At 46.1% G+C, this 288,358-nt stretch overlaps 6 protein-coding genes and 2 non-coding genes across 14 annotated transcripts; 4 read left to right on the top strand and 4 right to left on the bottom strand.

Annotated features, from left to right (window-relative positions):
- Positions 1-55,069: 55,069 nt before the first annotated feature.
- On the bottom strand, positions 55,070-99,857 carry taf5l (TAF5-like RNA polymerase II, p300/CBP-associated factor (PCAF)-associated factor). 3 transcript variants are annotated; one of them, XM_070889909.1, is made up of 6 exons: positions 99,646-99,853; positions 94,177-94,348; positions 92,812-92,956; positions 85,157-85,261; positions 81,130-81,854; positions 55,070-58,454 (listed from the first exon to the last, which is right to left on the bottom strand). In XM_070889909.1, the coding sequence occupies exons 3-6, from the start codon at positions 92,951-92,953 to the stop codon at positions 57,654-57,656; spliced, it is 1,773 nt and encodes a 590-aa protein (XP_070746010.1). In that variant the 5' UTR covers positions 92,954-92,956; positions 94,177-94,348; positions 99,646-99,853; the 3' UTR covers positions 55,070-57,653. The 3 variants fall into 3 exon arrangements, with proteins under 3 accessions (XP_070746010.1, XP_070746009.1, XP_070746011.1); XM_070889908.1 differs by lacking the exon at positions 94,177-94,348 and having other exon boundaries at positions 55,071-58,454; XM_070889910.1 differs by lacking the exons at positions 55,070-58,454; positions 94,177-94,348 and having other exon boundaries at positions 81,124-81,854; positions 99,646-99,857.
- Positions 99,858-99,859: 2 nt separating this feature from the next.
- Positions 99,860-129,130, top strand: urb2 (URB2 ribosome biogenesis homolog). Of its 2 annotated transcripts, none has more exons than XM_070889905.1 (10): positions 99,860-99,937; positions 102,785-102,913; positions 105,843-106,019; positions 110,370-113,718; positions 115,891-116,051; positions 116,159-116,269; positions 119,230-119,472; positions 120,365-120,461; positions 123,415-123,554; positions 127,948-129,130. In XM_070889905.1, exons 2-10 carry the CDS (start codon positions 102,788-102,790, stop codon positions 128,143-128,145), a joined length of 4,602 nt encoding a protein of 1,533 aa, XP_070746006.1. In that variant the 5' UTR covers positions 99,860-99,937; positions 102,785-102,787; the 3' UTR covers positions 128,146-129,130. The 2 variants fall into 2 exon arrangements, with proteins under 2 accessions (XP_070746006.1, XP_070746007.1); XM_070889906.1 differs by having other exon boundaries at positions 99,863-99,949.
- A 4,823-nt stretch (positions 129,131-133,953) lies between these two features.
- On the bottom strand, positions 133,954-180,557 carry memo1 (mediator of cell motility 1). 2 transcript variants are annotated; one of them, XM_070889911.1, is made up of 9 exons: positions 180,281-180,557; positions 170,124-170,205; positions 166,529-166,597; positions 151,726-151,838; positions 148,138-148,249; positions 144,364-144,506; positions 138,034-138,110; positions 135,250-135,354; positions 133,954-134,519 (listed from the first exon to the last, which is right to left on the bottom strand). In XM_070889911.1, exons 1-9 carry the CDS (start codon positions 180,339-180,341, stop codon positions 134,388-134,390), a joined length of 894 nt encoding a protein of 297 aa, XP_070746012.1. In that variant the 5' UTR covers positions 180,342-180,557; the 3' UTR covers positions 133,954-134,387. The 2 variants fall into 2 exon arrangements, 1 of the variants encoding a protein (XP_070746012.1); XR_011595047.1 differs by lacking the exon at positions 133,954-134,519 and adding an exon at positions 135,949-136,105 and having other exon boundaries at positions 135,291-135,354; positions 180,281-180,498.
- Positions 180,558-181,987: 1,430 nt separating this feature from the next.
- Positions 181,988-212,158, top strand: bud23 (BUD23 rRNA methyltransferase and ribosome maturation factor). Of its 2 annotated transcripts, none has more exons than XM_070889912.1 (12): positions 181,988-182,091; positions 182,957-182,994; positions 183,905-184,000; positions 185,190-185,272; positions 191,693-191,789; positions 193,314-193,410; positions 194,510-194,560; positions 196,593-196,678; positions 198,047-198,092; positions 206,439-206,497; positions 209,271-209,360; positions 210,429-212,158. In XM_070889912.1, the coding sequence occupies exons 1-12, from the start codon at positions 182,044-182,046 to the stop codon at positions 210,481-210,483; spliced, it is 846 nt and encodes a 281-aa protein (XP_070746013.1). In that variant the 5' UTR covers positions 181,988-182,043; the 3' UTR covers positions 210,484-212,158. The 2 variants fall into 2 exon arrangements, with proteins under 2 accessions (XP_070746013.1, XP_070746014.1); XM_070889913.1 differs by having other exon boundaries at positions 182,009-182,110.
- Positions 207,687-207,817, top strand: LOC139274495 (small Cajal body-specific RNA 20). Its single transcript, XR_011595548.1, has one exon. It is a non-coding gene; the product is annotated as a small Cajal body-specific RNA 20 (non-coding RNA).
- Positions 212,159-212,285: 127 nt separating the features above from the next.
- rnaset2 (ribonuclease T2) lies at positions 212,286-231,453 on the bottom strand. 2 transcript variants are annotated; one of them, XM_070888809.1, is made up of 10 exons: positions 231,380-231,453; positions 228,752-228,868; positions 223,153-223,213; positions 221,714-221,769; positions 218,170-218,227; positions 216,846-216,910; positions 214,929-215,042; positions 214,130-214,175; positions 213,968-214,042; positions 212,286-213,495 (listed from the first exon to the last, which is right to left on the bottom strand). In XM_070888809.1, the coding sequence occupies exons 2-10, from the start codon at positions 228,850-228,852 to the stop codon at positions 213,304-213,306; spliced, it is 768 nt and encodes a 255-aa protein (XP_070744910.1). In that variant the 5' UTR covers positions 228,853-228,868; positions 231,380-231,453; the 3' UTR covers positions 212,286-213,303. The 2 variants fall into 2 exon arrangements, with proteins under 2 accessions (XP_070744910.1, XP_070744911.1); XM_070888810.1 differs by lacking the exon at positions 231,380-231,453 and adding an exon at positions 229,821-230,085.
- Positions 224,364-224,563, bottom strand: LOC139274259 (U2 spliceosomal RNA). Its single transcript, XR_011595438.1, has one exon. It is a non-coding gene; the product is annotated as a U2 spliceosomal RNA (small nuclear RNA).
- A 15,515-nt stretch (positions 231,454-246,968) lies between the features above and the next one.
- LOC139273259 (cytochrome c oxidase subunit 7A2, mitochondrial-like) lies at positions 246,969-260,686 on the top strand. Its single transcript, XM_070889914.1, has 4 exons — positions 246,969-247,068; positions 252,668-252,757; positions 258,666-258,750; positions 260,454-260,686. Exons 1-4 carry the CDS (start codon positions 247,039-247,041, stop codon positions 260,507-260,509), a joined length of 261 nt encoding a protein of 86 aa, XP_070746015.1. The 5' UTR covers positions 246,969-247,038; the 3' UTR covers positions 260,510-260,686.
- The last annotated feature ends 27,672 nt before the right edge of the window (positions 260,687-288,358 follow it).

Below are 288,358 nucleotides of genomic sequence, written 5' to 3' on the forward strand. Positions count from 1 at the left end.
TTATGGCTGCCGTTGGTATTCTTGAGAGATTTGTTGAGGGTGATGATTGGGAAGCCTTCATTGAGCATCTTGACCAGTACTTTGTGGCCAATGAGCTGGATATGGAAGAGACCACCAAAAGCCCTCCGATAATGTTAAAAGTCAAATTAAACGGCATTCCAGTTTCCATTGAATTGGACACGGGAGCGAGTCAGTCAATTATGAGCGAGAAGGCTTTTGAGAAACTGTGGGGCAACAAGGCACAAAGCCAAAACTAAGCCCGATCCATACACCAACAGCTCATACCAGTCATTGGCAGTGCGGCAGTGAAGGTATCGTACGATGGAGCTGTGCATGATTTACCACTATGAATTGTACCAGGCGATTGCCCAACTCGGCAGAAGCTGGCTAGAAAAGATCCGATGGAACTGGGACGACATCAAAGCACTGTCTTCGGTGGATGACGTCTCGTGCGCCCGTGTGCTAAACAAATTCCCGTCGTTATTCGAGCCAGGCATTGGCAACTTCACAGGCGCCAAAGTGCAGATCCATCTAGTTCCTGATGCACGACCCATTTATCACAAGGCCCGAGCGGTTCCATACATGATGTGAGAGAAAGTCAAGATCGAAATGGACAGACTACGAGAGGGGATCATATCGCCAGTCGAGTTCAACGAGTGGGCCAGTCCAATTGTTCCAGTGTTGAAAAGCGATGGGATGGTCAGAATCTGCGGCGACTACAAAGTAACGATCAACCGAGTCTTGTTACAGGACCAGTACCCACTACCCAAAGTGGATGACCTGTTTGCAACGCTAGCAGAGGGGAAGTCGTTCACCAAGCTGGATCCAACCTCTGCTTACATGACACAGGAGCTGGCTGAACCTTCGAAAAAAATTGACATGCATCAACACACACAATGGTCTGTTCATATACCACAGTTGCCCTTTTGGGATTCGTTCAGCAGCGGCCATCTTTCAGAGGAACATGGAGAGTCTGCTGAAGTCAGTTCCACGCACCATGGTGTTTCAAGACGACATCCTGATCACGGGTCGCAACATCACCAAACACTTGCACAACCTGGAAGAGATTCTAAAGCGATTGGACAGAGTGGGACTCAGGCTGAAACGCTCCAAGTGAGGTTTGTATCGCGTGACATTGAGGTTAATGACCTTGTGTTTGTTCTTAATTACGGTCATGGTCCCAAATGGGTTGCTGGCACTGTTTTAGCCAAGGAGGAGAATAGAGTGTTTTTTGGTCAAACATTTGAATGGACAAACATGCAGAAAACACTTGATCAAACCAACCTGCGATTCACTGACAAGCAAGAACAGTTTGAAGAGGACATTACCATCATTGATCTACCTACGAACACCCAACCCAGCAATCGACCTCGCGGTCAACCACGAGGATGAACCCACCATGCCCGACAGTCCGATCAGATCAGCCACACCGCAGTGCAGCAATGATCCGACCGACTCACCCATGCCAGGACTTAAACTCAGGCAATCAACCCAGGAACGTAGAGTCCTGGATCGCCTCAACTTGTATCTAAGACTTTGGGGTGGGGGGGCGGCGGGGGGGCGTGAGTGATGTTATGTATCTACACTTTACCAATACGTAAGGCTTGCCACCAGGGGGCGCACCTGTGGGAGACCCAAGGGTCACCTGCACAACCCGGGCAAGCAGGTATAAAAGGCAGTCAACCATGCTGCTTCCTCATTCTGGAGTTACATTATAGAGACCAAGGTCACAACAGTTTGAACTTACAGCACACAGTCTTGTGGAGTTATTCTGAACATAACAGTAATCTTCTGCAAGTTGGTTCCAGCGTTTCTTCATTTCTTTTGACCTCTGCTGGTGTCCAGCTCATGCCATCTGCCCTCAATCACAGTCTCCACTTCCTCTTGTGAGAAATTCTTGGTCCTTGAGCCGTATTGCATATTGTATTGCAGCTCCGATTTTTCCACTGAGCATTAAAGTTCTCACACACAACTGGCTCTTTAAAAATGGCCGAATGCAGACCGGGAGCTGTACTGAGCATGCGCGCCCATAGCAATCATGTTAAAAATGTCCTTTTTTTCGCGCATGCGCAGAAGAGGGGGGACATCATTTTTTCGGTGCAGACATTAGGCACCACCCCATGAAACGACAGGACAGGCTGCGCGACGCCAATTTCAAAAAATAGAATGGGGAAACTTGGTACTTATTTTTTTGGAATAGTTGGGGCCAGAAAAAAACGGGCGTAACTCTGGCAATAAGCCAAAAAACGGCATTGGGGAAAATTGAGCCCTTGGTTCTGTATATCATTCAGCATGGAATACCTCGGCTGTCTGATGGGCCCCTGTATCTTGCAGCATGAATTACCTGCACTAATGGGCCTCAAATTGCCTGCATGGCCCCCCTGTAGCTGAGGATTTCACCAAGGCCTGTCTACACCTATTTATCCGTCACTTACCTGAAGCAGCCTCGCTCGGTGAACAGTTTGCTCTGCCTAAGCAGTGTATCATGTGACACCCCACCTCTTTCCCCCCCGCCGAGCAGGTAAGATACATTAGGCTATGTCCTTCTGAATGAGACGTGATGTAGAACTACTTCCTGACCACCCCAGGCTCCCCTGTGTGCCTCCTGAGTTGAGGTGTCTTTTTAAGTTCAATCTGCAAGCTTTCTCTCACCCTTTCACTGAATTCTCAGGAGCGGCTGATTAGCTGCACCTTCCCCAGTCCTCCCTGGCCCACCCCTTTGTGTATTACCCAGGCTTCCCCAGCTCATTCCTTTGTGTACTACCCAGGTCTCCCTGGCCCACCCCTTTATGTACTACCCAGGTCTCCCTGGCCCACCCCTTTGTGTACTACCCAGGCTTCCCCTGGCCCATTCCTTTGTGTACTACCCAGGCCTCCCTGGCCCATCCCTTTATGTACTACCCAGGCTTCCCCTGGCCCATTCCTTTGTGTACTACCCAGGCCTCCCTGGCCCACCCCTTTGTGTACTACCCAGGTCTGCCTGGCCCACCCCTTTGTGTACTACCCAGGCCTCCCTGGCTCACCCCTTTGTGTACTACCCAGGCTTCCCTGGCCCACCCCTTTGTGTATTACCCAGGCCTCCCTGGCCCACCCCTTTGTGTATTACCCAGGCTTCCCGAGCCCATTCCTTTGTGTACTACCCAGGCCTTCCTGGCCCATCCCTTTATGTACTACCCAGACCTCCCTGGCCCACCCCTATGTGTATTACCCAGTCCTCCCCGGCTCACCCCTTTGTGTATTACCCAGGCCTCCCTGGCTCACCCCTTTGTATATTACCCAGGCCTCCCTGGCTCACCCCTTTGTGTATTACCCAGGTCTCCCTGGACGGCGAAATGAATAGTCTATGCTCTGTGTGTGTGGAACTGACCCAACAAGCCCTCTGCCTGAAATCACCTTATTTTCCAGAGTCCCCTTTCGGTGGGTGTGGCCTTAGACTTTGTGCCCTGTGCTGGACAAACTTGGCAAACATGGGTATATGGAGTTAGATCACAGATCAGTGGAACAAGCTCGAGGGGCTAAAAGGCCTACTCCTGTTCCTATGAGCTGAAATGAAAGAAAGAACTTGCATTTATATAGCGCCTTTCATGACCTCAGCATGTCCCAAAGCACTTTACAGCCAATTATGCAGCAATGTGATAATGACCAGATAACCTGCTTCACCCTGAACTCATCGTCCCTGAGCTGTTTGTCTATAACCCCTTCGGCATGACAATCATTTCCCATCAAAACATCGAATGGCGTGTGTTATGTATTGTAACCTGCATCACACCTGACCACCAGAGGGCCTACCTGTTGGAGTCCCAAGGGATCCCAGCATCCCTTGGGAGTACAGTATATAAGCAGGCCACCCACGAGGTACCTGCACTCTGGAATCTTAATAAAGGAGCTAAGGTCACACTTGCTCATTACACACAGTACTCAGTCTGACCATTTATTGTGAGTGTAACAATTGGCTACGAGGTAACGAACAACCGTGCGAAAATGCAAAGAACAGTCGGCATCCTGGAGAAGTTCTCAGAGGGGATGATTGGGAGACCTTCATGGAGAGACTCGACCAATACTTCGTGGCCAACGAGCTGGAAGGGGACAGGAACGCGACCAAACCAAGGGCGATCCTCCTAACTGTCTGTGGGGCAACAATCTATGGCCTCATGAAGAATCTCCTGGCCCCGGCAAAACCAACAGAGAAATCCTACGAAGAATTGTGTACGCTGATCCGGGAGCACCTAAATCCTAAGGAAAGCGTTTTGATGGCGAGATATCGGTTTTACACGTGTCAACGATCGGAGGGCCAGGAAGTGGCGAGCTACGTCGCCGAACTAAGGCGCCTCACAGGACATTGTCAGTTTGAGGGATTCCTAGAAGAAATGCTCAAAGACTTTTTTGTACTGGACATCAGACATGAGACAATCCTTCGCAAACTGTTGATTGTAGAAACTCTGAATCTGAGTAAAGCTGTAACGATAGCCCAGACATTTATGTCCACCAGCGACAACACCAAGCAGATTTCGCAGAACAAAGAAGTTTCGGCCAGTACTGTGCATAAAGTAATGTTGGTTTTGAGCAGAAATGTACATGGCAGAACATACACGCCGACTGCTGTGGCCCGACCTCAATTGACCCAGAGTCCGCCATCATCAGTTAACCCTGTTGGCGCTCCAGAGGTGATCATCGGCCCCATCAATGCCGCTTTGAGCACTATGCATGCAATGGCTGCAGAACAATGGGACACCTCCAACGAATGTGCAGGCGAGCTGCAAACCCTGCAAACCACCACGTTGCAGATCCAGTGGATCAGATGGAAGTGGAAACTCATACGGAGGAGGCAGAGGTGTACGGGGTGCACACGTTCACGATGAAATGCCCACCAATAATGTTGAAAGTTGAACTGAACGGTATTCCAGTGCCTATGGAGCTGGACACGGGAGCAAGTCAGTCCATAATGAGTAAAACGGCCTTTGACAGGCTGTGGGGAAAGAAGGCACACAGGCCCAAGCTCAGCCCCGTTCACACCAAACTAAGGACTTACACAAAGGAACTAATCCCTGTACCTGGCAGTGCTGAAGTCAAAGTAAAATGGGGGCAGAAGCAAAAGATACAAAGAAGAAAAGTAAAAGTGGAGGGCAGCGAAACCCAAGGCAAAAATCAAAAAGGGCCACATTACAGCAAAAGTCTAAAGGGACAAAGTGTGTTAAAAAGACAAGCCTGAAGGCTCTGTGCCTCAATGCGAGGAGTATTCATAATAAGGTGGATGAATTAACTGTGCAGGCAGCTATTAACGAATATAATATAATTGGGATTACGGAGACATGGCTTCAGGGTGACCAAGGCTGGGAACTCAACATCCAGGGGTATTCAACATTCAGGAAGGATAGACAGAAAGAAAAAGGAGGTGGGGTAGCGTTGCTGGTTAAAGAGGAAATTAATGTGACAGTAAGGAAGGACATTAGCTTGGATGATGTGGAATCTGTATGGGTAGAGCTGCGGAATACCAAAGGGCAGAAAACGCTAGTGGGAGTTGTGTACAGACCATCAAACAGTAGTTGTGAGTTTGGGAACAGCATCAAACAAGAAGTTAGGAATGCGTGCAATAAAGGTACAGCAGTTATCATGGGCGACTTTAATCTACAGATAGATTGGGCTAACCAAACTGGTAGCAGTACGGTGGAGGAGGATTTCCTGGAGTGTATTAGGGATGGTTTTCCAGACCAATATGTCGAGGAACCAACTAGAGGGCTGGCCATCCTAGACTGGGTGATGTGTAATGAGAAAGAACTAATTAGCAATCTTGTTGTGTGAGGCCCCTTGGGGAAGAGTGACCATAATATGGTAGAATTCTTTATTAAGATGGAGAGTGACACAGTTAATTCAGAGACTAGGGTCCTGAACTTAAGGAAAGGTAACTTCAATGGTATGAGACGTGAATTGGCAAGAATAGACTGGAGAATGATACTTAAAGGGTTGACGGTGGATAGGCAATGGCAAACATTTAAAGATCACATGGATGAACTTCAACAACTGTACATCCCTGTCTGGAGTAAAATAAAATGGGGGAGGTGGCTCAACCGTGGCTAACAAGGGAATTTAGGGGTAGTGTTAAATCCAAGGAAGAGGCATATAAATTGGCCAGAAAAAGCAGCAAACCTGAGGACTGGGAGAAATTTAGAATTCAGCAGAGGAGGACAAAGGGTTTAATTAGGAGGGGAAAATAGAGTTTGAGAGTAAGCTTGTTGGGAACATAAAAACTGACTGCAAAAGCTTCTATAGATATGTGAAGAGAAAAAGATTAGTGAAGACAAATGTAGGTCCCTTGCAGTCAGAATCAGGTGAATTTATAATGGGGAACAAAGAAATGGCAGACCAATTGAACACATACTTTGGTTCTGTCTTCATGAAGGAAGACACAAAGAACCTTCCGGAAATACTAGGAGACCGAGATTCTAGCAAAAAGGAAGAACTGATGGAAATCCTTATTAGTCAGGAAATTGTATTAGGGAAATTGATGGGATTGAAGGCCGATAAATCCCCAGGGCCTGATAGTCTGCATCCCGGAGTACTTAAGGAAGTGGCCCTAGAAATAGTGGATGCATTGGTGATCATTTTCCAACAGTCTATCGACTCTAGATCAATTCCTATGGTCGAGAGGGTAGCTAATGTAACATCACTTTTTTTAAAAAGGAGGGAGAGAGAAAACGTGTTATTATAGATCGGTTAGCCTGACATCAGTAGTAGGGAAAATGCTGTAATCAATTATTAAAGACGGGACAGGTAAGATGTGGGTAGATTGTTCCCGATGTTGGGGAAGTCCAGAACCAGGGGACACAGTCTTAGGATAAGGGGTAGGCCATTTAGGACTGAGATGTGGAGAAACTTCTTCACTCAGAGAGTTGTTAACCTGTGGAATTCCCTGCCGCAGTGTGTTGTTGATACCAGTTCATTGGATATATTCAAGAGGGAGTTAGATATGGCCCTTACGGCTGAGGGGATCAAGGGGTTTGGAGAGAAAGCAGGAAAGGGGTACTGAGGGAATGATCAGCTATGATCTTATTGAATGGTGGTGCAGACTCGAAGGGCTAAATGGCCTACTCCTGCACCTATTTTCTATGTTTCTATGAAATTGTAGCGCATTTGGAAAGCAGTGACAGGATTGGTCCAAGTCAGCATGGGTTCATGAAAGGGAAATCATGCTTGACAAATCTTCTAGAATTGTTGAGGATGTAACTAGTAGAGTGGACAAGGGAGAATCAGTGGATGTGGTGTATTTGGACTTTCAAAAGGCTTTTGACAAGGTCCCACACAAGAGATTGGTGTGCAAAATTAAAGCACATGGCATTGGGGGTAATGTACTGACGTGGATAGAGAACTGGTTGGCAGACAGGAAGCAGAGAGTCGGGATAAACGGGTCCTTTTCAGAATGGCAGTCAGTGACTAGTGGGGTGCCGCAGGGCTCAGTGCTGAGACCCCAGCTATTTACAACATACATTAATGATTTAGATGAAGGAATTGAATGTAATATCTCCAAGTTTGCAGATGACACTAAGCTGGGTGGCGGTGTGAGCTGTGATGAGGATGCTAAGAGGCTGCAGGGTGATTTGGACAGGTTAGGTGAGTGGGCAAATGCATGGCAGATGCAGTATAATGTGGATAAATGTAAGGTTATCCACTTTGATAGCAAAAACATGAAGGCAGAATATTATCTGAATGGCTGCAGATTAGGAAAAGGGGAGGTGCAAAGAGACCTGGGTGTCGTGGTACATCAGTCATTGAAGGTTGGTATGCAGGTGCAGCAGGCGGTGAAGGCGGCAATGGCATGTTGGCCTTCCTAGCTAGGGGTTTTGAGTATAGGAACAGGGAGGTCTTACTGCAGTTGTACAGGGCCTTGGTGAGGCCTCACCTGGAATATTGTGTTCAGTTTTGGTCTCCTAATCTGAGAAAGGACATTCTTGCTATTGAGGGAGTGCAGCGAAGGTTCACCAGACTGATTCCCGGGATGGCAAGACTGACATATGAGGAGAGACTGGATCGACTGGGCCTGTATTCACTGGAGTTTAGAAGAATGAGAGGGGATCTCATAGAGACATATAAAATTCTCACGGGACTGGACAGGTTCTCGATGTTGGGGGAGTCCAGAACCAGGGGTCACAGTCTAAGGATAAGGGGTAAGCCATTTAGGACCGAGATGAGGAGAAACTTCTTCACAGAGAGTTGTGAACCTGTGGAATTCTCTACCGCAGAGAGTTGTTGATGCCAGTTTGTTAGATATATTCAAAAGGGAGTTAGATAGGGCCCTTACGGCTAAAGGGATCAAGCGGTATGGAGAGAAAGCAGGAAAGGGGTACTGAGGTGAATGATCAGCCATGATCTTATTGAATGGTGGTGCAGGCTCAAAGGGCCGAATGGCCTACTGCACCTATTTTCTATATTTCTATGTCTCCTATGATGGAGCAGTACACGAACTCCCGCTGTGGATTGTGCCAGGGGATGGCCCCACGTTGTTTGGCAGAAGCTGGCTGGGGAAAATCCGTTGGAACTGGGACAACATCCGAACGCTTTCGTCCGTCAATGACACCACATGTACCCAGGTTCTAAGCAAGTTCCCTTCGTTATTCGAGCCAGGCATTGGAAGCTTCTCGGGGGCGAAAGTGCAGATCCATTTGGTTCTCGGTACGCGACCCATCCATCACAAGACTTGGGCGGTACCGTACATGATGCGTGAAAAAGTGGAAATCGAGTTGGACAGGCTGCAATGCGAAGGCATCGGTGTGTCAGTAGAATTCAAAGACTGGGCCAATCCGATTGTTCCAGTACTCAAGGAGGACGGTACGGTTAGAATTTGCAGGGACTATAAAGTAACAGTTAACCGTTTTTCACTGACGCTACCCAAGGCAGACGACCTATCCGTGACCCTGGCTGGAGGAAAGACATTCACCAAGCTGGACCTGATCTCGGCCTACATGACGCAGGAGCTGGAGGAGTCTTCAAAAGGCCTCGCCTGCATCAACACGCACAAAGGGCTGTTTATCTACAACCGGTGCCCGTTCTGGATTCAGTCGGCTGCAACAATCTTCCAGCGGAACATGGAGAGCCTGCTAAAGTCGGTCCCTCGCACCGTGATCTTCCAAGACAACATATTGGTTACAGGTCGGGACACCATGGAGCACTTGAAGAACCTGGAGGAGGTTCTTAGTCGGTTGGATCGCGTGGGGCTCAGGTTGAAACGCTCGAAGTGGGTTTTCCTGGCACAGGACGTCGAAGTCTTCGGAAGGAGAATTGCAGCAGATGGCATCAGACCCACCGACGCCAAGACGGAGGTCGGAAAGAACGCACCGTGACCACAGAACGTGACGGACCTGCGGTCATTCCTGGGACTCCTTAACAACTTCGGTAATTTCCTACCTGGGTTAAGCACCCTGCTAGAACCCCTACATGCACTACTGCGAAAGGGAGACGACTGGGTATGGGGGAATTCACAAGAGGCTGCCTTTAAGAAAGCCAGAAACTTATTGTGTTATAACAAACTGCTTGTCCTGTATAACCCATGTAAATGATTGGTGTTAGCTTGCGATGCATCGTCATACGGGGTCGGGTGTGTGTTACAACAGGTTAATGAATCGGGAATTTTGCAACCAGTTGCATATGCATCCAGGAGTTTGTCCAAGGCTGAATGGGCCTACAGCGTGTTTGAGAAAGAGGCTCTGGGGTGCGTTTACGGGTAAAAAAGATACACCAGTACTTATTTGGCCTCAAGTTCGAGCTTGAAACTGACCACAAGCTGCTCATATCGCTATTCTCGGAGAGCAAAGGGATTAATACCAATGCCTCTGCCTGCATCCAAAGATGGGCGCTCATGCTGTCGGCATACAACTGTGTAATCTACCACAGACCGGGCACAGAGAACTGCACAGATGCTCTCAGTCGGCTACCATTGCCCACTACCTGGGTGGAAATGGCACAGCTAGCGAACTTGCTCATGGTCATGGAGGCATTTGAGAACAAGAAATCCCCCGTTACGGCCTGCCAGATCAGGACCTGGACCAGCCAGGATCCTTTACTGTCCCTAGTAAAAAAACTGTGTCCTCCATGGGAGCTGGTCCAGTGTCCCAGTGGAGATGCAGGAAGCGATTAAGCTTTTCCACAGACGCAAAGATGAGCTGTCCCTGCAGGCAGACTGTCTTTTGTGGGGCAACCACGTAGTCTTGCCTAAGAAAGGCAGAGACACATTCATTCGCGAACTGCATCGTAATGATGAAAGCCATAGCCAGATCCCACATGTGGTGGCCTGGCATCGACTCAGATTTAGAGTCATGTGTGCGCCAGTGCAACACTTGCTCTCAGTTGAACAATGCACCCAGAGAGGCACCGCTAAGTTTGTGGTCCTGGCCATCCAAACCATGCTCAAGGATCCATGTGGACTATGCGGGCCCATTCCTAGGCAAAATGTTTTTGGTTGTCGTGGATGCTTACTCAAAGTGGATTGAATGTACAATAATGTCTGTAAGCACATCCACGGCCACCATTGAAAGTCTACGAGTTATGTTTGCCATGCACAGCTTGCCTGATGTCCTAGTCAGCATCCAACGACCAGGCAGAATGGGCAGTTCAGACCATCAAGCAAAGTTTGAAACGCCTGTTGGAAAGCTTCCTGCAGACCCGGTTGTCCCGAGTACTACTCAGCTACCGCACCAGACCTTACTCACTCACTGGGATTCCCCAGCTGAGCTGCTCATGAAAACGGAGCTTAAAATAAGGCTCTCTCTGGTCCACCCTGATCTACATGATCACGTGGAGGACAAGCGGCATCAACAAAGTGTGTACCATGACCGTGCAAATTTGTCACGCGATATTGAGATCAATGATCCTGTGTTTGTGCTCAATTATGGAAATGGTCCCAAATGGCTCGCTGGCACGGTCACAGCCAAAGAGGGGAATAGGGTGTTTCAGGTCAAATTGGCCAATGGACAAATGCACAGAAAACACTTGGACCAAATCAAATTGCGATTCACCAACAGCTACGTACAACCTGAGGAGGACCCCACCAACTTTGACCTTCCAACACACACTCAAGAGGCAACTGACATCACAGTTGACCACCAAACCAAACTCATCATCCCCAGCACCCCGGCAAGGCCAGCTGCCCAACAGCCCAATGAAGAAATGACCAACCCACCCACACCAACATATGTACCGAGACGATCGACAAGGGAGCGCAAAGCCCCAGATCGTCTCACCTTGTAAATAAGTGTACTGTTGACTTCACGGCGGAGTGATGTTATGTATTTAGCCCTTTGTAACCTGCATGACACCTGACCACCAGAGGGCCCACTTGTTGGAGTCCCAAGGGAACCCAGCATCCCTTGGGAGTACAGTATATGAGCAGGCCACCCACAAGGTACCTGCACTCTGGAACCTGAATAAAGGAGCTACGGTCACACTTGTTGATTACACACAGTACTCAGTCTGACCACTTATTGTGAGTACAACAGCATGGACAAATACATTCCCACCTCCAGCATCCCACATGTGACCAAAATATTCCAGCCAAACTCCGACTGTGGGTATCTCTGCGGTTGTATTCTCACTCTGAGCCTGAGCAATGGCAGTCCTCCACCATTTCTAAGAAACCAGCAGAGGTTCGTTTTGTAGCCTTTAACCAGAGTTCGTTGGCTGCCCAATCCCAGCTTCGTTCCTTGTGGCCTGAGCAGCTGGGCGTTTCACCCACCCGGGGGATGGCTCAATTGCATGTGATGCCTGAACATGTGTGCCCCTAGCTGCTGGAGAGCGTTAAACTGATCAAGTAACAATTCCTAAATCATTTTGGAGCTATTTCCAGAAATCTGAATCATAGAAAAATTAGGACACAGAAGGAAGCCATTCGGCCCATCATGTCCCTGCTGACCAAAAAACGAGGTACCCAGCCTAATCCCACATTCCAGTACTAGGTCCGTAGCCCTGTCGGCTATGGCTCTTTAAGTGAACATCCAAGTACTTTTTAAATGTGATGAGGGTTTCTGCCTCTACCACCCTTTCAGACAGTGAGTTCCAGACCCCCACCACCCTCTGGGTGAATTTATTTTTCTTCATCTCCCCTCAAATCTTTCTACCATCTACTTTAAATCTATGACCCCTGGTTATTGACCCCTCTGCTAAAGGAAATAGGTCCTTCCTTTCCAAAGAAAACAACCCCAGCCTAACCAATCTTTCCTCATGTACCCTCTCTAGTACAATCACATCTTTCTTGTAATGTGGTGACCAGAACTGTATGCAGTATTCAAGCTTAACTGGTGTTGTATACAGTTCTAGCATAACTTCTCTGCTCTTATATTCTATACCTCGGCTTATAAAGGATAGCATTCTGTATGCCTTTTTAACTACATTATCGATCTGTTCTGCTACCTTTATGGATCTGTGGACATATACTCCAAGGTCCTCTGTTCTTCCGCACCTCTCAGTATCCTCCCATTTATTGTGTATTCCCTTGCCTTGTTCACCTATGATGATGAGCCATTCCCAAATGCATTACCTCACACTTCTCCAGATTGAATTCCATTTGCCACCTGGCCAGTTCATTGATATCTTCCTGCAGTCTAAAACTTTCCTCTTCACTGTCAACCACACGGCCAATTTTTGTATCATCTACAAACTTCATTATCATGCCCCCTACAGTTAATTCTAAATCATTAATATATACTACAAAAAGCAAGGGACTGAGCCCTGATCCTTAATAATAAATGACAAGGGCATTTATAGTCTGTTACACATTTGCTTTTTAACCATATGTCTTTTCGCACAACAACCACCGTCTAGAGTTACTGAACAGCTTTTACCTCAGCTTTTTATACCACTGCCTGTACGCTTCAGGCATTGAATTATAAGCACCAATTATAGTATGCTTAATATTATAATTCATACAATCCACCAGATAAACAGAACCCAATGCCATGAGTGCTTTCCTGTGTAATGAAGTCTCGAAGAGGCTGGCCCATTGATTTTTGGCCCATTTGCGATGACTGGCTAATAACTCAAATAAAACTATCAATATCATGTCCCTCATTAAAATTTGGATTCATATTTGATTGAGTAAAATGCTGGGCCCGAGTTCAATGGCCTCGCCACATTGCATGTTTCTCTGCCACCTGGAGTCTTGGCAAATATTTATCGCTCAACTAACCTTCATTAATGCAGATTATCTGGTCATTATCACATTGCTGTGTACTTAATTGGCTGTAAAGTGCTTTGGCACGTGCTGACATCATGAAAGGCGCTATATAAATGCAAGTTCTTTATTTCATTTCCATTCATAGGAACAGGAGTAGGCCATTTAGCCCCTTGAGCTTGTTCCACTGATCTGTGATCGAACTCCATATTCCCGCCTTTGGTCCATGTCCCTTAATACTTTTGTTTAACTGAAATCTATCAATCTCGATTTAAATTAAACAATTGATCTAACATCAATGGTTGTTTGCAGAAACGAGTTCCAAATTTCTACAACCCTTTGTGTCATGTATGTAGACCATGTATACTAACTGTATAGTCACATAAGGTGTGCCACCAGAGGGCACTGCAGTAGGAGAACATAAGAACATAAGAATTAGGAACAGGAGTAGGCCATCTAGCCCCTGGAGCCTGCTCCGCCATTCAACAAGATCATGGCTGATCTGGCCGTGGACTCAGCTCCACTTACCCGCCCGCTCCCCGTAACCCTTAATTCCCTTATTGGTTAAAAATCTATCTATCTGTGACTTGAATACATTCAATGAGCTAGCCTCAACTGCTTCCTTGGGCAGAGAATTCCACAGATTCACAACCCTCTGGGAGAAGAAATTCCTTCTCAACTCGGTTTTAAATTGGCTCCCCCGTATTTTGAGGCTGTGCCCCCTAGTTCTAGTCTCCCCGACCAGTGGAAACAACCTCTCTGCCTCTATCTTGTCTATCCCTTTCATGATTTTAAATGTTTCTATAAGATCACCCCTCATCCTTCTGAACTCCAACGAGTAAAGACCCAGTCTACTCAATCTATCATCATCTCCGGAAGCAGCCTAGTGAATCGTCTCTGTACCCCCTCCAAAGCTAGTATATCCTTCCTTAAGTAAGGTGACCAAAACTGCACACAGTACTCCAGGTGCGGCCTCACAAATACCCTATACAGTTGCAGAAGGACCTCTCTGCTTTTGTACTCCATCCCTCTCGCAAAGAAGGCCAACATTCCATTCGCCTTCCTGATTACCTGTTGCACCTAACTTTTTGGGATTCATACACAAGGACCCCCAGGTCCCTCTGCACCGCAGCATGTTGTAATTCCTCCCCATTCAAATAATATTCCCTTTTACTGTTTTTTTCCCCCAAGGTGGATGACCTCACACTTTCCGACATTGTATTCCATCTGCCAAACCTTAGCCCATTTGCTTAACCTATCTAAATCTCTTTGCAGCCTCTGTGTCCTCTACACAACTCACTTTCCCACTAACCTTTGTGTCATCTGCAAATTTTGTTACACTACACTCTGTCCCCTCTTCCAGGTCATCTATGTATATTGTAAACAGTTGTGGTCCCAGCACCGACCCCTGTGGCACACCACTCACCACCGATTTCCAACCCGAAAAGGACCCATTTATCCCGACTCTCTGCTTTCTGTTAGCCAGCCAATTCTCGATCCATGCTAATACATTTCCTCTGACTCCGCATACCTTTATCTTCTGCAGTAACCTTTTGTGTGGCACCTTATCGAATGCCTTTTGAAAATCTAAATATACCACATCCAACGGTACACCTCTATCCACTATGCTCGTTATATCCTCAATGATTTCCAGTAAGTTAGTTAAACATGATTTCCCCTTCATGAATCCATGCTGCGTCTGCTTGATTGCACTATTCCTATCCAGATGTCCCGCTATTTCTTCCTTAATGATAGTTTCAAGCATTTTCCCCACTACAGATGTTAAACTAACCAGCCTATAGTTACCTGCCTTTTGTCTGCCCCCTTTTTTAAACAGAGGTGTTACATTAGCTGCTTTCCAATCTGCTGGTACCTCTCCAGAGTCCAGAGAATTTTGGTAGATTATAACAAATGCGTCTGCTATAACTTCCGCCATCTCTTTTAATACCCTGGGATGCATTTCATCAGGATCAGGTGACTTGTCTTCCTTGAGTCCCATTAGCCTGTCCAGCACTACCTCCCTAGTGATAGTGATTGTCTCAAGATCCTCCGTTCCCACATTCCCGTGACCGGCAATTTTTGGCATGGTTTTTGTGTCTTCCATTGTGAAGACCGAAGCAAAATAATTGTTTAAGGTCTCAGCCATTTCCACATTTCCCATTATTAAATCCCCCTTCTCATCTTCTAAGGGACCAACATTTACTTTAGTCACTCTCTTCTGTTTTATATATCGGTAAAAGCTTTTACTATCTGTTTTTATGTTTTGCGCAAGTTTACTTTCGTAATCTATCTTTCCTTTCTTTATTGCTTTCTTAGTCATTCTTTGCTGTTGTTTAAAATTTTCCCAATCTTCTAGTTTCCCACTAACCTAGGCCACTTTATACGCATTGGTTTTTAATTTGATACTCTCCTTTATTTCCTTGGTTATCCATGGCTGGTTATCCCTTCTCTTACCGCCCTTCTTTTTCACTGGAATATATTTTTGTTGAGCACTATGAAAGAGCTCCTTAAAAGTCCTCCACTGTTCCTCAATTGTGCCACCGTTTAGTCTGTGTTCCCAGTCTACTTTAGCCAACTCTGCCCTCATCCCACTGTAGTCCCCTTTGTTTAATCATAGTACGCTTGTTTGAGACACTACTTCCTCACCCTCAATCTGTATTACAAATTCAACCATACTGTGATCACTCATTCCGAGAGGATCTTTTACTTGGAGATTGTTTATTATTCCTGTCTCATTGCACAGGACCAGATCTAAGATAGCTTGCTCCCTTGTAGGTTCTGTAACATACTGTTCTAAGAAACAATCTGTATGCATTCTATGAATTCCTCGACAGGCTACCCCGTGCGATTTGATTTGACCAATCGATATGTAGGTTAAAATCCCCCATGGTTACTGCCGTTTCTTTTTCACAAGCTTCTATTATTCCCTTGATTATTGCCCACCCCACCGTGAAGTTATTATTTGGGGGCCTATAAACTACGCCCACCAGTGACTTTTTCCCCTTACTATCTCTAATCTCCATCCACAATGATTCAACATTTTGTTGATTAGAGCCAATATCATCTCTCACAACTGCCCTGATATCATCCTTTATTAACAGAGCTACCCCACCTCCTTTCCCTTCTTGTCTATCCTTCCGAATTGTCAGATACCCCTGTATGTTTAATTCCCAGTCTTGGCCACCCTGCAACCACGTTTCTGTAATGGCCACCAAATCATACCCATTTGTAATGACTTGTGCCGTCAACTCAGTTACTTTATTTCGAATGCTGCATGCGTTTAAGTAGAGTGTTTTAATACTAGTTTTAAACCATGATTTTTAGTTTTGACCCCTCCTGCAGCCCCTTTATATTCATACATATTGTCCTTTCCTATCACCTTGTGGTTTACACTTACCCCAGTGCTACTCTGCTCTGTTGCCTCCTGCCTTTTGCATTCTTTCTTGGAGTCCTGTTCATCTGAGCTCTCACCCACTCGAACGAGCTCAGAGCCCTCTCCTGTGTTCCGAATACTCCTCGCATTGAGGCACCGAGCTTTCAGGCTTGCCTTTTATTACACTTTGACCCTTTAGAATTTTGCTGTTTTTTGCCTTGGGTTTCTCTGCCCTCCACTTTTACTCATCTCCTTTCTATCTTTTGCTTGTGTCTCCATTTTGTTTCCCTCTGTCTCTCTGCATTGGTTCCCATCCCCCTGCCATATTAGTTTAACTCCTCCCGAACAGCACTAGCAAACACTCCCCCTAGGACATTTGTTCCGGTCCTGCCCAGGTGCAGACCGTCCGGTTTGTATTGGTCCCACCTCCCCCAGAACCGGGTTCCAATGTCCCAGGAATTTGAATCCCTCCCTGCTGCACCACTGCTCAAGTCACGTATTCATCTGAGCTATCCTGCGATTCCCACTCTGACTAGCACATGGCACTGGTAGCAATCCCGAGATTACTACTTTTGAGGTCCTACTTTTTAAATTTAGCTCCTAGCTCCTTAAATTCGTCTCGTAGGACCTCATCCCTTTTTTTTTTACCTATGTCGTTGGTACCAATGTGCACAACGACAACTGGCTGTTCTCCCTCCCTTTTCAGAATGTCCTGCACCCGCTCCGAGACATCCTTGACCCTTGCACCAGGGAGGCAACATACCATCCTGGAGTCTCGGTTGCGGCCGCAGAAATGCCTATCTATTCCCCTTACAATTGAATCCCCTATCACTATCACTCTCCCACTCTTTTTCCTGCCCTTCTGTGCAACAGAGCCAGCCATGGTGCCATGAACTTGGCTGCTGCTGCTCTCCCCTGATGAGTCATCCCCCTCAACAGTACCCAAAGCGGTCGGGTATCTGTTTTGCAGGGGGATGACCGCAGGGGATTCCTGCCCTACCTTCCTTGCACTGCTCTTCCTGCTGGTCTTCCATTCCCTAGCTGGCTGTGGACCCTTCACCTGCGGTAAGACCAACTCGCTACACGTGCTACTCATGTCATTCTCAGCATCGTGGATGCTCCAGAGTGAATCCACCCTCAGCTCCAAATCCGCAACGCGGTCTGTCAGGAGCTGGAGGCGGATACACTTCCCGCACACGTAGTCGTCAGGGACACCGGAAGTGTCCCCGAGTTCCCACATGGTACAGGAGGAGCATATCACGTGACCGAGCTCTCCTGCCATGACTTAACCCTTAGATACACTTAATTTGGCGACAACAATGTTAAGGGCTTACTTACTGATATAAAAAAGAAAAAGAAAAGCTACTCACCAATCACCAGCCAATCACTTACCCCTTTGGCGGTGACGTCACCTTTTGATTACTTTCTACTTCTTTTTTGCTTTTTCTCCCGGCTGGAGCTGTACAAGCTGGGCCTTTGTCGGCCTCTCCACGCACCCCGGACTCGCGCTGCTTGACCTGAGGGTCACCTGCATAGGTGAGCAGGGCCCAGTATAAAAGGCTGCCCACCATGCTTGTGCCTCACTCTGGAGTTACAATAAATGGGACTAAGGTCACAACAGCTCAAGTACAATACTAGACCTCATGGAGTCATTCATAAAAGTATTAAAGACATAACAACTGGCGACGAGATTACGAACTTTCATGCGAAAAGGACCAACATTGGTGCATTAGAAAAGTTCTCAGAGGGTGAAGATTGGGAAGCCTTTACAGAGCGGCTCAATCAATATTTGGTAGCCAACGACCTGGTAGGCGATTATCCGGCCACGCTGACAGATAAGCACAGAGCTATCCTGTTGACCAGTTGTGGGCCTGCGGTCTACGGCCTCGTCAGGGACTTTCTTGCACCAGAGAAATCAACAACCAAGTCATAAGAGGAGCTGAAAGTGCTAATTCGGGACCAACTCAAACCAAAGGAGAGCATCCTCAAGGCCAGGCATCGATTTTATACACACCACCGCCCCGAGGGCCTGGAAATTACGAAGTACGCTGCCGACCTCAGGAGGCTGGCAGGACCGTGTGAATTCGGCGCATCCCTCGCCGATGCGTTGCGGGACATCTTCCTAATTAGCATCGGTCAGAAGGCCCTTTTTCACAGGCTACTCTCTGCTGAAACCACCGTCACTCTGCAGAAGGCGTTCAGCATCAGCCAGACGTTCATGACCTTAAGCTGCAGCTCCAAGCAGATGATGACTCACTCTCAGGGCTCAAACCCGGCAAGTACTGTAAATAGAATGGTGCCGTTCACAGGCAGAGCTGTTGAACGTGAATCTGCCCAGGGCAGAGTGTACAGGCCCCCCGAGTCCTTTAACTCAGAGTCTGCCGAGGGGTGCAAACATAAGTCAAGTAGCACCATGCTGGCGTTGCGGAGGAAATCAGAGGGCTCATCAGTGTCGGTTCAGAGACTATGTGTGTAAAGGCTGCAGCACAAAGGGCCACCTCCAGCGAATGTGCAAAAGAGCTGTAGCTCACCACATGGAAGAGGAGTTCGCAGATGGCTGTGAATCCAGCGCGGATTACGAGGAGATGACTAGAGAGGCAGCTCAGTCCCAGGGCGAAGTGTATGGAGTATATACCTGCACCATAGATTGTCCTCCAGTGATGATGGAAGTCGAGATTATTGGTGTTCCAGTCTTCATGGAAATGGACACGGGGGCGAGTCAGTCAGTAATGAGCCAGGAAGCCTTTGAGAGGCTATGAAACGATCAAGCTGAACGACCCAAGCTGGTCCCGGTTCAGGCAAAGCTGCGCACCTACACCAAGGAACTGGTATCAGTTGTTGGTAGTGTGGATGTAAGTGTATCCCATGATGACGCAGTGCACAATTTACCATTGTGTATTGTTTCAGGTGATGGACCAACGCTACTTGGAAGAAGATGGATGGGGAAGATTCATTGGAACTGGGAAGACTTCATCCCTCCAGCGATCGACGTTCACCGTGCTCAGAGGCAGAGCAAGCCCCCACCGTCGGTTGGACCAGGCACCGGAGAGCAGATCTGCGCAGCCCCCGAGGCACAGACTGCTCATCACGACTGCATGGCGATGATCTGGTCGAGATGACCCGAATGCACCTTCCCGGTTTCAGTGGCAGGACTCCTGGGGAGGAAGATTGGATCCGAGGGCGCCTTCCCAGCTTCAGTGGCAGAATCCCTGGGAAAGAAGATCGCAGCAATCGACATCATGGACAGGAAAAAGATGGCGTCCAAACCACGAGGTGCAGCGTTAATGGAGCAACGACACGTGGTTCCACGCAAGGAAGACGATTGGAATAAAAGTAGTAAGGCCATTTTAAAGGAGGCCAGCAACCCGCCATTTTTGAAAGAACTGCTTGAAATTGGTAACCAATGTAAAAGTCCAGCTGTAACGAGCAAAATGTTGTTGAGCGATGTAGGGTGCAAATTGCAATCTGCCAATGTAGCAGGCGAATACCTAATGGTCGTATACAGGTCCAGCGGGCTACCCAATGCTGTAGCCTGCGTCTCCAGGACCAGAACGATGTATCATAAAGTGTCCCCACAGCTGACAGAAGTAGACAAGCCGTAGAATAAACGATCCCCGGAGAGCAGAGACACCGGTAGCGATATCCTGCCTCAGATAAATGGTTTAACATTGCAGGCACCCGATGGTATGAACTGCCACGGGCCAGAAACAGTAACCTGTGTCTATGTTCGCAGTCGGCTACCATCGCCCACTACCCGGGTGGAAAAGGCACAGCCCACAAACCCACTCGCCACTACGGCAATGCCCAAGAGCAAAGGGTCACCCACAACAGCTCCTCCGAACGGGACTTGGACCAGCCAGGATCCCAAACGAGAGAGTGCTCACAACGATGCCCTCAAGGAAAGCGAGTCAGCAGTCCCCTGCGAACTGCTAGACAAGACGAGACAGCCCCACTGTCGCTTAGACGAAATGCTCACTCGCTCAGACTGCTTCCCAGGAAGCAGCAGCGACACTGTGCAAACGAAAAGGACAGGAAGGTCACAGACATATCAGCTGTCTTTGGGCCTGCCCGACACTCGGAGTAACGGCAAGAGCCCTGAGCTCCGGCAACTCAAGCAAAATGAGCTCACCTCGCCCACAGACCCACCAGCATGGGGTGCTGCACCGCCACCAGACGACCCGGATCTCATCCGGCCGTGCTGGAACTAGACTGTCCTTGTGTACCTGTACTGATATACCTGTACTGATCATGTAAATGTACCACACAAAAAGAAACGCAACTGTAATCCACCCAACAAATGTACCAAGATGTAAATGTAAAACCCATGTGATGAACTTGAATGTAACGGGCCATTAGCATGATCTTTGTGTTGGGCGGGGGCGGGGGGGGGTAGCGGGGAGCGGGGAGAATGGAGTAGTCATGGACTCACAACTAGAAACCACTGGGACCTCCACTGGCAACAAATCTCACTACCAACCCAACCAAGCTAGAAGCGACCCTCCAATGGTCAACCAGGAAGAGCAAAGCCCAAGTCACTGTCAATGTACGAGTCAATTTGCATTAAAACTTGGGGGGGAAGTGATGTCATGTATGTAGACCATGTATACTAACTGTATAGTCACATAAGGTGTGCCACCAGAGGGCATTGTGGCAGGAGACCTGAGAGTCACCTGTATAGGTGTGCAGGGCCCAGTATAAAAGGCTGCCCACCATGCTTGTGCCTCACTCTGGAGTTACTGTTATGTATCTAACCCTTGGTAACCTGTATCACACCACCACCAGAGGGCCTAACTGTTGGAGTCCCATGGGATCCCAGCATCCCTTGGGCGCACTGTATATAAGTAGGCCCCCCACACTGGACCTGCACTCTGGAGTCTAATTAAAGGAGCTAAGGTCACACTTAATCATTGCATACAGTACTCAGTTTCATCCTTTATTATGAGCATAATAATTGGCGACGAGGTAACGAATAACCGCGTGAAAATGCAAAGAATTGTTGGTATCGTGGAGAAGTTCTCAGAAGGGGACAATTGGGAGGCCTTCGTGGAGAAACTCGACCAATACTTCATGGCCAATGAGCTGGAAGGGGATGAGAACGCTGCCAAACGAAGGGCGATCCTCTTTACCGTCTGTGGGGCAACAACCTGTGGCCTCATGAAGAATCTTCTAGCTCCGGTAAAACCAACAACCAAATCCTAAGAAGAATTGTGTATGCTGGTCTGGGAGCATCTAAATCCGAAGGAAAGCATTTTGATGGCAAGGTATTGGTTCTACATGGGTCAACGGTCGTGGCAGTGGCGAGCTACATCGGCGAACTAAGGCGCCTTGCAGGACATTGCGAATTTGATGGATTCCTTGAACAAATGCTAAGAGACATTTTTGTGCTTGGCATTGGCCATGAGGTAATCCTTCGCAAACTACTGACTGTTGAAACACCGAATCTGAGCAAAGCCATAACAATAGCTCAGGCATTTATGTCCATCAGCGATAACACCAAACAAATTTCGCAGCACAAAGAGGTTTCAGCTAGTACTGTGCACAAAGTAACGTTTTAGAGCAGGAATATACATGGCAGAACGTACATGCCGGCTGCTACATGACCTCAGATGAACCAGAATCTGCCATCAATCGTTAATGCGAGGCAGTTAACATCTAGTTGACGTTGTGGAGGTGATAATCGGGCCCATCAATGCCGCTTCACGCACTATGCGTGTAACGGCTGCAGAACAATGGGATACCTCCAGCGAATGTGCAGGCGAGCTGCAAACCCTGCAAACCACCACATTGCAGAGGAAGATCGATCCATGGTGGACCAGACTGAACTTGAGATTCGAACCGAGGAGGCAGAAGTGTACGGGGTACACACCTTCACCACGAAATGTCCACCGATTATATTAAGAGTTGAACTGAACGGAATTCCAGTATCAATGGAACTGAACACGGGTGCAAGTCAGTCCATAATGAGCAAAAAAGCCTTCGACAGGCTGTGGTGCAACAAAGCACACAGGCCCGAGCTCAGCCCCATTCACACCAAGCTAAGAACTTACACCAAAGAGCTGATCCCTGTAATTGGCAGTGCAGAAGTCAAAGTCTCCTAGGATGGAGCAGTGCATGAGCTCCCACTATGGACCGTGCCAGGGGATGGCCCCACACTGTTCGGCAGAAGCTGGCTGGGAAAAATCCGTTGGAATTGGGCCGACATCCAAGCGCTTTCGTCCGTCGATGTCGCCTCATGTGCCCAGGTTCTGAGCAGATTTCCATCGTTGTTCGAGCCAGGCATTGGAAGTTTCTCGGGGGCGAAAGTGCAGTTCCATTTGGTTCCCGGTACACGACCCATCCATCACAAGGCACGGGCGGTACCGTATATGATGCGAAAGAAAGTGGAAATTGAGCTGGACAGGCTGCAGCGAGAAGGCATCATCGTGCCGGTGGAATTCAATGAGTGAGCCAGTCTGATTGTCCCGGTACTCAAAGGTGACGGCACGGTCAGAATTTGTGGGGACTATAAAGTAACAATTAACCGTTTTTCGCTACAGGACCAGTACCCACTACCCAAGGCTGGAGGGAAGACGTTCACCAAGTTGGACCTGACCTCGGCCTACATGACACAGGAGCTGGAGGAATCTTCGAAAGGCCTCGCCTGCATCAACACGCACAAAAGTCCGTTCATCTACAATAGATGCCTGTTTGGGATTCGTTCGGCCGTGGCAATTTTCCAGTGGAACATGGAGAGCCTGCTAAAGTCGGTTCCATGCACCGTGGTTTTCCAGGACGACATACTGGTCTTTCCCCTCCCATTCCAAGTTCCTCTCCAGCCCAGAGAAGATGCCCTTAACCCTGGCACTGGGCAGGCAACACAGCCTTCGGGACTCTCACTCTCGGCTGCAGAAAACAGTATCTATCCCCCTAATGATACTGTCCCCTACCACTACAATGTTTCTTTTTACTTCCCCCGCTTGAATGGCCCCCTGTACCACGGGGCTGTGGTCAGTTTGCTCATCCTCCCTGCAGTCCCTGCCCTCGTCCACACAGGGAGTTAGAGCCTCGATCCTGTTGGACAAGAGCAAGGGCTGAAGTTCCTCCATCATTATCTCCTGAGTCCCCATACCTGCCTCGCTTGTAGTCACACCCTACTGCCCCTGACCACGGACCAAATTTGAATGAATTAATCTAAGGGATGTGACTGCCTCCTGGTACACAGAGTCCAGGTAACTCTCCCCTTCCCTGATGTGTCGCAGTGTCCGCAGCTCGGACTCCAGCTCATCAACGTGGAGCCAAAGTTCCTCGAGCTGCAGACACTTGCTGCAGATGTGGTCGCCTTGGGCCTCAATGGGGTCAACCAGCTCCCACATGTAACAGCAGAAACACATCGCCTGTCCTGACATCTTTAATGTATTTAGTTAATTAAGTTTTCAAGTTCTGTTTTTAAATCGCAACTCTTAATTCAAACCAATGCCCCAGAAAAGAGAAAAAAAAACTCACCAACCAATCACTTCCCTTCTTTCCTGTGATGTCACACTTTGATTTTGGTTCTTTCTGCTTTTTGTCTTCAGGTCAGTTGGGCTGGTTGTTTGAAGCTGCTTCGTGGAGTGCCAGCAGCAAGTTTACAGGTTCAATCCCTGCTATGTGGCAAGTTAGCTGATGTCACCAGTCAGGCACTAGGGTATTGGCTTTGACACGCGTGAATTATGAAGGGGGAGAACTAAGTCAGAATGTGCTCCATTCCCTGGTTGCTGTGACTCTTGTGGAATGTAGACATTCAGTGAGGAGAGGATCAGGCTTGGCTGTGGATTAGTAACTTTATACAAGACAAATTCAGTGATAATTTGCTTCAGGTTTCCCAGGCTCCTTTAAAAATGCTTCTAAATCAAACCAGAAACCGCAGGACTGTAATATTGAGGAGTGCTGTTATGATTTTTCCAATGTGTCAAAGTAGTGCACAAAGCATGCACGAAGTCAACTGAAGAAAACTCATTTTTGTCCTGCTCACAGGAGTCCAGTGCAGGCAAAAAGTGTGAAAGCTTATTGTGGATATGTGCATCGGGAATGTAGCATAATGGTTACGTTACTGGACTAGTAATCCAGAGGCCTGGACTAATAATCCAGAGACGCAAGTTCAAATCCCACCTCAGCAGCTGGGGAATTTAAATTCAGTTAATTAAATAAATCTAGAATTTTAAAGAAAACATTATCAGTGATGGTGACTATGAAACTATCGCATTGTCGTAAAAACCCAGCTGGTTCACTAATGTCCTTTAGGGAAGGATGTTTGCTTAGATGTGACTCCAGACCCACAGCAATGTGGTTGATTTGTAAATGGCCTTGCAAGCCACTCAGTTGTACCAAACTGCTACAAGAAATAAGTATAATAAAACCGGAAGGACCACACGGACTGCAGTGGTTCAGGAAGGTGGCTCACCACCACTTTCTCAAGGGCAATTAGGGATGGGCAATAAATGCTGGCAGTAACGCCCACATCCCGTAAATGAATAAACAGAAAAAAAACTGGTTAGCAATTTATAGCTGCTCCATATTGAGGGGGTAAATATTTCCTTGTAGGCACACAACAGCAATAATGATACAAACAACACTGGAATAATATAGACCAAATAACTCTCCCAACAAACTAAAGTCACAGTATGCTCCTGGCTCTGTATAACAGTTTATTTGTGAAGACTTCAAAACAGAAATCACACCAATCAAAATCCTAGGTGTACAATTAGATACAATGGATTAGTCATGAGCAAAAATACAGCTATGCAGATCTAAAAACACTCAGTTCCAAGGTTAATTATTGCATGCTTTAGCCAGACACTGTCCACAACCACACGAGTCCAGCCCCTGTAATTTAAGAATCAGTTACTGTAGTTGGGGCGTTTCACTTCTACGCTCACCCAACCTCCACAATTTTATATCCACAAGGGAGATTGGGCAGAAAATGGTGGGCTGGCCAGCGCAGCACAAAACTTCAGTGCCTCAGTCACTTAGATAATATAGGCCAAAGAGAGCTTGTGTCCCCCTCCAGAACTAAAATTGCGAAAGAAATCAAACTACAGGCAGGTGCAGCATTAAATCTTTCAATCCGGGTATTTGATGAGCCTTCAAGAGACATTGTTTCACAACAGATTTGGATTGAAAGTGTACCAACTGTTGCAGAAGCAAGCAACAAAAGAATGGATTCTAAGTGATTGTTTATAACTTCAAATAAAGAGTAACTTTGACCTTGCTGATTAACTATATTTCACAATGAAAATTATACATAATCAGACGTAGTGAATCTTCAAGATCAACAGGAATCAAATCCCCATTTCTAATTTTTAAACTATGTAAAACGGTTAATTTTACACAGTCCTGTATTACTGAGTTGTGCTCAGAGCTCAAATCTACAATCATTTACGGTCCCTACTCACCCTGCCATGCCATTGTAACCGTATTAAATCTTCTTTCAAAGTAAAAAAAAGGATTTATTGCGATGGTCGTAAGATGCATATTGCTTTAGATAAATGTTATCTTTTCTCACCTGTTGGTTGATATTTTTAACAGAACACATGGATGTATATAGTGATAATGAATTTATGTGATATATAACTCGTTAGTGAGTTATGTAAAAAAAAAACACATTGTAACTCAGAGGCAAAAGTGTTTTACGCTAAATATTCCCTTCTCGTTCGAGTCTTCATCAGGCTTCAAAAAAAAGCTACGCCCTTCTTGATAGAGAGGAAGGATCAATCATCTCAGACACTCCTAGTGACTCGTTTCAAAGCAGTATTGGAGAGGCCTGAGGGCAGATCACCCAGCTCAGGAACAAAAGAAAGAAGACTGGTTTGCATTTGACAAAAGGTGTTCTGAAGAATTTGATTATTCAACGATATTGTGCATTTAAACCTTCGAGTTGAAGTGTTTGGAACTAAATTTCCCCCACAAGTTAAAAATAGCAGAATTCTCTCAAATAGGTACTAATGTTCCACTCCACACAAGATGCGATGTCAACACTGTGTTGATTCTACAGATATTATCCATTAAAAATCAACGCAATTTGTGTACAACGTAACAGGTCAACTGTTACAAGGCTCACTTGATCGTAGATCCCAGGCTCTCAATTGCAGTTTGCATAGTGCAAGGCACTTTTACAAACTGAGGCCACATTTGTTTGAGACGTCCTCAGTGTCCAGAGGAAAACTGAAGCAAAGGCCTTTAACAATGCCACACAAGGCAGTCATTTTTCTGAATTCCATTTCTCTGCTGAAACATCAGATGAAACACCAAAAACAGACTTCCCATAATTGTAGATTCTGGATGAAAAGGGAACAAAACCATCCTTTACAACAACATTTGTCTCGACAAATTCTTTCGTTTCCGTTTGTGGCTCAACAGTAGTTTGGAGTTCCTCTTGGTAAGTGATGTCTAAAGAAAAGAAAGAAAAAACAATTAAACTTCATTTAGTGGAGAAGAAAGGCCATTGCTATTAGCCCCAAAACATGGTTGGGGGAAGATGCTCAGAGTCAAATTTGAATAGTTTAAGAGTGTGGGGCAGAGATGCTACAAATAAACCAAACTGGAGAAGGTTATAAGAATATTGTGAGAGGATCCATATTGGAAAACAACTTGCATTTATATAGCACCTTTAACATAGTAAAACATCCCAAAGTGCTTCACAGGAGCGTTGTCAAACAAAATTTCACACTGAGTCACATAATGAGATATTAGGACAGGTGACTAAAAGCTTGGTCAAAGAGGTAGGTTTTAAGGAGCATCTTAAAAGGGGGCGAGACAGGTAGAGAGGTGGAGAGGTTTAGGGAGGGAGTTCCAGAGCTTTTGTTTCCAGAGCAGTTGATCAGAACGGCCGGCAATAGTGGAGGCGATCTTCGTGATGGCGTGGATATTTGGTCGGAACATCAGCTCGGGGTCAAATACGACCCCATGGTTGCGAGCAGTCTAGTTCAGCCTCAGACAGTGGCTAGAGAGAGGTATGGAGTCCGTGGCTAGGGAACGGAGTTTGTGGCGGGGACCCAAAGACAATGGCTTCGGTCTTCCTAATATTTAATTGAAGGAAATTTCTGCTCATCCAGAACTAGATGTCGGAACAGCAGTGTGACAAATCAGAGACAGTGAAGGCGGGTCGAGAGAGGTGGTGGTGAGGTAGAGCTGGGTGTCGTCATCAGCATACATGTGGAATCTGACAAGGTTTCAGATGATGTCGCAGAGAAAAGTTGGACGAGTGAACCAGGCACCTTTGTTGTATTGGTGGACTGGTCCAGGTTCTCCAGTATACAGGACAGAGATGTGTAAAATCAATGATGGTACAGTATTGTTCTATTTGTTTCACAATTGTTCCCTTGTGTGAATTGCTTTATTTTGTTTTTAAACTGAGCTAATTGACCATGCAAAGGGTGGACGCACTCCATTGAGGGTGCAGATATTTACCCCACATTCTGTTTATATTACGTTTGGTGAAACTTACTATGCACTGGTTGTTTTACCAGGGCAGTGATGACTTGGGCTGGAGGGGGCGTAAGAGAGAAAAGATGCTATTAGATTTACTCTGTCATTGTTGCTACATTGCCCTTGGGTGAGATTGTCCTTTCATTGGCAGAGGCGGGGAGTTATTTGGCACCGGGCAGCAGATTGCACAGGGTGAGGTTTACATTCTAATGGGCTACATACTGCATTAATGTACCTTTTACACAGGGAGAAAAGAGGATTTATCCTGCACCAGGGAGAGTATTACACAGGGGGGCATTTATCCTGCACCAGGGAGAGTATTACACAGGGGGACATTTATTCTACACCAGGGAGAGTATTACACAGGGGGACGTTTATCCTGCACCAGGGAGAGTGTTACACAGGGGGACATTTATCCAACACCGGGGAGAGTATTACACAGGGGGACATTTATCCTACACCAGGGAGAGTATTACACAGGGGGACATTTATCCTACACCGGGGAGAGTATTAAACAGGGGGACATTTATCCAACACCAGGGAGAGTGTTACACAGGGGGACATTTATCCAACACCGGGGAGAGTATTACACAGGGGGACATTTATCCTACACCAGGGAGAGTATTACACAGGGGGACATTTATCCTACACCAGGGAGAATATTAAACAGGGGGACATTTATCCAACACCGGGGAGAGTATTACACAGGGGGACATTTATCCTACACCTGGGAGAGTATTACACAGGGGGACATCTATCCTACACCGGGGAGAGTATTACACAGGGGGACATTTATCCTACACCGGGGAGAATATTACACAGGGGGACATTTATCCAACACCGGGGAGAGCATTACACAGGGGGACATTTATCCTACACCAGGGAGAGTATTACACAGGGGGACATTTATCCTACACCGGGGAGAATATTACACAGGGGGACATTTATCCTACACCAGGGAGAGTATTACACAGGGGGACATTTATCCTGCACCAGGGAGAGTATTACACAGGGGGACATTTATTCTACACCTGGTAGAGTATTACACAGGGGGACATTTATCCTCCACCGGGGAGAATATTACACAGGGGAACATTTATCCTACACCGGGGAGAGTATTACACAGGGGGACATTTATCCTGCACTGGGGAGAGTATTACACAGGGGGACATTTACCCTTCACCAGGGAGAGTATTACACAGGGGGACATTTATCCTGCACTGGGGAGAGTATTACACAGGGGGACATTTACCCTTCACCAGGGAGAGTATTACACAGGGGGACATTTATCCTGCACCTGGGAGAGTATTACACAGGGGGACATTTATCCTACACCGGGGAGAGTATTACACAGGGGAACATTTATCCTGTATCAGGGAGAGTATTACACAGGGGGACATTTATCCTACACCAGGGAGAGTATGACACAGGGGAACATTTATCCTGCACTGGGGAGAGTATTACACAGGGGGACATTTATCCTCCACCGGGGAGAATATTACACAGGGGGACATTTATCCTACACCGGGGAGAGTATTACACAGGGGGACATTTATCCTGCACTGGGGAGAGTATTACACAGGGGGACATTTACCCTTCACTAGGGAGAGTATTACACAGGGGGACATTTATCCTGCACCTGGGAGAGTATTACACAGGGGGACATTTATACTACACCGGGGAGAGTATTACACAGGGGAACATTTATCCTGTACCAGGGAGAGTATTACACAGGGGAACATTTATCCTACACCAGGGAGAGTATTACACAGGGGGACATTTATCCTACACCAGGGAGAGTATTACACAGGGGGACATTTATCCTGCACCGGGGAGAGTATTACACAGGGGGACATTTATCCCACACCGGGGAGAGTATTACACAGGGGGACATTTATCCTACACCGGGGAGAGTATTACACAGGGGGACATTTATCCTACACCGGGGAGAGTATTACACAGGGGGACATTTATCCTCCACCGGGGAGAATATTACACAGGGGGACATTTATACTACACCGGGGAGAGTATTACACAGGGGGACATTTATCCTGCACTGGGGAGAGTATTACACAGGGGGACATTTACCCTTCACCGGGGAGAGTATTACACAGGGGGACATTTATCCTTCACCGGGGAGAGTATTACACAGGGGGACATTTATCCTGTACCAGGGAGAGTATTACACAGGGGGACATTTATCCTACACCAGGGAGAGTATTACACAGGGGGACATTAATCCTGCACTGGGGAGAGTATTAAAAGGGGGACATTTATCCCACACCAGGGAGAGTATTACACAGGGGGACATTTATCCTACACCGGGGAGAGTATTACACAGGGGGACATTTATCCTGCACCGGGGAGAGTAGTACGCAGGGGGACATTTATCCTACACCAGGGAGAGTATTACACAGGGGGACATTTATCCTACACCGGGGAGAGTATTACACAGGAGGACATTTATCCTGTACCAGGGAGAGTATTACACAGGGGGACATTTATCCTACACCAGGGAGAGTATTACACAGGGGAACATTTATCCTGTACCGGGGAGAGTATTACACAGGGGGACATTTATCCTACACCAGGGAGAGTATTACAAAGGGGGACATTTATCCTACACCGGGGAGAGTATTACACAGGGGGACATTTATCCCACACCGGGGAGAGTATTACACAGGGGGACATTTATCCTACACCGGGGAGAGTATTACACTGGGGGACATTTATCCGACACCGGGGAGAGTATTACACAGGGGCAATTCATCCTGTACCAGGGAGAGTGTTACGCAGGGGGACATTTATCCTGTACCAGGGAGAGTATTACACAGGGGGACATTTATCCTGTACCAGGTAGAGTATTACGCAGGGGAACATTTATCCTGCACCGGGGAGAGTATTCCACAGGGGGACATTTAATCTACACCGGGGAGAGTATTCCACAGGGGGACATTTATCCTGTACCAGGGAGAGTATTACACAGGGGGACATTTATCCTACACCAGGGAGAGGATAACACAGGGGAACATTTATCCTACACCGGGGAGAGTATTACACAGGGGGACATTTATCCTACACCAGGGAGAGTATTACACAGGGGGACATTTATCCCACACCGGGGAGAGTATTACACAGGGGGACATTCATCCTACACCGGGGAGAGTATTACACAGGGGCAATTTATCCTGTACCAGGGAGAGTGTTACATAGGGGGACATTTATCCTGTACCAGGGAGAGTATTACACAGGGGGACATTTATCCTGTACCAGGGAGAGTATTACACAGGGGAACATTTATCCTGTACCAGGGAGAGTATTACACAGGGGGACATTTATCCTGCACCGGGGAGAGTATTCCACAGGGGGACATTTATCCTGTACCAGGGAGAGTATTACACAGGGGGACATTTATCCTACACCAGGGAGAGTATTACACAGGGGGACATTTATCCTACACCGGGGAGAGTATTACACAGGGGGACATTTATCCTACACCGGGGAGAGTATTCCACAGGGGGACATTTATCCTGTACCAGGGAGAGTATTACACAGGGGGACATATATCCTACACCGGGGAGAGTATTACACAGGGGAACATTTATCCTGTACCAGGGAGAGTATTACACAGGGGGACATTTATCCTACACCAGGGAGAGTATTACACAGGGGGACATTTATCCTACACCAGGGAGAGTATTACACAGGGGGACATTTATCCTACACCAGGGAGAGTATTACACAGGGGGACATTTATCCTACACCGGGGAGAGTATTACACAGGGGGACATTTATCCTACACCGGGAGAGTATTACACAGGGGGACATTCATCCTGCACCGGATAGAGTATTACACAGGGGGACATTTATCCTATCTGCACCGGGGAGAGTATTACACAGGGGGACATTTATCCTGTACCAGGGAGAGTATTACACAGGAGGACATTAATCCTACACCGGGGAGAGTATGACACAGGGGGACATTTATCCTGTACCAGGGAGAGTATTACACAGGGGGACATTTATCCTACACCGGGGAGAGTATTACACAGGGGGACATTCATCCTGCACCAGGGAGAGTATTACACAGGGGGACATTTATCCTGTACCAGGGAGAGTATTACACAGGGGGACATTTATCCTGTACCAGGGAGAGTATTACACAGGGGGACATTTATCCTACACCAGGGAGAGTATTACACAGGGGGACATTTATCCTACACCAGGGAGAGTATTACACAGGGGGACATTTATCCGACACCGGGGAGAGTATTACACAGGGGAACATTTATCCTGTACCAGGGAGAGTATTACACAGGGGGCATTTATCCTGTACCAGGGAGAGTATTACACAGGGGGACATTTATCCAACACCGGGAAGAGTATTATACAGGGGGACATTTATCCTACACCAGGGAGCGTGTTACACAGGGGAACATTTATCCTGCACCGGGGAGAGTATTACACAGGGGGACATTTATCCTGTACCAGGGAGAGTATTACACAGGGGGACATTTATCCTGTACCAGGGAGAATATTACACAAGGGGACATTTATCCTGTACCAGGGAGAGTATTACACAGGGGGACATTTATCCTGCACCGGGGAGAGTATTACACAGGGGAACATTTATCCTACACCAGGGAGAGTATTACACAGGGGGACATTTATCCTGCACCGGGGAGAGTATTACACAGGGGGACATTTATCCTACACCGGGGAGAGTATTACACAGGGGGACATTTATCCTACACCGGGGAGAGTATTACACAGGGGGACATTTATCCTGCACCGGGGAGAGTATTACACAGGGGGACATTTATCCTGCACCGGGGAGAGTATTACACAGGATGACATTTATCCCGCACCGGGGAGAGTATTACACAGGGGGACATTTATCCTACACCGGGGAGAGTATTACACAGGGGGACATTTATCCTACACCGGGGAGAGTATTGCCCAGGGGAACATTTATCCTGTACCAGGGAGAGTATTACACAGGGGGACATTTATCCTACACCGGGGAGAGTATTACACAGGGGAACATTTATCCTACACCAGGGAGAGTATTACACAGGGGGACATTTATCCTACACCGGGGAGAGTATTACACAGGGGGACATTTATCCTACACCGGGGAGAGTAATGCCCAGGGGGACATTTATCCTGTACCAGGGAGAGTATTACACAGGGGGACATTTATCCTGTACCAGGGAGAGTATTACACAGGGGGACATTTATCCTACACCGGGGAGAGTATTACACAGGGGAACATTTATCCTACACCAGGGAGAGTATTACACAGGGGGACATTTATCCTACACCGGGGAGAGTATTACACAGGGGGACATTTATCCTACACCGGGGAGAGTATTACACAGGGGGACATTTATCCTGTACCAGGGAGAGTATTACACAGGGGGACATTTATCCTACACCGGGGAGAGTATTGCACAGGGGCAATTTATCCTGTACCAGGGAGAGTATTACACAGGGGTACATTTATCCTGTACCAGGGAGAGTATTACACAGGGGGACATTTATCCTGTACCAGGGCGAGTATTACACAGGGGGACATTTATCCTGCACCAGGGAGAGTATTACACAGGGGGACATTTATCCTGTACCAGGGAGAGTATTACACAGGGGCAATTTATCCTGTACCAGGGAGAGTATTACACAGGGGGACATTTATCCTACACCGGGGAGAGTATTACACAGGGGGACATTTATCCTGTACCAGGGAGAGTATTACACAGGGGGACATTTATCATACACCGGGGAGAGTATTACACAGGGGCAATTTATCCTGTACCAGGGAGAGTATTACACAGGGGGACATTTATCCTGTACCAGGGAGAGTATTACACAGGGGGACATTTATCCTACACCGGGGAGAGTATTACACAGGGGGACATTTATCCTACACCAGGGAGAGTATTACACAGGGGCAATTTATCCTGTACCAGGGAGAGTATTACACAGGGGGACATTTATCCTGTACCAGGGAGAGTATTACACAGGCGGACATTTATCCTACACCGGGGAGAGTATTACACAGGGGAACATTTATCCTACACCGGGGAGAGTATTACACAGGGGGACATTTATCCTACACCGGGGAGAGTATTACACAGGGGGACATTTATCCTACACCGGGGAGAGTATTACACAGGGGGACATTTATCCTGTACCAGGGAGTGTATTACACAGGGGGACATTTATCCTGCACCAGGGAGAGTATTACACAGGTGGACATTTATCCTGTACCAGGGAGAGTATTACACAGGGGGACATTTATCCTAAAGCAGGGAGAGTATTACACAGGGAGACATTTATCCTGTACCAGGGAGAGTATTACACAGGGGGACATTTATCCTACACCAGTGAGAGTATTACACAGGGGGACATTTATCCTACACCGGGGAGAGTATTACACAGGGGGACATTTATCCTGTACCAGGGAGAGTATTACACAGGGGGACATTTATCCTACACCGGGGAGAGTATTACACAGGGGGACATTTATCCTGTACCAGGGAGAGTATTACACAGGGGGACATTTATCCTGCACCAGGGAGAGTATTACACAGGGGGACATTTATCCTGTACCAGGGAGAGTATTACACAGGGGGACATTTATCCTACACCGGGGAGAGCATTACACAGGGGGACATTTATCCTGTACCAGGGAGAGTATTACACAGGGGGACATTTATCCTACACCGGGGAGAGTATTACTCAGGGGGACATTTATCCTACACCGGGGAGAGTATTACACAGGGGGACATTTATCCTGTACCAGGGAGAGTATAACACAGGGGGACATTTATCCTACACCGGGGAGAGTATTACTCAGGGGGACATTTATCCTACACCGGGGAGAGTATTACACAGGGGGACATTTATCCTTCACCGGGGAGAGTATTGCCCAGGGGAACATTTATCCTGTACCAGGGAGAGTATTACACAGGGGGACATTTATCCTGTACCAGGGAGAGTATTACACAGGGGGACATTTATCCTACACCGGGGAGAGTATTACACAGGGGGACATTTATCCTGTACCAGGGAGAGTATTACACAGGGGGACATTTATCCTGCACCAGGGAGAGTATTACACAGGGGGACATTTATCCTGTACCAGGGAGAGTATTACACAGGGGGACATTTATCCTACACCGGGGAGAGTATTACACAGGGGGACATTTATCCTGTACCAGGGAGAGTATTACACAGGGGGACATTTATCCTGTACCAGGGAGAGTATTACACAGGGGGACATTTATCCTACACCGGGGAGAGTATTACTCAGGGGGACATTTATCCTACACCGGGGAGAGTATTACACAGGGGGACATTTATCCTACACCGGGGAGAGTATTACACAGGGGGACATTTATCCTGTACCAGGGAGAGTATTACACAGGGGGACATTTATCCTACACCGGGGAGAGTATTACACAGGGGGACATTTATCCTGTACCAGGGAGAGTATTACACAGGGGGACATTTATCCTGCACCAGGGAGAGTATTACACAGGGGGACATTTATCCTGTACCAGGGAGAGTATTACACAGGGGGACATTTATCCTGTACCAGGGAGAGTATTACACAGGGGGACATTTATCCTACACCGGGGAGAGTATTACACAGGGGAACATTTATCCTACACCAGGGAGAGTATTACACAAGGGGACATTTATCCTACACCGGGGAGAGTATTACACAGGGGGACATTTATCCTGTACCAGGGAGAGTATTACACAGGGGGACATTTATCCTACACCGGGGAGAGTATTACACAGGGGGACATTTATCCTGTACCAGGGAGAGTATTACACAGGGGGACATTTATCCTGCACCAAGGAGAGTATTACACAGGGGGACATTTATCCTGTACCAGGGAGAGTATTACACAGGGGGACATTTATCCTACACCGGGGAGAGTATTACACAGGGGGACATTTATCCTGTACCAGGGAGAGTATTACACAGGGGGACATTTATCCTGCACCAGGGAGAGTATTACACAGGGGGACATTTATCCTGTACCAGGGAGAGTATTACACAGGGGGACATTTATCCTGTACCAGGGAGAGTATTACACAGGGGGACATTTATCCTACACCGGGGAGAGTATTACACAGGGGAACATTTATCCTACACCAGGGAGAGTATTACACAAGGGGACATTTATCCTACACCGGGGAGAGTATTACACAGGGGGACATTTATCCTGTACCAGGGAGAGTATTACACAGGGGGACATTTATCCTACACCGGGGAGAGTATTACACAGGGGGACATTTATCCTGTATCAGGGAGAGTATTACACAGGGGGACATTTATCCTGCACCAGGGAGAGTATTACACAGGGGGACATTTATCCTACACCGGGGAGAGCATTACACAGGGGGACATTTATCCTACACCGGGGAGAGTATTACACAGGGGGACATTTATCCTACACCGGGGAGAGTATTGCCAGGGGAACATTTATCCTGTACCAGGGAGAGTATTACACAGGGGGACATTTATCCTGTACCAGGGAGAGTATTACACAGGGGGACATTTATCCTACACCGGGGAGAGTATTACTCAGGGGGACATTTATCCTACACCGGGGAGAGTATTACACAGGGGGACATTTATCCTGTACCAGGGAGAGTATTACACAGGGGGACATTTATCCTGTACCAGGGAGAGTATTACACAGGGGGACATTTATCCTACACCGGGGAGAGTATTACTCAGGGGGACATTTATCCTACACCGGGGAGAGTATTACACAGGGGGACATTTATCCTACACCGGGGAGAGTATTACACAGGGGGACATTTATCCTGTACCAGGGAGAGTATTACACAGGGGGACATTTATCCTACACCGGGAGAGTATTACACAGGGGGACATTTATCCTGTACCAGGGAGAGTATTACACAGGGGGACATTTATCCTGCACCAGGGAGAGTATTACACAGGGGGACATTTATCCTGTACCAGGGAGAGTATTACACAGGGGGACATTTATCCTGTACCAGGGAGAGTATTACACAGGGGGACATTTATCCTACACCGGGGAGAGTATTACACAGGGGAACATTTATCCTACACCAGGGAGAGTATTACACAAGGGGACATTTATCCTACACCGGGGAGAGTATTACACAGGGGGACAGTTATCCTACACCGGGGAGAGTATTACACAGGGGGACATTTATCCTACACCGGGGAGAGTATTACACAGGGGGACATTTATCCTACACCGGGGAGAGTATTACACAGGGGGACATTTATCCTGTACCAGGGAGAGTATTACACAGGGGGACATTTATCCTACACCGGGGAGAGTATTACACAGGGGCAATTTATCCTGTACCAGGGAGAGTATTACACAGGGGGACATTTATCCTGTAGCAGGGAGTGTATTACACAGGGGGACATTTATCCTGCACCAGGGAGAGTATTACACAGGTGGACATTTATCCTGTACCAGTGAGAGTATTACACAGGGGGACAATTATCCTGTACCAGGGAGAGTATTACACAGGGGGACAGTTATCCTACACCGGGAGAGTATTACACAGGGGGACATTTATCCTACACCGGGGAGAGTATTACACAGGGGGACATTTACCCTGTACCAGGGAGAGTATTACACAGGGGAACATTTATCCTACACCGGGGAGAGTATTACACAGGGGGACATTTATCCTACACCGGGGAGAGTATTACACAGGGGGACATTTATCCTACACCGGGGAGAGTATTGCACAGGGGCAATTTATCCTGTACCAGGGAGAGTATTACACAGGGGGACATTTATCCTGTACCAGGGAGAGTATTACACAGGGGGACATTTATCCTGTACCAGGGAGAGTATTACACAGGGGGACATTTATCCTGTACCAGGGAGAGTATTACACAGGGAGACATTTATCCTGTACCAGGGAGAGTATTACACAGGGGGACATTTATCCTACACCGGGGAGAGTATTACACAGGGGGACATTTATCCTGTACCAGGGAGAGTATTACACAGGGGGACATTTATCCTGAAGCAGGGAGAGTATTACACAGGGAGACATTTATCCTGTACCAGGGAGAGTATTACACAGGGCGACATTTATCCTACACCAGGGAGAGTATTACACAGGGGGACATTTATCCTACACCGTGGAGAGTATTACACAGGGGGACATTTATCCTACACCGGGGAGAGTATTACACAGGGGGACATTTATCCTACACCGGGGAGAGTATTACACAGGGGGACATTTATCCTACACCGGGGAGAGTATTACACAGGGGGACATTTGTCCTGTACCAGGGAGAGTATTACACAGGGGGACATTTATCCTGCACCGGGGAGAGTATTACACAGGGGGACATTTATCCTGTACCAGGGAGAGTATTACACAGGGAGACATTTATCCTACACCAGGGAGAGTATTACACAGGGGGACATTTATCCTGTACCAGGGAGAGTATTACACAGGGAGACATTTATCCTACACCAGGGAGAGTATTACACAGGGGGACATTTATCCTGTACCAGGGAGAGTATTACACAGGGGGACATTTATCCTGCACCAGGGAGAGTATTACACAGGGGGACATTTATCCTGTACCAGGGAGAGTATTACACAGGGGGACATTTATCCTGTAGCGGGTGCTTTTACCTGCAGAGTCCTGGGCGCTGCTCCCGATGATCTCCTGCTCGCGCTTCCTCTTGAGGTGGATGAAGCCATATGTGCCGAGCATGGTCCAGATGCCAATCGCGTAGGCCAGCGACACGCGGACATTCCAGCGCGCGATATCCTGCAGCTTCATCGTCCCCAGGGCGGCCCAGATCCCCGGGCCTGGGGCCACTCGATCCTCAAGTCTCGGGCTCCCTCGATTGCCGGGCCTGGGGCCACTCGATACTCAGGCTCCCTCGGGCTCACTGGACGCTGAGTGTAACTGTCATTGGGCTAACGTGCGCTCTGATTGGTGCTGGCGGTGAGGGGCGGGGCCACGGACACTCCCGCCGCAGTACCCCCTTGTGTCGCTCCCGGACTGTACTACAGAGTGGCGGGGGGGGGGGGGGGCAAAGGACAGCCTTGTGAATGGTCCCTCGTCCGTCTTCCCAATAAAGGTTTTGTTAAGTCTGGAAGAACGCCACAAGACTGAGTACTGTGAGCTAAACCTGATGTGACCTTCGTCTCTTTAATACAACTCCACAGTGCCTGAGGAGCATGGCAGACAACCTTTTATATACGAGGTGTGCAGGTGCCCCTTGGGCCTCCAACAGTTGTGCCCTCTGGTGGCAAGTCTTACACAGTTACAATGTTTACATACATAACAGGTTTACGACCTTTAAAAAGGAAATACCTGCATTTCTACAGCACCTTCCACAACCTCGGGCTATCCCAAAGCATTTTGCAGCCACTGAAGTACTTTTGGAGTGTCGTCACTGTTGTAATGTAGGAAACTCCGTTACCAATTAGCCCACAGTAAGATCCCACAAACAACAGTGTGATAATGATCAGATAATCTGTTTTTAGCTGTTGGTTGAGGGATAAATATTGGCCTCGACACCCCAGGCAGATCTCCCCTGCTCTTCAAAATAGTACCATGGGATCTTTTACATTTCACCCAAAAGGGCAGACGGGGCCTCGGTTTGATGCCCCATCCTTCAGTCCCGCACTGGAGTGCTAGCCTAGAATTTTTATGCTCAAGTCCCTGGAGTTGGGACTTGGACCCACAATCTTCTGACTCAGAGCAAAGAGTGCTACCCACTGAGCAAGATTTAAAGAGAGAAAAGAGATTTATAAGAGAGCGAGAGAGAAGAGAGTTTTTGAGAGCGAGAAAGGAGAGATTTATAGAGAGAGAACAGATTAATAGAGAAGAGATTTATAGAGAGAGAGAGAGAGAGAGAAAAGAGATTTATAGAGAGAAAAGAGATTTAGAGAGAGAGAGAGAGAGAGATAAGGGTAGATTTTTCATTTTTGGGCATATTGCCCAAAAATGGGCATTATTTCCGGCGTGGGTGGTAAAAATGGGTTTTTAGATCACCAGCTTCTTGCCCATTCTCAAAGCACCTGGTCTCCATTTTTGAAAATGGCGTTACTGCGAGCGATATGAAATGGGCGGTAACGTTAAATCTTGCTGACCTTCTGCCATAAAGTGTCGCCATCCTTAGCAATGCTCATTTCCTGTGATTCAGGAGGTCAAGGGTCAGTATGACATGCACAAAAGAGGAGAGAGAGAGAGAGAGAGGGTGCTGAGAGGGAATGAAGGCATGTGTGTGCTTGTTTGGCTGTTGTGGGAGGCACAAGGGAGATTCACCAGCAGCAAAAAGCCTACTAAGCATCAAGAACATAGTTGGCACCGAGTTTTTAAACAACAAATAAGATATAACATGGAAGGGATGGTGGAGGCCCTGGAGCTGGTAGCCAGGAACACTGGTGGCAGAGGGCTCCCAGTGGTCCCGGAGCACGGCACTGAACCCCAAGGTGCCGCACTCCCATTGCCAACCGCAGGAGAGCCAGGAGCAACATCTTGCTTCTGGCTTGGACCACGTTCGCACCTCGGGACTGTCCTCTCCCGTAGCCGTCTAAGCAGCGCTTCAGCCCCACAATGAAGCATCGCCTGAGGAGCTCCTCGGCCAGGCGGCTTGGAGTCGGGGGGTGGGGGGGGGGAAGGGTTAGAGGTGAGGAGGAGAGGTGGGGGGGCGGGGGAGGGTTGGTTTTTACAGAAATACTGATGATTTCAGACAACTGTTTGGTTTAAATGTTTTTTATATAACAAAACCTTGTTGCGCATTGGCTCAGATAGCTGCACCGTTACACGCTGATGATTCCTTATCAAAGGGTATAATTACACTTAACTTCAATCAATTTAAACTTTAACTGTCACCAAGGTGATGCCCACCATTGATGTATGACCTGCACACCCAGCAGTGTGTCAACCTTGTAAATAACACCAATGTTCTTTCAGGCAAGCGCTCATTGATGAGCTCCCGATGTAAGGCTCTTGCAGCTATCATGCCACCACAGACCCTTTCATGCAGTCTACAGGGGGGTGGGGGCATGGCTTCAGTGTCAGCCTGATTGTGTGGGCTGATGTCAGCGTCCGCCTCCTCTTCCTCTCTGGTGAGGTGGACTGTCAGACTCATCAGGCAATTCTTGTCCCTCCCGATAGCCAATTTGTGCAGCATGCAGCACACCACCACGAATTGAGCTACCTGCTCAGGGTGGCATTGGAGCTCGCCTCCTGAGTGGTCCAGGCATCTAAAGCGCTGCTTAAGCATTCCAATGGTTTTCTCAACAATATTGTGAGTGGCTCTGTGGCTTTTGTTGTATTGCGTCTTGGCTTCGGTGTGGGTGTCATGCAGGGGGGTCATCAGCCAGGTGGCAAGGCCATATCCTTTGTCACCAAGCATCCAGTATTAACCTTGTGGCTGATTGGTAAACAAGTCAGATACAGTGCTCTCACGCAGGATGTGAGCATCATGGATGCTGCCCAGAAATTGAGCATTCACTGTCATAATAATTTGCTGATGGTCGATAACAAGTTGGACATTCATGGAGTAGAATCCCTTGCAGTTCCTGAAAACCTCTGCATCCTGAAAAGGTGCCTACATCGCGATGTGCGTACAGTCTATTGCTCCCTGCACCTTGGGGAAGTTGCAATTCTGGAGAATCCTAGAGCCCTCTCACTCTGTGCCTCCCTGGTTTTGGGAAGCTGATAAAGTTTCTCCTGCGTGTGTACAGGGCTTCAATGACCTGTCTAATGCAGCAATGTGTGGCATGCTGAGAAAGTCCGCAAATGTCGCCAGCTGTGGTCTGAAAAGAACCCGAGGCGTAGAACGACAGTGCCGCGGTGAGTTTGACCTCGACAGACAGTGCAGTACCGATGGTGCTGGCAGGCTGCAGATCTGCCCTTATGAGCTGGCATATCTCAGTGATAACCTCTTTGTGGAAGCGCAGTCTCTGAAGGCAGGTGGTGTCGGGCAAGTCAAGATAAGACCGCTTGTCCCTGTACTTGCAGAGGGTGTAACATCTGGTCCTCCTCATCAGTCTGTCATGTCTTACATTGGGCACATAATGCATTGGAGCATATCTTCACCCATTTCCAGTCTGCAGCACGTAATTGGTCATCAAGCGAGGGTGAGAAAGGACAGGCCCCATTGCAATCGATCTCTGTTTTCCACCAATTGATCACAAACAATGAATGTCCCGATGAAGACATCTATTAAATTCCAATCAGTCACAGTATGGTCCAAGATGTTTGTACAGATGTTTGCAGCAACTCCAACGACCTCCAGAGTACATCCGAACTCCCCCGAGGTTGAGGCAAAGCAGCCTTTTAAAGGATGCGACATGTGATGTAGAACATGGCGTCCATACCGTTGTGAGTAGTTCTTGTTAGTTCTACTTCTTCTGAGCGTTTTTTTGGGCGAGCGATGTGTGCGAGGTGGTGAAAGTGATGCTGGGCGATCTCATGGCTGCTAGTTTCCGCAAATATGATCTTTACGACAAAAATACGTGGCCAGGCGGTATTATTGAATCTCGGCATTACTTTCCACATGGAATTAATGCTGGGCAATATTATGGGCGTTGATTTCACCCCAAAAAAGTGGGCAGGCGGTATTATTTTTTCGCGGCATTACGCACATGAGGAAAGTAATGCTCGGCGATAAGATTCTGAAAAATGCCCATCAGTTTCCATTTTGTGGCTAAATGGGTGATATACGGGCGTTATACGTAATTTCAGCGGTTATATTTCATTTAAGCATGCAGAAAAAGTGGAAAATCTAGCATATAGAGAGATATACAGATAATAGAGAGATATACAGAGAAGAGATAATAGAGAGATCGTTGATATAAGAGAGATGAGAGAGAGAGAGATGAGATATAAGAGAGAGATAGATATGAGAGAGAGAGAGACAGATATGAGAGAGAGAATAGATAAGAGAGAATAGATAAGAGAGAGAGTAGATATAGATATATATACCTGTACTGCTGACAGTTTCAAAGTCTCATGTATCTTTTCTCTTTGCAGATGGTAACTGGCCTGCTTTACATATCCATCATTTGCAGTTTTCCCTTTTTATTTTACCCTTTTTGGTGATGCGGTCAGAACACCTGGATAGAATTGTTATTAGGGACTTCAACAATCTCCTTCGCCATACAGTCTGTCATTACGTAGGCTTGTTGAAGTTGTGCCCAGTTATCATCATCATAAGCAGTCCCTCGGAATCGAGGAAGACTTGCATCCACTCTTAAAAATGAGTTGTTAGGTGGCTGAACAGTCCAATACGAGAACCACAGTCCCTGTCATAGGTGGGACACAGTTGTTGAGGGTAAGGGGGTTGGGAGGTTGGGGGGGGGGGGGGTGGGACTGGTTTGCCGCACGCTCTTTCAGCTGCCTGCGCTTGATTTCTGCATGCTCTCGCCGATGAGACTCGAGGTGCTCGCCGCCCTCCCGGATGCACTTCCTCCACTTAGGGTGGTCTTTGGCCAGGGACTCCCAGGTATCATTTGGGGATGTTGCATTTTTCCAGGGAGACTTTGAGGGCGTCCCTGTAGTGTTTTCTCTGCCCACCTTTGGCTCGTTTGCCGTGAAGGAGTTCCGAGTAGAGCGCTTGCTTTGGGAGTTTCGTGTCTGGCATGCGAGTGATGTGGTCTGCCCAGCGGAGCTGATCAAGTGTGGTCAGTGCTTCAATGCTGGGGACATTGGCCTGGTCCTAATGTTGGTGTGTCTGTCCTCCCAGGGGATTTGTAGGATCTTGCGGAGGCATCGTTGGTGGTATTTCTCCAGCGACCAGGGAGCAGGGCATCTGTGGCCTGGGCATAAACAATGTTGCCTCAGAATTACAACCTTCAGGGAGTTATGATCTGGAATGCATTTCCTGAAAGGGTGGTGGAAACAAATTCAATAATAATTTTAAAAATAGAATTGGATAAACACTTAAAGGAAACATTTTCAAGGTTCTCGGGAACGAGCAGGAGAGCGGGGCTATTTGGACAACTCTTTCGAAGAGCCAGCACAGGTACGATAGGCTGAATGTTTAATTCTAGTCATTGATCCCACATGCCATTTTTGAACTCTGAGTGACATTAATCTAGTACTAACCAGGTTTTATTGTGAACACAGAAAATCTTAACTAATGGGTTATGATGCAAATCATTGACCTGAAATGGGATGTAGGCGGAAAGGGTCGACCTGTATGACACATAAACGGAGAGAAGAACTGAAGTCAGGACATATGTAAAACATAAAGCATTGGTCAAGTCTCATAGAAAAGGTGCTAACCTACCTGTTATATCACAGTTGAGTCAGCCTGTGTTTTGTGGATTTAATTATAATAAAAGCATGACATTGACAAACATTTTTTTCATTGCAACAGCAATGTCAAAAGTCATCATCATCATATGCAGTCCCTCGAAATCAAGGAAGACTTGCTTCTACTCGAGAAGTAATTTCTCAGGTGACTGTATATTCATTCATAGGCGGTCCCTCAAAACGAGGATGACCTGCTTCCACGCCAAAAAAGGATGAGTTCACAGGTGTTTCAATGAAGGATCCGAACTACATCCTCAAAAGGTGGAAGATGCCTGTGCATTGGATTTTTTTTAACGTGTCGTGGCCGTTGCCCCAGTGCAATATGGGAATTACAGTCTCTATCACAGGTAGGACAGACTGTCATTGAAGGGTGGATGGGGAATCTGGTTTGCTACATGCTCCTTCCGCTGCCTGGGCTTGTTTTCTGTATGTTCTCAGCACCCTCCCGGATGCACTTCCTCCACTTAGGGCGATCTTTGGCCAGGGATGCCCAGGTGTTGGTGGGGTTGTTGCACTTTATCAAGGAGGCTTTGAGGGTGTCCTTGAAATGTTTCCTCTGCCCACCTTGGGATCGCTTGCCATGTAGGAGTTGAGTCGAGCGCTTGCTTTGGGCATCTTGTGTCGGACATGCGGACGATGAGACCCATCCAATGGAGCTGGTCGAGTGTGGTTAGTGCATTGATGCTGGGGATGTTGGCCTGATCGAGAACACTGATGTTGGTGCATCTGTCCTCCCAGGGGATTTGCAGGATCTTGTGGAGACAGCATTGGTGGTATTTCTCCAGCGATTTGAGGTGTCTACTGTACATGGTCCATGTCTTAGAGCCAGATAGAAGGGCGGGTATCAGGCCTGTAGTCCATAAGCTTGGTGCCAGATTTGAGGTCTGGTCTTCAAACACTCTCTTCGTCAGGCAACCGAAGGCTGCGCTGGCAGCAGCTGATAGCAGCTTTCAAGTGCTTCATTGGCTGTAAAGTTATCTGAGATAACCTGAAATATGCTATATTTTGTGGACTATAGTTCAATCTGTCAAAAGGACAATCTGTGCCAGCAGCATCCGATAAACACAATGATATTTATGAGCAGTTAATCTGTTAACCAGTTATTAATTGTCATGTGCTTTCACATAGTTGGAAGTGGATGTAGTTATCAATATTTTTGTGACACGGCGAGATAGTTGCTGCTTTCCACTCCAATGGGTCAACTCTGCTTGACAGCAATTTTTAAAATAGATGACCTATGAGCATAACTAATTTCTTAGGCACTTAACATTTTTGTACGTGAACATTTAACTTTAATGGGTACCTCAACTTTGAAAAAAACTTCTAGTGCCTGATGTTGGAGCTCAGTTGACTCTTCAGTGCTTAATGTTTCTGCTTTATCTAAAAAGAGAAGTGTTACAAAACTGCATCTTTCTCGGAGAAACATAGAAAATAAGTGCAGGAGTAGGCCATTCGGTCCTTCGAGCCTGCACCACCATTCAATAAGATCATGGCTGATCATTCCTTCAGCACCCCTTTCCTGCTTTCTCTCCATACCCCTTGATCTCTTTAGCCGTAAGGGCCATATCTAACTCCCTCTTGAATATATCCAATGAACTGGCATCAACAACTCTCTGCGGCAGGGAATTCTACAGGTTAACAACTCTGAGTGAAGAAGTTTCTCCTCATCTCAGTCCTAAATGGCCTACCCCTTATCCTAAGACTGTGTCCCCTGGTTCTGGACTTCCCCATCATCGGGAACATTCTACCCGAACCTAACCTGTCCCATCCCGTTAGAATCTTGTATGTTTCTATGAGATCCCCTCTCATCCTCCTAAACTCCAATGTATAAAGGCCCAGTTGATCCAGTCTCTCCTCATGTGTCAGTCCAGCCATCCCGGGAATCAGTCTGATGAACCTTCGCTGCACTCCCTCAATAGCAAGAACGTCCTTTCTCAGATTAGACCAAAACTGTACACAATATTCCAGGTGAGACCTCACCAAGACCCTGTACAACTGCAGTAAGATATCCCTGCTCCTATACTCAAATCCCCTAGCTATAAAGGCCAACACACCATTTGCTTTCTTCACCGCCTGCTGTACCTGCATGCCAACTTTCAATGACTGATGAACCATGACACCCAGGTCTCGTTGCACCTCCCCTTTTCCTAATCTGCCACCATTCAGATAATATTCTGTCTTCGCGTTTTTGCCCCCAAAGTGGATAACCTCACATTTATTCACATTATACTGCATCTGCCATGCATTTGCCCACTCACTTAACCTGTCCAAGTCACCCTGCAGCCTCTTAGCGTCCCCTTCACAGCTCACACCGCCACCCAGTTTAGTGTCAACTACAAACTTGGAGATATAACACTCAATTCCTTCATCTAAATCATTGATGTATATTGTAAAGAGCTGGGGTCCCAGCACTGAGCCCTGCAGCACTCCACTAGTCACTGCCTGCCATTCTGAAAAGGACCTGTTTATCCTGACTCTTTGCTTTCTGTCTGCCAACCAGTTCTCTATCCATGTCAGTACTTTACCCCCAATACCATGTGCTTTAATTTTGCACACCAATCTCATGTGTGGGACTTTGTCAAAAGCCTTTTGAAAGTCCAAATACACCACATTCATTGGTTCTCCCTTGTCCACTCTACTAGTTACATTCTCAAAAAATTCCAGAAGATTTGTCAAGCATGATTTCCCCTTCATAAATCCATGCTGACTTGGACCGATCCTGTCACTGCTTTCCAAATACACTGCTATTTCGTCCTTAATAATTGATTCCAACATTTTCCCCACCACTGATGTCAGGCTAACCGGTCTCTAATTATCCGCTTTCTCTCTCCCTCCCTTTTTAAAAAGTAGTGTTACATTAGCTACCCTCCAGTCCATACGAACTGATCCAGAGTCGATAGACTGTTGGAAAATGATCACCAATGCATCCACTATTTCTAGGGCCACTTCCTTAAGTACTCTGGGATGCAGACAATCAGTCCCCGGGGATTTATCAGCCTTCAACCCCATCAATTTCCCTAACACAATTTCCCGCCTAATAAGGATATCCTTCAGTTCCTCCTTCTCACTCGACCCTCGGTCCCCTAGTACTTCCAGAAGGTTATTTGTGTCTTCCTACATGAAGACAGAACCAAAGTATTTGTTCAATTGGTCTGCCATTTCTTTGTTTCCCATTATAAATTCACCTAAATCTGACTGCAAGGCACCTACGTTTGTCTTCACTAATCTTTTTCTCTTCACATATCTATAGAAGCTTTTGCAGTCAGTTTTTATGTTCCCGGCAAGCTTCTTCTCGTACTCTATTTTCCCCATCTTAATTAAACACTTTGTCCTCCTCTGCTGAATACTAAATTTCTCCCAGTCCTCAGGTTTGCTGCTTTTTCTGGCCAATTTATATGCCTCTTCCTTGGATTTAACACTATCCCTAATTTCCCTTGTTAGCCACAGTTGAGCCACCTTCCCAGTTTTATTTTTACTCCAGACAGGGATGTACAATTGCTGAAGTTCATCCATGAGATCTTTAAATGTTTGCCATTGCCTATCCACCGTCAACCCTTTAAGTATCATTTGCCAGTCTATTCTAGCCAATTCACGCTTCAAACCATTGAAGTTACTTTTCCTTAAGTTCAGGACCCTAGTTTCTGAATTAACTGTGTCACTCTCCATCCTAATAAAGAATTCTACCATGTTATGGTTACTCTTCCCCAAGCGGTCTTGCACAACAAGATTGCTAATTAGTCCTTTCTCATTACACAACACCCAGTCGAGGATAGACAGCTCCCTGGTTGGTTCCTCAACATATTGGTCTCGAAAACCATCCTTAATACACTCCAGGAAATCCTCCTTCACCGCATTGCTACCAGTTTGGTTAGCCCAATCAATATGTAGATTAAAGTCTCCCATGATAACTGCTGTACTTTTATTGCATACATCCCTAATTTCTTGTTTGATGCTGTCCCCAACCTTACTACTATTGTTTGGTGGCCTGTACACAACTCCACTAGCGTTTTCTGCTTCTTGGTATTCCGTAGCTCCACCCAGACCAATTCCACATCATCCAAGCTAATGCCCTTTCTTACTATTGCATTAATTTCCTCTTTAACCAACAAAGCCACCCCACCTCCTTTTCCTTTCTGTCTATCCCTCCTGAATGTTGAATATCCCTGGATATTGAGTTCCCAGCCTGGGTCACGCTGGAGCCATGTCGCCGTGATGCCAATTACATCATACCCGTTAACTGCTATCTGCGCAGTTAATTCGTCCACCTTATTCCGAATACTCCTCGCATTGAGGCACAGAGCCTTCAGGCTTGTCTTTCTAACACAGTTTGCCCCCTTAGAATTTTGCTGTAATGTGGCTCTTTTTGCTTTTTGCCTTAGGTTTCTCTGTCCTCCACTTATACTTTTCTTCTTTCTATCTTTTGCTTCTGTCCCCATTCTACTCCCCTCTGTCTCCCTGCATAGGTTCCCATCCCCCTGCCATATTAGTTTAACCCCTCCCCAACAGCACTAGCAAACACTCCCCCTAGGGCATTGGTTCCGGTCCTGCCCAGGTGCAGACCGTCCGGTTTGTACTGGTCCCACCTCCTCCAGAACCTCTTCCAATATCCCAGGAATTTGAATCCCTCCCTTCTGCACCACACCTCAAGCCACGTATTCATCTGAGCTATCCTGTGATTCCTACTTTGACTAGCACATGGCACTGGTAGCAATCCTGAGATTACTACTTTTGAGGTCCTACTTTTTAAATTTAGCTCCTAGCTCCCTAAATTCGTCTTGAAGGACCTCATCCCGTTTTTTACCTATATCGTGGTGTTGCTGACTATCTTCCACCAATCAGTCCTCATAGCTTCTAGGAGGATCATATTATTTGAAACTTGCTTCGGACTTGAACCATTAGGGATAATGGTTACATTACTGGACTGGTAATCCAGATGCCTGAATTAATGATCCGGAGACACAAGTTCAACGTCCCAGACACCTCCATCACTATCCCTATCCCACTGTCAGGACAGATCCACCAGAGGTGATGGTACAGTGGTATACAGGAGGGAGTGGCCCTGGGAGTACTCAACATTGACTCCGGACCCCATGAAGTCTCATGGCATCAGGTCAAACATGGGCAAGGATACTTCCTGCTGATTATCACCTACCACCCTCCCTCAGCCAATGAATCAGTACTCCTCCAGGAGTGTGGCATCAATGAACCCTTGTAAAATTGAAGTCAATGGGAATCGGGGGAAAAACGCTCAACTGGCTGGAGTCATACCTAGCACAAAGGAAGATGATTGGGATTGTTGGAGGCCAATCGTCTCAGTCCCAGATCATCACTGAAGGAGTTCCTCAGGGCAGTGTCCTAGGCCTGACCATCTTCAGCTGCTTCATCCATGACCTTCCCTCCTTCACAGGATCAGAAGTGGGGACGTTCACTGATGATTGCAGTGTTCAGTTCCATTCGCATCTCCTCAGAAAATGAAGCAGTCTGTGCCCTTATGCAGCAAGACCTGGACGACTTGGGCTGACAAGTGGCAAGTAACAGTCGCGCCACACAAGTGCCAGGCAATGATGATCTCCAACAAGTGAGAGTAAAACCACCGCCCCATGATAGTCACATCGCCAAATCCCCCACCAACATCCTGGAGGGTCACCATTGACCAGAAACTTAACTGGACTAGCCACATAAATACTGTGGCTACAAGAGCAGGTCAGAAGCTGGGTATTATGCAGCGAGTGACTCACCTCCCGACTCCCCAAAGCTTTTCCACAACCTACAAGGCAAAAGTCAGGAGTGTGTTGGAATACTTTTCACTTTCCTGGATGAGAGTAGCTCCAACAACACTTCAGAAGTTTAACACCATCCAGGACAAAGCCGGCTTGATCAGCACCCTATCCACTATCTTAAACATTCACTCCCTCCACCGGAGCACCGTGGCTGCAGTGTGTACCATCTACAAAATGCACTGCAGCAACTCACCAAGGCTTCTTCAACACCTCCCAAACCTACGACTTCTACCATCTAGAATGACAAGGCAGCACGCGCATGGGAACACCACCAGCTCCAAGTCACTTGGAAATATATCGCTGTTCCTTCATTGTCATTGGGATCATGAAAATCCTGGAACTCCCTCCATTAACAGCACTATGAGAGCATCTTCACCACATGGACTGCAGCGGTTCAAGAAGGCAACTCACCACCACCTTCTCAAGGGCAATTAGGGATGGGCAATAAATGGAAGCGACTGAAAATTTCAAACTCTGCCATTAATATTCGGTGTCCAGTTTCATGCTTTACAATGTAATTTAATAAAAAGTATTTCCTTGGCTGTTAAATGCAGAGATTTTCAGTAGAACAGTTGCTACAAATAAATAACACAATTTGTGATGGCCACTTGTCTACAAGTCCACATCCTTCTCGTCATCATCATAGGCAGTCCCTCGAAATCGAAGAAGACTTGCTTCCACTCGAAAAGTGTATCTCAGGTGACTGTACAGTCCAATACTTAATTACAGTCTATCACAAGTGGGACAGACAGTGGTTGAAGGAAAGGGTGGGTGGGGAGTCTGGTTTGCCACACTCCTTCCGCTGTCTGCGTTTGGTTTCTGCATGCTCCCAGCGACGAGACTCCCAAAACAAGCGCTCTACCCGGAACACCTACACAGCAAGTGAGCCCCACATGGGCAGAGGAAACGTTACAAGGACACCCTCAAAGCCTCCTTGATAAAGTGCAACATCCCCACTGGCACCCGGGAATTCCTGACCCAAGACCGCCCTAAGTGGAGGAAGAGCATCCAGGAGGGCGCTGAGCATCTCGAATCTGGTCACCGAGAGCATGCAGAAACCATCCTTCTTGTAAACATGATATTTAAAGACTTTCTGTTGGCTTTTAAAAGTCAACTCATTTGTTTGACTTTTAAAAAACTCAAATTAGGATGCGGAAAGACTTTTTGGTTTTAAAGTACCTTGACATTTCTTTGGTTGCTTTCCATTTGTTGATCTTGCATTATATCTCTATTACAGCTAGATTGAATTCAGAATGATCAGTTGATTTCTATGAAATTGAAAGCAGTTTGCTCAAAGGCAGGATGTAATTGAGTGATACTGAAGCAGCAAGTTGTCACCCAGCTCCATAGTGCTCAGGCACAAGTCATAACATTGTATAGGAAAGTAGGTTTCGCTATTGTTTCTTGTTGAAAAACACAGTAATTAAAGTTGAGTATCTAAAAAAAAACCAGGGCAATAAAACTAGGGAATGTATCAACATTTTGACAGAAAAAAATTGAAGGCAGTGAAAGAGAGAAAGCAATGTCATTGCTTTTTGTGTTGGCCCAGAGAGTCCCTTGAACCACAACACAGGCCAGACTCTTAGGTTTCTTCCTAACTGTAGCCCTTCAGTGAATTGCACCAAGGGTATTACTAGGATCAGCCCCCAAGCTGGCCAATATGCATTGAGACACTATGGAAGATAACTCAGTTTGAGAAACTCCTGGCCCCTGTAAGGTTGAATCAGGAGAAATTCTTTGAAGTAATGCCCACATTCCTGGCCAGTGGCTGGTTGGCACATACTTTGAACATACATCAACTCCTTTGGTCCCAAAACTGGGTGCCTGATGGCAACATGGTAACTGTTCATCAACTTGCTTTTCCTTAAGTAACAGTCAAAAATAATTCAGTGTGCAAAGCGCTTTGAGGTATTTGTGTTACATAAAATTCAAGTATAAAGAAGCGAGATTTGCCAGGTGATTGTCTATATAATAGGCAATAAAGTGGAATGCTGGGAAGTTATGCAATTGGCCAATCGTGTTTTGTGGGCTGATTAGTCTTTCCTTATTATTGCACTTCCTTAGTTAGCAGTCTGAAAGCACCAATGCTTGCTGGTAACTGTTCACTGCTGGCACCTCTCCAGTACTCTTGCCGGTGAGGCCATTCCTCATCCATGAACCTTGACAATGTCAACAGGCCTCTTGGCTATGGAGGATCCTCAATCAGATCCACATACATTATTCTGGAGAGGAAGGGGTGTAGGAAATCCTGGATAATGATCAGGAGCAGGAACCTTGCCTCATTTCCCCTTCCCTAGCCTCAAATCTCAGACCCATTGTACCACCCCAGCTGAGACCACATAACTCAGACAAGACCGGGAAACCAAACCTCAACCTTTTTGCTTGTGTGAACTACATTGGGTAGTGTCTTTGTCCAAGTGGCTGAGAGTTCCCTCTCTATATTCACATTCTGACGCTTTGTCAAAAGTGAGATGGTAATTTCTGAAAATTCAAACTCCCACACCAGTCGTACACCATTCACGCCAAGAACTAAAACATTACGATGTTTAAGAGATTCTTAAGTCAGGTTGAGGTTCCAATCTTGAAAACATAGTTCCTGTTGTAATAGAGGTCACATCGGTTAAGATATTGCTTATGTGATTTCCCACTCAGTGATCAGACAAATCTTAACATTGAGAGGTGCTTCCAAAGACTGGAGATAACCCCAATAGACAGGTCATCTTTATTTTCATTAAATACACATTAATATTTCCAAAAGGAAAAAAATTGACAGTTCCTATGGATTGGAGGGTAGCTAATGTAACACCACTTTTTAAGAAAGGAGGGAGAGAGAAAATGGGTAATTATAGACCGGTTAGCCTGACATTAGTGGGGAAAATGTTAGAATCAATTATTAAAGATGAAATAGCAGCACATTTGGAAAGCAGTGACAGGATCGGTCCAAGTCAACATGGATTTATGAAAGGGAAATCATGCTTGACAAACCTTCTAGAATTTTTTGAGGATGTAACTAGTAGAGTGGACAAGGGAGAACCAGTGGATGTGGTGTATTTGGTCTTTCAAAAGGCTTTTGACCAGGTATTACACAAGAGATTGGTGTGCAAAATTAAAGCACATGGCATTGGGGGTAATGTACTGACGTGGATAGAGAACTGGTTGGCAGACAGGAAGCAGAGAGTCGGGATAAACGGGTCCTTTTCAAAATGGCAGGCTGTGACTAGTGGGGTGCCGCAGGGCTCAGTGCTGGGGCCCCAGCTATTTACGATATACATTAATGATTTAGATGAAGGAATTGAGTTGTAATATCTCCAAGTTTGCAGATGACACTAAGCTGGGTGACGGTGTGAGCAGTGAGGAGGATGCTAAGAGGCTGCAGGGTGACTTGGACAAGTTAGGTGAGTGGGCAAATGCATGGCAGATGCAGTATAATGTGGATAAATGTGAGGTTATCCACTTTGGCGGCAAAAACACGAAGGCAGATTATTATCTGAATGACGGCAGATTAGGAAAAGGCGAGGTGCAACAAGGCCTGGGTGTCATGGTTCATCAGTCATTGAAAGTTGGCATGCAGGTACAGCAGGCAGTGAAGGCAGCAAATAGTATGTTGGCCTTCATGGCTAGGGGATTTGAGTATAAGAACAGGGAGGTCTTGCTGCAGTTGCACAGGGCCTTGGTGAGGCCTCACCTGGAATATTGTGTTCAGTTTTGGTCTCCTAATCTGAGGAAGGACGTTCTTGCTATTGAGGGAGTGCATTCACCAGACTGATTCCCGGGATGGCAGGACTGACATATGAGGAGAGACTGGATTGACTGGGCCTGTATTCACTGGAGTTTAGAAGGATGAGAGGGGATCTCATAGAAATATATAAAATTCTGACGGGACTGCACAGGTTAGATGCAGGAAGAATGATCCCGATGTTAGGGAAGTCCAGAACCAGGGGACATAGTCTAAGGATAAGGAGTAAGCCATTTAGGACTGAGATGAGGAGAAACTTCTTCACTCAGAGAGTGGTTAACCTGTAGAATTCCCTGCCGCAGAGAGTTGTTGATGCCAGTTCATTGGATATATTCAAGAGGGAGTTAGATGTGGCCCTTACGGCTAAAGGGATCAAGGGGTATGGAGAGAAGGCAGGAAGGTGGTACTGAGGTGAATGATCAGCCATGGTCTTATTGAATGGTGGTGCAGGCTCGAAGGGCCTACTCCTGCACCTATTTTCTATGTTGCTATGATAGTGTTTCCTGGAGAAGCTTAATATATAGTTATAAGGACAGAGATGAATTTATTACGCTTCCACTAGAAAAGGAGATCTGAAATTATATTAAAGATTATAAATTAAGACCATCAATCCAGAGGAACTGAAGTTGGTTAGAAACGAGCAATTTCCCAGATAATTTATGTTGGAATTCAAGTTACTTATACAAGGATAAACAGGAATAAACATGTTGGTAGCAGCATACAGTGGTGTAGTGGTTATGTTACTGGACGAATAATCCAGAGACCTGGATTAATAATACAGAAAATGTAAGTTCAAATCCCACTGTGGGAGTTCGAGAATTTGAAATCAGTTTAAAAAAAAAATCTAAATAAAAAGCTGGCATCAGTAAAAATAATTAGGATTGTCGTAAAATCCCAACAGCTCCCTAATGTCATTTAAGGAAGGAAAACTGCCGTCCTTACTCAGTTTGGCCTAGGTTACTCCAATCCGACATCAACGTGGTTGACCCTTAACAGCCTTCCGAATGGGCCTAACAAGCCACACAGATGAATCATCACCTCTCAGGGAATATGCTACGTTGCACTATTCTTGCAGAAGACAGACATTGTTGTAGAGCTTATCAGGCAGTTTGCTTTTACTGAAGGAAGTAAGATTTGAGAAAGATTAAATAACCGTCCTGTACTGTTTCTAGATATTTTAATTATTATACAGATTAGCATTTGTCCAATATCTTTCTCTATATACAAATACATTCCATTGGTTGTTTTAGCCTGCAGGAGGTGGGTCCTTTCAAATGGGCAGAAGATGTACAGAGAACAAATGAATACTGCTGTAAGGCATTACTGCTCAATTCAAAGCCTTTTTTTTCCTGCATGAAAAAAATTCAGCATCTTAATTTTAGAAACTTACTTTTTTCCTGAGTGAAACGAAAACGAAATTAATAGATAATTCAAATTAAGTGAGTTTGAATTAAACAGAGCAGTCTGTAACCATCAGCCCTGAACTCTGTAATGTAATGTAATACTCTACCCGATCACCAGAGGCTCAGTCTACATGTGGGCAAACTGGTACAATTATTTCGTACACTATATTTGACTACTTAAGAGACTGACACCAAAAGTAATTCCATATATGGCATGCGCTTTGGGACACGATAAGGTGTTGAATCTATAATATATATATTAAAAACGTACATCTATGTACGCTGGGGATGGCAGTGTTAAGTCCTAGTTCGGGTGGTCAGCTGCATTCGACAATAATCGAGTCAGATACCTTCAATCTTTACGTCTTTATTGAAGCAGCTTCGGACCTGTTACCAAACTGCCAGCACAGAGTCTACAGATTCTGGGGCAGGCAGACAAAAGGTCTGCCTATCCTCACAGACGCATCCTTTTTATTCTTACAAACTAGAGGAGGTATGGCCCGCTTCATCAATCACAGTGTGTTACTAGGGCTTCATGAATTGACAGCCTGTTTATCTTTAGAATACTTTATGCTTTTACGAGCGGAATTGCAACAAGCAGAATTGCTCAGGGACACCAAAACCTCCTACGTGTTAGGATAACTTGGCTTAATCACGTGAAGCAAATGTGCACCGTATCAAGTCATGGCCATAAACCCTTGTTTATCAGTGATGGTCACACAAGCTACTTTGTCCACTGCTTTCTCACGGGAAACCAAGTCTGTCTGTTCTTATTTTCTTATTGATTCCTAGAACCATTTTATTAACCCTTTCATGATTCTTCTACATACATTCACAGCAGCATAGTGGTTATGTTACTAGACTAGTAATCCTGAGGCCTGGACTGATGATCTGGAGACAAGAGATAAAATCCCATCATGGCAGCTGTGGAATTTAAATTCAGTTAATTATATTAAATCTAGAATTTTAAAAAACTTCATGAAACTACCAGATTAGTGAGATGGGTTTTTACAACAATGTCCTTTAGGGAAGGAAATCTGCTGTCCTTGCCTGATCTAACCGATATGCGAGTCCAGACGCACAGCAATGTGGTGGACTCTTAACTGCTCTCTGAAATGGCCTAGCAAGCCACTCAGTTGCATCAAACTGCTAGGAGATAAAAATGGACTGCAACGGTTCAAGGCGGCAACTCACCACCACCTTCTCAAGGGCAAATAGGGATGGGCAATAAATTCCATGAATGAAGTACTGCAGCACCACCACAGGCAGAAAGGTGTAATCCCAGCCTGGTAGGTTTCCATGTTAAATATGGACATAGGAATACATTTTACAACTTTAAAGGAGAGAGTGACTAAATTACATCTGCACACCCAGGGCTGATCATGCCCACCCACTAACCACACTTCACTTGATTAGATGTGGGTCTTGATACCCTGGTCAAAGCCACAGGACACCAAATATATATGTTATATAAACGCAACTTACTTTGTTTCAGTGTTACAATCAAATTGTGAGTTTTAGATTTCTTCCAAATGCAAAAAAATCTTGTTCACTAATGAAAATCTTAACTATAAATTGACATTGCATTCAGAAACTACACACTATCTGGAAAGCAGGAACCAAATTTAACACTGTGCAAAACAGACTTTAATATGCAGTTTAACAAAAATGTATATTGAATGCTTTTCTGGAGATCGAAAGCAGAAGGTTCATTTTATATTCTAAAAGGTCTGTGGATGAATATTGCAGTACTTTTCATGATTTCAAATACCTTTCGTGATTTCAAATACAACACTTCACAGATTAAACAATCGACCCCGGCCATACATGTGTATTTACCAGAAAATTCCAGTATTAAACATCTGGGCTCGTGTAACAGAAGAACTCAAAATTCAACTGGGATTTTGTTTGGTCTGAACACAAGCTCAGACTAAATAAATTACAGCAAAAAACATTCCAGTCATCTTTTGGCTGGCTGTGTACGAGTGGTATAATCCATCCTACAGCTGTACATACGGCAGCTAACATTGGAAACAGTGTCAGATTCACGTCCTGAATGTCATGGCAATGCAGTGATGCAAGCATGCATCTTAAACTCAACATTGTGTTGACAAGGACTCTTGTGCCTGGTGGATTTGCCTAGGACCGCAAACTGAGTGACCTGGAAAATTCAGTCACTCGAGCTCCCTGCACAAATGTCCAAGGGTGAGAAGAGGAAAACCACCACGTCGGTCCCATTGTGCACCATAGAATTGCTCTTTCCTATCTAAATACTGGGAAGATTGTGCAACAAGATGTAACCAAAGCAAGCCAGTACGGTACATTCATCACACGACTGGCCAAACCAAGTCAGTACGGTACATTCACCACATGTCTCATCCTCTTATGGCTTACTTTTCTAGGAGTTTCTACATTAAACACTAGAATTGTTCACATGCTCATTGTTCCTTTTTTTTCTTGTGCAACCCCAGTAACCAACACCAGATTGCAGGACATGAACTGTACACTCAAAAGATTACTGGTCTGTCCCGTATATACACCCACCAGCTCACTGGAAGAACCATCCACCGATGAATTAGCGTAAGTGTTACGAATATCCCAGACACGAACTGAATTGTCAACAGATGCAGAAACTATCAAACTGCTATCCGGACTAAATGCAAGGCTAGTTATATTGTCAGTATGCCCTCTCAGCTCTTTGAATAAAGTACCCGATGCAAGGTCCCATAGTTTCAGTCGCTGATCTTCGCCGGCTGAAGCCAAGTACTTTCCGTTAGGAGAAAAAGCCAATGCCAGCACAGGGCCACGGTGTCCTGTGAAGAGACGTACAGTATTCCCTTGCTGCGTGCTCCACAACCGCACAGTTTTGTCTATCGAGCCTGTGGCTATGTAATTAGAGTTCGGGTGAAACTTAACACAGTCTACGTCAGCTAAGTGACCCGCATAAATGCGGAGTGGGTACGTTCTGTCAAGTGCCCAGAGTCTTGCAGTCCGATCATGCGATCCACTCACAAAGTAAAGGCTCAAGGGACTAATGTCAATGTCCCAGACTGGATAAGCATGTCCTCGATACAAACCAGTGTTCTTGAAACTGCATAAATCCCAGTATCGGACTGTTGTGTCTTCCGAACAAGACAGAAGTCCTGAATTATCAGAGAGAAACTTAGTGCCATACACAGGCCCACAGTGCCCTCTTAGGATCTTCATTTCACTGCCCACATCATCTTCCACCTGCATTAGAAAAAAACATTTGCAAAACAGGATTAGGTAGAACAAAGATTAACATTCAAATTCTAGCAATCATACAAGCATGTAGGATCTGAAAGTTCCCATTAAATAGGTTCCTCTAAAAGCTTATACATATCTCATCGTGGTTTTGGGAGCATGATGGCAAAGTGAACCATATGTGGTGTTCACTCGTGTTTATACCATCCTTTGCTTTGGTTCTTCTGTAGACCCACTGAGTACGGATTCGGAACATGGAGACACTGTCTTATGCACGAGCGCCTTTCCCAAATCAGCTTCCAATGGGCCAAGAGAGTGAAAGCAAGAGGACAAGATTGTCTTTCCTTCTTTACATTGTCCCGAGAATCAGACCTAGTCAGTCTTGGAGGTATGCGTTTGAAAGAACTAATGCCATAGGCCTGGAAACCGGCATGGAGCCAACCTTGTACATCAGCCTGTCACACTGCTGCTCTGTGTCAGGAGGTAAGAACCTGGACACACAGCCACGCAGCCCATTTAGCAGGAGCAGCTGGGGGGTACTAACTGCAGAGCTGTAAAATGCGTCTCCCAGCTGTTTACACCTGTGCAGCCAATGGCAGTCAGCTCGAGGTGAAGTAACTCTGCACAGCTCCCTCTGATCCTCAAGTGGAAAGGTGACATTTCAAAATTATGTTAATTCACCCCACCCATTCAAATTAAATCTATACACTTTATAAACAAGTAAATATGCATTTTAATTCATGTTATTCCCCTCTCCTCTGTGGATAATCTGTGTTTCGAATTCAAACCTGTAAATCAGGTTTAGAAGGGATGTGGAGTTGCAGCTCTGGGTGAAGTGTGCTCTCTTGCTGCGACACACTGGTTGAAACAGAACACTTATGCAGGAGGCTGATGGAACCTACCTGCATTTCACCACGCGAGGGTACAGCATGTCAAAATGCAACATACTCTGTGCATCATATGTCTTAAATAGAAAACACACATGGTAGCCCTCTCGTCTCAAGAGTCAGAAGGTTGTGGGTTCAAGCCCCACTTCGAAGACTTGAGAACATAATCGCTTGACTGATTTTTAAAAGAAAGACAAAAAGATATCTTCATGGTGCTGCCAGCTGCACTACAGGAGCGAGTTGCTGAAGAATATACCTTTAGTCATTCTTTCCTTATACAACCAGAGGGCTTTTAAAACAAAAGTCGATGTCAGCTACTTACGAGTTGTGAGATTGAAGAAGGATTGACCCAGTTTGTAGCTCATTGCAGGTTCAGTATTAGTGGATTATTCACTGTTTCAGGTGATCAGGTTACAGATGACCTCCTTTGCCTCCCTATAGATCACAGGTGTGCATGGAGTTTTACACACTGGCTCCAAAGGAGTCATAGGTAGTGTCAGGACTTGGGCTGGCAGTGGGAATAGATATGCAGCCTGGGCTGCTGGTGGGTCCTCACTCCAGGCACACATCTTACTACCCCCTGTTTATCACTGGCTGAGACTCTCCATTATTGCAATACATCTGTTTACCATATATTCTAAAACCGTCTTCTGTCAGAGCATGGGAAGCACAGCTACCAAGTTTGAAGGTGGCATGGTGTTTGGATGTCAACACATTGAACGACAGAGTAGGAGAGGAAGGGATTGTATCTGTGGTATGGGTAGGGTCGTGTAGTGGTTAGATGACTGGACTAGTAATCCAGAGAATGTTCACATTCCACTGTGGCAGTAAGAATTTGATTTCAGTTTTTTTTTAAATCTGGAAGCTAAAATAAAGCTGGCATCTAACTGGTTCACTAATGTCTTTTAGGTAAGGAAACCTGTTGTCCTTACCCTGTCTGGCCTGTATATGACCATTGTGGTTGACTTAACTGTCCTTTGAAGTGGCCTAGCAAACCACTCAGTTGTATCAAATTGCACCACCATACGGGCAACTAGGCATGGGCAATAAATGCCAGTCTTCCAGAGAATGAATAAAAGAAACACTCCACACATACAGCCCAATCACAGCCAATCTAATACGAGCCTTCCCCTGGCTTTAACTTGGGATTCCTTCGTTAACGAGAGTTTAGAAGGAGAGGTGATCCCATTATAGAATGGTTACAGCACGGAAGGCGGCCATTTGGCCCATCGAGCCTGTGCCGGCTCTCTGCAAGAGCACCTCAGCCAGTCCCACTCCTCAGTCTTTCCCCGTTGTCCTGCAAACTTTTTCCCTTCGGGTACTTAACCAACTCCCTTTTGAAAACCGTGATTGAGTCTGCCTCCACCTCCCTTTCATGCAGTGCATTCCAGATCCTAACCACTCGCTGTGTAAAAAGTTTTTCTTTTGTCGCTTTTGGTCCTTTTGCCAATCACCTTAAATCCATATCCTCTAGTTCTCGACCCGTCTGCCACTGAAACATGTAAAGTTCTTAGGGGGCGATGCTGGGAGGATGGTTCCCCTGGCTCGGGTGGCGGGGGGTGTCAGTATTAGAATAAGGGGTCGGCCATTAAAGGGTTGCGAATCTTTGGGATTCTCTACCCTAGAAGGCCGTGGATTCTCAGTCGTTGAATATATTAGAGATCGATAGATTTTTGGATACCAAGGGATTATGGGGATGGTGAGGAAAGATGGAGTTGAGGTAGAATCATAGAAGGAGGCCATTTCGGCCCATCGTGTCCATGCCGGCCGACCAAAAGCTATCCAGCCTAATCCCACTTTCCAGCTCTTGGTCCATAGCCCTGCAGGTTACGGCACTTCAAGTGCACATCCAAGTGCTTTTTAAATGTGGTGAGGGTTTCTGCCTCTACCACCCTTTCAGGCAGTGAGTTCAAGACCCCCACCACCCTCTGGGTGAAGAAATTTCCCCTCAAATCCCCTCTAAGCCTCCTACCAATTATTTTAATTCTATACCCCCCTCTGCTAAGGGAAATAGGTCCTTTCTATCCACTCTATCTAGAGCCCTCATAATTGTATACACCTCAATAAGGTCACCCCTCAGCTTTCTCTGTTCCAAAGAAAATAAACCTAGCCTTTCCAATCTTTCCTCATGGCTAAAATTCTCCAGTCCAGGCAACATCCTCGTGAATCTCCTCTGTACCATAGATCAGCCATAATCTGGTTGAATGGCGGAGCAGGCTCGAAGGGCCAAATAGCCTACTCCTGCTCTTATTTCCTATGTTATGCAACTCCACCGTAAGATGCACAGTGGCTCTCAACAAGCAGCTACTGAAGTCATCCTGTCCTTTCGCCACCTGCTGTGCTCAATTGGCGTCAACTTCTCGAACCGTTGCCACCTTGGTGAACTTATGACTGCAGGATGCAAAATATAACTCCAGGACAAAGCAGCCCATTTGATCGGCAGGCCATCCACCACCTGAAACATTCACTACCTCCACCACCGGCACAACGTGGCTGCAGTTTGCATCAAGGTGCACTGCAGCAACTCACCAAAGCTTCTTCGACTGCACCTCCAAAACCAACAACGTCTACCACCTAGAAGGGCAGCAGGCACATTGGAATATCACCACCTCATGTTCTCCTCCAAGTCACACACCATCCTGACTTGGAACTATATCGCCGTTCCTTCATTGTCGTTGGGTCAAAATCCTGGAACTCCCTCCCTAACAGCACTGTGGGAGTACTTTCATCACACGGACTGCAGCGGTTCTATGAGACTCACTACCACCTTCTGAAGGACAATTAGGAATGGGCAATAAATGCTGGCCTTGCCAGACACCCACATCCCATGAACGAGGAAAACAAACAGGTGCCATATGATTAGCCTCGCTGTGTACTGCCAGCTCTGATGGGACCACCTCAAGCAATGCAACAACTTGCATTTATATAGCACCTCTAACATAGTAAAATGTCCCTAGGCACTTCACAGTAGCGTAACCAGGCAGAAATCGACACATTGCCAAAGAGAACATTAGGACCGGTGATCAAAAGCTTAGTTGATGAGGTAGGTTTTAAGCAAGCATCTTAAAAGGGAGAGAAAAACTGGAGAGGCATGGAATTCCAGAGCTTGGGGCTGAATCAGTTAAATGGTGTGGAGAAAGAAGTTGGCACACAGCACTATCACCCTCTTTCATTTCTCCATTCTGGAGAGCAAGAGCAGCCCCAAACACTTCCTCTCCGCTACAATTTCAGGTCATGGCTTTCTTGGTGTTCAAAATAGAGGCCACCTGTTCAGCAACCTCTGGTCCCTCCTCTCCCATGTCCACTTATGCGCCGTTCCTCACCCCCAATCATACCCCTCTCCTCCATGAAGCCTCCCAGCTGCTTCCTCAACCCCTCCACCAAATTTCTGATGGCTCACTTTCCCTTTATTGGCTCCATGCTACCTGGCATTGTATCTCAGTCTCTAGCCTTCACTGATCCCACCTCTCTTAAAACATTCTTTAAAAAAAAGCCCCACCCCCAACGGTTTATCTTTAGAAACTACTGTCCCAACCCTAACCTTCCTTTTCTCTCCATAGTCCTCCACTGCATCTTTGCCACAAACTACATGCTCAGCACTCCCTTGGAACCCTTCCTATCTTTTTTCTAACCAGACTACAGCACCGAGACATTCCTGGACAATGTCACAATGATGTCCTTCGCAACACTAGCTAGTGCTCACTGTCCTTCTCATTCTTCTCGACCTTTCTGCTACTGCTGATTACTCCACTCTTCGCCAGACTCCACTGCCCCACCTTGTATATTTCCATTTTATCTATCCTCGTGTAATCACTCATTATCTCCCCAGTCCCCTCGTATTCATCTACATGCTATTGCTCAACGACATCATGTGCAAGCATAGGGCGAGCTTCCATTTGGAAGCAGAGGACACTAAAATCCTGGATAAAGCAACATTTCCTGCAAAGCTGAATCCATACTGTTCAGCTCTCGTCACTATCTACTTATCACAGGCTCCAACACCAACTTCCCTGGCTGCCTACTTGGGCTGAATCCAGTGTATAAACTTGGTAATCTGCATGATCTCAGACGTGCATCCACACAGTCACCAAAACCAGCTTATGGTCCACTCATCCATACCATAATTTCAAGCATCAATTTCTCAAATGGTCGCATTGCCAGCCTCATGCCTTAGTTCGTGACAAACAGCAGCTGACCTATCATAGAAGTTTACAACACGGAAGGAGACCATTTCGGCCCATCGTGTCCATGCCGGCCAACAAGAGGCTATCCAGCCTAATCCCACTTTCCAGCTCTTAGTCCGTACCCCTGTAGGTTGCGGCACTTCAAGTGCACATCCAAGTACTTTTTAAATGTGGTGAGGTTTTCAGGGCAGTGAGTTCCAGACCCCCACAACCCTCTGCGTGAAGAAATTTCCCCTCAAATCCCCTCTAAACCTTCTATAACTCTGGGCTCTTTTTCTTAGGCAGTCCCTTGTATCGAGGATGACTTGCTTCCACGCCAAAAAGGGTTGAGTTCACAGGTGTTCCAATGAAGGATCTAATATTCCAGATCCCGAACTACATGTTGAAGGGTGGATGATGCCTGTCCGGGTACAAGTCCTCTCGCTCACAAAGTCCTAAACAACCATCACCAGGCCTAGCCCAAATAGGTCATTCTGTTCCTGGTTTTCAAATCCCTCAACACTCGGTTTTGTCTCAACTTCTGCCATATATCCCAACCCTCTACTCCGAAACCAGATTTGAATTTCTTCCAAAACCCATTCTGCCATGCACCTCTCCCAGCCCCAAAAACACAACTTAGCAGCTATCAAGTACCAAAAAGGAGATAACACCCAAAAGCACAGATAAAAGTGAAAAATAACTTTTTTCAGGCAACAGATTACATGTTGAGTGAGTGAGAAATGATGAGTAAAGTCACCTTCACCCACTCCCATACAATTGCGAATGACCAGTTTCAGAAACCCATTAGCTGGGTGTATGTCAGCCATCTTCATGGTGAAGAATGGTGCACAGCACCGACAGTGTGAGAGAAATGAGAAACCACACACAACCTTTTCAGATAGTGGCACCATTTATCCTTCATCCCTCCCATTCCAACTTTCCCTTTACTTGTCCATTCTGAAGACAGTAATTGTCAATGCACAATTGTTCAACTACAGGCCTGAAGAGAACAAATATGCAGGAGGATGTATTCTCACTCTACAGAGGATCCCCACATCGCAGTCCTGTATTCAAAGGGCTCCCGTTCCCCATTATTTATTTAATTCCCTCCTGGCTTATATTCTTGGCGACCTGCAGACTGGAGGGAGTACACAGATGGCCCCTATGCAGGAATAATGGGTGTGTCTCCTATTAACAATGCTGACAATCATTCTGAATGAACACTGGCAGCTTTAACCTTCAGCAGCAATCACAAAAATATTTTAGGACCATTATCAATGACTAGCCCATCTCCAACTTGCAATATTCTTTTTACTTTCTGTATAGCATATCTGTACGAAAGTTGGATCTTAATGTTCAATTAAAAATTGATATTTTACTGCCAGCTGCTGGTAAGTGAAGTGTTGCACTAACGCAAGTTATTGTTGATGTGACCTCTGCAGAGAAAGACTCTCCTCAGTATCTTTTTTCATTATGGGGAAAAAGAAAAACTGGTTATATAGCACCCATCGTGACCTCAGGACATCCCAAAGCGCTTTACAGCCAATTAAGTACTTTTGTAGCATTGTTGTAATGTGCACAGCAAGCTCTCACAAACAGCACTGTGATAATGACCACATAATCTGTTTAAATGATGTTGCTTGAGGGATAAGTGTTGGCCAGGACACTGGGGATAACTCCCCTGTTCTTCTTTGAAATAGTGCCATGGGATCTTTTACTTCCACCCAAGAGCGCAGACAGTTCAACATCTCATCTGAAAGACGGCACCTCTGGCAGTGCAGCACTCCCTCAGCACTGCACTGGGAGTGTCAGACTAGATTTCTGTGCTCTAGTCCCTGGAGTGGGACTTGAACCCACAACCTTCTGACTCTGAGGTGAGTGTGCTACCCACTGAGCTACAGCTGCAAGTCGAACTTTGGGACTGTACGTGGGGATACCAACCCTGGTGCTGTAAGTGGGGTTGCCAAACCCGGGGCAGGGAGCATACAGGGCGTGAGGGAGTGGTGTAATGGGGCAAATGTTCTGCTATACAAGGGCATGGTGAGAAGACGATGACGACTTGGATTCATATAGCGCCTTTCACGACCACCGGATGTTCCTAAGCGCTTTACAGCCAATGAAGCAAGGCGGTGAGGGGGGTGGGCGGGGAGCAAGAGGGATAGTGTAAAGAGGAAGAGAGCCACGACCAGCAAACTGCATTCTTCCCACGCCTGCCACTGGAAAATCTGACCTGTTGCTCTTGGATGCTTTCTTCCCCACACACCACTCAAAGTAAAGATGATCCAAATAAAGAAAGAACCAATAGAAGGCATTGTTGGCTGAGAGAAATGTGAGAAAATAGAAAAGAGAGCAAGTGCAGGTCAACAGACAAGCAAGAGAGCCTATTTACCACCGCAGGAGATTCACTTCTGTATATACAAAAAAATTGCACCTCGCACGTTTTGTCCATCATATCACAACTTACACGGAAATTCCTTGCAGCTGTTTTATGAACACAAAAGCTGAGCCAATCACAACTGAAAGCAAGGAACATACAAATCAACGGTGAGTACAGCAGGTAAATAAACTCGCAATGACTTATGAACACAGCGAATCAAGCACCAGTAGTCAGCATAATCTACCAATAAGTGAAAAGAATTAGGAGAACCAATTTAATCATTCAAATTGAAAATCCATTTCGGCACCATCTTGCCTTTCCCACGAAGCTGTGCATTTAAAACTGCACCTACGACCTCAGGAAGTTTATGATTGACAATAAAACGCCAAGCATGCCAGGAAATGATTGTAAGCCCCACTCCCTCCACTACTCTGGTGGATCAATGGAAACCGAAGAATGAAAGCCAACAGAAACCACCTTTGTTTAAAGTTTCAAAGACAAGGTGAAGCAGCAATTTTGACATTTTATAAAAGTGTTTTTCTTCAAAATAATATTCAGGTGATGTAATGCAAGTTACATGTGTGGCAACTTACATTTGATGAAAGGAAAATTTCACAGTGGAATCTTTTCTATTTGTTTTGCATGGCAGCAAGGGGTGGGAACATAACATAAGAAATAGGAGCAAAAAATCTGCAAAAGTATATAGACTAAGTGAGTGAGCAAAAATTTGGCAGATGGAGTTTAAATGTGGGAAAGTGTGAGGTCATGCACTTTGGCAGAAAAAAAATCAAAGAGCAAGTTATTATTTAAATGGAGAAAGATTGCAAAGTGCTGCAGTGCAGCAGGACCTGGGGGTAATTGTGCATGAAACACAAAAGGATAGTATGCAGGTACAGCAAGTGATAAGGAAGGCCAATGGTATCTTGGCCTTTATTGCAAAGGGGATGGAGTATAAAAGCAGGGAAGTCTTGCTACAGCTGTACAGGGTATTAAGTGAAGCCACACCTGGAATACTGCATGCAGTTTTGGTTTCCATATTTACGAAAGGATATACTTGCTTTGGAGGCAGTTCAGAGAAGGTTCACTAGGTTGATTCTGGGAATGAGGGGGTTGACTTATGAGGAAAGGTTGAGTAGGTTGGGCCTCTACTCATTGGAATTCAGAAGAATGAGAGGTGATATTTATCAAAATGTATAAGTTTATGAGGGGGCTTGACAAGGTGGATGCAGAGAGGATGTTTCTACTGATGGGGGAGACTAGAACTAGAGGGCATAATCTTAGAATAAGGGCCGCCCATTTAAAACTGAAATGGAAAAATTTCTTCCGAGGGTTGTAAATCTGTGGAATTCGCTGTCTCAGAAAGCTATGGAAGCTGGGACACTGAATAATTTAAAGACAGAAATAGACAGTTTCTTTAACGACAAGAGGATATGGGGTTATGGGGAGCGGGCAGGGAAGTGGAGCTGAGTCAATGATCAGATCAGCCATGATCGTATTAAATGGTGGAGCAGACTCGAGGGGCCGCATGGCCCACTCCTGCTCCTATTTCTTATGTTCTGATGAGTAGGCCATTTGGCCCCTCGAGCTAGCTCCACCATACAATATCATGGCTGATCTGATCCTGGGCTCAACTTCACCACCCTGCCGCTCCTCATAATCCTTTATTACCTTATCACTCAAAAAATCTGTCTATCTCCTCCTTAAATATTTTCAATGATCCAGCCTCCACTGCTCTCTGGGGCAGCGAATTCCAGAGATTTGCAACCCTCAGAGAAGAAATTCCTTCTCATCTCAGTTTTAAATGGGTGGCCCCTTATTCTGAGACAATGAGCCCAAATTTGCCCAGGACTTGTTCCGTTTTTTTTGGAGCAATTTGATTTTTCTGGAGTATCTTAAAAATCCCCATTCTGCAAATTTAATTTACGCCAGTGTAAGTGAGTTAGTTAGGATTTTTTTTAGTTAAGTTTTTTTTCCCCGAAAGGGGGCGTTACCAGCCACCTACGTCTGTTTGGCCATTTAAGCTAGTTTGGACAGCTAATAGTTGCTTCAAACTAACTTAGGCCAGCGTATGCAGCCGCACAGAAAACCCTTGCGGAGAGTTGAGTTAAGAAATCAGCGCAGGTAGCCAGAGATTGTGGGGGGGGGGGGGGAAGCAGAGGAAGTTGCAAAGCAGGGGGTGGGGGGGGGGGGGGGGGGGAGGAGAAGGGAAGCAGAGGAAGATGGAAAGCACGAAACACCTTCACAACAACTAATACAGATCTTGTACTGTAACATTTGCATAATTTACACATTCCACTATATAAAGCTTGGGATTTAAAAAAATTGATCCAAGTCATGATTACTACCAAAACAAAAGCCACGACCAGATATTTGCTGGTACTGAGAGACCAAACCTAAGGAAAGTTTTCTCTGGTCATTCTCACCTCTTAACAGCCAGTTGCATCGTGCCATTGACAGAGACTTTTTCTAAATCATTTAAAAAATGATTTAGAAAATCATTTCTCCTTCCTTCTTCCCCCCTCCCCCCAAATCAAAACTCTTCCCTTCCCTCCCGATCAAACGTCTCCCTGCACCAACCGGTTTCTTGTAGCCCGCAGTGCGGAAAGGCAGCAACCGGCCTGTGCAGCAGGCCACTTGGCCAAGGATGGGGCGGTGAACATCGGGTCATCCCTTCGGCCAGGGATAGGGGCGGCGAGCATCGGGTTTGGTTCACAGCCTGCAGGACGCGCTGGGAGGGCGAGGAGCTACTGCGCATGCGCGCAGCTGCCGGCACTCTTAGACGCTGGGCCTTAGCCCCGCCGCCCCCCACACCGGCTGTTTCAGCAGCACGACCCTAGCTCCCCCCCCCGCCCCCGCCACTGTGCTTGCCACGCCATGCCAAGGCCGAGGACGGTCCACGGAGTGGGGAGAATACAGAGCTACATTATTGCCGCCATTTTGGGAGCAGAAAGTCATCGCCCCTCAGGTAAGTGCGCCGTTTTAACCGGGGGGCCAAATTTGGGCCCTATGTCCCCTAGTTTTAGTTTCCCCTATGAGTGGAAATATCCTCTCTGCATCCACCTTGTTGAGCCCCCTCATTATCTTGTATGTTTCGATAAGATCACCTCTCATTCTTCTGAACTCCAATGAGTATAGGCCCAACCTACCTTCATAAGTCAACCCCTCATCTCCAGAATCAACCTAGTAAACCTTCTCTGAACAGCCTCCAATGCAAGTATATCCTTCCTTAAATACAGAAACCAAAACTGTATGCAGCACTCCAGGTGTGGCCTCACCAATACCCTGTACAGTTGTAGCAGGACTTCTCTGCTTTTATACTCCATCCCCCTTGCAATAAAGGCCAACATTCCATTTGCCTTCCTGATTACTTGCTGTACCTGCATGCTCACTTTTTGTGTTTCATGCACAAGGACCCCCAGGTCTCTCTGGACTACAGCACTTTGCAATTTTTCTCCATTTAAATTATAATTTGCTTTTCTATTTTTTCCGCCAAGTGGATAACCTCATAGTGCCTAATCGTGACGCACCAGCCATCTGGAGTGTCAGGCAGGCTTGATGGATCGGCTGGTCTTCTCTGCCCATCATTTTGTATATTTGTAATGTATTTTGATGGAAGCACCTGCTGTAATCTTTTATACGGAGAACTCAAAAACAATGGTTATAAACAGGTAGTAACTTCTGGACACACTGTACTATTTGCAGGGCAGTCCAGAATAAAAGCTCTGAATGTTCCAAGTTTTACCAAAGGATCTGCTCAAATACACCAAATACTTTTCAGAGATATTTGATAAGGAAGGATGCAGATTATAAAATATTGAAGTTGTGTATTTTCCTTGGCCTTCCCTCCAAAAAGCTACATCGTAAACATATGGACAAAGAAACTGCTTGCTCATATTTTGGGGTTTTTACACAAAGGGGGTGAGGCTGTGGACTGCACTCGCAGAGTTGGCGTTTGAAGCAGAGACCATGTAAGAATGGTCAGACAGGTGGTTATAGGAAAAAAAAAACGGTATGTGGGATTAGGACTGCCACTTGTGAAGAGGATAAACACCAACATGGACTGGTTGGGCTATATGCAGAGATATTCTGTTAAAGAAAGTTTTATTTGTATGTTTCAGGAGCCAAGAGAGAGTTATTTCTCTCTTCCAAATTCACACTATAAAATATACATTCTCCATCTCTTGCGACAACATAACCCGACTATGTAATGCCACAGGAGACCCACTGGTCTACTATAAAAATCCTGACGCGGAAATTAAATGTGAAATGAGTAACAGCACACAAATAAAAGTCCATCCCTTATGTTTTTGTCTACATTGATATCACTGTTATAGATCATGCAATGTGAATGATAGACTATAGTTGGATGCTGCACTGCCCCACTATTCACATATTGGCAGTACAATAATCGTGTCAGCTCGCCAAAAGGCTTAGAATTATAGGGCTCAGATTTGGCCCACCCCTTTTTTCGGCGCACTCAACAGAGATGTGCTGACTTTGTGGCCTGAAAACGGCACCTAAAAAAATCCCCCCCCCCCCCCCGATTCTGGCCGCTAAGTTGCCTCTCCCGGGGCTTGGCGCGACGTGGCCAGTCGATTGGGGAGCGGAGCTCGGGCCCTGCGCCAGAAACAGTGCCGGCAGCTCTGCACGTGCGTTGGAGTGTGCACGCATGCACAGTAGCTCCTGCCCCCAGCCTCTGTGTGCGTGCTGCAGTGTGGGACCCGATGCGTCCCGCCCCTATTCCAGGCCGAGTGGCCTCCCGCACAGGCTGGCCCGCTGCTTTCCCAGGCTAGAAGGTTACAACAAGCAGGTTGGTGTGGGGCCCAAGCCAGGGCGACGGGGAGAGTTTTGATCCGGGGGAGGGGGGGGGGGGATGATAACTGTGTACCAGTAATTTTAATGAGCTTACTCAAGACTTTCAAATACATCATAATCAATTCTTGAACATTAGATTTAGTGGAATAATTTTGCTTGAATTTTCAAAATATTTAAAAGCATAAAACAAACAGTAAATTTCATGGCTATATGGTATAAAATATTTCTGTGATGGTGGGTGAGCTTAGGCGGCTGGAAGAACATAAGAATTATGAGCAGGAGGTACTTCTATTTTTTATTTGGATATTTTGAAAAATTATGTAAATACGTTTTGTCTCTTTACTTCTTTTATTTTTGTAGTTTAAGCTTTCATGAATGCTTCTGTTGTATAGTAAATTAACTTTGCGAAGTTAGTCATATGATGTCCTGTATAGCTGTTTGATCCTATTCACATTCTTTAGTCAAGTCATTACGTTCTGCTGGCCTCCGATGTACCTACCTGCGCTGATTTCTTAACTCTCCGCAAGGGTTTTCTGAAGTGGCCACAAACACTGGCCTAAGTTAGTTTGGAGCAACTATTAGCTGTCCAAAGTGGCCTAAATGGCCAAATCAGGCGTAGGTGGCTGGTAACACCCCCTTTTGAAAAAAACTAAATTAAACTAAAAAAATCCTAACTAACTCACTTACACTGGCGCAAATGGAATGTGCAAAATGGGGATTTTTAAGATACTCCAGAAAAATCAAGTTGCTCCAAAAAAAAAGAAGAGCAACTCCTGAGCAATTTTGAGCTCAGAGTGGTTACAGCACAGGAGGCCATTCAGCCCGTGCCAGGTTTCTGCAAAATCACCACAGCTAGTCCCACTCCCCCGCCTTTCCCCGTCGCCCTGCAACTTCTTTTCCTTCAGCCACAATTGAATCTACCTCCACCACCCTTTCAGGCAGTGCATTCCAGATCATAACCGCTCGCTGCATAAAATAGTTTTTCCTCATGTTGCCTTTGGTTCTTCTGCCAATCACTTTAAATCTGTGTCCTCTGGTTCTTGACCCTTCTGCCAATGGGAGCAGTTTCTCTCTGCTCTGTATAGAACCCTCATGATTTTGAACACCTCTATCAAAGCACCTCAAGTAGAACAATCCCAGCTTCTCCAGTCTATCCATGTAACTGAAGTCCCTCATCCCTGGAATCATTCTCATAAATCTTTTCTGAACCCTCTCAGGCCTTCACATCCTTCCTAAAGTGCGGTGCCCAGAATTGGACACAATACTGCAATTGAGGCTGAACCAGTGTTTTATAAAAGGTTCATCATAACTTCCTTGCTTTTGTACTCTATGCCTCTATTTATTAAGTCCTGTATGCTTTTTTAACCACTTTCCCAACCTGCCCTGCCACCTTCAACAATTTGTGCACATATACCCCCAGGTCTCTGTTCATGCACCCCATTTAGGATTGTACCCTTTAGTTTATATTGCCTCTCCTTGTACTTCCTACCAAAATGTATCACTTCGTACTTTTCTGCGTTAAATTTCATCTGCCACGTGTCTGCCATTCCACTAGCCTGTTTATGTCTTCTTGAAGTCTATCACTATTCTCCTCATTGTTCACTATACTTTCAAGTTTTGGATCATCTGCAAATTTTGAAACTGTGCCCTGTACACCCAAGTTATTAATATATATATCAAGAAAAGCAGTAGTCCTAGTACCAACTCCTGGAAACAGCACGGTGTGCCTTCCTCCAGTCCGAAAAACAACCATTCACCACTACTTTCGGTTTCCTGTCACTGAGCCAATTTCGTATCCATGCTGCCGCTGTCCCTTTTATTCCTTGGGCTTCAACTTTGTATGCAAACCTGTTATGTGGCACTTTATCAAACGCCTTTTGGAAGTCCATGTACACCACATCAACCGCATTGCCCTCATCAACCCTCTGTGTTAGCTTATCAAAAAACTCGATCAAGTTAGTTAAACACAATTTGCCTTTAATAAATCCATGCTGGCTTTCCTTAATTAATCAGCATTTGTCCAGGTGACTTAACTTTATCCCTGATTATTGTTTCTAAAAGCTTCCCCACTACCGAGGTTAAACTGACTGTCATGTAGTTGCACTTTTTGAACAAGGGTGCAACAGTCCTCTGGCACCAGCATCCATATCCAAAGAGGATTGAAAAATTATGGCCAGTACCTCTGCGATTTCCTCCTTAATTTCTGGATGCATCCCATCCAGTCCTGATGACTCATCAACTTTAAGTACAGACAGCCTTTCTCCTCATTATCAATTTTTATCTCATTCACTATCTCCACTACCTCCTCTTTCACTATGACATTGTAATACGGCCTATTGTGTCAATTTAAAAAAAACTTCTACATCAAATATAAATCCTAAAGATGGACATGATCATAGGAGTAAAAGTAGGCCATTTAGCCCCATGAGCCTGCTCTGCCATTCAGTCAGATAGCCGATCTGTAGCTCAACTCAATTTACCTGCCTTGGTTCCATATCCCTCAATAGACTTACCCAACACATATTAATCTCAGTTTTGAAATTTTCAATTAGCCGTAACACTTTTTTTGTTGGGGGGTGGGGGAAAAGAGAAGAGAAGAGAGTTTTCCAGATTTCCACCACCCATTGTGTGAATATCACCCGTGAACAGCCGAGCTTCAATTTTAAGCTTATGCCCCCTTGCTCTGGACTCCCCCACCAGAGGAAACTTTCCCTGGATCTACCCAGTCAACTCCTTTAAATCATCTTTACCACCTAATTAGATCACCCCTTAATCTTCTGTACTCAAGGTAATCCAAGCCGTGACCACATGACCAGCCCTCATAATTTAACCCTTTCATCCCCGGTATAATTATGGTAAATCTACGCTGCACCCTTCCAAGATCAATATATCCTACCCGAGGTGCAATGCCCAGAGCTGAATGCAGTACTGTAGATGTGGTCCAACCAGAGCTCTATACAACTGTAGCATAACTTCCAACCCTTTGTATACCAGCCCCCTTGACATGAAAGTTAATATTGCATTAGCATTTTAAATTATTTTCTGTACCTGTCCACTAGTTTTTCCGATTTCTGTACATGGACACCAAAATCTCAGCTCCTCCACAGTTCAATAACAATTTGTTTTGAATATTAAGGGAATCAAGGGATATGGGGATAGTGCAAGAAAGTAGAGTTGAGGTAGAAGATCAGCCATGATCTTATTGAATGGCAGAGCAGGCTCAAGGGGTCAAATGGCCCACTCCTAATTCTTAACAACAATAACTTGTATTTATATAGTACCTTCAATGTAGTAAAACATCCCAAGGCACTTCACAGGAGTATTGCAAGACAAAAAATTTGACACCGAGCTACAAGAGGAGAAATTAGGGCAGGTGATCAAAGAGGTAGGTTTTAAGGAGCGTCTTAAAGGACAAAAGAGAGGTAGAGAGGCAGAGAGGCTCAGGCAGGGAATTCTAGAGCTTAGGACCTAGGCAACAGAAGGCACAGCCTCCAATGGTTGAGCGATTATAATCAGGGATGCCCAAGGCGGCAGAATTAGAGGAGTGCAGATATCTGGGGGGGGGGGGGGGGGGGGGGGCGGGGGTGTGGAGGGCGTTATTGGAGCTGGAGGTTGTTAGAGATATGGAGGGATGAGGCCATGGAGGTATTTGAAAGAGGCATTGCTTAACCAGGAGCCACTGTAGGTCAGTGAGCACAGGGGTGATGGGTGAACAGGACTTGGTGCGAGTTAGGGCATGGGCAGCCAAGTTTTGGATGACCGCAAGTTTACGGACGGTAGAATGTGGGAGGCCAGCCAGGAGTGCGTTGGAATAGTCAAGTCTAAAGGTAACAAAGACATGGATGAGCGCTTCAGCAGCAGATGAACTGAGGCAGGGAAGGAGATAGGCAATGTTATGGAGGTGGAAATGGGCGGTCTTAGTTATGCTGCAGATATGTCGGTTGCAAACAGTGTGGTTCAGCCTCAGTCAAATGCTAGGGAGAAGGATGGAGTCAGTGGCTAGGGAAGAGAGTTTGTGGCCGGTACTGAAAACAATGGCTTCGGTCTTCCCAATATTTAATTGGAGAAAATGTCTGCTCATCCAGAACTGGATGTCGGACAAGTTCCTAGCTTCCTACTGTTTAGAAAATACTCTGATCTATCTTTCCAAGTCCAAAGTGGATGATTTTACATTTCTCCACATTGCACTCCATCAGCCAAAGTTTTGCCAATTCACAATCTATCAATGCCCCTTTGTAACTTTCTACTCCCAGCTACACTGATTACTGTTGTTGACAAACTTGGATACATGGCTCCTAATCCTTCATCTAGGTCATTGAGCTAGGAGTGAAGTGGAACCTCTAGCTCCATGAACATAAGAGATAGGAGCAGGAGTAGGCCATACGGCCCCTCGAGCCTGCTCCGCCATTTAATACGATAATGGCTGATCTGATCATGGACTCAGGTCTACTTCCCTGCCCACTTCCCATAACCCTTTAATCCCTTATTGGTTAAGAAACTGTCTATCTCAGGCTTAAAGTTATTCAATGTCCCAGCTTCCACAGCTCTCTGAGGCAACGAATTCCACAGATTTACAACCCTCAGAAGACATTCCTCCCCATCTCAGTTTTAAATGGGCAGCCCCTTATTCTAAGATTTTGCTCCCTAATTCTAGTCTTCCCCATCAGTGGAAACATCCTCTCTGCATCCACCTTGTCAAGCCCCCTCATAATCTTATACGTTTCGATAAGATCACCTCTCATTCTTCTGAATTTCAAATGAGTAGAGGCCCAACCTACTCAACCTTTCCTCTAAGTCAATCCCCTCATCTCCGGAATCAACCTTGTGAACCTTCTCTGAACTGCCTCCAAACAAGTATATCCTTTCGTAAATATGGAAACCAAAACTGCAATATTCCAGGTGTGGCCTCACCAATACCCTGTATAAATGTAGCAAGACTTCCCTGCTTTTATACTCCATCCCCTTTGCAATAAAGGCTAAGATTCCATTGGCTTTCCTGATCACTTGCTGTACCTGCATATTATCCTTTTGTGTTTCATGCACGTATGTGTGGAGGACATCGAGAGGCTGCGGGAAGATTTGGATAGGTTAGGCGAGTGGGCTAAGGTTTGGCAGATGGAATACAATGTCGGAAAATGTGAGGTCATCCACCTTGGAAAAAAAAAACAGTAAAGGGAATATTATTTGAATGGGGAGAAATTACAACATGCTGCATTCCAGAGGGACCTGGGGGTCCTTGTGCATGAAACTCTTTTGAGTTTACCTGCAAAAACATAAACATTAAAACCATGCCACCCGACCTGGGTGACACAGCAGACATTTTCAAGGCCCCTTTTTTTTTTTTTGGTTTTTTTTGGGGCGCTAAAATCAAATTTTTCCAGTGCCCCCTATAAAAGGGGAGGGGGACACTAAAAGCACCGGCAATGAAAACAAATTAAACTTTAAAACGTAAAATCAAATTAAAATTTGGTTGCCGGGCGTGATGATGCACTCCAGTCCCTCCGGTGCCCACCTCTCGCGGAAGGCCACGAGCGTACCGGTGGACACCGCGTGCTCCATCTCCAAGGACACCCTGGACCGGATGTAAGAGCGGACGAGAGGCAGGCAGTCAGGTTGAATGACCCCCTCGACCGCCCGCTGCCTGGACCGGCTGATGGCACCCTTGGCCGTGCCCAGGAGCAGTCCTACGAGGAGGCCCTCGGACCTACCCGCTCCCCTCCGCACAGGGTGCCCAAAGATCAGGAGAGTGGGACTGAAGTGCAGCCAGAATTTCAGGAGCAGCCCCTTCAAATAATGGAACAGGGGCTGCAACCTTGTGCACTCAATAAAAACATGGAACACGGACTCCTCCAGACCGCAGAAATTGCAGGCGGCCTGGGAGTCCGTGAACCACCCTCCAGGCCAAGTCCCCGATGAATAGTGGGAGGACCCCTGCGTAGAGTGCCCTCCATCGGGGACCCCCGCCTCCTCCGGACGGCAAGATGGTACGCCATGGCGTGTCCGGACGGCCGGCGAGGATGGCAAAGTTGAGGGTGTGCAGGAGCAGCCCGTACAGGAACCAAAAAGTTAGTTTGCAGGTGCAGCAGGTAATCAGGAAGGCGAATGGAATGTTGGCCTTCATTGCGAGAGGGATGGAGTACAAAAGCAGGGAGGCCCTGCTGCAACTGTACAGGGTATTGGTGAGGCTGCACCTGGAGTACTGCGTGCAGCTTTGGTCACCTTACTTAAGGAAGGATATACTAGCTTTGGAGGGGGTGCAGAGACGATTCACTAGGCTGATTCCGGAGATGAGGGGGTTACCTTATGATGATAGATTGAGTAGACTGGGTCTTTACTCGTTGGAGTTCAGAAGGATGAGGGATGATCTTATAGAAACATTTAAAATAATGAAAGGGATAGACAAGATAGAGGCGGAGAGGTTGTTTCCACTGGTCGGGGAGACTAGAACTAGGGAGCACAGCCTCAGGATACGGGGGAGCCAATTTGGAACTGAGTTGAAAAGGAATTTCTTTTCCCAGAGGGTTGTGAATCTGTGGAATTCTCTGCCCAAGGAAGCAGTTGAGGCTAGCTCATTGAATGTATTCAAATCACAGATAGATAGATTTTTAACCAATAAGGGAATTAAGGGTTACGGGGAGCAGGCAGGTAAGTGGAGCTGAGTCCACGGCCAGATCAGCCATGATCTTGTTGAGTGGCGGAGCAGGCTCGAGGGGCTAGATGGCCTACTCCTGTTCCTAATTCTTATGTTCTTATGTTCTAAGTACCCCCAGGTCCAGCTGTACTGCAGCACTTTGCAATCTTTCTCCATTTAAATAATAACCTGCTCTTTTTTCTGCCAAAGTGCATGACCTCACACTTTCCAACATTATACTCCATCTGCCAAATTTTTGCCCACTCACTTAGCCTGTCTATGTCCTTTTGCAGATTTTGTGTGTCCTCCTCACACATTGTTTTTCCTCCCATCTTTGTATTGTCAGCAAACTTGGCTACGTTACACTCAGTCCCTTCTTCCAAGTCGTTAATATAGATTGTAAATAGTCGAAGTCCCAGCACTGATCCCTGCGGCACCCCACTAGTTACTGGTTGCTAACCAGAGAATGAACCATTTATCCCAACTCTTTGTTTTCTGTTAGTTAGCCAATCCTCTATTCATGCTAATATATTGCCCCCAACCCCATGAACTTTTATCTTGTGTGTGGGAGTGCAAGCCCGCATTTCTGAAACACTTTGTTCGGCGCAGTCTGGAGATATCGAAAAGGTTAAAAGTTGAAGATTGAAGTTTGGGTTAAAACAGGATGATTGGATCAAAACAGGCTGCTAGACGATATGGAGCCGTTTAGCCATTGAAATGGGTCTATCTGATCACCTGTGTGTATACAGTACTTCATGATGGGAGTCGATTTATGGCAGAGACTTGATCTCAGGAATGAGTAGCTGCTCATTTATCTGTATGTTAAGTATTTGAGTGTACCTTGTTACTATGCGAATAATAATTTGATGACATCATCTGTATGTTAAACAATCTGGTTTGTGTATAGTAATTCAGAAAGCAGTTAGCCGTGATTTCAGAACAATGCCATTTTGATTCTACATCGTCTGCATGTTAATTGTCTAAATATACTATGCAAAGAAACAAGAGTTCAAAGGCTTTTTTGGTATAAAGATGAGATTTTGACACACACACATTAGACACTGGAAACTCGGAAAGTGTGTGTGTGTCGCAAGCAGCCACTGGAAATCAGAGCAAGCAGAAAGTTGGCTTGTGAAGTGTTTGTGTCTCAGTAACTTTCATACTTGGTTTGTATAGTATGAATGTCTGAATAAAAGACCTGATCCTGCCATTTACTACAACTGAATGTGTGTGTAATTCGACGTTTAAACCAACGAAGTGAAAAGAGCAAGACAGCTGTACAACATTGTGCAGTAACCTTTTGTGTGGCACCTTGTCAATTGCCTTCTGGAAATCCAAATACACCACATCCACTGGTTCCCCTTTATCCACCCTGTTCCGTTACATCCTCAAAGAATTCCAGCAAATTTGTCAAACATGACTTCCCCCTTCATAAATCCATACTGACTCTGCCTGACCGAATTATGCTTTTCCAAATGTCCTGCTACTGCTTCTTCAATAATGGACTCCAACATTTTCCCAACTACAGATATTAGGCTAACTGGTCTATAGTTTCCTGCTTTTTGTCTGCTTCCTTTTTTTAAAAATAGGGGCGTTACATTTGCAGTTTTCCAATCTGGTGGGGTCCACCCAGAATCCATGGAATTTTGGTAAATTACAACCAATGCATCCACTATCCCTGCCGCTAATTCTCTTAAGACCCTAGTATGCAAGTCATCAGGTCCAGGGGATTTATCCGCCTTTAGTCCCATTATCTTACTGAGTACCACCTCCTTAGTGATTGTGTTAAGTTCCTCCCCCACTATAGCCCCTTGACTATCCACTGTTGGAATATTGTTAGTGTCCTCTACCGTAAAGACTGATACAAAATATTTGTTCAGAGTTTCTGCCATCTCCATGTTCCCCATTACTAATTCCCGGTCCCGTCCTCTATGTGTAGTGTTAAGGATTGCACATCAAGTGGATTCACCATGTATGGCGTGGCTATTTTACAACACAGAACTGAACTCAGCAACTAACAAACAGTCAGTGCAACTTTAGTAAAGGGCCCAAGTTTCCACATGATTTGCGCCTGATTTTTAGGAGCAACTGGTGGAGAACGGACTATTTTATAAATCGCAATTCTCCACATTTTTTTTTCTGCAGTTCTAGTCAGGTAGAACAGTTCTAGTTTAGAACAGAATTTTTTCTTCAAAAGGGGGCGTGTCCGGCCACTGACGCCTGATTTGAAAGTTTCCACAGTGAAAATGTACTCCAAACTAAAGTAGAATGGCGCCAGTGAAGATTTTTGTAGAACTGAAAAAACCTGTTCTACACATTAAAAAATCAGGCGCAGGTTACAAATTAGGCGTCCAGAACGAGGTGGGGGGGGGAAGGGAACTCATTAAATTCGACAATAAATCCTTATTTATACTTCTACAAATAAATCCAACCTGAATAAACATTTATAAGCCAAGAAAAGATTAAATAAACCATCTTCCTACCTGTGTGAAAGTGCTTCAGCCAGGGAGAATTCTGCAGTTGTTCGTGCCGCTGAGCAAGAGAGGGAGGGAGAGAGGGAGGGAGAGAGGAGAGAGGGAAGGGAGAGAGAGAGGGGGAGGGAGGAGAGAGAGAGGGGGAGGGAGGAGAGAGAGAGAGAGAGAGAGAGAGAGAGAGAGAGAGAGAGAGAGAGAGAGAGAGAGAGAGGGGGGAGGGAAGAGAGGGGGGGGGGGGGATCGGGGAACAGGAGCGGGTGTCGGGTCGGGGGGGGGGGAGCGGGCCTCGGGTCGGGGCAGGGAGCGGGTCTCGGGTCTCGGTCGGGGCGGGGGGGGAGCGGGTCTCGGGTCGGGGGGGGGAGCGGGTCTCGGTCGGGGCGTGGGGGAGCGGGTCTCGGGGGGGGGGGGGGGAGCAGGTGTCGGGTCGGGTCTGGTCGGGGAGCAGGAGCTGGCCGTGGGAGGAGCCTCATTCACGCAGCCCCAGTGAGGCCATTAGGCCAGGGCTAGGGGCTGCGTGCTTCGGGCCCCTCCCACACAGTTCGGCGCCTGGAGCTACTGCACTTGCGTGCCGACTGTAGCGCGCATGTGCAGAGGTGCCTGCATTGTTTTCAGCGCAAGGACCTGGCTCCGCCCCCCCACAGCTTGTGCCGGCTGCGCCGAGTGCCACAGGACCTGTAAGTCGGTGGAGAATACAGAGGATTTTTTTTAGGCGCCGTTTTAGGCGCGAAAAACGGGCGCCCAGCTCGGAGGGGCGCCCGTTTTTTTTCTTATGGAAACTTGGGCCCAAAGTGACTACATTTGGAACAAAAGGTTAAAAATTGTTCGAAGGCCCGGCAACACACTGTTATTGACGGCATCAAGTAACTTGGGGCCTCAACATCAGCGTAATGAAGCCTAATTTTTGTTGAAAACATTTCTCCACCAAACTTGAGTTAACAGAATGGCTATTCTTGGAAACTTCTCTTACGTGCAGCCTGCATGCATGAGTCATACAAGTGACCCACCTCAACTATCCTGCTGACTGCACAATAAGATGGACGATTCTTCAGCCTGCTGTAAATATGAAGATGCTAGTATGGTCATCAACATATTATTAAACATCTACCAACAGGATTAGAATCATAGCTACAGTAGAAGCAGGGCTGAATGCGAGTTTAAAGAAAATAGGGAACTTCAAATCCCAGGAAAACAAAATGAAGCCTCAGGTTTTGAGGGTCTCTTACAACTGCAAGTGAGTGCATACCAAGCCGCAAACCTGTCGTACAACTGGATACTAACTGCTATATTTAGGCTTCTGTTGTCGCAAAAGCCAAATAGCACAAACACATTCATACCTCATTATCCAAGATATCACAAGCGAGGTTGATTCGAGAAACATCCACCTGCTGTGGTCCGAATTTCAGTTTCTTTGACCGCAAGCTCCAGAGTTTGATACAAGAGTTATCAAAGCCAGCACTAAGCAGTTTATTGTCCGGTGAAATTTCCGCAGTATTGAGCAGCTGGTCTGTGTTGTAGAAAGCATAGAAACAAATTGTTGTAAGAGAGGGAGGCCCATCTTTTACCCGTTTTATGCTGTCCTGCAACATGTCCAGCGCAGCTTCATTCTGCAGCATTGCAGAGGGTATCTCCGAAGGCTCCATGCCCACCCCTTCACTTCGAGATAATGCACCGACACTGTATAGCTGATAGCTGGTCTGCTGAGAACACTGCACATCCAACTGGACGCGGGAGGCCAGAACCTTGCACACAGCACTGTTGTTGTCACTCTGGAGGTAGCGGAGGAGATAGTTGTAACTTTCTTCAGTAAGGCTAAGAACATATTTGTTTTCAATCAGGGTACGCAGTTTGGAGTTTGAATAAATATCCTGGCTATTCAGAGTAGTCCGTAGCTGTTCCATGATGTCCTTCTGATCTGTATTTTGTAGGAACATCCCGTGGAAGCGACTGTAGAAGCTGTCTGCTGCACTCTTCAAACCACTGTGCACCATGTCAAGGTGGAGGTAGACGAATAAAGGGTAGAGCAGTTGTTTTACTTCTCGGCTGTACTTTGATTCTGTATCTGGAACCAAAAACATAACAGTGGGGAGAGTAAATATACTATCAGCACTCCTTACAACTCAACCCCCCCCCGCCCCCCCGCCCTCCCGCCCAATATTTCTTACTTGTGTTCAACAGAAAAGATGACTTCCATAGGCAAGTCTCGCTTCCTATGAACCGAAATGTAACCACATGCGCAAACTGGGTGAACAATGAACCCAGGTTCTATTGACGTATGCACTGGAAATGGTCAGCATCCCCCCCAGGATCTCCAAAGCGGTGGTAAACACCACAACGTCAGACTGGGTTGCTGTGGCCAACAGTATTCATTAGATTTATTAAAATGACAGATGGAAACCTAGAACAGAATTGGCTGTTATATGTATTTTACACAACAACATGCGATAACATAATAGAAGTTCTATTCTCTTCAGTCACTTTTAACTGAGCATTTAAGCGATTGAACGCAGAAAATGGATTAACTTAATTAAATGCGTCAAATGAACTGAAAGAAATGCTTTCCACAGACTCAATCAACAATTAAAAGCTAAACATGCCTGTAAGCTATTGAGAAGGGACTTATTTACTCTCCATGTGCCACATATAATTATCATTCTTTATAAGCGAAAAGCAAGATTATACAACTCGTGAAAGTCTTCGTAATTGATGCTACATTTTCCTGTATTGTTAGAAACAAAACTAACTATACGATACACCCTCATCTCTCACATTGCCATCGTTTCCCATTTTCATCTACATCTCGCCCTCTCCATTGCGAATGGCAAAACCAGCTTCAGATAAAATTAGACTCATAATGAACAAGTGACAGCAGGTTAGCTCTGTGATTTAGAATGCAACGTGAAGCAGGTGATTGTATCCCTCATCTCCCAAGGCACCTGTGAAAAGGAAGAGATTTTCTCCTCCCAAATGACACATTTCAAAAAGCAAAGTGTTGATTACGGAAGAACAAAGTACTGAGTGCACTTACAATAAAATTTTGTTCAACCAAAACCCTCAATTAACTAAATGGGAGACATATCTATCCCCAGATCTTCCTACAAATACAGCACCTGCAGCTTAGTCACTGATGTCTGTTTGATGCCAAAGTCTGGTCCTTTCAGCTTAGCGAAGGCTTTTGAATCTGGCCAATGGGTAATTAAAAGGCTCAGTTCCTGAGATTATCGATGTAATTACAACTCAACAGGCACTTGGTGATCTGCATCCATTTTTCAGCTAATTGTGATAGCGAGGAACAAGTTTTCATTTGACAACTTTTAATAAGGTACTTTACAGTTTGCAATGGTGTTGTGTTGCATAATAGACTGAGCTAAAATAATATCTGGTCAATTCCACAAACAGCAGCTTTGATTCATACCAACCAGATTAACTTGCATTGCACAGCAGCTCACTCATGTAAATGCTCCCCAAATCAACAAGGGGCCAGTGCTTTTAATGACAAGATATTTCAATTGGTGGACATTTATTGGTTTTGTAGGCTTGTCCATGCAGAGATTGGGAGCCGGCTGATCAATCAGTGGCTGGTGCTGATCGGGCCAGCTGGAATTCTCCCAGCCGAAATCAGAGCTGGACAAGAATGGAGCTCAGACAGTATATTAGCTCAATTAAAAAAAATAGCCCAATACAAAGCACCTCATGAAAAATTGTCAAAATAAAAACTTATGCTATCAACATTAGCTGAAGAATGGTTGCAACTGAAATGAATCCAAACTCCCGTTTAATGGATTTATTTTCATGTCCCTCAAATGTTTCAGTCAAATGAGGTTTTCATAGCATCACATAATCTTACAGTGGAGAATCATAGAATGATACAGCACAGGAGGGCATTGTGCCCAATGTGCCTGTGCTGGCTCAGAGAAAAGCTGTCTAATTAGTCCCATTCCCCTGCACTTTCGCATACTCTTAAATATGAGAATTTTTTTGTTAAATATAAAAGAGTTTGTCTTTCAAAAGCCATTATTTCCCCCACTGTTTCTCATGGGGCAATTCCATGTCCAAATAACACTTGCATTCAATATTCTTCTGACTCTTTGTGTTTTATAGCCTTTAGTCACTGACCAGTAGATTCGTTTCCCTCCACCCCATTTATCTATCTAGCCCCCCTATCCATCAGATCTCCTCTTAACCTTCAATGTTCTGGTGAGAGGAAGTCCAGCTTCTCTTGTCTCTGTCTCTGTCTATATCTAGGGACTCCCATCCTTGCTATTTGCGCACATTTCCTGCCTGTAGAACTTCATTTCATGTCAGATTTTTGTCACTTTCAGCCCCCGCCTGATCAATTGTGAATTCCTATGTCTCCATTTAAAATGGGATTTGCCTCTAAACTCTTCACTGTGATTGCACAATATGGTCATTCGGTTCCAACAATTTGCTCAAACTTCTATCAAAATCTTTTTCATTGCCATTTCTCCCCCACCCCCACAGTAACTGACATTTTTAAATTTCTAAAGTCAGGATTTAAACAAAATAATATAAGAACATAAGAATTAGGAACAGAAGTAGGACATCTAGCCCCTCGAGCCTGCAGCGCCATTCAACAAGATCATGGCTGATCTGGCCGTCGACTCAGCTCCACTTACCCGCCCGCTCCCCATAACCCTTAATTCCCTTATTAGTTAAAAATCTATCTATCTGTGATTTGAATACATTCAATGAGCTAGCCTCAACTGCTTCTTTGGGCAGAGAATTCCACAGATTCACAACCCTCTGGGAGAAGAAATTCCTTCTCAACTCGGTTTTAAATTGGCTCCTCCGTATTTTGAGGGTGTGCCCCCTAGTTCTAGTCTCCCCGACCAGTGGAAACAACCTCTCTGCCTCTATCTTGTCTATCCCTTTCATTATTTTAAATGTTTCTATAAGATCACCCCTCATCCTTCTGAACTCAGACGAGTAAAGACCCAGTCTACTCAATCTATCATAAGGTAACCCCCTCATAACATTTACATATTTTGTAATAACATGATTACATTTATCAATTGAATTGCCTTTAATGCCTTCAGTAAAGTATTCACCTGAAGTCCTCAGCCTCTCCTAAAAGTCTGACTGTACCCTGAATTTGGTTTATGTAATTTGAGCATGTGTAACAGGTCGGTTAAGTCAGCTGTACTGGTGGAACATCTTTCTTTAGCTTCAAACACTTTTTTATGTACACTTTATATTATTACACACATGTAGCTTTATAATGTGTTCTATAAATTTCAGAAAGGATATTAAGCAGAGACCTAGACACACACAGTGCTTGGGACAATTTTATATAAAAACAAAACATTTGACCACTAAACATATGCTGCTTCTATCCAAACTTACCAAAAAGGAAGATTTTCAGCCGTCCAAATTGTATCTCATATTGATTCGGATCAGCTTGACAGGGAGCTGCAGACACCACGTTGGGAGAACCAGACTCTGCCTGAACTGTTGTTGAAAATATAAAATGAACGTGATGAGCACTAAAGACCTGGCACATGCAGTAAGACCATATCCTAGCCATTAAGTTTCCATTTCAAAGTAACTGCACTGACAAGCAGCGGTCACTTCTAAAAAGGGACAAGCCCAATTCAACTGGTATGCAGGCAAAATGGTAATTAAATTGAAACCATTCAGCTGATGTGTGATAAAAGGCAGTTTCATTACATTTACAGCCCAATGATGCAATTCTCCCAAAACATGCTCAATTCCAGCCATCAACAGGGATCATTTTACAACAAATGAAATAGTATTGACATTATATATTTTTACAATCAGCTTTGGTAACTATTGTAGTGCACTCCTGTTCAGTACATGTGATGCCCCCTTTACACACTAGGTTTGCCTCAGACTGCAGTATAAATTGGTCGTTGTAATGAGAGAAATCCTGTTGGAATTGTAAGTTTCATCCCGACAGAAACTGCCTCAGAAAAACATACGCAGATAGTTCAGACACCATGTTGGGGTATGGTATAACTTGCTAACCCCTCCTTTTTTAAATGCCATGATGCAATCTGAACTCACGATCTCTGGGTTGTTAGTTCCTTGTTCCATTAATATTCAACCACAATGTGTGGGACAGGAGTCAGATGTAGGCCATTAGACCAGGGCGGCAAGTGACAGGTTCCCTTCCCTGAAGAACAGTGAACCAGTTGGCTTTGTACGACAACCCTGCAGTTTTCATGGGTCATTTTCTGGTGCCAGTTCACAAATGACCAGATTTGTTGAATTCATTTGCTATGAAGAGACTTCTATCCCACCAGAGTGGGGTAGATTGAAACCAGATCGACAGACACACACAACCCATAGTATCTCAAATGCAACATGCACTTGCACATAATAGTCTTTCATTCAGTTCTATCAAAACCTATGCCTACAACATATACTTGCTTATAAAACCCACTGGTTTGAGCCCATTTCCCCAATAGTGGTGTCTGTTATATACAGATAATTACAGCATTCAAAGTGCTCTATCTAATGCTCTATCCACTCTGCAATATTACCAACATATATTACCTTGCATTTCTTGGTATTAACTTTCATTCATCTGCTCAATTACTTCAGGACCAAAGGTCACTTAACATTTCAAACCAACGTCATTTCAAGTATAATTCATGCTATTTAAAACCTCTGACATTGTAAACACTGCATGTATACTAGCTTTGGATATACTAGCTTTGGAGGGGGCACAGAGACGATTCACTACGCTGATTCCGGAGATGAGGGGGTTACCTTATGATGATAGATTGAGTAGACTGGGTCTTTACTCGTTGGAGTTCAGAAGGATGAGGGGTGATCTTATAGAAACATTTAAAATAATGAAAGGGATAGACAAGATAGAGGCAGAGAGGTTGTTTCCACTGGTCGGGGAGACTAGAACTAGGGAGCACAGCCTCAGGATACGGGGGAGCCAATTTGGAACGGAGTTGAAAAGGAATTTCTTCTCCCAGAGGGTTGTGAATCTGTGGAATTCTCTGCCCAAGGAAGCAGTTGAGGCTAGCTCATTGAATGTATTCAAATCACAGATAGATAGATTTTTAACCGATAAGGGAATTAAGGGTTACGGGGAGCGGGCGGGTAAGTGGAGCTGAGTCCACGGCCAGATCAGCCATGATCTTGTTGAAGGCGGAGCAGGCTCGAGGGGCTAGATGGCCTACTCCTGTTCCTAATTCTTATGTTCTTATGCATCAAAGTCAATATTATAAAAAGCAAGCGTTCTCACTGCCCAATTAGAACTACCGGCATGGATAATTATCTCATGTTGTATATCACGAGTGAATTAACATTCCAAAAACTCTTCATCCCGGATCCCACGTATTTAGCCACAGGTCCTTTGTGAACCAACACTTGCTATAGCTGCCTTTACACTGCCGCTTAGTCCCAATGCTGAAGACCAAGTGATTCTGTGTCCCTACGATTATACTGCTGGGCTAAAAGAGCTGTGATTTAATGGAACCACAGGAAGCTGGTCTCAGAATTCGAACAAGCACCTGTGTAAAAGCCGCTCGAGACATTCCTAACTGGGATATAGTTTTGTAACATTTTTACAAAAACACAACAAAATAGGTTCCTGTCCCTTTTTATACACATTGGCAATGGTAGGGTGGATGTGAAAGAAATTGGACAACGATAAACATTGCACACAAGCATTTGGTTACTATATTTTAATGCTTCTATATACACACGCAAGACTACCACATTCGCAACAGAATAGCGAAAATCATCAACATGGAATGGGCAGCCGAACAATTGGTGCTTTGCTGCATACAGCGCTGTATCTCCATGTTTCAGAATTATGGCAGTGGCACACCTCGTTATTAGTTCAGATTTTCATTGGCTCTCCTAACCAGCTGATACAACAGCCGGAGTGTGTGCACGCTAGCCCACAGTTACCACCCTCACCCATTCAATAAAACCGGGACGCCCAAACCTTTCTTCCTCGTGGGCCACACAAGAAGTTTAAATCCATGTCTTATTTGCGCACCTTTCAAATTGCCAACATTCTAATTTAGGATATAGCCACCAATTCCCTAACAATACTAAGAACTGTAGTGTGTTCTATCTGCAGGATGCACAGCAGCAATTCGCCAAGGCTTCTTTGACAGCATCTCCCAAACCCACGACCAACACTACTTAGAAGGACATGGGCAGCAAGTGCATGGGAACACCATCCTGACTTGGACACGCATCATCATTCCTTCATTGTCACGGTGTCAAAATCCTGGAACTCCTCACCAACAGCGTTATGGGAGCACAAGGGCAACTAGGGATGGGCAATAAAGGCTGGCTTTGACAGCAACCCCCATATCCAGATAATACATTTTTTTAAAGCCAAGAGATTCTAATTTAGGATATATCCAACAATTCTTGAATACGAAGAACGCAAATAGGACAGTTACCTCGGCTTCATGGCTCGATTACCAGGACTCAGGGACGGTAATTGGTCAGTCCGGCCTGCTGTAAAACATTCTGCCTGCTCCAACAGCTCATAGTTTAGAGTACTGTTTAAAAAACCCAGTGGAGCAGCAAAGTGAAACCTATATTCTAGGTCTTCTTGCTTAACATAAGAAATAGGAGCAGGAGTAAGCCATTTGGCCCTTCGAGCCCACTCCAACATTCAATAATTCCAACATTCGACTCCCACATCGTTCAAAAATCTGTCTCTCTCCACCTTAAATATATTCAACAACCCAGCCTCCACAGCTCCCTGTGGGAAAGAATTCCAAAGATTCACGACCCACAGAAGAAATTTCTTCTCAACTCTGTTTTAAATATGCGACCCCTTATTCTGAAACTACGCCCCCACGAGGGGAAACATCCTCTTTGCATTTACCCTGTCAAGCCCCCTCAGAATTGATCTTTTCAATAAGATCACCTCTCGTTCTTCTAAACTCCAATGAGTACAGGCCCAACCTGCTCAACCTTTCCTCATAAGTCAACCCCTTCATCTCAGGAATCAACCTAGTGAATCTTCTCTGAACTGCCTCGAATGCAAGTACATCCCTCTGTAAATACAGAGACCAAAACTGTGCGCAATACTCCAGGTGTGGTCTCACCAATTCCCTGTACAGTTGTAGCAAGACTTACCTACTTTTATACTCCAGTTAGAACTTAAAAAAAAAATAAACAGCTGCAAACAAGTGGCTTTTCTTGTTTATGCAGTAACATAGAAAATAAGTGGAGTAGGCCATTCGAGCCCTGCACCACTATTCAATAAGATCATGGCTGATCATTCACCTCAGTACCCCTCTCATGCTTTCTCTCCAGACCCTTAATCCCTTTCGCCATCAGGGCCATATCTAACTCCCTCTTGAATATATCCAAAGAATTGGCCTCAACTACTCTCTGCGGTAGAGAATTCCACAGGTTAACAACTCTCCGAGTGAAGAAGTTTCTCCTCATCTCGGTCCTAAGTGGCTTACCCCTTATACTTAGACTGCGTCCCCTCGTTCTGGACTTCCCCAACATCGGGAACATTCTTCCTGCATCTAACCTGTCCAGTCCCGTCAGAATTTTATATGTTTTTATGAGATCCCCTCTCATCCTTCTAAACTCCAGTGAATACAGGCCCAGTCGATCCAGTCTCTCCTCATATGTCAGTCCTGCCATACCGGGAATCAGTCTGGTGAACCTTCGCTGCACTCCCTCAATAGCAAGAACGTCCTTCCTCAGATTAGGAGACCAAAACGGAACACAATATTCCAGGTGAGGCCTCACCAAGGCCCTGTACAACTGCAGCAAGACCTTCCTGCTCCTATACTCAAATCCCCTAGCTATGAAGGCCAACATACCATTTGTCTTCTTCACCGCCTGCTGTACCTGCATGCCAACTTTCAACGACTGATGTACCATGACACCCAGGTCTCGTTGCACCTCCCCTTTTCCCAAATCAGCCGCTATTCAGATAATATTCTGCCTTCGTGTTTTTGCCCCCAAAGTGGATAACCTCACATTTATCCACATTATACTGCATCTGCCATGCATTTGCCCACTCACCTAATCTGTCCAAGTCACTCTGCAGTCTCTTAGCATCCTCTTCACAGCTCACACCGCCACCCAGCTTAGTGTCATCAGCAAACTTGGAGATATTACATTCAATTCTTTCATCTAAATCATTGATGTATATTGTAAATAGCTGGGGTCCCAGCACTGAGCCCTGCGGCACCCCACTCGTCACTGCCTGCCATTCTGAAAAGGACCTGTTTATCCTGACTCTTTGCTTCCTGTCTGCGAACCAGTTCTCTATCCATGTCAGTACTTTACCCCCAATACTATGTGCTTTAATTTTGCACACCAATCTCATGTGTGGGACTTTGTCAAAAGCCTTTTGAAAGTCCAAATACACCACATCTACTGGTTCTCCCTTGTCAACTCTACTAGTTACATCCTCAAAAAATTCTAGAAGATTTGTCGAGCATGATTTCCCTTTCATAAATCCATGCTGACTTGGACCGATCCTGTCACTGCTTTCCAAATGCGCTGCTATTTCATCTTTAATAATTGATTCCAACATTTTCCCCACTACTGATGTCAGGCTAACCGGTCTATAATTCCGCGTTTTCTCTCTCCCTCCTTTTTTAAAAAGTGCTGTTACATTAGCTACCCTCCAGTCCATAGAAACTGATCCAGAGTCGATAGACTGTTGGAAAATGATCACCAATGCACCCACTATTTCTAGGGCCACTTCCTTAAGTACTCTGGGATGCAGACTATCAGGCTTCGGGGATTTATCAGCCTTCAATCCCATCAATTTCACTAACACAATTTCCGGCCCAATAAGAATTTCCGTCAGTTCCTCCTTCTCACTAGACCCTCGGTCCCCTAGTATTTCCGAAAGGTTTTTGTGTCTTCCTTCGTGAAGACAGAACCAAAGTATTTGTTCAACTGGCCTGTCATTTCTTTGTTCCCCATTATAAATTCACCTGAATCTGACTGCAAGGGACTTACGTTTGTCTTCACTAATCTTTTTCTCTTCACATATCTATAGAAGCTTTTGCAGTCAGTTTTTATGTTCCCGGCAAGCTTCCTCTCATACTCCATTTTCCCCCTCTTAATTAAACCCTTTGTCCTCCTCTGCTGAATTCTAAATTTCTCCCAGTCCTCAGGTTTGCTGCTTTTTCTGGCCAATTTATATGCCTCTTCCTTGGATTTAACACGATCTTTAATTTCCCTTGTTAGCCATGGTTGAGCCACCATCCCAGTTTTATTTTTACTCCAGACAGGGATGTACAATTGTTGAAGTTCATCCATGTGATCTTTAAATGTTTGCCATTGCCTATCCACCGGCAACCCGTCAAGTATCATTCGCTAGTCTATTCTAGCCAATTCACGTATCATACCATCGAAGTTACCTTTCCTTAAGTTCAGGACCCTAGTCTCTGAATTAACTGTGTTACTCTCCATCTTAATAAAGAATGCTACCATATTATGGTCGCTCTCCCCCAAGGGGCCTCGCTCAAGATTGCTAATTAGTCCTTTCTCATTACACATCACCCAGTCTAGGATGGCCAGCCCTCTAGTTGGTTCCTCGATATATTGGTCCAGAAAACCATCCCTAATACACTCCAGGAAATTCTCCTCCACCGTATTGCTACCAGTTTGTTTAGCCCAATCTATATGTAGATTAAAGTCACCACCCATGATAACTGCTGAACCTTTATTGCACGCATTCCTAATTTCTTGTTTGATGTTGTCCCCAACCTTCCTACTACTGTTTGGTGGTCTGTACACAACTCCCACTCGCAGTTTCTGCCCCTTGGTATTCCGCAGCTCCACCCATACAGATTCCACATCATCCAAGCTAATGTCCCTCCTTACTATTGCGTTAATTTACACTTTAACTAGCAACGCTACCCCACCTCCTTTTCCTTTCTATCTATCCTTCCTGAATGTTGAATAACCCTGGATGTTGAGTTCCCAGCCTTGGTCACTCTGGAGCCATGTCTCTGTGATGCCAATTATATCATATTCGTTAATTGCTGTCTGCGCAGTTAATTCGTCCACCTTATTATGAATACTCCTCGCATTGAGGCACAGAGCCTTCAGGCTTGTCTTTTTAACACACTTTGCCCTTTTAGAATTTTGCTGTAATGTGGCCCTTTTTGATTTTTGCCTTGGGTTTCTCTGCCCTCTACTTTTACTTTTCTTTTTTCTATCTTTTGATTCTGCCCCCGTTCTACTTCCCTCTATCTCCCTGCATAGGTTCCCACCCCCCTGCCATATTAGTTTAACCCCTCCCCAACAGCACGAGCAAATACTTCCCCCGAGGACATTGGTTCCGGTCCTGCCCAGGTGCAGACCGTCCAGTTTGTGCTGGTCCCACATCTCCCCCATTGAAGAGTTTGAGCTGGTGATTTTTATTGTGTTTTTACTACCCACTCTGCTGATGTGAAAAATACATTTAAAGTGAAAGGGTTTGGAACTTTCCAAAATGCCTTTTTACCCTGTTAATTCAGCTACTGGGGTTTGACTCCAGATTGGTTGCTTGAAAGTCATCTCTCACTGCCGTTGTCTTTAAAATAAGTCTTAACCCAGCTCCTTAAGTGCGAGTTGATCACACAAATCTGTGTGCAATTCACTATGCATCGGCAAGCTCTCTTATTAACCAACAACCTGAATGATTCCTATTGCACGGGTGAATCTCCTAACTCTTCCATTAGGCCTCCATGTCCGATCCCTCTCTGAAGGGTCTAAGCTGCTGTAGAAATGTCAATTGTTAGAGTGGAGCCATAAGGATGGATGGTGCAGGAATTGGAACGCCACTGTTGCAGTGGTGGTGGGGGGTGGGGGGGGAGCGGGGAAGGTTTGTTGCCAAGGAAAAGTATTACATTACATAGAATTTACAGCACAGAAACATGAGCCTCTTCCCACTCTCTTTACTTCATCTCACCCTGTCAACATATCAACAAGGAGCTTTACTCTTTGTCTTGCTGTTGACACTTAGAGCCCAAAATAGGCTCAATAATTCACATTGTTGCTTGATTTTGTCTTTGATGTACCTGTTAAGTTGGTTGCCATTTCTTCTGCAGTCTGAGAAAACTTGGGTCCTTGCTTCAGGGCTCCATCGGAGTCTACATATTGTCTTCTTCGGAGGTAGTGAGCCACTGCAGCCTGGATCTGTTCTGTGCGTACTCGCTTCATGGTCTAAATGTTAAAACAAAACCAAATCAAAATGAAGCACAGTATCATTTAAATGAAAGTTATCCCCTCTAGGCTATTGCGATATCAATAACTCAGCACATCCTCCATAACACTGTTGGGATGTAACTGTGTGCTATCAAATGGGTAGAATTTCTACATCAAAAAAACCAATAAAGCACAACATTTGTGCTAATTATATGACACGGCTAGTGCTACACCAAGTTTCTAAAGTGGAAAGTACTGCATTCTCCAGCATCATCCCTCACCTTTGATAGACACTAATTCTTTCCCCCTCCAAAAGGAAAAGAACAAAATAACTTTTATGTGCCACATTTAAACAGCACCCAAAATATTTCCAGCAGTATGCATGTTCATAGAATAATGCAACATAGAAGGTTATTCGACCCATCATGCCCGATCTGTGAAACAGCAATCCAATTAGTCCCACTCCCCTGCCCTTTCCCCATAGCTCTGCAAATTCTCCCCCTTCATATTTATCTAATTCCCTTTTGAAAATTATTATTGAATCTGCTTCCATCACCCTTTCAGGCAGTGCATTCCAGATCGCAACAATTCGCTGTGTAAATGATTTCCTTCCTGTTGCCTCTGGTCCTTTTACCAATCACCTTAAATCTGTGTCCTCTGGTTACCGACCCTTCTGCCACTGAAGGTCCTTATTTATTCTATCAAAATCCTTCATGGTTTTGAACACCTCCATCAAATCTCCTCTTAACCTTCTCTGATCCAAGGAGAACAACCCCAGCTTCTCCACAGAACTGTTGCTCACCCCTGGTACCATTCTCGTAAATCTCTTCTGCACCCTCTCCAAGGCCTTGATATCCTTCCTAAAGCAAAGTGCCCAGAATTGGACAATACTCCAGCTGGGGTCTAAACAGTGCTTTATAAAAAGTTCAGTATTTTTTCCCTTGTTTTTGTACTCTATGCCGCTATTTATGAAGTCAAGGATCCTCAGGTCTCTCTGTTCTTGCACCCCATTTAAAATTGTACCACTTAGTTCATATTGCCTCTCATTCTTCCTGCCAAAATGAATCACTTAACACTTCTTTGCATTAAATTTAATCTACCACATCTCTGCCCATTTCCCCACTCTGGCTATTAGTATCCCTCTCACTGTTTACTACATTTCTAAGTTTCAGGTCATCTACAAACTTAAATTATACCCTGTACATGCAAGTCCAGGGGCTAGAAATTGATCAGCCTACCGCTGTATTTCTCGGCGGTATTTCCTTGTTTAGGGCGGTCTTTCATTCGCTGGGAGTTTCATCAGGGCCTCACGCCGGCAGTTTCAAAATACTGCTGGGGAGCGGACCGCCGGCGTGCAACGCTGGGAAAACCGCTCCAGCCCAAGTTTGGTGGGAGCGGTGATCCGTACATCTGGAAAAAAAAAGACGCCCAGTCGGACCAGCCTTTCGATGGACAGTAGATATTAAACCCTGCAAAAAAGGGTAAGTGAACATTTTTTTTTCTAATTCTTCTGCAGCGATACAGTGGAAAAGGGTCTTCTGAATGTTTTTCGATGTTTTTTGTTCTCTTTTTTGAAAAAAAAAGTGTGTTTTCTCCCCGCTCCCTAGGCCAACTGTAGCCTCGGACTTAATTTGACCAGGACCGCCGAGGACCCTCGTGCAACGCCCATTTTTTCCCGCCAGGTGCTTTCCCCCCTATTTTTTGACGAAAGTTCCACCCAAAGTACCATCAGGATCTTAGCTGTCTTTGACAGTAAATGGGCAGAACTTGCCGTTGATCAATTTAGACCCCCGGTCATTAATATATATGAAAAAGAACAATGATCCCAACATCTAACCCTGGGGTACACCACTGTATACATTCCTCCAGTCTGAAAAAAAACCGTTCACGACTACACTCTGTTTTCTGTCTCTTAGCCAATTTTGTATCCATGCAGCTACTGTCCCTTTCATCCCATGGACTTCAATTTTGCTAGCAAGTCTATTATGTGATATGTCATCAAACGACTTTTGTAAGTCCATGTACACAACATCAATCACACGATTCTCATCAACCTTCTCCGTTACTTCATCAAAGAACTCAATCAAGTTAGTCAAACATGATTTGCCTTTAACAAACCCATGCTGGCTTTGATTTATTAACCCATAGTTCTCCATGTGCTAATTCATTCTTTCCTGGTTTAATATCTCTAAAAGTTTCCCACCACAGACATTAGGCTGACTGGCCAGTAGTTGCCAGGTTTATCCTCTCCCTTTTATGAACAGGGGTGTAACATCTGCAATCCTCTGGTACCACTCCCATATCCAAGGAAGATTGTGGCCAGAGCCTCCGCAATTTTCACCCTTAATTCCCGCAACAACCTAGAATGCATCCCATCTGGACAGGGTGACTTTTCTACTTTGAGTGCTGCCAACCTTTAAGGACATCCTCTTTATCCTATCCAGTTTCTCGACTACCTGCTCCTTTACTGTGACATGGCAGCATCAGATTAGAATTATTTTTTTATAAAGTGAGCACAATACTGGTAGCACAGCATAGCTGAAAACACATAGTACTAATATCCTACTTAAAGCACATCAGTTCACAGTAGCTACAGAACCTACATTCTGATGTAAAGTTAACTTGACCGGTGAAAAACATGAAAGGTATGTGCTTAAATGGCAAGATCCTTTACAGAGTGTGGATTTACACTACACATTTAGTGTCAGCTCAACTTTGCACCAATGCTAAACTTGTGTAGTATAATTGGATTTTAAGGCCTGAACTTGGCACCGCAATCCCTATCTCAATCCATTACTACTCTTAGACCTTCCTATTCTCTGGCTGCCCTCCCAGGGGAGGGGAAGGGCGGGGGAAGGATTGGGGGGGGGGGGGGGGGGGGGGAGAAAGGATTGGGGGGGCGGGGGGAGAAGGATGGGGGAGCGGGGGGAAGGACATAGAAACATAGAAAATAGGTGCAGGAGTAGGCCATTCGTCCCTTCGAGCCTGCACCACCATTCAATGAGTTCATGGCTGAACATGCAACTTCAGTACCCCATTCCTGCTTTCTCGTCATACTCCTTGATCCCCCTAGTAATAAGGACTACATCTAACTCCTTTTTGAATATATTTCGTGAATCGGCCTCAACAACTTTCTGTGGTAGAGAATTCCACAGGTTCACCACTCTCTGGGTGAAGAAGTTTCTCCTCATCTCGGTCCTAAATGGCTTACCCCTTATCCTTAGACTGTGACCCCTGGTTCTGGACTTCCCCAACATTGGGAACATTTTTCCTGCATCTAACCTGTCTAAATCCGTCAGAATTTTAAATGTTTCTATGACATCCCCTCTCATTCTTCTGAACTCCAGTGAATACAAGCCCAGTTGATCCATCCAGTCTTTCTTGATATGTCAGTCCCGCCATCCCGGGAATCAGACTAGTGAACCTTCGCTCCACTCCCTCAATAGCAAGAATGTCCTTCCTCAAATTAGGAGACCAAAACTGTACACAATACTCCAGGTGTGGCCTCACCAAGGCCCTGTACAACTGTAGTAACACCTCCCTGCCCCTGTACTCAAATCCCCTCACTATGAAAGCCAACATGCCATTTACTTTCTTAACCGCCTGCTGTACCTGCATGCCAACCTTCAATGACTGATGTACCATGACACCCAGGTCTCGTTGCACCTCCCCTTTTCCTAATCTGTCACCATTCAGATAATAGTCTGTCTCTCTGTTTTTACCACCAAAGTGGATAACCTCACATTTATCCACATTATACTTCATCTGCCATGCATTTGCCCACACACCTAATCTATCCAAGTCACTCTGCAGCCTCATAGCATCCTCCTCGCAGCTCACACTGCCACCCAACTTAGTGTCAAATTTGGAGATACCACATTTAATCCCCTCGTCTAAATCATTAATGTACAATGTAAACAGCTGGGGCCCCAGCACAGAACCTTGCGGTACCCCACTATTCACTGCCTGCCTACTCTTTGCTTCCTGTCTGCCAACCAGTTCTCAATCCACGTCAGCATACTACCCCCAATCCCATGTGCTTTAACTTTGCACATTAATCTCTTGTGTGGGACCTTGTCGAAACCTTCTGAAAGTCCAAATACACCACATCAACTGGTTCTCCCTTGTCCACTCTACTGGAAACATCCTCAAAAAATTCCAGAAGATTTATCAAGCATGACTTCCCTTTCACAAATCCATGCTGACTTGGACCTATCATGTCACCTCTTTCCAAATGCGCTGCTATGACATCCTTAATAATTGATTTCATCATTTTACCCACTACTGATGTCAGGCTGATCGGTCTACAATTCCTTGTTTTCTCTCCCTTCTTTTTAAAAAAGTGGGTTTACATTGGCTACCCTCCACTCCATAGGAACTGATCCAGTCTATGGAATGTTGGAAAATGACTGTCAATGCATCCGCTATTTCCAAGGCCACCTCCTTAAGTACTCTAGGATGCAAACCATCAGGCCCTAGGGATTTATCGGCCTTCAATCTCATCAATTTCCCCAACACAATTTCCCGACTAATAATGATTTCCCTCAATTCCTCCTTCATACTAGACCCTCTGACCTCTTTTATATCCGGAAGGTTGTTTGTGTCCTCCTTAGTGAATACCGAACCAAAGTACTTGTTCAATTGGTCCGCCATTTCTTTGTTCCCTGTTATGACTTCCCCTGATTCTGACTGCAGGGGACCTACGTTGTCTTTATTAACCTTTTTCTCTTTACATATCTATCGAAGCTTTTGCAGTCCGTTTTAATAAGCCCTGCAAGCTTCCTCTCGTACTCTATTTTCCCTGTCCTAATCAAACCCTTTGTCCTCCTCTGCTGAGTTCTAAATTTCTCCCAGTCCCTGGGTTCGTTGCTATTTCTGGCCAATTTGCATGCCACTTCCTTGGCTTTAATACTATCCCCGATTTCCCTTGATAGCCACGGTTGAGCCACCTTCCCTTTTTTATTTTTACGCCAGACTGGGATGTACAATTGTTGTAGGTCATCCATGCAGTCTCTAAATGTCTGCCATTGCCCATCCACTGTCAACCCCTTAAGTATCATTCGCCAATCTATCCCAGCCAATTCACGCCTCATACCTTCAAAGTTACTCTTCTTTAAGTTCTGGACCATGGTCTCTGAATTAACTGTTTCATTCTCCATCCTAATGCAGAATTCCACCACATTATAGTCACTCTTTCCCAAGGGGCCTCGCACAATGAGTGCTAATTAATCCTCTCTCATTACACACCACGCCACACAACACCCAGTTTAAGATGTGGAAAGGACGGGGGGGGGGGGGGGAAGAGGGGAAGAGGGATTGGGGGAGGGGGCGAGGCTGGGCGGGAGGGGGCGATGATGGGGGGGGAGGGGGCGATGATGGGGGGGGAGGGGGCGATGATGGGGGGGGAGGGGGCGATGATGGGGGGGGAGGGGGCGATGATGGGGGGGAGGGGGCGATGATGGGGGGGGAGGGGGCGATGATGGGGGGGAGGGGGCGATGATGGGGGGGAGGGGGCGATGATGGGGGGGAGGGGGCGATGATGGGGGGGAGGGGGCGATGATGGGGGGGAGGGGGCGATGATGGGGGGGAGGGGGCGATGATGGGGGGGAGGGGGCGATGATGGGGGGGAGGGGGCGATGATGGGGGGGGAGGGGGCGATGATGGGGGGGGAGGGGGCGATGATGGGGGGAGGGGGCGATGATGGGGGGAGGGGGCGATGATGGGGGGGAGGGGGCGATGATGAGGGGGAGGGGGCGATGATGGGGGGAGGGGGCGACGATGGGGGGGAGGGGGCGACGATGGGGGGGAGGGGGCGACGATGGGGGGGAGGGGGCGACGATGGGGGGGAGGGGGCGACGATGGGGGGGAGGGGGCGACGATGGGGGGGAGGGGGCGACGATGGGGGGGGAGGGGCGACGATGGGGGGGGAGGCGATGATGTGGGGGAGGGGGCGATGATGCGGGGGAGGGGGAGAGGCTGATGATGGAGGGGGAGGGGAGAGGCTGATGATGGAGGGGGGAAGGGGGAGAGGGTGATGATGGGGGGGAGGGGGAGAGGCTGATGATGAGGGGGGGAAAGAGTGTGATGATGGGGGGAGGGGGAGAGGGTGATGATGGGGGGGAGGGGGAGAGGGTGATGATGGGGGGGAGGGGGAGAGGGTGATGGTGGGGGAGAGGCTGATGATGGGTGGGGGGGGGGAGATGATTGGGGGGGGGTGGAGAAGCTGATGATGGGGGGGGGGAGGGGGAGAGGATGATGATGGGGGGGGAGGAGGGGGAGAGGATGATGATGGGGGGGAGGGGGAAGAGGGTGATGATGGGGGGGGGAAGAGGATGATGATGGGGGGGAGGGGGTGATGGTCGGGGTGGGAGGTGGAGAGGATGATGATGGGGGGGGGAGGGGGAGAGGATGATGATGGGGGGGAGGGGGAAGAGGGTGATGATGGGGGGGGAAGAGGATGATGATGGGGGGGAGGGGGTGATGGTCGGGGTGGGAGGTGGAGAGGGTAATGATGGGGGGGGGGAAGGGGGAGAGGGAGGGGGAGGTGGAGAGGGGGATGATGGGGGGGGCTGGGGAGAGGAGGATGATTGGGGGGGGGATGATGATCGGGGGGGAGGGGGCGGGGTTTATTTGAAGCAACGCCGGGCCCGCGCACCAAGCAGGCCCGAAGCCTCTGCACATCGCTTCGCCCACCCGCCCGAACTTACTGCATGATGGCCGCTCGCTAGTCCAGCAGTGAAGGGGTCCGGCACAGGCCGGAGAGCGGCGCCAGGCCGCCGGCTGCCTTCAGCTGCGTGCACAGGCCGCTCCTCACGCCGCCGTCCCTTTGGCGCCTCCGCTCGAGCCGCTCGGCTTCATGTTGATTGGCTGGGGGCAAGAGGGGTGAGAGTTCAGGGGTGATAGGTCACATGACGCTCGTGCTGGCGGGACCCCATGTGCAGAGCTGCCAGAGCCCGGAGAGCGGAGGGTTGGAGAGCCTGTATCTAACTACATATAGGGGTATGGGACACTGTATGTAACTATATATCGGGGTCTGGGACACTATCGAACTATATATAGGGGTATAGGACACTGGATCTATCGAAACATAGGGGTATGGGACCTATCTAACTATATATAGGGGTATGGGACACTATCTAACTATATAGAGGGGTATGGGACACTATATATAGGGGTATGGGACACTATCTTATTATATATAGGGGTATGGGACACTAACTATATATAGGGGTATGGGACACTAACTATATATAGGGGTATGGGACACTAACTACATATAGGGGTATGGGACACTATCTAACTATATATAGGGGTATGGGATACTATCTAACTATATAAAGGGGTATGGGACACTAACTATATATAGGGGTATGGGACATTCTATCTAACTATATATAGGGGTATGGGACACTATCTAACTATATATAGTGGTATGGGACACTATCTAACTATATATAGGGGTATGGGACACTATTTATAGGAATATAGGGGTATGGGACACTATATATAGGAGTATGGGACACTATCTAACTATATATAGGGATATGGGACACTATCTAACTATATATAGTGGTATGGGACACTCTATCTAACTATATATAGGGGTATGGGACACTATATATAGGAGTATGGGACACTATCTAACTATATATAGTGGTATGGGACACTATCTAACTATATATAGTGGTATGGGACACTATCTAACTATATAGAGGGGTATGGGACACTAACTATATATAGGGGTATGGGACACTACCTAACTATATATAGGGGTATGGGACACTATCTAACTATATATAGGGGTATGGGACACTATCTAACTATATATAGGGGTATGGGATACTATCTAACTATATTAAGGGGTATGGGACCCTAACTATATATAGAAGTATGGGACATTCTATCTAACTATATATAGGGGTATGGGACACTATCTAACTATATATAGGGGTATGGGACACTATCTAACTATATATAGTGGTATGGGACACTAACTATATATAGGGGTATGGGACACTATATATAGGGGTATGGGACACTATATATAGGAGTATGGGACACTATCTAACTATATATAGGGATATGGGACACTATCTAACTATATATAGTGGTATGGGACACTCTATCTAACTATATATAGGGGTATGGGACACTATATATAGGAGTATGGGACACTATCTAACTATATATAGGGATATGGGACACTATCTAACTATATATAGTGGTATGGGATACTATCTAACTATATATAGGGGTATGGGACACTATATATAGGAGTATGGGACACTATCTAACTATATATAGTGGTATGGGACACTATCTAACTATATATAGGGGTATGGGACACTATCTAACTATATATAGGGGTATGGGACACTATCTAACTATATATAGTGGTATGGGACACTAACTATATATAGGGGTATGGGACACTATATATAGGAATATAGGGGTATGGGACACTATATATAGGAGTATGGGACACTATCTAACTATATATAGGGATATGGGACACTATCTAACTATATATAGGGGTATGGGACACTAACTATATATAGGGGTATGGGACACTAACTATATATAGGGGTATGGGACACTATCTAACTATATATAGTGGTATGGGACACTAACTATATATAGGGGTATGGGACACTATATATAGGAATATAGGGGTATGGGACACTATATATAGGAGTATGGGACACTATCTAACTATATATAGGGATATGGGACACTATCTAACTATATATAGTGGTATTGGACACTCTATCTAACTATATATAGGGGTATGGGACACTATATATAGGAGTATGGGACACTATCTAACTATATATAGTGGTATGGGACACTATCTAACTATATATAGGGGTATGGGACACTATCTAACTATATATATATATATATATATATAGGGGTATGGGACACTAACTATATATATAGGGGTATGGGACACTAACTATATATATGGGTATGGGACACTAACTATATATATATATATATATATAGGTGTATGGGACACTAACTATATACATATATATAGGTGTATGGGACACTAACTATATATATATATATATATAGGGGTATGGGACACTAACTATATATATATATATATATATGGGGTATGGGACACTAACTATATATATATATAGGTATGGGACACTAACTATATATATATATATATATAGGGGTATGGGACACTAATGTATATAGGGGTATGGGACACTAACTATATATAAATATATATATATATATTTATAGGGGTATGGGACACTAACTATATATAAATATATATATATGGGGGTATGGGACACTAACTATATATATATATATATATATAGGGATATGGGACACTAACTATATATATATATATATAGGGGTATGGGACACTAACTATATATATATATATATATAGGGGTATGGGACACTAACTATATATATATATATAGGGGTATGGGACACTAACTATATATATATATATAGGGGTATGGGACACTAACTATATATATATATAGGGGTATGGGACACTAACTATATATATATAGGGGTATGGGACACTATCTATATATATAGGGGTATGGGACACTATCTATCTATGGGGTATGGGAAACTAACTATACATAGGGGTATGGGACACTATCTAACTATATATAGGGTATGGGACACTAACTATATTTAGAGCTATTGGACACTGTATCTAACTATATATAGGGGTATTGGAGACTGTACCTAACTATGGGGGTATGAAGCACTGGATCTAAGCACTGTGAAACACATTAAATCACCAGCAAATATCTGGACTAGCTTTGTCTATTAATTCTAATACCAAACCGCAAACATTGTTCTCAGATCATGGCTGCAATTTACTCTGGGATTCACCTAAAGCTAAAAAGTGCGAAGACCCCATGGGGAGACAGACTGAAACTGGCTCGGTTTGCCTGGATTTCACACCAGTGTTTTCTGCCCAACAAGGAACAGGTACGTATTTGGTAAACCTTCAGGCCTCCGTTTTAGTTTGGTTTTAAAATTCTCAGCCTTGCTTTCAAAACCCCCCTGTGGCCTCGCTCCCTCCCTATCTATATAATCTCCTCCAACCCTACAACCCCTGAGATTTCTGCACTCCTCCAATTCTAGCCTCTTGTTCAATGTTCCCTCTAATTTTATTTTGGCTGCGTGGCTCAGTCAAAGTTTCGCATGCATGATACTTCACATTTGGAAAGCCGGTCCCGAGCTGGGCGGGATCAACCACACAGCTTAGTGGGAGCATTGCTGTTGTCCATCCTTGATTTCTGTCATCCCACCATTGCCGACTGGACCTCCAGCTGCCTAGGATCTTAGCTCTAGAATTCTCTCCCTAATCCTATTGCTAGGTGGTAAAAAGCACACTTAAGACCCAAATAATGGAATGGCATGAAATCAGGTTAAAGAGAGTAGCTCTGCTTGTATGCTTAGCTCTAAAAACTGCAGACCTAGCTAGGAAAAGCTAGAGCAAGGTTGAAACTACCAAACAACACATTCCAATAGACTGAGATCGGCTCCACCTGCAATGGAGAGATAAAGGTGCTGTGAGAACACTCAGCAGCCAGTCTGATCAGGGTTACCGAATCAACGTAACCCCACTGATCAGTTGTAGGCCAACTGGTGGCCGTAGAATAGTGAACACGAGGTGAGCACGCCTCGGAAACTGTATAACTGTGTGTAAAACCTTCAATCATAGAAGGTCCGGTCTTAGGCGGCTAGGACTGAGATGCTTCCCCTGCATATGCTTGAATAAAGACCGAAAGTGAATCCAAGGTTTCGTCTGATTAATTATGTGGTCGTTATAAGGGCTGGTGTCAATTCCTTATTTCAGGGAATCCACCTTGGATTCACTTACCCCTTCACCCTCTACCTCTCCCATTTCCTTTTAAGACTCTTCTTAAAACCTACTTTTTGAGCAAGCTTTTGGTCCCTTGTCTTAATATCTCATGTGGCTCTGTGTCAATTCTTGTCTGATTGCGCTCGTTTGAAGCACCTTGAGATGTTTTACTATGTTAAAGGCTCCGTATAAATGCAAATTATTGTGATTCTGCAGGTCTAAAGTTCAGTTCAAACTAGGCTAGGAACTAGTTACCACATTGCAGGAGATTGTTGTCAGTTTTGCAGAGGGTGGGCTGCTAATTCCAGCCTACCCTTCTTTCCATTAAGCAAGTTGGTCATAATAAGAACATAAAAAATAGGAACAGGAGTAGGCCATACGGCCACTCGAGCCTGCTCCGCCATTTAATAAGATCATGGCTGATCTGATCATGGACTCAGCTCCACTTCCCCGCCCGCTCCCCTTATCCCCTTATCATTTAAGAAACTGTCTATTTCTGTCTTAAATTTATTCAATGTCCCAGCTTCCACAGCTCTCTGAGGCAGCGAATTCCACAGATTTAAAACCCTCAGAGAAGAAATTTCTCCTCATCTCTGTTTTAAATGGGCAGCCCCTTATTCTAAGATCATGCCCTCTAGTTCTATTCTCCCCCACCATTGGAAGCATCCTCTCTGCATCCACCTTGTCAAGCCCCCTCATAATCTTATACATTTTGATAACATCACCTCTCATTCTGAATTCCAATTCCAACCTACTCAACCTTTCCTCATAAATCAACCCTCTCATCTCCAGAATCACCTAGTGAACCTTCTCTCAACTGCCCCCAAAGCAAGTATATCCTTTTGTAAATATGGAAACCAAAACTGCACGCAGTATTCCAGGTGTGGCCTCACCAATACCCTGTACAGCTGGAGCAAGACTTCCCTGCTTTTATACCCCATCCCCTTTGCAATAAAGGCCAAGATACCATTGGCCTTCCTGATCACTTGCTGTACCTGCATACTATCCTTTTATGTTTCATGCACAAGTATTGCGACACTTTGCAATCTTTCTCTATTTAAATAATAACTTGCTCTTTGATTTTTTTTCTGCCAAAGTGCATGACCTCACACTTTCCAACATTATACTCCATCTGCCAAATTTTTGCCCACTCACTTAGCCTGTCTATGTCTTTTTGCAGATTTTTTGTGTCCTCCTCACACGTTGCTTTTCCTCCCATCTTTGTATCGTCAGCAAACTTGGCTACATTACACTCAGTCCCTTCTTCCAAGTCATTTATATAGATTGTAAATAGTTGGGGTCCCAGCACTGATCCCTGCGGCACCCCACTAGTTACTGGTTGCCAACCAGAGAATGACTCATTTATCCCGACTCTCTATTTTCTGTTAGTTAGCCAATCCTCTATCCATGCTAATATATTGCCCCCAACCCCGTGAACTTTTATCTTGTGCAGTAACCTTTTATGTGGCACCTTGTCAAATGCCTTCTGGAAGTCCAAATACACCACATCCACTGGTTCTCCTTTATCCACCTTGTTCGTTACCCCGCTGACCGCTCACCAGCTTCCCCATTGTGTTCAGATCCCAGCCTGGACATCTAGGCAGATTGAGCTACACTTTATCAGCGGCCTGTTGGATGGAGCACTTCACTGTGGCAGAACTGTTCGGTCCTGTTGTCTGCTGTGTATTAGCAATGATGGGGCTTGGGAAGTAGCCCAAAGGCCCAGATTTTGTCCTTTTAGAGTTAAGGAGGTAAGAAAAGAGAGATAAAAGTGCCCTGTCAAATTTCCTCTACACGTGCGGCTGCCAATCAATGGGAAAAGTCCCCCGCAGACCGCTCATCGGCTTCCCCATTATGAATACCGCGCATGTGCGGAAATTTAAATGGACCGTGCACTAAAGAACAGGCTGCGCAGAACAAAGCGCCACTCACAGGAAACATTGCCTGCCACGCTTTAGCCCTGCCATGCTTTAGCCTATCCTCTGACACATTGTGTGCAGTGGTAGAAATGTCTTATTGTGATCCATCTTTTTTCTCTCTCATACCAAGGTTTTACTTGATTGGGTGAGTCACGCATTGACTGGATATTACAGCAAAAAGCTACAGTTTGGAGATGAGATTGTGGAGGGACTGTGGACTTACCTGGATGATATTCTTCATAGCAAAAAGCTGCAGAAGCTGATCGAGAAGGGAAAGATCATCACCATTCGCTTCACGATTGCGCAGGTGAAATGGCTTAAAGTACCTGTATACATTATAGTGACAGACCAATTGCCATTCATAACCATTTCAATTTAACTCAGTTATTTCTGTTTTGACAGGAGTGGACTAATTGGTGACTATACTGGTAGAAAGATTTGGAAAGAAGAACAAACTTGCATTTATATAGCACCTGTCACGACCCCAAAGCGCTTTACAGTCAATTAAGTACTTCTGTAGTCACTGTTGTAATATAGGGAAACACGGCAGCCAATTCGCATCACAGCAAGGTCACACAAATATCAATATGGTAATGACCAGATCATTTGTTTTAGTGATGTTGGTTGAGGGATAAAAATTGGCCAGGACACCAGGAAGAACGCCCCTGCTCTTCTTCGAGGAGGAGAATTTCCTGGAGTGTATAAGGGATGGTTTTCTAGACCAATATGTCGAGGAACCAACTAGAGAGCTGGCTATCCTAGACTGGGTCTTGTGTAATGAGAGAGGATTAATTAGCAATCTTATCGTGCGAGGTCCCTTGGGGAAGAGTGACCATAATATGGTAGAATTCTTCATTAGGATGGAGAGTGACACAGTTAATTCAGAGTCTAGGGTCCTGAACTTAAAGAAGGATAACTTTGATGGTATGAGATGTGAATTGGCTAGGATAAAATGGCGAATGCTACTTAAAGGGTTGATGGTAGATAGGCAATGGCAGACATTTAAAGATCACATGGATGAACTACAACAATTGTACATCCCGGTCTGGTGTAAAAATAAAACGGGGAAGGTGGCTCAACTGTGGCTAACAAGGGAAATCGGGGATAGTGTTTTAAGTCCAAGGAAGAGTCATATACATTGGCCAAAAGAAGCAGCAAACCTGAGGACTGGAAGAAATTTAGAATTCAGCAGAGGGTTTAATTAGGAGGGGGAAAAATAGAGTATGAGAGGAAGCTTGCAGGGAACATAAAAACTGATAGCAAAAGCTTCTATAGATATGTGAAGAGAACAAGATTAGTGAAGACTAATGTAGGTCGTTTGCAGTCAGAATCAGGTGAATTCATAATGGGGAACAAGGAAATGGCAGACCAATTGAACAAGTACTTTGGTTCTGTCTTCACTAAGGAAGACACAAATATCCTCCTGAAAATACTAGGGGACCGAGGGTCTAGCGAGGGAACTGAGGGAAATCCTTATTAGTCACAAAATAGTGTTAGGGAAATTGATGGGATTGAAGGCCGATAAATCCCCAGGGCCTGATAGTCTGCATCCCAGAGTACTTAAGGAAGTAGCCCTCGAAATAGTGGATGCATTGGTGGTCATTTTCCAACATTCCATGGACTCTGGATCAGTTCCTATGGTTTGTAACCCCACTTTTTTTTTAAAAAAAAGGAGGGAGAGAGAAAACAGGGAATTAGCCTGACATCAGTAGTGGGGAAAATGCTGGAAACAATTATTAAAGATGTAATAGCAGCGCATTTGAAAAGCAGTGACAGGATTGGTCCAAGTCAGCATGGATTTATGAAAGGGAAATCAAGCTTGACAAATCTTCCAGAATTTTTTGAGGATGTAACTAGTAGAGTGGACAAGGGAGAACCAGTGCATGTGGTGTATTTGGACTTTCAAAAGGCTTTTGACAAGGTCTCACGCAAGAGATTAGTGTGCAAAATTAAGGCATATGGGATTGGGGGTAATGTATTGACGTGGATAGAGAACTGGTTGGCAGACAGGAAGCAAAGAGTGGAATAAACTAGTCCTTTTCAGAATGGCAGTGACTAGTGGGGTGCCGTGGGGCTCAGTGCTAGGATCCCAGCTATTTACAATATATATTAATGATTTAGACGAAGGAATTGAATGTAATATCTCCAAGTTTGCAGATGACACTGGGTGGCAGTGTGAGCTGTGAGGAGGATGCTAAGAGGCTGCAGGTTGACTTGGACAGGTTAGGTGAGTGGGCAAAGGCATGGCAGATGCAGTATCATGTGGATAAATGTAAGGTTAGCCACTTTGGTGGCAAAAGCAGGAAGGCAGGTTATTATCTGAATGGTGACAGATTAGTAAAAGGGGAGGTGCAACGAGACCTGGGTGTCATGGTACATCAGCACAGAAAGTTGGCATGCAGGTACAGCAGGCAGTAAAGAAGGCAAATGGTGTGTTGGCCTTCATAGCGAGAGGATTTGAGTATAGGAGCAGGGAAGTCTTACTGCAGTTGTACAGGACCTTGGTGAGACCACACCTTGAGTATTGTGTGCAATTTTGGTCTCCTAATCTGAGGAAGGACGTTCTTGCTATTGAGGGAGTGCAGCGAAGGTTCACCAGACTGATCCCCGGGATGGCAGGACTGACATATGAAGGAAGACTGGATCGACTAGGCTTATATTCACTGGAATTTAGAAGAATGAGAGGGGATCTCATAGAAGCATATACAATTCTGACGGGATTGGACAGGTTAGATGCAGGAAGAATGTTTCCAATGTTGGGGAAGTCCAGAACCAGGGGTCACAGTCTAAGGATAAGGGGTAAGCCATCTAGGACCGAGAGGAGGAGAAATTTTTTCACCCAGATAATTGTGAACCTGTGGAATTCTCTACCACAGAAAGTTGTTGAGTCCAGTTTGTTGGATATATTCAAAAGGGAGTTAGGTGTGGCCCTTCCGGCTAAAGAGATCAGGGGATATGGAGAGAAGGCAGGAGTGGGGTACTGAAGTTGCATGATCAGCCATATTGAATGGTGGTGCAGGCTCGAAGGGCCGAATAGCCTGCTCCTGCACCTATTTTCTATGTTTCTATACTATGGGATCTTTTATGTCCGCATGAGAGAGCAGAGGGGGCCTCGGTTTAACCTCTCATCCGAAAGACGGCACCTCTGACACTGCACCATTCCCTCAGTGCTGCACTGGAGTGCCAGCCTGGATTATGTGCCCCAGTCTCTGGGTTGGGGAGGGTTGAACCCACAACCTTTTTGACTCAATGACGAGTGTTAGCACTGAGCCAAGCTGACAAATGTCAGTGCCTGACCTACTATGGCACTGAGTTTAAGTAATTTTGATTAAACACTTTAAAGCGAGACCTGTGGAACGGGCCCGAGGGGCTGAATGGCCTCCTCCTGTTCCAATGTTCCAAAGCGAGATCTGTGGAACATATGGCATGATCTGGCAGGAAAAACAGGGCAGGCTTCTCCACCGGCACCTCATAAACCCTGATCGTACCCTGGGCAGGTACCGGGGGGCTGAAGGACAACTGTGGATTCAAAAAAACAAGTAACTTTAGCAAAATGTTCGACTTCGTAGAATCATAGAAATTTACAGCATGGAAGGAGGCCATTTCGGCCCATCATGTCCGCGCCGAGCAACGAAGAGCTATCCAGCCTAATCCCACTCTTCAGCTCTTGGTCCGTAGCCCTGTAGCTTACGGTACTTCAAGTGCACATCCAAGTTTTTAAATGTGGTGAGGGTTTCTGTCTTGACCATCCTTTCAGGCAGTGAGTTCCAAACCCCCACCACCCTCTGGGTGAAAAAAAAATTCCCCTCAAATCCCCTCTAAACTTTCTACCAATTACTTTAAATCTATGCCCCCTGGTTGTTGACCTCTCTGCTAAAGGGAAATAGGTCCTTCCTATCCACTCTATCTCGGCCCCTCATAATTTTATACACCTCAATAATGTCTCCCCTCAGCCTCCTCTGTTCCAAAGAAAAGAAACCCAGCATATCCAATCTTTCCTCATGGCTAAAATTCTCCAGTCCAGGTAACATCCTTGTAAATCTCCTCTGTACTCTCTCGAATGCAATCACCTCTTTCCTGTAATGTGGTGACCAGAACTGCATGCAGTACTCTAGCTGTAGCGTAACTAGTGTATTATACAGTTTAAATGCACTTAATATAGTGCAAGTTTAATTGATGCAAACACCACAGATTCAGAAGGTACTTTGTAAATTTCATGAGAGACTGAACAGACTGGGGCTCTTTTCTCCAGAAAAAGACAAGTCTTTGAGATGACCTGACAGAGGTCTTTAAAATTATGGAGGGGTTCGATAGGGTAGACGAAGAAAAGATGTTTCCACTGTGGGGATTCCAAAGCTAGTGGCCGTAAGTACAAGGTAGTCACTAATAAATTCAAAAGGGAATTCAGGAGAAACATCTTTGCCCAGAGAGTGGTGAAAATTTGGATTTGGCTGTAGGGTGGGAGGAGGTTTGTGGAGCATAAAAACACTGGCATAGACCAGTTGGGCTGAATGGTCTGTTTCTGTGCTGCATATTCTATGTATTTTAAAACATGTTTATAAAACATTAACAATTAATTTGAAAGACTCCTTTCAGTATTTCATATGCAACATCTAAATTTGTCTGAGAAATATTGTCAACGTCTCTCTTGTTTCAGATTATAAATGACAGGATCTGCGAATGTTCCGACAAAGTGCCACTAAATGACAACGCATCAAGCCTGCCCACGGTGTTGAGCTGCTGTCGAGGCATTCTCACATCTCCTGCCTTCTCCATCATCTACACCAGCAAGTGTGAGCTACTGGTCGATCTGCTCTGTAAACTCTCCTCGCTGGTCTGCCGCAAGTTGAAGTCGCCAGAAGCCTTGAGCTCCACGCAGCTCTTTGACGTCCTCCTGCTGGTGTTTAATCAGTACCTTGTCGTTCAAAGGCAACAGCATAACCAGTCCCGGGTGTTTCTGCAGGTCTGCGGTTCTCTCTTTCAGCCCTTTCTCCTCCTGAGGCACCTGCTGTCCTTGAGGTGTTGGACGAGCGAAGACGAGGTGATGGTGTGGCAGCACCTCAGCAAAGAGATATGTAATAAAATCCAGACTGCCCTTCATAACGGCCTGTTCCACGCCGACTTCTTGAACTCTTACAGAGACGAGCTCGTGCAAAGCGAATGCTCGCAGGAAAAGAAGATGAGCTTTTCCAAGGTCTGGGCAGCACCTGTTGAAATGATGCTCGTAAAGTTGGCCGATGTTGACTTCTTCGGCACAGATCTGCACTTTGCTGTTGTGGCTGGTTCAGTACCACTGCTTTACAAACTCGCGCTCGAGTCATACTGCAGGGACGGAAATCACCTGCTCTGTTTCCACATCTTCACCAGATTCTTCGATTCCTTGCGGTTTCCCAAGATAAAGAGCGCCGAGGCCGGAGAATCGGTGGACTGGAATCCTGGGCTACTAGCGCTGGATCAGTTGTTGAATTCCATCTTCAGCAGCAACATCTACAACATCGCAGTGGATAAAATCCGGTGCGAGGGCGTGCAGTTCACCTTCTACAGCAAAATGGCGGAAATGTTGCTAACCTATCCCCGGCCAGCCGCACCGGCCTGGTTTAGGTGCCTGAAGACCTTGGTCCTATTGAATCATTTGATCGTGGAGCCAAATCTTGACGACCTGGTGTCGCTGGCATGGATCGATGCCGACGTCAGCGATTCACGGGTGAAAAGAGCCCAAGACATGCTGCTGAGCACGCTGCTCCAGACCTACACCAAACTGCGGCAGTTGCCAAGGCTATTCCAGGAGGTGTTGGACGTTGTGTCTCGTCCGGCTGCCGATGAGTTGAGGCAGCCCATATTATCCGTTGGCCTCACCAAGAAGCTCTGTGAATGCCTTCTGGAAGTACCAGCCGGTCAAGTCTTGGATATCTGGGACTTAGTTTTGAAGAGCCAGGAATGTTTGATTCCGGATCTCGCTAGGAACTCTGACTTGGCATTGAAAGTTCTCACAATGAGTACTCTACTGAATTCTATTCTTTTTAACATGAAGAGTCTCGATGCCAAAACGCCAGTGCCGATAGTTCTGCGCACCCAGCTTCTGATGGATAAGATGGCGCAAGCGGTGGCGATGCCCCTCTTTCACACAGCGAAGGAACCTGACTGCGAAGACTCTTCCTCGTGGGCTGCAAGAGCCACGAGTGCAGGGCTGATTCTCTGCTACACCTGGGTGGAGGTCGATCACGTGTTGAAGTTGAACTGCGGCAAATACGCTTCGTCCGGGAGCCAGGCCGGCAAAGCCGAGGGGGAGGAGTGGAACGTTCACTGTCGTCTTCCCCAGGTGGGATGGGCTGACTGGCGGCTGATGGCGGGGGTCTCGGGCCAGAACAGCGAGCTGAGTTGCCACTTCCTCCAGCTGCTGGCGCTCCAGAAGATGAGAAGGATCATGATGCAGCCCGGGGCGCAGACAGAAATGGAGGACGCATCGCTGAGATCCGCAGCCGCCTTTGTCGTTGGGTCCGGCAAAACCGCCGTTAAACAGGCAGGCGCCCGAGGATGGGACGGAGAGCTCAGCGCGCTGAATGAAGAAACCTCCGCCGTCGCGCACTGGCATCTGCTCACAGCCAATCTCGTCCTCCTGGTTCCGTATCTCCCCGAGGAGGACCTCACGTACATAGCCGACGTGGTGATGACCAACTTATTACTGAAAGAGTCTCGGGAGGTGGGTCAGGATCCGGGAAACTCGCTCTTCATTCCAACGCTGTGCGAGAATTTGCTGAACAGCGCTCTTCTTCCTGAAATGCCGACCCTGCACCGTGCGGTTTTACTGGGTCTAATGGCGAGGGTGAGGAATCTGGTGCCTGCCCCGGGGCTGGGTGCGGCCATGCGCTTACTGGAACAGCTGGCAGGCAATGGCGATGCTGGTCAAGAGGATGGCAGCCGGGGAAGCAGCATTTCGGTGACGCTGTGCTCTCGCCCGACGGCGTCTCAAGGGATTCCATCTCTTGTTGCCGAAAACATACTCTCATCGTTCCAAAGCCCCGTCTCTCACACCCTGCCTGAGCAGCAGTTGGACCTTCTCCTGCGATTGTTGGACATCCTCTCTGCTCTGAGGCTGGACAGCCTGTCGTGTACCGATCACCTCCGTTGCTTTCTTTTGCTGGTGTCCCTGGTCACGACCCTCAAGCCCAGCTCTGCAAAGGGCAACGCTGCCAAGTGTCTGCAGGTTTTAAGCCATTGCTACTTCCTCCTCACCGTCCTGCAGACGGGCACCAACGGGAATGCGGTCTTTAAGCTGGCACACGCTGGAGACGTCCTGGAGAAGCTCGCGGCTCCTTTGTTTCGAGCGAGCAGCGAGTTGGCCGGCTGCGTGGCCTCTCCGGCCTGGCCGGGGTTTCTCCGCACCGTCCAAAGCTTTCTGACTCATTTCATCCGGACGATTGTTGAAAGGAAGCAGAGCATGTGCCTGAACCTGGAGCAATTTGTTGCCTTCCTCTCTGACGCCTGGGCGTCTTCAAAGGTGAAAGCAGAATGGAAGCTGGTGGCTGAGCAGCTGCTCACAGTCAGCCTGTCAACATTGAGCCGGGTCATTGTAAACACCCTGCAGCAGTCTGAAAAGAATAGGCACACAAGCAACACTCTGCCGTCCCTTCTGACCCAAATCATCGGGCTCTTGGGCCCAGTTCTGCAGTCACATTTGGACAGAAGTAGAAGCTTCGATCAGACTCTCGCCGTGCCCTGCGTCACTGCTCTCCTGGAGGCAGAACTGTGCCCGAGGGGGGAGCGAGGTGATTTGGTCGCTGAGGGAGGGAGCCTCGACCAGGCGGGGCTGCAACACAGTGACCTGTACCAGAGCACCTGTTCCCAGATCCTTCACCAACTCGCCGCCTCCACTGATGACCCGGAGCCACTCCGAAAACAGCTTGAGTTTTTACAGGTGTTTTGTTCAGCTTCGGAGCTGTGCTCTGATGGCGATATCGAGACCAGCGTCCCCTCGATACTCCGCGCTGTAAAGGCTCTGCTCGCAGGTAAAGGACTCGGCCGTTTCCTTGTTCCAAGCTTGCAAATATCGACGGTAAAATCGGGATTGTTGTTTTTGAGATATCATCCGTTCTCGCACAAGAGAATTAGCTCGTCTCTTCCTTCATCTGTTGGACTTGTTCCCGCAAGTGTCTCCTTTAAGTTTCAAAATCAAACTGATGATGTCATCAGGTTTTCAGGCCATGGCGATCTCGGTTTTATTTTTTAAGCAATATTTAAAGAAACAAAGACACGTGTTAATATCGAGTCTTTCACAACCACAGGACATCCCAAAGTGCTTCACAGAAAATGAAGGACTTTTGAAGTGTGGTCACACTTGTAATTTGGGAAACGTTGCAGCCAATTTGTGCACAGCAAGCTCCCACAAACATCAAAGTGATAATGACCAGATAATCTGTTTGTGATGTTGGTTGAGGGACAAATACTGGCCAGGACACCTGGGAGAACTCTCCTGCTATTCTTCGAATAGTTTCCATGGGATCTTTTACGCTCACCTGAGAGGACGGAAGTGGCCTCGGTTTAACGTCTCATCCGGAAGACGGCACCTCCGACAGTGCGGCACTCCCTCCGATGTGTGCCAGGATTATGTGCTCATGTCTTTGGAGTGGGATTTGAACCCACGATATTCTGACTCCGAGGCGAGCATGCTAGCACTGAGCCAAGGCTGACGCCTAAATGTGCAGTTGCACTATAACGTCCTAAGTGCAGCCCGAGTCCTGTCTCGGCGCTAGAGCTGACACCCACAGTTAAAGCGGTGTGACTCTTCCCCGGCACAGTCTCGCTCCACTTCACCGGAGTGAGCTCAGGGCTTCAGGCGCTCCACAAGTTCAGGGCAGAACAAAAACTTATCACGAAACTCATGATGTGAAACACCGTAAAAGGCTTTCCCCGGAATCTGGTTGTATTAGTTGCACCTATTATGCATTGCGCTCGCAAGTTCTCATACCGTCAACTGGCAAAAGATCGCTCCCATTTGAATGGGTGTGACGTATACATTGGATTCTATGGTACCTCAATGCCTGAGAGATCGGTTATGAACTTGAATATTAAGCAGTGACCAATACAGGTGAATTATCCATCTACAATATATTAAATCATAGAATGGTTACAGCACAGAAGGAGGCCATTCGGCCCGTCGAACCCGTGCCAGCTCTCGACAAGAGTACTTCAGCTAGTCCCATGCCCTTTCCCCTGTGGCCCTGCAACTTAATCTTGAATCTTTGCATACTTTTTCCATGTAAATTTCTGTGCCCATATCTATAATGTAAATGTGACACACTAATATTACACCCTCATTCCTTCGGAGACGCTGCAATGCCTCCGCCAGCAAGGGTGTAATTACAGCGTGACTCATTTACATAGACAATTTCCATAACAAACGAGTTGACGACCTGTGGCATTGCACAGGGCATGTTTGAACGCATCAAATCAGGATACCTTCCTTCCCCCATTTCCCTCAATCTTTTTCTCTCTCTCTCTCTCATCCTGTGCTTTTTTATAAGCAGACACATGGACAATTTGTCAAATTTATTAGGTTCTTTTATGTTTTCTCCACTCCTTGTTCCATTCCACACACCCGGTCCCAGTCACGGATGCAGATTGGCGAGCAGCTCCCAGTTCTCTGCCAACACCACTGTAAAACCGCTCACCAGTCATGTGAATGAATGGCTCAGGATAACTTGCCCGCCACAACAACAAAAGTTTGTATTTACATAGCGTCTTTAACATTGCAACATGTCCCAAGGCGCATCACAGGAGCGTTAGCAGACAAAATTCAACACTGAGCTGCAAAGGAGATACTAGGACAGGTGACCAAAAGCTTGGTCAAAGTGGTAGGTTTTAAGGAGCTTCTTAAAGAATGAGTGTGTGTGTTAGGGAGGGAAATCTAGAGCTTGGGGCAAATGGAGCGGGAAATACCAGGTGCAAATTTGAGTCTGTACTAACTGATGATGAAGTGCAGCGGAGCAGGCTGTGCGGCACTGCAGAGTTTGAATTTCCTGTCTTGCTTGTTATGATGATAAAGGTACAGGCACAATGGACTGAATGGCCTCCTTTTGTGCTGTATCATTCTGTGAAATTAGTGTGATGTTGCTATGTTTTGTTCTTAAACTGCTCTTCATTTATCAATGCAAATCACACTGCTCTCTGTGCTGTTCCAGCTCCATGGATGACCACGCACTTCGTTCAATCGCTGGACACTCAGCTGATTGGGCTGCTCACCTGTTTGGCAGAAAGGTGCATGGATCAGCAGTTTTCCCTCATTATGAAGTCAATCACTCAGGGCCTTGAGGTCACCAACCTTTGGAAAGGGCAGCACCTGGTGAGTGGACCTTTGGCCTGGAGCCCAAACGCTATGCTCCTCATTGATCCGATCCAGTGTGTATTCTCATTAACGTCGTGTCGTGGTTTGTTTTTTTTTTGATTCAGGATGTCGTATCGTCACTGACCTTGACCACACTCCTTTTGAAATGCCCTTTAAGTGGGGATGCAGAAAAGGCTGTTTGGTTTACAGCTCCGCAGATCATTGCGGCGCTCCTGGTGAGTAATGGCGTGAATCGGCTTTTTCGGGACAAATCGGTGGGGTGGGGTGGGGGCAAGGTTTTCTCTCTGGGGAACCCATGTATCGAGCCATACAGATCAAATGTAGAGTTTGAAGAAAGAAAAAACTTGCATTTATATCAACTTATCACATCCTCGAGACGTCCCAAAGTACTTCACAGTCAGTAAAGTACATTTTGAGGTGTAGCCAAATGCAGCGGTCAATTTTCTCACAGCAAGATCCCACAAACAGCAAATGAGATAAATGAAGTGTAGGCACTATTATGTAGGCAAACGGCAGCCATTTTGCACATAGCAAGATCCCATGAGCAAATGGGGTAAGTGACCAGATAATCTGTGTGGTGATCCTCGGATGGATAATGAGCAGAACCCCTGATTCCCAAAGGTTGTCGACAGAATATTCATCCAAGCCCACCTCTGCCATTATTGGCCCCCAGCCTGTTACCCATCATAGGTGAGAACTACTGACACAGCAACACAGAAGGCACTGTATCCTGAGGATTAACCATCGCAGTCTACACCCATCACTATGGCCGGGATTTTGCTCCCCTCGACGGGTTGGTGGTGGGTCCAAACCCTGCTGCTGGCTCCATCCCACTCTGTGAAATTAATTTCCCTTAACTGGGGCTTGTTAAGCCCGTCCAGCGCGTTTCCCGGGCCAATTAGAGGAAGCCGATTGGTTGATGGCACTTGATGACTCAGCATCAGCGAGATTCCTTCAAGGGACCATGTCCAAATTTATTTTGACAGTTATGCTGTCAGTGTTCGACAGCATTGAAATGCTGCAAGCACTGCACAAAGGCACAGGGCTGCACCCAGGCTCTTCAATGACTCCCTCCATATGCTTAAGGAGGGAGTCACAGCATGCAGGGAGGTCCTCTTCCCTTTCCATGGGTGGAAAAGACCTCTCCAGAGACCAACACAGCCTGGTTGCACATTGCAGAGGAGGACACAAGCAGGGATGTGGTTAGGAGGACCTGATTGCAGTACCACAAACGTTTCAATGATCTCAGTAACTCACGAAAAATTAGTACAAAGCCACACTCAACCTCTCATCACATCCCCATCACTCTGCCTTCCCTACCCTACTCCTGCACATCCTTACACCAACTTACCTTGTACCTCCACCCATCCCTCTCTAACGATATTATCACATCCCCACCTCACTAGCCACCCCTCACACTTGCCCTCATCCTACTACAATCATACCAACTAACAACACACAAAGGTAGGCATTTGGGTGTTTTATGCAATGTTCATGTAATGTTTCTGTTAATATGGTGTCAAACATTGAAACCTTTATATTCAAAACATTGCGTTCTTAGACAGATTTGCGTGTACCTTTGGAAGAGGCTTAGTGAGTTGTAGTGAATGGTGAGACACAGTGGTACCCCCGCAATGGTCATGAGTGTGAAAGGAATGGCGTGGGCATTGTAGGTATACTTTATGATGCTGGTGTGGGGTGATGCCAACCTAGCACATCATGTGGCAGCCAGGATATACAGCATCAAATGAAGTAAATCTGGTCATGATGAGGTCATCCCTGGCCCCTTGGGGCAGAAATGTGTTCGGGTGCTGATGCCCTCTGTCCTGTGTAAGTTGGTGTGAGTAAGGATGTGCAGGAGTAGGGTAAGGAAGGCAGAGTGACGGGGATGTGATGAGAGGTTGAGTGTGGCTCACAGGTGATTGCGTAGAAGGTTGGTGTTGGAACTGGTGTTCCTGGTGCTGGTATTGTTAGGGTTGATCATGTTGGGATTCTGAGGACCAAGGTGAGGGAGTATAAAGGGCACCCATGCTGATGGAATAGATGGCAGGTGAAGTAGAGATGACAGAATCAATCTGTCAATGGTGAGAGAGGTAATGAGATCAGACTGGACGGAGACTTATGGAAAGACTTGCAGCATGGTGAATCTGTTGTGGAAATGCAGTGAGGAACAGCTTTTGGCTGAGGGAAGATATCTTTTTAAGGTGGGAGCTTTTACTTTACATTTGAAGTTGTCAACTCATCAGCTGATTCACTGGCTATTCAACTCCTGCCTCAGCTTCATAGACATGTCCACGACCAGCGTGGACCCCATGGATGAGCTGATGAATGCAACAGGTAGGCTGCAAATCATTCATAAGTGGTCTCAACAAGCCACTAATTACCTGAATTGGATCGCCCGCTACTGCCCATCGGATCTGCTCAGCGCTGACAGACCCGACATCGGGAAAGGCGCGTGGGAGCGAGTTGACAGTGGGTTCCGCTGTCACAAATATCAAATTTCCCATCCAACCCACCACCAATCCTGCCCGCTGACCACCCCGGAAAATTCTGCCTATAACTTTCAATCCCACGCCTAACCAGCTGTGTATTTTTGAAAGAGCTAATCAATACAGCATCAGTTGTTCACAGTGACTCAATTCCACAAATGGACTTCTTAACGCCCAGGAATCGTACTCCATTTCCTTGAAAGCAACAGTGGAAGCATTATCTTTACAATTGTCTCTGCAATGTGCTTTTTGTTCTTGGGATGTTGGCAGCACTGCCAAGCCAGTAATTACTGCCCATCCCTAGGTGACCTGGGGGAATTAGGAGTCAACCACGTAGTGTAGGACTGGATTCACGTGTAGGCCAAACGTAAGGTTGCCTTTCCTAAAGGACAAAATAAACCAGTTGGGTTTATACAACAATCCGGCAACTTTTCAGCATCATTTTCTAGTGTCAGCCACAAATTACCAGATTTACTAAGTACAATTTCGCAACTTGCCCTGGTGGGATTTGAACCTACAACCTCTGGATTGTGAATCCAATAACAGAACAACTAGGCCCACTATCCTTTCATAAAAAATCTTTGTCTTGTTATAGTCCAGTGATAGAAGTTACAGTGCAGCCCATTGATGCAGTAACCAGTGCCAGAAGCTTTACAGTGGTCACCTTTTAACCCTTGGCTTTTCAGGTTTTGAGCAAGGAAGCGGCCTTGGATCAGCCCTGGGCCTGTAAGATCATTTTGCTCAGTTTGGAGACCTTGGCAGCTCTGATCCAGCAGGGAGAGGGCATACTCTCAAATCCACATCACGTGACGCTTGCATTTGATGCTCTGCTGTGTGTTCCACTTGACCATCTAAGGCTGGATGAATATGGAAGCGTTTTCCGAGCTATCCACGAGGTGCTGTTTTCTGTATTACAGTCTCACCCTAAGGTAAGCTGGTGCTATTGGCAAACTCCTCCCATCTTTCCTTTTTCTGCTCATTCTATGCTACCTTGGAGAGCGGGGCATTATAAGGGCCCTCTCCTAAACGCTTCTCCTCAATCAGTCTGTCTGATATTGAGGTCGGTGGTTAATGGTACAGTGCGCTGACAGTTAAAGGTACAGTACACTGGCGATTAAAGGTACAGTATGCTATTGCACACAGTTTGCTGGAGTGTTTTCACTTAGACTAGAGGCACAAAGTAACTTTAGAAATTTGAATCTTTAATGATCATGTTTACTATTAGACTTGCTGCTGCAGGAACCCTGTTGGAATAAATCTGCTGCATTTGCTGATTGAAATACTTTCACGTGGAACACAGAACAAGTTGATCCGGGCCAAATCCTCGGGGGCCGAGCGTCGATGACTCTGATGTGACCGTTCCCACCCTTGGGTTCACAGGGAAAAGCTCGTGTTGGCTTTAGACTTTAGTGACTGATAGCATCAGACAGCTGCCCTTTGGTCTGATTCACACGAGAGTCCGGCAGAAATGGTGAAGGCTGGGAGGTCGGTCCTGATAGTACTATCCTCTGTGTGTCACTCACAGAATTGTTTACAAACTTGTTTACGGATTTGTTACAGGTAATGCATGGCGGGAAATATCGGGGCTGGGATCCACTGCCTGTCCTGATCTGCGATCCCAATGATCTTGGATCCACTGTCCTAGTTGGGGAATGGTGTGAATTGTGTAGGGATAGGGAGCCGGGCTCTGTAATAATTGAAAGAGGGAGACATTTTTGAAAAAGTGAACATTTTTGGAAGCCCTGAACCTCCTGGCTTTAATTGTTTCTTGTTGCTCTTACTGAAATATTGTCACTCATCGGGATCATTTTTGTTTTACAGGTTTTGCTCAATGCAGCGCCCTCCTTCCTCAAGTGTTTTAACCGACTAGTGCTTTCTGTTATGCATAAAGGTCGTCAAAAAGGTGTTGGAGAGAAAGGTATAGGCAGAGCAAGCGGGTCCGGAATTGTTCCACTTTTGATGATGATACTACAAACAGTGCATTAGTTTGGCTCAGCAGTGCACTAGAGTGGCAGCCTAGATTACGTGCTCAAGTCCTCGGGCCCAAGTTTCCACACGCGCCTAGAACGGCGCAGTCCCGACCTGGACGCCCGTTTTTCGCGCCACAAAGTGCGCCTAAAAAAAATCCTCGGTATTCTCCACCTACTTGCAGGTCCTCTGGCCCTCGGCGCAGCCAGCACGAGCTGTGGGGGGGCGGAGCCAGGTCCCTGCGCTGAAAACAGTGCCGGGACCTCTGCACATGCGCGCTACAGTCGGCACGCAAGTGCAGTAGCTCCAGGCGCCGAACTGTGTGGGAGGGGCCCGAAGCACGCAGCCCCTAGCCCTGTCTGAATGGCCTCACTGGGGCTGCGTGAATAAGGCTCCTCCCACGGCCAGCTCCTGCTCCCCGCCGCCCCCCCCCCCCCCCCGACCAGACCCGACACCCGCTCCCCGCCCCTCCCGACCAGACCCGACACCCGCTCCCCGCCCCTCCCGACCAGACCCGACACCCGCTCCCCCCCAGACCCGACACCCGCTCCCCCCCCCTGCCTCCGGACCAGACCCGACACCCGCGCCCCCCCCCCGCCCCGACTGACCCGACCCGACCCGCGCTCCTGTTCCCGCTCCCCGCCCCCCCGACCTGACCTGACCTGACCCGACCCGTGCTCCTGTTCCCGCTCCCCGACTCGACCCGACCCGACCCGCGCTCCTGTTCCCGCTCCCCGACTTGACCCGACCCGCGCTGCTGTTCCCGCTCCCCGCCCCCCCGACTGGACCCAACCCAACCCGCGCTCCCGCCCGCCGACCCGACCCGACTCCCGCTCCCGGACTGGATCCGATCTGACCACCCCCACCCCCCTCCCTCTCTCTCTCTCCCCCCCCCCTCCCTCTCTCTCCTCCCCTCCCTCTCTCCTCCCCTCCCTCCTCCCCTCCCTCTCTCCTCCCCTCCCTCCCCCCCTCTCCTCCCCCCCTCTCCTCCCCCCCTCTCCTCCCCCCCTCTCCTCCCCTCCCTCTCTCCTCCCCTCCCTCTCTCCTCCCCTCCCTCCCCCCCTCTCCTCCCCTCCCTCTCTCTCCCCCCCCTCTCTCTTCTCCCCCTCCCTCTCCCTCTCTCTCTTTCCACCCCCCCCTCTCCCTCTCTCTCTCCCCCCCCCCCCCTCCCTCTCTCTCTCCCCCCCCTCTCCCTCTCTCCTCCCCTCTCCCTCTCTCTCTCTGTTCCCCCCCCCTCCCCCCCCCCAACCCGAACCGACCCGACCCGACCCAACGCCACCTACCTGTAAATCTGGTGCTGGGGACGGGCCCTGCCCGAAGTCTCGGGCCGGCCTGTTCAGCCTTCGGTTCCGAAAGGCCTGCCTGAAGCACTTTCACACAGGTAGGAAGATGGTTTATTTAATCTTTTCTTTGCTTATAAATGTTTATTCAGGTTGGATTTATTTGTATAATATTTGTACAAGTATAAATAAGGATTTATTATAGAATTTAATGACTTCCCTTCCCCCCACCTCGTTCTGGACGCCTAATTTGTAACCTGCGCCTGATTTTTTAATGTGTAGAACAGGTTTTTTCAGTTCTACAAAAATCTTCACTTGTTCCATTCTACTTTAGTTTGGAGTACGTTTTCACTGTGGAAACTTTCAAATCAGGCGTCAGTGGCCGGACACACCCCCTTTTGAAGAAAAAATTCTGTTCTAAACTAGAACTGTTCTACCTGACTAGAACTGCAGAAAAAAAAACGTGGAGAATTGCGATTTCTAAGATAGTCCGTTCTCCACCAGTTGCTCCTCAAAATCAGGCGCAAATCATGTGGAAACTTGGGCCCCTAGAGTGGGGTCTGAACTCACAACCTTCTGAACAACACCACATATTTACACACTGAGCCACAAAATACTGTTTCCACACTTTTAAACGTGTGGTTTTAAAGTGTGATATCAACAACAACAACTTGCCTTTATATAGTGTCTTTAACATAACTAAATGTCCCAAGGCGCTTCACAGAAGCGTAATCAGAAAAAATTTGACACCAAACCACATGAGATAGTAGAGCAGGTGACTAAAAGCTTGGTCAAAGAGGTAGGTTTTAAAGTGTGACTTAAAGGAGGAGAGAGAGGCGGAGAGGTTTAGGGAGGGAATTCCAGAGCTTGGGGCCAAGGCAGCTGAAGGCACGGTCGCCAATGTTAGCGAGATTAAAATCGGAGATGCACAAGAGGCCAGAATTGGAGTGCAGAGATCTGAGGTTTTAGGGCTAGAAAAGGTTATAGAGATAGGAAAGAGTGAGGCCATGTTTTGCACGAGCATTTAAATCTACAAATATACCTCAAGCATTTCAACTTCAGAAACATTGCAGTTTGAAAGTTGTTTAAACTCCTGTAAATTTGACCCTGTTACTGACTGTTTAATCACTATAAAGTGAGTTTAAGGTGTCTCGACCCAGTTCAGAAGGCCACAATAACGGGTATAACTATTCGCCGTGCTGCCGTATCAGTCGCCATTCTGAAGTTGGGACAGAGTACAAGGTGCTGTATCTGACTGATGCAGATACTGAGCAAGTACCTAGATTAGGAAAGTTGCTGATCACCATTACCATCTTGCACCTGAGCACAGGAGGCCACCAAAAAAAAAATCAAATCACGGAAGACCCAGCAGTGCAGAGCGATGGTGTGTCAATGTTATATATGATGTGTCGGTGCGGTGCTGTGTCAATGGTATGTCAGCCAGCGTTGTATGATGCTGTGGGTGAGATGCAATATTATGCCAATGTTATAATGTAATAGTAAAATATCCAAAAAGTAGGGCAGCCATATATGCTACAGTAAAACTTTCCCCTTGGTTGGAACTCTGGAGTCTATAATTATTGCAATGTTTGAGAATCTTTCTAAAGAATGATTTTATTATAGGTATGACAACAGACAATGACGTTATCCTGCAATGTGCACGGCTGGTGGAGAGGATCTGCACTCGCATCGCATCAAAAGCAGAGGAATTCGCAATGTTCTCCTCCTTTACAGTGGCACAGTATGTCAATGAGCTACAAAAGGTAATTATCGCCAATGGCCAATTCTACCTCCCAACTGCAAGAGATCACTTGGACTGTAAGATTCAGCCAAGGCTCAGTGGTAGCACTCTCGGTTGAGTCAGGCGGTCATGGTTTCTAGCCCCACTCCTGAGACTGGAGCACAAAATCTATATGCTGGACTCTGTTACAATACGGCAGTCAATTTGTGCAGAGCAAGATCTGATGTGATAACAGAGTGATTGCAGCACATTTTGAAGGGGGAGGGTAAACAGCCAGTTGTCGTGGTGCATATAGGTACCAACGGTATAGGTAATAAACGGGATGAGGTCCTACAAGCTGAATTTAGGGAACTAGGAGTTAAATTTAAAAAGGAGGACCTCCAAGGTAGTAATCTCAGGATTGCTACCAGTACCACATGCTAGTCAGAGTAGGAATCATAGGATAGCTCAGATAAATATGTGGTGTGAGGAGTGGTGCAGAAGGGAGGGATTCAAATTCCTGGGACATTGGAACCAGTTCTGGGAGGTGGGACCAGTACAAACCGGATGGTCTGCACCTGGTCAGGACTGGAACCAAAGTCTCAGGGAGAGTGTTTGCGAGTGCTGTTGGGGAGGGGTTAAACTAATATGGTAGGGGGCTGGGAACCTATGCAAGGAGACAGAGGGCAGTAGAATAGGGGCAGAAGCAAAAGATAGAAAGAAGAAAAGTAAAAGTGGAGGGCAGAGAAACCCAAGGCAAAAATCAAAAAGGGCTACATTGCAGCAAAATTCTAACAGGGCAAAGTGTGTTAAAAAGACAAGCCTGAAGGCTCTGTGCCTCAATGCGAGGAGTATTAGTAATAAGGAGGACGAACTAACTGCACAGGCAGCAATTACTGAATCTGATATAATTGGCATCACGGAGCCATGGCTCCAGGGTGACTAAGGCTGGGAACTCAACATCCAAGGGTATTCAACATTCAGGAAGGATAGATAGAAAGGAAAAGGAGGTGGGGTAGCGTTGCTGGTTAAAGAGGAAATTAACGCAATAATAAGGAAGGACATTGGCTTGCATGATGTGGAATCTATATGGATGGAGCTACAGAATACCAAAGGGCAGAAAACGCTGGTGGGAGTTGTGTACAGACCACCAAACAGTAGTAGTGAGATTGGGGACAGCATCAAGTAAGAAATTAGGGATGTGTGCAATAAAGGTACAGCAGTTATCATGGGTGACTTTAATCTACATATAGATTGGGCTAACCAAACTGGGAGCAATACGGTGGAGGAGGATTTCCTGGAGTGTATTCGGGATGGTTTTCTGGACCAATATGTCAAGGAACCAACTAGAGGGCTGGCCATCCTCGACTGGGTGATGTGTAATGAGAAAGGACTAAATAGCAATCTTATTGTGCGAGGCCCCTTGGGGAAGAGTGACCATAATATGGTAAAATTCTTTATTGAGATGGAGAGTGACACAGTTAATTCAGAGACTAGGGTCTTGAACTTAAGAAAAGGTAACTTTGATGGTATTAGACGTGAATTGGCTAGAATAGACTGGCAAATGATACTTAGAGGGTTGACGGTGGATAGGCAATGGCAAACATTTAAAGATCACATGGATGAACTTCAACAATTATACATCCCTGGCTGGAGTAAAAATAAAACTGGGAAGGTGGCTCAACAAAGGAAATTAAGGATAGTGTTAAATCCAAGGAAAGAGGCATATAAATTGGCCAGAAAATGCAGCAAACCTGAGGACTGGGAGAAATTTAGAATTCAGCAGAGGAGGACAAAGAGTTTAATTAAGCGGGGGGAAATGGAGTATGAGAGGAAGCTTGCCGGGAACATAAAAACTGACTGCAAAAGCTTCTATAGATATGTGAAGAGAAAAAGATTAGTGAAGACAAACGTAGGTCCCTTGCAGTCCGATTCAGGTGAATTTATAATAGGGAAGAAAGAAATGGCAGACTAGTTGAACAAATACTTTGGTTCTGTCTTCACGAAGGAAGACACAAATAACCTTCTGGAAATACTAGGGGACCGAGGGTCTAGTGAGAAGGAGGAACTGAAGGATATCCTTATTCGGCGGGAAATTGATGGGATTGAAGGCCGATAAATCCCCGGGTCCTGATGGTCTGCATCCCAGAGTACTTAAGGAAGTAGCCCTAGAAATAGTGGATGCATTGGTATTCATTTTCCAACAGTCTATCGACTCTGGATCAGTTCCTATGGACTGGAGGGTAGCTAATGTAACACCACTTTTTAAAAAAGGAGGGCGAGAGAAAGTAGATAATAATAGACCGGTTAGCCTGACATTAGTAGTGGGGAAAATGTTGGAATCAGTTATTAAAGATGAAATAACAGCGCATTTGGAAAGCTGTGACAGGATCGGTCCAAATCAACATAGATTTATGAAAGGGAAATCATGCTTGACAAATCTTCTGGAATTTTTTGAGGATGTAACTAGTAGAGTGGACAAGGGAGAACCAGTGGATGTGGTGTTTTTGGACTTTCAAAAGGCTTTTGACAAGGTCCCACACAAGAGATTAGTGTGCAAAATTAAAGCACATGGTATTGGGGGTAATGTACTGACGTGGATAGAGAACTGGTTGGCAGACAGGAAGCAGAGAGTCGAGATAAACGGGTCCTTTTCAGAATGGCAGGCAGTGACGAGTGGAGTGCCGCAGGGCTCTGTGCTGGGACCCCAGCTATTTACCATATACATCAATGATTTAGATGAAGGAATTGAGTGTAATATCTCCAAGTTTGCAGATGACACTAAGCTGGGTGGCAGTGTGAGCAGTGAGGAGGACGCTAAGATGCTGCAGGGTGACTTGGACAGGTTAGGTGAGTGGACAAATGCATGGCAGATGCAATACAATGTGGATAAATGTGAGGTTATCCACTTTGGATGCAAAAACACGAAGGCAGAATATTATTTGAATGGCGGCAGATTAGGAAAAGGAGGTGCAACGAGACCTGGGTGTCATGGTACATCAGTCATTGAAAGTTGGCATGCAGGTACAGCAAGCGGTGAAGAAGGCAAATGTTATGTTGGCCTTCATAGCTCGGGGTTTTGAGTATAGGAGCAGGGAGGTCTTACTGCAGTTGGTGAGGCCTCACCTGGAATATTGTGTTCAGTTTTGGTCTCCTAATCTGAGGAAGGACGTTCTTGCTATTGAGGGAGTGCAGCGAAGATTCACCAGACTGATTCCGGGGTTGGCTGGACTGACATATGAGGAGAGACTGGATCGGCTGGACCTTTATTCACTGGAATTTAGAAGGATGAGAGGGGATCTCATAGAAACATATAAAATTCTGACAGGACTGGACAGGTTAGATGCAGGAAGAATGTTCCTGACATTGGGGAAGTCCAAAACCAGGGGACACAGTCTAAGGATAAGGGGTAAGCCATTTAGGACTGAGATGAGGAGAAACCTCTTCACTCAGAGTTGTTAACCTGTGGAATTCCCTACTGCAGAGTTGTTGATGCCAGTTCATTGGATATTTTGAAGAGGGAGTTAGATATGGCCCTTACGGCTAAAGGGATCAAGGGGTATGGAGAGAAAGCAGGAAAGGGTACTGAGGTGAATGATTAAACCATGATCTTATTGAATGGTGGTACAGGCTTGAAGGGCCGAATGGCCCCCTCCCGCACCTATTTTCTATGTTTCTATAATGACCAGCGAATTATTATTGGCCAGCAAACCGGGATGAACTTCCCTGTTGTTCAAAAATAGTGCCATCGGATCTTTTACGTCCACCTGAGTGGGCAGATGTCTTGGTTTAATGTCTCAGCCAAAAGACGGCATCTCTGACAGTGCAACACTCCCTCAGTACTGCGCTGGGAGTGTCGGCCTGGCTTATGTGCTCAAGTCTCTGGAGTGGAACTTGAACCCACAACCTTCTGGCTCAGAGGTGGGAGTGCCACCAGCTGACTCAAGTTGACATCACACAGTATCCTGTCGTGTTGTCACGCTAGGAACCTGGTTTGGGCCTATGATTCCTGACATGCTGAGTTCTCAAATCTCCTCCTAACCTGCCTGTAGCAAATCACTCCACGAAAGGAAGGCAAACCATAGAAGGTGGAAATCTACTGTTATATGCCTATTCTCCTGCTGTAGGCAGTCGGTTGGGATAATTGTAACCCTAGGTCCAGCATATTGGATCGTTTCACAAGCAGAGATGATAGACCTATTGGAATATACGGTGGCACACGGGAGATTAATGCACAGATTGCTGGTTGGGACATTAAGTCACATTGCCCCACACTGCAAGGACCTCATATACGGAGCACAAGGTGCTGTAGTTACCAGCACAATGGCAGCTGTCCCGTGTCCAAAGGCTCGCCATTCCCCTGATACTGTTAATCTCCACAATGAAAGGTTCTGTTCATGCTCATTTAAAGTACAGTCTGTGTTCTTTACTTACAGGTCACCCTCAATGCAGATGTGAAAAGACACTTGACAGGGGGAATGTATCACCTCTTGGATCTGGTCACAGAGAGCGATCTCCGCTTCCTGAACACTTCATTGCAGATGGGTGTGAGGGAGGTGTTCAAAGAGCTGTACAAAGATTACACACACTACCACAAGAGTAAAAAACAAGGTGAGGAGAAGTACACGGCCTAAACTGGAAAGAACAAATCACAACGCTCATTTTCTTCTGGCTCTGCAAATTTACACCTCTTCCTCTCGTTGGAAGAGCTTTCACGATGATGTGTTGCCACAGTGACCCATTGCCCTCCAGTGCTTCACAAACTCAGCCCCAACTTCATCCAGCGCCCATTCATGTGCTTCCTAACAAGCGATCTGGAGAGGAAAGCCTGGCTGATCCCTTTTTTCCCTAAGACAGACAACGTTGCCAATTTTAGCTGCACAGCTGAGATCCGCTGACGCAACATAGACTTGGGACCTTCCTGGTCAGTATGGCTCAGTCGAGAGACTTCTAACATCTTTCAAAATAGCTGACATTTAAAAAGGAGGCTGCTCCCTCGTCACTAGATAAAAGGAAATGCAGACACTCTGTCTGTGTGGGTGACCTATCCAATAAAAGGACTTTCTTCTGCATATTGGGCCAGCCTGACCCCAGTATAATTCCTGTTGTGATCCATGCGTGGAGCCAGTGGTCGAAAGACAATTATTTCAAGCCATTTTCTGCATTGTTTGTTTAAGTTTAAAGATTCATACCATCCTGTTTGCTTGGCTTTTTCAAAGAAATAGCTGTACATCAAAGCGGATCAGCGTGATGAATATACCAAGTGTGGCTGCTAGTCTTCAGTTCTGCTAAAGAAGTCCAGGCTCTGTAAGCAAGTAAGACTCATGTAATCTCATTCTGAAAGCCAGCCAGATGGTCCAAAGGAATCGTCATGTAAACAGATTAAGAGGCAGCTTGGTGCGAGGAGCATATTAGCTCCTTGTGGACCGAATCGAGTCCATTCCTATAAATATTGTATTGGTTAGTATTTTGCCATAACTTTCTGCTTCTGTATTATTTGTAAATAAATCTGAATTAATTTCGCCTGTACACAGTAGTCAAAGGAGGGTGATATCTTTCACTATCCAGGATGGTATGTTGCCTCCCTGGTGCAAGGGTCAAGGATGTCTCCGAGCGAGTGCAGGACATTCTAAAAAGGGAGGGGGAACAGCCAGTTGTCGTGGTGCACATTGGTACCAACGACATAGGTAAAAAAAAGAGATGAGGTCCTATGAGACGAATTTAAGGAGCTAAATTAAAAAGTAGGACCTCAAAAGTAGTAATCTCGGGATTGCTACCAGTGCCACGTGCTAGTCAGAGTAGGAATCGCAGGATAGCACAGATGAATACGTGGCTTGAGCAGTGGTGCAGCAGGGAGGGATTCAAATTCGTGGGGCATTGGAATAGGTTCTGGGGGAGGTGGGACCAGTACAAACTGGATGGTCTGCACTTGGGCAGGACCGGAACCAATGTCCTAGGGGGAGTGTTTGCTAGTGCTGTTGGTGAGGAGTTCAACTAATATGGCAGGGGGATGGGAACCAATACAGGGAGACAGAGGGAAACAAAAAGGAGACAAAAACAAAAGACAGAAAAGAGATGAGTAAGAGTGGAGGGCAGAGAAACCAAAGGCAAGAAACAAAAAGGGCCACTGAATATAAAGGGGCTGCAGGAGGGGTCAAAACTAAAAATCATGGTTTTAAAAACTAGGATGAAAACAGTCTACCTAAATGCACGCAGCATTCGAAATAAAGTAAATGAGTTGACGACACAAATCATTACAAATGGGTATGATTTGGTGGCCTTTACAGAAACATGGTTGCAAGGTGGCCAAGACTGGGAGTTAAACATACAGGGGTATCTGATGATTCAGAAAGATAGGCAAGAAGGGAAAGGAGGTGGGGTAGCTCTGTTAATAAAAGATGATATCAGGGCAGTTGTGAGGGATGATATTGGCTCCAATGAACAAAATGTTGAATCATTGTGGGTGGAGATTAGAGATAGTAAGGGGAAAAAGTCACTGGTCGGCGTAGTTTATAGGACCCCAAATAATAACTTCATGGTGGGGCGGGCAATAATCAAGGGAATAATGGAGGCATGTGAAAAAGGAACGGCAGTAGTCATGGGGGATTTTAACCTACATATCAATTGGTCAAATCAAATCGCAGGGGTAGCCTGGAGGAGTTCATAGAATGCATACGGGATTGTTTCTTAGAACAGTATGTAACAGAACCTACAAGGGAGCAAGCCATCTTAGATCTGGTCCTGTGTAATGAGACAGGAAAAATAAACGATCTCCTCGTAAAAGATCCTCTCGGAATGAGTGATCACAATATGGTTGAATTTGTAATACAGATTGAGGATGAGGAAGTTGTGTCAGAAACGAGCGTACTATGCTTAAACAAAGGGGACTACAGTGGGATGAGGGCAGAGTTGGCTAAAGTAGACTGGAAACAAGGACTAAACGGTGGCACAATTGAGGAACAGTGGAGGACTTTCAAGGAGCTCTTTCATAGTGCGCAACAAAAATATATTCCAGTGAAAAAGAAGGGCAGCAAGAGAAGGGATAACCAGCCGTGGATAACCAAGGAAATAAAGGAAAGTATCAAATCAAAGACCAATGCGTATAAGGTGGCCAAGGTTAGTGGGAAACTAGAGGATTGGGAAAATTTTAAGCAACAGCAAAGAATGACTAAAAAAGCAATAAAGAAATGGAAGCTAGATTACGAAGGTAAACTTGCGCAAAACATAAAAACAGATAGTAAAAGCTTTTACAGATATATAAAACGGAAAAGAGTGACTAAAGTGAATGTTGGTCCCTTAGATGATGAAAAGGGGGATTTAATAATGGGAAATGTGGAAATGGCTGAAACCTTAAAACAATTATTTTGCTTCCGTCTTCACAGTGGAAGACACAAAAACCATGCCAAAATTTGCAGGCCACAGGAATGTGGGAAGGGAGGACCTGGAGACAATCACTATCACTAGGTGGGTAGTGCTGGACAGGCTAATGGGACTGAAGGTAGACAAGTCCCCTGGTCCTGATGAATTGCATCCCAGGGTATTAAAAGAGATGGCGGAAGTTATAGCAGATGCATTCGTTATAATCTACCAAAATTCTCTGGACTCTGGGGAGGTACCAGCGGATTGGAAAGCAGCTAATGTAATGCCTCTGTTTAAAAAAGGGGGCAGGCAAAAGGCAGGTAACTATAGGCCGGTTAGTTTAACATCTGTAGTGGGGAAAATGCTTGAAACTATCATTAAGGAAGAAATAGCGGGACATCTAGATAGGAATAGTGCAATCAAGCAGATGCAGCATGGATTCATGAAAGGGAAATCATGTTTAACTAACTTACTGGAATTCTTTGAGGATATAACGAGCATGGTGGATAGAGGTGTACCGATGGATGTGGTGTATTTAGATTTCCAAAAGGCATTTGATAAGGTGCCACACAAGGTTAATGCAGAAGATAAAGGTACGCGGAGTCAGAGGAAATGTATTAGCATGGATAGAGAATTGGCTGGCGAACAGAAAGCAGAGAGTCGGGATAAATGGGTCCTTTTCCGGTTGGAAATCAGTGGTTAGTGGTGTGCCACAGGGATCAGTGCTGGGACCACAACTGTTTACAATATACATAGATGACCTAGAAGAGGGGACAGAGTGTAGTGCAACAAAATTTGCAGATGACACTAAAATTAGTGGGAAAGCGGGTTGTGTAGAGGACTCAGAGAGGCTGCAAGGAGATTTGGATAAGTTAAGCGAATGGGCTAACGTTTGGCAGATGGAATACAATGCCGGAAAGTGTGAGGTCATCCACCTTGGAAAAAAAAACAGTAAAAGGGAATATTATTTGAATGGGGAGAAATTACAACATGCTGTGGTGCAGAGAGACCTGGGGGTCCTTGTGCATGAATCCCAAAAGGTTAGTTTGCAGGTGCAGCAGGTAATCAGGAAGGCGAATGGAATGTTGGCCTTCATTGCGAGAGGGATGGAGTACAAAAGCAGGGAGGTCTTGCTGCAACTGTATAAGGTATTGGTGAGGCCGCACCTGGAGTACTGCATGCAGTTTTGGTCACCTTACTTTCGGATGGATATACTAGCTTTGGAAGGGGTACAGAGACGTTTCACTAGGCTGATTCCAGAAATGAGGGGGTTACCTTATGATGATAGATTGAGTAGACTGGGTCTTTACTCCTTGGAGTTCAGAAGGATGAGGGGTGATCTTATAGAAACATTTAAAATCATGAAAGGGATAGACAAGATAGAGGCAGAGAGGTTGTTTCCATTGGTAGGGGAGGCTAGAACTAGGGGGCACAGCCTCAAAATACGGAGGAGCCAATTTAAAACCGAGTTGAGAAAGAATTTCTTCTCCCAGAGGGTTGTGAATCTGTGGAATTCTCTGCCCAAGGAAGCAGTTGAGGCTAGCTCATTGAATGTTTTCAAGTCAAAGATAGATAGATTTTTAAGCAATAAGGGAATTAAGGGTTACGGGGAGAGGGCGGGTAAGTGGAGCTGAGTCCACGACCAGATCAGCCATGATCTTATTGAATGGCGGAGCAGGCTCGAGGGGCTAGATGGCCTACTCCTGTTCCTAATTCTTATGTTCTTATGTTTTTATGACATGGCCAGAGTTAATTGAGTTTGCAATAACCCAAGTGTGGCAAGGAATATAGTTTGTAGCCAACGAGAGACTCTTAACAGTTTATACAAGGAAAAGGCCGTTGGTAAACAGCTCAAACTGTAATGGCCATTTGGAAATTGTGCGTGGCCCTACCAAGAACCATTTTGGTACGGTGTCCAGCTTTGGTCCACAAGATTAAAAAAGCTCCATCAACCTGCCTCATTAACCTTACCTAACAAAAATCTCTGTCTTTAAATTCTTAATTGACCCAGCTGCAACAGATTTTTGGAGAGTTTCATATTTCCACTCCCCTTTGTGAAGAAGTGCTTCCTGATATCACCCCTGAATCGTCAATTTTAAAGTTATGCCCTCTTGTTCGGAACTCCCCCACCAACGGAAATAATTTCTCTCTGTCTACCCTATCAACTCCTTTAATCATCTTAAATACCTCCATTAGATCACCGCCTAATATTCTCTAAAGGGAATACAAGCCTAGTCTATGCAACCTATCCTGATCATTTAACTCTTTTAGCGTCCTTTAACTCTCTGCTCCTTTCTCACGCTTTCTGCACTAATTTTCTCTGATCTCTGGATCCTGGTTTTATTTTTCAGTATCAATTTTTCCTCTTCCCTTTGGCAGCATTCTCTTCTCTACATCTCCCAATATCTCGGGTGTTTCTCTCTCATTTATTTTACTCAAGTAGCCAATTTCCTGGTCTTGACTTTAAGCCCAAGATAACAGCGAGATTGCAGCCAAGGTGTAGTGTCGGATGGGCTGGGGACAGGATGTGCGGGGGCTGCCACAATGGGAAGGCCAAAAGGAAATCAGGGCATTGGGGCTGAGGATAGGATAGCGTGGGCAGTCTGGGTTTAGGACTGGAGAAGGCGGTCTGGAGGGATCTCGGCCTGGCAGAACTCTGGGATGAGGGCCGAGGTCTGACAGTATTTTGGGGAGAACGGGAGTGTCCAGGTGTGGGTGTATGATAGCAATATTTGAACCAATAAGTGTGCTTTGTTGGTTTCCAGCCTCTCACTCTGCTCTGCACCACTTGTAAAGACAAAACTTGTCTTTACATGTACAGAGCTAACCCTACAGTAAAGAAAAGGGGATATCTGGTTGGGCAGGCCTGGATGGGGGGGAATAAATGGGCTCCTGCTACCTGGATTAACATTTAAGTAAAATTTGAAACTATGTAAAAAAAAAGTATATGTTGTAAGTAAGGAAAATGATCAAGAAAAGAATTAAACTTTAATCATTTTTAGAAATAGGTAATAAAAACACTACAATTAGTGACAAAGTTCAGATTACACATCGGATAGCAGGAAATCTAAATCATAAGACCATTTTGCTGTGTGTAGCCCTTTATTAGCAACTAAACAAAAAAAACGTATACAATGTTGGCAGCAGCTGTTTGTACTGCAGTTTATATCTTGAGTAACTATGATAGGAGTTTATAAATGCAAGTGACGTGAATATAAACGGTACACTCTCACTCACATCCTGCAGAACTATCTGTAAGCAAGTACACGTCTACAGTTTTATAGTGCCAGCATTGGCCAACTTATTATCGCTCGTTTATGCCGTCCTGTACCTCACTTCAGCCTAAAGAAGAAAACAAAAAGCACATGTCAATCAAAACTATGAGGGACTACACCTCAAGGAAGGAGAGAGTTCAAAAGTTCAATGTCAGATAGCTCCAAACAATGGAGGTATGTCTTTGAGGAAAGGCTGGGACCAGGAGACTGAGGATGCAGTGGCTTTCCTGAGTAGCGATGATTCAGTGGACCATCAGAGTACCCGCAGCATAACTAACGGAGCTATCCTCCCAGTTTTTGCATTGGCTCGATTGGGCGTAGTTCAGGAACGAGAAAGCCATGTTCATCCCACTCTTCCTCAATTCTGTCACCGCCTGAAAGACAAACAGGAATAACCCTTAATGTTCCACCAGCACAGTCTACCCCTTGATGCCCCATCAGCAAAACCTACCCTTTGGGAGGGGGGGTGAAGTAGATTTCTGGTCTCTTATCCCACTGGCCTTTGTGCGTGACTACTGGAAGTTATGACGAACTGATTAATGGTATGAGCCATCATTGCTAACTTTCAGCACACGGGGGTCTAATTTTTCTCTCTTTTGGGAAGCTGATTTCGAGTTGTACAGGGATTGCTTTTCCCATAAGAAATAGGAGCAGGAGTAGGCCATTTGGCCCCTCGAACTTGCTCCGCCATTTAATAAGATCATGGCTGATCATTTATATAGAAACTCGTTTCTCAGATTCATGGGTGGGGTCTGATTAAGTTGTATTGGGGTGGGGGGGTCCTTTTATGTCAATGGGGAACAACAGGGTATTGCTAACACTCTCAAACGCTGCAACGATTTTGAACGCTTCTAATAAATATCAAAAAAGGGGTTAATGTTGGACTTGTCTTTACTCAGGATTCTCCCTGACCCAAAGCAATTTAATCTGAATGTGCTCTCCCTCTCTCTGGCTCATAGATCTTGACCCCTGCTACAAAATGTTGGGATGGCCCTAATCTAAATAACTGTACAATGAAAGGCAACTTGTCACGTAAAACGATGCGTTTAACAGCAACTAGCGAATCTATGTTAAAAACAGCAGAAACCAGTGTTTCCAACTTACATTGAGCAGAACCCCAATTGGGTGGCGACCACAGATAGTGTTGTGGTATTTCTTCAAATAGTTGTTAAATGATACAGCGTCTAGTTGCTCTATAATATCCATACCCTGAAATAAAACAGATTAAGTGATAGACTGCATTGTGATCCATTCTCCGATTCATTGCAAAACTGTCCATGTTATGGGTACATCACCAATACTACTGTCTTCGAAAACCAGCTTTCACTATGTGTGAAAGACCAGCTCGCGAGGAAAAATAGGTCCTGTTAAAGATTCAATGACTTATAGTATTCTGGCTAACAGACTAAATCCATAAGTATAAACTGCACTAAAACCGGAAAAGACAAGAATCGCATGGATTGGCCACAATCAGAGAGGGAGGTTGGGTTGCCTTTTATCAAAGTGTTTGCATTCTAACTGGTAACCTGTCTCTGCCTCTTTCCGTTGCCGGTCAAACAACTGTGCATGTTGATTTTATTTCAAGATTTTTATCCGAACATAATAAAACTGAGTTCAAGGAAAGATTTAAGAAAAAAAATACATATGCACTCTCAAAACCTTAATGGCACCCAATTATTCTGTTACTTTCAAATGGTGGACAAGACCGTGGGTGAATTATCCCACGCCACTCGCCAGCGACAGAGCTTTTCATAGTCACTGGCAGGGAAGACTGAATAGAAAACTAAGAGCGTGATGTACAACCTGTCAGAATTCCATCGTGGCACTAGGAAATGGGCCAGAACGGGTCTCACTTCATCTTCACACCATGTCACCAGTTAGTCATGGAATGGCTCAACTCCTGAATACACCGCACCCCCTGAAATTGTAGTCTGATATCCACCTCTAGCAATGTAAAAACCTATAATGTAATCATTGACATCTGTGTTAATTAAGGGCCTGCTTGACTTAAATTACATAATTAGAAAATATATAACTCAGTAGACCAGGATTCTCCACCCCACCCCCCACAGTTCCTATTCAGCCAAAGCCCAGTTGCTCAGTGGCCAAGGCACAAGAAAACCTCAAAGTTCAGTGGGCTGAATCTGTTAAACATTTTACTGTTTCTCTTATGATAGAAATTCATACTCAGAACAATAATCCTGGTCACAATTGCCCACATTTCCTTATGTCACATTTGCACAGAAATGAACTAAGTATCTTTTTTTATCCAATCCTGTTATACGTTCTCTCATTTAGATTCTGTATATAGCTAATCTGGTTGTACATTCTCTCATTTACTGTCCCCAATCCCAGTGATAGTTACAAAACTCCATTCTGCTCTCATTCATATTGGTCAGCAATAATCCCCCCCCCCTCAATAGAGCTTTCTCACTTGTGACTGGTCAATCGTCACTGCCAATCATTGCTCACTTCCATTCATTAGCTGGCTGAAAGCTGATTAGCGATGGGTTCATGCTTGCGCTAACACCCACCTCAAAGACCTGTCCATTTCACAGAAAACGTGTCCAAGGTCCAGAAACGAACCCTGGTGTGCCACTGAAGGCTCTCACAGTAGACAAAGATCTAACAGAGGTATGAGTATCCCGTGTAGGGTGTGTGAAACTGACACAAGTAAAAACCCCATGACATCGTCATTTGGAAAGTTACTGAAACCACTCACAAAAAGACTAGGAACTAGTGCAGTAAAATTTACAACAACAACTTGCATTTATATAGCACCTTTAATGTAGTAAAACGCCCCAAGGCACTTCACAAGAGCGTTATCAAACAATATTTTATACTCAAGACACATATAAGGCGATAATAGAATAGGTGTCCAAAAGCTTGGTCAAAGAGGTAGGTTTTAAGGAGCATCTTAAAAGGAGGAGAAAGAGGTAAAGAGCCGGAGAGGTTTAGGGAGGGAAATCTAGAGCTCAGGGCCTAGGCAGCTGAAGACAGCATCTGATGTGCAAGCAACTTTATGATTCAAGGTTTGCTGGCAGTCAAGAAATGGTAAACACCTCGTGATGGAGAGCGGAAACACCCAGCAATAACACTGTGTGAATTAGGCAGATTAGACTGCTTTACAGATGGGAGATAATATTGGTCCACGAGGTGACCAAACACAAATAGAATGAGCCATTCCTCTGCTTCAAATAGTTAAAGGGCAAAAGAAGAGAGATAGATCTCACCTACCATTCAACTTTAATTAGCTTTATGGATTTAGGGCGGGTTGGTTATTAAACAAACTGCCTGCAGAACCACCAGGTCTTTAAGCTTTCTTAAGAACATAATGTAACACAGATACCTGATGCAGGTCTTTAAAATTAGGAAAGGGTTTGATAGGGTAGATGTAGAGAAGGTGTTTCCACTTGTGGGGGAGACCAAAACTAGGGTCCATAAATATATAACTCCACTAATAAATCCAATAAGAAATTCAGGAGAAACTTATTTGCCCAGAGAATGATTAGAATGTGAAACTCGCAACCACATGGATTAGTTGAGGCGAGAAAGCACAGATGCATTTAAGAGTAAGTTAGATAAATACATGAGAGAGAAAGGAATAGAAGGATATGCTGATAGTGTTAGATGAAGAGGGGTGGGAGGAGGCTCGTGTGGAGCATAAACACCGGCACAGACCAGTTGGGCCGTATGGCCTGTTTGTGTGCTGTACATTCCATGTAGAAACCATCGGCTCAGCAGCAACAGAAGTGCCTTTGGTGCTTTAGTGTGCTATTAACTGGCATTTGTAGCAGATTAAACACAAAAAAAGCTGAAACAAAACTGCATACAGAAAACACAGCAACAGGTCTCCTCCCTTAGAAAGCAGCCTGTCATTTGCCGTACCATTTTATCCAAGTGCTGAATTGATCTGTAGATCTCCCCTTGACTCTCATCATAATGTGTGTATCGAAAACGCTGTCCTGAAAAATAACAAGCGTCAGAAATCTGAGGCAGAGATAGTCGGGCACACATTAAACCCAACTACAAACATTACATCCCTAATCACAGAAGTACTCTGTAGTACGATGGGCCGAATGGCTTCCTGCTGTGCTGTAAACATCCGCGGTTCTATAAATAATGGTATGGGCCTTGAATTATTTTTGTGATCTGATTGTCTACATTTGTGAGGGAAAAGCTCATTCATTTGTGGATATGGTTCGCAGCAAGTCCATTAAATGTACATAAAATATACATATTAATAACTTGTATAAGTCTAAATTTCTTCTTATTCGAATAGTTTGATCTTCAAGGTGAGGGGTGTTTATGCAGCCAAATTGAACTCTTCCTGCATCAAACATCAAGCAATCACAGGTCGGCCAGATGTCAAGTAAAGCTCCCCACACTCTGCCCAGAACCAATGTTTCCTCTAAGCTGTGCGCGTGTGTGACCACGCAGCAATCTGTAAAGCACCGCGCAAGCCGCTCACAGATTGGTCCCTCCAAGATACCGCACTTGCGCGGCTGCTGCTTAAAGGTACCGCGCACTGAAATAAACAGGCCACGAACAACAAAGAAAATTTAGAGGGAATATTGCTCCTAACCTGAGAGGGGTGCCCTCACTGCAGAGGGGGCGGTATTGTCCCCTTCCCCACATCAAGCATCCTTGGGCCTCTGAGTGAGTCTGCCAATTGGTGTTGGACTAGGGACAGTGTGCTGTAGGCCCATGCCCACAAGAACTGGGCTGAGACCAACCAAATTAATTTCACAGAATTCGGGTCCCAGAAGCAAAAAGCTTAACTCCCTGTGGTTCACTGACACTAAGATAAAGCACTTTAGAAGCTTGGCAGCGACAGAAAGGAAGTGGTTAATATGCCTGTTACTAGCAACAAATGCTGGTGCTGCAAACACCGATAACATCCAAATATACCCTTGTAATAAGCGTCAGAGCTCGGCAGTTAGAAACATAAATGAACTCTTTGACAACTTATTAAAATATAAGGTCCTCGGGGGTCATAAGAAATAGGAACAGGAGTAGGCCATTTCAGCCCTCAAGCCTGCTCCACCATTCAATAAGATCATGGCTGATCTAATCCTGGCCTCAACTCTCGACTCCCTTATCATTCAAAAATGTGTCTATCTCTACCTTAAATATCTACAATGACCCAGCCTCCACAGCTCCCTGTGGTAGAGAATTCCAAAGATTCATGACCCTCAGAGAAGAAATTCCTCCTCATTTCTATCTTAAACCCCTTATTCTGAAACTATGCCACCTAGTTCTAGATTCTTCCATGAGGGGAAACATCCTCTCTGCATCTACCCTGTCAAGCCCCCTCAGAATCTTATATGTTTCAATAAGATCACCTCTCATTCTTCTAAACTCCATTGAGTATAGGCCCAACCTGCCTAACCTTTCTTCATATGACAACCCCTTCATCTCAGGAATTAACCTCTTGAACCTTCTCTGAACTGCCTCCAATGCAAGTATATCCTTCCTTAAATACGGAGACCAAAACTATACACAGTACTCTAGGTGTGGCCTCACCAATACCCTGTACAGTTGTAGCAGGACTTCTCTGCTTTTATACTCCATCCCCCTTGCAATAAAAGCCAACATTCCATTTGCCTTCATGATTACTGCTGTACCTGCATACTATTTTTTTGTGTTTCATGCACAAGAACCCCCCAGATTCCTCTGTATTGCAGCATTTTGTAATCTCTCCCCATTTAAATAGTAATTTGCTTTTTTATTTTCCTACCAAAGTAGATAACCTCACATTTTCCCACTTTGTACTCCATCTGACAAATTTTTGCCCACTCACTGAGCTTATCTATATCCCTTTGTAGATTCTTTGCGTCCTCCTCACAATTTGCTTTCCCACCTATCTTTGTATCAGCAGCAAATTTGGCTACATTACACTCAGTCCCTTCATCCAAGTCATTAATATAAATTGTAAATAGTTCACGCCCCAGCACTGATCCCTGTGGCACAACACGAGTTACTGTTTGCCAACCTGAAAATGACCCATTTATCCTGACTCTTTGTTTGTTAGCCAATCCTCCATCCACACTAATATATTACCCACAACCCCGTGAGCACTTATCTTGTGCAGTAACCTTTTATGTGGCACCTTATTGAATGCCTTCTGGAAATCCAAATACACTACATCTACTGGTTCCCATTGATCCACTCTGCTCGTTACATTCTCAAAGAACTCCAGCAAATTTGTCAAACATGATTTCCTTTTCATAAAACCATGCTGACTCTGCTTGACTGCATTATGATTTTCTAAATGTCCTGCTACTACTTCCTTAATGATGGACTTCAGCATTTTCCCAATGACAGATGTTAGGCTAACTGGCCTATAGTTTCCTGTTTTCTGTCTCCCTCCTTTCTTAAATAGGGGCGTTACATTTCTGGTTTTCGAGTCCGCTGGGACCTCCCCAGAAGCCAGGGAATTTTGGTAGATTACAACCAATGCATCCACTATCTCTGCAGTCACTTCTTTTAAGACCCAAGAGTGCAGGCCATCAGGTCCAGGGGACTTGTCCACCTTTAGTCCCATTAGTTTGCCTAGTACTTAATCTCTAGTGATAGTGATTGTTTTAAGTTTCCCCACCCCCACCAGCTCCTTGATTATCAATTATTGGGATGTTTGTTAGTGTCTTCTACCGTGAAGACCGTTACAAACTTCCTTTTTATATACCTGTAGAAGCTCTTACTGTCTGTTTTTATATTTATTGCTCGTTTACTCTCATGTGCTATCTTCTCTGTCGTTATCATTTTTTTTAGTCGTCCTTTGCTGGTTTCTAAAAATTTCCCGATCCTCTGGCCTTCCACTATCCTTCACAATATTGTATGCCTTTGTTTTCAAATTGATACCATCCTTTACTTCCTTAGTTAGCCAGGGATGGTTCATCCTTCTCTTAGTATTTTTATTTCTCACTGGAATGTATCTTTGCTGAGAGTTACAAAATATCTCCTTAAATGTTTGCCACTGTGTTTCAACAACCTTACCTAATATATTTTTTCAATCCACTTTAACCAACTCTGCCTTCATACCTTTGTAATTACCTTTATTTAAGTTCAGGACATTAGTTTGAGATCTAGCTTTCTCACCCTCAAACTAAATTTGAAATTCTACCATGATCACTCTTCCCAAGAGGATCCTTCACTATGAGATCATTAATTAATCCAGACTTGTTACACATTACCAGATCTAAAATAGTCTGCTCCCTGGTTGGTTCCACGACGTATTGTTTCAAGAAACCATCCCGCATACACTCTATGAACTCTTCCTCAAGGCTACCGTTGCCAATTTGATTTGTCCAATCAATATGAAGATTAAAATTGCCCATGATTATTACCGTAGCTTTCTTACAAGCCTCCATTATTTCTTGATTTATACTCTGTCCTACAGAGTGGCTACTGTTTGGGGGCCTGTAGGCCACTCCCACCTGTGACTTCTTTCCCTTATTATTTCTTATCTCCACCCAAATTGATTCTACACTTGATCTTCTGAACCAATATCATTTCTCGAGAATCTTAATCCCAATTAATGGGGTAAGAAAGATGGCAGACAAAACATTTCTGAAGATATCTGAAAGTAATTTGATGTAAAGACAAAAAGGCACTAAAATGCCCTCAACATTAAGAAACAGTCCAGGCTAAAATACTGTTCCCATGCTGTATATTTATATATAAACAGGAATGGGCCCAAGTTTCCACACGATAAAAAACGGGCGCCCCTCCGAGCTGGGTGCCCGTTTTTCGCGCCAAAAACGGCGCCGGAAAAAAAACGCGCGATTCTGGAGCGCCCTGCAGCTCCATGTCTGCTTGGCGCGGCGCCCAGGGGGGCGGAGCCTACACTCGCACCGATTTTGTAAGTGGGAGGGGGCGGGTACCATTTAAATTCGTTTTTTTCCTGCCAGCAACCATGCGCGTTGGAGCGTTCGCGCACGCGCAGTGTGAAGGAAACATTGGCACTCGGCCATTTTTGTAGTTCTTTGTAGCTGTTTAATTTTTGAAAATTTTTTAATAAAAGCACATTGCCATCAGCACTGAGGCTTCTTGCAGCAGTGAGAAGGCTGCAGGAAGCCTCAAAGTTGAGGCAGCCGTTTTCCTCCTCTTCCCCCCCCCCCCCGCGGGAGCGAACGGCTGCTTCTCCCCCCTGCCCCCGCAGAATTCTCCCTGGCTGAAGCACTTTCACACAGGTAGGAAGATGGTTTATTTAATCTTTTCTTTGCTTATAAATTTTTATTCAGGTTGGATTTATTTGTATAATATGTGTATAAGTATAAATAAGGATTTATTGTAGAATTTAATGACTTCCCTTCCCCCCCACCTCGTTCTGGACGCCTAATTTGTAACCTGCGCCTGATTTTTTAATGTGTAGACAAGGTTTTTTCAGTTCTACAAAAATCTTCACTTGCTCCATTCTAAGTTAGTTTGGAGTATGTTTTCACTGTGGAAACTTTGAAATCAGGCGTCAGTGGCCGGACACGCCCCCTTTTGAAGAAAAAATTCTGTTCCAAAGTGGAACTGTTCTACCTGACTAGAACTGCAGAAAAAAAAATGTGGAGAATTGCGATTTCTAAGATAGTCCGCTCTCCACCAGTTGCTCCTAAAAATATGGATTAGAGAATCGAGAACTTAATGGATTAGAGAACTTAATTGCACTTGTGATCAAAGTTGAGCCCAATCTCACTCAGTCCCTTTCATTCTGGGGACAGATTTTGTATTCAAAGGATTATCTTTTGTGTATTTACCTTCTCACAAATTTGGTCCCTGTCGCTTAAAGAGGATAGTGTAAATATGAGAGCACAACATGTGTGCATAGCTAGAGGGTATGCAACACATGTGTACGCACATGCACGGATGGATGGGTGTGCGCTCTTGCGTGCGTGCGGGCTCATGCACTCGTCCGTGCTTCGGTAGGTGCGCTCGCGCGTGTGCTACTGGGTCTGCTCATGCGTGCGATGCACTAATGCGCCTGTGTATTAGTACGTAGGTGTGCGCGTACTCTTGCCCGTGGGTGTGTGCACGTGTGTGTATGGGTTTGTGTTCATGCATGTGTGGGCATGTGCACTCTGTGTGTGTGTGTGTGTGTGTGTGTGTGTGTGTGTGTGTGTGTGGGTATACATGTGAACATGGGTGTGCTCATGCGCTCAAAGGTGTGCTTGTGTGCGTGGTTGTACTTGTGCGTGTGTGTATTTGCTTGTGCATGAAGGTGTGGCTGGGGAAAAGGATTGGGTAGAGATAAGAACATAAGAAATAGGAACAGGAGTAGGCCATATGGCCCCTCAAGCCTGCTCCGCCATTCAATAAGATCATGGCTGATCTGATCATGGACTCAGCCCCACTTCCCCGCCCGCTCCCCATAACCCCTTATTGTTTAAGAAACTTGTCTATTTCTGTCTTAAATTTATTCAATGTCCCAGCTTCCACAGCTCTTTGAGGCAGCGAATTCCACAGATTTACAACCCTCAGAAGAAATTTCTCCTTATCTCTGTTTTAAATGGGCAGCCCCTTATTCTAAAATCATGCCCTCTAGTTCTAGTCTACCCCATCAGTGAAAACATCCTCTCTGCATCCACCTTGTCAAGCCCCCTCATAATCTTATACGTTTCGATAAGATCACCTCTCATTCTTTTGAATTCCAATGAGTAGAGGCCCAACCTATTCAACCGTTCCTCATAAGTCAACCCCCTCATCCCCAGAATCAACCTAGTGAACCTTCTCTGAACTGCCTCCAAAGCAAGTATATCCTTTCATAAATATAGAAACCAAAACTGCATGCAGTATTCCAGGTGTGGCCTTACCAATACCTTATATAGCTGTAGCAAGACTTCCCTGCTTTTATACTCCATCCCCTTTGCAATAAAGGCCAAGATAGCATTGGTCTTCCTGATCACTTGCTCTACCTGCATACTATCCTTTTGTGTTTCATGCACAAGTACCCCCAGGTCCCTCTGTACTGCGGCACTTTGCAATCTTTCTCCATTTAAATAATAACTCGCTCTTTGATTTTTTTTCTGCCAAAGTGCATGACCTCACACTTTCCGATATTATACTCCATCTGCCTAATTTTTGCTCACTCACTTAGCCTGTCTATGTCCTTTTGCAGATTTATTATTGTTGGTAGGGCTGCTTACTTTAAGGACAAAATTACACAAAGAAGGTGTCCTTCACTCAGATCCCTTCCAACAGCACAATGTGATTTCAACCAGTACATACCCCAGTGACAGAAATCTGACGAAATCACAAAGAGGTTTAGAGGATCTGCTAGGTATTTACTGAAGAGCTCCCCGTACATCTGCTCTTTGGAATCACTCAACGCTCCAACCAAAACAGGAACAATGGTTAACTCATCTTTTTGGCTGGTTAAAAACACAGAAAGAAATGGTCATTTCAAAAAAATATATAAATGAAAGGAAACAGAGCTATTAGGAGAAAAAAAATCTTCTTAGCATTTTAAAGGGGACTAAACTTTGTGGTTGTCACTGTTGTGGGATTACTCACCTGCTTCTCGGTTTCATCTGCCATGGCTCAGTTGGTAGCACCCTCCCCTCTGAGTCAGAAGGTTGTGAGTTCAAGTCCCACTCCAGAGACTTGAGCACAGAAATCTAGGCTGACACTCCAGTGCAATACTGAGGGAGTGCTGTACTGTCAGATGCCATTTGGATGAAACATTAAACCAAGTTAACCAAGTTGCTCTCTCAGGTGGACGTAAAAGATCCCCTGGATACTATTCGAAGAAGAGCAGGGGAGTTCTCCCCGCTGTCCTAGCCAATATTTATCCCTCAAACAATATCAAAACAGATGATCCGGTAATTTATCTCATTGCTGTTTGTGGGGCCTTGTGCGCAAATTGGCTGTCGCGTTTCCATACATTACAACAGCAACTACACTTCAAAAGTAGTTCACTGGCTGTGAAGCGTTTCTGGATGTATTGAGGATGGTTTCTTCCCATGTTTCTACATCTTATGACTGAAGGTTATAGGAGTTGATTGGATACTCCATGGAACATGCTACTGCGATCAAGAGAGTGCCACTGGCCAACATTCTGAATGAAGGAGCCTTGCTCGGCTATCTGCGGAGTCGGAAATATGTGATTAAGCTTCTCTTCGCGAGATTAAATTAGTCAGGTAGGATTTACTTCTTGTGGAAGGAGTGAGTTTGAGAGGGAAAAGAACCTTTTCTCACTTTGTGCTGTATTTCTATCATTCTCCCTTTATATCCATTTGTTGCCCATGTCCTAATCCCTCAGCTAAATGGACTAATGAGGCCCATTTTGACCCTACAATCCCAAATTCCAATATTGGCCCAGAGATGGTCATCACCGATGTTACCCCTAAGGTGCACGGCCGGGCATCAGTCGGGAGGTCCCGTGGAGGCCACACACAAGCTGCAGCATGAAGATACCATGCATGTGTGGCTGCACAGCAAATTTAAAGGGACCGTGCACAAAAAACAATTAGAACATTGGTCGTCACCCTGTTTGTACAGAATACTTTAGCAACAAAACATTTCCACAGAATATCCGGGGCCTCTGAATTTTCTATGCTGTGCCGTTCCCAGATTCAAAAGCCAATAATTCAATGAAGGCTCGGTCTGAGAGTGAGGACATAAAATTTGCAACATTTTAAACAGGGAGGAGGGCCCCTTTAAAGTAAATGCCAAGCTGTATGTTCTCTGGCCGAACAATTGGAGAATGCTGATATTATAACTTTAATGAAGCAACTGTTCCAAAGGGAACTTCACAGCTGGAGGCCAGAACAATGTCCTGTATCGTCACCCTGCTGTTTCAGCACAACCCATGCTTTATTGCAAGTGATACTAAACCCTGTTTGCTCCGATTCAGCAAGCTCCAGTTGGTTTAAAGTGTAAAAAGGTCAGCCCATTTGGAGATATGAAATTCTATTCAAATAAGACTCAAATTACATTTGCTGCTGTTCTTTAAAGGAAGTGTTGGTGCCAGTTCAAAGCTCTTGAGGATTTGCTGATTGAGAAATCACAGGATGCAGAGAGGAAAGAAAAATCTTAATTCTGAGTTTATCACCCCCACAGCCCCAATTTTCAATTCATCATTTGAAAGGGACTGATTACCCAAAGAAGCAATAGAACAAAGCAACACTCATCATCCTTGTGCTCACTGACCGAAACGGCAGCACCTCGATTTTAAAAATGTTCATCCTTGTCTTCAAATCCCTCCATGGCCTCACACCTCCCTATCTCTGTAACCTCCTCCAGCCCTACATCCCTCCGAGATATCTGCACTCCTCCACTTCTGACCTCTTGCTCATCCCTGAATTCCATCGCTCCACCATTGGCGGCCGTGCCTTCAGCTGCCTTGGCCCTCAGCTCTGGAATTGCCTCCCTAAATGTCTCCGCCTCTCTCTTCCTTTGTCGCTCCTTGAAACCTCCCAGCTTGACTAAGCTTTTGATCATCTTTCCTAATATCTCCTTATGTGGCTTGGTGTCAAATTTTGTGTGATTATGCTCCTGTGAAGCACTCGAGAACATTTTACTACTTTAAAGGCGTTATATAAATATTGTTGAACTCAGGGCTTTATTCATCACTGTACGTAAATATAAATAGGGCAAGGTGATATTATCAGTTAAAAAAAAATCTTGTTCAAATGTCGACTGAATTGTCTGTTGATGGTCATGAGTGAAGAGCACGGAAAGAGATTGTGAGGGAGGGAAAGGAGTGGAAACAGACAGTCAACACAGTACACCTCATATGCCAACCTCCCTTTCAAAAGTCCTGTTCAGAACCAAATGTTTCTATATGTTGTCCCACTAAACTGAATGCTGAAAGCCAACCTGTGGCTTAGCATTGAGGGAGTCAACCAATACAAACTCGGTCTTGATCAGTTACCACACTGACTGGCTCAATGGAGGATAAGATGCCAAGGCTTTATTGTTCATTTCTTGGGCTTCGTAAAAATCTGACAACGGACTAAGTGAAAGGAGCATCTGGGCCTGGGTGTGAAGTATTTTGGCCCTCCAAAGCATGCAATGTCCATGTCTGAGGAAGCAGCACAGAGTCCTGACATAGGCACAGGAAGAGGCCATTCAGCTCCTCGAACCTGTTCCGCCATTCATTTAGGCCATGGCTGATCTGTACCTGAATCCCATTTACCTGACTTGATTGCGTAACCTTTATTACCCTTACCCAATAAAAAAAAAACTATCAATCTCGTTTTGACATTTTCAATTGACCCTCAGCCTCAACAGCTTTTTAGTGGGGCTTGTATGAAGAAGTGCTTCCTGACATCACCCTGAACGGCCTAGGTCTAATTTTAATATTATGCCTCCTTGTTCTGGACTCCCCACCAGAGGAAATAGGCTAGATAGAGATAAACTATCAACTCTATTAATCATCTTAAACCACTCAATTAGATCAACCCTCAAACTTTTATGCTCGAGGGAATACAAGCCTAATCTATGCAACCTTTCCTCATAATCTAACCCCTGTATCCCGGTTTCATTCTGGTAAACCTGCCCTGCACTCCCTGCAAGCTGCAGGAGTCACCACATTCAAACAGGTGAACCTGTGGCAGAGAGAACAGCAGCACTGACCAGGCGTCAGACTGAGGAGAGTGGGAGAGCAGCAGACTGGTGACATCGCGGGTGAATGATGCTGGGCTACTTGGGCTTTCACAGAGCAGCAGCAGTCTGGGAGAGTAATGAAAGTGGGACCAGGCCAGGAGCACAAAGTCTCCTCAAGATGATAAAGTGAGTTGCAATACGACTTTACGTTGAATTTTTTTTGAGTGCTACAGGGCTCAAAATATGGTGCGGGATGAAATCAGTGAGCAGTCCACTCAGCTCTCTCCCTGTCTCAGATCTGCAGCACATAATTTGTACAGCACACTGCCTCCCAGCAAGGCAGCTCTTAACACCATTTCAGGCAATGAAAACACAAGAGGGGAGGCTTCAAATTTGGTTTTACTCTAAATAACTACACGCTCACTCATGATGTAGAGCAGCTGGGTGACTTACCTCTCCATGGTTTTAGCTGTGTAAGGCAGATGCATCTCGATACTATGTTCATCTTCGTCTATCTGAATAGTCATCCGCTCAAACATTCCCGTCTTCCACAGCTCTCCGTAAACTGATCGCAACAAAAGAGAAAAGTCAAGATCGCAGGCATCTTCAGCCTCAACGCGATTTAACCGCTCATTTGAGACGATCCTAGCATCACAGTACCAATTAAATTTGCCAGCTCCGCAGACCGAGAGTGAGCTGGGAATCCAAAAGAACTATTCGGGTAGCAGTGGAACGGGGCATTTGTTAATAGTTCACTTGGACCCTTAAGAATTTCTCCACGTCTCTCTCTGTCTCTCTCTCTCATGCACATAATGAGAATTAAAAAGTTCCATCAAAAGATCACAATCCTTTCTGGCACAGTATTTTAGTCAGTTGAGCTGAAAGTAATCTTAAGGAGCTGAAGATTTAAGTACGTGCTTTGTACAATGACTAAGGCATTCTACAATTTAATTTGCATCTGGGTTATGTCAGTTTTCACACATACAGAGAACACCATGCTCCCCATAATTTAGAGACGGTTTAACACAGTGCGGCTGAGCGGCAGTGCAGTGTGGCTGTGTGGCAGTGCCTGTTGGCACAGGTACATGTTTTACTGCTATCAGGGCTGTCCCAGAGAGGGACACAAGGGTGTAGTGGACTGGTTATCTGCTGATGCCAGACAGAATCCCTACCAGCTTATTTCCAAACTGTTCCATTATTGAAGCTTTATGGTTTAGTTTGGCAAGGCTTGCAGATTGCCCAACATTGAGTGATGTTTGGCGACAATCCAACAGACTACTTTCAAGCCACTGAAAAGTCAGTATTTTGACTAAGTGTGTCCAGGGGGCCATAAATAACGTTTAAATCCCTGTTGCCATTAACCTTCATAAATTTCAAGCTGCTGATACTAACAGATCCTGGTGTTCTGTTTCAGGATTTATCCACAGTACCACGAACAGCCCTTTTCCAAACCTTTAGATTCACACAGGGCAGATCAGCGAGTAAGAAATACAAGTGCAAATAAGACTGCGTTACCTGAGGTTTATTGGGCACAAGTGGTCCCCGAGCTAATCTCAGATGCCCTTGGGCCCGGATCAAATATTACACGTTTACAGACACATGGTTGGCCAAATGAACAATCCTAGCATTGTCGTTTTTACAAACAACACATTTAATTCAGTTTTACGAATAATGAGATTTTGAATTACTGACCCTCGCCCTTGTGAGATGACTAAACCAGAAGATGAGGCTGACAAACTCACCCTCCTTCTTTTACTCTTTCATTTTACTCCTTTCCTCTTCTATAGGCATTGCCTCACGTTGGGATGAGTTTCGCAGGCCCTGTGGAGCTTGGATAGCAAGTGGGGTGGTCTATTCCACCGTGGGGGTCATTGCAGCAGAGCACATCCACAGCAGGTGCCGAGACACTTGGGAAGTCAGCAGCGAGAATCCCTGATCCAACTATCTCGGCCTGATCCCAGAGGAACAGATGCCAACTGTGGAACCAACACCAAAACCCCCAATGGGAATGGGCAAACTCAGAACAAGCGAGCGGTCAAACGTGGGGCCTTGCTGCTCTTTCGGACTCAATAAACCCTATCATACATAGATCCACTGAGCAAATGAGAGGGTAGCAGGGGGTTAATATCCTTTTTCTAAAGAAACAGAGAATCTAGAGGATGGCGAAGAGACAAACTACAAATAGTATAGAAATACACAGAAGTTCCAACACAGAAACAGGCCATTCGGCCCAACCAGTCCCTGTTGGTGTTTAACCTCCACATGAACAAATAATCCTAATCACATTTACCCACCCTGTTCCATTATCTCTTCATCCACCTATCCAATCGAATCTTGAATACTAATATAGATTTTGCCTCAACAATTAACCCTGGAAGTGAATTCCACAGCCTCAAGTGTGTATGAAGAAGTTTATCCCATCCCCTGTTCTAAATCTCTTGCATTTATTTTTGTATATATTGTCCTTTGTTCTTGGCCCTTCAACCACTTGAAGCAGTATGCTTCTGTCTCCCCTGTCTCATCCTTTCAAAATCTTGAACACTTTCATCATATCGACTTGTAATCTGTGTTATTCTAATTGAAAAAGAACCAATTATTCAAGTCTTCTTTCGTATTTTTATTTCCTCATACCAAGCAGCATCCCATTCTGTGTTGTACCCTCTCTGAAGCCTCAGTATCCTTCCTACAGTGTGGTGCCCAATGCTACACTCAGTATTCTAACTAACGTCTTCAGGTTTTATATAGGCTCATCATTACCTCTTGGCTTTTATATTCTTCTCATGATAAAATCTATCATTCATTAGCCTTTTTTTTTTACAGCCGATCACACCAACACGGACTGGTTGGGCCGAATGGCCCGTTTCCATGTTGTAACTTCTGTGTATTTCTATACTATTTGCAATTTGTCTCTTTGCCATCCTCTAGAAAAGAGAAGGCCGAGGGGTGATCTGATAGAGGTCTTTTTAAGGTTATGAAAGGGCTTGATAGGGTAAATGTAGAGAAGATGTTTCCACTTGCAGGCAAGACCAGAACTAGGGGCCATAAATATAAGATCGTCACTAATAAATCCAGTAGGGAATTCAGGAGAAACTTCTTTACCCAGGGAGTGGTTAGAATGTAGAACTCGCTACCATAAGAGTAGTTGAGGCGACTAGCACAGATGTATTTAAGGGGAAGCTAGATAAGCACATGAGGGAGAAAGGAATAGAAGGATATGTTGATGTGGTTAGATGGGGTGGGAGGAGGCTCATGTGCAGTATAAACACCGAAATGGACGTATTGGGCTGAATGGTCTGTTTCTGTGCTGTAAATACTACGTAATACTAAGTAACCTGAGGTGCTGCGTTTCCTGTGCTGTGAACCTGTACTCCCAAATCATAGCACCGTGCCTGCGCCTGCTTCCATGAAGAGTACAATTACTGTTATTTTTACCAAGATGTGCCAGCTGGCACTAAATGACATTGAATTCCATCTGTCTATTTTTAGCCCATTTCCCCATCTGATCAATATCCCTTTGCAACTTCCTTTGGCCTTCTAAAGAATGAACTTTACCTCTTATTTTGGGATCAGTTGTAAATTTTGACACCACTCCCTCTCAGCCTATAACCAAATCATTGATATATACAGTGAACAGAAGTGGCCCCAGAACAGAACTCTGACTAACAACTTCCAACCACTCTGAAAAACTGCCCTCAACTCCCAAGCTGTATTTTCTCCTTTCTAACCAATTTTAATCCAGTTTGGAATCCTCTCCCCGAATTCTTTTTCCCCTTAACCTTCTCTAATAATCTCCCGTGTGGTACCTTGTCAAAGGCTTTCCTAAAGTCCATGTACACTACAGTCACAGCATTTCCCCATCTACCATGTCCATTACCTCCTCAAAGTGGGCAAGATAGCCAATGACAAATTTAAAAGCAAATCCAATTCCTGATTCAGCAGGGCAGCGGGTGATTCTGACCTCAGTTGTTCCACATACGTTAGAGAACCTACACATAATGCTTTGCTTTATATCAATAGCAAGAGCGAAGCATTGGCACTTACTCTTTTGATCGATGCGTAGATCATACAAAGGTGTTCTATAAATATCTGCAGTGGATAGAGCACAGCGAGAAAGAGGCGCATGGTGCGATGGTCCCAAGATAAAAACTCTGCGTCTGTGAGGAAATTAAATTAAAAGGTAAATCTGATCCTTCACCTTCCTTCCGATTTAACACAACTGATTATAAAATATTTAAAATGGAATCCATCAGCTCCACAAACATTAACACCCAGCGAGCGTCAGTCACATAGCGGGGATCAGCAGCAAGTCCCAACCCTGCTTTTATTACCTGCCTTTTACTGTAGGCAACAGAGATTTGTCTGCCCTCGGATCACAGTTAGCTAATGACACCTGCCATTCACTTTCCATGAAACGCCCGGAAGTGAACTCCACTACCTCAGCATCACATGGTAATTACAGTTGAGGAAGGCCATTTGGCCCATCTTAGTTCATCCAGCCACTGCAGCATCTAATTGTTTCTGAAACGATTCCAGGGTTTTTTGCCTCCACTGCTGCATCTGGATGTTTCCTTGATCACGCTTTGTATGATTTCTCAATATCAGTCCTAAAATCACCTTTCACTAGTTTGAAACTCTGACCCCCTTAAGAACATAAGAATTAAGAGTAGGAGTAGGCCATACGGCCCCTCGAGCCTGCTCTGCCATTCAATATCATCTTCTACCTCAACTCCACTTTCTCACCCGTTCTCCATATCCCTTGATTCCCCTAATGTCCAAAAATCTATCGATCTCGGTCTTGAATATACTCAATGACTGAGCCTCCACATCCCTCTGGGGTAGAGAATTCCAAAGATTCACAACCCTCAGAGAGAAGAAATTTCTCCTCATCTCAGTCCTAAATGGCCGACCCCATATCCTCAGTTTCACTCTCACTGTATAATTAAAAGTAATATTCTGGGTTAACTTTGTACTACTCATTCTGTCATTTCTGAGCTGCCTCCTGTCCTACCTGGCTTGGGATCATCTGCAAATTTGACCACTTTATGTTGAGTTTCTGAATCCAGGTCAAAGACAATCATACGTGTTCAGTAACTGGGAGCGTAATGGAACTTGATCTTATATCATTTGACTTGGCGTAGGGTGCGAGCTTAGGTGTCCTCCTTTGGTACTCTGCATCAGCACCCAACTGTCTGCTCGTTTGGAAGCCACTGGAATTCTTCTGCAGAATCTACAATGCCCTCATTAAATAGACTAATAAAGTGCTCGAGATGTTGCCCGTGGTTAGCTGAATAAAAGCTATGTTTTACATACAAGATGGCACAGAATTAGGAGAAAGACTGCAGAAACTCACTCCACAGAGCCATCAAGTAGCCATGGCCTGCAACTACATTGTGACAATTGACACAGCAATATTGAATGGGATATGTTAACGCAGCAAATTAGAATAGTAACGGTCAACAGAAAGGTTTGGCCAAAAATCAAGATAAGAGAAAGTAACATTAAGGACAGGAAGTTTGTGTCCTGCGCAAGACTTACAGTAATAGATACATATTGTTTATATATAGATTGACAAAGTGGGTGGTACAATGTACCGAACTCTGCTCACGTGTGTACAATCAAGTTTGTTTAATTAGTCTCCGACTCAGTTCGGAATACACGAGCTGCTCTCATTAGATGAACAAGGTTTATCCTCTCGGAATGGTTACAGCCAGAACGTGATCTAGCTCAGGCGATTTTGTGCACCGACACAGCGAGATGTGACTGTGAGGCTCAGTATTCAGATATCATATTGCAGTGCACACTTTGAAGCAGCTTTAGGTTATGCTCAAGGATTTGCTTCTGGATATGAAACAGAATAGCTAAAGAGCCTGGTGAGAGACATCAGAATAGTGTCAGCCATGGCTCAGTTGGTAGCACTTTTACCCCCAAGTCAGAAGGTTGTGGGTTCAAATCCCACTCCAGAGACTGGTGCACAAAATCTAACATGACATTCCCAATGGAATACTGGACTCCCGGCACCATCTCTCGGATGAGGCGTTAAAACCAAGACCCCGTCTGCCCTCTCAGGTAGATATAAAAAATCCCATGACACTATTTCAAAGAAGAGCAGGGGAGTTTTCCCTGAAGTCCTGGACAATATTTATCCCTCAATCAACATCACTAAAAAACAGATTATCTGGTCATTTGTTTATGCAAATTAGCTGCTGCATTTTCTACATTACAACAGTGACTACACTTCAAAAAAAGTACTTCATTGGCTGTAAAGTGTTTGGGATGTCTGGTGGTCGTGACGGCGCTATAGAAATGAAAGTCTTTCTTTTTTTCTAAGGAGTTTAATCCATGTCTTTGGTGGATACAGGTCCGTTCCTGGGATGTTGTCAGTCAGTAGATGCTCGATGCTGTGACCACAAAGGTACAGGAGTTAAAGGAGTCAGTTATTGCTGACACTTCCAGCCTAGACCAAAGGGGAGTTTGGGGGGGGGGGGAAACACACATGCCATTTAGTTAATTTCAACAACTCAGCTTCTGGTCTCTAAAACTAGTGCCACCCACAGAAAACAGTGGGAAATGAAGCTAAGTGCCTTCAGAAAATGGATTCAATATGTGCAGCTTTGAACAATTCAAACTCCACTCACAGCTCCCCAGTGACTCATGCTAGTTGTTACTGGAAGGGAGATAGATAAAGAGGATTGCCTCATCAGAAACCTTCTTAAAAGACTGCGGATCTGGTCACTAGATGACAGTGAACTACACTTCCAAACCTTAGCCAAACACTGCCAACAACGGACAAGTCAGTCCCAGCCAGGAAAAGCAGGTATTGATCGACAGGCACTTTGTTTCACAACAGGTGTGACAATATATCTTGCTCACAATGTCAGACAGCAACATTATCCCATTTAAAACACAATAGATTATTGTATGGATGACATTACATAGAATGTACGGCACAGGCACATTTGGCCCAACTGCTCTACATGAGCCTCCTCACACGCCTCTTGTATCTAACCCTATCAGCACAATTTTCTACTCCCTTCTCCCTCATGTGTTTACCTAACTTTCCCTTAAATGTATCTACGCTAGTCGCCTCAGCTACTCCTTAGCGAGTTCCACATTCTAACCACTCCGGGTAAAGATGTCCCTATTGGATTTATTACTATCATCTATCGATGGCCCATGGCTTTGGATTCCCCTACAAGTGGAAATAGCTTCCCTATGCCTATTCTATCAAAGCCTTTCATAATCTTAAAGACCTCAAACAGGTCACCCCTCATCCTTCACTTTTCTAAAGGGAAAATAAAAAGAGTCCGAGCCAGTTCAATCTTTCCTGATTTACAAGGATGAGGGTGATGCCAATCTTTTTTTATAGCTTTTCCAGTGCCTTTATATCCTTTTCATAATATGGAGACCAGAACTGTAGACAGTACTCTTAAGTTTGGTCTAACCAAGGTTCGATACAAGTTTAACATAAATTCTCTGATTTTCAATTCAATCCCTCCAGAAATGAACACCAGTGCTTTGTTTGCTATTTTATGGCATATTAAACTGCAACGTTAATTTTAATGATTTGTGTATCTGTACTCCTAGATCCCTTTGCTCCTCTACCCCATTTAGACTCTCATTATTCAAGGAGTGTGTGATCTCCTTATTCTTCCCACCAAAATGCATCATCTCACACTTACCCATACAGAAATTAATTTGCCAATGGGAGAGCATTTTGGGAACAGTGATCATATTATCAGATTTAGAATAGTTATGGAAAAGGACAAGGTACAATCAAGTGTAAGAGGGCTAACTTTAGAAACATAGAAAATAGGTGCAGGAGTAGGCCATTTGGCCCTTCGAGCCTGCACCACCATTCAACATGATCATGGCTGATCATGCAACTTCAGTACCCCATTCCTGCTTTCTCTCCATACCCCTTGATCTCTTTAGCCGTAAGGCATCTTACTCCCTTTTGAATATATCTAACGAACTGGCCTCAACACCTTTCTGTGGTAGAGAATTCCACAGGTTCACAATTCTCTGAGTGAAGAAGTTTCTCCTCATCTCGGTCCTAAATGGCTTACCCCTTATCCTTAGACTGTGAGCCCTGGTTCTGGACTTCCCCAACTGATGTTGGGGAACATTCTTCCTGAATCTAACCTGTCCAATCCCATCAGAATGTTATATGTTTCTATGAGATCCCCTTTCATTCTTCTAAATTCCAGTGAATATAAGCCTAGTTGATCCAGTCTTTTTTCATATGTCAGTCCTGCCATCCCGGGAATCAGTCTGGTGAACCTTCGCTGCACTCCCTCAATAGCAAGGATATCCTTCCTCAGATTAGGAGACCAAAACTGTTGTGTATGCATGCCTGTTTACTGTGTGATGTCTGTAACACTGTTATGCAACAGTGAATGTACTCTTACACTGTACATACCTTGCCTGTACACCAGAGGGTGCTGCTGCGGGAGACCTAAGGGTTGCCTGCACACGGCAGGTAACCCAGTATAAAAGGGAACTCGCAGCTTGTTGTCGTCACTCAGGAGCTGCAAATAAAGGACTACAGGTCTGCACAGTTTAAGTATCATACCCTGCCTCGTGGAGTCATTACTAAAGATGCCTACATATACTATAAAAACTGTACACAATATTCAAGGTGTGGCCTCACCAAGGCCCTGTACAACTGCAGTAAGACCTCCCTGCTCCTATACTCAAATCCTCTCGCTATGAAGGCCAACATGCCATTTTCCTTCTTCATCGCCTGCTGTACCTGCATGCCAACTTTCAATGGCTGATGTACCATGACCCCCAGGTGTCGTTGCACCTCCCCTTTTCCTAATCTGTCACCATTCAGATAATATTCTGCCTTCCTGTTTTTGCCACCAAAGTCAATAACCTCACATTTATTTACATTATACTGCATCTGCCATGCATTTGCCTACTCATCTAACCTATCCAAGTCACCCTGCAGCCTCTTAGCATCCTCCTCGCAGCTCACACTGCCACCCAGCTTGGTGTCATCTGCAAACTTGGAGATATTACATTCAATTCCTTCATCTAAATCATTAATGTATATTGTAAATAGCTGGAGTCCCAGCACTGAACCTTGTGGGTATCCCACTAGTCATTGCCTGCCATTCTGGAAAGGACCCGTTTATTCCTACTCTTTGCTTCCTGTCTGCCAACCAGTTCTCTATCCACGCCAATACATTACCCCCAATACCTTGTGCTTTAATTCTGCACACTAATCTCTTGTGTGGGACCTTGTCAAAAGCCTTTTGAAAGTCCAAATACACCACATCCACTGGTTCTCCCTTGTCCACTCTACCAGTTACATCCTATAAATATTCTAGAAGATTTGTCAAGCATGTTTTCCCTTTCATAAATCCATGCTGACTTGGACCGAACCTGTCACTGCTTTCCAAATGAGCTGCTATTACATCTTTAATAATTGAGTTCAACATTTCCCCCATTACCGATGTCAGGCTAACCAGTCTATAATTCCCTGTTTCTCTCTCAATCCTTTTTTAAAAAGTGGGGTTACATTAGCTACCCTCCAGTCCATAAGAACTGATCCAGAGTCATAGAATGTTGGAAAATGACCACCAATGCATCCACTATTTCTAGGGCCACTTCCTTAATTCCTGATTAATAAGGATTTCCTTCAGTTCCTCCTTCTCGCTCGACCCTCGGTCCTCTAGTATTTCCAGAAGATTATTTGTGTCTTCCTTAGTGAAGACAGAACCAAAGTATTTGTTCAATTGGTCTGCCATTTCTTTGTTCCTCATTATAAATTCATCCGATTCTGACTGCAAGGGACCTACATTGGTCTTCACTAATCTTTTTCTCTTCACATAGCTATAGAAGCTTTTGCAGTCAGTTTTTATGTTCCCTGCAAGCTTGCTCTCATACTCTATTTTCCCCCTCCTAATTAAACCCTTTGTTCTCCTCTGCTGAATTCTAAATTTCTCCCAGTCCTTTAGTGAGTTGAAAGGGGATCTGGTGCAGGTGGATTAAAATAATAAATTGGTAGGCAAAACAGTAATTTAACAATGGGAGACCTTCAAAGAGGTTCGGTTACAGAGAAGATACATTCCTATGTGGGTGAAAGGAAAGGCATACAAAGCTAGAGATTCCTGGATGACTAAGCATATAGAGGTTAAAATAAGACAATTGTAAAGTTCATAACACAGTAGTGAACCAAGCTGAATATAGAAAGTACATAGGAGATCTGAAAAATGGAAGGGGGCAAAGAGAGAGTATGAGAACAAATTAGCGACTAACATAAAAGCGAAGCCAAAAGTCTTTCATAAACACATAAATAGTAAAACGGTAATCAAAGGAAGGGCGAGTCGATTATGGATCAAAAGGATTTTATGGAAGCAGAGGGCAAGACTAAGGTACTAAATTAGTACTTTGCATCTGTCTTTACTGGAGAAGATGCTGCCAATATAGCAGTCAAGGAGGGGGTAGTAGCAATATAGGATTGGATAAACATAGAGGATTCACTTAAAAGGTTGGCAATCCTCAAAGTAGAAAAATCACCCAGTCCAGATGGAATGCATTCTCGGTTACTGAGGGAAGCAAGAGTGGAAATTGCAGAGGCTCTGGTGACAATCTTCCAATCCTCCTTGTGGGACCAGTGCCAGAGGATTGCAAATGTTCACCTCTATTCAAAAAAGGGGGAAAAGGGATAAATCGGGCAACTATAGGCCAATCCAGTGGTGGGGAAGCTTTGAGAGACAATAATCCAGGACAAAATTAATGGCCATTTGGAAAAGTATGGGCTAATAAATGAAAGTCAGCACTGATTTGTTAAAGGCAAATCCGGTTTGACTAACTTGATCGAGTTCTTTGATGAAGTAACTGAGAGGATTGATGAGGGTAATGCGATTGATGTTGTGTATGCGGACTCGCAAAAGATGTTTGATAATGTACCACATAATAGACTTGTTAGCAAAATTAAAGCCTATGGGATTAAAGACACAGTGGCATCATGGATACAAAATTGGCTAAGGGGCAGAAAGCAGAGAGTTGTGGTGCAAGGTTGTTTTTCAGGCTGAAGGGAAGTATACAGTGGTGTTCCCCAGGGGTCAGTATTAGGACCACTGCTCTTTTTGGTGTATATTAATGACTTGGACTTGGGTATACAGGGCATAATTTCCAAGTTTGCATAGAATATGAAACTCGGAAATGTAGTTAGCAACGATGGTGACGCAGACGTCAGAAGGTCATAGACAGACTGGTAAAATGATCAGACACATAGTAGATGAAATTTAACACAGAACTGTGAAGTGATACATTTTGGTAGGAAGAATGTGGTAATATAAACTAAAAGATACAATTTTAAAAGAGGGTGCGGGAACAGAGAGATCTGGGGGTGTATGTACACAAATCTTTGAAGTTGGCAGAACAAGTTGAGAAGGTTGTTAAATAAAAGCATATGGCATCCTTGGCTTTATTAACAGCAGGGAACTAGGATTCATTGGATAGCTCTACCAAAGAGCCGGCACAGGTGTGATGGCTCCTTCAGTGCTGTATCATTCTATGACTCTATGAATTACACACCCATTCTGCAAATTTATTTATCTCTTGTGTTTAGTCGGAGTCTTCTTCAGGATTAACTATAACCCCCAATTTGGTGTGCCCAAGTGTAGGATAATATCTCTTTAATGCAACAAAGTCTAACCGCTGTTCAGTAAAAACGGGGTGAGTTCATAGAGTTTAATCAAGAGGTTGCAGACATTGTGGCTGTTAGTTTCACACTCATGGAGAGTTCTTTAAGATACTTGTTTTGAAATACAAATGCAACAATTGAAGCATGACAGACAAAAAATGAGCAAGATATTTATCTTTATAATATCCCATGGCATTGCTCATTGATCATCAAAGGACTTACAGTTCATACTGATAGAATTTTATGATGTACAGTCACCACCTACACCATCTCTGCTTATCCCAAAAAGGCGCTTATATCGGGCAAACGGCGCTAAACATTTGCAATAGGCATCAATTATAATGGTGCCTCTTCAACTGTATTTTGTTTGCACTTTGTTAAGTGCAATTATCTGTCATTATGTCCTAATCCCTCATGGCCTCTAGAACTGCTGCAAGCACTTCTTGTCAGATTGCTGAACCGGGCACCTTCCGTGTTCATTTTATGATAAACATGATAGTCTGACCGTCTCTTAAATGGATCCAGGTCTTTAACCTATTGTTTATTAAAACTGAGATATAGCTGACTTATCCCTGTTTCAAATGCTAGAGCTTAATAACTACTCATTGTACTGTAAGCAGGGATTATGCAAGCGTTACTTATTCTGGTTCTCCCTTGCAATGCGCAGTCAGGCACAATCTCTGCAGTTGTTTGACACATTAATTCTGAATTTTATTTGAATTAGTACATGTAATGAGGATTTGATCTAAAATACACATATTCAAAAATTCCAGCCTTTAGCCATTTGACTCTGCAATGTCTCTTAAAATAAACAAATCAGTAACTCTTAAGTTAAAAAAAACCTAAATTCCAGTATACCAACCTGGGATTACCCTAGCACGTTATACCAGCCAGCACGCATAGCGGGCAAATCACGTTTGCACGAACACACCCATTATATGTGATGGGCACTTTATTAGTTAAGGCATTAGTGTTGGGAATAAATGAGTTATCTAAAAAAAATAATGTTAATAGATTAAATTGTCTAGTAAAACAAATAATGAAAATGTATACACAATTTAAGTTTGTAATAGTATGAGTTTATGTGACTTAAGTGTGATCAGTTTTCATAGTTAGTGTGTCTCAGACAGGAAATGAATGCAGATGTACTCATTTTAATAAATTAACAAATCTCCCATGCTCATGGTTAAGTCAAAGAATGCACACTTCTATAAATTCAGGAACATTAAACCATGCGACAGGTATTATCCTGCTGCTGAAGTGTAGGTCTCTATCTGTTTAAATCCAATTGGTGTTAAGTAAACACTGGGTGAGTTCACATATAGTTAAATTAAGAAATACAGACCTCCCCCTCCCCACTCCCCTCGACCTGGACTTGGACTGCCTGTTTGAACCCTGCAGTAGGAAAGGCCAAAGGCCATATATTGACTGCTCCGTCCATGCTGCAGAAACAGTATGCTAAAACTTAAAGATGGTACCAGTCACAACTCGGATTCTGGCTTTTGGGACCCAGTATCCAGAAGAGGATCATGGAAAGGTTTTCCCCAGCAGTGAAAAACTCATTTGAATGTTATTCTCCGTATGTATTAAAATGACGACCTATTTCTTCATACCCAATCAGGAAGGGTTTGAGTCATTGCACAGACAGAGAAATGTGGCAATTTGGGTTTGGCAAATGACAGAATCTGCGCTGCTGTAAAAGCCCAAATTTCAAACTGCAGCGTGATCGGATTGCACCCTAATTCAGCACTGCCATTCCAGTCTCTTCAAGCATTTGCATCAGCTACACTGAAAATAATTGTCTGCACAAATCAAACCCAGACAGCAATGAATGTACATCCAGACTGTATGTTGGGGGAGGAAACATATACAATTTGTACAGAAAACACAGGTCAGTGATTTTTATTGATGAAATGTTGAGAGAGGGAGAGAAAATGGAAACATAAGAAAAACAAATGACAAGTAAAATATCCTGCCCATCTTTTGAAATCTAATATGTTTGCGGCAGACTCTTCCGCCCCCACTCCCTCCCCTCTGGTAAATCTCCACTGATCCTCTTTACAAAGTCAGGTCACGTGAACTGTTTGATGTAACCCACAGATGAACACACTGTTTAGTTCTCTAACAGGCTCCTCCACAGGTCATCGAGCAAGCACAAAGCATTCCACTTGTGGGCAAACAAAAATTAAAGGGACACCTCCACTGTCGCAGACTGCCTTTTATTAACTGGCAGTGAGGTTTAGTTCACCGAGTACTTTATCAACTTCAAGAGGAAAGATGATGCATCGGAGGAGGTTATCGCAATGGATGAAAATTAAACAGCAATCGGAACAGTGCATTTTAATGCCCAAGTACATGATTGGGGAATACGCATGACAATATTCTTTATTAATAAAGTAATAATTCTAGTAATGCCCCAAGAGCATTTGGAACTAAATTCTACAATGGCCATGTACTGTTTTTAAGCAGAGTGCTGCCTACCTTCTCCAACTCTTTTGAGCTGCATTCCCTTGTTGAGCATGATGTAGTGAAAGGAATTTGCCATTTTTTATAATTAAACCGCAGCCATTGCACAATTTCTGTTATCACTTGCTTCTCACTGAGACACAGGACTGGCTGTAGTTACTTATAGACACTAGTCGCAAAACTAACCAACGTAGACTCCCTCATCCCAAATTAATACAAATCGGTTTGATTTTATTCAGTATGTAAGTTGATTTTTTTTTAAAAGACACTGGTTCCAAATAAATACATTTCTGATTTAAAAACACATTTTGCTGTAAATCTTTAAAAAGAGAGGCAGTTAAGCAATAGGCATGGGCCTTATCCAATCAGTAGTTGAGCAATAGACAGAGGCCTTATCCAATCAGTAGTTGAGCAATAGACAGGGGTCTTATCCAATCAGTAGTTGAGCAATAGATAAGGGTCTTATCCAATCAGTAGTTGAGCAATAGATAGGGGTCTTATCCAATCAGTAGTTGAGCAATAGACAGGGGCATTATCCAATCAGTAGTTGAGCAATAGATAGGGGTCTTATCCAATCAGTAGTTGAACAATAGACAGGGGCCTTATCCAATCAGTAGGTGAGCAATAGACAGGGGTCTTATCCAATCAGTAGTTGAGCAATAGACAGGGGGCTTATCCAATCAGTAGGTGAGTAATAGACAGAGGTCTTATCCAATCAGTAGTTGAGCAATAGACAGGGGGCTTATCCAATCAGTAGGTGAGCAATAGACAGGGGGCTTATCCAATCAGTAGTTGAGCAATAGACAGGGGGCTTATCCAAACAATAGTTGAACAGAAGGCAGGGGCCTTATCCTATCAGTAGTTGAGCAATAGGCAGGGCCTGATCCAATGAGCAGCTGAGTGTCCCACACACTGGCCTTATCCAATGAGTAGTTGAGTCAGGCAGGTCAATCCCCAAGTCTGTCCTGAGTTAGTTGATTTGAACCATGGTAGTTGTCAGGCAGCTTCATTGACCCAAGTGCCTCTGAATTTTTTTTGGTGGGGGCAAGGAAAGAGAGGATGGTGGGTGACAAAATCAGCCAGAGTTCCTGTTCACCATTCAGTGACCCCTGCTGCAGGTAACACGTATGTAGCCATCAGACAGGGACGAGATTGCGTTCAGCTGCGATGGCCCCCATGGTATAATAGCCCACTGACACTCACCGACAAGGCTCACATATGAATAATACTCAGCGGGGTGAGAGACAAGAGTAACTGATACCAGAAGGGCTGTACCCCAGCAAGGAGTGAAAGCTTTCTGGAGAGAAGGGGGAAGAGGGAAAATAAATGCGAGTAGGAGGAGGAGACAAGTTTTCAGCTGTATAAATATTTAATGGCCAATATATAAATGAGCTACTTAGCTCTGTGACCACTAGTACAGACTTATAAAGAGCATTGTACGCTGTCTCGCAAGTAAAAATCTTCTACATAGGAGTGGGCCAATCTGTCAGCCATTGCAGTTCCATCTTTTTAATCCAAATTCCCTGCCCTTTCTCCATATTATTTAATACCCTTACTGCCCAAGTAAATCTCTCTCCCTCAAACATGTCAATTTATTCTGCATTTAATGGCATCAGGAACAGTGCATTGTACATTCTCAACCTTTTGTGTGAACATTTTTTGTGGATTCACTTCCAGCCCTAAACCTAAGATTCTGTTCCCTAGTTCTGCATTCCCCCATTGGAGGGAGGAGTCACTCTCCCTCTGTCCTGTCAATTCCCATCATTGTTTTATTCATCTCAAGCAGATCATCCCCTAACCTCCTCATCTTCCGGGACATAACCCAAGTTTACTCACTCAGTCTCTTATCATAGCCATGTCTGCTCACCCTCAATCATAGCTCAATTCTCCAAGGCTGGTATCTCCTTCCTGTAGCGGACACCCAACACGGAACACTATAGTCCAAAAAGAGCTGAGCAGCCTACTGTGTGTCACTGCACAGTACTTGCTTACTTTCATATTCTATACTCTTGAACAAAGCCAGTTAAAATCAAACACAGCTTTTTAAGATTGCTTTTTGAAGTTGATCTAGCTTGTAATGTTTTAGGTACCTGGATTCCTCAATCTTTTTGTTCCTCTTTCCGCCTGCCCTGCTGTGCTTCCCAATTTAGACTATATTTCCAGCTCAAATTCTCACATTTTACTCTGCATCTGCCATCGTCCCGCCCAGTTGTTTAACCGGTGAACTTTTGTATGTTTCTCTCTACACAATACACCTAGTTCAGTATCACCTGAAAACATGTATGTACTCCATCAATTGCAGGTTGAATATATAGAAAAGCTAGAATCCCTGGTGTTACACTAGCCATCACTTCCTTTTATCTCAACTCTCTGCGTCCCAACTCATTTCCTATCCATGCAACAAGGTTGCCTCCGATCCCATGTCCTATAATCTTAATAAGTAACCTATTCTATGGAACCTTATCAAATGTCTTCTGAAACGCACTGACCATCCAATGAACCCCCTCTATCTGCCAACTCAGCGACTCTATCAAAGAATGCCAGTAGGTTAGTTAGGTATACTGCTACTTTTCACAAAACACTGACTTACATGGCTATTGTAGTCTTTTTGTTATGTTACTGAACTAATAATAATCCAGAGAAAGTGAGTTTAAATCCCACTGTGGCAGTTTGAGAACTTGAATTCAGTTTTTTTTTAAATCTGGAAATAAAAAGACGGTATCACTAAAAGTGACCATGAAGCTGACGAAAAGCTCACTACCACCTTCTCAGGGTAAATAGGGCTGGATAATAAATGCCAAACTTGCCAGCGATGCCCACATCCTGAGAATTAATGAAAAAAGACTCCTCCCAATCCATTTACACTTTCCCAGGTGCTCATTTTGCTATGTCCATGATTAGGGACTCTTACAATTTCCCCACTATTGACATTAAAGCCACTGGCCTGTAGTTACTGGGTTATCCCTTTCCCCTTCTTGAATAAGGTGTGTTAACCTGTCAGTATAATCTCCGAATCCAGAGAAGTAGATTTGAACGAACCTCCTGCCTATCTTTACTCTGAGTGGAAATGCTCCTGGCCTGGCGAGTCGTCCAGCTTCAATTTCATTCCTTCATCCAATTCAAAATTTCTAAGCATGCTTTTCTTCTGATTTTTGTTCCTTAACTAATCTCCAGGCTTTGCTGCAGCTCTAACACTGTATCCACCCTCTTCAATGGTACCGGTCCCATCACATCCTTAACCTCGAAAGCCAGTTAATGGCTGCTGCTTTACCACTGTAATTCCCCTTGATGTTCGTATAAAACCCTTTGCTATTTCCCGCTTCATACCATCTTTGTCTTTTGTTGCTTTCTACATTCGTCTTCCTCTAATCTTTGCCCTTACACAAGCCTTCTCCTTCTGTTCCATGCTGGTCCCAGCCCCTCTTGCAGACAACGGCAGAATCGTCCTCAAAAACTTCCTCCTGAAGCCTTTCCATACTTGTTTGTAATCCAGTGATTTTCTTCTGGGACAGATCGTAGATGATACAGCACAGTAGGAGGTCATTCTGTCCATCGCGCATGTGCCAGCTCTTTGAAAGAGCCATACAATTAGCCCCTTGCCCTTTCCCCATAGCACAGCAAATGTTTCCCCTTCAAGTATTTATCCACTTCCTCTTTGAAAGTTACAATTAAATCTGCTTCCACAGCCCTTTCAGATCATAACTCACTGCATATCTCACCTCTGGTTCTTTTGCCAATTACCTTAAATCTGTGTCCTCTAGTTACTGACTCGTCAGTCACTGGAAACAGTTTCTTATTTACTTTATCAAAACCAATCATGATTTTAAATGCCTCTACCAAATCATCCCTTAACCTTCTCTGCTCCAAGGAGAATCCCAGCTTCTCTAGTTCTCTTCTCATAACTGATGTCCCTCATCCCCAGTACCATTCCAGTAAATCTCCAAGGCCTTGACATCCTTCTTAAAGTGTGGTGCCCAGAATTGGACACAGTACTCCAGTTGGGGCCCAAGCAATGATTAAAGGTTTAGCATAACACTCTTGCTTTTGTACTCTACGGCTCGATTTACAAAACCAAGAGTTACATATGATTTTTTAAACAGCCTTCTCAACGTATCCTGCCATCTTCAAAGATTTGTGTACATATACCCCCAGGTCTCTCTGTTCCAGAACCCCCTTTAAAATTGTACCATTTACTTTATATTGCCTCTCATACCTTCTTCCTACCAAAATGCATCACTTCACCCTTTTTGTTAAATTTAATCTGCCATGTGTCTGCCCATTTCACCAGTCTGTCTATGTCCTCCTGAAGTAAGTTACTATCCTCTTCACCGTTTACTACTTTTCTCAGTTTTGTGTCATCTGGAAGCTTAGGCATTGTGCCCCGTGTACCCAAGTCCAGGGCATTAATATACACCAAAAGGAGCAGTGGTCCTAATACCGACACCTGGGGAACACCACTGTATACTTCCCTCCAGTCTGAAAAACAACCATTCACCACAACTCCCTGCTTTCTATCCCTCAGCCAATTTCATGCCGTCACTGCTCCATTAATCCCTTGGACTTCAATTTTGCGAACAAGTCTCTTATGTGCGAAGATTTCATTGATTTAACCATTCCTACACTCCAATTCTGGTCAGTTCCTCGCTCATCCCTTCAAAATTAGCCTTGCTTAAGACGGTGCTTGCCAGAGGAGAAGCCCCAACATTGAGATTCACTTACGTGATGGATGGGTCCACTTGTTTATAAGCATGAGCAGCACAAGATCCACAGTACGTGTATCCTGCATGACTGTAAAGGTAAAAGCCAGAAGAGGTTTGCATGAGCACCAACATTCCACATCAAACTTATACAGACCTAATCAAAATGTCCACAGTCAGCACAAGGTCCTGTACCAGAGGGTGGTAGCACGTGGCTTTAAACCAGCAAGCCTCCGCAGGGCATGGTTCCAACTCTGCCGAGCAAGTGGAAACCAAGCATTTTCCAGCAGGAAGGGCAGGAGAATGAGTAGGAAGGTCATTGGGTGCACCTTTTAGCAGCAGTTACACAGCCATATTGACAAAGGCTCAGGAGCAGGTCAGCTTCTGACTGTTTTTGGCACAGTGAGAAAAGAGTGGGCGAGAAATGCAAATAACATCCCCAAGCATTGCCATAAAATGCATTTTAGCTAAGCTTATTTCGCAATATTCCCATGGCCAGGGAATATCATGGCAGTCAGGTTTCACAGCTTTTTACAAAGATACCAATGGGGCACTCTCTCCCCTTGCATTTTGCAGGAAAAACACACACAAGTCACAAAAGTACCCTGGGATGACCCATGCAATGTCTCAGCTCATTGGACAATGCTCATTCTTACACAACAGGCAGATTATTTGATATAATCTTTAGTGGTTGGCCATCCATTGTGACATTACACCCGTGGCATCATACCACACTCCGCCAATGATGGTACCATTCACCACGCGGGCTCGTGACTGCGCGCATGTCTGTGTACGTCTGCGCGTGGCGGCGCACGTGTCTGCATGTGTCTACGTGCGGGAGCATCAACGCGTGCGTCCGTGTGTGACTGCACGTGTCCAATTCACCTCACAGGGCAACCAATTCTCTCAAAGAGATACAAAATGTGTTAAATAAGTACGTTAAGTTTTAAATATATTTAACAAAACAGGTATCAGGAGATGAATTACACGATGTACAGAGTCAATTCACAGCTTGTAACATACTGACCCACATCATCTTGGAACCGCACATCTACATTCTATACAAAAACAATGGGAGGGAAATCTTGAAGTAGTAAAGTCACCATTTGGTGTTACGTTAAGGATGATACAAAATCTAATTCGACAGTGATAACGATATTGCACAGCATCAGTATTGGCAATTCTGATGAAAAAGCATTAGGTTTTGATAGCGTCACTAGGAAGAAACTATTTTTTCTGGATGGGGAATCCATAAGGAGGTGTCATCGGTTTAAAATTGTTACCCAGAGAGTCAGGAGAAAGGCTAGGAGGAATGTCTTTATGCAGGGAGCTGATGGAAGATCAAATGCTTTGTGGTTGAGTCAGAGACCATTGCATCCTTTATAGGACAACTGGATAAATATTTGATGCAGAGCAGAGTACAGGTGAGGGGCAGTCCACAGGGCAGTGGGATTCGTTTAGTATTAGTCTAGCCAAGAATAGGTACAGACATGTGGATCGTGGATGTTCTGATGCAAGATTTATCTGGCAATGAGGCACCAGTGCCAAGGATAACCCTTTCCAAACATCCAGCTCCACAAAATGTAAACAAACCAGCGAGTAAACATGCGTACAAGGACATGGCTGCATGGACTTCAAGGGCCAGAGTGCCAGGACTTGGTGTCAGAAATTGGACACCCCTGCACTACATCACGATCACTGATATTACCTTTCCGTCCATGTCTGGTTTCCTGCCTCTTGGTGAGGAGAAGCGGTTTTGTAATTTTCTTTTAAAAGTTGTGATAAACCATACAAAGAACAAATGCCTGGGCTGAATTAAAACGATAATTCAACTTGTGCAGTTTTGCAGATCGGCACAAGACATGCGGGCTTCAACTTTGCGGTTTGAGATATCGGAACGACAAGACTGTCGATCGTGAGCGGGGTCAGCCAAGTATACTCTCAATAATAATTGAGAGGGACTGAAAAAGTAAAGAGAAGCAAATAGGTCGGAAAGTCTAAAAAGCAAAGACAGTTTTAGGAGATCCCTCTTCACTCTCTCCCCCCTACCGCAAGCAGATAATGTTTTTTTAAATTTTTTTTCTTGAAAATTCATTCTCGAGACATGGGTGTCGCAGGCAAGGCTGGCATTTATTGCCCGTTCTAGTTTCACCTCGAGAAGGTGGTTGTGAGCCTTCCTTTTCCAATGCACTTGCAGCCCTTGTCCTTCTTGCAGGCTCGAAGGGCCGAATGGCCTACTCCTGCACCTATTTTCTATGTTTCTAGGTGGTGGAGGTCATGGTGGTGTTGGTTGAGGGAGGAAAATTGGCCAGGACACCGGGAGAACTCCCCGTTCTTCCTCAAATAGTGCCATGGGATCTTTGACACCCTCGTGAACAGGTAGACCGAGCCTCGTCTAAAAGGCAGAGCCTCCAACAATGCAACAAACACTCCCTTTGCTTAACCCTCTGCATCAGATGTGAAAATAGTGCAGGTAAACATCCCCAGATACACAACCCATAACAATGGAGACAGTTTGTGTCACCTCTGTTTATAGGCGCCAGCATACCCTTACTGCAGCACTTTGTGTAAATCCTTCGAAAGACAGAATTACGAGAATAACGAATGGCCCGATTATATTTTTGTGAGCCCACAGTTTTGAACAGTTATAAATATCTTGAACTGATCAGAAACATTCCTAAATTAGTCAAGAAATCTACTGGAGAATGTTTGCATTGTCTTTTCATGCAAGAGGCTCGTGTTCAAATACCAGCCAAGGATGGGTAATGGTGAGTACTTTTCACAGGACACTTACCCAATTGGTAACTGAGAACCGAAACAGCCAGTAAAACAGGTAGTTCAAAGTCACATTGAACAAACAAAGGAACAAATTTGCATTGACATAACAACTTTCCCAAAGCACTTCAGAGCCAATGATGTACTTTGTGAAGTGTAGTCATTGTTGTAATGAAGGGAAACGTAGCAGCCAATCTGTGCACAGCAAGATCCCACAAACAGCAATGAGACAAATGACCAGATAAATTGTTTTAGTGATGTTGGTCGTGGGTTAAATGTTGGCCAGGACACTGGATGAATTCCCTGCTCTTCTTCAAATAGTGCCATGGGATTTTTACGTCCACCCAAGAGAGCAGATGGGGCCTCGGATTAATGTCTCATCCGTAAAACGGCACCTCCGACAGTGCAGCACTCCCTCAGGACTGCACTGGAGTGTCAGCCTAGATTACGCACTGAAGAGTCGTGCAGTAAACATTTCCAGATACTACTCTGGAGCGGGGCTCGAACCCACGACCTTCTGACTCAGGGGTAGTATTCAAAGAGGGGCAAGGAGCTCGCCTGGTGTCCTGGCCAGCTCTCCTCCCTTAACCAGCACCCCCACAAAAAAACACTTGCTGTTTGTGGGATCTTGGTGCATGTTCACCCACACTTCAAATTGGCTGGAGGTGTAGCAGTCTGGGACACCCTGGAGATGTGATAAGGTGCTGTATAAGTGAAGGATGTTTCTTTCCCTTTCGTCACACCTGAGGCAAACAGGTCTTGGTTGAGATGGATGCAGGTGTGAGTTTACTGTTAAAGCAGTCCCATTAGAAACCATTGACAGGTTTAATGGATGGACTTACGGTGCAATAATGGCTCTGGCCGGTCTCCCAGTGGGTTGTGCTTGGGCGAGCCAGCTTTCTAATTGTGCGTTCAGTTGAGCTCCTTGGAAAGAAGAGACACAAAAGATTATCTGGCGGATTTTAAAAATTCACCTTTTTCACAAGTTCCGACTGCACATTTCAAAATGAAATCCACCATGATTCTTCGCCCCTCCCCAAACTCTAACCTCCTCTAGCTCAACAACCCCCCAACTGTCCTCCCAAGAACACACTGTTCCTCCGACTGTTATACATCCTCCAATCCCTTTGTCCCAGCATCAGTGAGCAAGGATTAGAGGGGAGTTGAGGAGAACTTTTTTTCATCCAGAGGGTGGTGGGGGTCTGGAACTCACTGCCTGAAAGGGTGGTAGAGGCAGAAAGCCTCATCATATTTAAAAAGTACTTGGATCTGCGCTTGAAGTGCTGTAACCTACAGGGCTACGGGCCAAGAGCTGGAAAGTGAGTACCTCTTTTTCGGCCATCACAGACATGATGGGCCGAATGGCCTCCTTCTGTGCCATACATTTCTATGATTCTATGTCTTCAGCTGCCTGGGCTTCACGCTCTGGAATTCCCTCCCTAAACCTCTCCTTCTCTTCCTTTAAGATCCTCCGTAAAACCCACCTCTTTGACCAAGCTTTTAGTCACCCCATGTAATATCTCTCTCTTTGGCTCATCATCCATTTTTGTCTGATGATGACAACTGCAGCTTGCGTTTACATAACCACCAATGCTGGAGTGATGAAAGTCAGAGTTGTGCAGGAGCGCAGAGATCTCGAAATGTTGCAAGGCTGGAAGAGGTTACAGAGAGAGGCGGTACAGAAATTTGAAATCAAGGATTAGAATTTTTAAATCGAGACGTTGCTTAACTGAGAGCCAATGTAGGTCAGCGAGCACAGGGTGATGGGTGAATGGGACTTGGTGCGAGTTAGAATATGGGCAGCAGAGTTTTGGATAATGTTCCTGTGAAGCACTTTGGGACATTTTTCTATGTTAAAGGCGCTATATAAGTCAAGTTATTGGTGTTGTGAAATCACGGGCGCTGTTATTTGGTGCTGGAATCCCCAACAAAAAACTGAAGCACAGATACTGTGCCAAGCAAATTCTAACACTAAACAACGCCCACCTACAGCCTGACCCGATTTCCCTACAAACAGCAGCATTCGATGAAAAAAATATAAGCTCATTATCATCTTTGGCATTTAAGCTGGCACACAGACAGAGCAGGACAGGAAGGGATTAGGATATGGAGTTGCCAAACAGTATAAATAAATCTAAAAATGCTCAAGAGGAACAAAGCATATTTAAAAATATATTAAGTAAGACAGATCGTTTGAAAAGTTTCCCAAAGGTGTACAAAAGAATGACTAGGCGAAAATGTTACAAAACTGAGGGAATCGCACAGCATGCATACTTTTGTACAAATATAACTTTAAACACCATTTTAAAATAGCTGTATTCTAATCTTCAAAAACATTTATGCCCTCTTGTTCCTGTTGAGGTCACCTTTAAAATGTGACTTTATATTTTTCACGTCACAGTAGCAGTTGAGAGCAAGCTGATGAAACAAAACACAAATTTATGGCAGGTGTTTTTCATGATGCCGTTTTTTTTATATTCGTTCATGGGATGTGGGTGGCACTGGAAATTTGCCACCCATTCCGAGTAGCCCTTGAGAAGGTGGTGGTGAGCCGCCTTCTTGAACTGCTGCAGTCCGTGTGGTGAAGGTACTCCCACAGTGCTGTCAGGGAGGGAGTTCCAGGATTTTGACCCAACGACAATGAAGGAATGGCGATCTATTTCCAAGTCAGGATGGTGTGTGACTTGGAGGGGAACTTGGAGGTGGTGGTGTTCCCATGCGCCTGCTGCCCTTGTCCTTCTAGGCGGTAGAGGTTGCGGGTTCGTGAGTGGCTGCTGAAGAAGCTTTGGCAAGCTGTTGCAGTGCATCTTGTAGATGGCACACACTGCAGCCACGGTGCACCGGTGGAGGAGGGAGTGAATGTACAATGTGGTGGACGGAGTGCCAATCAAGTGGGCTGCTTTGTCCTGAGTGTTGTTGGAGCTGCGCTCATCCAGGCAAGTGGTGAGTATTCCAATACACTCCTGCCTTGTGTCTTGTAGATGATGGAAAAGCTTTGGGGAGTCAGGAGGTGAAACACTCGCCGCAGAATACCCAGCCTCTGACCTGCTCTTGTTGTCACAGTATTTATGTGGCTGGTTCAGTTATGTTGCTAACAACTAGTCTGTTAAATACCGACAGGTCATGTGTTAAATACCGACAGGTCACGCAAGCATGTTGGGACACATGGCAGCAGACATCAGTGCAATGGTCAAAAAGATGGCAATGCCTTTATGGACTGCTGCACTTTAGAAACATTGTAAAAGACAAGTACAGGTGAGGAAGGCCATTCAGCCCACAAGCTCATGCCATCCATAGAAACCTAGTTCCCTACCCCTACTCCACCACAGTGTCTCTTCCACAGGTTTTGCCTCAACCTCTCTACCCTGAAGACCATTCCAGCCACCGATCACTCTGAGACATGCTTCTTGACATCTTGACATCTTGATCTTGTTCATTTGCAGTTTGCACCTGTGTCTCCTGTCCTGCAAGTCAGTTTAACTTAGCAGTGTAGAAGCAGGAGGAGGCCATTCAGCCCTTTGAACCCTTTCCACCATTCAATACGTCTGATTCCATAACCCTCAATACCCTTATCCAACAAAAATCCATCAATCTCACAGTCCTGAAATTTTGAATTGACCTAACCTCAACAGCTTTTTGGGGGAGAGCATTCCAGATTGCTACTGCTCTTGAATTTGAAACAGCACTCCGGATTAACGTTTTCAATTCCAATTCATCTCTCGGATACTCCACGAGATCCTCTCTCATTTACCTCCTTTCAAGGCTAAGTGTGCGGGCAACTCGACTGAACGAGAACGGTTAGGTCACAGGTAGTTTGGGGAGGAGGTTCAATACTTCACTTTTGTGATGTTATTGAAATCACTTTAAAGATCATTCTTGTAAGTAGTTATTTCACAAGAGGGGAACCACTGAATGGCCAACAGTTGCAGTTAGATTGCTGCCGTGTAACATTGCTCAGCCTTATGTAATCTTGGAATTGTATTGTTCAGTAGGTCAAAGGGTCACTTTTATTGAGCAACACCACTTTCTTCATCTATTCCTCAAACAAGTGTATAAATTTGGTTTTGGTGGGTTGCATAGACCATTAGTGTCTCGGGGTTGGAACGAAGTTTACCTGATGTGCCAGTTCATTCCCATACACCTCAAGTTGCTAACACCAACAGGTCTAGGTGTACTAATTCAGCATTTCACCATCAAATAAGGCAACAGCACTGAGAACAGCCCTTTTCAAAACCTCCTGGCTCACTAAATGCAAACAGGGCATTACAGAAATACAAGCACAAATAGAGCTGCCTTGCCTTGGCTCTGACTGCAAGGCTCGGAGCGGCTGCAGTTTTGCAAACCCGTGCTTTAAAATAACCGTGAGGAGCAACAGCATACAGCAGCTGGTTGGCAGGAGAGAGCAACACTTTAAAAAACTGCCACCTTCTTGTTGCAGGATGAGTTGATCAGAGGTGCTGTGACAGCTGACAGCAGTGGCAGTAAAACAACTCAGAAAAGCCAGCAAACCAAAACGGGGAGCGAAGAATCGCAAGAGTTTGAATCCTCTGACCGCGCTCCAGCAAGTTCCTAGAATTACACCAGCGAGGTGGAGGGGGAAATCACTCAGCACTACTGCAATAAACACACCCACGGGGCACCAAACCCACTGAACGGCTCCAAACTCACAACAGTCCTGTAGCACTAAGTGGCAGGGATTTTCAGCAATTAATTCATCCCCGATTTTTTCCAATATGATCTTCGAGCTTGTATTCTCCGCGTTACTGCCATGCCAATGGGTTTAAACGCAATTGCAGGACAGAGATATTTTTGTAGACCCACATCACGCGCTAACATCTGACTTTACTTTCCATGAATTGTTAAACGTTGCCAATGCAGAATTTACCATTGACCCATAAGCCTCACCAGGAAACTGTCAATGCAGCACTGAGCATGTCAGTAAAAGTGGAATGAAGAGAAGAGCGTTGCCTCACCTGATCCTAGCAATAAGTTTCAGAAATAAAGCTACATGCTAGGCTGGCTCTGAAAACACAGTATGGATACGGTGTGGATGTCTGCAGCACAGAACATACTCCCCCTGATTCTGCAAACCTTTAACAATTCATCAAGCAAAAGCACAGAGGGAAAGAGAGTTTGCGTTTAATTCTTTCCAGTCTGAAAAGAGACCACCATCCATATACCAAGCTGTTGTTCAACATCCATTTACTCCCATCACACCGCCACCAGTTATACCCCAGCTCCCACTGATCATCGCTGCTCAAATTGAACTACCCCACACCCCGAAACAATATCCACACGTCCATTTCTCCTCCCCCACACCATATTTGTAGTGTTGATTAAGGCAAAGGAGGTTATACGCTGGGAAATAGGATGCTTTCCCACCTCATTCAGGCAACCAGCCATCTATGTCGAGCACCCTAAGATCAGCAAAAACAAAGTGTGCTACAGAGTAAAGCTCCCGCAACTCTGCCCCAACTGCGCGCGCGCGCCGCCCCCACCAAACCCACCCTCATCATTTCACAAACATGCCGTCGTTATGGTCCCTTTTGAGCAAGTTTATTGCCAACTTCGCAAGACTTGCACTGTGTCCACACCCACCACAAACGGACTGAAAAATTCTCCAAGTTCATTACACACTGGACCCTTACAGAGAAAGGCCATCGTGAGATCAGTTTAGGATGGAGTAGCAGGAGTAACAGGCAGGTAGACTAACCCACTGCTCAACACAGAAATATCTGCAACAGATCTCTTCACATCTTCCCTGGCACTATCCTTTCAAACCCCAACCACATTTCCTCTCGGATTCCAGCATCAGCTTGGAGCTCCTTCACATCCAATGAACAAGGTAATGAGGTCACCCATCAATCCCCCAACATCTTGTCTCATTACCATGCCAAACATAATCACCCATCTTCATCCTCTTTCCGAACAATCTCTGTTCCCCATCAGACCATGCCCTCTCCCAATCTCACTTGTACCTTATCCCATCCCTCACTCTTCAGAACCCCCATGTTCCATGGCCGCAGCTCTACATATATTTCTCTCCCATCCCACCATTAATCCAAGTCAGGTCCGCAAGCCATCCCAATCTTGACTGCATCTATTAACCCTAGTCGAACCCCGATGAGTGTATCACAGCACACCTTCCACCCAACATCACCTCATCTCCCACATTAGAAGCTGCCAGGCACAAGGGTCCACTTACTCACCACCAGACCCCCATTCTCTTCCCATCAGTCCGATCTCTCCTTTTCTGTTGCCTACCCGATCACCCCAAGAAACCAGTCGTACCCCTACACTGTCACCCACAGTAACACAGCCTTACCTGTACCCTGCCACATTAGTAACCCACCCACATCCCTACCCTGCCACACCAGAAACTCACCCACACCCCTACCCTGCCACACCAGTAACTCACCCACACCCCTACCCTACCACACCAGTAACTCACCCACACCCCTACCCTGCCACACCAGTAACTCACCCACACCCCTACCCTGCCACACCAGTAACTCACCCACACCCCTACCCTGCCACACCAGTAACTCACCCACGCCCCTACCACACCAGTAACCCACCCACACCCCTACCCTGCCACACCAGTAACTCACCCACACCCCTACCCTGCCACACCAGTAACTCACCCACACCCCTACCCTGCCACACCAGTAACTCACCCACACCCCTACCCTGCCACACCAGTAACTCACCCACACCCCTACCCTGCCACACCAGTAACTCACCCACACCCCTACCCTGCCACACCAGTAACTCACCCACACCCCTACCACACCAGTAATCCACCCACACCCCTACCACAACAGGAACCCACCCACACCCCTACCCCTACCCTGTCACACCAGTAACCCACCCACACCCCTACCCTGCCACACCAGTAACTCACCCACATCCCTACCACGCCACACCAGTAACTCACCCACACCCCTACCCTACCACACCAGTAACTCACCCACACCCCTACCACGCCACACCAGTAACTCACCCACACCCCTACCACGCCACACCAGTAACCCACCCACACCCCTACCCCTACCCTACCACACCAGTAACTCACCCACACCCCTACCCTGCCATAAGAGTAACCCACCCACACCCTCACTCATACCCTTACCTTGTCACACCGCAGTAATACACCCACACCCCTACCCTGTCACCCCCAGTAACCCACCCACACCCCTACCCTGTCACACCAGTAACCCACCCTTACCCTGTCACACCGCAGTAATATACCCACACCCCTACCCTGCCACCCCAAGATAACCCATCCATACCCCAAGACTGCCATCCCCAGTTACCCTACCTGTCACCCTCAGAAACCCATCCATACCCATGGATTGCCACCCCCAGTAACTCTACCCTGCCACCCCCAGTAACCCATCCATACTCCTACCCTGCCACCGCCAGTAACCCATCCATACCCTTAGACTACCAACCCCCGTAACCCAACCCTGTCAACCCCAGTAATCCATTAATACCCCTAGACCTCCACCCCCCGTAACCCAACCCTGCCAACCCCAGTAAAACAACCCTGTCAACCCCAGTAAGCCATCCATACCCCTAGACCTCCACCCCTCCGTAACCCAACCCTGTCAACCGCAGTAACCCATCCATACCCCTAGACCTCCACCCCTCCGTAACCCAACCCTGTCAACCCCAGTAACCCATCCATACCCCTAGACCTCCATCCCTCCCTAACCCAACCCTGTCAACCCCAGTAACCCATCCATACCCCTAGACCTCCACCCCCCCGTAACCCAACCCTGTCAACCCCAGTAACCCATCCATACCCCTAGACTGCCACCCCCAGTAACCCATCCATACCCCGAGACTGCCACCCCCAGTAACCCATCCATACCCCGAGACTGCCACCACCAGTAACCCATCCATACCCCTAGACTGCCACCCCCAGTAACCCATCCATCCCCCTAGACTGCCACCCCCAGTAACCCTACCCTCCCACCCCGTTACCCATCCATACCCCTAGACTGCCACCCCCAGTAACCCATCCATACCCCTAGACTGCCACCCCCAGTAACCCATCCATACCCCTAGACTGCCACCCCCAGTAACCCTACCCTCCCACCCCGTTACCCATCCATACCCCTAGACTGCCACCCCCAGTAACCCTACCCTGCTACCCCCAGTAACCCATCCATACCCCTAGACTGCCACCCCCAGTAACTCATCCATACACCGAGACTGCCACCCCCAGTAACACTACCCTGCCTCCCCCAGAAACCCATCCATGCCCCTAGATTGCCATCACCAGTAACTCTACTCTACCACCCTCAGTAACGCATCCATACCCCTATCCTGCCACCCCCAGTAACCCATCCATACCCCTAGACTGCCACCTCTAGTAATCCTACCCTGCCACTCCCAGTAATCCTACCCTGCCACCCCCAGTAACCCATCCATACCCCTAGATTGCCACCCCCAGTAACCCATCCATACCCCTAGACTGCCACCCCCAGTAACCCATCCATACCCCTAGACTGCCACCCCCAGTAACCCATCCATACCCCTAGACTGCCACCCCAGTAACCCTACCCTGCCATCCCCAGTAACCCTACCCTGCTACCCCCAGTAACCCATCCATAATCCTAGACTGCCACCCCCAGTAACCCATCCATACCCCTAGACTACCACCCCCAGTAACCCATCCATACCCCTAGACTGCCACCCCAGTAACCAATCCATACCCCTAGACTGCCACCCCAGTAACCCTACCCTGCCATCCCCAGTAACCCTACCCTGCTACCCCCAGTAACCCATCCATACCCCTAGACTGCCACCCCCAGTAATCCATCCATACCCCTAGACTGCCACCGCAGTAACCCTACCCTGCCATCCCCAGTAACCCTACCCTGCTACCCCCAGTAACCCATCCATACCCCTAGACTGCCACCCCCAGTAACCAATCCATACCCCTAGACTGCCACCCCAGTAACCCTAACCTGCCATCCCCAGTAACCCTACCCTGCTACCCCCAGTAACCCATCCATACCCCTAGACCTCCACCCCTCCGTAACCCAACCCTGTCAACCCCGACTAACCCATCCATACCCCTAGACCTCCACCCCTCCGTAACCCAACCCTGTCAACCCCAGTAACCCATCCATACCCCTAGACCTCCATCCCTCCCTAACCCAACCCTGTCAACCCCAGTAACCCATCCATACCCCTAGACCTCCACCCCCCCCGTAACCCAACCCTGTCAACCCCAGTAACCCATCCATACCCCTAGACTGCCACCCCCAGTAACCCATCCATACCCCGAGACTGCCACCCCCAGTAACCCATCCATACCCCGAGACTGCCACCCCCAGTAACCCATCCATACCCCTAGACTGCCACCCCAGTAACCCATCCATCCCCCTAGACTGCCACCCCCAGTAACCCTACCCTCCCACCCCGTTACCCATCCATACCCCTAGACTGCCACCCCCAGTAACCCATCCATACCCCTAGACTGCCACCCCCAGTAACCCATCCATACCCCTAGACTGCCACCCCCAGTAACCCTACCCTGCTACCCCCAATAACCCATCCATACCCCTAGACTGCCACCCCCAGTAACTCATCCATACACCGAGACTGCCACCCCCAGTAACACTACCCTGCCTCCCCCAGAAACCCATCCATGCCCCTAGATTGCCATCACCAGTAAATCTACTCTACCACCCTCAGTAACGCATCCATACCCCTATCCTGCCACCCCCAGTAACTTTACCCTGCCACCCCCAGTAACCTATCCATACCCCTAGACTGCCACCTCTAGTAATCCTACCCTGCCACCCCCAGTAATCCTACCCTGCCACCCCCAGTGACCCATCCATACCCCTAGATTGCCACCCCCAGTAACCCATCCATACCCCTAGACTGTCACCCCCAGTAACCCATCCATACCCCTAGACTGCCACCCCCAGTAACCCATCCATACCCCTAGACTGCCACCCCAGTAACCCTACCCTGCCATCCCCAGTAACCCTACCCTGCTACCCCCAGTAACCCATCCATAACCCTAGACTGCCACCCCCAGTAACCCATCCATACCCCTAGACTACCACCCCCAGTAACCAATCCATACCCCTAGACTGCCACCCCAGTAACCCTACCCTGCCATCCCCAGTAACCCTACCCTGCTACCCCCAGTAACCCATCCATACCCCTAGACTGCCACCCCCAGTAATCCATCCATACCCCTAGACTGCCACCCCAGTAACCCTACCCTGCCATCCCCAGTAACCCTACCCTGCTACCCCCAGTAACCCATCCATACCCCTAGACTGCCACCCCCAGTAACCAATCCATACCCCTAGACTGCCACCCCAGTAACCCTAACCTGCCATCCCCAGTAACCCTACCCTGCTACCCCCAGTAACCCATCCATACCCCTAGACTGCCACCCCCAGTAACCAATCCATACCCCTAGACTGCCACCCCAGTAACCCTACCCTGCCACCCCCAGTAACCCATCCATACCCCTACCGCCACCCCCAGTAACCCATCCATACCCCTAGACTGCCACCCCCAGTAACCCATCCATACCTCTAGACTGCCACCCCAGTAACCCATCCATACCCCAAGACTGCCACCCCCAGTAACCCATCCATACCCCTAGACTGCCACCCCCAGTAACCCATCCATATCCCTACCTTGCCATCCCCAGTAACCCTACCCTGCTACCTCCAGTAACCCATCCATACCCCTAGACTGCCACCCCCAGTAACCCATCCATACCCCTAGACTGCCACCCCCAGTAACCCATCCATACCACTACCCTGCCACCCCCAGTAACCCATTCATACCCCTACCCTGCCACCCCCAGTAACCCACCCATATCCCTACCCTGCCACCCCCAGTAACCCATCCATACCCCTAGACTGCCACCCCCAGTAACCCATCCATATCGCTACCCTGCCACCCCCAGTAACCCACCCACTTACCCCCCCAGGCCTCCATGCCCTGCCCCTACCTGAGGCCGTGTACCAGCTCCCGGCGTGACTGGCCTCTCGGCAGACGGCTCGGCTGGACATCTTGGAGCCGGAGCCTCCTATGATGGGATCGCGGCGGGTCGGCGGGGGACAGTGGGCCGCAGCCCGGACCCAGCGGCACCTGAGGGCGGTGACACTGACTCACGCAGGCCGCCAGCCGCCGGCTCTACCCTGCCAGCGAGAGCCCGAGAACAAAGCGGCAGCCGAGCCGAGCCGAGCCGTCCCTCGGAAATGGGAGCCCGGAGCCCGGCGTCAGCCGGCGTCACCACGCACGGTACGTGCCGGCCCTTTAATTCCATGGTGCATCCTGAGCCAGACTACAGCCTCTCTGGGGCAATGGTGTCACACTGGAAACATCTTGCAGCTCCAACCTCTTCCACTTCTGATCAAAGGGCACTGACCTGAAACCTGAACTCTCTTCACAACCTGACCTCCTGAGTGCTTCCAGCAATTGCCATGTTTTCTTTAATTTTATGACATTACCTCCTGAAGGAGTTGCTGAAAAGTGCTTGCCCAAAGCATTAACCAACACTTTAATTGTCAACCCTTGCCACTGGACCAAGACCTCGCTCTGTCAAGCCCGTGTGGTGGCTGGTGTGCAACGGCCACCCCACGTTAAAAAAAATCCACGTACAGGCATCTTCCACCCTTCAGCATGTAGTTTGGGACCTGGAATATCAGGTCCCTCATTGAAACACCTATGAACCTTTGGTGTGGAAGCAATGTCATTCTCAATACGAGGGACTGCCTAAGAAGAAGAGAAAACTTTAATGTATCTCACTCCACAGATACTGCCTGGCCTGCTGAGCGTTTCCAGCCTTTTAAAAAAAACTCATCTGGTATTATATTAATTGTTTTGAATATTCTTAATTATACCACATACAGGCTAATATTTCAAAGGTAAAAGAGCCTATTAATTGTACTGGTATTAAGTAATACAAATCTACCTCATAGCCCAGCCCAGAAACTCGCACATGGCTTGTCCAACCTGACTTGAAGTCTCTAGGGATTAAAAGTTAATCTCCTGGACATTGCTGGAAACTGAGAGAAAAATCACAGAGGCATACAACGTTGTTTTTTTCTCATTATCATTGAATATTTTCATTTTATTAGTTGTAAAAATATTGGAGATTGGGGGCAAAGGGCTGTTTGACAGGGTGAGTTGATTGGTTGGCGGCGGGAGCTTATATGATCAGACCTCCATGAATACTTCCTTCCAGCGTTGACAACCCTTGCCAAAGCAAGCTCGACCGTTGACCAGCTACGCCCAAATGACTCAGGAAAACTGCTTGGATACAGCAATAGAAGTAATCACCAACCAATAAAACAGATGGAGCTGTGATTATTTCATAGTCGTATAAAAGAAGGACTTGCATTTATATAGCGCCTTTCACGACCACCAGACGTCTCGAGGCGCTTTACAACAAATAAAGTACTTTTGGAGTATAGTCACTGTTGTAATACACCTCCAAACAGGAGACAGTGGTTTTTAAATAAAATGGACTGCTTATCACTCGGATACATCAACTGTTTTCTGCCTCAGGTGAAGAAAAAGGGGGAACTAAATTGATTAAATTGCTTGACTGCATTCCAATGTGTTAATTAACAGTGCAGTGAACCAGACCTTCGTCTACTTTACTAAGATGGCCGCAACAAAGCCTCAGGGCCACCTGCTCAGTCGCGCGATGATGACGTTCGCCGGCGCACGGATGATGACGCACTCCAGCGGAGCTCGCGTGGGAAGATGGCGTGCCGAGTCGGGAGGCCCGAGCACAGGGCGCCGCCTGAAGTGGTAATGTCGGCCGTTTACGGTAGGGCCTGGGGTGGGAGAGATCACAGCCCGGGACCGGGGGTAGCGGGAGGGAGCTGACAGGCTCTGGGCCGGGGGAGGGTGGGAAACACCAGCAGGCCGCACGGGTTCACCCTCTTCCCCAATACCCTCCGTGTGAGGGTTCACCCCACTCAATACCCTCCGTGTGAGGGTTCACCCCCCCAATACCCTCCGTGTGAGGGTTCACCCCACTCAATACCCTCCGTGTGAGGGCTCACCCCCCAATACCCTCCGTGTGAGGGCTCACCCCCCAATACCCTCCGTGTGAGGGTTCACCCCCCCAATACCCTCCGTGTGAGGGTTCACCCCCCCCCAATACCCTCCGTGTGAGGGCTCAGTGTGAGGGTCCCCCTCCCCCCCAATACCCGCAGCCCATACCCTCCGTGTGAGGGCTCACCCCCCAATACCCTCCGTGTGAGGGCTCACCCCCCAATACCCTCCGTGTGAGGGCTCAGTGTGAGGGTTCCCCCCCCCTCAATACCTGCAGTGTGAGGGTTCTCTTTCCTCCCCCCCCCCAATACCCGCAGCCAATACCTGCAGTGTGAGGGCTCACCCCCCAATACCCTCCGTGTGAGGGCTCAGTGTGAGGGTTCTCCTCCTCTCCCCCCCCCCCCCCCCCCCCCCCCCCCCCAATACCCGCAGTGTGAAGGCTCAGTGTGAGGGTTCGCCCCCCTCCCCCAGTCCCCTCGGTGGATCGTAATGGACACTATTATAACAGCGGCGTACAAATGAACTGGTCAAAACCCTGGGGAGTTTTAGATGGAGTATAATTTACAACAAGGCTTTAACTCTAGGAAATGGTTAACGGTTGTTTTCTCTTCTTCAGTTTTACAGTGAAGATGAAGCAAGGAAATATACCCAGAAGTAAGTATTGTTGCTGCCTTGGTGCCTGGTTATGCGCTTTGTTGATTCTGTTAGGTGAGGTTGTGGGGTGATAAATGTGCCATTATTTAGTGTCTTTTGTAATAAGTTTAATGGGCAGTGTGACTTCAGATGGCAATTTACTCCACTTGTTGTAATTCATCAGCAAATTTTGAAATGTTTTGCAGGATTGAACATGTTACTGAGACACAGGTCAAGCAAATCACACAGCTTAATTCCTTGTCTGCGCCGAGCTAGCTGCTTGCAGCAGATTGGTTAATGGGGTCTCCCTGTCCCCCGGTTTGGGAGGGGGAGATCAGCCAGGGTTCGTGCTTCCATCTGAGAGGTGTGGATGTGTGACACTGATTTGGCTGTGATATTCCGGCTTCCCCCGGCCAGGTGCCTTGCTGACCCTCGCTGCTACCCTTGTGTGAAAATGGAGAACTGCCAGTACCTGCCTGAGTTGGCATCTTCAGGAGGGGAGAGGATAATTCCATAAAGGGTGTGGGAGGATGCTTCCGGTACTTTGTTTTATGGAAGTGAGTGCTATGAAGTTGGACTTGGGGTATCTTGCATTTGGTAGTCTAGTGATTCTGGCACTGGACTGTCCACTCAAGTTTACCTCCTGCCATGCCAGCTAGTAATTTGTGGGTGAATGCCTGAAAATAACTCTCAAAGCTGTCAGATTGTTGTAAAATCCCAACTGGTTCACTGATGTCCATCAGCGAAGCAAGCCTGCCACCATCTACATGTGACTCCAGTCCCATAATTCCCTCGGAACGATGGGCGATAAAATGCTGCTTTGCTGGTGTCATCCACAGCCCCAAGAATAAATGAAAAAAAGAACTTGGTGTCATCAACTGACAGGGACAAGCCAGTTGCGTTATTAAATTGTGGTCTCTTTCCTTCACAGCTCTCGAATGATTGAAATCCAGACGCAGATGTCAGAGAGAGCTGTTGAACTACTAAGTTTACCTGAAGATCAGCCTTGCTTCCTGTTGGACGTTGGGTAGGATTCTTCTTAAACCGTTGAAATCTCTTAGAGGATTTTCATAGAGAATTAACACTGAGGTGCAGCTGTGTAGTTCCTCTCGCGCTCTTGTTCCTTCTGCTCCACAGAGTTGCTCATTATATTTTGCCACTTCACTATCCGCGAGAAAAGGTCTTTTGTGCTGGTGGAAGATGTGATGTTTAAGAAAATGGCTGTAGCGTTTCACTGGGTGGCGGGAGGGCAGTTAAAATATTTCAATGGAACTGGGTGGTGCAGTGGGTCAGACACTGACCTTTCGCTTCTTGGAGTTGGTTTTAACTCCAGCCCAAACTGATGGGATGAAAGTTGGCTGCAAGGGTCCTATGTGATAACTGTTTGAACGGTTTCAATTGTGTTCCCAGCGGGGACGGGACGATGGCACGAAACTGCCTCTAATCCAGCACTGATCAGCAGCAGCAGAGGCCTCAGGATGACTGATGTGGAGTAGCTGGGGAAAAAATGGCACAAAAGAGGATGCTCTTGAATTTAGGGCAGAAGCACGCTGTTGTGGCAGTGTGAAGGCAGCTTTACTCTGCGTCTGGCTGCTCTATACCTGATCATTCAAAACTCTGCTGCTCTTGTCCTAACTCGCACCAAGTCCCGCTCACCCATTACCCCTGAGCTCGCTGACCTACATTGGCTCCTGGTTAACCAATGCCTCGATTTTAAAATTTTCATCTTTGTTTTCAAATGGCTTCGCCCCTCCCTATCTGTGTAATCTCCGAGTCCTACAGCCCTTCGCGATATCTGGGCTCCTCCAATTCAGGTCTCTTGAGCATTCCCGATTTTAATTGCTCCACCATTGGCGGCCGTGCCTTTTGAAGGGCGGTGCAAATCTTTACCCACCCCCTTCCGAATAAAAACGTGCATTTGAAAACCAGCTGTTGAAAACAAATGGTTGAATCCATTTTTAGTGTAATGTTATAAATAATCATCATCGGTTTTACATTTTTTGCCATTATATTTCTTTTTCCTGAAACATTGACTGAAGCTGTGATAATGAGCAATAATTCTCACACCAGTCTGCTGAATGCTGAAAATCTGATCATCAAACTCAGCGAGTTACATGACTGCCGCATGACTGATTCATCACTGTGTCTGAGACGTGTACTAGGGTACGTTATCTCTCGGGGGCAGTGACCTGACTGTGTTTCTGTTTGTGTTCCAGGTGTGGATCAGGGCTCAGTGGAGATTACCTCTCTGAAGAAGGACATCACTGGGTTGGTGTGGATATCAGTGCAGCCATGCTTGGTAGGTGACCAGGCAATGTTACACATTCCTATTGCCCACTGCCTGGCCCTCCCTGTGTCACTCTCCCATTTATATATTTTCATTCTGTCGTCGGTGTCTTGTTGGGTGCACTGAGATTACAATTCTGCTGGCAGACTGGAAAGGCTCCGAGGAAAGTATGTCTGTACTGCTGCTGGAACAAGATAGGGTATGGTGATTTTTACTTGGAGTGCCATTGACTGCGGAAGACCAGTGCATTAGGAGTCGCCAACACTCCAGTGGTATAAAAGTCCCTGCAGTGGAGACTTAGTCCCACATGTTACCTTTCTGGGACTGTAATTGTTTAAATGTGCAACTGTTCCAAAACATAGAATTGCATGGAATTTTATAGCACCGAAGCGGGTCGTTCAGCCCAACTGGTCTATGCTGGTGTTTATGCTCCACACAAGCCTCCTCCCACCCCTCTTCATCGAACCCTATCAGCATATCCTTCTATTCCTTTCTCCTTTGTGCACTTATCGAGCTTCCCGTTACACGCATCTGTTATTCGCCTCAACCACACGTGGCAGCAAGTTCCACATTCTAACCATTCTTGAGTAAAGTAGTAAACCGTATTTACTATTGTTTGCCCCCATTGGTGAGGCTTTGCCATTTGGTGTTTCCTTAATTCAGATTGTGGGCGAGTGATGTCCCAGCGGTTCGAAACTTGTTAGCTGTGCCGAGGAGTCCTGCAACATAGTGCTGTCGGCCCCTGTGCTGTGTTGCATATTGCCCACTGGGGGGAGGAAGAGCCATGGCCGGCCTCATTTGGAGACGTCCTGCTGCCTTTTGGGTTGGTTAGTTCCATTTGGAATGGCGGGGAGACGTTCTGGCGCTGGCCTCTTTTTTTTTTATGTTTGAGGAGTCGGGTGAGGGATTGTTTCAGAGCAGGAGTTTTAAGCAGGTGAAAAGGTTCGCTGAGCACCAGTCTGGCAGAGATTAGCTGACTGCCTGCACACTGAACCCTGCTTTTTCCTCTTTAATATTTAGAAACATATGATCAGCATTTGGGGATTTATATGATCTGTCTGTCCCAATAGGGAATCTTGGTACTTGCTTAAAACACTCTCCCTGCAGCAACATTCCACGATGCCCCTGACTCAGATGAAGGCAGTGCTGCCCTAGCAACTGAGAGCTCTGTATGCTTCTGGGGAGCTACTGCGGATCCCAGATCAGGCTCCTTCGTAAGATCTGAAAAGGAAAAATGAGGGTAGAAGACGCTCCAACATGATTGGTTCATCAGCAGATCTCCCTTGGCATTGCTCACAATGGATCAGAGGATGTGCTGGTAAAAGGCAATAGGGGGTTATCAGAGTGTCACCGGAAGTAAGTGATGCCAGAAATGTGTGCTACAGGCAAGAGTTTTAATATTATAGACAATGAGTTGGTCATAAAAATAGATATAAATAAACAGTTTCCATATATTTGCTTGAAAAAAAGAAGTATTAAAGTGCATGGGGAGCGACAGGAGTGTGGGATTAGACTGGGTGGGTTATTAAAGGGTACAGGGAGTGAGGAGGAGAGTGGAGTTAGACTGGGTGGGATATTAAAGTGAGGACTGAGCAGGAGAGAGAAAGAGATTAGACTGGGTTTGATATTGATGTGTACGGGGAGTTAGAAGAGTGGGTTAAGACTGGGTGGGTTATTAAAGGGTATGGGGAGTCAGTGGGATTAGACTGGGTGGGATATTAAAGGATATGGGGAGTGAGCAGGAGAGTGGAATTAGACTGGGTGGGATATTAAAGGGTATGGGGAATGAGCGGGTGGCTTGTGGAGAATGACACATGCACATATTTGATGGGCCGAATGGCTTGTTTCTGTGCTTAAGAACATAAGAACATAAGAATTAGGAACAGGAGTAGGCCATCTAGCCCCTCGAGCCTGCACCGCCATTCAATAAGATCATGGCTGATCTGGTCGTGGACTCAGTTCCACTTACCCGCCCTCTCCCCGTAACCCTTAATTCCCATTATTGGTTAAAAATCTATCTATCTTTGACTTGAAAACATTCAATCAGCTAGTCTCAACTGCTTCCTTGGGCAGAGAATTCCACAGATTCACAACCCTCTGGGAGAAGAAATTCTTTCTCAACTCGGTTTTAAATTGGCTCCTCCGTATTTTGAGGCTGTGCCCCCTAGTTCTAGTCTCCCCTACCAATGGAAACAACCTCTCTGCCTCTATCTTGTCTATCCTTTTCATGATTTTAAATGTTTCTATACGATCACCCCTCATCCTTCTGAACTCCAAGGAGTAATGACCCAGTCTACTCAATCTATCATCATAAGGTAACCCCCTCATTTCTGGAATCAGCCTAGTGAATCGTCTCTGTATCCCTTCCAAAGCTAGTATATCCTTCCTTAAGTAAGGTGACCAAAACTGCACGCAGTACTCCAGGTGCGGCCTTACCAATACCCTATACAGTTGCAGCAAGACCTCCCTGCTTTTGTACTCTATCCCTCTCGCAATGAAGGCCAACATTCCATTTGCCTTCCTGATTACCTGCTGCACCTGCAAACTAACCTTTTTGGGATTCATGCACAAGGACCATCAGCCGGTCCAGGCAGCAGGGGGTCGTTCAACCTGACTGCCTGCCTCTCTTCCGCGCGTACATCCGCGCCAGGGTGTCCTTGGAGATGGAGCACGCGGTGTCCACCGGTAAGCTCGTGGCCTTCCACGAGAGGTGGGCACCGGAGGGACTGGAGTGCATCGTCACGCCCGGCAACCAAATTTTAATTTGATTTTATGTTTTAAAGTTTCATTTGTTTTAATTGCCGGTGCTTTTAGTGTCCCCCTCCCCTTTTATAGGGGGCACTTGGAAAAAAAATTCGATTCTGTGCCCAAAAAAAAAAATGGCATTGTAAATGTTGGTGTTTCCCCCAGATCGGGGGGCACGGTTTAATGTTTTTCTGTTAACTCCTAAAAGAGTTTCATGCACAAGGACCCCCAGGTCTCTCTGCACCACAGCATGTTGTAATTTCTCCCCATTCAAATAATATTCCCTTTTACTGTTTTTTTTCCCCAAGGTGGATGACCTCACACTTTCCAACATTGTATTCCATCTGCCAAACCTTAGTCCATTCGCTTAACCTATCCAAATCTCCTTGCAGCCTCTCTGAGTCCTCTACACAACCCGCTTTCCCACTAATCTTAGTGTCATCTGTAAATTTTGTTGCACTAAACTCTGTCCCCTCTTCTAGGTCGTCTATGTATATTGTAAACAGTTGTGGTCCCAGCACTGGCACACCACTAACCACTGATTTCCAACTGGAAAAGGACCCATTTATCCCGACTCTCTGCTTTCTGTTAGCCAGCCAATTCTCTATCCATGCTAATACATTTCCTTTGACTCCGCGTACCTTTATCTTCTGCAGTAACCTTTTGTGTGGCACCTTATCGAATGCCTTTTGGAAATCTAAATACACCACATCCATCGGTACATCTCTATCCACCATGCTCATTATATCAAAGAATTTCAGTAAGTTAGTTAAACATGATTTCCCTTTCATGAATCCATGCTGCGTCTGCTTGATTGCACTATTCCTATCTAGATGTCCCGCTATTTCTTCCTTAATGATAATTTCAAGCATTTTCCCCACTACAGATGTTAAACTAACCGGCCTATAGTTACCTGCCTTTTGCCTGCCCCCCTTTTTTAAACAGAGGCGTTACATTAGCTGTTTTCCAATCCGTTGGTACCTCCCCAGAATCCAGAGAATTTTGGTAGATTATAACGAATGCATCTGCTATAACTTCCGCCATCTCTTTTAATACCCTGGGATGCATTTCATCAGGACCAGGGGACTTGTCTACCTTCAGTCCCAATAGCCTGTCCAGCACTACCCCCTTAGTGATAGTGATTGTCTCAAGGTTCTCCCTTCCCACATTCCTGTGGCCTGCAAATTTTGGCATGGTTTTTGTGTCTTCCATTGTGAAGACGGAAGCAAAATAATTGTTTAAGGTCTCAGCCATTTCCACATTTCCCATTATTAAATCCCCCTTTTCATCTTCTAAGGGACCAACATTTACTTTAGTCACTCTTTTCCGTTTTATATATCTGTAAAAGCTTTTACTATCTGTTTTTATGTTTTGCGCAAGTTTACCTTCGTAATCTATCTTCCCTTTCTTTATTGCTTTTTTAGTCATTCTTTGCTGTTGCTTAAAATTTTCCCAATCCTCTAGTTTCCCACTAACCTTGGCCACCTTATACGCATTGGTCTTTGATTTGATACTTTCCTTTATTTCCTTGGTTATCCACGGTTGGTTATCCCTTCTCTTGCCGCCCTTCTTTTTCACTGGAATATATTTTTGTTGCGCATTATGAAAGAGCTCCTTACAAGTCCTCCACTGTTCCTCAATTGTGCCACTGTTTAGTCCTTGTTTCCAGTCTACTTTAGCCAACTCTGCCCTCATCCCACTGTAGTCCCCTTTGTTAAGCATAGTACGCTCGTTTCTGACACAACTTCCTCATCCTCAATCTATTACAAATTCAACTATATTGTGATCACTCATTCCGAGAGGATCTTTTACGAGGAGATTGTTTATTTTTCCTGTCTCATTACACAGGACCAGATCTAAGATGGCTTGCTCCCTTGTAGGTTCTGTTACATACTGTTCTAAGAAACAATCTTCTATGAATTCCTCCTCCAGGCTACCCTGTGCGATTTGATTTGACCAATCTATATGTAGGTTAAAATCCCCCATGACTACTGCCGTTCCTTTTTCGCATGCCTCCATTATTCCCTTGATTATTGCCCGCCCCACCATGAAGTTATTATTTGGGGGCCTATAAACTACGCCGACCAGTGACTTTTTCCCCTTACTATCTCTAATCTCCACCCACAATGATTCAACATTTTGTTCATTGGAGCCAATATCATCCCTCACAACTGCCCTGATATCATCTTTTATTAACAGAGCTACCCCACCTCCTTTCCCTTTTTGCCTATCTTTCTGAATCGTCTGATACCCCTGTATGTTTAATTCCCAGTCTTGGCCACCTTGCAACCATGTTTCTGTAAAGGCCACCAAATCATACCCATTTGTAATGATTTGTGCCGTCAACTCATTTATTTTATTTCGAATGCTGCGTGCATTTAGGTAGAGTGTTTTCATCCTAGTTTTTAAACCATGATTTTTAGTTTTGACCCCTCCTGCAGCCCTTTTATATTCAGTGGCCCTTTTTGTTTCTTGCCTTTGGTTTCTCTGCCCTCCACTTTTACTCATCTCTTTTCTGTCTTTTGTTTTTGTCTCCTTTTTGTTTCCCTCTGTCTCCCTGTATTGGTTCCCATCCCCCTGCCATATTAGCTTAACTCCTCACCAACAGCACTAGCAAACACTCCCCCTAGGACATTGGTTTCGGTCCTGCCCAAGTGCAGACCGTCCAGTTTGTACTGATCCCACCTCCCCCAGAACCTGTTCCAATGCCCCACGAATTTGAATCCCTCCCTGCTGCACCACTGCTCAAGCCACGTATTCATCTGTGCTATCCTGCGATTCCTATTCTGACAAGCACGTGGCACTGGTAGCAATCCTGAGATTACTACTTTTGAGGTCCTACTTTTTAATTTAGCTCCTAGCTCCTTAAATTCGTCTCGTAGGACCTCATCCCTTTTTTTTAACCTATGTCGTTGGTACCAATGTGCACCACGACAACTGGCTGTTCTCCCTCCCTTTTTAGGATGTCCTGCACTCGCTCGGAGACATCCTTGACCCTTGCACCAGGGAGGCAACATACCATCCTGGAATCTCGATTGCGGCCGCAGAAACGCCTATCTGTTCCCCTTATGATTGAATCTCCTATCACTATCACTCTCCCACTCTTTTTCATGCCCTCCTGTACAACAGAGCCAGCCACGGTGCCATGAACTTGGCTGCTGCTGCTCTCCCCTGATGAGTCATCTCCCTCAACAGCACTCAAAGCAGTGTATCTGTTTTGCAGGGGGATGACCAGATGGGACCCCTGCACTACCTTCTTTGTACTACTCTTCCTGCTGGTCTTCCATTCCCTAGCTGGCTGTGGATCCTTCTCATGCGGTAAGACCAACTCACTACACGTGCCACTTATGTCATTCTCAGCATCGTGGATGCTCCAGAGTGAATCGTTTTGGACCAGATATGATAAATTGGGAATATTCTGTTACATTTCATTTGTGTGCACTTTTATCCAGAGAAAGAAGCATTTGAGGGATGGGTTAAGGAAGGAGTCTGTAAAGTAACAACAATCTTAACTCCAAAGCAGCAAAAATGTTATTTTTGATAAAAGTATAATCACGTGCTTATAAAATCTCCTGTATTTGAAAACCATGGAGTAATGGGGCACTCTCCCACACCATCTAAAGCATTCTGTCCTACCATCTCTGTACTGCATGACCCTGAACTTGTTTTGCTTCCTTTTCCTGATAGATGTTGCGTTGCAGAGAGAGGTGGAAGGTGATCTCATTCTCGGAGACATGGGTGCTGGCATTCCATTTCGGCCTGGCACCTTTGATGGTTGCATCAGGTAATGGAGAACTGATGGGCACCTGACATTGCCTTCTACGTAAACACTTAACACCATGCAGTAGTCGTGTTTGAAGGAAAGGCAGCAAGGTTTATTTTGTCGCGGCACTAGTTTGCAGGGAAAGGAATTGATGTGGACAATCCACGTGGTCTATGCGGGTCCGGAGCTCGATCCTGCTTTAATGAGATTTTCTCTTCTGTCCCAAAAATATAATTTAAATTTATTTATTGGTTAAGTGCAGAATTTTAAAATGCAGCTCTTTGATGTGAAGGTTTTTTTCCCCCAGATCGTCATTCATGTCCAGTTCCCAAAATAAAGCTTAGTCTTGTTCTGGTCTTTTCCAGGATAAACTTCAGGCCACTGTTGTCGAGGTGATCAGGAACTGATTGTGTGCTTTTTAAATTGAAGTCTCAGTTCCCTCTAGTTGCTCTGTATTTCTCTGAATTTATGAACTTGTGTTTATGCTGCCGAGAGGGTGGGTGAATGGTTTTGTGCCCCCCCCCCCCACCCGGATCTGTGCCAATGTCCCAACTATCTGTTCAGTTCACCCAGGCAATAAATCACCAGAAAATACTGCAACATACAAGGTTTTGCAGTCTACCCAACTGGTCCCAAAAAGAAAATACTCTTCAGTCACCCACTCCTTCAAATACTGATTAGTTTTTGCACACTTTCTGGCCAGTCCGTTTTACACGTTCACTACTCTGTGTAAAGCTACATCTAAACTGCGCGCCTTCTCTCTTGGCCTGTGCCTATATATCTCTCGGTTCTGGAGTTTATGGCAATCTCAAACATTATCAGAAAGTAATTTTATCGCTGCATTCCTTTAAGCATCTGGAATGCCTTGAATAAACTCTCCCCTAAACCTTTCCTTCTCCAGACTAAACAATCCCAGGCTCCTCGGCCTCCCCTCACAGCCCAGATGTTTTAAACTGGGTATCAGTTTGGTACCACTGTTTTATTTAAAAAAAACAGTGTGATATTTATAATCATTCCCCATTGTTGGGTTGTCGCCCAAGCATCATATTTGAACAAGGCTCTTAACTCTGCTCTACTCATTGGAATTCAGAATAATGAGAGGTGATCTTATCGAAACGTATAAGATTATTGAGGGGGCTTGACAAGGTGGATGCAGAGAGGATATTTCCACTGATGGGGGAGACTAGACCTAGAGGGCATGATCTTAGAATAAGGGGACGCCCATTTAAAACTGAGATGAGGAGAAATTTCTTCTGAGGGTTGTAAATCTGTGGAATTCGCTGCTTCAGAGAGCTGTGGAAGCTTGGACATTGAATAAATTTAATACAGAGACAGTTTCTTAACTGATAAGGGAATAAGGGGTTATGGGGAGTGGGTAGGGAAATGGACCTGAGTCCATGATCGGATCAGCCAGGATTGTATTAAATGGCGGAGCAGGCTCGAGGGGCCGTATGGCCTACTCCTGCTCCTATTTCTTATATTATGAACGAGAACCAACGATGGAAGCAGTGAATTTAATGGTGTGCCTTTTCTTGCTCTCCTCAGTATTTCTGCCCTGCAGTGGCTGTGCAACGCGGATAAGAAGAGTCACAGTCCTCCGAAGCGGCTCTACAAATTCTTCAGCTCCCTGTACGCCAGTCTGGTAAGCTTTAGGACTGGGGAACTTCAGTATCCATGGCACCCGGAGGACAGAGGTGGTTGTTTTTGTGTGTAGATTGCTTGGATTTTATAAGAACATTAGAAGTAGGAGTAGGCCATTAGGCCCCTTGATCCTGCTCTGCCATTCAATGAGATCATGGTTGATCTTCGACCTCAACTCCACTTTCCTGCACTATCCCCATATCCCTCGATTCCCTAAATATCCAAAAATCTATTGATCTCTGTCTTGAATATACTCAACAACTGAGCTTGTACATCCCTCTGGGGTAGAGAATTCCAAAGATTCACCACCCTCTGAGTGAAGGAGTTTCTCCTCACCTCAGTCCTAAATGGCCGGCCCCTTATTCGGAGACTGTGACCCCTGGTTCTAGACTCCCCAGCCAGAGTAAACATCCTGCATCTATCCTGTCAAGCCCTGTAAGAATTTTATATGTTTCAATGAGATCACCTCTCATTCTTCTAAACTCGAGAACAAAGGCCTAGTCTATTCAATCTCTCCTCATAGGACAATCCCCCCATCCCAGGAATCAGTCTGGTGAACCTTCATTGCTCTCCCTCAATGGCAAGTCTATCCTTCCTTGGGTAAGGAGACCAAAATTGTGTATTTGCAGTATATCACCTGAAGGATTTCCCCTGCACTTGGGTTGTATGCTGTTAGTAGAACAGCTCTGGGTATTCAGATGATGCAGGAAATGATGCAAGAAAACCGGAGGAAAGAATTATAATGTACATCCAGACATTTTAATTGTGTTTCTCTTCTCTATTCTCCTCTCTCTTTCCCCCCGCCCCCCCCCCCACCTGCCATTCTCAGCTACAGCACTCCCACCCCCAAAAGAATTGGGATCCCATTTTACTCGTGCAGCAATACACATCACCAAGGATCAGAGATCGCACACTACTGAGCTGCGGCCCTCTAGTTGAGAACCACTGAGGGTTTGGTGTGGGTACGTTTTGGTGCAGGTTTGCCATGTGAACTCCTAGAAGAGCTGTTAATATTCACTCGAATGAAACTGGGATTTAACAGAATCATTGTGTTATTTTTTGACCAGAATAGCTGTTTTCTGTATTCACCTGTTTTACAGGTACGGGGAGCTAGAGCTGTGTTTCAGTTGTATCCTGAGAACTCCGAGCAGGTTGGTTATTACAATATTAAAATAGTGCAACTTAATACCCGACATATGGTGAGCGTGTCGACCTCCTGTTCTCTTCGTCCTCCTAGCTTGTTGAGTGCGCAGTGAATCGTGACTGCTTTTGTGAGATAAATTCAGCAAGCTCGCTGAAATCTTAGTCCACGCAAATCTTGTGGCGCGTTCTGTAAATGATCATTCGATAAGGTGAGTGTGTGAGCTCATCAGGGTTTAGTCATTACAACACTCATCCTACTAGATTGTGCTGGAGAAGAGAGCCAGTTTGGCTCAATGCTGTTTGACTTTTCTCTGGTGAGTAGCAGTCACTCTTGCTGGTCATTGCTCCATGCGCAGCAACAGCACTGCAGTACTTCCCCCAAGTGGCCATTCTTCACCCAAGCCTAAACGGCCAGTGTCGTTGAGCTATTGATCCAAGGAGCGCATCACAGTCAAGCCCAATTGCCTTGTCACCCGACCTCTACACAAGTGCACTTTCCAGCTAGGTCACTGGGTGGCAAACAGCAGCAGCAGAGAGGATTACGGGAGATTTAATCGAGGTGTTCAAAATTATGAAGGGTTTCAATTGAGTAAATAAGGAGAAACCGTGTAAATGAGAAACTTTCCACTGACCGAAGACACAGTTTTAAGATAATTGGCAAATGAACCAGAGAGGAGATGAGAATTTATTTTTACGCAGTGAGTTATGATGATCTGGAATGCACTGCCTGAAAGGGTGGTGGAAGCAGATTCAATAGTAACTTTCAAATGAGAATTGGATAAATACTTGAAACGGAAACATTTTCTGCGCTATGCAGAAAGAACAGGGGAGTAATTGGGTAGCTCTTTCAAAGACCTGGCACAGGCACAATGGGCTGAATGCCTCTCCTTCTGTACTGTATAATTCTAGGATATCTAGTTGTCTTTTATTGCCCTCCCCTCTGTAACACAAGGAGCCGAGGCTCATTTGTTGGCATCCCAGGTCAACTCAACACAGACAGGGGATTCAACCTGTGACCTTCTGCACAGAATGACGTCGTACTACGTTAGATGTTGTCCCTGTCAGGCCATTGTAGTGGCTCCGTGTTATGTTTTCTGAGTCCTGCAGGCTTTGGATGGATTTTTAGCATCATCGTCATAGTGTAATTGTAGTTTGATATGTCTCTATTCCTGGCTCTGTCCTCTTGCAGCCTCTGTAGGCCTTGTCTGATATCACGAGCAGCAGTTGCTACTGTATCCACAGATGCTGCAGTATTAATCGGTGCCGCCTTTAATTTGAATCGTGTTGGAAATTACTGAGAGCGCTTCCCTCGGCCAATGGCTCATTCACTTTATGCAGCTGAGCCGTGTGGACAGGAAGGTCCCACGTTTGATGTCTGATCTCTTCTGAGTTAGCTGACCTCATTTGGGCCAGCAGTTATGTCGGTGAGGGTTAGGGAGGGGAAAATCGGCCATGATTCCACTTCAAATTGCCATTTGGTAACCCCTGTTACTAGTACGTGTGAGATTATTGGGCAAGTGTAGGATTAGGCTCAGCTGTGCTGCCTCCTGCAGTTGAATTGCCTAATACTCACTGTTTAGCCTCACACGTTTTAACTGTTTCTAAAATGTTGTCGTGCCATATCAAATGCCTCAAAACACGACTCACACACTGATTTACTTGGAATTGTGTTGATTGCGTAGCTAAGAGAGCTCCTTGTTCTTTATCAAGTCGTGCCATGGGATTTTAAACATGTAACTGAACCAACGGAACAGGCAGATAGTGCCTTAGTTCAATATCTCATCCAAAGGAAGACACTTCCAACACTCAATGCAGCCCGAGTGCTGCAGTGGGGTGATGGTCTGGATGATGTGCTGAATCCCAGAGTGGGGTTTTAACACACAACCACCTGACTCTGACAAGGGCGCTTCTTGGACATGGTACCAAAGGGTGCCCGTAGAACCATATCCCAGCAAAGAGGAGGGAGAGGGGAAGAATTACTAAAGGGAGGGGAGAATGAATGATTGACTAAAGTTAGTATGATTTTTTTTTTGTCTTCAGCTGGAGTTAATCACAGCGCAAGCGATGAAGGCTGGTTTCACAGGTGGGATGGTGGTGGATTACCCCAACAGCAGCAAAGCAAAAAAGTGAGCATCAGAGTGGTCTTGTTTTCTGGTGGGAACACAGTTAGTATTAAGAAACACTGTTGTAACTGGTTTTATTCTTCTGTTTTGAAGTAATTTCTGTCTGCTTAAATGTTGGCCCTTAGCTTAGAGTTACCATACTCGCCTCTGAGTCAGGAGGTCGTGGGTTCAAGTCCCACTCCAGAGCACATAAATCTAGGCTGACACTCCAGTGTAGTACTGAGGGAGCATCGCACTGACTGAGGTGCCTTCCTTCAGATGAGAAGTTAATCCGAGGCCCTGTCTGCCCCCTCAGGTGGACTTAAAAAATCCCACGGCACTATTCGAAGCAGAACAGGGAAGTTCTTCCAGTGTCCCTCAACAACACCTAAAAGCAGATGATCTGGTTACTTATTTCATTGCTGTTTGTGGGATCGTGCAGTGTGCAAGTTAGCTGCTGCATTAGTTGACGTAACAGCAGTTCCTACACTTCAAAAGTACTTCATTGGCTGAGAATGTGAAAAGCGGCATTTAAATGCAAGTTCTTTTTGTTATCAGAACAAATTGCAACTTCCATCAGTATATTTTTCAAATAATTGAAAGGGAATAAGCGAACTGGCCTAAATTTTCACCTTGATGTAAATAGACTATCTACTGTGGGGCAGTTAGATTATTATTTTATCCTGCATGTAGGTTTCTCATTTGCTGGCTATATATAAATCTGGAAAAGGCTTGCTGATTGTCTAACCAGATGATCCTCCTGACATGTTTACTATCCATCTGTCCCTAGATTATCTGCAAATTCTTGAGAATTCTGAGATTTATTTCTGCCTCTTTATTTCAGCCCACTCTTCCCGGTCTAAATCAGCAGTTGCTTTGTTCTGTAGATTCTATCTTGAGTTTCTCAGAAGGTTGGGGAATGATACTGATCTGCTAACCATGGCTGCACATTTATCTCAATGTAATGGTTGATCTTGCAGTAAACATATGAGTATTCCATCTCCATATCCCCCTAATCTTTGTCTCTGGGCAGTGATCGGATATGAAGCAGTCAGCTGATGTTCCAGGCAAGTTGCAGACTGTGTTGGGATGTGGCAAGCTGGCCCCTCTTCCTGAATTAGCTCACTGGGGGGGCGGGGCGGGAAGAGGGGGAAACAAAATTAGTACTGGGGTAAAGACAGCAATGGCGTGGGTGTAACACAAGGATGGATTGACTCTGGGTACAATAGCCCCCTGGGTATTCTGTGAACACGAACTGCACTTCAAAAAGCAATTCATTGGCTCTGAATCGCTTTGAGACTTCCTGAGGATGTGATAAAATGCTATATATAAACGCATGTTCTTTCTGTCCATGTCCATGTGAGTATTGATTGTTAACTCTTTCTTTCTCAGATTCTTCTTGTGTTTATTTGCTGGAGTCTCCGGAAAACTGCCCATGGTAACTCTTCTATCTAATTTCACTGGGATATTGCAGGTTGCTCCCAGTTCCTGTGTTGTACTTGTGCTGGCTCCATAGTGAGCAGAGTATTTATTTCCAGCTGACTCCTCCTAGGTTGCACACACAAGTCACTGTACACCAAGCCTCTGAGATTCTCCCGAGGCTCCCTGAAAAAGAACGAATCCAAATAAATACAGGAAATCGATCTAGATATGGTGCCATAAAACTCTACATAGAATTTTTAAAAATATCCACAAAGGCAGCAAAATTGGCAATTTAAAAAAAAAAGTGAGTGACAGTAACATTTTCTTTTATAACAAGGTGGCGGGGAGAGGGGGAGTACTTTGCCCTACCCCCACACCAGGAATGTCCAGCCCACAACCTTATCGCTCCCAATCCCTGGCAATCCAACCCTTGGGGGCCCGGACGACTCGGCTATATTTCCACGTTTTAGTCGCTGGTTTGTAGGCTGGAATTTTGGAAAGGCCTTTTCTTAGTGCTGTAGCCTCAATGGCAAATAAACCGTAAATCACAGCACGCAGATCTATTCGTATCAGCAACTTGAGATGTTTGTAAATTAACGGAGACATAGATTTGAACTTTGTGGGTCCCCAAGCCTCTATGGTACACAGCAGTGCAACTCATTAAGGTAAAACCTTGGCTGTCCTGCCCTAGAATTTCCTTTCTCGTTAGTTTTGTAGGTACTTGTGTTGGAGCTAAAAAAAATCCCTGAGCAGTGACTTGTGTTGCAAGACTGTCCTTTCATTTCTCGGGAGCGGGTTTCAAATTTCCACAGAGCGGTTCAGGTTCCACAGTTAAATCAATTAGAGGTGGTCTTACTCCAGCCCTTCCCAATTGCTGCGGTTCCACAGCTCCAATCCACCCTCAGACTGGACATGAATCCAACACCATTTTAGAAAAGAAATAGTGACGTTGTCCCTCCTGCAGCCACAGATTCTCAGTCGAGTTTGGAACTGGATGTTGCTGCACGTGAGTGCCAACAGGCTCTTCTGCCATGAAGAATATTGCTGCTGACTTGCTTGATATCTGAGTACCTCCCAATAGGAGCCGCTGATAGTTTGTTTCCCCTCTATAACCCCAGAGACACTGAGCCCCATTCTTGTGTATCTTCCCCCCCCCCCCCCCCCCCCCCCACCCCTCAACTGTTGCTGCAGTGACCTTAACTCAGTAGGCCTTCAAGAGAAAACACCAGGTTCAGATAACGTCAGATGAATTTAAATTTAATTTCAGTGTCTGTTTCAGATCCCTGTTTTTGGATGTCCAAACCCAGGGGATTGCTTTACGTTGCGCAAACTTCATAGCCGGCTTGTGTTTTCTGGTCCACATTGCATGTGCTCAAAAACCTCAAACAGCCAGTGTCTGAACTGATGCACCCCAGGCATTGCAAAGACTTCCCGCATTGAGACGAGACTGTGACTGTCAAAGTTCCGTATATAATCAAAACTAAATTACGTTCAGCATCCATTGGCTCTATAAGCTATCCAAGTTATGCATTCTGAGCTGGTAGTGGGGTAAAGCAGTCACAGAATTTCATGAATTAAACAAAAGCAGTCAGTGTTGTCGTTAACTAGTGTACCTGCTACCTGCTACCGGGCAGGGCTGTCGTTAACTAGCGTACCTGCTACAAGGCAGGGCTGTCGTTACTAGTGTACCTGCTACCGGGCAGGGATGTCGTTAACTAGTGTACCTGCTACCGGGCAGGGCTGTCGCTAACTAGTGTACCTGCTACCAGGAGGGTGGGGGCAGGGTGGCAAATTTTCTGTGAACCTGTCTGCTTCCTGTTAGACAGGAGGATCTGAAGGCAGTTTCGAACAACCTTAACCCAGGGACACATGCCAGTATATTTTAAACTTCAGAGTGTCGGAAGTCAGTTCATCCAATAGCCTGAGGTAATTCCCCATTATTCCCACTCTTCCCAGTGTGCGGACACACGTTCTGTCCTTTCATCTCTGGGAATTGGGTTTAAATCTGCCCCAGTCTGACGATTGATTTTGATGAGTGTTTCTCTGCTGGTTGTACCCATCCTATGTGGAGTGTGTGTGTAACCGTCCTATCCTGAGTGAGTCTGGGTGTAACCGCCCTATGTGGAGAGAGTCTGGGTAGCCTTCACCTTGCAGACAGAACAAACTGCCCACTAATTAGATACAGATTGCAAAGTTGTCAATCACACTTCGTCACGAGGATGGCGGCGGTGGGCAAAGGAAATGCCACACTGGTATTGCGACGAACCTTCTGAGGTTGTGACTGACAACAGGTAATCTATCACTCCTCGCCCTCCTTGACCTGTCTGCAGCCTTTGACACAATTGACCACTCCTCCAAAGCCTCTCCACCATCGTCCAGCTGGGTGGGACTGCACTCGCCTAGTTCCATTCTTATCTGTCTAATCGTAGCCAGAGAATCTCCTGCAATGGCTTCTCGTTGCACACTCGCATCGTTATCTCTGAGATCCGTCAAGGATCTGTCCTTGGCCCCCTCCTATTTCTCATCTATGTGCTACCTCTTTGCGATATCATCCGAAAACACAGCGTCCGTTTCCACATGTACGCTGACGATACCAAGCTCTACCTCTCCACCACTTCTCTCGACCCCTCCATGGTCTCTAAATTGTCAGACTGCTTGTCCAACAACCAGTACTGGGTGAGCAGAAATTTTCTTCAATTCAATATTGGGAAAAGCAAAGTCATTGTCTTTGATCCCTGCTACAAACTGCATTTCCTAGCCTCCATCCCTCTCCCTAGCATCTATCTGAGGCCAAAGCAGACTGTTTGCAACCTGGGCACCATATTTGACCGTGAAATGAGCTTCTGGCCACGTATCCACGGCATAACTAAAACTACCTCTAACTTTCACCTCTAACATTGCCCGCCTCAGCTCTTCTGCTTCATCCATGACTGTGTTATCTCTAGACTTGACTACTCCACGCATTCCTGGCTGGCCTCCCACATTCTACCCTATGAAAACTTGAGGTCATCCAAAACTCGGCAGCCCGTGTCTGATCAACCATCACCCTTGTGCTTTCTGACCTATATTGGCTCTAAGTTAAGCAATGCCTCGATTTCAAAATTCTCATCCCTGTTTACAAATCCCTCCATGGCCTCGCCCCTCCCTATCTCTGTAATCTCCTGCAGCCCCACAAACCCCCCCCCCCCCCCGCCCCCCCGAGATGTCTGCGCTTCTCAAATTCTGCCCTCTTGAGCATCCCTGCTTATAACTGCTCAACCATTGGTGACCGTGCCTTCAGCTGCCTGGGCCCTAAGCTCTGGAACACCCTCCCTAAACCTCTCCGCCTCTCTACCTCTCTTTCCTCTTTTAAGACACTCCTTCAAACCTACTTCTTTGACCAAGTTTTTGGTCATATGCCTCGGTGTCAAATGTATCTATTTTTTCTGATAACGCTACTGTGAAGCACCTTGGGACATTTTACTATGTTAAAGGCTCTATATAAATAAAAGTTGTTGGACCGAAGGCACATTTGTTGAGGCAGAGAATTGGTGTCTGGCCTATTCTGTGCCTGAAAATTGTTCCATTAAACACTGAACACATGACACAACTTGAGCATAAATAAATCTCTGGCAGGTAAAGTAAATGTAACAGTAAGTGCCTTGGGACATTTTACTATGTTAATGGCACTATGTAAATACAAGTTCAAAGTTAGTATTTTGTTTTTCCGATTGAAGCTCCAGGTTGAAACGTGGAGCTTTATGGGGGAAAAAATGTTTGATTTCATTGGGATTAAACTAATGCTTTTGACAGCTTTTCTCCTCACGTCATCTGTCTCTGACTTCTCCTTCTAACTTTTCCCTTCCCCCTCCCTCATCGTCTCTCGTCCTTCTGAGTCCACTGTCCCACCAGAGGTGTATTGACAAACCCGTCCAGCTCAGTGGACTTGTGCAATTGCCTCCTCCCTACTGTGAGTAATATTGGGTTAAAGTTACTGGAGCTGGGTTTATGCCAGTCTCCCTTGTGGTATGAGGCTGGTTGCTCACTGTGCTGCGGAGTTCTGTCTACGGCCTGTGGCTTAACCAATCTGGCCTACCAAACCCAGCCGACTTTGTCCGATTCATGCTTTTATTTCTGGTTTGTCCTGTTGAATTCCATATATCTGGAAACATAGAAACATAGAAAATAGGTGCAGGAGTAGGCCATTCGGCCCTTCGAGCCTGCACCGCCATTCAATAAGATCATGGCTGATCATTCCCTCAGTACACCTTTCCTGCTTTCTCTCCATACCCCTTGATCCCCTTAGCCATAAGGGCCACATCTAACTCCCTCTTGAATATATCCAATGAACTGGCATCAACAACACTCTGCGGCAGGGAATTCTATAGATTAACAACTCTTGAGTGAAGAAGTTTCTCCTCATCTCAGTCCTAAATGGCCTACCCCTTATCCTAAGACTATGTCCCCTGGTTCTGGACGTCCCCAACATTGGGAACATTCTTGCTGCATCTAAGTGTCCAGTCCCGTCAGAATCTTAAACGTTTCTATGAGATCCCCTCTCATCCTTCTAAACTCCAGTGAATAAAGGCCTAGTTGATCCAGTCTCTCCTCATATGACAGTCCAGCCATCCCTGAAATCAGTCTGGTGAACCTTCGCTGCACTCCCTCAATAGCAAGAACATCCTTCCTCAGATTAGGAGACCAAAACTGAACACAATATTCCAGGTGAGGCCTCACTAAGGCCCTATATAACTGCAGTAAGACCTCCCTGCTCCTGTATTCAAATCCCCTAGCTATGAAGGCCAACATACCATTCACCGCCTGCTGTACCTGCATGCCCACTTTCAGTGACTGATGAACCATGACACCCAGGTCTCGTTGCACCTCCCCTTTTCCTAATCTGCCGCCATTGAGATAATATTCTGCCTTCGTGTTTTTGCCCCCAAAGTGGATAACCTCACATTTATCCACATTATACTGCATCTGCCATGTATTTGCCCACTCGCCTAACCTGTCCAAGTCACCCTGCAGCCTCTTAGCGTCCTCCTCACAGCTCACACCGCCACCCAGTTTAGTGTCATCTGCAAACTTGATATTACACTCAATTCCATCATCTAAATCATTAATATATATTGTAAAGAGCTGGGGTCCCAGCACTGAGCCCTGCTGCACTCCACTAGTCACTGCCTGCCATTCTGAAAAGGACCCGTTTATCCCGACTCTCTGCTTCCTGTCTGCCAACCAGTTCTCTATCCACGTCAATACATTACCCCCAATACCATGTGCTTTAATTTTGCACACCAATCTCTTGTTTGGGACCTTGTCAAAAGCCTTTTGAAAGTCCAAATCCACTGGTTCTCCCTTATCTACTCTACTAGTTACATCCTCACATAATTTCAGAAGATTTGTCAAGCATGATTTCCCTTTCATAAATCCATGCTGACTTGGACCAATCCTATCACTGCTTTCCAAATGCGCTGCTATTTCATCCTTAATGATTGATTCCAACATTTTCCCCACTACTGATGTCAGGCTAACCGGTCTATAATTACCCGTTTTCTCTCCCTCCTTTTTTAAAAAGTGGTGTTACATTAGCAACCCTCCAGTCCATAGGAACTGATCCAGAGTCGATAGACTACTGGAAAATTATCACCAATGCATCCACTATTTCTAGGGCCACTTCCTTAAGTACTCAATCTGGAGGGCTGTTAACACAATCACTTGGACATTGAATAAATTTAAGACCGAGATAGACAGTTTCTTAACCAATAAGTGGTTATGGGGAGCGGGCAGAGAAGTGGACCTGAGTCCATGATCGGATCAGCCATGATCGTATTAAATGGCGGAACAGGCTCGAGGAGCCATATGGCCTACGCCTGCTCCTATTTCTTATGTTCACCTCATCAGTGTCAAATTCTAAATCACAACACCAAAATCTGTTTTATCCACAGCTTTGGACATGCAGATTAAGGGGAACATTGAGCTAAACAAGTGATAAGTGGCCCTGTGGCTGCATGTAGCGCAGCTAAGTGACCCACAAAGTCAAAAAGCTTGGGCGAAAGCGACAGTGAGCAGACGGAGAGGAATCTTGGATAGTCCTGTCTCCTTGATCTGGCTGCAAACGTTTAAAGTGGAACGATGTAGATGGTTGGTTTAGAAATTGCAACACATCAGGCGACTAGAGAGACCCTTGGGATACTCGATGATTTTATTGCAAATTGGACAGGAGGAAACACTTCCCGAGTCGCAGCTGAGGACATTAGTAAACTTGCAGAATGGGCAAATAATTGGAAGATGAAGTTCAACACAGATAAATGTGAGACGTTACATTTTGGTAGGGAGGTCATTATTGGAGGGTGAGTCCAGGTGGGGTCGAGGAACAAAGGAATCTCGGAGTACAAATACACGATCACTAAAAGTTGCGACGCAGGTTAACGAGACCATTTAAAAAAAAAAGCAAACTGAGCACTAATGCAGATGAGTTCATTGGACATTTAACGAGTGGTGATCTAAATAAGTGAAGCAATAGCGCCCTCTTCAATTGCACTATTTAGCAGTATTGTTCTGATACAGAGCCTCATTTAAAGATCAAACTCACCTTCTTGAAAATGGTGAGCTTAAAAGGGCAAAACAAAACTGGAAATCGGAAATAAAAACACTTGGGATATACGACACAGAAACAGGCCATTCGGCCCAACCAGTCCATGCTGGTGTTTATGCTCCACTCGAGCCTCCCCCTGTCTTTCCTCGTCTAACTCTATCAGCATAACCTCTATTCCCTTCTCTCTTATACTTGCCTAGCCTCCCATTTAATGCATCTATGCTATTTTCTTCAACCACTCCCTGTGGTAGCGAGTTCCACATTCTCATCATTCTTTGGGTAAAGATGTTTCTTCTGAATTCCCTATTGGATTTCTTGGTGACTATCTTATATTGATGGCCTCTAGTTATGCTCTTCCCCACAAGTGGAAACATCCTCTCTGTATCCACTCTATCAAAACCTTTCATCGTTTTAAAGACCTCTATTAGGTCACCCCTCAGCCTTATTTTTTCAAGAGAAATTAGATCCAGTTTGTTCATCCTTTCCTGATCGGTATACCCTCACATTTCTGGTATCATCCTTGTTAATCTTCTCTGCACCCCCTCCAGTGTCTTAATATCCTTTTTTAATAATATGGAGACCAGAACTGTACGCAGTACTCTGTGTGGTCTAACCAAGGTTTGATACAGGTTAAGCATAATTTTCATACTTTTCAATTCTATACCTCTAAGAATAAACTTTAGTGCCTGGTTTGCTTTTTTTATGGCCTTGTTAACCTGCGTCGCAACTTTTAGTGATTGTGTATTTGTACTCCGAGATCCCTTTGTTCCTTTACCCCACCTAGTCTCTCACCCTCCAAGTAATAAGTGACCTCCCCATTCTTCCTACCAAAATGTAACGTCTCACATTTATTGTGTTGAACTTCATCTTCCAATCATATGCCCATTCTGCAAGTTTACTAATGTCCTCCTGTAATTTGTTGCAGTCCTCCTCAGTATTGACTATCCCCTCTCTTTTTCTCCCAGCCCCCCCCCAATTTGGTGTCATCTGCAAATTTAGAAATTGTGTTTTCGATTCAAACTATTGAAAATACACAGCGGGTCACTCAGCATCTTTGAAAAGAAAAGATGGGGAGTAATGTTTTGGTTAGACATTCTGTGACACCCAACATATTAACCCATCTGTTCAGGTGCTGTCGGACCCTGCTGTGTATTTCCCGTGTTCTTGTTTCTATTCCTTGAAAGTTGCGGGTGCCTTTCTGCTGCAGTCGTGTTTGTCGCTGTTGAATATTGCCTTGTTTATATGTTTGTGGCTTCAAGCGATCTCCAGCTGTCTGTGCCGCTGTTTATTTTGGGGTAAGGGCTGTTTTTAAAATCCTGAGTTCCATAGTTGGCAAGCTCAGCTTTTTTTACTGCAGGCAAGATTGCAAACCCACGGGTAGGTGTGGAACTCGGGATTCTTAAATGATGAGACACGTACAAATCATTTCTAAAACTTTTTTTAAAATTGTATTTTGTGACCTTTTCGTTCCTATTTAACCCTGGAAATTAAATGATCGGGATCAGTAATGGTGTCGACAGATTTTTCCCCCCTCCTAGCTGTAATTTTGACCTCCCTCTTTCCCCCCCACCATTGTAACATGCTCTGTCTTTAACTTCCTTCCCTCCCTCCTCCCCTTGTTCTGCCAAGTGCCCCTTCCCACTCTTCCAACGCCTCAGTTCGTGCAGGTCCATGTGTTCGTGAACATCAGTGCTTCCTCTGCCTTGTGATCTCAGTATGAAATTGAATTATAATTTCAATGAGCGCAGTATTTAATAATATGTTCTGCCCCTCCCTGTTTAGGGCCTCGAAGCAGAGCGGGGAGAGGAGACGACGAGCCAAGTGCAATTCACAAATGCCAGGTATGGTGTTTACATTTGTGGGGAGTCCAAAACTCAAGGTCATAAATACATGATGGCCACTAATAAATCCAGTCAGTAATTCAGGAGAAACTTGTTTACTCCTCGAGGGTGGTGAGAATGTGGAACTCACCATCTCACGAGACATTTAAGGGGAAGCTAGATAAACACATGAGGAAGGAAAGAGTAGAAGTGTACGGTGAGAGGAAGCTCATATGGTGCATAAAAACCAGTACAGCCCTGGGACAAATGACCTGTTTCTGTGCTGTAAAATTCTCTAACTCTCGCCTGAAATAGAGTACAGCTGGGAACAACGATCACATTGGCTGGGAATTCTCTTTCGGCCTGCTACTCGGTCCAGTTTAAACCTCAGGGAAAGAAGGATGGCCTAACTCAATGGGGGTGTCACTGCATTAGAGGCTAGAGCTGAGAAAAGTCTCACTGTTAGCAGAAGAGCCCGCCTTTAATTTTAACAAGTAGGCACATCTGCAGAATGCCAGATGCGGGTTTTGAAAATATTGGCCGGGTATAGGAACCAAACCTAGCCAATCGTTCAACTGACTCGATTCTGCATTTCCAATGGAAATTGTTTGTCCCTAACAGGCACCCAAACGATAATTCTTGCACTGATTTCCTGATCCCAATAATGTTCTGAAATTGGATATTCTAAGCTCTGCAGTTATCAGTATTGCATTTTATTTTATCTTATTTAGTTTGCTCCTCCCAATTATTTCTTGCTCTTGCAAATTGACAAAGCAAAAAAAAAAGGTAAATATTCTCAAATGGTCTATAATTTAATTAAACCATGACTGCCGTTTCAAACTGCATGTAGCAGATAATATGGAGCTCTCTCAACACCACAGTGGCTCGTTACATGCCCAACTTGTCATACCGACCAGAGAGGTTTTGTGCTGAGTAAACTCATCTCACTAATGACATCACTGACCTGGGCTAGGGAGGGAGAAAATGAGCTGATGGGTTTTACTCCTGCTCACTATCTAATGACCCGTGTTGGAGTCTGGCTCTGCTCTGTGGGTCTGTATCTGTGTGTAATTAATTATTGTGCTATTGCTTCATCGTATGTAAAAACCTGCACTTTGTAGACTAGATAATTATGAGAAGGTGGTGCACGATATTTCAATCTTTGTAGACTTTAATACATGGGTAATAGTGATTTCTGTCTGACATTGCAGGTCTCTCACGGTAAAGCAGGGAGGGTTACAGTCTCCCTCTGTCTGTCGCGGAGAGACCTATAGTAACTGAGGAACATCGCTGTGACAGCCCAGAGCTGCTGGCTGCCATATTTTCCGGCCTCTTACAGTTTATGGACTTGATGCCGTGCGGGTAAAATAAATAAGTGAAGCAGTGCTTGGTGGCTCAGTTAGAATTCCCTACCTGATCACTGTGGGAGCACCATCAGCACACGGACTGCAGCAATTCAAGGAGAAGGCCCACCACCACCTTGGGGCCACTCGGGATGGGCAATACATGCCGGCCTTGCCAGCGTCACCCACATCCCTAACACTTCTGGGTCTTTGGTGAAGCGGAAACAGGCGACAGTGAATCGGCAGCCTGATTCCTAAGTCAAGAATATTGGTTGCGGTGTAAAGGGGCTGCCGATTCGCTGAAGACCAGTTTCATCCCCTTGACGTCTAGGCTCGCGCATGAGGAATGTGCACCTGGGCAAATAACCAGAGGGGTAAACTATTCCAGTGTGAATCAGTGCCTTCAGAGGAGAAAATGGGGGCGGGGAGAGAGCAAACTGCATGGAAATGGTCATGGGATTGATAGATGCGTGTGGTTCTGAGCTCAGGAGGTCCTAGCCCGGTCAATCCCACAACTAGTGTATCTAGCTGATCTCAGCCAAGGAGCGGTAAGGGAATGACGCATCCCAGGAGCGAGGGGGGCAGAAATAGCCAGATTTCTCTCTCTCGATAATTGTCCAGTGATCTCTGCTGGAAAGTAGATGTCAAACGGGGATGGAATTAGTCTCCAGTATGATCTGCCGCAGTGGTCAAATAGCTTGCAGACATGGCCGTCATGTAAATAGCGGCTGTCATGGTTGGTGGGTGTGGTAATGGAGGGTCATCTGTACCTGTGAGACTTGCCTCACCCCCAAAGCACGGTTCAGTGCTTTGAGAGGAGAGGAAAGGGAGTAAAAGCAAGTCCAGGAACCCATGGAAGCATTGTGAAAGGTACAGTCCTCGTTTCGGTCTGTATCGGGTCAGGCAACTAGTGTCCCCAGGCGCGCTCAATTGGGTAAGGTTCCCACTATTGATGACCATCTATCAGTCCCTATTTGAAGTGTGCACGTGCAGACATTAGCCTAGGAGAGGATCGGGTTTATCTGTAACATCCTCATGTTCAAATTGGCTCTCACCGTCTTAAGTTAACAGGAGCAGCGCTTGGCAAAGTGGCTGACAGCTGGCAGGGCCTGTGGGATCGTGCCTACGTCTCTGCTGCTGGGGAGGTGAGGGGGGGAAAAGTATGATTCGTCACCTTTCCATTTCCAGCACTGCCGTGGAGAACTCGGTGTTCATTTCCCAACTCCGTGGGGAATTACAGACCAATTCACGGCATAGCACGTTGAGGGAAATGAAAGCTGATGTCGGGGAGGTAGAAACCTGGGCCTTGGAGAGATGTTGGGCAATAAAGTACAACAAATAAGTAACAAAGCTTTTAAAACTAGATCCCCAAAGGATTTCATTCAAGCCTTGGCTGGATAATACAGTTCCAAATGATCTAAACAAACTTTTCTTCCATTCCCTGCCCGCAGGTTGAGATTTAAAAATGTGAAGGGGAAATCTGCAAAGAGAAGCAGGGACTGGATTCTGGAGAAGAAAGAGCGTCGAAGGCGTCAGGGAAGGTGAGGGGATTGTGTGCCGAGGCGTTTACTGCATGTAACAAGAAAAATCTCAGCATGGTGAACATGTTATCTCCCTGCCCTTCTCTTGACCTGTTCACAGCATGCTTAACCTGTCCGATCATTAGGCCGAACCTATGTGCGCCCTTGCAGTGTTGTTCGTGCATGGAATGAGACTTGGGTTGCTGCTGCGCTTTAAGATACGTTGTTCCGTTCCTCTCGTTCGCTCCATCCCGAGATGAAATTGCTCCTTCGGGCATTTGTTTTTATACTGTCTGTTCATGTTGATTTATGCTCGGAAAAAAATTGAATCGTTCAGTAATTTGAATTAAGCAACTTGCATCATATAACATAGTGGGAATTTAGTGCTTAAAAATGGAATTAGGCAACCTTGGATTACGAGTAGACTGTATTTTATGATTTAGGCGTCCAGCTTGCCACCAAGCACAATTCCAGCCTGCAGTAACCAGATTTACAAATGCTGCATTAGTACCTTTCCTGAGTCAGAAGGCTTGTCTGAGGCAGGAGCTGGAGAAATTGAACACCACTTTCCCTGCTGTGGATTCCAAAGCAGAACTCCACACCCAGTGTGTGTGCTTCAGCATTGTCTCTTCCTCTGGGATACAATATGGAAATAAAACAAAAACAGTATTTCCAATAAATCTCAAACATCTCCATTCCCTTTACAGAAAATGTCCTGATCTTGACTGTACCTCTTCCTCAGAACATAATGGAAGTTACCCCTATCCTTAGCTCAGTGGAAGTGTTGGCTTGTTCTCTTTCAGAATCATTCAAATTACAGCACAGAAGGTGGCCAATCGGCCCATCATCCTTGGGCGAGTGGTATCTCCAACTGGCCCTGTCCATTCTAATCCTGTTCACCTGCCCTTTTCCTTTCAGCTTCTACAAATGAGTATGGCTTGGATATCTGTTTACTTCAAGTACAATCCACTTTGAAGTAAATTGGAGACACATTGTGAATGGGTATTTGTATATGTAGGGTGCAGTTTCAAGGTTGATGTACACAACAGTAGTGTGCAGGTTTTTAAATATTCTGTTCTCCCTCCCTAGGACTGTTCGAAATGACACAAAATACACCGGAAGGAAGAGGAAGACACGTTTTTAGGGTGGAAGTGGCTGGCGACATTTTGTTCTCTGCTTGTAGAGTTTTATTTGATTGATTTTGTGCCGCCTTTCAAGCTGCTGAAATTGCAAAATACCCCAGGACTGAGAGTGGCCCTGATATCCCCCTGCAACCCTAGACAATGATAAATTCACAACTCCACAAGGACCTGCATTGGATGATGGCTGTGCCAAACCATTCCCAGGACAGAGTTCCATTTCTGAGGAACTTCATAAGTGACTCATTGGTTTTGTGAATAGTCAACACTGAGAGTGGAGCCCACTTCCTCCTGTCTCCATCTCTACTTCCTTTTATGGGGTGGGTTTCAGAATTCTGAGTATCCCAGGCTGTTCAGTCCCTGACCACACAGCTTAAAGTGTGTGCGCGACGGAACCTGCATAACAATACATCAAGAAAAAGTGTCACCTCCTTCAAACCCTTTTGTTTTTAAAATAGTGAGAGTGCTGAAGACATTAATTCCTCGATAACTGATCCCACTCCCTGCTGCTTCAGTGAATGATGGCAGGTGAGACACCAGCATTGTACAAAAATGATATTTATACTCCCCACCTGCAGTTAAAAGTGGAATCTTTAACCAGGCAGTTGAACAATTTAATCTGGTGGGGGTGTGTGTGAAGTATCTGCTGGTGAGAATTTCAGCTAATTATTTTTGTCTGTATCCAAGTAAAATACAGTCCCTGGTTCTGATAAAGTGATCAGTTTTTCTAATTCAATCCTGCTCCAGTTGGTATCTGAAAGATCCCATTATTGATTCAGCTGTGAAGAATGCTTGCTTTATGGGGAAATTAATGTGCCAGACTGAACTGAGGCAGTGTGAGGTTCTGTTAATACAGATGTTTGAATATTTGAGTAACAAACTTTACTCTGCTCATGTTTGAGTTGTACTGGTGAGAACCGTTGGTGAACTTTAGTGAAGAATGGTGGCATTTTCTATTTTGACGAGTGTCCTCAAATGCAGGTATATAAGATTTGAATTGATGGTCTGCCCTCATCTCTTAATGGGAAGAGTTCCTGTGAAGATGAATACTGTGCCTATTATCTCATCCCATCCTGTTCCCTGCAGTTTAATAATTAGAGTATGAGGCCGTGTTGACTACATGATAAAGGGATGGATTGGTGTTACCAAAGCCAAGGCGTTTAGTTGGCCCAGTATATAAGATGCGCGCAGGTACATGCTGCAGCTCCCTCAGAGCAAACAGGGCATCGCATTTAATCTCATTGTATAAACAGGCACTTATTGACCAAAATAACTTTGTTAGGATCACTTCCTCTGACAGCTTGCTTCCGTTCTATCCCCAAATTCACGTGAGGAGAGTTTACACGTCAGCATGTGGTGGCAGCGTGGTTTGTAGAATGGGGAGCTCGTGACCGAGCATCCATAATCAGCAGCGACAGCACTCTATCCTGGGGAAAGAACATTTCTATTAACTATGGATGTTGGGTAAAGAACTCACCCTTTTACTGCATTTTTCCAATACATGTAACCATTTTGTAAATAAAAGGACAGTTGCTGCCACTCCAAGGTGTTTAATGTTCATGTTTCACTGTTCATAGATTGCATTTATAATTTGTCCCAATTCTCATGTCTGATGCTGGAGAGAATCTCTGCATCTCTACATTAAAACCCACCTCTTGGTGCAAATCCTTCCTATTCTCATCTTTGGCTGGCTGTCCATTTTTTGATCATGCCTCAGGATATTTTTCTATATTGAAGTCAAGGTCATCTGTACCAAGAAGCAGGCAGGCTGAAGAATTGTGAAATCATCTACCACTATTGACACCAGTTTAAAATATACACTTTTATTTTAAATGAACTCCTTCATTTACTAAATTACAGATTTGAAATGTTACACAAGACACAAACGAGTTTCAGAATTTTTAGAAATGGATCTGGAAACAATAGTGACTTTACTTGAGGCAGAACAGTTCCCCACTGTCTGGGATACTAAGTTTGATTTAATCATTCATTGGAAAAGTATATTGAAAGCTTTAAAACCCATCTTAAATCTCAACATTTTTTAGAAGCCCACAGTGCTGATCAGAGATGACTCTAGCTAGTGAGATGAAGCAAGTGAGACTTCCCCTTCTACTGAAAGAGCACACAGTGCAGATTGAATGTTGTGCGACCTGGCCAGGGTTGTGAGGAAGCCCCAGGTTGAAGGCACGTCTGAGCTGTTCTTGTGCACCCAGAAGCAAGAGGCTGAGGCCTGGTACAAGCTCAGGCACACAGCCCTGGAGAGCAAGAGGACGTCTCAGCTGATGTGGGGAGGGGAAAAACAAACTATAAATTGCTAAAGCTTTAAGTTGAACACCTCGTTGCATTCCTCATCCTGCAGGTAGGTTTTACTTTCTGTTCAGTACTTTGGTTTCCTCTCCCAGTACCAGCCCCCTGATTAAATGCATTGCAAGTCCAACACCAAATGTCATGACAAAATAAACTGGTCACTATAATTTACAGGTTAATCTAGCCCCACAATAAGGCAAGCCCATTTTAAAAGGAGAGCGATATAAAAGATTTAAGCTACACAATCTATTTTAAAAATCTTTTGTCTTGAGTAATGCCGCACAAAAATCTGTGCTCGTGTTAGTGCAAGTGGTATTGGAGATGGAAATACCTTAAACTTAGAGATTAAAAAGGACATTAACTGCTAGAAATTCTTAGGACACTGACTAATCCACTGTGCTTTGACACTATTCAAACTGACAGACCATATTCTGTGTGGGATTGCAAGGGCAGCAATATACTGTAGCGACCTGGAGTACACAATACCAGCACTGTAACTAGTGCATTCTCTCACACCCTCAATACAGGTGGTCTATCGGAGGGTAAGAGATTTTCAGGTTAGGGTCACACTCGGAAAAGTCTGCAGAGGTACTGTGCTGTCTATCATTCTTGGAGACGAGCATGTTGGGTGCAGCCTCTATGCAGTTCTGCAGCTGAAATTCTTTGTTGAAACAGAGTTCGATCTGACCCAGTGTTTGCACTGCCGCAGCCTGTGGTTGGGGAAGTGGAGGAAACAAAAAATAAAAGTTGAAGAGTTGAGCTCCAAGCTTGCCTCTTTTTTTTTCTAGAGTAAAAACAAAATTTGTCTCCATACTAAATTGCATTTAAATTACAACATTGCAAGTTATAAATCAAGTAGACTGGAAACGAATTGCAGACCCAAATCTTTGAATTGTAAATCTCTATTTAACCTTAATTACCAGACCCGGAGGGATTAAAACTTGCTGCAGACAAAATGATTCCTGTGTAATCGCCCCTGCAATCCCATCAACAGGAATAATCCCTCAACTCGCATCAGTCCCCAGGCAGACTGGCTGAGCAAGGTATAAATCAAGTGCAAAATGGAGACCTTCGTACAACTTTATAAATCAAGTGCAAAATGGAGACCTTCGTACAACTTTAATTTATCTGAAACCGGGTTTTGATCAGAACGACACGGGTCACAAACAAAGCAGGAATTACCTGAGTGAGACGCAGGCACTGAATTTTCGGTGTTACCCCATAGACTGACACGAGTGCCTTTTCAATGTCCTCCACCTAAATGTGAGAATGTTAGTGAGAATTATAGCAAAGCAGAGCAGAAAAACAAGGTGTTCAAAAGGACAAATAGCAGCAGGTTCTTACCATATAATAGTTGGTCGATGGCAATATACCAGACTTCTGAAGAACACTGAATAAAGTTTAAAAGAAAAGTCAATCACTGGGAAGTAAATTCCTGAATTAAAATAAATATCCAAGTCTTGCAGTGAAACATTAGAACAGCGACTGACAGATTTACTCTGCTCATTAATAGAAGGACTGAGCACGTGTCGACCTCTTCAATTTATGTATTCGCGTGCAGGAAGCAAGGAGACAGAACAAGGGACTGGGAAATGGGTTAAAAACCCAGACACTTTGGTTTGGGAGGTAAGAAGAGAGCACACAAATAGAACCCTCAAAGCCTCCTGAATAAAGTTTAACAACCCTACCAACATCTGGAATCCCTGGCCAGCGACCACCCTAAGCAGAAGAAGAGCACCCAGGAGGACACTGAGCACCTTGAGTCTCGTCACTGAGAGCATGCGGAAACCAAGCGCAGACAGCGGTTCCCACACCCACCCTTTCCTTCAACCACAGTCTGCACCACCGGTTACAGAGACTGTAATTCCCACATTGGACTGTACAGCCACCTGAGAACTCACTTAGAGTGGAAGCAAGTCTTCCTCGACTTTGAGGGACTGCCTATAATGATGATTGAGAACAAAAGCAGTGTTAGCTTGTCCTCTGTTAGTTTGCCCTCAGCTTTAGACATATTCGAGGACTTTGGCAAAGAATCTATCCAAATTTCTGCCCAGAAGAGCCAAGTTATTCCGTTCAGGGCTGCTTCGATGAGAAGGGTTTGGGTACAGTCTGAAATCTATGAAAAGGAGGGAAGATGGATTACCTGTTCAGGTCCAGCTGGTGATACAGTTCCAGTGCTTTACTGAAATACTTGTCCTGGGTGTCCAAGGATTCCAGCGTAGCCGCACAGGTTCCATGTTTCATCCACTCGTGCTTCCTGCACAGAAAAGAACGAGACCCAAAATGTCAGGTAGAAGTAGCAAGTGGAAACTGCCCCTCTCATCCGTACAGGCCGACAGATGCCAGGTTTCACCGAGTTGCCGAGAGGTTTTCTTATACATCCAATGTTATCAGTTTGCTTCAAGGTCTGACTCCATGGCTACTTCTCCTCCTTTAAGACCCCCCCTTAAACCCCACCTCTTTGACCTGGCTTCTGGTCACCCTTCCTAATATCTCCACCTTCAGTTTGGCATCCATTTTTGTCTGATTACACCTCTGTGAAGCCACTTGGGTTTTTTTTCTGATTTTGAAGTTAAAGGCCCAGTATAAATGCAAATAGACTTTGTTACCAAGCCCATAAGGTCATTCTCCACAAGTGAGCCCAGACAGAAATGGCTATTCAACTGTGTGAGGTGGCAGCAAACTGAATTCTCTCTTGACCAGAGAGCAGGGGGGCTGCAATAGTGACCAGGAGCAGGAACCCTGGCCAATTCCCTCTTTGGAGCCTGCAGCACTGAAGGCAAATAGAATGCCTGTATTAATGCCATGGCTGAGTAGTGCCAACTCAGCACAGGTGGGGGATCAACACAAGGGCCTTTCTGATCTGTACGGCTCAGTAGCACTCGAGTTGGTATAACTCCCCTCTCAGGGAGCAGGGGTACATTTGCATTAACTTCGAGCATGCCCTCTACTTACTCAGCATTGGCCCAAACTAATCTACCTCCTGCAGTCAAAACCAAGGAGGAATATTCATTCTTACTGTGGCTTTACTAGCTCTAGATTACTAAATGACAGCCCACAAGATGGGCTGAATACAGGCACAAAGGATAGCAAGGCTGTAACCAAGGAGGCCTGCGGGATGTTACAAAGAATGAGCCTTCCAGTTAGGACCAGATGAGAAGCTAGGGATTTTCTGGTGAAGCCGAGAAGGTTAGGGAAGACCAGATGAAAGAGATTTCGATAAGATAAACAGTGAGACTTTTTCCCCCCCAATGACTCGAGACAATAACGAGAGGGCACAAATTTAATATGATCTCAAGAATGTGAGGTGGTTAGAAAAAATATTCTTTCCACGGAGAGGGGTTAGAATATGGGATTCTCTGCCACAAACTGTTGTTGAACGAGTCTAGAAATTCGTTTAAATAAAAAAGGAATTAAGATAGTCGCTGGAAAACAAAGAATAGTAAACGGGTACGGGGACCAGCTGGAGTGTAGGGTCAGACTGGGTGGGTCATGGAGCAAAACTCCAGCACAGACTCTATGGGTGGAATGACCAGTTTCTGTTCTATGCCATTGTAAGAGAAGCAATAGAGCAGATCCTTGGCTCCTGGCTGCTCCCTATGTTTCAGCAGAGATGGTCTCACGTACACTTGCTGTCGAATGGGGAGATGACACTGACTAGGCCCTTGATTCGGAGTTTGACTGTGCAAGACTTCACGTGGGTACTTGTCTGGGGCTTAGGGCTAAATGCGCTGCAGGGAATCCACGAACCACAGACGCCTCGAGACACTTGCACTTTGCTTATCTTTTGGATGAGCAAATTAATTAATCGTTCGTAGAGGGATAGATTAGAATCAAGCTGACCAGGGGCCTTGGTTTAACTTCTCATTTGAAAGACGGCACGTCTGACAGTGCAGCACTGCATTGGAGTGTCAGCCTGCATTGTGTGCTCAAGTCCTTGGAATGGGACTTGTGCACAGAACAGAAGACAGCTGTGAGCAACGAGTGTTAAACGTCCACCCAAGTGTCCCATTTTCTTACTGATTGTGTTGAATAACAGAACATTAACACAAAGACAAACCAGAGCATAGTAGTGTTGGGATGGATCACATCAGGCCACCAGTGCTCCAATTCAGATAAAATGTCCTGCAGATAAATAGAAATGTCAGAAGCTGTAACCAGCAACATTACTCTTCAGTCTGTCTACGTATCGAGAGCTATAGTGGAACAGACTCAGACACAGAATACCAACGGTGGGGCTTTAATCTTATATATTCTACCCATCACTAACCCACACTGCATCCTCTAATTTAAAATGGCTCAGCACTCACACTCCATGGGTTTTCAAGGCCAGATTGCCATGGTCAGGAGGCCAGAGTTTGGATTCCCTGCCCTGCGGAGACCCAGTCTAACTGAACATACAATGTAGCTGCTCACCTCTAATCAATGAAATCTGAAGTTTTCACTGTACCCAGAGCTCAAAGAAATCCCAAGTCAACCATTTGCACACCAAACAGATTGGGAACAAAGCAGTCACAGCAGGTATACTTTATTTAAGTTTCAAGTTAGCATTCACGATCAATGATACATTCACACATGTTTAGCGTCAGTGAGAAGCGTTTTCACCTGGGGTGTAAAGTCAAGCGTTCGGGACTGAACTGACCCCAAAGGGCAGGAGAGTGAGACTAACTCCTCCAGGTGCTCTCACTCTACTTTACTCTGTCATCAGGTCAGACCTGGAGTCCGGATTCAGGCTACAGGTAACCTCATAACTGCGGTCAAAGCAAAACCCCTTCCACCCAACATAAGAAATAGGAGCAGGAGTAGGCAATTTGGTCCCTCAAGCCTGCTCTGCCATTCAATAAGATCATGGCTGATCAGATCCTGGCCTCAACTCCACTTCCCCGCCCGCTCCCCATAACCCTTGACTTCCTGTCTATCTCTACCTTAAATATATTCAATGACCACAGCTCTCTGGGTGGAGAATTCCAAAGATTCACAACCCTCAGAGAAGAAATTCCTCCTCATTTCTGTCTTAATTCTGAAACTATGCCTTCTTCATACTACAGCAGAGTGTGAATCCAGCCTTAAAACTAATAATGATACAGCACAATTTCCTTTTAATATTATAGCTAGACAGCTCATTCCGCACATTCCCAATCCATTAGTGCTGGTAATTAATTAGAATCCAGCACATGTAAATATCAGAGTCCTTTAAGTATTCCATGTAATGATAAAGTGATAGACGGAACATTAAATGTATTTCAATCAAAAGATAAAACCTAGCTTATTATATCAAATTACACATCATATTGATTCAAAATAGCAAATGCCATCTCGCTTTAGTAAATGTACCGAGGGCCCCCACTGCATCAACCCCAATGTAGATAAAGCTAAATACCCACCTTGACATTTCGGACGTCGAAATGCCAGGAACGATTGCACATCATATTGTGTTTGGGCCTATTTTTAAAAAATTTATTTTTAAAATCAAGATAATCATGAAATAAAAACAGGAAATAAAGACAACACATTACCTCTGAGGAGTAGGTCAACATTCCACCCTCATCAAAGGACTTTATTTATTTTTAAGTTTTTAAAAGTTTGGATTTCCAGCATTCAGGAAGGAGAGAGAGAGAAAAAAAAAATCAGCAAAAGAAAATGGCGAGCGAATGGGAGAAGGGGAAGAAACAGATAAAGTATGGAACAACATTAATATTGCATTTTTGTCTCATCTCTGAAAAACATCCCAAAACATTTCACAGACAATAAATTACTTTCAGTTCTTGATATTTAGGTAAACGGGGCAAATTTGACTGCTGTTCCCAATTAAAAAGACCATCTCAAGGGCTGATAGTCTGCAAGACGGAAGTCCCAAGCAGACAATCCCGCTTCTCCCATCTGGATCGAAGTTGCTGTTAATTGAAAACTTAGTACTTTTTCAGGTTAAGGGAACGTGTGGAATTTTCAGACCCAAACTGCTGTTGTTATAGGGAGGAAATGTTATTTTGATTCCGATTGCAATTCTGCAAAGTATTTAATTTCTTGTTTAGTTGGATTTTGATGCAGTGTCACTATTTTGAGTAGATAATTGCACAAGTTGTTGCTTGGAATATCACTAAGTTTCTCTAAAGGGTGCAGCCGAGCACAGAGTGATCAACAAATGACATTTGGTGGAATAAAGCAAACTGATGAGCCCACTGTAAGTACATTTAAGGAAGAGGTTTTCAAAAACTTCTCAGGATGCGAGTAAGGCAGTGTTTATAGCACATCGAGTTGATCAAGTGATTCATTGTGCAATCAAATGGCTTGTGAGGCCACTTCAGAAAGTTAACCAAATAACATGGGACTGGAGTCAATCATCTTCCCTCCATCACGAGGTCAGAATGGGGATGTTTGTTGATGACTGCACAGTGTTCAGTGCCATTCGCAACTCCTCAGATAATGAAGCCGCCCGTGACCACATGCAGCAAGACCTGGACAACATTCAGGCTTTGGCTGATAACTGGCAAGTAACATTCAAGTGCTAGGGGCAATGACCATCTCCAAGAGAGAGTGTCTAACCACGGTCCCTCGACTTTCACCGACATTACCATCACCGAATCTCCCACCATCAACATCCTGGGGGGGAGGTGGTCACCATTGACCAAGATCTTAACTGGACCAGCCATCTAAATAGTGTGGCAACAAGAGCAGGTCAGAGGCTGGGTATTCTGTGGCGAGTGACTCACCTCCTGACTCCCCAAAGCCTTTCCACCATCTACAAGGCACAAGTCAGGAGTGCGATGGAATACTCTCCACTTGCCTGGATGAGTGCAGCTCCAACAACAAGCTCAACATCATCCAGGACAAGCAGCCTGCTTGATCGATACCCCATCCACCATCTTAAACATTCACTCCCTCCACCACCGGCGCAACGTGACTGCAGTGTGTACCTTCTACAAGATGCACTGCAGCAACTCGCCATGCATTTTTTGACAACTCCTCCCAAACCTGCAACCTCTACCACCTCGAAGGACAAGGGCAGCAGGTGCATGGGAACACCACCACCTCCAAGTTCCCCTCCAAGTCTCACACCATCCTGACTTGGAAATAGATCGCCGTTCCTTCATTATCGCTGGGTCAAAATCCTGGAACTCCCTCCCCAACAGCTCTGTGGGAGCACCTTTACCACACGGACTGCAGCGGTTCAAGATGGTGGCTCACCACCATCTTCTTGAGGGCCAATAAATGCTGGGTGACACCCACAGGAATAAATTTTATTTTAAGTCACAGGCAGGCCCACACCCGATAAGGACAGCAGGTTCGCTTCCCTGAAGAATATTACTGACCCAACTGGGTTTTTAAACGACACTCCATTCGGTTTTCGTGCTCATTTATTTTCAGTGTCACCAACAAATGATTAGATTTACTGAATTTAATTTCCTGAACTTGAAATCAACCTTGAAGAGACCAGAATGAGCCTTGGGGCCCATAACCTGTGAATGGTTGAGTGTGGCATTTGACCAAGTGAAAACCGATGAATCTTTGTGGCAAAGAGCAAGATTTTTAGAAATGATCACTTTAGATTTGGTTGAGCTGGTTCCTGGCCAAATACAGCTGCAAAAATGTCCCTGATTCACAGCATGTAATGAAACATCAGGGGAACCAGAGGCATTCCAACTTAACTCTGTTCTAAACATTAGTAACTACACAACACCACATTGGGCAAATGGTTGGAGATTTAAAGCAAATGTAAAGTAGTTGGTAACAACTCAGGCCGGGCAGTAGTATATAGAGGCGCCAACCAACATGGAAAAAAACACAGGCCTATATGTAGTCATTCTCAAGTGTCAACTTGGCGCCATTGGTACCACTCTTACCGTGGGCGTCAGAAGGATGTTCAACCCCCACTCCAGGATTTGAGCTCATAATCTGACACTAGGGGGTCAAAATTCGGTTGTCAACGCCACCAGTTACCACTGGAGAGGGGCAGCTAATGAGCAGCTAATTGCTTACCCGTCAGCGGGGAGCGGGTTCCTCGGCTCACGGCAAATTTGGTTGGGTGGCGCAAAGAGGTACCGCTGCACGCTCTGCCACCACCACGTGGTGACGACATAGAGCGTGCAACGCCCCCTTGGCACCGCGGCTGCGAAATTTGGTTGATACGGTGGCCTTGTCGGCAGGCGTTTGTGCAGCCTGGAAAAGCTGTCGGTACATCAGGGATCCCGGGGCGGTAGCGTCCAGACATCAAGGTAAGTTGTTATCTTTAATTTTTTTCAGCATTTATATATTAATGGCACAGTGGAGAAGTGTGGGTGTGAGTTTGATACATTTTCAGAAGCTTTTCCCCCCCCAGTTTTTCCAAACTCACGTGCTGGAAGCCGACCGTGGGGAAATTCAGTCGGCCTCCTGAGATGCCGCTCTGATGGTGCCTGAGGATGAGTGTACAACACCACTTTTAGTGCTGCTCTCTCAGCTTTGGGTGGATAAACTGAATTTGGCAGTTTGAGGTGGTGATTACCGCCTGGCGGTAAATTTGCCCTCCAGGCGATGTCACCACCTCAAAAACGGCAGAACCGAATATCGACCCCGAGCAGTTTTGAGAGTGTACGGCACTGTTGGAGGCACCATTTCCAGATGGGATGTCGAGGCCTCGCCTACCTTTTCAGGAAGATATAAACAATCCCATGGCATTATTCAAAGAAGAACAAGTGAGCTCTTCCAGAATCCCGGTCAACATTCCTCCCTCAACCAACAGCACCAAAATACAGATTCTCTGCTCGATCATCTCATTCGCTGTTTGTGTGATCTTGCTGTGTGCCAACTGGCCTACAAATCAACAGTGACTGCACTTCACATGTCAATCATTGGCTGGGAAGTGCTTTGAGATGCGATAAGACACCACATAGACAGTGCACAAGCAATCACGCTATTCATATCAGACCATGAATGAAAGTATCTGCTTACCAGAGTCCGTGAACAGTCCAGTAGTTAGGAAGAACTTTGCAAGTGTGATTCCACAGCTGCGAGAGGCAAGAGACGTAATTACCTTTCACAAAGTTTACGGCCAGTTCAAAGTCTGCTCCAATGTGAAGTTCCATCTCTGGATGACTGATGTTATCATGCACTAGATGTCCATTTACACAATAAAAACACAAACATGACAACCCCCTAACAGTATTGGAGCTTCCCAGACAGGGAACTACTCAACCTGGGCATCAGCCTGTTGGCACACAGCTGCCTGCAATCCAAACTGTTATCTTGTCCTGGCAGAAGGCGCTCCTTATTCTGGAGAAAGACCATGCGAGTGGGAAAGATATTAAGATGATAGCACCTTTACTTTGCCCAAGGTCACTCAGCCAAACAGCCCTTAAAAATGTTAAGAGTTCAGAGCCAATCACTGGCCTCATTTCCTGGTTCACATCTGAACAATTGGAATTATTCAAACAAACTCCCCTTTGCAATTCCCTTTCCCAAGTCACTCTGCTTGGTCACCTCCCTCCCTGCTGTCAAAAGTTTCCTTCGAACAAGTCTTAGATCATGCTTTCTCCCCACACCTGTTTCTCTCTCTCTCAATTCCCAGCTCGGTGTCCATCTTTTTTCTTCCCTCCACTCTGTACACTTGATCAGGTTCTGCCCGAAGATCGCCATGGGTCATTTAAACCTCTACAAAGTAGCCCAAAAGAAAACCGCAAAGACCGTTTTATTGTGCTTTGTTATGTTCCATTCACAAATAAGAGATTCCCTCAGCAATTTTCTCTGGCGTTCTCGCCACTGACTGTATTGACTCCTTCAGTTCCAAGGGTGCCGACTGACGGCTAGTACCTCAGTAGAACGCCCAGGCAGCTCAATAGTCGGGGGCGAACCTTGGCGGCAAGCGGCAGTAGACTATATGACTATGGGGGAAATGGCAGGCTGCTCGCACCACTTCAGGCAGGAGTCACTGGGCAGCGATCTGGAGCATGAACGGAAGCCAATGCCCCCTCCCCTAACCCAGAGGCACCGAAACCAACTAAGGGATTGAACCCAGGGCACTCATGGGCCGTATGCCTCAGCTATTCACTGAATAAAGTCACTGAGCTGAAGTTACATCCATTTTGTTTTCAATATTTTCATTTGAGGCAGTAAATACTGGGACAGGCTTGAAGTGAGTCACTGAGCTCCAATATGAGGAAGCTGATTCAATGGGTGATTCAGTGTCAAACTGCAGTTAATAATTCAGCTGATTCACACTTTTGCAACCAATTGATTGAAATTGATCAAGAAAACTAAACAACTAAAAAAAGTGACCAAAGTGGATAGATTAAAACAAAAGCGGTTTATAGGTCTCTTTAAATTTCAGTCCAAGTACACATCAGGAAAAGTATAAACCATCAACCCCACAACACTAACAGATGCAGACTCACCAAACACACAGTCCAAGGCCAGTGATGAGACAAACTGAGGGTGTGCCATGGGTGTTTCGTACTACGAGAGAACAGACACTTAATTAGCACTTGTTTTCAATGCTTAATGCGCCACAATTCAACTTTATCGGAGGTTTGGACCCCCCCTGAACATAATTTACACAAGTAGCAGCCTGAGTGGCTCAGTGAGTGAGAAACACCACTAGGTTAGTAATGGACTGTGCAAATCAGATGACCCCAGCTTGAATCCCTGGTCTATGTGGAGTTGGCCAAACTTAGCCCAGAGGGGATGGGGAAACCCGGGGTGCTCAACTGATCATCCTGAATGTGGGAGATGAAGAGAGGGGGAAAATTCAACTGGGGTTTCTGTTCCTGATCACTGTTCAGCAACACGTGCTGGAAGCTGAATCTGTGTGTGGACAGGATCAGGGTCAAGTGTGCGGCCCCCACAGCGGAATAGCCAGCTGCCACTTACCATCGAGGGTCATAACTCAAGATTGGATGGCTATCAGAGGGTGGCTGGCACTCAGGGAATCGTACCCCAAAACACAGAGTTCCTGTCTTCAGGAAAGGAGAAGTGAAGGAAGGGTGAGGGAAATATAAATAACTAGTTTTTTTTTAATGAAATGTTTTTGACGTCACATAATACATTGAAATTGCAACACGGAAACAGGCCGTTCGGTACAACCAGTCTGTGCTGGTATTTATCCCTCACACAAAAAGTAATCCTAGTCCCATGTACCCGCCCTATTCCCATATCCCTTTATTTCCCCTTTTCCACCCTTCTAACCCATTCTTAAATGTTAACATGGTCTCTGCTTCAATCACTAACTCCGGTAATACATTCTACAGCCTCTGTGCAAAAATATTTCTCCTGCTCTCTGTCCTGTATCTCTTACGTTTAATCATATACCTACACCCGATCTTGTTTAAGTGCTCATCAGCAAAGAAGCCCAATTACTGCACTGAAACTCCTGTCACTTTTCAACTGACCAGAAACGGTTTGCAAGCCGCACTATTTATTGCTGCTGCTAGACTGATTAGTAAAGTGTTTCAAGATTTGGCTCCCAATTTTGAATTGTGAGGTGATGTTTTTTTTTTTGAAATTCGTAGCCAATCGTTCCAATTCTTTGTCAAATCACAAACGCCAGAGGTCACCTTGCACACGCCAAGGATCACTCTGCGCCAATGCTCTTAGCCAAAAGGCCTAGAGCCACTGCACCGTTCCTGGAAGTACTGCAATACCAGGTTCGTGCCATGGAGGTGGATGGGTCAGGTCCCCCACCCACCTCCTGTTTCCAAAAAAACAAGCATATACCTTCCTGATCCAGGGAGAACAACCTTGGGGTTATGGTGGTTACTCCCGTCAGGTCAGTTACGCATGATCTTAGCCAAAAGGCCGAGAAGCGAAATTGAAAAGTACAACAACGGTCGTACACAACGGTACCTGAGAAGTTCTAAACTCCGCACACAGCAGCTGAAGCGAAGGCACAGGCTCGTTTACAAAGTGATTCGCACAGCTCAAAATATTCACCAGCTGTGACTCAAAGCAAAAGCAAAGAACATTAAGCTGTAGGGCTACGAACCTGAGGATGTGCTTTCAAAATACAGATTGCGAAACGACAGAAACAAGATACTTGGAGGGAAACTAATGGGCAGACAGTGGGTTTTAAATAATTCATAGAATTGTACAACAGAGGAGGCCATTCGGCCCATCATGCCTGTGCCAGCTCTTTGAAAGAGCTATCCACTCCCCCACTCTTTCCCCACAGCCCTGCAATTTTTTTCCTTTTCAAGTATTTATCCAATTCCCTTTCGAAAGTTACTATTGAATCTGCTTCCACCACTCTTTCAGGCAGTGCGTCCCAGATCATAACTCGTGTAAAAAAAAGCCTCCTCATCTCCCCCCTGGTTCTTGTCCTATTATATTAAATCCGTGACCTCCGGTTACTGACCCTGCTGCCAGTGGAAACATTTTCTCCCCATCGACTATCAAAATCCTTCAATATTTTGAACACCTCTATTAAATTCCCCTTACCCTTCTCTGCTCTGAGGAGAACAATACCAGCTTCTTTACTCCCTCATCCCTGGCATCATTCTAGTAAATGTCTTCTGCACTCTCTCCAAGGCCTTGACATCATTCCTGAAGTGTGATGCCCAGAATTAGACATGACACTCCAGCTGTGGCCGAACTAGTGTTTTATAACGGTTTAGCATAACGTTTTTGCTTTGTACTCTATGCCTCTTTATAAGAACATACATAAGAAATAGGAGCAGGAGTAGGCCATTTGCCCCCTCAAACCTACTCCACCATTCACTGAGATCACGGCTGATTTTCTACCTCAACTCCACTTTCCCGCACTATCCCCATATCCCTCGATTACCTTAATATCCAAAAATCTATCGATCTCTGTCTTGAATATGCTCAACAACTGAGCCTCCACAGCCCTCTGGGATTGAGAATTCCAAAGATTCACCACCCTCTGACTGAAGAAGTTTCTCCTCATCTCAGTCCTAAATGGCCGACCCCTTATTCTGAGACTGTGAGCCCTGGTTCTAGACTCCCCAGCCAGGGAAACTTCCTTCCTGCATCTACCCTGTCAAGCCCTGTAAGAATTTTGTATGTTTCAATGTGATCACCTCTCATTCTTCTGAACTCCAGAGAATATAGGCCTACTCATAGGACAATCCCCCTCCTCTCAGGAACCAGACTGGTGAACCTTCGTTGCACTCCCTCTATGGCAAGTATATCCTGCCTGAGGTAAGGAGACCAAAACTGTACACAATAATCCAGGTGTGGTTTCACCAGGGCCCTATATAATTGCAGTAAGACATATTTACCCTTATACTCAAATCCTCTTGTAACAAAGGCCAACATACATGCTTTCTTAATTGCTTGCTGTACCTGCATGTTAACTTTCAGTGATTTGTGTACAAGGTCAGCCAGGTCCCTCTGAACACCAACATTTCCCAATCTCTCACCATTTAAAAAATACTCTGCTTTTCTATTTTTCCTACCAAAGTGGCTAACTTCACATTTCTCCACATTATATTCCATTTGCCATGTTCTTGCCCACTCACTTAGATGTCTATATTCCCTTGAAGCCTCTTTACATCCTCTTCGCAACTTACATTCCCACCTAGCTTTGTATCATTAGCAAACTTGGATATATTACTTTTGGTCCCCTCATCCAAATCATTGATATATATTGTGAATAGTTGGGACCCAAGCACTGATCCTTGCGGTACCCCAGCACTGATCCTTGCGGTACCCCACTAGTTACAGTCTGCCAACCTGAAAATGACCCATTTATTCCTACTCTCTGTTTTCTGACCGTTAACCAATCCTCAACCCATGCTAGTAATCCACGATCCCAATCCCATGAGCCCTAATTTTTTTTTATATCCTCGTATGGCATCTTATCAAATGCCTTCTGAAAATCCAAATACACCACATCCACTGGTTCCCCCCTTATCTATTCTGCTAGTTACAACCTCAAAAAAACTCCAACAGATTTGCCAAACATAATTTTCCTTTCATAAATTGTGTTGACTCTGTCCAATCTTATTATTTTCTAAGTGCCCTGTTACCACATTCTTAATAATAGATTCTAGCATTTTCCCTACTACTGATGTCAAGCTAACTGGTCTGTAGTTCCCCGTTTTCTCTCTCCCTCCTTTCTTAAATAGTGGGGTTACATTTGCTACCTTCCAATCTGCGGGAACCGTTCTCGAATCCATGAAAGTTTGGAAGATGACAACCAATGCATCCACTCTTTCTATATCAACTTCTTTCAAAACCCTGGGATGTAGGCTATCAGGTCCAGGGGATTTATCGGCTTTCAATCCCATTAATTTCTCCAGCACCATTATTTTACTAATACTAATTTCTTTCAGTTCCTCATTCTCGCTAGACCTTTGGTTCCCCATTATTTTTTAGTTTTCTTCTGTGACGACAGACACATATTTGTTTAATTTCGCTGCCAGTTCCTTATTCCCCATTATAATTTCTCCTGTCTCAGCCTGTAAGGGACCCACATTTACTTTTCACAAATCTTTTCCTTTTTGCATGCCTATAGAAGCTTTTACTGTCTGTTTTTATGTCTCTCGCTAGTTTACTCTCATATTCTATTTTCCCTTTCTTTATCAATTTCTTGGTGCTCCTTTACTCCTGAAATCCTCATGCTTACTATTTTTGGCAAAATTATAAGCCTCTACCTTTGATCTAATACTATTTTTAACTTCTCTTGTTAGCCACAGTTGGACCACATTTCCTATGGGGTTTTTGTGCCTTAAAGGAATGTATGTTTGTTGTAAATTATGTATTAATTCTTTAAATGCTATCCATTGCTTGTCTACCATCATACCTTTCAATGTAGTTTTCCAATCTACCTTAGCCAACTCGCCTGACATCTACATAGTTTGGTTTGTTTAGATTTAAGACCCTAGTTTCGGATTTAACTACATCATCTTCAAACTCAATTTAAAATTCTAACATATTATAGTCACTTTTCCCATGGGCCCCTTTACTACAAGGTTATTAATGAACCCTTTCTCATTGCACAATACTAGATCTAAAATAGCCTGTTCCTTATTTGGTTCCTCAACATATTGATCTAGAAACCCATCTTGTATATATTATATGAATTCATCCTCTACACTTACTGCAAATTCGGTTTGCACAATCTATATGTAGATTGTATTACCCTTATTACATGCATTTCTAATTTCCTGATTTATACTCTGCCCTACATTACAACTGCTGTTTGGGAGTCTCTTAACAACTCCCACCAATGTTTTCTGCCCCTTGCTGTTTCTTAGCTCCACCCAAACTGATTCTACTTCTTGATTTTCTGAGCCAAGATCCTTTCTTTCTACTGTCTTTATCCCATCCTTTACTATCAGGGGTAGCTACCACTCCTCCTTTTCCATTTTGCCTATCTCTTCTAAATGTTAAGTATCCTGGAATATTTAATTCTCAACCGTGGCCACTTTGCAACCACGTCTCTGTAATGGCCATTAGATCAAACCTATTAATTTCTATCTGCGCTATTAATTCATCTGTTTTGTTGTGAATGCTTCGCACATTCAGATATAGTGTCTTTAGCTTTGACTTATTTCTATTTTTCCCTGATGTCACCTTAGTCACTTGTGCTCTATGACCTTTGTTATTTATCTGTCCCTTCCTGACCCTCTCTGCTTATTTTTACCCAAACATCTACTCTGCTCTAGAGCCTTGTCATTTCTCTTGCTGCTTTTAAATGAACTCTTTCCTGAAACCTCCCATCTCCCTTTCATTAGTTATATAAAGCCAATTATCCTGTATGGTTTTACAGCCTTATTAACTTGTTCTGCCAACTTCAAAGATTTGTGTACGTAAACCTCCAGGTCTCTCCGTTCCACCACCCCCTTTAAAATTATACCATTTAGTTTATATTGTCACAAACTAATTCTAGCAGACGCCTCGAGTTCTTTTCTAAGGAGAGAGAGAGAGAGAGAGAGAGAGAGAGCGAGAGAGACTGGTCATTTCCAGTAACATCAGGGGATGTCAGCACTGTAACTTTTGACAAAGCTTCCCCACACTCTGTGTCTCACTTACCCATCAGAAGTTTCCGGGAGAATAAAGGCAGCAAGCAGAGGCAGGAAAATCCAGGCAAACACTGGCTTCCTCCAGTATCCTGAGCCTTTCTGAAAAGCCATTTCACGTCAACTTTTCCTGCGAGCAGAAATATATGATTGGGAGATTAATGCTGTTCAGTGCTTCACCATTCTTTAGGTGCTTGCATCCAAATGTCAGAGTTCCAAGTGCAAGGTGACAACAACAACTTGTATTTATATAGCTCCTTTAACGTAGTTAGACCCAAGGCACTTCACAAGACGGTTATCAAACAAAATTTGACACTGAGCCCCACAAAGAGAAATTAGGGCAGAAAAGAGGTCGGTTTTAAGAAGTGGAAGAGGTGGAGAGGTTTAGGGAGCAAATTGTAGAGCTTGGGGCCTAGGCAACAGAAGGCACGGCCACCAAAGATGGAGCGACTAAAATGGGTGATGGTCAAGAGGGCAGAATTAGAGGAGCGCAGACATCTCGGAGGCTGGAGGAGATGACAGAGATAGGGAGGGGCGAGGCCATGGAGGGATTTGAAAACAAGGATGAGAATTTTAAAACAAAGATTTTAAATCTCTTTCCAATGTTCTTTGCTCCTTGCTGGGATATGAATCCATTGGGAACTTCAGTGCAGTGCCCAAGCAACCATTACAAGGGTATGTTAGCCTAGTGACTCTGGATTAGCAATCCAAAGGCCGTGAGTTCAAATCCCATCAGGGTCATTTGTGAATTTGAGTTCATGAAATCTGGTCATTTGTGGGCTAGTACCAGAAAATGTGACCAGGAAAATCCAACTCTCACTCTGATTAATGCCCTTCAGGGAAGGGAACCTGCTGTCCTAACCCGGTCTGTGACTCCAGTCTCACACTATGTTTTTGATTCTTAATAACCCCAGGGTAACTAGGACTGGGCGATAAATACTGACTAGTGCAGGCTATCTAACTGTGGAACTGAAGCTAGGAATAGGAGCAGGGATCCTGACGCAATCCTTTCCCAAGCCAGAAGCGACAGCTCGCATGTCACCTTGAAGCCCCATCTCATCCATGGCAAACCCTCTCCTCACCTGACACACTCTTCCCATCAGGGTCAATGTACAGCGATCAGGAGTTAACTCCAGGACACCGGGACAACTGCCCTGCTCTTCTTCAAAATAGTGCCACAAGATCTTTTACCTCCGCCTGATAGGATGGACGGAGCCTTGGTTTAACGTTTCATCCGAAAGACGGTAACTCCCAACAGTGCAACACTCTCTCAGCACGGTTATGTGCTTAAGTCCCACAACCTTCTGACTCAGAGGCGAGAGTAAGTATAGTAATCTTGGTTACTTCTGCCTAACTACTGGAATTAGACATAAAAATAAATGAATGTAATATTCAATTGGCCACAAGATGTGTTTCATTAAACATTGAATACAAACGTAATCGTATTATACCTAGCTTCCTGATAAAGATGATTGTTCCCTTTTGTGAAATGAGGGTCATTATTGTTTGGCATATCCCCAGGAAACTCCAAAGCATCTAACTCCAATGAAGTACTTTTGAAGTGTAGTCACTTTTGTAGACAAACACAGCAGCAATTGCGTAGACAGCAAAAACCCACAAACAGCAATAAGACAAATGCCCAGAATCTGCTTTGTTGGTTGAGGGTGGAATACTGGCCCAGGATAAAAGTGACTAAATACAAGATGGACTTGAATCCACTGGCCACTGCCCCCATTCCCCACCTAGTGCTCATTTTCTTTAGGTTTTATTTTCTGATCCCACCAGAAACGCTAACCTGGTTCCCTCTTTCAGACGCTGACCAGCCTGCTCTACATTTCCAATGTGTTGCTGAATTAAAGCCGTCACAGGAACTCCTAACGCAAGCTCATGTGATGTGCAGTGTTGCTGCAACTTACCGTACATTCACTTGCATAACTTTACAAGTTTAAACATGGCAAGAGTGCCTCTGACACAACCCTCCCACGGTGGATAAACCAGTCTTTGAGCATTTTCTCCATAAACAACGAACCAATGGCAGCAGCTAAACACGATTGCTGCTCCACACACACACACACACACACACTATTCACATTTAAAACTGCACATCACGCAGAACAAGCTGGCCACGAACTCACAAAAAAGTACAACATAAACAAATTCTGATCCTGGATTGGTAGTTTATGAATTTTATATTAAAACCAACATTTTATGCCCTCTACTTCTGAAGGCACTAACTAGGGCTGGGGTGCAATGGGGTAGCTCTGTATACCACCCCAGTGGTTACCCTCATTGTGCGAGCCTGGACTGCCAGCTATTCGACCGGGGGAGTTGTTTATTCTCCAGGATATTGCGGAGGTCCAAGAGCCCCATCTATCCCCGGGGGCCAGCCCCTACGGGGATCACCAGGGGGACACTGACCCCTCTCCCCCTCTCCCCCTCTCTATACCGGACCAGCCGGGGTCCCACACCCCCAGAGCTTGCAGCCCGCCCTCTGTCCCGGTTCTCTCGCTGCCGCTCCTACAACTCGGCCACTTTTATTGTGCTGCCGTCAGCGTTCAACACGTTGCACCCTACACATTCTGTACATTGTACGCCATACATTGCGCCCTACACTTGGTAAGCGATCCCCGCACTCACTCACCCGCTCCGACCCTCCGACAACAAAAGGCACCGCTCGGTCCGATCACGTGGGATAAGTTGTTGCACAACGCAGTGGGTGGGGCTCAGATTATAAGTGAGCGGGGAACATGGGGACAGGACTAGGCTATTCAGCCCCTGGAGCCTGTTCTACCGTTCAATCAGATCATGGCTGATCTGTGATCTAACTCCCTTCATCTTAACGAAGTGCTGGGCCGAATTGAGATAGTAATAGCACAAGTTAGGAAACTAAAGGTGAGTCTGGATAAGGTGTGATCAAATACAAAAAGGACTTCCAGCCTATCACAGACCTTCCCTTTTGTTCTTTCTACTGCCCCATACCCCCACCCCCTTAACAGGGACCCAGCACTTACATAAGAACATATGAAATAGGACCAGGAATAGGTCAATTGGCCCCTCAAGCCTGCTCCACCATTCAATAAGTTCATGGCTGATCTGATCATGGACTCAGCTCCACTTCCTTGCCCGCTCCCCATAACCCTTTACTCCCTTATTGCTCAAAAATCAGTCTATCTCCGCTTTAAATATACTTAATGGCCCAGCCTCCACAACTCTCTGGGGCAGAGAATTTCATAGATTTTGCAGAAAAAAAATCAAAGAGCAAGTTATTATTTAAATGGAGAAAGATTGCAAAGTGCTGCAGTACAGTGGGACCTGGGGGTATTTGTGCATGAAACACAAAAGGATAGTATGCAGATACAGCAAGTGATCAGGAAGGCCTATGGTATCTTGGCCTTTATTGCAAAGGGGGTGGAGTATAAAAGCAGGGTAGTCTTGCTACAGCTATTCAGGGTATTGGTGAGGCCACACCTGGAATACTGCAGCAGTTTTGGTTTCCATATTTACAAAAGGATATACTTGCTTTGGAGGCAGTGGAGAGAAGGTTCACAGGGTTGATTCCGGAGATGAGGGGGGTCAACTTATGAGGAAAGGTTGAGTAGGTTGGGCCTCTACTCATTGGAATTCAAAAGAATGAGAGGTGATCTTATCGAAAGGTATAAGATTATGAAGGGGCTTGACAAGGTGGATGCAGAGAGGATGTTTCCACTGATGGGGGAGACTAGAACTAGAGGGCATGATCTTAAAATAAGGGGCCACCCATTTAAAACTGAGATGAGGAGAAATTTCTTCTCTCAGAGGATTGTAAATCTGTGGAATTCGCTGCCTCAGAGAGCTGTGGAAGCTGGGACATTGAATAAATTTAAGACAGAAATAGACAGTTTCTTAAATAATAAGGGGTTATGGGGAGCGGGCAGGGAAGTGGAGCTGAGTCCATGATCAGATCTGCCATGATCTTATTGAATGGCGGAGCAGGCTCGAGGGGCCCTATGGCCTACTCCTGTTCTTATTTCTTATGTTCTTATGTACAACCCTCTGAGAGAAGAAATTTCTCCTCATCTCAGTTTTAAATGGGTGGCCCCTTATTCTAAGTCTATGTCCCCTAGTTTTAGTTTCCCCTATGAGTGGAAATATCCTCTCTGCATCCACCTTGTCAAGCCCCCTCATTACCTTATAAGCTTCGATAAGATCTTTAATTCTTCTGAACTCCAATGTGTATAGGACCAACCTACTCAACCTATCCTCATAAGTCAACCCCCTCATCTCTGGAATCAACCTAGTGAACTTTCTCTGAACAGCCTCCAATGCAAGTATATCCTTCCTTAAATACGGAGACCAAAACTGTATGCAGTACTCCAGGTGTGGCCTCACCAATACCCTGTACAGTTGTAGCAGGACTTCTCTGCTTTTATACTCTATCCCCCCTCCGCAATAAAGGCCAACATTCCATTTGCCTTCCTGATTACTTGCTGTACCTGCATACTAGCTTTTTGTGTTTCATGCACAAGGACCCCCAGGTCTCTCTGTACTGCAGCACTTTGCAATTTTTTTCCATTTAAATTATAATTTGCTTTTCTATTATTTCTGCCAAAGTGGATAACCTCACATTTTCCCACATTATACTCCATCTGCCAAACTTTTGCCCACTCACTTAGCCTGTCTATATACCTTTGCAGATTTTTGTGTCCTCGTCACAATTTGCTTTCCCACCCATCTTTGTATCATCAGCAAACTTGGCTACATTACACTCGGTCCCTTCATCCAAGTCATTAATATAGATTGTAAATAGTGGAGGCCACAGCACCGATCCCTGCGGTACCCCACTAGTTACTGTTTGCCAACTGGAAAATGACCCATTTATCCCGACTCTCTGTTTTCTGTTAGTTAGCCAATCCTCTATCCATGCTAATATATTACCCCCAAACCTGTGAACTTTTATCTTGTGCAGCACCTTCTTATGTGGCACCTTATCGAATACCTTCTGGAAATCCAAATACACCACATCCACTGCTCCCTCCTTGTACACCCTGCTCGTTACTGTTATATATGTGGACTTGTATTTACTCTGTACAGCCACCATAGGGCTCAATCCCCGGAGTCCCAAGGGATCCCATAATCCCTTGGGAGCCCAGGTATTTAAGAAGGCGTCACAGGTTGGAGAGGCACTTTGGAGACCTGTAATAAAAGATTAAGGTCACACTTTACTTTGAGCTCACAGTGTTCAGTCTGACTCTTTCTCCATACACAACAACTGGCGACGAGATACAGATAGCGAACCCAAAGATGCAGAGACCAGTGGGCATCCTAGAGACATTTTCGGAGGGAGATGATTGGGAAACTTTTGTGGAGCGACTCAATCAATACTTTGTGGCCAACGAGCTAGATGGGGAAGAGAGCGCTGCCAAATGAAGGGCGATTCTCCTCACCGTCTGTGGGGCACAAACGTATGGCCTCATGAAGAATCTGCTCACTCCAGCGAAACCCATGGAAAAATCGTATGACGATTTGTGCATACTGGTCCGAGAGCATTTGAACCCGAAGGAAAGCGTTCTGATGGTGAGGTACCGGTTCTACACCTACAAAAGGTCTGAAGGCCAGGAAATGGTGAGTTATGTTGCCGAGCTGAGACGCCGTGCAGGATATTGTGAATTTGAAGGACATTTGGAGCACATGCTCAGAGACTTTTTCATACTTGGCATTGGCCACAAAACCATACTTCACAAGCTTTTGACTGCAGAGACCCCAACCTTGAGTAAGGCCACAACAATAGCCCAGGCGTTTATTGCAACCAGTGACAATACGAAGCAAATCTCTCAGCGCACAAGTGCTGCTACAAATGCTGTGAACAAAGTGATGTTGTTTTCGAATTGTAACGTACAGAGCAGGTCACACATACCTGCAGCTACAAGTCCGCAGATGTCTGAGTCCACCATCAAGGTTGATGAATGCAAGGCCATTAACACCTTTGTTGGTACTGCGGGGATGATCATCGTTTCCATTCATGCCGATTCAAGGGATACGTTTGCAAGGGCTGTGGAACAGTGGGACATCGCCAACGAGTGTGCAGGCGAGCTGCGAAGCCTGTTAAACCTGCAAACCACCATGTTGCAGAGACGGTCAGATCCACGGAGGACCACTACGAACCAGAGCCTCAGATCGAGGAGGCAGAGGTACATGGGGTGCACACATTCACCACGAATTGTCCCCCGATAATGCTGAATGTTGAACTAAATGGACTCCCAGTGTCAATGGAGCTGGACACGGGTGCGAGCCACTTCATCATGGGCAAAAAGACTTTCAAAAGGTTGTGGTGCAACAAGGCCTCAAGGCCAGTTTTAATTCCAGTTCGCATGAGACTATGAACGTACACTAAAGAACTGATTCCTGTAATCGGCAGTGTACCTTAAAGGTCTCCTACGATGGAGCTGTGCATAAGCTACCACTCTGGGTGATACTGGGCGATGGTCCCACGCTGCTCGGCAGGAGCTGGCTGGGAAAGATACGCTGGAACTGGGACGATGTCCGAGCGCTATCGCCTGCTGACGACATTTCGTGTGCCCAGGTCTTAAACAAATTTCCTTCGCTGTTCGAACCAGGCATCAGGAAATTCCAAGGAGCAAAAGCGCAGATCCACCTAATTCTGGGGACGTGACCCATCCATCACAAGGCGAGAGCATGATGAGAGAAAGGGTAGAGATTGCGCTAGACCGGCTGCAACGAGAGGGTTTCATTTCACTGATCGAGTTCAGCGAGTGGACCAGTCCCATTGTCCCAGTCCTTAAGGGAGACGGCACCGTCAGAATCTGTGGCGACTACAAAGTAACTGTCAATCGTTTCTCCCTGCAGGACCAATACCCACTACCAAAAGCCGATGACCTCTTTGCAATGCTGGCGGGAGGAAAGACATTCACGAAGTTGGAGCTGACCTTAGCCTACATGATGCAGGAACTGGAGGAATCATCGAAGGCCTTCACCTGCATCAACACGCACAAAGGTCTTTTTGTTTATAACAGATGCCCGTTTGGAATCCGATCAGCGGCGGCGATATTCCAGAGAAACATGGAAAGTTTACTGAAGTCGGACCCGCACACCGTGGTCTTCCAGGAGGACATCTTGGTCACAGGTTGGAGCACAGTCGAGCACCTGCAGAATCTAGAGGAGGTTCTTCGTCGACTCAACCGCGTGGGGCTCAGGTTAAAACGCTCGAAGTGTGTTTTCCTGGCACCTGAAGTGGAGTTCCTGGGAAGGAGGATTGCAGCGGACGGCATCAGGCCCACCAACGCGAAGACGGAGGCAATCGAGAACGCACCGAGGCCACAGAACGTGATGAAGCTACGGTCGATTCTGGGACTCTTGAACTACTTTGGTAACTTCTTACCGTGTCTCAGCACACTGCTAGAACCACTACATGTCTTACTATGAAAAGGGGGCGAATGGGTTTGAGGCAAAAGCCAAGAAAATGCCTTTTGTAAAAGCGAGAAAATTGTTATGCTCAAATTGCTTGTGTTGTATGATCCATGTAAGCGTTTGGTACTAGCATGTGATGCGTCGTCATAGTTTATGTTCTTGGCGCTCCAAACCGTGGTCCAGGGTACACGTCAACTATGCAGACCCGTTCTTGGGTAAAATGTTCCTTGTGCTTGTAGACGCGTACTCCAAGTGGATTGAATGTGAGCTAATGTCGGCTAGCACGTCCGCTGCCACCACTGAAAGCCTGCGGGCCATGTTTGCCACACATGATTTAGCCGATGTCCTGGTGAGCGACAACAGGCCATGTTTTACCAGTGCTGAGTTCAAAGAATTCATGACCCGTAACGGGATCAAACATGTCACATCTGCCCCGTTTAAACCAGCGTCCAATGGTCAGGCAGAGAGAGCAGTGCAAACCATCAAGCAAGGCTTGAAGAGGGTAACTGAAGGCTCACTGCAGACTCGCCTATCCAGAGTCCTGCTTAGCTACCGCACGAGACCACACTCACTCACTGGGATCCCACCTGCTGAACTGCTCATGAAAAGAGCACTTAAGACAAGGCTCTCGTTAGTTCACCCCGATCTACATGAACAGGGAGAGAGCAAGCAGCTTCAACAAAGTGCATACCATAATAGCGCCAATGTGTCACGCGAGATTGAAGTCAATGATCCTGTATTTGTATTAAATTATGGACAAGGTCCCAAGTGGCTTCCCGGCACTGTCGTGGCCAAAGAGGGGAGCAGGGTGTTTCAGGTCAAACTTTCAAATGGACTCATTCACCAGAAACACTTGGAGCAAATCACACTCAGATTCACAGACTACCCTGAGCAACCCACCTTGGACCCTACCTTTTTTGATCCCCCAACATAGGCACCATTGGCAACCGGCACCATGGTTGACCACGAAGCAGAACCCATCATCCATAGCAGCCCTGCAGGGCCCAACACACCAGGCAGCCCAGCAAGGCCAGCTGCATAGCAGCCCAGCGAGGGCCCAATGATTCAACAACACCAGCTTTCACACCGAGATGATCAACCAGGGCCAGAAGGGCCCCAGATCGACTCACATTGTAAATAGTTACACTATTGACTTTGGGAGGAATGTTGTTATATATGTGGACTTGTATTTACTCTGTACAGCCACCAGAGGGCTCATTCCCCAGAGTTCCAATGGATTCCATAATCCCTTGGGAGCCCAGGTATTTAAGGCAGCTTCACAGGTTGGAGAGGCACACTGGAGACCTGCAATAAAAGACTAAGGTCACATTTTACTTTGAGCACACAGTGTTCAGTCTGACTCTTTCTCCAGACACAACAGTTACATCCTCAAAGAACTCCAGCAAATTTGTCAAACATGATTTCCCTTTCATAAAACCATGATGAATCTGCTTGATTGAATTATGCTTTTCCAAATGTCCCGCTACTGCTTCCTTAATAATGGACTCCAGCATTTTCCCAATGACAGATGTTAGGCTAACTGGTCTATAGTTTCCTGCTTTTTGTCTGCCTGCTTTTTAAAATATGGGCGTTACATTTACGGTTTTCCAATCTGCTGGGACCGCTCCAGAATCCAGGGAATTTTGGTAGATTACAAGCAATGCATCCACTATCTCTGCAGCCACTTCTCTTAAAATCCTAGGATGTAAGCCATCAGGTCCAGGGGATTTGTCCGCCGTTAGTCGCATTATTTTACCTAGTACTACTTCCTTAAGAATTGTTACATTTCGAACATTCGCCAGTTCTGACGAAGGGTCATCAACCTGAAATGTTAACTCTGTTTATCTCCACAGATGCTGCCTGACCCGCTGAGATTTCCAGCATTTTCTCTTATTTCAGATTCCAGCATCCGCAGTATTTTGCTTTTGTTTCCCTTAATCTTTCTCCAGTTTCTCTCCGATATCCCCTTACGACCTTTCTGAGCTCATCCTGTCCATGAGACCCACTTCCCGCTCCCTTGACCCTATTCCCACTAAACTGCTGACCACCCAACTTCCTTTTCTGGCGCCCATGTAAGCTGACATTGTTAATGGTTCTCTCCCCTCAGGTACTGTCCCCCTCTCCCTCAAATCTGCCGTGAGCACCCCTCTCCTCAAAATACCAACCCTCGATCCCTCCGTCCTTGCAAACTACTGCTCCATCTCCAACTTCCCTTTCCTCTCCAAAGTCCTTGAACTTGTCGCCTCCCAAATCTGTGCCCATCATTCCCGCAATTCCATGTTTGAATCCCTCCAATCCGGTTTCTGCGCCTGTCACAGTACCGGAACATCTCTCATCAAAATCACAAATGACATCCTTTGTAACTGTCACAAAGGCAAAAGAACCCTCCTCATCCTTCTTGACTTGTCTGCAGCCTTTGACACGGTTGACTGCTCTATCCTTCTCCAACGCCTCTCCACTGTCGTCCAGCTGGGTGGGACTGCACTCGCCTGGTTCCATTCTTATCTCTCTAATCGTAGCCAGAGAATCACCTGCAACGGCTTCTCTTCCTGCCCCCGCATTGTTACCTCTGGTGTCCCCCAAGGATCTATCCTTGGCCCCCTCCTATTTCTCATCTACATGATGCCCCTTGGCGACTTTTCAGAATGGCAGGCAGTGACTAGTGGGGCACCGCAAGGTTCTGTGCTGGGGCCCCAGCTGTTTACATTGTACATTAATGATTTAGACGAGGGGATTAAATGCAGTATCTCCAAATTTGCAGATGACACTAAGTTGGGTGGCAGTGTGAGCTGCGAGGAGGATGCTATTAGGCTGCAGAGTGACTTGGATAGGTTAGGTGAGTGGGCAAATGCATGGCAGATGAAGTATAATGTGGATAAATGTGAGGTTATCCACTTTGGTGGTAAAAACAGACAGACAGACTATTATCTGAATGGTGACAGATTAGGAAAAGGGGAGGTGCAACGTGACCTGGGTGTCATGGTACATCAGTCATTGAAGGTTGGCATGCAGGTACAGCAGGCGGTTAAGAAAGCAAATGGCATGTTGGCCTTCATAGCAAGGGGATTTGAGTACAGGGGCAGGGAGGTGTTGCTACAGTTGTACAGGGCCTTGGTGAGGCCACACCTGGAGTATTGTGTACAGTTTTGGTCTCCTAACTTGAGGAAGGACGTTCTTGCTATTGAGGGAGTGCAGCGAAGGTTCACCAGACTGATTCCCGGGATGGCGGGACTGACCTATCAAGAAAGACTGGATCGACTGGGCTTGTATTCACTGAAGTTCAGAAGAATGAGAGGGGACCTCATAGAAACGTTTAAAATTCTGACGGGTTTAGACAGGTTAGATGCAGGAAGAATGTTCCCAATGTTGGGGAAGTCCAGAACCAGGGGTCACAGTCTAAGGATAAGGGGTAAGCCATTTAGGACCGAGATGAGGAGAAACTTCTTCACCCAGAGAGTGGTGAACCTGTGGAATTCTCTACCACAGAAAGTTGTTGAGGCCAATTCACTAAATATATTCAAAAAGGAGTTAGATGTAGTCCTTACTACTCGGGGAATCAAGGGGTATGGCGAGAAAGCAGGAATGGGGTACTGAAGTTGCATGTTCAGCCATGAACTCATTGAATGGCGGTGCAGGCTAGAAGGGCCGAATGGCCTACTCCTGCACCTATTTTCTATGTTTCTATGACATCAATCGGAAACACAGCGTCAGCCAATGCACTCCTGGCTGGCCTCCAAAATTATACCCTACGTAACCTAGAGGTGATCCAAAACTCGGCTGCCCGTGTCCTAACTCGTACCAAGTCCCGCTTATCCATCACCTCTGTGCTCACTGACCTACATTGGCTTCCGATTAAGCAATGCCTCGATTTCAAAATTCTCATCCTTATTTTCAAATCCCTCCATGGCCTCGCCCCTCCCAATCTGTATCATTTCCTCCAGCTCCACAGTCCCCCGAGATGTCTGCGCTCCTCTAATTCTGCCCTCCTGGGCATCCATGATTATAATTGCTCAACCATTGGTGGCCGTGCCTTCTGTTTCCTCGGCCCCCAGCTCTGGAACTCCCTGCTTAAACCTCTCCGCCTCTCTATCCTCCTTCAAGATGCTCCTTAAAACATACCTTTTGACTAAGCTTTTGGTCACCTGCGCTAATTTCTACTTATGCGACTTGGTGTCAAATTTTTATCACATAATACTCCTGTGAAGTGCCTTGGGACGTTTCACTACGTTAAAGGCGCTATATAAATACAAGTTGTTGTTGTTAATAGCTTTGGTTAACAGAAAGCTATCAACCTCCGATTTAAAATTAACAATTGATCTAGCATCAATTGCCGTTTATGGAAGTGATTTCCAAATGTCGACCACCCTTTATGTGTAGAAGTGTTCCTTATTTCATTAATTTTTAGACTATGCCCCCAGTCCTAGAATCCCTAGCCAGCGGATATAGTTTCTCTCTATCTACCCTATCTGTTCCCCTTAATATCTTGAAAACTTTTATCAAATCACCCCTTAATTATAAGGAATACAACCCTAATTTGTTTAATCTCTCCTCATACTTTAATCCTTGGAGTCCGGGTCATCATAGGCAGTCCCTCGGAATCGAGGAAGACTTGCTTCCACTCCTGAAGAGTTCTTTGGTGACGGAATGGTCCAACACCAAAGCCACAGACTCTGTCACAGATAGTCGTTGAGATAGTGGGTGGGACTGGTTTACCACACGCTCTTTCCACTGCTTGCGCTTGATTTCCAGGTATCATTCTGGTAAACATACTCCCTCCAAGGTCAGTGTGACTGTGTGGCTGTGTGGGAGGCCTCACATTATGTGGGAGGGGCCAAGCTTCCAGAGGGTGATTAGTGGGTGGAGCTCAGTTTGACACTAATCAGCAGGAGGCTCTTAGACTATCACTAGTTTGTGCTGTAGTCAGGTGAGGTTCAAAGAGATTGCTAGTTAGTTCTGTGATAGTGCAGTACTCCCTCTCTCTCGCCCACCCGCCAGTGCAACGCTCCCTCAGTACCGCCCCTCCGACAGTGCAGCGCTCCCTCAGTACTGCCCCTCCGACAGTGCAGCGCTCCCTCGGTACTGCCCCTCTGACAGTGCAGCACTCCCTCAGTACTGCCCCTCCGACAGTGCAGCACTCCCTCAGTACTGCCCCTCCGACAGTGCAGCGCTCCCTCAGTACCGCCCCTCCGACAGTGCAGCACTCCCTCAGTACTGCCCCTCCGACAGTGCAGCGCTCCTTCAGTACTGCCCCTCTGACAGTGCAACGCTCCCTCAGTACTGCCCCTCTGACAGTGCAACGCTCCCTCAGTACTGCCCCTATACAATGCAATACTCCCTCAGTACTGCCCCTCCAACAGTGCAACGCTCCCTCAGTACTGCCCCTATACAATGCAACACTCCCTCAGTACTGCCCCTCCAACAGTGCAACGCTCCCTCAGTACTGCCCCTATACAATGCAATACTCCCTCAGTACTGCCCCTCTGACAGTGCAACGCTCCTTCAGTACTGCCCCTATACAATGCAATACTCCCTCAGTACTGCCCCTGACAGTGCAACGCTCCCTCAGTACTGCCCCTGACAGTGCAACGCTCCCTCAGTACTGCCCCTATACAATGTAATACTCCCTCAGTACTGCCCCGCCCCTCTGACAGTGCAGCACTCCCTCAGTACTGCCCCTCCGACAGTGCAACGCTCCCTCAGTACTGTCCCTATACAATGCAATACTCCCTCAGTACTGCCCCTCCAACAGTGCAGCACTCCCTCAGTACTGCACCTCTGACAGTGCAACGCTCCCTCAGTACTGCACCTCTGACAGTGCAGCACTCCCTCAGTACTGCACCTATGTGCAGCACTCCCTCAGTACTGCCCCTCTGACAGTGCAACGCTCCCTCAGTACTGCCCCTATACAATGCAATACTCCCTCAGTACTGCCCCTCCAACAGTACAACGCTCCCTCAGTACTGCCCCTATACAATGCAATACTCCCTCAGTACTGCCCCGCCCCTCTGACAGTGCAGCACTCCCTCAGTACTGCCCCTCCGACAGTGCAGCACTCCCTCAGTACTGCCCCTATACAATGCAATACTCCCTCAGTACTGCCCCTCCAACAGTGCAACGCTCCCTCAGTACTGCCCCTATACAATGCAATACTCCCTCAGTACTGCCCCTCTGACAGTGCGGCACTCCCTCAGTACTGCCCCTATACAATGCAATACTCCCTCAGTACTGCCCCTCCGACAGTGCAGCACTCCCTCAGTACTGCCCCTCTGACAGTGCAGCACTCCCTCAGTACTGCCCCTCTGACAGTGCAACGCTCCCTCAGTACTCCCCCTATACAATGCAATACTCCCTCAGTACTGCCCCTCCAACAGTGCAGCACTCCCTCAGTACTGCACCTCTGACAGTGCAACGCTCCCTCAGTACTGCACCTCTGACAGTGCAGCACTCCCTCAGTACTGCACCTCTGTGCAGCACTCCCTCAGTACTGCCCCTCTGACAGTGCAACGCTCCCTCAGTACTGCCCCTATACAATGCAATACTCCCTCAGTACTGCCCCTCTGACAGTGCAACGCTCCCTTAATAGTGCCCCTATACAATGCAATACTCCCTCAGTACTGCCCCTCCAACAGTGCAACGCTCCCTCAGTACTGCCCCTATACAATGCAATACTCCCTCAGTACTGCCCCTCTGACAGTGCGGCACTCCCTCAGTACTGCCCCTATACAATGCAATACTCCCTCAGTACTGCCCTCCGACAGTGCAGCACTCCCTCAGTACTGCCCCTCTGACAGTGCAGCACTCCCTCAGTACTGCCCCTCTGACAGTGCAACGCTCCCTCAGTACTGCCCCTATACAATGCAATACTCCCTCAGTACTGCCCCTGACAGTGCAACGCTCCCTCAGTACTGCCCCTATACAATGTAATACTCCCTCAGTACTGCCCCGCCCCTCTGACAGTGCAGCACTCCCTCAGTACTGCCCCTCCGACAGTGCAACGCTCCCTCAGTACTGCACCTCTGACAGTGCAGCACTCCCTCAGTACTGCACCTCTGTGCAGCACTCCCTCAGTACTGCCCCTATACAATGCAACACTCCCTCAGTACTGCCCCTCCAACAGTGCAACGCTCCCTCAGTACTGCCCCTATACAATGCAATACTCCCTCAGTACTGCCCCTCTGACAGTGCAACGCTCCTTCAGTACTGCCCCTATACAATGCAATACTCCCTCAGTACTGCCCCTGACAGTGCAACGCTCCCTCAGTACTGCCCCTATACAATGTAATACTCCCTCAGTACTGCCCCGCCCCTCTGACAGTGCAGCACTCCCTCAGTACTGCCCCTCCGACAGTGCAACGCTCCCTCAGTACTGCCCCTATACAATGCAATACTCCCTCAGTACTGCCCCTCCAACAGTGCAGCACTCCCTCAGTACTGCACCTCTGACAGTGCAACGCTCCCTCAGTACTGCACCTCTGACAGTGCAGCACTCCCTCAGTACTGCACCTCTGTGCAGCACTCCCTCAGTACTGCCCCTGACAGTGCAACGCTCCCTCAGTACTGCCCCTATACAATGCAATACTCCCTCAGTACTGCCCCTCCAACAGTGCAACGCTCCCTCAGTACTGCCCCTATACAATGATAAGGGAGAACCAGTTGATGTGGTATATTTGGACTTTCAGAAGGCGTTCGACAAGGTCCCACACAAGAGATTGATGTGCAAAGTTAGAGCACATGGGATTGGGGGTAGTGTACTGACATGGATTGAGAACTGGTTGTCAGACAGGAAGCAAAGAGTAGGAGTAAATGGGTACTTTTCAGAATGGCAGGCAGTGACTAGTGGGGTACCGCAAGGTTCTGTGCTGGGGCCCCAGCTGTTTACACTGTACATTAATGATTTAGATGAGGGGATTAAATGTAGTATCTCCAAATTTGCGGATGACACTAAGTTGGGTGGCAGTGTGAGCTGCGAGGAGGATGCTGTGAGGCTGCAGAGCGACTTGGATAGGTTAGGTGAGTGGGCAAATGCATGGCAGATGAAGTATAATGTGGATAAATGTGAGGTTATCCACTTTGGTGGTAAAAACAGACAGACAGACTATTATCTGAATGGTGACAGATTAGGAAAAGGGGAGGTGCAAAGAGACCTGGGTGTCATGGTACATCAGTCATTGAAGGTTGGCATGCAGGTGCAGCAGGCGGTTAAGAAAGCAAATGGCATGTTGGCCTTCATAGCAAGGGGATTTGTGTACAGGGGCAGGGAGGTGTTGCTACAGTTGTACAGGGCATTGGTGAGGCCACACCTGGAGTATTGTGTACAGTTTTGGTCTCCTAACCTGAGGAAGGACATTCTTGCTATTGAGGGAGTGCAGCGAAGGTTCACCAGACTGATTCCCGGGATGGCGGGACTGACCTATCAAGAAAGACTGGGTCAACTGGGCTTGTATTCACTGGAATTCAGAAGAATGAGAGGGGACCTCATAGAAACATATAAAATTCTGACGGGGTTAGACAGGTTAGATGCAGGAAGAATGTTCCCAATGTTGGGGAAGTCCAGAACCAGGGGTCACAGTCTAAGGATAAGGGGTAAGCCATTTAGGACCGAGATGCGGAGGAACTTCTTCACCCAGAGAGTGGTGAACCTGTGGAATTCTCTACCACAGAAAGTTGTTGAGGCCAATTCACTAAATATATTCAAAAAGGAGTTAGATGAGGTCCTTACTGCTAGGGGGATCAAGGGGTATGGCGAGAAAGCAGGAATGGGGTACTGAAGTTGAATGTTCAGCCATGAACTCATTGAATGGCGGTGCAGGCTAGAAGGGCCGAATGGCCTACTCCTGCACCTATTTTCTATGTTTCTATGTACAACGCTCCCTCAGTACTGCCCCTATACAATGCAATACTCCCTCAGTACTGCCCCGCCCCTCTGACAGTGCAGCACTCCCTCAGTACTGCCCCTCCGACAGTGCAGCACTCCCTCAGTACTGCCCCTATACAATGCAATACTCCCTCAGTACTGCCCCTCCAACAGTGCAACGCTCCCTCAGTACTGCCCCTATACAATGCAATACTCCCTCAGTACTGCCCCTCCAACAGTGCAGCACTCCCTCAGTACTGCACCTCTGTGCAGCACTCCCTCAGTACTGCCCCTCTGACAGTGCAACGCTCCCTCAGTACTGCCCCAATACAATGCAGCACTCCCTCAGTACTGCCCCTCCGACAGTGCAACACTCCCTCAGTACTGCCCCTATACAATGCAATACTCCCTCAGTACTGCCCCTCCAACAGTGCAACGCTCCCTCAGTACTGCCCCTATACAATGCAATACTCCCTCAGTACTGCCCCTCTGACAGTGCGGCACTCCCTCAGTACTGCCCCTATACAATGCAATACTCCCTCAGTACTGCCCCTCTGACAGTGCGGCACTCCTTCAGTACTGCCCCTATACAATGCAATACTCCCTCAGTACTGCCCCTCCAACAGTGCAGCACTCCCTCAGTACTGCCCCTGACAGTGCAACGCTCCCTCAGTACTGCCCCTATACAATGCAATACTCCCTCAGTACTGCCCCTCTGACAGTGCAACGCTCCCTTAATAGTGCCCCTATACAATGCAATACTCCCTCAGTACTGCCCCTCCAACAGTGCAGCACTCCCTCAGTACTGCCCCTGACAGTGCAACGCTCCCTCAGTACTGCCCCTATACAATGCAATACTCCCTCAGTACTGCCCCTCCAACAGTGCAGCACTCCCTCAGTACTGCCCCTCTGACAGTGCAGCACTCCCTCAGTACTGCACCTCTGACAGTGCAACGCTCCCTCAGTACTGCACCTCTGACAGTGCAGCACTCCCTCAGTACTGCACCTCTGTGCAGCACTCCCTCAGTACTGCACCTCTGACAGTGCAACGCTCCCTCAGTACTGCACCTCTGACAGTGCAGCACTCCCTCAGTACTGCACCTCTGTGCAGCACTCCCTCAGTACTGCCCCTCTGACAGTGCAACGCTCCCTCAGTACTGCCCCTATACAATGCAATACTCCCTCAGTGCTGCCCCTGACAGTGCAACGCTCCCTCAGTACTGCCCCTATACAATGTAATACTTCCTCAGTACTGCCCCGCCCCTCTGACAGTGCAGCACTCCCTCAGTACTGCCCCTCCGACAGTGCAACATTCCCTCAGTACTGCCCCTATACAATGCAATACTCCCTCAGTACTGCCCCTCCAACAGTGCAACGCTCCCTCAGTACTGCCCCTATACAATGCAATACTCCCTCAGTACTGCCCCTCTGACAGTGCGGCACTCCCTCAGTACTGCCCCTCTGACAGTGCAACGCTCCCTCAGTACTGCCCCTATACAATGCAACACTCCCTCAGTACTGCCCCTCCAACAGTGCAACGCTCCCTCAGTACTGCCCCTATACAATGCAATACTCCCTCAGTACTGCCCCTCTGACAGTGCGGCACTCCCTCAGTACTGCCCCTATACAATGCAATACTCCCTCAGTACTGCCCCTCTGACAGTGCAGCACTCCATCAGTACTACACCTGGAGTGGGGCTTGAACCCAACCTTGTGGCTGAGAGGGGAGAGCGCCAGCACTGAGCGATGGACGGTATTGGGTGTTTGGAGTGCTGTGCCCAGGGAGCTGAGTGAGGCCTCTGGTTGGGGACCACCATCATTGCCAAGGTCAAATGACGCTGGCAGCTTGCTCACTACTGTCATGGCGGCCACCGCAGCTCCGCCAATGCGGATGGCGGCTGCGATCACGTGGGCCAGCGGCGCCCACGGGCCGGCAACACGATATGACGCGTCGATCACGTGTCTGAAGGGCTGGGGGTCACGTGTTCCCCGGCGCGGTGCAGTCTGGTCTTCCGGGTGTCCTTGCGGGAAGTCGGAACGAAATGAGCGGCCTGGGGAGAGCGGGCCTGCGGGTGAGGAGGCCTGGGGAGAGATCGGCCCTGGAGGAGGGACGGGGCAGAGAGTGGGGGTGGAGCCCGGGAGCTCCTGTCGGCGGCGGGTCCTTTCACCTCGGGCCTGTCGCCAGCGATCCCCGGCCCACAGGCAGGGCCGGCTCCCCGAGCCTTTCCGGTCCGGGTCGGGCAGGTCCGGAGGCCGAGTCTCCGGCCAGCTTCCGGGGTGGCGGAGTTGCAGTGAGGCTGGGGCACAGTCTCGGGATAAGGGGTGGGCCATTTGGGACTGAGATGAGGAATGTCTTCACTCGGAGGGCTGTGAACCTGTGGAATTCTCTACCCCAGAGGGCTGTGGATGCTTAGTCTCAATATATTCAAGGCGGAGAGAGAGAGAGATGTTGGACTGTAGGGGAATCGAGGGATATGGGGACAGTGCAGGAAGGTAGAGTTGAGGTATAAGATCAGCCAGGGTCTGATTGAATGATGGAGCATATTTGAGGGGCCTAATGGCCTCCTCCTGCTCCTATGTTGTTATGGAAAATAGTGGTGCTGCATTTCCCGCCCCCCCCCCCCCCCCCCCTAGCCAAGTGATACCTACAGCCTGAGACTATAGGCGAGATAACATACTGGGATATAAAACAGATATTTACCAATGACTAATGTATAATATCATGGAATCATGCAGCACAGAAGTGAGGCCATTTGGCCCACCTGTCTGTGCTAGCTCAGTAGAGTTATGCAATAGAGTCCTACTCCCCTGCTCTTTCCCCTTAGCCCTGTTAATTTTCTCCCTTCAAGTATTTATCCAATATCGTCTTGAAAGTTATTATTGAATTTGCTTCCTTTCAGGCAGTGCATTCCAGATTATAATTTGCGTTTTTTTAAAATGTTTTCATGTCTCGCCTCTGATTCTTTTGCCAATTACCTTAAATCTCTGGCCCTTGGTTAATGACCCTCCTTTCACTGGAAACAGTTTCTCCTTACTTCTACTGTATCATAACTCCATGATTTTGTACATCTATTTCAAACCTCCCCATTTCTGCTCGAAGGGAAACAATCCCAACTTGTGTAGTTTCCCCACATGTGAGGTCCCTTAGGGAACAGTGACCATAATATGGTAGAATTCTTCATTAAGATGGAGAGTGACAGAGTTAATTCGGAGACTAGAGTCCTGAACTTAAAGAAAGGTAACTTTGATGGTATGAGACGTGAATTGGCTGGGATAGACTGCAGAATGATACTTAAAGGGTTAACGGTGGATAGGCAATGGCAGACATTTAAAGATCACATGGATAAACTTCAACAATTGTACATCCCTGTCTGGCGTAAAAATAAAACGGGGAAGGTGGCTCAACCGTGGCTAACGAGGGAAATTAGGGATAGTGTTAAATCCAAGGAAGAGGCATATAAATTGGCCAGAAAAAGCAGCAAACCTGAAGACTAGGAGAAATTTAGAATTCAGCAGAGGAGGACAAAGGGTTTAATTAGGGGGAAAATAGAGTATGAGAGTAAGCTTGCAAGGAACATAAAAACTGACTGCAAAAGCTTCTATAGATATGTGAAGAGAAAAAGATTAGTGAAGACAAATGTAAGTCCCTTGCAGTCAGAATCAGGTGAATTTACAATGGGGAACAAAGAAATGGCAGGCCAATTGAACAAATACTTTGGATCTGGCTTCACTAAGGAAGACACAAATAACCTTCCCGAAATACTAGGGGACCGAGGGTCTAGCGAGAAGGAGGAACTGAAGGAAATCCTTTGTCAGGAAATTGTGTTAGGGAAATTTATGGGTCTGAAGGCCAATAAATCCCCAGGGCCTGATAGTCTGCATCCCAGAGTACTTGAGGACGTGGCCCTAGAAATAGTGGATGCATTAGTGGTCATTTTCCAACATTCTATAGACTCTGGATCAGTTCCTATGGATTGGAGGGTAGCTAATGTAACCCCACTTTTTTTTTAAAAAAGGAGGGAAGAGAAAATCAGGAATTATAGACCGGTTAGCCTGACATCAGTAGTGGGGAAAATGTTGGAATCAATTATTAAAGATGTAATAGCAGTGCATTTGGAAAGCAGCGACAGGATCGGTCCAAGTCAGCATGGATTTATGAAAGGGAAATCATGCTTGACAAATCTTCTAGAATTTTTTGAGGAAGTAACTAGTGGAGTGGACAAGGGAGAACCAGTGGATGTGGTGCATTTGGACTTTCAAAAGGCTTTTGACAAGGTCCCACACACAAGATTAATGTGCAAAATTAAAGCACATGGTATTGAGAGTAATGTATTGACGTGGATAGAGAACTGGTTGGCAGACAGGAAGCAAAGAGTAGGAATAAACGGGTCCTTTTTCGGAATGGCAGGCAGTGACTAGTGGGGTACAATATTTATTAATGATTTAGACGAAGGAATTGAATGTAATATCTCCAAGTTTGCAGATGACACTAAGCTGGGTGGTGGCAGTGTGAGCTGTGAGGAGGATGCTAAGAGGCTGCAGGGTGACTTGGACAGATTAGGTGAGTGGGCAAATGCATGACAGATGCAGTATAATGTAGATAAATGTTAGGTTATTCACTTTGCTGGCAAAAACAGGAAGGCAGAATATTATCTGAATGGTGACAGATTAGGAAAAGGGGAGGTGCAACGAGACCTGGGTGCCATGGTACATCAGTCATTGAAAGTTGGCATGCAGGTACAGCAGGCTGTGAAGAAGGCCAATGGCACATTGGCCTTCATAGCGAGAGGATTTGAGTATAGGAGCAGGGAGGTCTTACTGCAATTGTACAGGGCCTTGGTGAGGCTACACCTTGAATATTGTGTTCAGTTTCAGTAATCTGAGGAAGGGCATTCTTGATATTGAGGGAGTGCAGCGAAGGTTCACCAGACTGATTCCAGGGATGGCAGGACTGACATATGAAGAAAGACTGGATCGACTAGGCTTATATTCACTGGAGTTTAGAAGGATGAGAGGGGATCTCATAGAAACATAAAATTCTGATGGGATTGGACAGGTTAGATGCAGCAAGAATGTTCCTGATGTTGGGGAAGTCCAGAACCAGGGGTCACAGTCTAAGGATAAGGGGTAAGCCATTTGGGACCAAGATGAGAAGAAACTTCTTCACTCAGAATTGTGAACCTGTGGACTTCTGTTGAGGCCAGTTCGTTAGATATATTCAAGAGGGAGTTAGATGTGGCCCTTACAGCTAAAGGGATCAAGGGGTATGGAGAGAAAGCAGAAATGGGGTGCTAAAGTTGCAAAAATGATCAGCCATGATCTATTGAATGGTGGTGCAGGCTCGAAAGGCTGAATAGCCTACTCCTGCACCTATTTTCTATGTTTCTATAACTGAAGCCCCATACCCCTGGTGCCAATCCAGTAAATCTCCTCTGCACGCTCTCCAAGGCTTTGACATTCTTCCTGAAGTATTGTGCTCTGAATTGGACACAATAATCCAGCTGGGGCTTAACCAGGTTTTGCGTAATTTCCTTTTGTACTCTTAATTAAGGTTTTTTTTTATAGCCTTCTCAATGTCTCCTGCCACCTTCAAAGATTTGTGTACGTACACCCCAGGTCTCTCTGTCCCTTCTTCTCTCTTTCCCCCCCCCCCCCCCCGGTTTAAATTGGACCATTTAGATTATATTGCGCCTCATTCTTCCGAACAGTTCACACTTCTCTGCGTTACATTTAATCTGCTGTGTCTGCCCATTTCACCAGCCTATGTCCTCCTGAAGTCTGTCGCTATCCTCACATTACTACATTTGAATTTAGTCATATACAAATTTTGAAATTATGTCCTGTATGTCCAGGTCATGAATATATACCAAATAATATCTATATACTTGATATAGATCTACAACTGTGCATTGATGTGTATCTAAATAGCTGGATATATATCTAACTATAAGTAAATGCTGATGTATAATATCAAGTACCTGATATATATCCCTATCATAGGCAGTCCCTCAGAATCGAGGAAGACTTACTTCCACTCTTAAAAATGAGTCTTTAGGTGGCTGAACAGTCCACTACGAGAGCCACAGTCCCTGTCACAGGTGGGACAGATAGTCGTTGAGGGAAGGGGTGGGTGGGACTGGTTTGCCGCACGCTCTTTCCGCTGCCTGCGTTTGATTTGTGCATGCTCTCGGCGTTGAGACTCTAGGTGCTCGGCGTCCTCCCGAATGCAGTTCCTCCACTTAGGACGGTCTTTGGCTAGGGACTCCTAGGTGTTGGTGGGGATGTTGCACTTTATCAGGGAGGCTTTGAGGGTGTCCTTGTAACATTTCCTCTGCCCACCTTTGGCTCGCTTGCCGTGAAGGAGTTCCGAGTAGAGCGCTTGGTTTGGGTGTCTTGTGTCTGGCATGTGAACAATGTGGCCTGCCCAGCGGAGCTGATCAAGTGTGATCACATATCTCATATATGTATATGTGATATATATCTCTGTGTTGATATACATGATATCTATATATTTAATCTATTGGGAGTTAGCTAAGTATAAAGTTAACATCTGTGTGCTTGGATATCTTTTTTTAAACATATCCGGAATCTGAAAATGTGAGATTAAGAAGAGCTTTCACTTTATTTCCTCCCTTTTTTCTGATCTGTTGGGGTTGGGAGTGTGAATCTGTGGGTGCTGACTGGGTAGGTTGTTGGTAGGTCGATCAACAGGTGGCGCTATGAAGAAGGGCCCAGTCCTAGGGCCTTATTCTCTCTCTTCTCCCACAGATGCTGCCTGGCCCACGCAGCCATTCTAGCCTTTTCTGTTCTTGTTTCAGACTTCCATTTTATTTTCATTTGGCTGTTTGGTCATTACAGCTACTCTTGGCCACGCCTCCAGATGCACATTTCCAGCAAGAGCCACTGGGCATGCTAAGGCTAAGTACATCTTCACACCTGTGCTGATGGGGCCTACCTCACCACAGGCTGTTTTGGTGTGTATGGCTTGGGAGCAAACCGCAGTTACCCATTCAGCTATCAGCATGTGCTTTAATTTTGGAGATTAATTTGTCAAACTTGCCTTTGGTACATCACTCACTTAATAAACACACATAACCACATTAACTGGCCATTCACCTCCTTTGCTGTTTGTGGGACTTTGCTAGGGCTTGTTACCCACATTAACAACAGCTACTGCAGTCTAAAAGTAATTACAGGTTGAACCTCCCTTATCTGCAACCTTTGGGATCTGGCCTGTTCCGGATAAGGGATTTTTCCGGATGAGGGGTGGTCAGGTTAAATTGGATTGTACAGGTACTGAGCAAGGGGATATAGGGGCTAGCTGGCTTGGGAGTGCGACAGAGAGATCTGGGGGGGGGGGATGGATCGCGGGGTCAGGCCAACGGTTGCGGGAGTTGGCAGCGAGGAAGGACTTCAATTTGTTTATGTTGGAGTTCTGCGCATGCGTCACCCGGTGGCCAGGAATGGTTCTGGACGAGGGGTGATTCTGGATAAGGGAGGTTCAACCTGTAGTTGAATGTGACATGCTTTGAGATGCACTGAGGAATGTGATAGTGACAATTAAATGCCTTTTGATTGTCAGTAATGTAGAGGGGTGCTGTCCTTCACACGAGGGCGGTTATATATTGCCCATTTGGAGATTTACATTTCCATGGTCTGCTTTCCCCTCAGGCCTTTCAACAACTTTCACAGCGAACCTTCAGCACTGCAACCCGCAGACGGGTGCAGAATAGGATTGCTGAGAAGCAGAAGATATTCCAGGTGAGTGTCGAGTATGTAATTGGGATGGGCTACTTTGGGCATCTGAACTCTTGCTCATAGCTTTGACACCGTCGTACTGCTGCTGATATCCTGTGTTTTAAATGTGTTAACAGGTTGTGGGCCCATTGTTGAATATGGTGAGGGAAGGGGGTTAATGCAGGTCAGCTTACTGCAACTGAAGCAGCAAGCGTCAGTGTCCAAAGTGTGTGTGTGTGTCTTAACAAAAAACAGTTCCACCTCTTATACCTAAAAAGTCTTTGAACTCTCATTTCTTTGCATAGTACATTTAGACAATTAACATGCAGATGATGTAGAATTGTCCTGAAATCACGGCTAACTGCTTTTCTGAATCGTTTAACATAGACAATGTCATCAAATTATTATTCGCATAGTAACAATTGCACTCGTACAGGTAATGTCATGAATTACTATACATAACTCAGATTATTTGCATAGTAACAAGGTACAGTCAAATACAGACAATGTCATGAATTACTATACACAACTCAGATCCTGTTTTAATCCAATCTTGAATCTTCCAATTTTTAACTCTTTCGATTTCCAGACCGCATTGCTGAAGCAAAGCATTTCAGAAATGTGCTCCCACAAGCTTCAGGAACCATAGGTCCAAAATCACCTGTTCCTCCCAGTCGTGCTACACTTGTCACACGTTACATCTCACATTACTCATCTACTGCATCTCAAAATGTTCGTCAAGTACTGAATTTTTACCAATAACTACAGTGCAGTTCTGGACAGCTGTGATGGGGAATGTGACCTCCCTTGGTATACACATAACTAGAATGACAGTGTAATGTCGTTTTGCCAATTGACCAAGCTACACAGGTTAAATATGGTCTTGTATGTTACTTAAAAATACTTGAGAAACAATCCTAACCTGAAAGGGTGTAGCTTGAAATTCATTTAGAGGTAGTTAAAACATTCTGTAATAAAGGGGAACCATCCCCTACTGTTTACACCAAGGTTCGTCCATCACAGGAAGTAGATTGGATACAGGTTGTGTTAACTAGGGAGAGGATGACCTCTGTCTGCATCCATAAGGATTAAGTTGTCATTGAAGTAAACTTCATATCAATGTCAATGTTGCACTCAAATACTTGGGTATTGAAACTCTCATCTAGATGTTTATAACTTGTATGTGTGCCCTTTAAAATGTTGCTGTTTTATTTTCAAGCCATCTCTACTTTTTTTCCAAAGTGAATTTATTTTTTTTTCCTTTTTGAAGAAATAAGATGCAGTTTTGAGCTTCCAACAGACACATTGTTGGCTGCAAATATGGTCAGTAGTTGTTGTGTGAACTTGTTTTGTGATCAAGCTTTGCTTGCAAGGCTGCATGCCAATAAATAGTGTTGTTGGCTGACTAAACTTTCGCCATCATGGTGCACTTCAAACATAATCAGGCTGCCCAGTAAAAAGGCCAAATGCTTGCATTCTTCAGCTAGCCATGGTCTCCAGAAGCAGGGCTTGAACCAGTCTTCTGTCCACAATGCACTGCCAGCAAATGAAATTACCCCAGCTTTGTATTTTTAACGACTTGAGTATTTCAGTTATTCTGTGTTGAGCATTGACCAACCCATCTGTTAGGATTTTCAACAGGTCACTAAGACAGTAGGTTTGCATGTTTCTTCACTCCAGCCCCCTCATGGGTCGATATTGCTGCACGTACTAGCATGATCCACTCTTAACCCCAATCGTTGTCTATTAACCATGGCTAGAAGTGGGCATATGTGAGTGTTGGACAAGGGCAGGGTCAGGTTTGGCTGTGATGGGCTTGTGAAACTGCTCCCTGATCCTCACCCAGAACGGGCATTTGCTTGAGGCATTATGGCTCCCGATGGGACCGTACCCCAGCATGAGCTGCCACTTCCTGCAGAGCAGCAACAACTACCATTTTTATATAGCGCCTTTAATGTAGGAAAACGGCCCACGGTACATGGTGTCGGTGCGGCAGCTGGCAGGACATAGTGGGAGTTAATCATAGACACTTGACTGCACAGAAGGAGGCCGCTCGGCCCATCATGCCTGGGATGTAACCTCGTGCAGCATGTCGCCACCTTTTATAGAACCGACTCCATTTTTGTTCCAGTAAAAGCAATGGGATGAAAATCGGGCTGGTCCTACAACATGGGGGTCGTCTCCTCCAGGGTAGAGCCGAGGATGTGTAATTGGCAATTATCCCCCTCCCCCATCTCAACTGCCCTGAAGGTTTGAGCACAGGCCGCCTGAACCCCATTTTACAGGGGATGAAAACAGCTGAAGGATTTGCTGCAGTGCTCTCCACCATCTAGTTTGAGATGTGTAACGTTCACCTGGGAAACCAGGGGCTAGCAGGAACTACGGGCTGTTTGACTGACACTTGTCGGAAGCCATGTAATGTCAGTAGGATGTGGTAAACAATGGTCTTGTTTCCCAATAACCACAGGTTCTCTTTCAGTTGGTGCTTGAACAGAAGGCCAAGATCTTGCAAAACAGGCTAGAAATAGTCTCCACATGGAGTGATTTTGTATGGGGAGGTTTTAGCAATGCCAACAGGTAACCGCAGAGAATGGGGGGAAATAAAATGGGTGATTTCTAATCCACAACTGTTTTTTGAATATGTATTTCATGTTACAATTATATATTATTGGCAGGATTAGTGACTTGAAACCTTGAGACAGACTGTTAGCTATGCTGATGTTGCACTATTTGCAATCTGACATTCTCCCAGCTATTCTTCCATGGCTTATACATTTTCATATATCCCGTTTACTTTACTGTCCTTAATTCCATATATTCCGTTCAGATATCCACACATTCACGGGATGTGGGCATCGCTGGCGAGTTCAGCATTTATTGCGGTGTTGGGTGAAGTTTCATTAATCGGCTGGCAAGGATAGCTCTGTCCTCTAGACGTTCCTGATTCTGACGCTCCTAGTTTGCTAATAGATTGAGGAGGCACGAAGGTCCATTACAATCGGAAACGGTGCCGTGAGTCTTGTTTTGTGCACAGTGAGGCCTTGCAGGTCAGAGAGTGCGCTGACAGCTCAGGAGAAACAAGGAAGCAAGATCAGCACTCTAGTACGGCAGCATTACATGTCGGCGACCAAGGTCGTCATCCGTTCTATGGCCTTTGGTGATGCGGAGTGAGCAAGTGCTGTTCCCCTGGGAAGGATCTTAGCGAGCACTAGCTTGCTAGATGCTCCATGGTCTGGGGAAATTCTCTGTCACACATCGGCCTATCCGTCACCTTCCAGCTATGTAGCAGCTGGTTGCAGTGACACCACTGCCCAAGGCAATGGGAGGACGTCGCCAAGTGATCGTTGACTTAAAGAAGTTCGAAAAATTCCTGTAGAGTGGGGTGAGGATATAGAATTATCTTCCACAAGCTATTGTTGAAACAGAGTTCAGAGGTTCTTTTTAAAAGGAAATTAGATAGTTGCTGGAAAAGTGGAATATTAAAGAGTCTTGGAAATGAGCAGGAAAGCAAGATTAAACTGGCTGGGATATTAAAGGGTATGGGAGTGAGTGGGATTAGACTGGGTGGGATATTAAAAGGTATGGGAGTGAGTGGGATTAGACTGGGTGGGATATTAAAGGGTATGGGAGTGAGTGGGATTAGACTGGGTGGGATATTAAAAGGTATGGGAGTGAGTGGGATTAGACTGGGTGGGATATTAAAGGGTATGGGAGTGAGTGGGATTAGACTGGGTGGGATATTAAAAAGGGTATGGGAGTGAGTGGGATTAGACTGGGTGGGATATTAAAAAGGGTATGGGAGTGACTGGGATTAGACTGGGTGGGATATTAAAGGGTATGGGAAGTGAGTGAGATTAGACTAGGAAACTAGGTGGGATATTGAATTGTGTGGGGAGTGATCAAGAATGTGGGATTAGACTGGGTAGCCATTGGAGAAAAACACTGGTGCAAAATAGAGGGGCTGAATGGCCTGTTTCTCTGCTGGAACATTATGATTCTATTGATTTTTATATGGAGGAGTTTGAGGCGAGAGCCCTTGTCAGGTCTTGGGCTTTGTCATGTGCGGGAACAGGAGAGGCACTAAAGACCCCACAGATGGGGAGCATTAATCAAATTCAGGATGCACTTGGATTTTATTGAGTTAAGGGCTTTAAAGATAAACTTGTTTCTCTTTGCAATTTCAGATTTCAAAACCCTTGTGGCTCACGCACCTTGTTGCTTTAAGAATGAGTTATTTTTAGGTGTTCTGTTTTATGGCTGAGAATTGGCTATTCTAGTGGCAGACTTCGGGAGTAAAGGGCAAGGGATGCCTTTCTACTGGAAAGTGTCTCAAACTGATTGCACAGCGCACTTTTTGAAATGGCTTGCGGAGACACGTGATCTAAAACGCTGCCACATTTGTTACACACTAACATGCAAAGCTGAGTTGCCTGTCAACATCTTGCAGAAGCAGACCACATTCCGTGTAATGTCTTGGGTGATTCTCAAACCGTAGGCTGCACAGTGCATTGGTGTAGCTCTTGGGAACAGGGGCAGGCCCTTCAGCTGCTTGAGCCTGTTCCACTATTTGGTCAGACTCCATTTACCCACCTTCACTCCCTGTCTGTTACCCAACAAAAATCTATCCATCTCTGTCTTGAAGTCTCCAATTGTCCCCCCAGCGCAGACCGCCTTTTGGGGTGGGGGAGTTTTCTAGATTTCCACTGTGCGGAAAAAGTACTTCCAAATTTCACTCCTAAAATGACCTGGCTTTAAATTAAAGGTTAAGCCCACTTATTCTGATTTCCCAGAGGAAATAGTCTTCCCTCCCTCCCTCCCTCCCTCCCTCTCTCAATTAGATCAACCTTCTAAACATACAGGAATACAAATCAAGTTCATGCAACCAGTCCTCATAATTTAACCTTTAAATCCCCAGTATCATCCTGGTGAATCTGTGTGTACCACCTCCAAGACTAATGTAGCCTTCGAGGTGCGGTGCCCAAAACTGACGCAGTACCCCACATGCGGTCTAACCAGAGCTCTATGCAACTTCCACCCCTTTTTGGGTGACTTTTCTACCTGTCCATCAGCTTTGTGATTTTTGTACGTGGACACCCAACTCCCTTTGTTCCTTTACAGCTCATCTCTTCCCCATTACAAAGATACACGGCTTCAGTTCTGTATCCGAGTGTTCGCTCAGCTATGCTGATGGTTTGAGCAAAGCCTGGGCCTCGTTCCACACTCTGCCCCTTTTTCCGGCGAATGGAGCTGCAGATTGCTCCTATATGCCACCTAGTGGCTGGGCCCCAGGACCACATGCCTGAAAACAAGTCTTGGGCATCTGGGGTAATGCAGATTGTGGCGTTGGTGGGGGTGCAGTGTTTAAAACAAGCATGGGGTTTATGTCTAGTGATCTGTACACTGACATTAATTATATTACCTCACTGACAAATCTCAGCAACATGTCAGAAGAACTGTACGATTCAACAGTATTGAAAATAAAATCTCTGACTTTTGATTTAAATGACTCATACCCTTAAATAAGTCTGAAACAGAAGAAGCCATGTGATTTGGAAGGAACAGCACCTTGGAGATTGGAAGTAAAATGACTTGTGTGGTTCACGTGCCATGCACAAACCCCCCCCCCCCCCATCCCCACCATAGCTACTCCATCTTGCACTGAACCTGGCCCCGCCATGACCCCCTACCCTGACACCCCACACTCTTCTCCTGGCCTCCCCACCCTGCCTTGCTCCGCTCAGTGGGCAGGTGGTGTGTGAGCGGCTGGTTTGCTGCCTTCTGAGTTTGGTGTTCCTGCCATGGCAAGTATATGGGGAATTTGGGTCAGCGTTTCCTACGCACTGAATCTAGCCAACAGCTTCTCCTTTCCCCATGCAGACACAGCAGAGCACCATTGGAGCTGCACCATTGTGATTCCATTTCTTTGTTACAGGAGGACAACGGAATCCCGGTCCATTTAAAAGGCGGCGTTACAGATGCTGTGCTCTACAGGCTCACCATGGCGCTCACTGTTGTGGGTAAGGAATACTTGGTACTTATTTTAAAAGGTGCTGATCTCTGGATGTCATAGAAACATAGAAATTTACAGTGTAGAAGGAGGCCATTTCGGCCCATCGTGTCTGCGCCGGCCGACAGAGCTGTACGGCCTTGGTCAGCAGCCCTAAAGGTTACATATAAACCTATGAACAATGATGGAAAGGCAAAGAGCACCCAGCCCAACCGGTTCACCTCACACAACTGTGACACCCCTTATACTGAAAACATCTACACTCCACCCCACCTGGGAGAGGCAAAAACCCAGGCCAATTTAGGGAGAAAAAAATCTGTGAAAATTCTTCTCTGACCCGTCCAGGAGATCGCCCTGGCCGTATTCTATTCCCTACAGTCCTAGCAGGTAAAGGCATAGGGGGGGGTAGGGGGTGTGGTGGTGGTGGTGGGGTAGAGGGGGGGGGGTGGGTGTGGGGTAGGTGGGGGGGAGGGGTAGGGGGATGGGGGGGGGGGGGTTGGCGGCAGGAAGAATAGGAAATAAGTCATAAAACATTCATAAAAGAATAGATTTGGAGGAAAACTTTGTACTTGGTAAATTGACTGAAAATTGTGTGCTGGAAAATCCCACAGATTTGCTGAAATAATACAAAACCAAAATACTGTGGATGCTGGAAATCTGAAACAAAAACAGAACATGCTGGAAATAACCAGAATTAAGAGCAGGAGTCGACCATTTGGCCCTTTGAGCCTGCTCTGCCATTCAATAAGATCATGGCTGATCTTTGACCTCAACTCTACTTTCCTGCACTATCCCCATATCCCTTGATTCCCCATGTTCAAAAATCCATCTATCTCAGCCTTCAAATATACTCAACGATTTAGCCCTTTAGAGTAGAGAATTCCAAAGATTCACAACCCTCAGTGAAGAAATTCCTCTTCATCCCGAGACTATATCCCCTAGGTCTAGACTCTCAAGGCAAGGGAAATAACGTCTTGGCAAACACTCAGCAGGTCAGGCAGCATCTGTGGAGAGAGAAAGCAAGTTAGTGGTTCAGGTCGATGACCTTTTGTCTGAACTGGGAAAGGTTAGAGATCTAACAGGTGTTAAGCAAGTACAGAGATATGGTGGAAAGAACAAAAGGGAAGATCTCTGATAGGGTGGAAGGCAGGTGAGATTAAAGGGATTATGGTGCAAGGCGAAAGGAGTTAGTAATAGGATGAGTAAAGAAATAGATGAGTCTTTAGAATTTTAAATGGGAATATCAGAATCGAGAACAGCTGCTGTCTGGTAAACTGCGAGCAGTGGTTATGATCTGAAATTGTTGAACTTGATGTTGAGTCCAGAAGACTGTAAAGTGTCTAATCAAAAGAAGAGGTGCTGTTCCTTGAGGTTGCGTTGAGCTTCATTAGAACAGTGAAGGTGGCTGATGACAGAGGTGGGAGTGGGGTGTCATTTAATCTCTCCTGCCTTCCACTCTATCACAGACCTTCCCTTTTATTGTTTTCTCCCACCTCTTTCCCTGTCTCTCTACTTGCTTAAAACCTGTTGCATCTTCAACTTTTTCCACTTCTGACGACGGGTCATCGATTTGAAACGTTAACTCTGTTTCCCTCTCCACAGATGCTGCCTGACCCGCTGAGATTTCCAATATTTTGTTTTTATTGCTGAAATACTGTAGTTTTTAAAAAATGTGATTACAAGTAACTTATTTTTTTTCTCTGCTGATTTCAGGTACAGGCTATGTTCTCTACAAACTAGTCAGAATTTCCCTGCCCGGCCAGAAGTAACCTTGATGTTTACAGCCTTGTCCAACTCTTCGGTTTTATTACACAACCCTGTCTAACTGTTAAACTGTAAATTATCAGGGACCTGACCTTGTGAATGACTGTTCATGGTTTATGGGAACAGTAATTTATTTGACGAGAAGGCTTCTATAACTAAGAAATAAAGTGGTTTATCACTGGCTTGTGTCTTTTGTCGTGTGGTTTTGTTTCTGAGCTTTTTAGAGTGACCTGTGTATTCGGTGGCTAATTTACAGTGGCATGGATTTAATTTACCTTCTGTGTAGAAGATGGAAAATTAGTGGTTGTCAATCTTGCTGACTGCATCACCGATTAACGCTTTTCCTTTGAAGCAGCTCTGTTTGCTGACTCCCGTGCTTCCTGATCTGCATCAACCCTGTTTATGCAGTTGTAACGTAGACAAACACAGCAAGGTCCCACAAACAACAATGAGATAACCGTCCAGCTCCACTTTTTTTTGTGATGTTGAGGGATAAGTATTGGCCAGGACTCCAGGAGAACCACTCAGCCTTCAAATAGTGCCCTGGAATCTTTTACATCCACTTGAGAGGACAGACAGGGCCTTGGTTTAACTTCTCCTCTGAAGGAAAGTATCTCTGCTAATGCAGCTCTCCCTCAGTACTGCACTGGAGTGTTAGCCTGGATTATGCACTCGAGTCTCTGGATTGAGACTTGAGCCTACAACCTTCAAATATAAGAAGCAGGAGTAGGCCATCCAGCCCCTTGAGTCTGCTCCACCATGACTCCCTCAGGATGCCCCAAAGTGCTTTACTGCCAATTAAGTACTTTTGAAGTGTAGCACCTGTTGTAATGTAGGAAACACAGCAACCAAGTTGTGCACAGCAAGGTCCCACAAACAGCAATGTGATAATGACTAGATAATCAGTTATTTAGTGATATTGGTTGAGGGATAAATATTGGGCCGGACACTGTGGAGAAGGCAGACTGATATACTGTCCATAGTCACAATCTGCTGTGCACCACTGCTTTTTGATGGTATAGGGGAGCGGATCTAATTGAAACAACTGCCACAATGGACATTGGGGGTTATTTTGGGCAAAGGGTAAAAACAAGTGCTAAATGGGTGCAGTGCTAATAAGGACACACCTGTTGCATAGAAACATAGAAAATAGGTGCAGGAGTAGGCCATTCGAGCCTGCACCACCATTCAGTACCCTATTCCTGCTTTCTCTCCATAACCCTTGATTCCTTTAGCCGTAAGGGCCAAACCTAACACCCTGTTTGTAGGTCTGGATTTAGCACACTGTCCTAATTGCTGATGATCACAATTTGAAGTTGCCTGGAGGTGCTAAACCCAAAACCTGTTTTTTAAAAAAAAAAATTTACCCCTCAACCTAATCCCAGTCTTGAACATAATTACCCAAAAATGTCTTTCTTCACCAACCCTCTACTTTAGCATTAAAGCTAATTTCCTCTTGACCTCTGAAAACAAAACCCCAAATTCTAAGCCAGAACCTTCCCCCTTTTTCAGCTTATCGAGGCTAAAGCATTACTTCAGACAATCTGCTCCAAAAAAGCTATCAATAAACCTATACACAAACAATCTCCAGCAGCCAAACACTCCAGTACATTTGCTGTCAATAAACCACAGGTCTGTCCACTGCTAAGAATGGTTGTACAATGAAGGGTTCTTATCTCATGTACACTCTCCCCACTCTCCAGATCAATAGCTGATAAGGTTTCTAGCCAAACAAAATATTTGTAAGTGGAGTTTATCTCCTAGTGGCAGGCCCCCTCCAACAGCAAAAGACACTCCCTCATTGAAACTGATCTATTGAAAATCTGATTTAATGGATACAGGGACATAGGATCAACTATGTAGGAGCAAAAAAAAAAACGATTAGCTAGTGGTTATCTCATTGTGGTTTGTGTGTGCAAATTGGCTGCCGCATTTCCTATATTACGACTGACTACAGTTCAAAAAGTATTTAATTGGATGTGAAGTGCTTTGAGAAGTCAGGAGGAGTCCTTCTTTCTTGAGGTATGTACAGGATTAACATTCCCCACTGACACCTGGGAGTCCCTGGCCAAAGAGCGCCCTAGTGGAGGAAGTGCATCAGGGAGGGCGTTGAGCACCTCGCGTCTCATTGCCAAGAGCATGCAGAAATCAAGCACAGGCAGCAGAAAGAGCGTGCGACAAACCTATCCCACCCACCCCTTCCCTCAACGACTATCTGTCCCACCTGTGATAGGGTTAACTGTTTAGAAGACTACAGAGCATATCCTTTTACAACAGCCCACCATCTTACTTCACAAATGTAAATGTTTCCATTATGTGTTTTCTTTCACTGCTCCAATTAAAGCTGTCAAAGAACAAAGGTAGCTTTGGGATTTTCTGGAATACATGTCAGTTGGCCGTGTTTTGATATACTGAAACATGCTAGTAATATATTGGAAATAAATAGAGCATGGACTGTGGTTCTTGTATTGAACTGTTCAGCCACCTAAGGACTCATTTTAAGAGTGGAAGCAAGTCTTCCTTGATTCCGAGGGACTGCCTATGATGATGATGACACTTTCATGGTGAAAGATGTAATAAAATAAAAACACTTGCTGAATCGGGGGGTTATTTCTCGTCACAATCATAAATTGCTGCAGAACTCTCCATATGAACTGAAAGTTTCACAAGTACATGGAGGTTGTATCCAGGAAATGTAGTTCCATTAGAGTTCCTGGAGATGGCAGTATCTATACACAATTCTTTGGTTGAGTGGTGTGTTGTACTGGGGTAGAACAACAGAATACTGTACATTTTGGATAACATTGCTCGTGCTGGGGTAATGTGCAGTTGTTAACTGTGCAGCCTCATGTGAATACAGGATCATTGAGCAGAGAAGGAGGCCATTTGGCCCATTGTGCCCATGCCAGCTCTTTCAAAGAACTATCCAATTAAACTCACTCCCCTGCTACCTCTCATCAGGAATCCCAGGATCCCATAAGCTTTTTTTAAACTGCTTTCTCAACCTGCCCTGCCACTTTCAACGATTTGTGCACATATATCCCTAGGTCTCTCTGTTCATGCCCATTTAGGATTGTACCCTTTATTTATATTTCCTCTCATTCTTTCTAACAAAATTGATCACTTTGCACTTTTCTGCGTTAAATTTCATCTGCCACGTGTCCACCCATTCCACCAGCCTGTCGATGTCTTCTTGAAGTTTATCACTCCCTTTCTCACTGTTCACTATACTTCCAAGTTTTGTGTTATCTGCAAATTTTGAAATTATGCCATGTACACCCAAGTCCAAGTCATTAATATATATCAAGAAAAGCAGTGGTCCTAGAACCGACCCCTAGGGAACACCGCTGGGTACCTTCCTCCAGCCCTCATCCCACAATCTCTTCCGATTTACAATCTACACATGGTGTAAGCATGCACCTCTTGCTCTCCCCCCACCCCCACCCCAACATCTTGTACCTTTGTCATTTCGGAGACTCAGGAAATTCAACCTGCCCAGCCAGTGGTTGTAGAAGAAGAGTAAGAGGAGAGTGATAAAGAAGAAACACCGTTACTCGATCTGACAGTTGCAGCCACCAGCTCAGATACTGGCAATGTGCAGAGTTTGTAGGGTGGCTCAGCGACTTCTCCACATGGTAAGTCACCAGGCATGAGTGGACTGCAGCCAGGGCAGGGGGAAAGGGCAGCTCGTGCCAACTCCCTGGAGGGCGAGGCCGCACATGGGTTCTAGTGCAGAGGACTCAGATGAGGACCTTGATGGGGCGGCCAACAGAAGAACGCCGGTGGGTATGCAAAATAAAAAGCTTGGTGCATTGGCAGACCTGCCAGAAAGCCTGAGTGCAATGTCAAGGAGTACCAATCTTTCACAAGGCTTTGTGCAGAGTTAGAACCCCTCTCCCTCCCCCTGGGGCTTTAACCCCTCCCCTGGGGAGGAGATGGAAGAAACAAACAAGGTGAATAACGCGCACAATGCGGGTGGACACGCGCATGCGCGTTGCCAGGCAGCGGATTGTTGCAGTTGGCTACATAGTAACCGGAGAGTATCGCGTCTCGGTAACCCGGCCCGGCCAGCGGGAGCCCACACTGCGATTCAGGTAAGGGCACCCTGCCTCCCGCCATCAGCCTTTCCCGGTCGGGGCTTTTATTTGATCTCCTCCCTCCCTCTCTCCTCCCACCTCCACATCTGGCTGCTGTGTCCCTGCAGCACATCTGGTTATCCGGTGTCCACACATCTAGTTACCTGGTGTACACACATCTGGTTACCCGGTGTCCACACATCTGGTTACCTGATGTACACACATCTGGTGACCTGGTGTCCAGACATCTGATTACTCAGTGTCCACACATCTGGTTACCTGGTGTACACACATCTGGTTACCTGTGTACACACATCTGGTTCCTTGGTGTCCACACATCTGGTTACCTGGTGTACACATCTGGTTACTCGGTGTCCACGCATCTGGTTGCCTGGTGTACACACATCTGGTTACCTGGTGTCCACACATCTGGTTACCCAGTGTCCACACATCTGGTTACCTGGTGTACACACATCTGGTTACTTGGTGTCCACACATCTGGGTACTTGGTGTACACACACCTGGTTACCTGGTGTACACACATCTGGTTGCCTGTGTAACACACATCTGTCACCTGTTGTCCACACATCTGGTTACCTGGTGTCCACACATCTGGTTACCCGATGTCCACACATCTGGCTACCTGGTGTCCACACATCTGGTTACTTGGTGTCCACAAATCTGGTTACCCAGTATCCACACACCTGGTTACCTGGTGTCCACACATCTGGTTACCCGGTATCCACATATCTGGTTACCTGGTGTCCACACATCTGGTTACCCGCTGTACACACTTCTGGTTACCCGGTATCCACACATCTGGTTGCCTGACGTCCACGCATCTGGTTACCCGGTGTCCACACATCCGGTTACCTGCTGTCGACACATCTGGTTACCCGGTATCCACACATCTGGTTACCTGATGGCGACACATCTGGTTACCCGGTGTCCACGCATCTGGTTACCTGGTGTCCACACATCTGGTTACCCGGTGTCCACGCATCTGGTTACCCGGTGTCCACACATCCGGTTACCTGCTGTCGACACATCTGGTTACCCGGTATCCACACATCTGGTTACCTGATGTCGACACATCTGGTTACCCGGTTTCCACACATCTGGTTACCTGGTGTCCACGCATCTGGTTACCCGGTGTCCACACATCTGGTTAGCTGGTGTCCACACATCTGTTTACCCAGTATCCACACATCTGGTTACTGGGTGGCCACACATCTTGGTACCTGGTGTCCACACATCTGGTCACCTGGTATCCTCACATCTTGGTACCTGGTGTCCACACATCTGGTCACCTGGTATCCACACATCTGGTTACCTGGCGTACACACATCAGGTTACCTGGTGTACACACACCTGGTTACCCGGTATCCACACATCTGGTTACCCGGTGTCCACACATCTGGTTGCCTGTGTACACACATCTGGTTACCAGTTGCCCACATATCTGGTTACCTGGTGCACACACATCTGGTTACCCGGTGTCCACACATCTGATTACTTGGTATTCACACATCTGGTTACCTGGTGTCCACACATCTGGTTACTTGGTGTCCACACAACTGGTTACCCGGTATCCACACATCTGGTTAACCGATGCCCGCACATCTGTCTATATGGTGTCCACACATCTGGTTACCCAATATCCACAGATCTGGTTACCCGATGTCCACACAGCTGGTTACCTGGTGTACACACATCTGGTTACTTGGTGTACACACATCTGGTTGCCTGTGTACACACATCTGGTTACTTGGTGTCCACACATCTGGTTACCCGGTGTCCACACAGCTGGTTACCTGGTGTACACACATCTGGTTACTTGGTGTACATACATCTGGTTGCCTGTGTACACACATCTGGTTACCAGTTGCCCACATATCTGGTTACCTGGTGCACACACATCTGGTTACCCGGTGTCCACACATCTGATTACTTGGTGTTCACACATCTGGTTACCTGGTGTCCACACATCTGGTTACTTGGTGTCCACACAACTGGTTACCCGGTATCCACACATCTGGTTAACCGATACCCACACATCTGTCTATATGGTGTCCACACATCTGGTTACCCAATATCCACACATCTGGTTACCCGATGTCCACACATCTGGCTACCTGGTGTCCACACATCTGGTTACGGTGTCCACAAATCTGGTTACCCATTATCCACACACCTGGTTACCTGGTGTCCACACATCTGGTTACCCTGTATCCACACATCTGGTTGCCTGGTGTCCACACATCTGGTTACCTGCTGTACACACTTCTGGTTACCCGGTATCCACACATCTGTTTGCCTGGCATCCACACATATGGTTACCTGGTGTCCACACATCTGGTTACCCGGTGTCCACACATCTGGTTACCCGGTGTCCACACATCTGGTTGCCTGGTGGCGACACATCTGGTTAGCCAGCATCCGCCCATCTGGTTACCCGGTATCCACACACCTGGTTACCCGGTGTCCACACATCTGGTTACCTAGTGTCTACACATCTGGTTACCTGGTATCCACACATCTGGTTACCTGGTGTACACACATCTGGTTACCCGGCTTCCACACATCTGGTTACCCGGTATCCACACATCTGGTTACCGGGTGTACACAAATCTGGTTACCTGGTATCCACACATCTGGTTACCTGGTGTCCACACATTTGGTTACCCAGTGCCCACACATCTGGTTACATGTTATCCACACATCCGGTTACCTGGTGTACACACATCTGGTTACCTGGTGTCCACACATCTGGTTACCTGGTGTCCACAGCTGGTTACCCGGTATCCACACATCTGGTTACCTGGTGTCCACACATCTGGTTACCCTGTATCCACACATCTGGTTACCTGGTATCCACACATGTGGTTACCTGGTGTCCACACATCTGGTTACCCGGTGTGCACACATGGTTACCTGGTGTATACACATCTGGTTACCTGGTATCCACACATCTGGTTACATGGTGTCCACACATCTGGTTACCTGGTGGACACACATCTGGTTACCTGGGTACACACATCTGGTTAGCGGGTATCCGCACATCCGGTTACCCGGTGTCCACACATCTGGTTACCGGGTGTACACAAATCTGGTTACCTGGTATCCACATATCTGGTTACCTGGTGTCCACACATTTGGTTACCCAGTGGCCACACATCTGGTTACCTGTTGTCCACACATCTGGTTAACCAGTATGCACATCTGGTTTCCTGGTGTCCACACATCTGGTTACCCGGTATCCACACAGCTGGTTACCTGTAGTCCACACATCTGGTTACCGGGTGTACACAAATCTGGTTACCTGGTATCCACACATCTGGTTACCTGGTGTCCACACATTTGGTTACCCGGTATCCACACATCTGGTTACCTGGTGTCCACACATCTGGTAACCTGGTGTCCATACATCTGGTCACCCTGTATCCACACATCTGGCTACCTGGTATCCACGCAACTGGTTACCTGGTGTCCACACACCTGGTTACCTGGTGGCCACATGTCTGGTTACCTGGGGTACACACATCTGGTTACCCGGTATCCGCACATCTGGTTACCCGGTGTCCACACATCTGGTTACCGGGTATCCACACATCTGGTTACCTGGTATCCACCCATCTGGTTACCTGGAATCCACCCATCGGGTTACCTGGTGTCCACACATTTGGTTACCCGGTACCCACACATCTGGTAACCTGGTGTCCACACATCTGGTTACCCGGTCACACATCTGGTTACCTGGTGTTCACACATCTGGTCACCCTGTATCCACACATCTAGTTACCTGGTATCCACGCAACTGGTTACCCGGTGTCCACACACCTGGTTACCTGGTGGCCACATGTCTGGTTACCTGGGGTATACACATCTGGTTACCCGGTATCCGCACATCTGGTTATCCGGTGTCCACAGATCTGGTATACCGGGTATCCACACATCTGGTTACCTGGTGTCCACACATTTGGTTACCCAGTGGCCACACATCTGGTTATCTGTTGTCCACACATCTGGTTACCTGGTGTACACACATCTGGTTTCCTGGTGTCCACACATCTGGCTACCCGGTATCCACATATCTGGTTACCTGGTGTCCACACATTTGTTTACCTGGTGTCCACACATCTGGTTACCCTGTATCCACACATCTAGTTACCTGGTGCCCAAACATCTGGTTACCTGGTGTCCACACATCTGGTTACCTGGTATCCACACATCTGGTTACCTGGTGTCCACACATCTGGTTACCTTGTGTGCACACATCTGGTTACCTGGTGTCCACGCATGTTTACCCGGTGTCCACGCATCTGGTTACCTGGTGTCCACACATCTGGTTACCCAGTATCCACACATCTGGTTACTGGGTGGCCACACATCTGGTTACCTGATGTACATACATCTGGGTACCTGGTGTCCACACATCTGGTTACCTGGTGTACACACATCTCGTTATCTGGTATCCACACATCTGGTTACCCGGTATCCACACATCTGGTTACCCGGTGTCCACACATCTGGTTACCCGGTGTCCACACATCTGTCTACCTGGTATCCACATACATGGTTACCCGGTATCCACACATCTGGTTACCCAGTATCCACACATCTGGTTACCCGGTGTCCACACATCTGTCTACCTGGTATCCACATACATGGTTACCCGGTATCCACACATCTGGTTACCTGGTGTACACACATCTGGTTACCTGGTGTACACACATCTGGTTAGCCGGTGTCCACGCACCTGGTTACCTGGTGTCGACACATCTGGTTATCTGGTCTACACACATCTGGTCACCCGGTGTCCACACATCTGGTTACTTGGTGTACACACATCTGGTTACCTGTTGTCCACACAACTGGTTACCCGGTATCCACACATCTGGTTACCCGATGTCCACACATCTGGTTACATGGTGTCCACACATCTGGTTACCCGATGTCCACACATCTGGTTACCCGATGTCCACACATCTGGCTACCTGGTGTCCACACATCTGGTTACCCGGTATCCACACATCTGGTCACCCGGTATCCACACATCTGGTTATCTGATGTCCACACATCTGGTTACCCGATGTCCACACATCTGGCTACCTGGTGTCCACACATCTGGTTACCCGGTGTCCACACATCCGGTTACCCGGTGTCCACACATCTGGTTACCGGGTATACACAAATCTGGTTACCTGGTATCCACACATCTGGTTACCTGGTGTCCACACATTTGGTTACCCAGTGCCCACACATCTGGTTACCCGATATCCACACATCTGGTTACTGGTGTCCACACATTTGGTTACCCAGTGCCCACACATCTGGTTACCCGGTATCCACACATCTGGTTACCTGGTGTAGACACATCTGGTTACATGGTATTCACGCATCTGTTTACCTGGTGTCTACACACCTGGTTATCTGGTGGCCACACATCTGGCTACCCGGTGTCCACACATCCGGTTACCCGGTGTCCACACATCTGGTTACCGGGTATACACAAATCTGGTTACCTGGTATCCACACATCTGGTTACCTGGTGTCCACACATTTGGTTACCCAGTGCCCACACATCTGGTTACCCGGTATCCACACATCTGGTTACCTGGTGCCCACACATTTGGTTACCCAGTGCCCACACATCTGGTTACCCGGTATCCACACATCTGGTTACCTGGTGTAGACACATCTGGTTACATGGTATTCACGCATCTGTTTACCTGGTGTCTACACACCTGGTTATCTGGTGGCCACACATCTGGCTACCCGGTATCCGCACATCTGGTTACCCGGTGTCCACACATCTGGTTACCGGGTGTACGCAAATCTGGTTACCTAGTATCCACACATCTGGTTACCTGGTGTCCACACATTTGGTTACTCAGTGGCCACACATCTGGTTACCCGGTATCCACACATCTGGTTACCCGGTGTCCACACATCTTGGTACCTGGTATCCACATATATGGTTACCCGGTGTCCACACATCCGGTTACCCGGTGTCCACACATCTGGTTACCGGGTATACACAAATCTGGTTACCTGGTATCCACACATCTGGTTACCTGGTGTCCACACATTTGGTTACCCAGTGCCCACACATCTGGTTACCCGATATCCACACATCTGGTTACTGGTGTCCACACATTTGGTTACCCAGTGCCCACACATCTGGTTACCCGGTATCCACACATCTGGTTACCTGGTGTAGACACATCTGGTTACATGGTATTCACGCATCTGTTTACCTGGTGTCTACACACCTGGTTATCTGGTGGCCACACATCTGGCTACCCGGTGTCCACACATCCGGTTACCCGGTGTCCACACATCTGGTTACCGGGTATACACAAATCTGGTTACCTGGTATCCACACATCTGGTTACCTGGTGTCCACACATTTGGTTACCCAGTGCCCACACATCTGGTTACCCGGTATCCACACATCTGGTTACCTGGTGCCCACACATTTGGTTACCCAGTGCCCACACATCTGGTTACCCGGTATCCACACATCTGGTTACCTGGTGTAGACACATCTGGTTACATGGTATTCACGCATCTGTTTACCTGGTGTCTACACACCTGGTTATCTGGTGGCCACACATCTGGCTACCCGGTATCCGCACATCTGGTTACCCGGTGTCCACACATCTGGTTACCGGGTGTACGCAAATCTGGTTACCTAGTATCCACACATCTGGTTACCTGGTGTCCACACATTTGGTTACTCAGTGGCCACACATCTGGTTACCCGGTATCCACACATCTGGTTACCCGGTGTCCACACATCTTGGTACCTGGTATCCACATATATGGTTACCCGGTATCCACACATCTGGTTACCTGGTGTACACACATCTGGTTACCTGGTGTACACACATCTGGTTAGCCGGTGTCCACGCACCTGGTTACCTGGTGTCGACACATCTGGTTATCTGGTCTACACACATCTGGTCACCCGGTGTCCACACATCTGGTTACTTGGTGTACACACATCTGGTTACCTGTTGTCCACACAACTGGTTACCCGGTATCCACACATCTGGTTACCCGATGTCCACACATCTGGCTACATGGTGTCCACACATCTGGTTACCCGGTATCCACACATCTGGTCACCCGGTATCCACACATCTGGTTACCCGATGTTCACACATCTGGTTACCTGGTGTCCACACATCTGGTTACTTGGTGTCCACAAATCTGGTTACCCAGTAACCACACACCTGGTTACCTGGTGTCCACACATCTGGTTACCCGGTGTCCACACATCCGGTTACCCGGTGTCCACACACCTGGTTACCGGGTGTACACAAATCTGGTTACCTGGTATCCACACATCTGGTTACCTGGTGTCCACACATTTGGTTACCCAGTGCCCACACATCTGGTTACCCGGTATCCACACATCTGGTTACCTGGTGTCCACACATTTGGTTACCCAGTGCCCACACATCTGGTTACCCGGTATCCACACATCTGGTTACCTGGTGTAGACACATCTGGTTACATGGTATCCACGCATCTGTTTACCTGGTGTCTACACACCTGGTTATCTGGTGGCCACACATCTGGTTACCCGGTATCCGCACATCTGGTTACCCGGTGTCCACACATCTGGTTACCGGGTGTACGCAAATCTGGTTACCTAGTATCCACACATCTGGTTACCTGGTGTCCACACATTTGGTTACTCAGTGGCCACACATCTGGTTACCTGCTGTCCACACATCTGGTTACCTGCTGTCCACACACCTGGTTTCCTGGTGTCCACACATCTGGTCACCTGGTGTCCACACATCTGGTTACCCGGCTTCCACACATCTGGTTACCCGGTGTCCACACATCTGGTTACCCGGTGTCCACGCATCTGGTTACCTGGTGTACACAAATCTGGTTACCCGGTATCCACACATCTGGTTATCCGGTGGCCACACATCTGGTTACCCATTGTCCACACATCTGGTTACCTGGTGTAGACACATCTGGTTACTTGGTGTACACATCTGGTTACCTGGCATCCACACATCTGGTTACCTGGTGTCCACACATCTGGTTACCCGGTATCCACACAGCTGGTTACCTGATGTACACACGTCTGGTTACCTGGCATCCACACATCTGGTTAGCTGATGTACACACATCTGGTTATCTGGTGTACACACATCTGGTCACCTGGTGTCCACACATCTGGTTACCCGATATCCACACATCTGGTTACCCGGTATCCACACATCTGGTTGCCTGATGTCCATACATCTGGTTACCTGGTATCCACACATCTGGTTACCTGGTGTCCACATATCTGGATACTTAGTGTACACACATCTGGTTAGCTGGTGCACACATATCTGGCTACCTTGTGTCCATACATCTGGTTACCTGGCATCCACACATCTGGTGACCTGGTGTCCACACATCTGGTTACCCGGTATCCACACATCTGGTTACCTGATGTACACACATCTGGTTACCTGGCATCCACACATCTGGTTAGCTGATGTACACACATCTGGTTATCTGGTGTCCACACATCTAGTTACCCGGTATCCACACACCTGGTTGCCAAGTATCCACACATCTGGTTACTTGGTGTCCACACATCTGGTTACTCAGTGTACACACATCTGGTTACCCGGTGTCCACACATCTGGTTTCCTGGTGTCCCTGCAGCACATCTGGTTACTCAATGTACACATATCTGGTTACCCGGTGTCCACGCATCTGGTTATCTGGTGTCCACACATCTGGTTACCTGGTGTCCACACATCTGGTTACCTGGTGTCCACACATCTGGTTACCCAGTGTCCACACATCTGGTTACTCAATGTCCACACGTTTGGTTATCTGGTGTACACACTTCTGGTTACTCAGTGTCCACATATCTGGTTATCTGGTGTCCACACATCTGGTTACTCAGTGTCCACACATCTGGTTACCTGGTGTCAGCACATCTGGTTACCCATTGTCCACACATCTGGTTACCCAGTGTCCACACAGCTGGTTACCTGGTGTCCACACATCTGGTTACCTGGTGTCATCACATCTGGTTACCCATTGTCCACACATCTGGTTACCCAGTGTCCACACAGCTGGTTACCTGGTGCCCACGCATCTGGTTACCTGGTGTCATCACATCTGGTTACTCAGTGTCCACACATCTAGTTACCTGGTGTCCACACAACTGGTTACCCGGTATCCACACATCTGGTTACCCAGTGTCCACATATCTGGTTACCTGATGTACACGCATCTGGTTCCTGGTGTACACACATCTGGTTACCTGGTGTACACACATCTGGTTACCTGGTGTCAGCACATCTGGTCACTCAGTGTCCACACATCTGGTTATCTGGTGTCAGCACATCTGGTTACTCAGTGTCCACACATCTGGTTGCCCAGTGTCCACACATCTGGTTACTCAGTGTTCACACATCTGGTTACCTGGTGCGTCACACATCAGCAACCTGTGAAATTACAAAATGCCCCAGGCAATCAATTGTCAGTAATAATAATCAGAGGCAGCGTGTGGAGATCAGCCATGCCGTGGAGCCAGGCTCCCTCAGTGCACTAGGTGGAGACATATTCTATTTCTCACTCTGGCTTGGTGCTTTACCAGACTCTTCACCTGGAGAAAGGAGCCAGCTCACAATCACAGGCAGACCAAGGTATCTGGGTGGACGAGGGTGGCCATCTATGGTTGGACATGTTCCTGAAGGTTTCATCACATGACCACTTGCCTCCAACTGCCCCTCCCCCCCCCCACAAGCTCCCGCCATTGGTCACTCGACACGTCCATCTTCACAGCGCCCCACCTTCACATGCAAATGGACTCTTTGTTATCCGATTGGATGATTCTTGACTCTCAGCCCCCCAGCTCCAATATTTTTATAACTAATAAACGAAAGTGTTGAAAAAAAAAGAAAAAAAAAGAATATTTTTTAATGGCCCAATTTTTTTTCTCCTGGCTGTTGCTCACTGCAGTGTCCCGGAGATTAAACTTCAATTCCTGGAGATTCCAGGGCAATCCTGGAAGGTTGGCAACCCTAGGGCGGACAGTCCAGTAGCTGAGCAGCGGAAAGCATTCCCACTGGTTGGTCGAAAGGGGCACAGACTGAAAGCTGGAGTCAAGGCGGGTAGTTGGAGTTATGATACAGGTCAGCCAGGATCCAGTTGAACGGCGGTGCAGGCTCGAGGGGCTGAATGGCCTCCTCCTTCCTGCTCCTATGTTCCTAGACTGAATATCATCACTGGGGGAACGGAAGGGGAAATTAGGAGTAATGTTTTCACACAGAAGGTTATTAGGATGCTTGCTTTACCACAAGCGGCTATTGTAGGAGAGAGACTGCAATCATTCAATGTTGCATATTTCACATGACTGTATAATTCAATTTTCTTAGCACTATATTTCCAATTTACTTGTGTTATTTATGTTCTTTAATTCAAATTATTGGACAATACATTTTTTTGAAAGAAAGACTTGCATTTATATACCGCATTACATGAGCTCAGGACATCCCAAAGCGCTTTACAGCCAACTAAGTACTTTTGGAGTCTAGTCACTGTTGTAATGTGGGAAACACAGCAGTCAATTTGCACACAGCGAGTTCCCACAATGTGATAATGACCGGATAAACTGTTTTAAAAAAAATGATTTTGATTGAGAGATAAATGTTGGCCAGGACATGGGGGATAACTCTTCTGCTCTTTCTTCGAAATAGTGCCATGGGATCTGTTCCATCCACCTGAGAGAGCAGACGGCACCTCGCTTTAATGTCTCACCCAAAAGACAGCAGCTCTGACAGTGCAGCACCCCCTCAGCACTGCACGTGTCAGTGTCAGCCTAGATTTTGTGCTCAAATCTCTGGAGTGGGACTTGAACCCACAACCTTCTGACTCAGTCGGCAAGAGTGCTACCCACTGAGCCAACGCTGGCACCTGATAAGCCAAACATTTGTTATTAATGTTTCAGTCCATGTCTCACAGCCACTGGTCAGCTGGGTTTCAGAAATTAAAAAAACAAATTTACCTCAAATGAATGGTATAGAGCGAATTCAACCTTTACCCTTAAGCAGCCAGGGACTCAAATTCAAAATGAAAGTTGGCAGTACAGTGATAGAATGCAAGTTCACCCTGCATTGCTCTAGCGCCTGATGTCAGCCGGGTTGTACAGGAACTTGTGGGGGATATTGTGGGGATGGAGGCGGAGCTAGAGGGAGGGAAGAAGTGTCTAGCAGAGGTAAAGACTTCTCCCGAAGGCAGTGAAGACTCATTCATAGAGTGGTGTTGCACACTGAAGATGTCACTATCACATTCCTGTGCTGTCACTCTGCTCATTCAGTAGCGCGGGTTTGTTGTGGGGTATTTCATCGTTCCGTGTCCTCGTGGCACAGGTATAATGGGAAATTAAAGCTCCACAAAAAGCATTTGATGTCAGACAAGGGTCAGGATGAAGCTTTACTGAGATATTTGGGTTTGAAGTTCTTACTGTTTTGAAACTTGGTGAGTTGGACTTCATAGGTGATTGGGGCTGATCTTCACTTTGTGTGATGGGTCCAATCTCCCCATCTCGCTCAGGGTTGCACAGGTTATTGGCGGTGTTGGGTGACTGGGGAGCTACAGGGCTTATCTGTGTGGGTTTGGGGGTCCACTGTAGTCACACCTTAGGGACAGGTCAACCTGCCCTCCCCCCCTCACCCCCCTTCTCGGGCCCCTAGTAGTGGGGCTGTTCCCAATGGTGCCATTCCATTTGGAAGCTGCACGGCCATCTCCCTTCCGGGGTCACGGGCAATATGTCACATCACGGCAGGCCGGGCTGCTCACGGCCGGCCCACGACGGCAGGTGTTTGGTGTGGGTTGGGTTGGGGTGGGGGGGGTGGTGGGGGTGGCATCCCATGCCAGTGCCTTTCCAAAGGTAGGGGCAGCCAGTCCGGCGGTTGGAAATGACCGTTGAACCTTGAGAGGCAGTGAGTAGTTGGTGAGGTTGATTCCCCCAGCGAGTTGTGCTTTAGAGAGTTAGCAGATAGCTGTAGAGATGAGGAGTTCTAAGAGTGTCGAATGTGATGGTTTTGTTGTCGTGTGTCTTGTTTGGGGGTCCAGTGCCGAACATACGAATGCGATGAGCAGCAAAAGACCAGCTGACCCATCAAGCTTGCCTCATGCCCCATGATGGCTGGAGGATCATGACTGGACACTTCCCCACTGCACGGCAAAGAAACGCCAAAAAAACCCAGGGCCAACAAGGGAAAAAATACTCTGGTAAATTCCTCCCTGACCTCCGCAGGCGATCAAAGCCAGTCCATGAGATCACATGGACCAAGTGTTGTCTATAAAGACACTGACCGTCTATATGATGCCATCTCTGCCCCAGTCAGGAACCGGCCCAGTTCCCCCTGGAAGGCCTGCAGAGAGTAAGCTCCCCACACCAGCCGGCAACCTATTCCAGAGGCTCACTACTCCATGAGAGAACAAGAACCATCTAACATCCGGTCTATTTCTACTCTTGCATGGTTTTAACAGCGGACTTTTAAAGTGTGAGCGCATCCCCAATTAACGTCGGTGAGGGCTAATAAGTGGACCTCTTCTCTCCCCACCCACTGTTTTGTTGAGCACTGAATCAGTCCGTGGGTTTCGACAAACCTGTTTGAAGCCATCTATTGAGATTCTACATTGAAAGTGGGTGGGTGGGGGTGGGGAGGCTCTTGTTGGGATTTGGTGGGATGGCACTACGGAATGTGGGGGGGAGGGGGGGCTCTTGTTGGGATTTGGTGGGATGGCACCATGGAATGTGGGGGGGAGGGGGGATCCCTTGTTGGGATTTGGTGGGATGGCACTACGGAATGTGGGGGGGAGGGGGGGGGGCTCTTGTTGGGATTTGGTGGGATGGCATCACGGAATGTGGGGGGGAGGGGAGATCCCTTGTTGGGATTTGGTGGGATGGCACCACGGAATGTGGAGGGGAGGGGAGATCCCTTGTTGGGATTTGGTGGGATGGCACTACGGAATGTGGGGGGGAGGGGGGGGGCTCTTGTTGGGATTTGGTGGGATGGCACCACGGAATGTGGGGGGGAGGGGGGGATCCCTTGTTGGGATTTGGTGGGATGGCACCACGGAATGTGGGGGGGAGGGGGGGGCTCTTGTTGGGATTTGGTGGGATGGCATCACGGAATGTGGGGGGGAGGGGAGATCCCTTGTTGGGATTTGGTGGGATGGCACCACGGAGTGTGGGGGAGAGGGGGACCCTTGTTGGGATTTGGTGGGATGGCACAACGGAATGTGGGGGGAGAGGGGGGCCCTTGTTGGGATTTGGTAGGATGGCACCACGGAGTGTGGGGGGCGGGGGGAGGGGGGGGCGGGGGAATCGGGCGAGTCTGCTGAGGTTCAGCCCACGAGCTTATCAACTAGAGGAGTGAGTGCTCTTCTCTCCTCCATGGGAGGCTGGAGCAGGAGTTCTGTGCCACTGGGAGGGTGTTGGGTTCTGAGCCCCTGGGGTGGGTCTGAGGGGTGTAACAGTGGGCGATGTTCGTTTGTTTTCACAGGTGGGGTAGGGGGCACTCGTTTTTTTTTTCTCCACTTGCTCGATTTTCATGTTGAGATGGAACAGTGCCGTACTGACCACTGTCCAAGGACAACGGCAGAGACTCGGTGTGAGGAGGGATGTGTGGTCCCACAGCCAGTCCACTACCTGGACCACAATCCCATGGGACCTTTCCTGAAGCCTGATAAAATTCCCCTTTTCCGATGGATGATCCTCTCTGTGAAATTAGGGGCCATAGTCTCAGAATAAGGGGCTGCCCATTTAAAACTGAGATGAGGAGGAATTTCTTCTCTCAGAGGGTTGTAAATGTGTGGAACTCTCTGCCCCAGAGAGCTGTGGAGGCTGGGTCATTGAATATATTTAAGGTGGAGATAGACAGATTTTTGAGCGTTAAGAGAGTAAAGGGTTATGGGGAGCGGGCAGGGAAGTGGAGCTGAGTCCATGATCAGATCAGTCATGATCTTATTGAATGGCGGAGCAGGCTCGAGGGGCCAAATGGCCCACTCCTGCTCCTATTTCTTATGTTCTTATGTAAATACAGTGCAAAAAATCTGTTGCCCGTATCCTAACTTGCACTATCACTCCTGTGCTCGCTGACCTATATTGGCTCCCGGTTAAGCAATGCTGTGATTTAAAAATTCTCATCCTTGTTTTCAAATCCCTCCATGGTGTCACCCCTCCCTATCTCTCTAATCTCCTCCAGCTCACAACCCACCTGAGATCTCTGCGCTCCTCCAATTCCGGCGCATTACTGATTATAATCGCTCCACCATCGGCGGCCGGGCCTTCAGCTGACTAGGCCCTAAGCTCTGGAACCTCTCTGCCTCTCCACCTCTTTCCTCCTTCAAGACGCTCCTTAAAATCTACCTCTTTGACCAAGCTGTTAGTCATCTGCCCTAATATATCCTTATGTGGATCGGTGTCAAATTTTGTCTGATAACGCGCCTGTGAAGCACCTTGGGACATTTTACTATGTTAAAGGCGCTATATAAATGCAAGTTGCTGCTGTTGTTGAACAGGTCCTTGCATCAGATTTGTAACAAGCTCTATTTTCATTTCAACACCCACCTCCCTGTCGTTCTTCTCTCTACTTTAAGCCCAAATTGATTTTTTTCCTTTCTTAAGGTCACTTATAACCTTGGCCAGCTCAGATAGAGAAACCAATTGACATCGACTTTTTGAGTAACCATCAGCTTTCCTAAATGCATTCCTGCACTGTGCACTGTGCTCGCTGCCTGCTTGCTCTGCTACCTGTCCCTGCACCTTTAATTAGTGCACAGCTCTGTGCAGAGCATGTCTTTACTGATCTGTCAGAGTGGATAATCAGCCAACGCAGGCTTTAACTGTATTAAGAAGGCGAAGATTTACATTAAACCTTGCCATTTCCTTTCAGGCAGCTGAGGTCATTTGGGTAGCTACCCTTCTCCAGAAAGGAAGCTAGAACTCTCTACGTTTCTGAGAGCAGGGCTCTCATTGGGCGTGGGGCTGCAGTGACTCAGCTCAGCCCTGCTGAATGCTGCAGGCTGCTTCAATGATGCCGTCTGAAGCACTGTAACACGACCAATTCATCGCAACGCTGACTGGCACCTTCTGCCGAGCCAAGGCTGCTGCCCGGTGAGTGAGAGGATGGCAACATCACGACACTATGGGAGATCCCCGAAGGATATTGCCAATGTGATGCAGAAATTGCAAGGTAGGTTCGGTTATCTTGTGCAGCAACACTTGACATTCGCGCCTTAGTGAAATACCTTTTGGTTGTATGAATGTATTGAAGGAGGGCTCTGTTTGCCAGTCACATCATATTATTGCAGAATATTCCTGTCGGCAAGTTACATTTTTATGCTGGTTTATGCAGAGAACGTGCGTTTAAGTATTTTGAATGCTGAATCAGAAGTGACTCAGTTGCGTGTTTAGACACCAGGTACTTTACTGGCGTCGGATGTACCCAATGAATACCTGCGCCCTCTGTCGCGGACTCCTCTAGAAGCTGTATGACGAGGATTAGTAAAGGCCGAGTCTAGATTTACGATGGTCCTGACGTGTTAATAGCGTGAGCTGAAAGCTACAGGTCTGTGATTGTGATTATAAATAACAGTTAGTGATACAGAACACCCCCTCAGTGAGAGCACCACCCAGACTGTCTGGATGGAGAGGCAGAATGTTGCTGCAGCATTAATCCTTGTAGCAAGTCAAGGACACGCGCCTGGCTGGGTGCAGCCGGCACGATACAAGGGAAATTTGCACTTCACCTTGAACTTTGATTGTTCGGGATGCCAACGAATGGCTGGACTCTGAAAGCAAGATCGAGTTTGAAAATATTTTTTTTGAAACTGTTTACTGTTGTTTCCAAGGGATCAGTTATGTTCAGCTAAACAAACAACATGGAGTCCTGCTGGCTGACTTAAATGGAGCCATGCTTCTTAAATGTGACAATGTAACTGGTAGAATGGCCGTCATTGAGCAATTCCATTTGCAACAAATAAACTGACCATGTTTAAAAGTTGACTTTATCGGGAAGCGTGGGGAAACTGAGCCGTGCTTTGCAAAAACCCAGGGGTAGGCATTCTGAGGGTGGATGGGATGCAGTAATAGCAATGTTGCCTTGACCCGGTTTGCCAGGAATTGGAGTGGTTGCAGGGCTATAGGGGGAGAGCGGGGCAGTGGGATTAGTTTTAGATTGATACAGGGCTAAGGGGAGAGAGTAGGGCAGTGGGATTAGTTTGGGATTGATATTGGGCTGTGGGGAGAGGGCGGAGCAGTGGGATTAATTTGGGATTGATACTGGGCTGTGGGGAGAGGGCGGGACAATGGGATTAGTTTTAGATTGGGACAGGGCTATGGGGAGAGAGTGGGGCAGTGGGATTAGTTTGTGATTGATACGGGGCTATGGGGAGAGAGTGGGGCAGTGGGATTAGTTTGCGATTGATACGGGGCTATGGGGAGAGCGGGGCAGTGGGATTAGTTTGCGATTGATACGGGGCTGTGGGGAGAGAGTGGGGCAGTGGGATTAGTTTGCGATTGATACAGGGCTATGGGGAGAGGGCGGGGCAATGGGATTAGTTTTAGATTGGGACAGGGCTATGGGGAGAGAGTGGGGCAGTGGGATTAGTTTGCGATTGATACGGGACTATGGGGAGAGAGTGGGGCAGTGGGATTAGTTTGCGATTGATACGGGGCTATGGGGAGAGAGTGGGGCAGTGGGATTAGTTTGCGATTGATACGGGGCTATGGGGAGAGAGTGGGGCAGTGGGATTAGTTTGCGATTGATACAGGGCTATGGGGAGAGGGCGGGGCAATGGGATTAGTTTTAGATTGGGACAGGGCTATGGGGAGAGAGTGGGGCAGTGGGATTAGTTTGCGATTGATACAGGGCTATGGGGAGAGGGCGGGGCAATGGGATTAGTTTTAGATTGGGACAGAACTATGGGGAGAGAGTGGGGCAGTGGGATTAGTTTGCGATTGATACGGGGCTATGGGGAGAGAGTGGGGCAGTGGGATTAGTTTGCGATTGATACAGGGCTATGGGGAGAGAGCGGGGCAGAGGGATTAGTTTGGGATTGATACAGGGCTATGGGGAGAGAGTGGGGCAGTGGGATTAGTTTGCGATTGATACGGGGCTATGGGAAGAGAGTGGGGCAGTGGGATTAGTTTGCGATTGATACAGGGCTATGGGGAGAGAGTGGGGCAGAGGGATTAGTTTGGGATTGATACAGGGCTATGGGGAGAGAGTGGGGCAGTGGGATTAGTTTGCGATTGATACGGGGCTATGGGGAGAGAGTGGGGCAGTGGGATTAGTTTGCGATTGATACAGGGCTATGGGGAGAGAGTGGGGCAGAGGGATTAGTTTGGGATTGATACAGGGCTATGGGGAGAGAGTGGGGCAGTGGGATTAGTTTGCGATTGATACAGGGCTATGGGGAGAGAGTGGGGCAGTGGGATTAGTTTGTGTCGATCCAAAGCCAGCACAGGCTCTATGTTACAATAAAGAATAAAAGGAGATGGGATCAGTTGGTTGTGGGAAGGACTCTTCTCGAATTCTTTATTTTAAAAAAATGCTACCTTGGGAAGATTGAAAATAGATTCAAAATTGTTTTATATTTTAAAACCTTTCTGTAGGGATGTTCCCTCCGCCCACCATTCTCAATCTGAACAATTTTGCTCATCCCCTTCTCTCCATTTCTGAAGAAAGCCTGCTTGCTTGCTTAGGTACATTTCCACAAGTGCCAAAATCAACCAGCTGGTACTGTTCATGTGCGATACTGGACAGGAAGTGATAGGAAGCTATTATATCGTGGGCTGCATCCCAGTGGAGCCAAATCCTATTTTCATCCAACACATGTGTACGTACACACTCACACCCCAAACACACACCAAAGGGCAAAAAACGTTAGTAGGAGTTGTGTACAGACCTCCAAACAGTAGTAGTGATGTTGGGGAGGGCATCAAACAGGAAATTAGGGGTGCATGCAATAAAGGTGTAGCAGTTATAATGGGTGACTTTAATATACACATAGATTGGGCTAGCCAAACTGGAAGCAATACGGTGGAGGAGGATTTCCTGGAGTGCATAAGGGATGGTTTTCTAGACCAATATGTCGAGGAACCAACTAGGGGGGAGGCCATCTTAGACTGGGTGTTGTGTAATGAGAGAGGATTAATTAGCAATCTCATTGTGCGAGGCCCCTTGGGGAAGAGTGACCATAATATGGTGGAATTCTGCATTAGGATGGAGAATGAAACAGTTAATTCAGAGACCATGGTCCAGAACTTAAAGAAGGGTAACTTTGAAGGTATGAGGCGTGAATTGGCTAGGATAGATTGGTGAATGATACTTAGGGGGTTGACTGTGGATGGGCAATGGCAGACATTTAGAGACCGCATGGATGAATTACAACAATTGTACATTCCTGTCTGGCGTAAAAATAAAAAAGGGAAGGTGGCTCAACCGTGGCTATCTAGGGAAATCAGGGATAGTATTAAAGCCAAGGAAGTGGCATACAAATTGGCCAGAAATAGCACCGAACCCGGGGACTGGGACAAATTTAGAACTCAGCAGAGGAGGACAAAGGGTTTGATTAGGGCAGGGAAAATGGAGTACGAGAAGAAGCTTGCAGGGAACATTAAGGCGGATTGCAAAAGTTTCTATAGGTATGTAAAGAGAAAAAGGTTAGTAAAGACAAACGTAGGTCCCCTGCAGTCAGAATCAGGGGAAGTCATAACGGGGAACAAAGAAATGGCAGATCAATTGAACAAGTACTTTGGTTCAGTATTCACTAAGGCGGACACAAACAACCTTCCGGATATAAAAGGGGTCAGAGGGTCTAGTAAGGAGGAGGAACTGAGGGAAATCTTTATTAGTCGGGAAATTGTGTTGGGGAAATTGATGGGATTGAAGGCCGATAAATCCCCAGGTGGCCTTGGAAATAGCAGATGCATTGACAGTCATTTTCCAACATTCCATTGACTCTGGATCAGTTCCTATTGAGTGGAGGGTAGCCAATGTAACCCCACTTTTTAAAAAAGGAGGGAGAGAGAAAACAGGGAATTATAGACCGGTCAGCCTGACCTCAGTGGTGGGTAAAATGATGGAATCAATTATTAAGGATGTCATAGCAGCGCATTTGGAAAATGGTGACATGATAGGTCCAAGTCAGCATGGATTTGTGAAAGGGAAATCATGCTTTACAAATCTTCTGGAATTTTTTGAGGATGTTTCCAGTAAAGTGGACAAAGGAGAACCAGTTGATGTGGTATATTTGGACTTTCAGAAGGCTTTCGACAAGGTCCCACACAAGAGATTAATGTGCAAAGTTAAAGCACATGGGATTGGGGGTAGTGTGCTGACGTGGATTGAGAACTGGTTGTCAGACAGGAAGCAAAGAGTAGGAGTAAATGGGTACTTTTCAGAATGGCAGGCAGTGACTAGTGGGGTACCGCAAGGTTCTGTGCTGGGGCCCCAGCTGTTTACATTGTACATTAATGATTTAGACGAGGGGATTAAATGCAGTATCTCCAAATTTGCGGATGACACTAAGTTGGGTGGCAGTGTGAGCTGCGAGGAGGATGCTATGAGGCTGCAGAGTGACTTGGATAGGTTAGGTGAGTGGGCAAATGCATGGCAGATGAAGTATAATGTGGATAAATGTGAGGTTATCCACTTTGGTGGTAAAAACAGAGAGACAGACTATTATCTGAATGGTGACAGATTAGGAAAAGGGAAGGTGCAACGAGACCTGGGTGTCATGGTACATCAGTCATTGAAGGTTGGCATGCAGGTACAGCAGGCGGTTAAGAAAGCAAATGGCATGTTGGCCTTCATAGCGAGGGGATTTGAGTACAGGGGCAGGGAGGTGTTGCTACAGTTGTACAGGGCCTTGGTGAGGCCACACCTGGAGTATTGTGTACAGTTTTGGTCTCCTAACTTGAGGAAGGACATTCTTGCTATTGAGGGAGTGCAGCGAAGATTCACCAGACTGATTCCCGGGATGGTGGGACTGACCTATCAAGAAAGACTGGATCAACTGGGCTTGTATTCACTGGAGTTCAGAAGAATGAGAGGGGACCTCATAGAAACGTTTAAAATTCTGACGGGTTTAGACAGGTTAGATGCAGGAAGAATGTTCCCAATGTTGGGGAAGTCCAGAACCAGGGGTCACAGTCTGAGGATAAGGGGTAAGCCATTTAGGACCGAGATGAGGAGAAACTTCTTCACCCAGAGAGTGGTGAACCTGTGGAATTCTCTACCACAGAAAGTAGTTGAGGCCAATTCACTAAATATATTCAAAAGGGAGTTAGATGAAGTCCTTACTACTCGGGGGATCAAGGGTTATGGCGAGAAAGCAGGAAGGGGGTACTGAAGTTACATGTTCAGCCATGAACTCATTGAATGGCGATGCAGGCTAGAAGGGCTGAATGGCCTGTTGCTGCACCTATTTTCTATGTTTCTATGTTTCTATCCCAAACATACACACACACTCACACCCGCCAAACACACACACTCTCACACCCTAAACACACACACAGTCACATCCCAAACACACACACACACACACACACCCAACACACACACACACACACCCCAAACACACAGAACTCACACCCAAACACACACACACATTCACACCCTAAACACAAACTCGCTCACATCCCAAACACACACTCACTCACATCCCAAACACGCACACACTCACACCCTAAATACACACACACTCACACCCCAAACACACATACACTCACACCCCAAACACACACACACTCACATCCCAAAGACACACACACACCCAACACACACACACACACACCCCCAACACACACACACACCCCAAACACACACACACTCACACGCCAAACACACACACTCACACGCCAAACACTCACACACACACACACCCCAAACACACACAACTCACACCCAAACACACAGGCACATTCACACCCTAAACACACACTCACTCACATCCCAAACACACACTCACTCACATCCCAAACACGCACACACTCACACCCTAAATACACACACACTCACACCCCAAACACACACACACACACACCCCCCCAACACACACACACACCCCAAACACACACACACTCACACGCCAAACACACACACTCACACGCCAAACACTCACACACACACACACCCCAAACACACACAACTCACACCCAAACACACAGACACATTCACACCCTAAACACACACTCACTCACATCCCAAACACACACACACTCACATCCCAAACACGCACACACTCACACCCTAAACACACATACACTCACACCCCAAACACACACACACTCACACCCCAAACACACACATACTCACATCCCAAAGACACACACACTCACACCCAACACACACACACACACACACACACACACCCAACACACACACACATACCCCCAACACACACACACACTCCAATCACACACACACTCACACGCCAAACACACACACTCACACGCCAAACACTCACACACACACACCCCAAACACACACACACTCACACCACAAACACACACACACTCTCACCCCAAACATACCACACTCACACTCCAAACACACACACACACTCACACCCCAAACACACACACTCACACCCCAAACATACACACATTCACACCCCAAACACACACACTCACACCCCAAACACACACACACACTCACATCCCAAATACACACACACACACACACACACACCCAACACACACACACACACCCCCAACACACACACACACCCCAAACACACACACACTCACATGCCAAACACACAGACTCACACTCCAAACACACACACACACTCACACCCCAAACACACACACTCACACCCCAAACATACACACACTCACACCCCAAACACACACACTCACACCCCAAACACACACACTCATACACACACCCTAAACACAAACACACACCCACACCCAAACACACACACACCCCAAACACAGACACACTCACACCCTAAACACACACACACCCTAAACACACACACACTCATATCCTAAACACACACACACCCACCCTAAACACACACACCCCAAACACACACACACTCACACCCCAAACACACCACACTCACACCCCGAACACACAAACACACACACTCACACCCCAAACACACACACTCACACCCCAAACATACACACACTCACACCCCAAACACACACACTCACACCCCAAACACACACACACCCACACCCAAACACACCCCAAACACAGACACACTCACATCCTAATCACACACTCACACCCTAAACACACACACACTCACATCCCAAACATACACAATTCACACCCAAACACACACACACTCACACCGTAAACTCACATTCACTCACAGCCCAAACTTACACACACTCACACCCTAAACACACACACACACACCCGAAACATACACACACTCTCACAACCCCCAAACACACACAACTCACACCCCAAACACACACAACTCACACCCGAAACACACACACTCACATCCCAAACACACACTCACTCACATCCCAAACACGCACACACTCACACCCTAAACACACATACACTCACACCCCAAACACACACACACTCACACCCCAAACACACACATACTCACATCCCAAAGACACACACACTCACACCCAACACACACACACACACACCCCCAACACACACACACACACACACCCCCAACACACACACACACCCCAATCACACACACACTCACACGCCAAACACACACACTCACACGCCAAACACACACACACACACCCAAAACACACACACACTCACATCCCAAATACACACACACTCACACCCCAAACATACCACACTCACACTCCAAACACACACACACACTCACACCCCAAACACACACACTCACATCCCAAACATACACACACTCACACCCCAAACACACACACTCACACCCAAAACACACACACACTCACATCCCAAATACACACACACACACACCCCAAACACACACACACATACACACACCCTAAACACAAACACACACCCACACCCAAACACACACACACACACACACCCCAAACACAGACACACTCACACCCTAAACACACACACACACCCAAAACACACACATACTCATACCCTAAACACACAGACACCCACCCTAAACACACACATACACACACCCCAAACACACACACACTCACACCCCAAACACACCACACTCACACCCCGAACACACAAACACAAACACTCACACCCCAAACACACACACTCACACCCCAAACATACACACACTCACACCCCAAACACACACACTCACACCCCAAACACACACACACCCACACCCAAACACACACACACACACACACCCCAAACACAGACACACTCACATCCTAATCACACACTCACACCCTAAACACATACACACTCACATCCCAAACATACACAACTCACACCCAAACACACACACACTCACACCGTAAACACACATTCACTCACAGCCCAAACTTACACACACTCACACCTTAAACACACACACACACCCCAAACATACACACACTCTCACACCCCCCAAACACACACAACTCACACCCGAAACACACACAACTCACACCCGAAACACACACACTCACATCCCAAACACACACACACCCAACACACACACACACACCCAAACACACACACACACACACACACACACACAGACACAGACCCGAAACACACATACACACCCCAAACACACACAACGCACACCCAAACACACACACACTCACAC

Source organism: Pristiophorus japonicus, chromosome 9, assembly GCF_044704955.1.
Source record: "Pristiophorus japonicus isolate sPriJap1 chromosome 9, sPriJap1.hap1, whole genome shotgun sequence".
In the NCBI taxonomy this organism is placed as follows: Eukaryota; Metazoa; Chordata; class Chondrichthyes; family Pristiophoridae; genus Pristiophorus; species Pristiophorus japonicus.

Bases quoted from the DNA above. Each gene is read 5' to 3' on its own strand.
- taf5l (XM_070889909.1), bottom strand. From the start codon at position 92,953: ATGAAGCGAGTACGCACAGAACAGATCCAGGCTGCAGTGGCTCACTAC. The intron at 85,262-92,811 runs GTACATCAAAGA...TTTCAACAACAG, and splicing joins AATGGCAACCAACTTAACAG to TTCAGGCAGAGTCTGGTTCT. The intron at 58,455-81,129 runs GTATGAATGTGT...TTTCTAATGCAG, and splicing joins GTGATATCTTGGATAATGAG to GTGGAAGATGATGTGGGCAG.
- urb2 (XM_070889905.1), top strand. From the start codon at position 102,788: ATGGCTGCAATTTACTCTGGGATTCACCTAAAGCTAAAAAGTGCGAAG. The intron at 113,719-115,890 runs GTAAAGGACTCG...GTGCTGTTCCAG, and splicing joins TGTAAAGGCTCTGCTCGCAG to CTCCATGGATGACCACGCAC. The intron at 119,473-120,364 runs GTAAGCTGGTGC...TTTGTTTTACAG, and splicing joins TATTACAGTCTCACCCTAAG to GTTTTGCTCAATGCAGCGCC.
- memo1 (XM_070889911.1), bottom strand. From the start codon at position 180,341: ATGTCCAGCCGAGCCGTCTGCCGAGAGGCCAGTCACGCCGGGAGCTGG. The intron at 144,507-148,137 runs GTAAGTCACCCA...GTTTTTAACCAG, and splicing joins ACAGCTAAAACCATGGAGAG to CCAAAAAGATGAGTTAACCA. The intron at 138,111-144,363 runs GTATGTACTGGT...GTTATTTTTCAG, and splicing joins GTCAGATTTCTGTCACTGGG to GACAGCGTTTTCGATACACA.
- bud23 (XM_070889912.1), top strand. From the start codon at position 182,044: ATGGCGTGCCGAGTCGGGAGGCCCGAGCACAGGGCGCCGCCTGAAGTG. The intron at 185,273-191,692 runs GTAGGTGACCAG...TTTTCCTGATAG, and splicing joins TATCAGTGCAGCCATGCTTG to ATGTTGCGTTGCAGAGAGAG. The intron at 206,498-209,270 runs GTATGGTGTTTA...CCCTGCCCGCAG, and splicing joins GTGCAATTCACAAATGCCAG to GTTGAGATTTAAAAATGTGA.
- rnaset2 (XM_070888809.1), bottom strand. From the start codon at position 228,852: ATGGCTTTTCAGAAAGGCTCAGGATACTGGAGGAAGCCAGTGTTTGCC. The intron at 223,214-228,751 runs GTAAGTGAGACA...GTTCTCTCGTAG, and splicing joins CTCCCGGAAACTTCTGATGG to TACGAAACACCCATGGCACA. The intron at 216,911-218,169 runs GTGGGTATTTAG...ATTTATCTGCAG, and splicing joins TCGACGTCCGAAATGTCAAG to GACATTTTATCTGAATTGGA.
- LOC139273259 (XM_070889914.1), top strand. From the start codon at position 247,039: ATGAGCGGCCTGGGGAGAGCGGGCCTGCGG. The intron at 247,069-252,667 runs GTGAGGAGGCCT...CTTTCCCCTCAG, and splicing joins TGGGGAGAGCGGGCCTGCGG to GCCTTTCAACAACTTTCACA. The intron at 252,758-258,665 runs GTGAGTGTCGAG...TCTTTGTTACAG, and splicing joins AGAAGCAGAAGATATTCCAG to GAGGACAACGGAATCCCGGT.